General features: G+C 38.8%; 2 protein-coding genes, 1 non-coding gene and 1 pseudogene across 3 annotated transcripts; 2 read left to right on the top strand and 2 right to left on the bottom strand.

The window, feature by feature from the left end:
* Nucleotides 1–29,708: 29,708 nt before the first annotated feature.
* LOC139004890 (disintegrin and metalloproteinase domain-containing protein 18-like) lies at nt 29,709–43,844 on the top strand. Its single transcript, XM_070407392.1, has 6 exons — nt 29,709–29,763; nt 30,406–30,482; nt 37,204–37,259; nt 38,981–39,059; nt 40,601–40,677; nt 43,640–43,844. The coding sequence occupies exons 1-6, from the start codon at nt 29,709–29,711 to the stop codon at nt 43,842–43,844; spliced, it is 549 nt and encodes a 182-aa protein (XP_070263493.1).
* Nucleotides 43,845–114,405: 70,561 nt separating this feature from the next.
* LOC139004889 (A disintegrin and metallopeptidase domain 3-like) lies at nt 114,406–231,839 on the bottom strand. Its single transcript, XM_070407391.1, has 19 exons — nt 231,737–231,839; nt 231,131–231,213; nt 219,959–220,014; nt 210,837–210,915; nt 196,591–196,667; nt 195,742–195,919; nt 190,125–190,190; nt 172,986–173,057; nt 172,588–172,754; nt 170,815–170,896; nt 159,328–159,464; nt 156,703–156,889; nt 151,856–151,954; nt 144,916–145,111; nt 143,620–143,710; nt 143,160–143,349; nt 133,326–133,412; nt 130,836–130,953; nt 114,406–114,575 (listed from the first exon to the last, which is right to left on the bottom strand). The coding sequence occupies exons 1-19, from the start codon at nt 231,837–231,839 to the stop codon at nt 114,406–114,408; spliced, it is 2,238 nt and encodes a 745-aa protein (XP_070263492.1).
* Nucleotides 166,068–166,197, bottom strand: LOC139007856 (small nucleolar RNA SNORA65). The gene has a single exon (XR_011470999.1). It is a non-coding gene; the product is annotated as a small nucleolar RNA SNORA65 (small nucleolar RNA).
* On the top strand, nt 217,930–219,001 carry LOC139004887 (hsc70-interacting protein pseudogene; annotated as a pseudogene).
* Nucleotides 231,840–239,464: the final 7,625 nt, after the last annotated feature.

Genomic DNA, 239,464 nt, shown 5'->3' with positions numbered 1-239,464 from the left:
CTATGAACATAGGGGTGCATATATCTTTTCTGAATGGTGTTTCTGGCTTTTTGGGATATAGTCCTAGAAGTGGAATTACTGGGTCAAATGGGAGGTCCATTTTTAACTTTCTGAGGAAACTCCATACTGTCTTCCACAGTGGCTGCACCAGTCTGCATTCCCACCAGCAGTGCAGGAGCGTTCCTTTTTCTCCACATCCTCTCCAGCACTTGTCATTTGTTGATTTTTGATGATAGCCATTCTGACAGGTGTGAGATGGTATCTCATTGTTGTTTTGATTTGCATCTCTCTGATAATTAGTGATTTGAGCATGTTTTCATATGCCTCTGGGCCTTCTCTATGTCCTCTATAGAAAAGTGTCAATTTAGAACCTTTGCCCATTTTTTTTATTGGATTGTTTATCTTCCTTTGGTTAAGTTGTATGAGTTCTCGGTAAATTTTGGAGATTAAACCCTTATCTGAAATATCATTGGAAAATATGTTTGCCCATGCAGTGGGCCTTATTGTTGTTTTGTTGATGGTTTCTTTTGCTGTGCAGAAGCTTTTTATTTGGATGTAGCCCCATTTGTTTATTTTCTCCTTAGTCTTCATTGCCCTAGGACAGCCGTGGGCAAACTAGGATCCGGCCCATGTTAAATGAATAAAACTAAAAAAAAAAAAAAAAAGACCGTACCCTTTTATGTAATGATGTTTACTTTGAATTTATATTAGTTCACACAAACACTCCATCCATGCTTTTGTTCTGGCCCTCCGGTCCAGTTTAAGAACCCATTGTGGCCCTCAAGTCAAAAAGTTTGCCCACCCCTGCCCTAGGAGCTGAGTCAGTAAAGATATTGCTATGACATATGTCTGCTATTTTTCTGCCTATAGAGTCTTGTAGGATTTTTATGGTTTCCAGTCTTACATTTAAGTCCTTTATCCATTTTGAGTTTGCTTTTGTGTATGGTGTAAGTTGGTGATCTACTTTCATATTTTTGCATGTATCTGACCAAATTTCCCAGCACCATTTATTGAAGAGACTGTCTTGATTCCATTGTATGCTCTTGCCCTCCTTTTTCAAATATTAATTGAGCATAATCTTTTAAGTCAGTTTCTGGGTTCTCTGTTTGCTCCATTGATCTATATGTCTGTTCTTGTGCCAGTACCAGGCAGTTTTGAGAACAGTGGCTTTGTAATATAGCTTGATATCTGGTATTGTGATCCCTCCTACTTTGTTCTTTCTCAGAATTGCTGTGACTATTTGGGGTCTTATTTTATTCCATATGAATTTTTGGAGAGTTTGTTCTAGATCTTTGAAATATGCCGTTGGTATTTTAATGGGGGTTGCATTGAATCTATTGATAGCTTTGAGAAGTATGGACTTTTTAATTATGTTGATTCTACCAATTAATGAACATGGTATGTTCTTCCATTTGTCTGTCTTCCTGTCTTTCTTTTTCAATGTCCTGTAGTTTTACATCCTTAGCTAAGTTTATTCCTAGGTATCTTAATTATTTTTTATTGCAATGGTAAATGGGATTGTTTTATTGTTTCTCTTTCTGTGAGTTCATTATTGGTGTATAAAAAGGCCATAGATTTCTGGGTGTTAATTTTGTATTCTGCTACATTGCTAAATTCATTTATTAGGTCTAGTAGGTGTTTGATAGAGTCTTTTGGGTTTTCTATGTATAGTATCATGTCATCTGTGAATAAGGACAGTTTTACTTCTTCTTTTCTAGTTTGGATACCTTTTATTTCTTCTTCTTCTCTGTGCTATGGCTAGAACTTCCAGTACTATATTGAACAGGAGTGGTGAAAGTGGGAATCCTTGTCTTGTTCCTGTTCTTAGGGAAAATGAGTTCATTTTTTGCCCATTGAGTATGATTTTGGCTGTAGGTTTGACATATAGGGCTTTTATTATGTTGAGGTATGATCCCTCTATTCCCATTTTGCTAAGAGTGTTTATCAAGAATGGGTGTTGGATTTTGTCAAATGCTTTTTCTGCATTGATTGATATGATCTGTGATTTTTATCTCTCAATTTTTTTATGTGATGTATCACTTTTATTGATTTGCAGATATTGTAACAGCCTTACATCCCCAGAATAAATCTCACTTGGTCATGGTGTATGAGCGTTCTAATGTAATGCTGAAACCAATTTGCTAGAATTTTGTTGAGGATTTTAGCATCTGTGTTCATCAAGGATATTGGCCTGTAGTTCTCTTTTTTTGTGGTGTCTTAATTAGGTTTTGGGATTAGGGCAATGCTGGCTTTATAGAAAGAGCTTGAAAGTATGCCTTTCTCTTGAATTTTTTGGAATAGTCTGAGGAGGATAGGTTTTAATTCTTCTTTGAATGCTTGCTAGAACTCCCCTGTAAGGCTGTCTGGACCAGAGCTTTTGTTTGTGGGAAGACTTTTGATCGCTGCTTCAATTTCTTGGGTAGTTATTGGCCTATTCAGGTTTTTTGATTCTTTCTTATTGAGTTTTGGAAACTTGTATTTTTCTAAGAATTGTCCATTCTTTTAGGTTGTCCATTTTGTTGAAATAGAGTTGTTCATAGTATTTTTTCATAGTCATTTGTATTTCTGTGGGATCAGTTGTTACTTCACCTCTTTCATTTCTGATTTTGTTTATTTATGTCCTCTCTCTTTGCTTCTTGGTGAGCCTGGATAGAGGTTCATCAATCTTGTTTATCTTTTCAAAGAATCAGCTCTTGGTTTTGTTCATCTTTTATATTGTTTTTTGTTTGTTTTGTTTTTTTGGTCTCTATGCCAGTTATTTCCGCTCTGATCTTTATTATTTTCTTCCTTCTGCTTACTCTGGGATTTTCTTGTTGCTCTCTTTCTAATTCTTTGATTTGTAGGGTTAGATAATTATCATTTTTTATTGTTTTTTGAGGTAGGCCTATAGAGCTATGAACTGCTTTCACTGTGTTCCATAGATTTTGGATTATTGTGTTTTCATTGTCATTTGTTGCCATGGTGCTTCTTATTTCTTCTTTGATCTCTTTGGTAACCCAGTCATTGTTTAATAGCATGCTATTTAGCCTCCAGGTGTTTAAATTTTTATTGTTTTTATTGTAGTTGATTTCTAGTTTTATGCTATTGTGATCTGAGAAATGCTCAATATGATTTCTATCTTCTTGAATTTGAAGAGACTTTGCCTGTGTCCCAATATGTGGTCTATCTGACCACATGTGCACTTGAGAAAAGTGTATATTCTATTGCTTTGGGGTGAAATGTTCTGAAGATGTCAATTAATTCTATCTGATCTAGTGAGTCATTTAGGATTGATGTCTCTGCTGATTTTTTGTTTATAGGATTTGTCCAGTGGTGTTAGTGGGGTAATAAGGTCCCCTACAATGACTATATTGCTATCAATCTGATATCCTCCAGAAGTTTTTTAATGTATTTGGGTGCTCCTGTATTGGGTGCATATATGTTTACCAGAGTTATATCTTCTTGTTGAATTGCTCCCTTTAGTATTATGAAGTGGACTTTCTTATCTCTTGTTATGGCCTTCACTTTGAGGTCTATTTTGTCAGATATAAGTATTGCTACCCCAGCTTTCTTTTCATTTCCATTCGTCTGAAAAACTTTTCTCCATCCCTTCACCATCATTATATGTGAGTCCTTTGTTCTGAGATGGGTTTCCTGTAAGCAGCAGATATAAGGGTCACGTTTTCTTATCCACTCAGCTACCCTATGTCTTTTGATTGGGCCATTTAATCCATTTATGTTTAATGTTATTATTGACAGGTACTTGTTTGTCACCATTTTTATTATTTATGCCTGTCTTTCTTCTTCCCTTCCTAATTCTTCTCTTACAACAGACCCTTTAACATTTCTTGCATTCCTGGTTTGGTAGTAACAAACTCCCTTAGTCCTTTTTTGTCTATGAAGCTCCTGATTTTACCCTGAACTTTGACTGATAGCCTTGCTGGGTATAGTATACTTGGATTGAGACCCTGGCTTTGCATTACTTTGTAGATTTCATTCCGTTCCCTTCTTGCCTGATGTACTTCTGTTGAGAAATCAGCCGATAGTCTGATGGGAGATCCCTTATAGGTAACTTTCTGTCTCTCTCTGGCAGCCTTTAACATTCTTATTTTGTCATTGGTGTTTTCCAGTTTAATTATAATGTGTCTTAGTGTTGGTCTTTTAGAGTTTATCTTATTTGGGACTCAGTGAGCTTCTTGGACTTGTGTGAGTTTTTTCTTCCCAGTATCAGGGAAGTTCTTCATCATTATTTCTTCAAACAGGTTTTCTATCCCTTGCTCAGTTTCCTCTCCTTTTGGCTCCCCTATTATGCAGATGTTGTTTTGTGTTGTGATGGCCAAAGTTCCCTTAGGCTCCTCTCCTTTTTTTTTTATTATTATTATTTCTTCTAGATGCTGCTCTGCTTGTGTATTTTTTCCTACTTTGTCTTCTAGCTCACTGATGCAGTCCTCCACTTCTTCTCGTCTATTATTGATGCTTTTTATTGAGTTCTTTATTGCAGCAATGCCATTTTTCATTTCTTCTTGGTTCTTCTTCATTTCCTCTTGGTTGTTACACATATTGTTAAATGTGTCTTCCATCTTTTTCAGTGTTTTTATGACCATTGCTCTGAATTCTTTCTCTGATATATTGCTTACCTCATTTCATTTACTTACTTTTCCAGTAATTCCTCCTTTTCTTTCATATGCAGGTTGTTTCTTTGTCTCCCCATGATCGTTTCTCTCAGTGTGCCTGGTTATGTAGCTCTCTCTCCTGTGTTAACCTGAAAGCACAAAATACAACACGACAAGACACAATGCACAGAGTACCAAACACAAATGTATGCATGATAAAAATAACCCCAAATAATGGTGACCACCAGAGAAAAGAGAATTGGGGGATAGAAAAGAGTGCAAAAATTATATTGAGAATAGGTAAAAATGTAAGAGAGAAAAAGAAGAGAAGAAAAAAGAAGAGGGAAATATATGTATATGGGGAGAAAACTAAAAAAACAACAACCCACAACTAATCCAAAAAATGCAAACAACACCCAGAGATGAATGCAAACAACAAACAACAACTAATCCAAAAAATTCAAGCAACAAACACCCAAACAACAAACACCCACATGAATCTGAGGAGGCAGAGTTTATTTCCAAAAGGGAACGTCAAGGAATTGAATGAATGGGGAAATAGCCACAATTTAGTATAGAGGAGGTAGGAAGAGAATGAGTGTATAAGAAGAAAAGTAAAAAACAAAATACAAATCAAGAAAAAAAAATATATATAAAACATATATATATATATATATATATATATATATATATATATATATATAAATTTCCCCTTCCTTTAACGTATGTACCTATGTATTCATATATTATTGGGAAAGGAGAATAGTGAGTAGATAGGTCTGCGTTGGTGATTGGATTTAATTAAGCTATTAGTAGAAGAAGAAGAGCAAGCGAGGAGAGGAAAAAGAGAAGCAAAAAAAAATGAAAAGAAAAATAAATGATCAAACAACAACAAGACAGAAAAGGAAAAAAAAAAGGAAAAAAAGGAATAAAAAAATTTGGATAGTGAAGAAAGAGAAGAGAGTGCATGGACTTAGAGCAGGGGAGAGAAAATTAGATATATGAGTAAGATCAATTTTTAACAGGGAGTAAAAAGAAAGAATAGAGAAAAATTAAAGCAGGAACAGGTAAGATAAACAGATAAAAAAGGGGAAAAGTAAGGAAGAGTGTTGGCATAAAGGAAAAATTACAATAGGGTAAAATAATGCTAAAAGAAAAGTAAAAATAGAATGTAGAACACTAATCCCAAAATAAAATAAAAGCTACACTAATAAAAGACAAAAATGCAAATTGAATGTACCTTCACTATGACTTAAGCCACGCCCACCAGCCAATCAGAGCGACTATATGCAAATTAACCCAACCAAGATGGCAGCCGGCAGCCACAGAGCTGTAGCAAGCAGGAGGCTTGGTTGCCCCAATGATGGAGGAAGCCAAGCTTCCCAGCTGCTGCGGCTGGCTCTGAGCTCCACTCAAAGCAACAAAGTTTCAATTATAGAAGCTAAATAATCCCCAGATACCTGCTTTCAGCTGGCCGTGGCCACAAAGCTGGAGCAAGAAGGAGGCCTGCCATGGGTGGCTCTGAGCTCCACTCAAAACAACAAAGTTTCAATTATAGAAGGTAAATAAACCCCAGATACCTGCTTTCAGCTGGCCGTGGCCACGAGCTGGAGAGAGCAGGAGACTTCCCTCCCACCCACCCTGGCTTGCTCTGAGCACCGCTCAAGGCTACAAAGTTTCAATTATAGAAGGTAAATAAATCCAAGAATAAAAAAATTTTTAAAAAGGAGAGGGTGGGAGCTTCCGTCACCGGGGGGCTTGGCCAGCCTGAAAATGGCCCTCAGGCCCTCACCCAGACTGGCCAGGCACCCCAGTGGGGACCCCCCCACCTAAAGGGGGTGTGGCCAGCCTGAAAACAGCCATCATCCCCTCACCCAGGCTGTCCAAACCTCCATAGGGTGAGGGTCCCCTCTGGAGTGGGGGTGGGGTGTGACCAGCCTGCAAACAGCCATCAGCCCCTCACCCAGGCTGTCCAGGCAACCCAGTGAGGACCCCCATCCTGAAGTGGGTGTGACCAGCCTGTGAACACCCATTAGCCCCTCACCCAGGCTGGCCAGGCACCCCAGTGGAACCCCCACCCTGATATAGGACACTCTTCAGGGTAAACGAGCCAGCCCCTACCCAGGCACCAGACCTCTATCCTATATATTAAAAGGGTAATATGCAAACTGACCTTAACAGCAGAAAGACCGGGAATGACTGGTCACTATGACACACACTGACCACCAGGAGGCAGACGCTCAATGCAGGAGCTGGCCCCTGGTGGTCAGTGTGCTCCCACAGGGGGAGCTCTGCTAAGCCACAAGCCAGGCTGCCAGCTGCCAGTACAGCGATGATGGTGGGAGCCTCTCCCGCTTCCTCAGCAGTGCTAAGGATGTCCGACTGCAGCTTAGGCCTGCTCCCTGCTGGCAAGTGGACATCCCCTGAGGGCTCCCGGGCTGCCAGAGGGATGTCTGACTGCCAGCTTGGGCTCGATCCCCCAGGGGGCGGGCCTAAGCCAGCAGGTGGACATCTTCCGAGGGGTCCCAGACTGCAAGGAGGCATAGGCTGGGCTGAGGGACCCCTCGAGTGCACAAATTTTTGTGCACTGGGCCTCTAGTATAATAATAAAAAAGTAAAATCAAGTGAGAAAACAATTTAGTTTCTTAAGTAAAAGATAAAAAATAAAAAAGTGAGGTAGTGAATGTTGTTCACTTCCTCTACTGTTTTGCTTGTCATGTCAGTTTCCTATGAGGTAGTAAGCACAGTATTGAAGTTCCCAGTGATCCACCACTCTGTGTCATAAGCCACAACCTTGTTTTCAAGCAGGCAGGATCGCTCTGCTCACTTTGTTTCTCAGCCTGCCTTCAGTTGTGTTTACACAAGAGTCAATTTATGACACAACCCCTGGGTGGCAGTGTTTCTGTATTAATATCTGGGACTAAATGGCCCCTCTACCCACTGTTTAGATTCTTCTTTCCCTGCCACTCTTAATACTGGGTTGGAGGTGCGGACTGCCCTAGAGCTGGTTTCCTGCTCGTCTTTCCTTATTCTGATCCCCAGTTTCCACATAAACAACTTTCCCCTGCAGTCTCGGTGAGTGTTTTTAATTGGAAGATCCTATGTACTGGACTTAGCAAGCAAAAGCAAGGAGGTAAAAAAAAAAAAAAAAAGACAATGGAACCACGCCGACTCATGTCTTTTTCCCCTGGCACTACACAGCCGGTATAGAACTTCAGGCTGCCTTTCTGCGCCCAGGCCATCTGTGGGCTAATAGCTAGAATCCCCTTCTTCCAGCAGCCCTGTGGACCCCCTTCCACATTCGAGGGCTACACTGACCCCAACGGCCACGAATTTTGTGGGGTGCTGTCTCCCTCTGAGACTCTAGTCCCTGCTGTGCGTGGTTCTTCCTCCAGCCTGGATCCCAGATCTCACCTTTCTCTAGGTCAGTGGTTCTCAACCTTGGCTGCACATTAGAATCACCTGGGAATCTTTTTAAAATCCTGATTTCTGGACCTCATCCTCCAGAAATTCTGTTTCTTTGTTATGGGGTGGGGCCACAACATTAGTAACAAAGAAACAGAATTCCCGGAGGATGAGGCTCAGAAATCAGGATTTTGAAAAGATTCCCAGGTGATTCTAATGTGCAGCCAAGGTTGAGAACCACTGTGTGATATCTGACCTTTCTGTCCACGGATTGCCTCACCAGCTGTGTTTAATTCACCAATTCCATGTGTTATCCAATTCAGCTGTTCCTTCTATCTGCTCTGTGAGAAGGCGCATATTCGACGCCGCTTTGTCTCCCCCTAGACAGATTTTTTAGGCACCCGCAGTCGGGGAGGCTGGAGTCTCAGTGTCTGTGGGTTCACAGCTAAAGCAGCTGGTCCCTGGGCATTGTGGTTGTAGGGTCTCCCGGGTTGAAGGTAAGGCTGGGATTCCAATCACAGCTGGTCTCCCCTTCAATATAGCACAGTATCCATGGCAGAGCTGGACACTCTGGGAGAGATTTCAGCAGTAGTAGAGGCTGCCCAGCCAGGGTAACCTGGTCTGCCAGTCCCCAACAGTCATGTGGAATATAGCTGTCCCCCACTCAGAAATACAGACACTCCCCACACATCCACACACTTTCCTTCCGTTCTCTCACTCACAAACTATCTTGCAGCTTGCCATCCCATCAGCAATCATCTTGGATTCCTACAGAGATTTCTTTTGTTCTGGGCACCACACAAAACTAGCAGCTTCATGAGTCACTCGGTAAACGAATTGGAGTAACACACCAAATGAGAAAGATGTTGTCTCCCAAATCCAGAGAGGCCCACTATGCATTATGCCTTTTTGTTTTTCATTGTAGGATAGTCTATGGCAACAAATTATCTTTCACCTAAAAAAGAATATCTCAACATGCCCTACACCAGTGAGCCCCTGGAAATTTTACTAGAAATGGAGATAGGCTACCTTCTGACAACCAATGTCTAATCAATAAGTCTAAATTAGTTGCTACTTTTTGTTCACTTGGTTCAATGAGCATAGTGTTGTGAATGTAATGGACCAGTGTGATATCTTATAGAAGGGAAAGATTAAATCTATATAGGGCTGGTGAGTTGATAGACCCCTCAAGTACTAGTAGGGCAATGAAAGCGTATTGCTGGCTTTGCCAGCTGAAAGTAAACTTTCTGCTGGATGCTAAAGACAAGGATGGAGACAAAGACATTTGCCAGATTAATCACTGCATACCAGGGACCAGAGGATGTGTAAATTTGCTCAAGCAATGAAACCGCATCTGGGGTACAGTAGATACAATTGGAGTCACCACCTGACTCAGCTTAATGTAATCCATGGTTATTCTCCATAATCCATCTGTTTTCTGCACAGACCATGGAAGAGTTGAATGTGTATGTAGTGGGAATCACCACCTCTGCATCTTTAAAGTTCTTGATGGTAAAACCAGCTTCTGAATCCCTTCTTTAACATCAAACCTAGGGAGGTTGGACATTTCAAACTTGTTAATAGTGGACCATGTTTTAATCCATGCTTCATCCAACCAAACAAACTGTTAGAGCACTTGTATTTCCCTGAGATGCAACCTTAAATGATCCTGCTTTGTGGGCCCATATAAAAAAAAAAGTTGGATTAGGTGTTGCTTCCATTATTATTTCACACTCTTACTATCTGTTTCCACAGAGGTTCCCTAGATTTCTGGTTGTATAAATTAGAAAATTCAATTAATCCTTTTAAGTGTAGTTAACCTCTTCATGGGTCACACTTTGTACTTTCCCTTTAAGGATCTGCTAGGACTTAAGTCTAGTTATAGGCCTAAAAGTAAAGAAGGTTGGTAGGGGTGGTTCTTGAAAATAATCAATAGTATCTTTCGGGCAAATGCCTGAGGGGAGACCATTACCATTTCAGGGTCAATCTCCTTAGATGGAGGTAGAAAAGATGATACTGCACTGGGTGGGAAGGTCACTTCCACTGGGGTTTGGGAGGATACTGTTGCTAAAGATGAGGAGGCCAATTCCACTGCAGGTGGAGAAGCCTCTTCCACAAGGAAGATTCATCAGAATTTAGTGGCTCAGTTTCCCCAACTTCATCTGAGTCTTCCCAAACATCCCCATATGAACTTAAATGATCCCATTGTTTCCCAATTAATGCTCCCACTTTAAGAGTAGATACCCTGTGATGCTGGGAGTTCAACTTGCCCTGTACTTCAGCCAATCACAGGATGAGTTTCTTCATTTAATTTTAAGCAATTTGAGACTCCAGCTACAGGAGATAAATATTTCCTTATGGCATACCTAGAAGTTCTTAGATCATTTATGAAATGCCTTACCTGGGAATTCAAATCCTTCAGCTCATCTTTAGGAGCAACCAACCAGTGTTGTTAATATTCCTTAGTTTTGCAAAAATGTTCAAAAGTATCATATACAGGGGCAACTGTTTTCTTGCTGATAAGTGTTTGATTAGGAGTATTCAATGCAGTTATTTTTGCATATCTATGTAAAGAGTTAATGCTGTTGACTATCAGTGCTCTCTCTACTACTGAAAATAGTCATTAGCATCTTTACATTTAATAGGATTAAAGAAATAGTTCCAGAAATCCCAGAACCAATTCATAAAACTCATCCTTAAAATTACCAAATCTGTATTAGCAAGGGTTATATGAGGTTTATTATAGGAATTGACTTATGTGGTTATGGAATCCAAGAAGTCCCCAAATCTTCCATCTGCTAACTAGAGAACCATGAAAGTCAGTGGTATAATTCAGTTCAAGTCCAAAAGTCTAATAATTGGGATGAGGGTGGAACTTATATAAGTCCCAGTCTGTGAACCAGAAGTGCCATTTTCTGGAAGTCTCCGCATAGTGTGAATTCACCCTTCCCCTGCCTTTTTGGTTTCTTCAAAGTCTTGAGAGATTAGATGATGTTCTGAGCATTGGAGAGAGTGATCTTCTTTATTCAGTCTCCAAATTTGAATGTAATATCTTCCAGAGACACCCCCATAGAAACACCAGGAAATAATGTTTTACCAACTACCTGGGCATCCCTTAGCCCAGTAGAACTGACACAAAACATTAATCATGACACAAAAATATTTTTATAACTTTTAATATAGCTTCAACATATATGAATAGATATTGTCAGAAAAAAAGAATTTTAAAAATCATCAAACATAGTGAGGGATTTAAAAACCATATATGGCCTACTTGATATAGAAAACACTGTATTCAACAACTGAAAAATATACATTTTAAGTATGTATAAAAGCAACCTAGTAGGTGAGTGTTGCATCCAGATAATAGAATATTATTCAGTGTTAAAATAGAAATGAGCCATAAAGCCATGAAAAGTCATAGAAAAAATTTAAATGTATATTACTTAGTGAAAAAAAATTTCTATGTGGAAGGTTATATACCATATGATTTCAACTATATGAAATCCTAAAAATGCAAAACTATCCAGACAAGAAAAATGTTAGTCATTGCCAGGGTCACAGGGAGGGAGGAATAAATAGGCAGAGTACAGATTACTTTTAGGGAAGTAAAACTATTATGTTATGTCTGATAATATAAAGGTGGGTACATAACCAGTATTCAGTTGTCAAAATCAAATAAATGTACAACACCAAGAGTGTACCTTCTTGTAAACTATAGACTTTTAGTGATAATGATATATTAATGTAGGTTCAACAATTGTAATAAAGGTGTCACTATGGTATAGACCCATGATCGGCAAACCATGGCTCAGAAGCCACATGTGGCTCTTTGGCCCCTTGAGTGTGGGTCTTCCACAAAATACCACGTGCGGGTGTGCACGTACAGTGTGATTGAAACTTCGTGGCCCATGCACAGAAGTTGGTATTTTGTGGAAGAACCGATATTTTGGGCCCACTCTCAAGGGGCCAAAGAGCCGCATGTGGCTTGCAAGCCACAGTTTGTCGACCACTGGAGACTATTGATAGTAGTAGGGGAGTTTGTGCATGTAGAAGATTGAAATGGGTATGGGAACTTAAGTACTTGTGTTCAATTTTTCTGTGAACCTAAAACTGCTCTGAAGAAAAGTCTATTCTAAAACAACAACAATGACAAAATAGAAAACAGAGAAACAATATACAGGAGTGACCTAAAGTAGGTTAACAGTTGTAATTATGCAAAACAAAGAGTTAATAAAGCTATTGTAATAATCATAACCTGCATGTCTTTTTCTATACAACCAACTGTAAATCTACTTTGGCCCAACCCTGGATATAAAGTAAGTGAAGCAAAAAGCATTTTTTAGGGAAGATTGATAAATTTATACATATATATGTAGGTTGTTGAGGACAAAAAAAAGACATAAACTGCCAGTATTGGGAATAAGAGAACATCCATAATTACTGTGACTTCATACAATAAAAGGATGCTGACTGAAATTCATGCCAATAAAATTGAAAACTCACATGAAATTGTCAAATTCTTTGAAAAACAGAAATTATTAAAGCTTACTCAAGAAGAACTCGAGTTACCCTATATATTAAGGAAACTAAAATTTTAGTAAAAATCTGTTCTAGAAAGATATCTTGAAGTCCACATAGCTTCACTGGTGAATTCCATTAAACATTACAGAAAGAAACAATACAATTCCATTCAAAATCTTCAACATAATTGAAGGAAATGGAACACTTCAACACTCATTCTATGAGGCCAACATTTACCTATTAACAAAACCAGGCTAAGAAATAAGACAAGAAAATTACAGATTCATATGCTTCATGAGCATAGATGTAAAACAAATGTAAACAGCATTTTAACAAATCAAATTCAACCAATCAAAATCAATTTTAGCAAACATAATATACAAAAACTAGAGGCCTGGTGCACAAAAATTTGTGCACTCAGCGGGGGAGGTCCCTCAGTCCGGCCTGTGCCCTCTCACAGTCTCGGACCCCTCGGGGGATGACCACCTGCTGGCTGAGGCCTGCTCCCCAGGATGTTGGGCCTAAGCTAGCAATCAGACATTCCTCTGGCAGCCGGGCAGCCCTCGGGGGATGTCCACTTGCCAGCGGGGAGCAGACCTAAGCTGCAGTCGGACATCCTTAACGCTGCTGAGGAGGCAGGAGAGGCTCCCACCACCACCACTGTACTGGAAGCCATCAGCCTGGCTTGTGGATGAGCAGAGCTCACCTATGTGAGAGAGCACTGACCACCAGAGGGCAGCTCCTGCATTGAGCGTCTGTCCCTGGTGGTCAGTGTGTGTCATAGTGACCAGTCATTCCCAGTCTTTCTGCTGTTAGGGTCAGTTTGCATATTACCCTTTTACTATATAGGATAGAGGCCTGGTGCATGGGTGGGGGCTGGCTGGTTTGCCCTGAAGGGTGTCCCGGATCAGGGTGGGGGTCCCTGGCCAGCCTGAGTGAGGGGCTAATGGCTGTTTTCAGGCTGCCCGCACCCCCTTTAGGGTGGGGGTCCCCACTGGGGTGCCTGGCCAGTCTGGATGAGGGGCTGAGGGCTGTTTTCAGGCAGGCCAAGCCTGCAACTGAAGCTCCCAGTCTCTCCTTTTTTCTTTTTTATTCTGGGATTTATTTACCTTCTGTAATTGAAACTTTGTTACAGCTCCAGCTCCGAGGCTGGCTGGCTGAAAGCAGGTATCTGTGGTTTGTTTAGCTTCTATAATTGCAACATTGTTGCATCCGGAGCTCAGAGCTGGGCCATGGCAGGTGGGGAACCTTGGCTTCCTCCATCGCCAGGGCAACCAAGCCTCATGTTCGCTTCAGCTGCGTGGCTGCCGGCCGCCATCTTTGTTGGCAGTTAATTTGCATATCCTGCTTATTAGCCAATGGGAAGCATAGCGGAGGTATGGTTAATTACCATGTTTGTCTATTATTAGATAGGATAGTAAACATCATAACCAAGTATGTATTTTTTTTTCAGGAAAAACAAAGTTGACCCAATCTTAGAAATACATCAATATAGTTTACCATATTAGAAGACTATTGTACAACAACAATATAGTATATGTGATCAACTAAATAGATGGAGGAAAAACATTTGACAAAAGTCAATATACATTCATGTACAGAAGCTCCACACACTCTAGGAGTGAAGGAAAACATCCTTAATCTGGTAAAAAGTATCTATAGCATCTTTTAATGTGTCTGTTGATCCTCTGTATATCCTCTACAGAGAAATGTCTATATTCTCTTGACCTTGGTCTCCAAATTAGTAGAATTGAGCAACAAAGTTTTTCTGAATAGTCCATTGCCCTTTACCTACATCCCAAAGGAGAGTTCTTTAAAATGCAGATAATCACTACATTTGGTTGAGTGAAATTTCACAGTACATATTGCTAGGAGAGCTTCAGGGAAGCAACTAAGTATACTATGTTAGTTTACATTAATTTTATTATGTGTTGTAACATAGACTTTGGCTTTTGCTGTCATCTAAATGCTCACAAGTGTCTTATACTCTGTTCTCTTTCAATTTCCCCATATGCATAAAATACTATTTTCTTCATCTACTTTAAGTTAGGCTAGTTCCTACCAGTCCTTTTCTGAAATTAGGTTAATTGATACCATTTTAAAAATAAAATTTCAATTTAGATAGACACAAATCCAATTGCAAAGATATAAAGGACAATAGTTTAAAGAGCTGTTTTGTGGAAACAAAACAGTAGATAATGTGTTTCTAACCAGTACTCAGATATGTCTATATGTACTTTAAAAAATTGTAATTGTTCCCCAGCCACTGTGGATCAGTGGTAGCGTGTCAAACTATGAACCAGGAGGTCATGGTATGATTCCTAGTTAGGACACATGCCTGGACTATGGGCTTGATCCCCAGTGTGGGGCATGTAGGAGGCAGCTGATCAATGATTTTCTCTCATTATTGATGTTTCTATCTCTCTCTCCCTCTCCCTTTCTCTCTGCAATCAATAAAAATATATTTTCAAAAATTATAATTGGGCCCTGGCCAGTGTTCTAAGTGGTTAGAGTATTGCCCCAGGCACTGAAGTGTTGCAGGTTTGATTACCGGTCAAGGGCACATAACTGGATTGCAGGTTTGATTCCTGGCCTTGGTATGGCCATGTGCTGGAGGTAACCAATTGATGTGCCTGTTTCACATTGATATTTCTCTCACCACCACCACCCTCCAGTCAATGAAATAAAAATACCACATGATCTCACTCATTTATGGATAATAAAGACCATTATAAACTGATGAACAAAAATAGATACAGAGGCAGAGCAGCATCGAACAGACTGCAAACTACAGCAGAAAGGCCGGGGAGGGTTGCGGGCAAGGGCGGGGGCGGGGGGGGGGGGGCTAAGAGATCAACCGAAGGACTTGTATGCATGCATATAAGCATAACCAATGGACACAAGACACTGGGTGGTAGGGGAGGCTGGGGGAAGGTCAAGAGGAAAAAAAAGGAGACAAATGTACTACTTGTAATATTTTAAGCAATAAAACAAAATTTTTAAAAAATGAGTCTAACTTCATGGTCAGGTGAGAATTTTAAAACAGAACAATAAAATTCTCATTCTATACATCTATTGAATATCCTCACATTTTTGTTGGCTGGTCTCAAACAAGAGATAGCTCATTGCACCACCGGGCTTTTCTAGTCCATAGTACAATATTTCAGAAGAGTAGGAGTTCTTTTCTTTCCCAACATCTGCCTCGATGCTTGGTAATGGAGGAAACCATGACTGATCCTGCTAAGTGAAATTTCCACCACCGTTCCACTCCCTGTGTCTAGGGAGAAGTGTTCTGATTATCATCCTGAGTCTGAAGCAGATTCATGATTTATAACCCCTCATGGTAGAGGTAGAGTAGGTCCTACAAGAAAAATTACTTGAAATGAAAAAGATGCCTATTAAGCAACGTTTTAGAAATATGGTAAAGACTAGCATCTGAATTAACCCAGCATTTCAGGAGTGCAATTAGTCCCCAAGAATCAAAAGTTGAAAAACAAATATGCAGAGCTTTATATAAGTTTCTAGAGGCCATGCACCGGTAGGGTTCTTAGGCCTGGCCAGTGATCAGGGCCCATCAGGGCCTTCAGGCTGCCAGCCGGGTCTTTCTTCTGGCTGCTGGCTGCTGGCTGCCAGCCAGGGCCTTCCTTCATTCCACACTGCCCCCTGGTGGTCAGCATACATCATAGCAAGTGATCCAGCTCCCAGTCTCCCAAACTCCTGAGGGAACACTTTGCATGTTAGCCTTTTCTATATAGAGATTTCCCATTGATCATGAAGTAAATATTCAAGATAACCACATTATAACTCCAAGAGATTTCACTAGAGCCATTTTTAAAAATTCAGGTGACAAGCTCATTCTATGAAGCCAGCATCACCCTAATACCAAAACCAGGTAAAGACATCACAATGAAAGAGAATTACAGGCCAATATCCCTCATGAACATAGATGCCAAAATCCTCAACAAAATCTTAGCAAATCGGATCCAGCAGTACATCAGAAGGATCATACACCATGACCAAGTAGGATTTATCCCAGAGATGCAAGGATGGTACAACATCCGTAAATCAATAAATGTGATACATCACATAAACAAATTGAAAGAAAAAAACCACATGGTCATATCAATTGATGCAGAAAAAGCATTCGACAAAATCCAACACCCATTTTTGATAAAAACTCTCAGAAAGGTGGGAATAGAAGGATCATACCTCAACATAATAAAAGCCATATATGACAAGCCCACAGCCAACATCATACTCAATGGACAAAAACTAACACCATTTCCCCTAAGAACAGGAACAAGACAGGGATGCCCACTCTCACCACTCCTGTTCAACATAGTACTGGAAGTATTAGCCATTGCAATTAGGCAAGAAGAAGAAATAAAAGGCATCCAAATTGGAAAAGAGGAAGTAAAACTGTCCTTATTTGCAGATGACATGATATTATACATACAAAACCCTAGAGACTCCATCAAAAAGCTACTAGACTTAATACATGAATTTGGCAATGTAGCAGGATACAAAATTAACCCCAAGAAATCTGAGGCATTTCTATACACCAATAGTGAACTTTCAGAAAGAGAGATTATAAAAACAATCCCATTTACCATCGCACCAAAAAAATTAAGATACCTAGGAATAAACTTAACTAAAGAGGTTAAAGACCTCTACTCAGAAAACTACAGGACGTTGAAAAAAGAGATAGAGGAAGACATAAACAGATGGAAGAACATACCATGTTCTTGGATTGGTAGAATCAACATCATTAAAATGTCCATACTACCCAAAGCAATCTATAAATTCAACGCACTTCCCATTAAAATACCAATGGCCTTCTTCAAAGATCTAGAACGAACTCTCCAAAAATTCATCTGGAATAAAAAAAGACCCCGAATAGCTGCAACGATCCTGAGAAAGAACAAAGTAGGTGGGATCTCAATGCCAGATATCAAGCTGTATTACAAAGCCACTGTTCTCAAAACTGCCTGGTACTGGCACAAGAACAGACACATAGATCAGTGGAATAGAATAGAGAGTCCAGAAATTAGCCCGAACCAATATGCTCAATTAATTTTTGACAAAGGAGGCATGAACATACAATGGAGCCAAGATAGTCTCTTCAATAAATGGTGTTGGGAAAATTGGACAGATATATGCAAGAAAATGAAACTAGACCACCAACTTACACCATACACAAGAATAAACTCAAAATGGATAAAGGACTTAAATGTACCACAGGAAACCATAAAAATTCTAGAAGAATACAAAGGCAACAAAATCTCAGACTTATGCCAAAACAATTTCTTCACTGATACAGCTCCTAGGGCAGTTGAAACTAAAGAGAAACTGAACAAATGGGACTACATCAAAATAAAAAGCTTCTGCACAGCAAAAGAAACCATCAACAAAACAACAAGAAAACCCACCTCTTGGGAAAACATATTTGCCAACGTCATATCTGATAAGGGCTTAATCTCCAACATTTATAGGGAACTCATACAACTTAACAAAAAGAAGATAAACAATCCAATCAAAAAATGGGCAAAGGATCTAAATAGACACCTTTCAAAAGAGGACATTCAGAAAGCCAAGAGACATATGAAAACATGCTCAAAGTCACTAATCATCCGAGAGATGCAAATCAAAACAACAATGAGGTACCATCTCACACCTGTCAGAATGGCCATCATCAACAAATCAACAAACGACAAGTGCTGGAGAGGATGTGGAGAAAAAGGAACACTTGTGCACTGCTGGTGGGAATGCAGACTGGTGCAGCCACTATGGAAGGCAGTATGGAGGTTCCTCAAAAAATTGGAAATGGAACTCCCATTTGACCCTGTGATCCCACTACTAGGAATATATCCCAAGAAACCAGAAACACCAATCAGAAAGGATATATGTAACCAGATGTTCATAGCAGCACAATTCACCATAGCTAAGATCTGGAAACAGCCTAAGTGCCCATCAGTAGATGAATGGATTAGAAAACTGTGGTACATCTACACGATGGAATACTATGCTGCTGTTAAAAAGAAGGAACTCCTACCATTTGCAACATCATGGATGGAACTGGAGAGCATTATGCTAAGTGAAACAAGCCAGTCAATGAAGGAAAAATACCACATGATCTCACTCATTCATGGATAATAAAGACCATTACAAACTTTTGAACAATAATAGATACAGAGGCAGAGCTGCCTCAAACTGATTGTCAAACTGCAGTGGGAAGGCCAGAGAGAGTTGTGGGGCAGGAGGGAGGGGAGTAAGAGATCAACCGAAGGACTTGTATGCATGCATATAAGCATAACTAATGGACATAAGACACTGGGGGGTAAGGGAGGGTAGGGGTTTGTCAAGGGCGGGGGGGAAAAAAGGACACTTATGTAATACCCTTTGTAATACTTTAAGCGAAAAATAAAAAAATAAATAAATAAATAAATGGATTCATACAGAAAAAAATAAAAATAAAAATAAAAATAAAAATAAAAATAAAAATTCAGGCGACAATCACATACCATATAATTAATCATTTTCAGGTGAACAATTTAGTGACATCTAGTATACTCACAATGTTGTGCACCCACTACCTCCATCTAGTTTGAAAACATGTTCATCATCCAAACAGAAAAACCCTGATCCATTAAGCACCTGATGTCCTTTCCCCTTCCTGGCAGCCTCTGGCAACCACAAATCTTCATTCTGTCTATGAATTTATTTATTCTGGATATTTCATGTAAGTAGAACCATCTACACTAATAAAAGAGAAACATGGTAATTAGCGTACTACGGCTACCCTTTTCATTGGCTAATCAGTGAGTATATGCAAATTAACTAACAACCAAGATGGCGTCTAATTTGCATATGTCGGCTCCAAGCCACAGACTGAGGCTTTAGGCCTAGGCCGGGGAGGAGCCAGCCAGCGATCTTCCGCGGTGGCGGCAGCGGCGGGGAGCTGGGGGTGCCCCAGCCCAGGCCTAATGCCTCGGCCATAGGCTTTAGGCTTGGGCCGGGGAGGAGCCAGCCAGTGATCCTTGATGGTGGTGGCGGCCCGAACCGGGGCACAGCCCACCAGTGATCCTTGATGGCCACGGTGGCTTGGAGCTGAGGGTGCCCTGGCCCAGGGCTAATGACTCGCCAGAGGCGTTAGGCCTGGGCAGGGGCCAAACCAGCAATTGGTGTGAACTACAGAGGAAACACCTTTTCTGACTGCTGATTGGTTAAGCTCCCTGTATGCCACTGGTAATATTCTTAGTAACTTGGGTAATAAGAGTCCAAAAAGTGGTCTAGGGTTTTTTTTTACCACACTCCTGGAGAAAAAAATGAAGGTCTGCTGCTGGAGGGTTAAGAAATGTCATATCCTGTCCTAGCCAGTTTGGCTCAGTGGATAATGCCTCGGCCTGCCCAACGCAGATTCAGGGTTCAATTCTGACCAAGGGCATGTACCTAGGTTGCAGGTTCCTCCCTGGCTCCGGCCCAGGTCAGGGCTCATGCAGGAGGAAACCAATCAAAGTGTTCCTCTCACTTTGATGTTTCTCTCTGTCTTTCCCTTTCTCTTCCACATTCTCTAAAAATCAATGGAAACATATCCCCAGGTGAGGATAAAGAAAGAAAGAAATGTCATATCCTATGAAAGACACTTCTTGAAAATGCCTAAAGAAAGTTGTCATTTTTTCATGGTAAAGGGACTGGAGTCCGTGTTGATGAAAACACCTTGGTGGCTTCGGTGACTGGCAGTGGCTGCAACAGTGCCGTGATGGGGCTGGTGCCTTCCCCTGATCAGCCCGGTCGACTCCCACAAAGGGAGGCCAGACTGTGGCTTAGGCCCACTCCCCAAGGGGAGCAGGGAGCAGGTAGTAGGACACCCCTAGAGCTCCCAGTATGTGATAAGGGGCAAGCTGGGCTGAGGGAACCCCCTCCCCAGTGCACAAATTTTTGTGCACCGGGCCCCTAGTATGATATATAACCTTTTATGTCTGATTTTCTTCACTTAATACAGTGATTTCAAAGTTCATCTAGCTTGTAACATTTATCAATTCTCCATTCCTATATGTGTTTGAAAACACTCCAGTGTGTGTTTATATCATAATTTGTCTTTCTATCCACTGATGGACATTTGAGTTATTTTCAATTTATTTCATTAGAGCTTTTAGGTAAATTCATAACTTAAGTAGCTAAGTATATATTAATAATGAAAATGATAGCTACAAATGCAATGCTTCTATTTGATTTTTCTTACATATTTGATTTACTACTTTAAAAAATGTGTTGTTCATCATCTCACAGATGACTAAAAAAGGGCATGTATGTAGGAAGATTAAATATCTATGTGGTTGTGTAGAATATTGCAAGAGGACATCTGAGTGTTGTGTACCCGATAGAAACCTGCTGATTTAGAACCATGCAGTAATAAGAGTGCCTAGTAGTGTGAGGGAATATGCCAAGATATGGGGGGGTTGGGGGGGAAGTGTGCTGAGATATTCAGAAAATGTAATAGTCTTGTATTTTTTCTGGGTTTCATTTTTTTTAATTCTTTATTATTTAAAGTATTACATAAGTCTCCTTTTTTCTCCATTTACCTCTCCCCAGGCATCCCCACTGCCAATGCATGCCCTCATCCCAGTACTGTCTGTGTACATTGGTTATATTAATATGCATGTATACAAGTCCTTTAATTTATCTCTTACCACCCTCTCCCCTGCCTTCCCTCTAAGGTTGGACGGTCTGTTCAATGCTTCTATGAATCTGGTTCTATTCTTGTTCATCAGTTTATGTTGTTCATTATATTCCAAAAATGAGTGAGATCCTGTTGATAGTTATCATTCTTCTACTGGTTTACTTCACTTAATATGATGCTCTCCACGCCCATCCAGGCTGTTGCAAATGGTAACAGTTCTTTCTTTTTTACAGCAGCATAGTATTCCATTGTATAGATGTACCACAGCTTTTTAATCCACTCATCTGCTGATGGGCACTTAGGCTGTTTCCAAATCTTAGCTATGGTAAATTGTGCTGCTATGAACATAGGGGTTCATATATCCTTTCTGATCAGTGTCTCTGATTTCTTGAGATATACTCCTAGAAGGGGGATTACTAGGTCAAATGGGAGTTCCATTTTTAATTTTCTGAGGACACTCCGCAGTGGCTGCACCAGTCTACATTCCCATCAGCAGTACACGAGGGTTCCTTTTTCTCCACATCCTTGCCAGCACTTGTCATTTGTTGATGTGTTGATGATAGCCTTTCTGACAAGTGTGAGATGATACCTCATTGTCATTTTTATTTGTATCTCTTAGATGATTAGTGACTTGGAGCACTTTTTCATATGTCTCTTGGCCTATATGCCCACTTTCAAAATATCTTTATTTAGATGTTTTGCCCATCTTTTTTATTGGATTGTTTATATACGAGTTTTATTAGGTTGAGGTGTTATTCCTCTATTCTCACTTTGCTGAGAGTTTTTATCAGGAAAGAGTGTTGAATTTTGTCAAATGCTTTTTCTACATCAATTGATATGATTATGTGATTTTTGTATCTCAATTTGTTTATGTGCTGTATCACGCTTATTGATTTGGGGATATTGTACCAGCCTTGCATCCCACTTGGTTATGGTATATGATCTTTCTAATGTATTGCTGGATCAGATTTACTAGAATTTTGTTGAGGATTTTAGCATCTATGTTCATGAGGGATACTGGCCTGTAATTCTCTCTTTTTGTTGTGTCTTTACCTCGTTTTAGGATTAAGGTAATGCTGGCTTCATAAAAAGAGCTAGGAAGTGTTTTTTCCTCTTGGATTTTTTAGAATAGTCTGGTGAGGATAGGTTTTACTTCTTCTTTGAATGATTGGTAAAACTCCCCTGTGAAGCAGTTTGGTCCAGGGCTTTTGTTTGCTGGAAGTTTTTTTATTATTGTTTCAATATCGTTAGTAGTAGTCATCTTATTCAGATTTTTTAATTCTTCCTGATTGAGTTTTGGAAGCTTGTATTTTTCTGGGAATATATCCATTTTATCTAGGTTGTCCAGTTTATTGGACTGGAGTTATTGGTAGTATTTTTTTTATAATCCTTTGTATGTCTGTGAGGTCAACTGTTACTTTATCTCTTTCATTTCAGATTTTTGTTTATTTGGATTCTCTCTCTTAGTTTTTTGGTGAGCCTGGCTAGAGGTTCATCAATCTTGTTTATCCTTTCAAAGAACCAGCTCTTGGTTTTATTGATCTTTTGTATTGGGTTTTTTGTTTGTTTGTTTTGGGGTTTTTTTTTTGTCTCTATGTCAGTTATTTCCACTCTAATATTTTTTATTTCCTTCCTTCTATTACTCTGGGCTTTTCTTGGTGCTCTCTTTCTAATTCTTTAAGTTGTAGGGTTAGATAATGTATTATACTTTTTCTGGGTTTTTTTGAGGTAGGCCTGGAGAGCTATGAACTTCCTTTTCAAGACTGCTTTCACTGTGTCCCATTGATTTTGGATTGTTGTGTTTTCATTGTTAATTGTTTCCAGGATGCTTTCTATTTCTTCTTTGATCTATTTGGTAACCTAATCATTGTTTAATAGCATGCTATTTAGCCTCCAAGGGTTTGATTTTTTTCATTGTTTTTATTTTAGTTGATTTCTAGTTTTATGCCATTGTGATCTGAGAAGATGCTTGGTATGATTATATCTTCTTGAATTTGAAGAGATTTTTCTGTTTCCTAATATGTGGTCTATCTTTGAAAATATCCTGTGTGCACTTGAGAATAATGTATATTCTGTGGCTTTGGGGTGAAATGTTCTGAAGATGTCAATTAATTTCGTCTGATCTAGTGAGTCATTTAGGATTGATGTTTCTTTGCTGATTTTTTGTTTAGAGGATTTATACATTGGTGTCAATGGGGTATTAAAGTCCCATACTAAGATTGTATTGCTGTTGATCTCGCTCTTGATATCTTGCAGAAGGTTTTTTTTTTTTGTTTTGTTTTGTTTTTTTATGTATTTGGGTGCATATATGTTTACCAGAGTTATATCTTGTTGAATTGTTCCCTTTAGTATTATGAAGTGGACTTTCTTATCTCTTGTTATGGCCTTCACTTTGAGGTCTATTTTGTCAGATATAAATATTGCTACCCCAGCTTTCTTTTCATTTCCATTCGCCTGAAAAACTTTTCTCCACCCCTTCACCATCATTATATGTGAGTCCTTTGTTCTGAGGTGGGTCTCTTGTAGACAGCAAGTATATGGGTCATGTTTTCTTATCCATTCAGCTACCCTATGTCTTTTGATTAGAATATTTAATCCATTTATGTTTAAGGTTATTGCTGGAAGTTCTTTGTAGCCAAAAAACTTTGTCGCCATTTTTATTTTTTACACCTGTGTTTCTTATTCCCTTTCTATTTATCCTTTTTATAGCAATCCCTTTAACATTTTTTGCATTGCTGGCTTGGTGGTAATAAACTCCCTTACCCCATTTTTTGCCTGCAAAGCTCCTGATTTCCCCTTCAATTTTGAATGATAGCCTTGCTGGGTATGGTATTCTTGGATTCAGTCCCTTGCTTTGCATTACCTTGTGTATTTCAATCCATTCCCTTCTTGCCTGCTGTGTTTCTGTTGAGAAATCAGTTGACAGTCTAATGGGATATCCTTTATAGGTAACTTTCTGTCTCTCTCTGGCAGCCTTTAATATTCTCACTTTGTCATTGATGTTTGCCAATGTAATTATGATGTGTCTTGGTATTAGTCTTTTTGGGTTCATCTTAGTTGGGACTGTGTGCTTCTTGGACTTGTGTGGCTTTTTTCTTCCCAAGATCAGGGAAATTTTCTGTCATTATTTCTTTAAACAGGTTTTCTATTCCTTGCTCCACTTCCTCTCCTTCTGGCACCCCTATCATGCAGATGTTGTTTTGTTTTGTGTTGTCCCTAAGCTCCCTAAGGCTCTCCTCCTGCTTTTTAAGTTTTCTTTCCAGTTGCTGCTGTGCTTGGCTGTTTTTCCACCTTGTCTTCTAACTTGCTGAAGTGGTCCCCAGCTTCTTCTAGTCTACTGTTGAAACTTTCCATTGTGTTCTTTATTGAAGCTACATCATTCTTCATTTCCTATTGATTCCTCTTTATTTCCTCTTGAATCTTACACATATTGTTGAATTTGTCTTCCATTCTTTTCAGAGTCCTTATAAACATTGCTCTGAATTCTTTCTCTGACGAATTGCTTGACTCTATTTTAATTTCTTTTTCTGGTGATTCCACCTTTTCTTTTGAATGGGGTTGTTTCTTTGTCTCACCATTTTTGCTGATCCTTTTCTATTGATTCTACGTGTTAGATTAAAGTGCTATGCCATCCAGAGTAGATGTCTTATACAGTAGATGTTTTATGGGACCCAGTGATATAATATTTCCAGTCTTCTGGGCTGGGTCATCTAAGGATGCCCCCCATGTGGGATATTTGGATTCTCTTGGTGTAGTTGGGTCTTGAGTGTTATTGTCCCATTTGTGGATGGAGTCTCCTCTCAGCATGTCTGGTTATGTGGCTCACTCTCTACCACATTGACTGAACAGCACAAAGTACAACTCAACAAGACACAACACAAAGGGAACAAAACATGAATATACACACAACACCAATAACCCCAATATAAGTGACCACCAAAAAAAAGAGAATTAGGAGAGAGAAAAGAGCAAAAATGACATTGGGAAAAGAAAAAAAATGGAAGAGTGAAAAGAAAAAGAAGAAAAAGGAAGAAGAAAATATATGGGTAGAAAACACCACAGGAAAAAAACAGATAAAACCAAAAAATTCAAATAAGAAACACCCAGAAAAAATGGGGGTCGGGGGGCAGAATCTGTAGAAGCAGGGCTTAATACAGAAAGTAAGGTTAAGGAATTGAATGAATAGGAGGAGGACCTCGGTTCAGTATAGAGGAGGTAGAAAGAGAATAAGTGGATAAGAAGAAAAGAAAGAAAAAATAAATAAAATAAGTAATAAATTAATGTTAAAATGTAAAAATAGAATCAAGAAAAAATCATGCAAAAATATTTTAAAAACAAAGAAAATAAAGAAAAATGTTAAATAAAAGATAAAAAAAATAGAATAAAAAAGTGAAGTGTCATTCATTTCAGCTGGTTCTTCAGGAGAAAAATGGCTGCTTAGGTTTGGAGGGTCTGTAATTACTCAATGCTGGACTTCTGGTCACCTCTCCCCAACCTGCTCTCCTCCACAGCCTCTCCCCAGACTCCACAAATCTGCACCTCCACCTGCACTGAAGCTATGGGTGAGTGTTTGTATTTGAAAGGTCCTATGAACTGGGTTTAGAGAATAAAATCAAAGATCAAACAGAGGCAAAACAACCACACAACTGCTAGTTTCTCTCCCCTTGGCACTGCATGGCTCAGGCAGTTCTTCAGGCCACCCCTCTGGGCTCAGCCTCTCATGTCTATGGACTTAGATTTGAATCCCCTGTCACCAGCAGCCCTTTGGACTTCCTTTCCACAGTCAGATGTTATGCCTGTCCCCAAGGGAAGTGGACTTGGTGCCATGCAGCTTCCTTCTGACCCTCTTGGCTCAGTGGTCTCACAACTCTCTATAGCCCAGATCCCCGATCCTATCATTCTCCAGGCATCCTCTGCCCTTCTCAGCTGCGAATTGCCTCACCATCTGGTCTGCTTTGCCAATCCCGGTGGATTTTATTCAATTTAGATGCTCCTTCTATCTGCTCCGAGATAAGGCTTGGGACATGTCTGCCTATTCGGCTGCCATTTTTTCTCTCTTGGGGTTCATTTTTAAACTGTGTTTTTCTAAATCAATAATGCACCCTATAAATCACAAGAACATGTATTGTTTACTTAAGTCCTGATTTAAAAATAAAATTGCAAATCAAAACACCTTTGAATTATGTCAAGAGGCAAAATGTATTTATTAAGCATAGGATAGAGAGAATAGGACATTAGTCAAATTTATGGTGATTGGTGCAAAGGGAGTAGATAATTAAAATTGTAAATAAAATAACAAATGACTGATTTGTTAATCATTTCTGCGCTATGGTATCATTTTTCCTTTTCTCAAGTGGTTAGTTCTCGGTAAAAGTTCCTCTCTCTTGAATAACCATAGATGATATAAAAAAATTACAGTAGTTAACATAGTCAGGGCATTGTTATCACTATGTTAACATAGATATCTATGTTAATTTACTACAGATTATAATATTTTTTACAAGATGAGGAATTGGAAATTTATATTTTTAGTTACAAATGGTTCTTTTGCTCTAAGTACATAAGAAGTGAATATACACGATGATAGTTTTGGAAACTTAATGGATGGTTTTGCCATTTTAGGTGTGTGCTTAGAAAATTATACATTTTTTTTAATGCATGAGTATGTGTGTATGGGTGTGTGCTGCAAAGAAACACTCAATACAAGTAAGGGATGAATGAGTATGTTGCACTTTATAAGGTGGTGTCTGTTTGAGTCTCTTTAGTGGTATGATCTGTGCCACATTTTTAATTATTCTTGTATTTGGAACTGCTACATACACTTTTAAAGGCTATTTTGTTGAAAGTAGCCTGTAATGAGGACAGAGAGTAAAAGTGGAAAAACCATTTAGCAGATTGCTACTGAAATAATCCAGGAGAGAAAAGATAATACTTCAGACCAGTGATAGTAAAGATGGTTTTCAGAATAAATTTTAAGGTGAATCAACAACAGAATGCACTGACAGTTTGGATGTAGTGCATAAGAAAAAGTACTGAAATAATGTTTATGGATATAGCAGGGAGATAGGAAGGCTAAAATGTAAATCTGGACCTGTTGCTAAATTTGTGCTCTCAATCCATGTTTAAACTTATTTAAAAATGTATGAACATTAAGAGGTAAAATCTACAAAGGTAACCATTTGCCAAGACAAGTGCCTCGTGTTCCCTGATAAGGAGTTTACATTTTCTCATATACAAACGGGAACATGTGAATGTACTTTTAAATTTCACTAAGATTCAGCTGGAACTGGACAAGAGTGAAACGATTATGGGAGTCTGAAATACATAGAAAAGCTGTGATGAGGACAGAATTGGAAGAGAGGAAAAGATCAAAAAGTTTTGTGCGACATAATTAAAGTAGAAACAAATAAGTGACAAATGATGGATATGATATACTTGGGCTCGAATAACAAAAAACTACAAAGACAAATATTTTGATACAACGGATAAGGACACCTTTTACTAATGACATTGGGTAGCAGGGTAAGAAGCAGTTTGGTGTTGGAGGGATGATGCAGAGGGGAGTGAAGAATGAGTTTGGTTTTGAACACCAAGTGTATGTGGGACACCTGTTGGATATGCACAGAGAACTCTTGGAAATACTCCTCCTCTGTACATAAAAATAGACCAATTAAGAGTAATTATTTATTTCTTCCCATATGTTTATTGTTATTTTCCTTTGTTTCCTTCTCAGTGACTTTCTTTTACCCAGATGAAGCATAGAAACTGTGCAGATGAGACATTTATGAATACCAATTTATAATATATTTTTAATGTGGCTATCAGAAAAAATAGATTTATAAATTCCATGGAACACAGGCATAGATTGTGACAGTTTAACTAATGTCTTAATATACTAATTAAATGCTGTGCTTGTTGTACATAGTAAAATTAGACAGCTTTTATTAACAGTTAAGTTTAACATTTATATTTTTCCATATATCTTTTACAACAGTGATTAAACAAAAAGGTCCAAAAGGCATAGGTTGGAGAAAGGGTATTACCAAGAAACTCACCATTAACTGGTCTAATCCAAGCATGAAAAACATCTGCTGTTCTCTCCTTTCCTTATGGCTCAGTTTCACAAACCACAATAAGTCCTGAGAGTGAAAGTATGTAGGCTTATGTCTGCTAATTCTCCTTCCTGCTGGGATCTTCAGTAGGACATAAGCAATTTAGTCTCTTTCGAAGGAGGGAGGCTGTTCCATCCCAAGGTGAGAACATTCCTTTGTCCACTCACCACAGCTGCTTGCCCTCAGATGCCCATGGCCATGCTAACTGCTCCCATCCCAAAAGAGGACACCTACAGTCCACATCTCTCCAATAACTTGTGATTCCCCTTCCTATCCATTCATTGTAGCAATTTAATGGGTAATTTGTGTGGTAAATACATATACACACATGAGGATGACTCTATCATAACTTTTCTTCATTCTCACTGCCACTGTGTTATTTCAGGTCATTATGATCACTGACCTGTATTATTTTAATATTAACTTGTCAGAATCAGTTTCCCATGTACTACTACCTGCCAGGTCCAAGTTTTAGGCCTGACCAGAATTTGTTTGGGGCTCTGTTGACACAATTGGTGCTTGCAGTGGAGTTCACTTGGATAAAAGTAGGTTTGGGTGAGAGGTGGGATAGAAGTTGTGTTAGGTTTCAGACATGTGCAGTGAAAGATACTGGCCAGAAAATTCTAAGACATTCCATGCTCTTTCCTCTACAATGTGGTCACATTTCCTTTCTCTGATTGTCTTGCTGTCCTTCCCATCTCTACAGGTTCCTTGTTAGTGTTCAGAGTAATTGTGAACAAAACACACTTAGGCTGCATTTTAAAGTGTCCCTTTACTTCCCCCTCAATTGATTATAATATAATACTGTAAGAAGAGGCACTGAGTTGAAGAAAAGTGCTTGTTAATTGCCTTATTCAGGGTCAAGTTCAACAATCTTTGATTTTTCCTTGTTTGCAAAGATGGCAAATTAAGTCAGCATTACCACGATTTAAGTAGGAAATGTCTCATGCAAACAGTTGAGGTTTCTACTTTCTTTTGCCCCACAGTAAATAAAACATGCCGGAAAACTGTGTCATAGAAAAACCAAATTGCCAAGAACTTGACCAGAAAAGCCACTCATGCTTATCTGCCCCTATATCAATACTGAAGGTTTCAAACAATGTCCATTTACCCACAACAATCCACTTGTGCCAAAACGCAAAGGCTCCTGCCTGAGGTGTCCTTTCTCAAACCTGTGTCAGTTACCCAGCCAATCAGGATCCCGCAGGGTGAGCTAAAGCAGAAAGTAACTGCAGTCCTCACCCCAGGGCCCTGCGCACAAGGGCTACAGTCCTGAGGGCTCCTGATCGCGAGCCCCAGAGTTGCCCAACGGCTTGCAGTCTTGGCAGTGTTCCCGAGCCCCAGGGTTGCCCAACGGCTTCAGTCTTGGCTGTGTTCCTGAGCTCTGGCTCAGCCATGATCCTACTCCTTGCACTGCTCACTGAGCTTGGAAGGTTGCATGCCCACATGGGTAAGACCATGGGAACCTGACTTCCTTCTCCTTGTGCCTCTGAGCAGAGCCGGGCTCTTTCTGGAGAACAATTTCCTGTAGCTCTGGAATCCATACTACCCTCTTTCCGGATCCCCTGCTGGTTCTTTCCTCTGTGTAACTCCTCCCCTTCCTAACTCCTCCCCCACACACACACCTGACCTACCCTCCTTAGGCTCCCCAACCTCTCACTCCCACCCATCCCTGACATCGGACCAGAGCAAGTGACTGATGGTGTTAGCCAAGGAGTCCATTCTCCAAGGTCTCAGGGGCTGAGACTCAGCTTGTCTTCTTGGCTCAGTTACTCTGTGTCCATAGGGTTTAAGGGTATGCGTACTGCTGTCAATTTATTCCTCAACGTGCGGAGGGAACCAGTCCAACGTGGTTCAATCTAAAGGGAAAAGACGGTCCTGTAGAACTGCAGTGTCTAATTTCTGTTTATTTGCATCTTAGCCATGTTCAGTGTCATTGTAGTGAAAGCTTTGGACCAAGAAGGAGGGAGGGCAAATATAAACAAATTTATTGACAATTTTAGACCCCACCGTGGACTCAGTTAAGAACCCATGCTTCACTGAGATAATTGCTGTTGCAAATACAAAACAAAACTCATTTTTCTTTCTGCAGATTCTGAGGGAACATTTCTGCAGGTGACAGTTCCATGTAAAATAAGGTCAAATGAGAGTGAAGGTATAAAGAGGCAGGTAAATGATAGAAAATATTATTTTTACAATTTAAAATTATAAGAATATTTTAATTTACCTTTGTACTAAGTCAGATTATATTATTTATATTAATTTGTAAAGCAACATGTTTTCACTGTACTATTTTATTTTATTATATTTTTATCCTCCCTTTATTGTACCTTCATTGCTAACTCCTGTACCCGTCCCTTCATCTCTTCATTTTTCTGACATACTTGTTCACAATTTTTGAGAAAATACTAGCAGAATAAAATAGTATGAGTAGAACAATGGTCTAGGAACGGAGAAATTCTTCTTGAGCAAAATTTAGAAGAAAAAATTTTGACCAAGAAGCATCAGACTTAGAAGTATGGCCCAAGAAAGAAAAAAAGAAAAAGAAAAATGTCACATTTGCCCTATTATGATGAAAAAGATTACAATAAAAAATATTCATTGAAAGCAAAGTTTAAAAAATGCTTAGCTGCTGTAAACAAAAGGAATTAAATTGAAGGCATTTAGTCTTTAATATTTCAAATTGGCATAGTTTTGCTTTATGTTACAAACCAGAAGTAATAAGGCAGGGGTTTAAATTTCCATGTCCTTAAATTGGTATGGCCAATATATGATAGCTCATACATTCATGTTAAAGGAATAATTTTTGAGGTAACAGTAAGTAAAATATTAAGAGTTCATTAACTTTAGATTTGTCATTCTGTAATGGAACCTATCATAATTTTGTTCTATTACTGAACAATAATAATAAAAATAAAATATATGTGAAATTATGATTGAAGACAACAATAAGATAATTTTCTTTAGAGAGGTTGCATTTTCACACACTAATCTTATTTAATTATCAGATTAACCTTCTAAAGGAGGATATGGATATACATGATATAAATGATAAAGAGGATTAAAAATATTAAGCTAAGGGCATCAAAATTACAACATTTAGGACATGCAATCTAATTTTTAATTTATGACTACATTTCCATTACAAGTAAGACCTTCAGTGAAAAATTGCTTATAAAAATTTTTTTTCCTAATTTATTTATAAGAATTTTTACATTGCCATTGCATGATTAAACTTTAAATTGTCTACTTCAAATTGCCTGTAGCAAAGCATATAGCAACTATGCAGGGCATGAAATGCTTTTCCTATGAAGTATGTAATACCTATTTACATTTTTTGAATTGTCTTCATGCAATTATGGAAGTCATTTTTACTGTGATAAACTATGATGAATGTTCTTTCATATCTCACAGTAAACCTCCTTTATCTGTCTTGTTCTCTTCCTTTAATTTCTGGTTACCCAGTGCTTTTTAAAAAGTATTAACCATACAAAGGATTCCTTTTTTTTCCATGGAATTCCATTTTATTATGATAACCATAAATTCTACTAAAGCAATGGCTTTGATTTGGGGATATAGCAGGACTTATGAAGGTGCCCAACCTTCTAAGATTTATCTAAATATATTTGTGAAAGCTCTAGGTGCTGGGAAGAAACTCCTCAGTGGAGAAGAGCTGACCTCCTTCAATGCCTTCCTACCAAAGACTGCTGGGAACACACCGGTAGTTAACCACTGCAGTGAGGCAGAGCACACGCCATGGGCAACCATGGGGCACCTCAGTAAGAATGTGTTAGAGAGGCTTTAAACGATTTCAGCTTCTGTTAGGGGTTTTCGGGGAAATGTGAGGAAGCAGGCCTTTGCTCTGCTTTGGGTGTGATCAGAAAGTAGACCATAATTCTATAATTGTGTATCTTAGTAAATCTTATCTAGAAAAAAGGAAGACTAGAAAAACTCTACAGCTGTAATTGGTCAAGAAGAAATAGCCACTCCTGTGTGTCCATTAAGGGCATATTTGCTCCTTTTTTTTTTTCTGACTGAGAAAATGTCTACATTTTATTTGTAATCAGACATGATTAAAATGTGGTTTTGCTTTTGTCTTGATCCACACTTACCTCACACTGGCTGTGTATGATGATGATGTTCTGTGAAAATGTTCATATTTAACAGCAGAACACCCTTTTTTTAATCCATATATATATAATATATATGATCATATGTGATATAGCAATTATACAGATATATTTCTCAACCTTTATATGAATAAATTTCTATTAGCTCATATTAGGCATTAATCAAGGGTACATCCTGAAGCAAGTACCGAAATCATGGATGACAGCAGTAGATAAGAGGGATATGTATGTATATATTAATGTGAAGTTTGGGAAGAATCATCTAAATAAAATAACTATTTCAGCTGATTGCTGACTTTTTTTAATATATATATTTTATTGATTTTTTGCAGAGAGGAAGGAAGAGAGATAGAGAGTTAGAAACATCGATGAGAGAGAAACATCAATCAGCTGCCTCCTGCACACTCCCACTGGGGATGTGCCCGCAACCCAGGTACATGCCCTTGACCGGAATCGAACCTGGGACCTTTCAGTCCACAGGCCGACGCTCTATCCACTGAGCCAAACTGGTTTCGGCTGATTGCTGACTTTATGTTATACATTTTATATCTATACTAGAGGCCCGGTGCACAAAAATTTTTGCATTCAGGGGGGTCCCTCAGCATAATAATATGTTGTAGTAACTCACAATCAGATTTTTCTTCCCTTCAAATATTGTTTGTTTTAGTTTTTTAGTTTGTGAATTTTTCCACTGGTTCTCTAATATCTGTATTCTTTGGTGTGTGTAGCCACTGATATCTCTATTCTGTTATCTTATTGGTTAGTTAATGATCAGATAGAGAGTTCTTCAAATACATGGCCAATAAGTTTCTCAGTTTTGCTGAGGCGCTGCTTGCATTTTGTCACTCAGCCAGGAAGTTTCACAACTATGCTATCATTTCAATTTCTGCTTGCACAGAGCCTCAAGGTCAGCCAGAGGTGAGAGTTTAAGGTCTTTTCAGGTCTGTCCTAAGCATGTGCATAGCCTTGGGCATGCACATAGTGTCTGAGGCCTTTTAGATTCCCAGACATTTGTCATAACTGTCCCACCCCAGCCCCACCCACAGCCCCACTCCTGGCTGGCCCCACCCCCAATGGGCCCCCACCACCCTGATTGGCCCATATTCCCTCCCGCTGTCCAGCCCCACCCCCAATTGCTCCTCCACACCAATCGGGAGTGGGGCTGGCTGACCAATCTTCCATGACCCCTCCCCCAGTTGCTGACCCCCCGATCAGCCCCCCCACCCCAATTGGGGCAGAGCCTGCAGGCCAATTGCCCACTGCCCCTCCCCACAGCCAACCCATCCCTAATCAGGCCCAGATTGGGGCAAGCCAGCAAGTCAACCTCCTGTTGTCTCCTCCTCCCAACAGGCCCAGCCAAACCCCACCTGTGCACGAATTCATGCACTAGGTCTTTAGTTTGATCATAAAGCTTTTCTTTTTTAAAAAAATTTTATTAAATTTATTGGGGCAACATTGGTTAAAAAAATTATATAGGTTTCAGGTATATAATTTTATAGTATATCATCTGTATATTACATTGTGTGCTTACCATCCCAAGTCAAGTCTCTTTCCAGCAACATTTATACTCCCTTTACCCTCTTCATCCTTCCCCAATCCCTTTGGTAAGCACCATACTATTATCTGTCTATGAGTTGTTTTTTGTTTGTTTTCTTGGCTTAATTCCTTCACCATTTTCACCCAGTTCCCCAATCACCCTCTCCTCTGACAGCTCTCAGTTTGTTCTTTATATATGTGAGTCTGATGCTATTTGTTTGCCATTTTTTTCATTAGATTCTACTTATAGGTGAAATTATATGGTCCTTTTAAGTTTTTTGGTTGATCTATTGTTTGCCCTATTGATTCATTGCATCAGGCAACTATGAAGTTAAAAAAAAAGTGTAGTTTTCAGCAAATGCTTTTGGGAAAAGGATTTTGACATTAGGTGAGATCTGATTTATGTCATATATACAAGCTTGAAGTGGGTCTTCTAAGAACCACAAAGTAGGTCAAATCCTGGCATTTCTCTGGAAATGAGATTTTGAAAATGCTCCAGCCATATTCTGCTTTTCTCAGAGGTTGCTAGTCTGCTGGTATTCACTGTAAATGCATTCTCTTATTTTTCAAATAATAAAAGAAGAGACTAGAGCAAATTCAATTTCCCCAAATATTATTATTTTTACTAAGATCAGTTATTTTTCCTGAATAAACACTCCCCAAAATATTGAAAACCTTCAGTTAATTTCTAGAGATTTGAAGAGGTTGATTCTAACAACTTTTCAGTTCTCATGTTGATTTTATGTAGAAGAGAATTTTGGGTGGTTCTTATTCTGATTTACACTGATGTCACTTCATTACATAACAGTTATATAATCTGCATATATAATATTTTAATATAACATTTTTTTTTTTTAATTTTCCTTGTTGTTTCTCCATTGACCCATGGGAAATTTTGAAGTGTGAATATTTGGGCATTTTCTAGATATCTTTTGGGCCTGATTTTTAATTGAATTTCACTATGTCAAGGTAATGCATTTGACTCCAGTGTGTATGTTTCTATATATTTATTATGCGGTGTACTATAGATGTATATTAAGGTGATTTGTTTGCATTTAAAGCTTCTGTTTTCCACATATTTTTTTCTTGTAGGGATTTTGTCATTTCTGTCTGTTGTCACAGCATCTTCCTGAGGAAATATCTGAGATTGGTTCTTTAGCTCACTGGGAAGTCAGAAAAAAAGGGGACCTTGGAGACAGGTTCAGGGGGTTAGCCTTGGACAAGGTGCTGCTGCCCATTGCTCCCCTAGTTGCAAGTCTCCTGGGGACCTTAGAGTTTAGGAGATTTGTGCCTGTGGGGGAACAAAGGGGGGGGAGGGGCATGGGCATGCTCCCCAGAGAGAGAGCACACTCAGGATCTTTGTTTTGAGGGTTTATTTGTTTGTTTTTATCTCCCTGTGGTGGGAATCTTAGGGGAGGGTTTCAGAATATTTTCCATTTCCAAGGTGTGCTTTTTCAGGGTCCTGATCTCTACTGATTGGTCAGCACCAGGGCAGGGGGATCATTTGTTATTATAGCTGGTCCCGGAGTCACCCAGCTGGTTTTGCTACTTTTCTAAGCCTGAAGCTGAAATACAACTGAGGCCTAGATGTTCTCTCTGATGTTATCTCTAAGGAGATGACTTTCTGTATCTGGATGTAAATTGACTGGCCAGTTTGTTGAACTGTTGCAGTTTCCCCATTCTACTTGCTCAGGAATTTTCCTGGCTTCTTACTATCCTGTCTCAGGCCCACATTTTCAGTTCTGGGTTATTAGATATCTGGTCTCTGAGTTTGTGGGCTTCTTGTACTTTCTGGAACTGTCCCTCTCTCAGGCTCACAGACTGCCTTTCCTTAAAATCAGAGAACTTTCTTAAAATTAGTTTGTCTTGAAAAGAAAATTTGGATATGCTAGCAGAGAGGTCTGTCTGCCTTTGTGGAGACAGTCCACTGACTCACTCTGTAAACATCTTTAGAGCCACTCCTATTCCTGGATGTCACCACATTAGGATGATGATGATGATGTTGTATTGGAGCTCTTATTCCTGAAGCTGCGGCATTTCTCACTAGCATCATTCTCTCAGGTCTTTTTCCCCTCGTGGTTTATATATGGAGAGGATTGTGAAGTGGCTCTAGGTGTATTTGGTAGTGTGATCATAGAAGTGGGGTATCCCTTTCCTCACTGAGTGCTGAGGGTGGGGTCCTTACGCTATCTCCAGAAAAAGACTTTTCTGAGACTCACATGGGAGGATACGTGATTTTTCATTTGTGTCCACTTACTTCCCTGGGTTTCCAACATCCCATTTTCCTTAATCCAGTCCTGGAAGAAGCGCAGCTGGGGATTCATTGGAACTAGAAGCAAAGCCACTGTCCAGTTTCTGTTCCATGTTGGAATTGGGTCCAGTTTAACATTAGGCTAGTTGCAGTCCATCAGTCCATTGTGGCGGTCCACATGGCTGTGGCTAATGTGGGTGAATGCAAGAGAACCAAGAGTGACCAAGAGCACAAACCAAGAGAGCCAGGAGCCAAGAGAGTGAACTTCTTTGTTTAGTAGACTAAATATCTCAGATCTTCCTGCACTTGCTGTGGCCACATCTACTCTGGCCAAAGACCTGTTCCCAGTTGTGACTTGACAGGCAAGTACCTTCCCTGTGTGGCCTGGACTTTACTGTAGATGTGTCTATTTTCCCTGCCCAGTCCCTTTCCCCAGGGATCTGTGGGGAATAGCCTGGTGGCTCCCTGAAAAGTGTTAAAGTGTAGGTTCCTAGCAAAGCTGTACAAATGGCATGCCTATAATATTTGGCTTTCCTGTGTTCCTTTCCTGTTATTAATAATTAGGTTAATTAAAATGGCATCAGTGGTATGTACATATGTATTTATAAATTTGTTTTTGTTTCATTGTATTTAGCATAGAATGTTAGTCTGCAGCCATGTCTCATTCATCTTCACTAGAAAAATGTATATATTTTTCACATAGAAATGATTAATCTGTAGTAATAATAAGGCTAAACTTATACTTTTTGAAAATGTGACCTTCAGCTTTTTTCTTTTAAAAAAGCCATTCCTACAGATTAAGTGCATCACCCTAATCCTGAATTTATTATAATAATGAATGCCTTCTATTTAGAATAATAAATTCTGAAGAATATATACATGGATTGAGTCTTTTCTGGACATGAGTGAAAAAGTTTTACTTTGTATATTTTTTTATTTACTAAACCATTGTTATTGATTTGCTTTGTTTTAGGTGATTTATAACATTACAATTGATAAAAAACCATACACTCTGTATCTCACAAAAAGGTAAGATATAATTTCCCCTTAAAGCTTAGATTTTACTTTTAAAATTTTTTGTTACTATCCATAGTAATAAAAGCATAATATGCTCATTAGACTGGATGGCCAAACAATGCAACGACCGTTCGGACATCCTTCTGGATGACCTCCTGGACAAAGCCGGGGCTGCAGCGGCTGCAAGGGCCAAGGCAGCTATGAGGGCTGAGGCAGCTGCCGTGGTTGTGAGGACCGAAGCAGCTGGGGCTGTGAGGGCTGAGCCCCTTGCACAAATTTCATGCAATGGGCCTCTAGTTTAAATATAATAATGAAGAAAAAATAAAGAATGTTTAATCAATCCATTTTCAATGTAGGATTTATTACGTCTTGAGTCTTAGATCTATGTGATTGTTGCATTAAGTTATTCAGCTTTTATTTTCAAATTTAGAAATAAGCTATCTATATAGATAAAAGCCTAAGTGACTATTACAACCCATCGACTGCTCAACCAGTTGACCGGTCACTATGATGTGCACTGACCACTAGGGGACAGATGCTCAACACAGGAGCTGCCCCCGGTGGTCAGTATACTCCCGTAGCGGGAGCACTACTCAGCCAGAAGCCAGGCTCACGGCTGGTGACCACAGCTGCAGTGGCAGTGGTGGCAGGCACAGCGGGGCTGGGATGAGCAGGAGCCACTTCATGCACTGCTACATCCCTTGGGGGATGTCGGACTGCCAGTTTTGGCCAAGCCTGTGGGGACTGGGCCAAAACTGGCAGTCTGACATCCCCCAAAAGGTCCCAGATTGCGAGAGGGCACAGGCCAGACTGAGGGGCCCCACCGGTGCACAAATCCGTGACCAGGCCTCTAGTATATTTACAAATCTTTAATTGAGTATAAAGCCACTGAACCCAATAATTGTGACAGATAATAAGTATATCTCATGGGAACTCAAACATAGTTAATGCATCAAATGGTTATTGGTGGGAAATTCAACTAGTAGCATACATCTTATGAATGTATTAATTATATGTGTTTATTTTGAATTGTATAGGGTACACTTTATATATCATAAAACTCAGTCAAGTGCATAAATAAATAATCCTATATAATAAAAGCCTAGGTGGCATTGTGTGCTCGACGTCATCAAAATATGGCCACCACAAGATGGTCGCCAAAAGATGTCCATGCACACAGCGGAGGCAGGGCTCGGCAGCCTCTCTGCACGGTGAGGCCTGGAGGTCCTGCTGCTCTGCCCCAGAGCGGAGGATGCTGGTTCCAGCATCTCCACTGCCTTGCGCGGAGGAGGCAGGTCCCTGTGGAGGAGGCTGGTCATGACAAGGGAGGTCAGTTGTGGGCGATCAGGCCGGCAGGGGAGGGCAGTTGTGGGCAGCAAAGGCCAAGGGCTGGCAACTGCGGTGGCTGTCAGTGGCAGCAGCCGCAGGGTGATGAGGACAGTGCCTTCCCATGATTGGCCCGGTCACCTCCCGCAGAGGGAGGCCAGACTGCGGCTTAGGCCCGCCCCCTGTGGGGAGCAGGCCTAAGCCATCAGTAGGACATCCCCTGAGGGCTCCCAGACTGTGAAAGGGGGCAGATCAGGCTGAGAGACCCCCCCCCAGTGCATGAATTTTTGTGCACCGGGCCTCTAGTATTATTATATGATCCTAATAAATTTTACATTTACTTTTATTACTGTAATGTTTAATTCATATTAAATTCATTATTCAAACAGTTTGTTGTTGTTTCTTAGCTCATTCTTATCCCAGGACTTTGTGGTTTATACATTTAATGAAACTGGATCTTTGCATACTGATTCTTCATATTTTAAGGTAAGATGTCTTAGACATTTATTATTATACTAGAGGCCCGGTGCACAAAAATTTGTGCACTCGGGGGGGGGGGGAGGGGGGCCCCTCAGCCTGGCCTGTGCCCTCTCGCAGTCTGAGACCCCTCAGGAGATAACGACCTGCTGGGTTAGGCCTGCTCCCGGGTGGGAGAGGGCAGGCCCAATCCCTAGGTGCAGCCCCTGTCATGCACAGAGCAGGGCCGATCAGGGGGTTGAGGAGCTCCCCCCTGTCATGCACAGAGTAGGGCCGATAAGGGAGTTAGGGCACCGCCCACTGTCACACACAGAGCAGGGCAGATCAGGGGGCTGGGGAGCCGCCACTGTCACACTCAGGGCAGGGCCGATGGGGAGGTTATGGCTCTACCCCATCACACACAGAGCAGGGCCCATGGGGGGAAGGGGGGTTGGGGCGCCACACCCTGTCACACACAGAGCAGGGCCCATCAGGGGGTTGGGGCACCTTCCCCTGTCACGAACAGAGCAGGGCAGATAGGGAGGTTGTGGCCCCGCCCACTGTCACACACAGAGCTGCAGGGCGATCAGGGGGTTTGGGCGCTGCCCCCTGTCATGCTGATCCCGGTGCTGGGAGGCATATTACCCTTTTACTATATAGGATAGAGGCCTGGGGGCCCGCTGGTTTGCCCTGAAGGGTGTCCTGGATCAGGGTGGAGGTCCCCACTGGGGTGCCTGGCCAGCCTGGATGAGGGGATGATGGCTGTTTGCAGCTGGTCACACACCCTTCAGGGTGGGGGTATCCACTGGGGTGCCTGGCCAGTCTGGGTGAGGGGCTGAGGGCTGCCTTCAGGCTGGCGGTTGTTGACTGAAGCTCCCAACCGCTCCTTTTTTTTCTCTTTTTTTATTTTATTCTGGGCCAGCTTTAGCTCTGGCTCTAGCTCTGAGGCTTCGTATCTGGTTTGTTTGCCGTTCTATAATCGAAACAATGTATAACTTCAGCTCTGAGATCCCGGCTGGCTGAAAGCTGGTTTCAGCTTCTTATTTGCAACATAGTACATAGTTGCTTAGAGTTGCAACTCAGAGGCCGGCAAGTTAGGCGGGGAAAGTTGCAGTCTGTAGTCCCTGGAGCAAGCAAGCCTCATGTTCGCTTCCAGGTGCCTGGCTGGTGGCTGCCATCTTGGCTGACAGTTAATTTGCAGTCGTACGCTAATTACCATGTTTCTCTTTTATTAGTGTAGATGTTGTTTTATTGAAATGGACATATTACCATTGAGATATGTTTGTTCTATGTGTATAGTTTAAATAAATATTTTATTCCATATAATTATGATATGTTAAGAGGTTGATTGTTGTACATAGAAATAAGATGAAATGTTGAGGTAATATTCATGGACACTTAGAAGGTACAAAGTAAGGAGAGTGGTAAAAAATGTTTTTCCCTAAAAATATGCATAAATAAATTTTGTATAATATATAATATTTTAACATTTTGAATCATCTATAATATTTTACCATACATATATTATTCATAAAGAATTAATTTATTTGCCTTTCTATACTATCTTTCAGATGCATTGCCATTACCAAGGACATGCTGCAAACTTTCCAAATTCAGCTGCAACACTCAGCATTTGTTCTGGTCTCAGGTAATAACATCTTAGAGAATATTTACACATGAAAAACTTAGGATGCACTTCAAAATGAAACTTAGTGGCTAGCAGACACAAATATAGTAAGGTTTAAGAGGAATCCAAATATGAAAGTTTTCTTTATGATTACCTTCTTTTTTAAAAGGTGTAAGTATTTGTAGCTAGTGGTTACTGCCTATTCAAATGAAATCACCCCAGGAAAACCTGGCTGGAGGTATTTTGAATATACTATGCAGAAAAAGATAGTTTCAGTAAAGGAAAGTTTAGAATATTTTCCTAAACATTATAGCTGAGTTATCTATCAGTTGTCTTAAATAGTTATGGAAAATTATATTAATTAGTTATTAAAACAGGGACATATTTTGCTCACAGTTAAGGTACTCTCAGTATCACACATAAAACAACTAATTAGGAAGGTACCTCAGAGGACTTAGATATGTCTCCAAAGAAGACATATAGGTAGTCAACAGACATATGAAAAGATGCTCAACATTACTAATCATCAGGGGAATGAAAATCAAAACCAAAATAAGATATCACTTCATAATTGTCAGAATGGCTATCATAAAAAAAATTGGCAAATATCAAGTACTGGTGAGCATGTGGAGAAAAGGGAATCCTTGCACACTGTTGGTGGGATTGTAAATTGGTGCATTCACTATGAAAAACAGTACAGTGGAGCCTTGACTTACGAGTGTCCCGACTAACGAGTTTTTTGAGATACCAGCTGTCTCTCGGCGGATTTTTTGCATTGAGTTGACAGAGTTATTTGAGTTAATGAGCTCCTTAATGAGCTCCTTAATGAGCTCGGTCTCGGAACGAATTAAACTCATAAGTCAAGGCCCCACTGTATGAATATGCCTCAAAAAAAATAAACATTTGTTCTTGAAGATATATGTACCTATATGTTCATTGCAGCATTATTCAACTCAAAGTGTCCTTCAATAGAAAATTGGAAAAAGAAGATGTGGTACATATATACAATGGAATACTAGTCAGTAGTGAGAAAAGATGAAATACTGCCATTTGCGACAACATCGATGGATCTTGAGAAATTTAAGAACAAGCCAGGCTGGTTTGGCTCAGTGGTTGAGTATCAACCTATAAACCAAGAGGTTAGGGTTGATTCCTGGTCAGGGCACATGCCTGGATTGTGGACTCAGTCCCCAGTAGGGGGTATATGCAGGAGGCAGCTGATCGATGATTCTCTCTCATCACTAATGTTTCCATCTCTCTCTCTTCCTCTCCCTTCCTCTCTGAAATCAATAAAAATATACATTTTTTAAAAGTTAAGAACCATATGATTTCACTCATATGTGGGATATAAACTGAAAGGAACGGATGAGCAAGAAAACCTCATAGACACAGACAATAGTATGGTGGTTACCAGAGGAAAAGGTGTGGCAGTGAAGGGTGAAGGGGTCAAATATATGGTGGCAGTACAAGATATGACTTTGGGTGGTAGGCACACAATGTAATATACAGATCATGTATCATAGAAATGTACACTTGAATCCTATATAATGTTGTTAACCAATATCACCACAATAAATTTAATTTAAAAAATTAAACATAGAGCTGCCACATGACCCAGCAATTTCACTTAAGGATATTCATCCACAGAAAATAAAAAAAAAACATCAACTTGAAAAGATATATGTCCTCCTATGTTTACTTCAGCATTAATAGAAGCAATCTAAATGTCCATCAGTCAGTCTTATATACTAAAACCTTAATATGCAAATTGACCTAATGGTGAAATGAACAGCAGAACAACCACCAGAACGACTGGTCGCTATGATGCACACTGACCACCAGGGGACATATGCTCAATGCAGGAACTGCCCCCTAGTGGTAAGTGCACTCCCACAGGGGGAGCGCCGCTCAGCCAGAAGCCGGGCTCATGGCTGGTGAGCGCAGTGGCAGTGGCAGGAGCCTCTACCGCCTCCACTGCAGGCAGGTGGTAAGGAGTGAGGGGTCCTGGAATGTGAAAGCCCCAGACTTCGAGAGGGATCAGGCCTAAGCTGGTAGGCAGACATCCCCCGAGGGGTCCCAGACTGTGAGAGGGCACAGGCCAGGCTGAGAACCCCCACTCCAGTGCATGAATTTCATGCACTGAGCCTCTAGTGAATGGATGAAGAAGATGTGGTATATATACTATGGAATATTACTCATCAATAAAAAAGAATAAAATCTTTCCATTTGTGACAACATAGATGGACCTAGAGGGTATTATGCTAAGTGAAATAAGTTTGACAGAGAAACACAAACATCATGATTTCATTTATATTTGGATTCTAAAACAAAATAATTAAATAAACAAAGCAAAACAAACAGACTTATAGATATAGATAACAAGCTGATGGTTGCTAAATGAAGGGGAAGTAGAAGTAAAGGGTCAAGAAAAGTAATTTTCATTATTAATGATGAAAGAGGTAGGTGGTAAGTTTATCAGAGGAAGATGAATCCAGAACAGATAATACACTCTAACTTCCTTTTAGTTTTTGTTTGCCTGATTTATAAAATTTGCTCATGTCAACTCAGAAAACTAGCATTCTCTAAATGTCATTTTAATTTATATCAACCTCTTTAAATATTCACTCTGTATCCCTGCTTTCCCTTATCCTAACCTCTGTAAGAACAGAAACTTTCTTCTTGAAATAGCCAACAAACATCTTGTCTCCCAGCTATTACTTGTCCTTAAGTAATATATTTTGAATGAATGTGATTTCTATACAGAAAATACAAAATACACTTCCATTTATTTAGTTCTTTAATATGTGAGAAAATAATAAGGCAAATATGGTTAAGTTATTAATTGTAGACAAAAAAATAGAGGGAAAAGTGCCTTTAAAACATGTTATTTACTCTGGTTCATAATTTCTTACAATATTTCATATTGTAGTTTTGATGTGATCATTTTTAGGATTTTTTTTGCCATTGCTTTCTAAATATACAGGGGATTCCTTCAGTTTGAAAATATCAGCTATGGAATTGAACCATTGGAATCTTCGGCAAGATTTGAACACATAATTTATCAAGTAAAAAATAACAATACAGATATACCAATGTTAATAGAAAATTACAGCAATATTTGGCAGAAAAACCAGACCTATAAAAGTTATTTAATCTCACAGGTAACTACAATAATTCTGAAGTTATGACATACCATGAAATTACTTCTGTAGATCTTTATTAATTGGGAAAAAGAACTGCTTAGCAGTTGAGTAGGAATATTAAATTTGGTATCTTTTTTCTTTATCTTTAAACAAAACACCCATATTCCACCTAAAATATGAAAAATTATATAACATATTGCAAGCTTATTGTTTTATGATATATTATGTATCATTTCTTTTTCTTGTATTTAAATAAAAATTCATATGGTTAAATAAAATTTAGAAATAGGGGAAGAATAGAATCACTATTAGTTATTACTAACAGTTATCACTGTTCCCTGGGAAAAATACTTTTAATATTTTTACAAATTTTTGTTGCATAACTTTACTACCAAAACATATCTTTCTAAAATAAATAATCATTTGTCTATATTAAACTCTCTCAATTTAACTATAGACTAGAATATAACTTTTGGTTGACAGGTGTTTTCCTTTCATCACTTTGAATATTTCAACTTGCTATCTTATGGATTCCAAGTTTTATGATGAAAATTCAGGTATTATTAAACATATTAAGGATTCTTATACACTGAGTGGCCAGATTATTATGACCACCTGATGTTTGTAGGCAGACTAGCCGTACACTGCATCGTATGGAATATGGAAGCCAAAGCCCTGTTTGAACACCTTTGATGTCGGCAGTTACCAAGATAAAACGTCTCCAATTCGCACAGGAACACAAGGATTGGACAGTCGAACACTGGAAAAAAGTCATGTGGTCCAATGAATCACGTTTCCAGTTGCATCATGCAGATGGCAGAGTGAGAATTTGGCAGAAACAGCATGAAAGCATGCACCCCACATGCATGAGTACAACCCTTCAAGCTGGTGAGGGCAGTGTTATGGTTTGGGGCATGTTTTCCTGGCATGATTTGGGCCCTTTAATTCATGTGGAACAATGTCTGAATAGCACAACATACCTAAGTATTATTGCTGATCAAGTTCACCCTATCATGTTGATGGCGTATCCCAATGGAGATGGCTTCTTCCAACAAGACAATGCACCATGCCACGGTGCTCATATTGTGCAGGAATGGTTTTAAAAACATGAGGATTGTCAGTGATCGGCAAACTCATTAGTCAACAGAGTCAAATATCAACAGTACAATAATTGAAATTTCTTTTGAGAGCCAAAACTTTTAAACTTAATCTATATAGGTAGGTACATTGTTATTAACTTAATTAGGGTACTCCTATGGCTTAGGAAGAGCCACACTCAAGGGGTCAAAGAGCCGCATGTGGCTCTCGAGCCGCAGTTTGCCGACCACGGCAGGTGATTTGGCTCGGTGCATGGAGCATCGGACTGCGGATCGAAGGGTCCTAGGTTCGATTCTGGTCAAGGACACATGCCTGGGTTGTGGGCTCAATCCCCAGTTGGGGGTGTGCAGGAGGCAGCCAATCAATGGTTCTCTCTCATCATTGATGTTTCTATCTCCCTCTCCCTCCCCCTTTCTCTTTGAAATCAATAAAAATATATTTAAAAAAAATAAAAAAGAACATGAGGAAGATTTCACCTTGCTTAGGTGGCCCCCACAATCACCAAATCTCAATCCAATTGAGCATTTGTGGGACGAAGTTAAAAGAGCCATCAGGCAGCTGGTTCCACAATCATCAAATCTCATAGAACTGGACAGTGCTATTCATCAGGCATGGTGTCAGATTCCTCACATCACCTTTCAACATCTCGTGGAGTCAATGCCAAGAAGAATCGCTGCAGTTTTGAAGGCAAAAGGTGGCCCAACGAAGTACTGATGGGGTGGTCATAATAATCTGGCCACTCAGTGTATATGATGAGTCCCTTCTCTGTTGCTTCTTTTAAGATTCTTTTTTTGTTTGTTTTGCTTTATACCAGTTTTGTTATGATGTGTCTTTGAGTGGATCTCTTTGAGTTGATCCTAGCTGGAATTCATAGAACTTCCTGGTTGTTTAAATAAATATTTTTCACTAAATTTGAGAAATTTCTGGCCATGAATTCTTTCTACCTCTTTATCCATCTTCTTACTTTCTGGTACTCTTATTATGAGTATGTTGCTATATTTGATAGTGCTGTCAGGGTAATGTTGGCCTCATAAAATGAGTTACAAAATACTCTTTCATCCTTAATTTTTTGGAAGAGTTTAAAAATAATTGATATTAAATCTTCTTTGAATGTTTGGTAGAATTCACCAGTGAAGGCATCTGCTCCTAGATTTTTGGTTTTTTGGGAGGTTTTTGATTACTGTTTCAATTTTCTTACTAGAGATTGGTCTCTTTTGGTTTCTAATGCTTCTTTATTCAGTCTAGGAAGCTTGTTTCCCTTTAAAAATCTGTCAGTTTCTTCTAGGTATCCACTCTGGTGTCCATTGTAGCTTCTTGTCTTTATTTCGGATTTCATTCGAGTCTTCTCTCTTTTTTCTTAGTTAGTCTAACTAGAGGCCTGACAATTTTATCTTTTTAAATTGCCATCTCTTCATTTTATTATTTTTTTCCTACTATCTTTTTTTCTCTATTTCATTTATTTTTACTTTGATCTTTATTATTTCCTCCCCTCTCCTGGTTTTGTGCTTAATTTGTTATTCTTTTTCTGTTTCTTTAAGTTATAATGTTAGATTTCTTATTTGAAATTTTTTGTTGTTGTTTATTTCTCGATGTAGGCCTGTAATGCTATAAACTTTCCTCTTAGTACTGCCTTTGATGACTCCCCCAAGTTTTTATATCTTATACTTTTAGCTTCATTTGTTTCTATGTAACTTTTGATACCTTGTTTTATTTATTCTTTGATCCAATAGTTGTTCAGTAACATGTTGTTTAATCTCCATATATTTGTGGTTTTTCCAGCTCTTTTTTTGTAGTTGATTTTCAGATTCATATCATTATAGTTAGAAAATATACTAGTACAAATTCAACATTCTTAAATTTATTGAAACTAGTTGTGTACACCTACATATAGTCTATCCCTGAGAAAGTTCTGTGTGCACTTGAGAAAAATGTGTATTCTGTCTTTTTGAGTTGGACAGTTATAGTAATATTAATTAAGTTCATTTGCCCTAATGTATCATTTAAGGCCAATATTTCCTTACTGACTTTCTGTTTGGACGATATATTAATTGCTGGCCATAGGATATTCACATTTCATATTATAATTGTATTGGTGTCATTTTTTTTGTTTTGGGTCTGTAAGTATTGATTTCTATATTTTGGCACTGCCAGGGTGGAGATAGATGATAGATAGATAGATAGATAGATAGATAGATAGATAGATAGATAAGTATTATGTCTTCTTGAAGAATTGTCCCCTTTATCATTCTGAAATGTCCATCTTTGTCTCATGGTACCTTTTTTGTTTTGAAATCTCCTTTGTTTGATATAAGTACTATTGTTTCTGCTTTCCTCTGAATGTTATTTGCTTAGAGTATCATCTTCCACCTCTTCACTTTGAGCCTGTTTGTTTTTGGAGCTAAGTCTCTTGAAGTCACATATAATTGGGTCTTAAATTGTTTTTTAATCCATCCCCCTCCTCTGTGCCTTTTGATTTGTGAGTTCAATCTATTTCTATTTAGCATAACTATTGATATACTAGAGGCCCGGTGGTGGTGGTGAGGGTGTCCCTCAGCCCAGCCTGCACCCTGTCCAATCTGGGACCCTTCGGGGGAATGTCCGACTGCCGGTTTAGGCTTCATCCCTCTCGCAATCCAGGACCGCTGGCTCCTAACTGCTTGCCTGCCTGCCTGCCTGATTGCCCCTAACCACTCTACCTGCCTAACTGATAGCCCCTAACTGCCTCTGCTTGCTGGCCTAATAGCCCCCTAACTGGTGTCCTGCTGGCCTGGTTGCCCCCTAAATGCCTCCCTGCCAGCCAGGCCACTCCCTAACTCCCCCCTCTGCTGGCCTGGTTGCCCTCTAACTGCCCCCCTGCCAGCCTGGCCACCCCCTAACTGCCTTCCCCTGCCAGCCTGATCACCCCTAACCTTCTCTGCCTCAGCCCCCGCCACCGTGGCTTTGTCCAGAAGGAAGTCGGATGTCCGGAAGATGTCCAGTTGATCCAGTATAATTAGCATATTACCCTTTTATTAGTATAGATAAAAACTTACTACAGCCATTTTATCTTTTATTTTCTGGTTGCTCTGTATGTCCATTGTCTTGTTCCTCTTGTGTTTTTGTCTGTTACTTTAGTTGGGTGGTTTCTTATGACTTTTTTCTCTGTTTACTCTTTTGTTTATGTTTCATGTCTTAGCTCTGAATTTTTGTTTTATGGTTACTATTAGGTTTTTGTAAAATGTCTCATACATACCATAGTCCTTTTCCTTCTTATTGCCTCATATACATTCACCTGTACTTGTGTTCTTCACTCCTCCTATCCCCCCACACACACTCACACAAATTATCCTTTTTTATGTTATGTGTTCATTGCCAAATTGCAGTAGGTTACTTTTAATGCTTTTTCCCCTTTAACTTTTATGATATAATTAAGTGTTTAATGCTCTCTTTTTGAAGTAGCATTGTAAGTTTCTGTCTGTCATTTATTCAAAATTTTGTATACCATTTTTTCTTTATGATTCTGCTAGAAGAACTTCTTTTAACATTTCTTGTAATACAGGTCTTCTGGTGGTGAATTCTCTCAACTTTTGTTGTCTGGGAAAGCACTTATTTCTCCTTCATATCTAAAGGGTGGCTTTGCAGGATATATTATTTTTGGCTGGTTGGTTATCTCTTTCAATATTTTGAATATTTTTGTCCACTCTCTCCTGCCTTGTGACTCTCTCCTGCCTTGTGATGTTTTCACTAAAAAAATCTAATGATAGCTTAATGGGATTTCCTTGGCAGGGTACATTGTTTTACACCCTGGATGCCTTAAGAATTCTTTCTTTGTAATGAACTTTTGACAGTTTTCATATAATGAGTCTTGGAGAAGATTTTTTAAAATATATTTTATGGGAGAGGGATAGACAGTTAGATTAGAAACATTGATGAGTGAGAAACATTGACCAGTTGCTCCCTGCCCACTCCCCACTGGGGATGTGCCCGCAACCAAGGTACATGCCCTTGACCAGAATCGAACTTGGGACCTTTCAGTCCACAGGCTGATGCTCTATCCACTGAGCCAAACCGGCTAGGGCTATTTTTTGCATTGAAATAATTAGGTGTTCTTTTAGCTTTTGTATTTGAACACTTTTCATACGTTTGGGAATTTCTTACCAATTATTTCTTTGAATACATTCTATGTTCCCTTCTCCCTCTCTTCTTCTCTGGCTATACCCATTATCCTTACTTTGTTGTTTCTAATGGAGTCATATAGCTTTTGTAGAACTCTTTTATTATTTTTTTATTTTTGTTCTCTCTCTTCTTCCTCCTGAGCCATTTCTGTTTCAATCATCAAGAGCACTAATTACCTCTTTCATGTGATATGCTTTATTTCTCATGCTTTAATTATTCATCTCATTTATTGAGTTCTTTAGCTCAAGAATTTCTGTTTCTTTTTTTTATAATACTTTCAATCACTTTGGTAAAGTACATACTTTGTTCATTAATTTTGTTCCTAAAAATCACTGAACTGCCTTTATGAGTGTTTTGATATCTTGTTAAGGTTTGTTTGTTTGTTTGTTTAATAACTGCATTCTTGAATTCTGTCATTTGAATCACCATCTTCCCTGTCTTTGAATTTGGTTTCTGGAGACTTTATTTTCTTTCTTTGTTAACTTTTTGCATTGGTTATTCATGATAGTTGGTGGATTGTTTCTGTTCCTGTACATTTGAGATAATGAAGTCTCTTTTAGTTACTCTTTGCTTTTAACAATTCAGCTGGCTTCTAAAGAGGTCCTTCATTTGTTTTTCAGTAGATGATGCTATAGTGCAAGTTTTTGTTTTCTCTTAATAGCACTGGAATCTTAGTGGCTTGGTGTGGCCTGTCATGGAAAATATCCTGTATTTCCTGGGGTCTTGGATGTCCACTCTGTGCCTGGGTTGCCACTGTTTTGGGGCGCCATCTCATGGTGGGATATAAAGGGTAGTGAGGCTCGGGGCCTGGGAGCTCCCGGCACTCCTCCTATTACCAATGTGTATCTCTGCTTCTTCAATAGGTCCCACCTCTACTGGGTTCTGCTGCAATGGGCTAGAGGATGTAGGTATGTGGGTTTGAGGTTTTGCCTCTAAATCAGTAATGGCTACCACAAGACCACAGCTTTCTCTCTTTGTCAGCAATGACCACCATAAATCCTCCACATCTCTACTACTGCCACCAGGTTTCACCACAATGGACTTTTAGGCAGGGATGATGCTTCCCCCAACCCGCCTCCCTTACTGTTCCAATGTGCCCACTTTCAGATGGACTGATGTGTGGATCACTCAGATGTCTCTGCGTTGAACAAGGGATCCTTTGTTTAATTGTAATTATCCAACTTGTTGATGCTGATTCTGCCATGATGTTGATGTCCATGTGGCTATGCTATTTTTAATCAATGAAAAGGTTTAAAAAGTTTTAGCTTTGTATAGTCAGATATAGTGTTTTGGAAATCACTTTTGAGTAGAAAGATTTGAACTAATAAAATTGAACTAAATATCAATTTTAATAATTATATAATTTAAATTATTTTAGTGCCCTTTTTCCTGCTGCACATTATTTCAGTTTAAATAACAAATCTTATGATCACCATTATTATAAGACTACTAAGGGTTGATAAAAGTTAAGAGAACTTTTTTCCTGCAACACTGGATATATACATGTGGCCAGACAGACAGAGAATGACAACAACACATACATTTAGGCAAAAGTAGGCTTACAGTTGTGAGTATGCAAAACACAGTTTATTCTTGTATTATTATTTATTAAATACTATATTGTTTTCCATATGTGAACAACTGTAAATTTACTTTTGCCCAACCTTGTGTATGGAATACAGGCATATTTTACTTTCCTATGGAAATGTAAGCAAACATTTAAACATGGACTCTACCCACTGAGTCCAGTTTGCTTGTTTATTTGCTTTAACCTAGGCTAACCTAGACCCAGTATTTGTACCTTTCTTCTATTGTATTTAGTGAATGATATGCTTGGGTCAAGAATGAAATTTTGGTTTCTTTGAAATTTATATATGTGAAATGGCATTGTAATATGTTTAAGATGTACTAGTAGCTCACATGAAAATTGCCATTAAAGTGCCAAATGATGATGTAATAAGCTGATGATTTATAGCTGACTGCTGGCACAGTCAAGAATTATAAGATCACATCAGAAGGAACTTAAAGCCTATGCCCCGGAGCTACAGGATTGTTTCTGCTATTGTACATTCTGTTCTTTGCTGTGCACCCATGTGGTTGATAGTACAAGTCACACTATTTACCTGAATTCCTGTGTAGACTGTGAGTTCTCAAAATTTCCCCATGTTTTTCTGCTGAATGAATGAAATATTTTTATTGTGACACAGTTGGTGTTCCCATAGTTTTTAGGAGGACAATTCATAAAAAATTCTCAAGAGTTCTTTTAATAATATAGATTTGCATGAGTTGAAGACAATAGAATGTATATATTTCTACTCATTTTTTTCTCATTTAATATGAATACAGAGTACTTAGACTCATTCATCACTCTCACAAGCTCACTGGAATTATTTAAATTTAGAATATATGTTAAGTGAATTTTTTTGTTTGTAACTAATTTTTATATTTAAGGCCACAGTGACTCTGTAATAATAATTTGTAAATTTTCTCTGAATTATTAGTTTTTTAAAGTACTTGTTTTTGTTTTCTTAAAATCAAAGTGAGCATTCCCTTGCCATTTATTACAATATATGCAAATAAAAAATTGAATTTCAAAAAAAGTCCTTATGAAGATATTTTATGCATTCTGTTTGCCTTCTTTACATACTACTTCTTGTATTTAACAAATTTAATATATATTATCATTTGCTCAATCCATTTGTTTCCCCAGGAAAAAACTCTTTCAAAACTATTACCCCAATATCTAGAAATGCATATTATAGTGGAAAAAGCTTTGGTAAGTCAAACCATCTCCTCCTCCCCTCCATTCCTCTATCTTCAATCCTGTCTCTTTTTTTCTCTCTCACTCTTTCTTTCTTTAAACTTAATGAAATTTTTCTCAATTTCAAAGCACAAAATTAAAAATTTGGAATTGTTTTATTATTTCCAAATAAAGATGCTTTGTTTTAGGTATTAATTATTACTAAAAGCTAAAACTAGCCTAGAATGTGTTACACTGTCTATTCCATGCTTCATCCCCAGCTCAGCCCAGTATCTCTTTGACCCCATTTTCTAACAGTCTTGCCTTGCTGTAGCCTCTTTGGTCTTATGTTTTCTTTGAACATAGCAGGTATTTACGATCTGACACATTTACTTAATACTTTTTCAACTTTATTTCAAATAGTTGTAATATGTAATTGTATATATTTAAAGTGTACATGATGATTTGATATACACATATATTGTGGAATAATTACCAAGATCAATATAATAAACCCATCTATCACCTCACATAGTTAACTCTTTTTCTTTCTTTCTTTACTTTCTTTCTTCCTTTCTTTCTTTCTTTCTTTCTTTCTTTCTTTCTTTCTTTCTTTCTTTCTTCCTCCTTCCTCCCTCCCTCCTTCCCTCCCTCCCTTCCTTCCTCCTTTTTGTGTGTGTGTCTTTGTATGTGTATGGTGAGAACACTTAAGACCTACTCTCAGCCCAGCCAGTGTGTCCCAGTGGTTGAGTATTGACCCATCAATCAAGAGGTCACCAGTTCAATTCCAGGTCAGGGCATATGCCTTGGTTGTGGGCTTGATCCCCAGTAGAGGCGTGCAGGAGGCATCCGATCAATTTTTCTCTCTCATCGATGTTTCTGTCTCTCTAAAATCAATAAAAACATATTTTAAAAAAAGATCTACTCTCAGTTCCTTTCAAGTATATAGTACCATATAATTAACTCTAGACACTATTCCATACATTAGAACCTCACAATTTATTCTTCTTATAATTGAAATTTTGTATTCTTTGATCTACAAATACACTTTTTGTTTGTAGTTACATAAGTTTTGATATGGCATTTCCATCAATATATATGTGTTTATATTTTTATTGAAAATTTTCTAAAAGATGCATTTTTTTTTTTTACTGAATTTGTTGGGATGACATCAGTTCACAAAACCATACAGATTTCAAGTGTACAACTTAACAAAACAACATCTGAACACTGCATTGTGCACCCTTTGCTCCAAGTAGAGTCTCTTTCCATCACGATTCCACCCCCCCTCTTTGCCTTCTCCACACCTACCACACCCCTTTCCCTCTAGCTAACATCATACTGTAGTCTGTGTCCATGGGTTATGCATATATGTTCTTTGGCTAATCCCTTCAAATTTTTTCATCCAGCTTCCCAACCCCATTCCCCCCTGATAGCTGTCAGTCTGTTCCATGTATTCATAACTCTTCTTATTTTGTCAGTTTATTTTATTAGTTTCCACATATAAGTGAGATTATATGGTATTTGTCTTTCTCTGACTGGCTTATTTCATTTAGCATAATAATCTCGAGGTCCATCCATGCTGGTGCAAAAGGTAAGGTTGTCTTTTCTTTCTTTTTCTCTTCTTTTATGGCTGAATATTATTTCATTGTGTAAATGTACCACAGTTTTTTGATCCACTCATCTCTGGATGGGCACTTGGGCTGTTTCCAGATCTTGGGTATCCTATATAATAAAGAGCTAATATGCTAATTAGACCGAACAGCAGAACGACCATCCAGAGGACCTTCCAGACAAAATCGGGGCTGCCAGGGTTGAGCCTCTTGTATGAATTTCGTGCATTGGGCCTGTAGTTGTAACTAATACTGTAATGAACATAGAGGTGAGTTATTCTTTCAAATTAGTATTTCAGTTTTGGTTTGATTTGTTTTTTTTATTTTGGGGGGGTTTTGTTTGTTTGTTTTGGATATATGCCGAGAAGTAGGATCCCTGGATCATAAGGCAAACATTTTTTTAAAAAAACTATACTGTTTTCTTAAAAATAATTTTCAAATTTGTGTGAGAAGTGTGTGTGTGTGTGTGTGTATGTGTGTGTATTGGAGTCAGGTAATTTAGAATTGTATTGGTTAAATTTAAGGTACTTGAGGATTTTCAAATTATATTTTGTTGTTTATATTTTATTTTATTTCATATGGGTAAAAGAACATGATCTGAATGATGTAAATTCTTTGAAATGCTTTGTTACTTCTTTCTGACTCAGTATATGGCTAATTTTGTTAATGTTTCATATGGATTTTCAAAAGATTTATTATATTCTGTCCTAGTTTGATGCAGTACTCTATACACATTAATGAATGAGGTATTTTACTATGTTTTCCTGTTTTTGGCCTCTGGTCCCATCAGTTATGGAAAAAGTTGTGTCAATATGTTGGATTATTGAAATAAATTATATTCTTCTTTTAAATTGTGGCAATTTTGTTTTCCATATTTTGATATGTATTATTTTATACTAATTCAGCATTGCTATTTCTTCTTCTTTATATATTCAGAATGTTGTTCTTATAAAATAAACCTTTGGAGTTAGTGATGCATTACAACGTATGATGACCTTCAGTATTGAAAAATTTCTACTACCATTTGATGATCTTGAGTATTCACAAACAGATAGTCTTAACTAAGGATTTTTCTTATTTGTGTGTTTTATACTTCACATGTACAAGGGTGGGGAAAGTAGGTTTACAATTGTTCATGTGGAAAAAGACATGCAGGTTATGATAATAATAACACAGTAATAAACTCTGTGTTTCCCATACTCACAACTATAAAATCTACTTTTGCCAACCCCCTTTATAGTACTTTCCTAATGCAGTATTTTGGTAATATAAGGAAAATATTTTGTCTAAAATACACTTAATTTTTAACTCATCAAACAGAAATATGTAATTAAATTTACATTATTTCTTTTATCAACATCTGTAAGCAATGCATCAGTTTTAATAATCATGACAATTGTGAATGAGCAAAATATACAGATTTTTTAGATTTGGTAGAATTCCGTATTTTGTATCTGTCTAATTGGCAACTTGTATGGAGATGTTAACCTTTTTCCAAATATGACTTCAAAGACCTGATGTATTCATTGAGCTCCAAAAAAGGAGTATATATCTTCTCAAGAATTTAGCATTTATGGAGAACAACTTTCCACGTTTCCTTTACATTTCATTTTATTACTTATCAAACTTTTTTGAGTCATTCAATCCACATATTTATTGCTTTCCATCATTATAATTTGTCTTTTTCCTGTAGATACATTTGAGTATTTCAATTATTTTTTAATGTTTCTTTATTTGCTCCTTTTTATTTAGTAAGCATACCACCAGAAATATGATGCCATCTGTGTCAATAGAAAGTTTCTAGCTCAAGAAATCCCTTTATAATAAGTAAGAATCTGTAAAGTCACTTCAGTACCTCTTGAGGATTTCAAGAGTGTCTTTTAAATATATAACATGGAGGGTGGTGGGAACAGATGAAAGAAGGTGAAGAGATTAGCCAAATATTGTATAGGCATAGTCCATGGACATAGACAACAGTGTGGTGATGGCCAAAGTCAGGGGTTCAGAGGGTGGGTGGAGTTAGATAAAGGGGTAGGGAATGGGGGACAAGTGTAAATAAATAAATAAGTAAAATATTTAACAAGTGAGAATGTCTTTTGAATGCCCAAGTATAGTTTTTAGTTCTTTTCTTTTATTGTAAATGTTATCTTGTTTATATTAGTATGCTTTAAATTGTTTGAAAAATTCTGTTTTTTCTTCCTGATATTATCAAGATACAATCATCATCTAAAAGTTGCTATCACTCACATTTTAAAGAAACTGTAAAAAAATGTTTTTCAGTATGATTATATGGGATCTGAAATGATGGCTGTAACACAGAAAATTATCCAAATTATTGGCCTTGTCAACACTGTAAGTTTTAACTTTCTTACATTTATAATTTTATGAAAAAATTAAGAAAAATAATTTCCATTCTATTGTATCAAATTAAAGTCTCAAAGACCTTTCATATCACAAATAACCCACTAAACGTTCTCTTTATTTTTATTAATTTTGATGTAATAATTTGTTAGTTGAATAAATATAACATACATTTTATTTCTAGATGTTTACTCAACTCAAATTGACTGTGATACTGTCCTCCTTGGAATTGTGGTCAGATAAAAACCAAATTTCTACCATCGGGGATGTTGATGAGTTATCAAAAAGATTTTTGGCATGGAAAAGGGATGATCTTATCCTACGGCCCCATGACATAACATTGTTACTTATGTAAGCATAATGTTCTACATTAATAAAATATATACATAAATAATTCTATTAATTTGATAACTAAATGCATTTATTGTTTTTTTCAACATCCCATAGGTCCCTTTGAAAACATTAAATAAAACACATCTGTTAAAATGGAGGTGATAGTGTAATTAGAAAATGATTAAATTATTTTTTAATGAATCAATTACATAACAGCATATTTTGAAGTACTTTTTATGTGAAAAGTTTTCTTTTCATATTTTTTGTGATGTCAACTATACTACAGAATATATACATGTAAGCCCTAGCTTATTAATGATGCAAAGAGTGACACTATTCTGTTAATATTACTGAAAATATGTTAACACATTTGGTGTGTACTGTTTGACAAAGAGGAACTTGTCTTTTGGTAATATATAATTTTAAAAAAATGCTTATCGTTACGAGAGGCAAGATATTTTTCTTCCACAAATTAAAAATCCTTTTTGTTTTAACTTTTAGTGGCCAAAACAATGAATACAAAATAAGGGAAACTGAGAAGAATTTGAGATAATAAAATTATCTCAATCCTAGGAGTTAGGTTAAGAAAGATAATTTGTGTTAAAATAAACTGTAGCCCTACCTGGTTTGGATTGATGGATAGAGCGTTGGCCTGTGGACTGAAGGGTCCCAGGTTTAATTCCAGCCAAGAGCACATGCCTGGGTTGTGGGCTCGATCCCCAGAAGGAGGCAGCCAATCATTGATTCTCATCATTGATATTTCTATCTCTCTCTGCCTTTCCCTTCCTCTCTAAAGTCAATAAAAATGTATTTTAAAAAATAAAGTAAATTGTAATTTGTATTGATTTGAGCATTTTGTATAATATATATTATCCACATCAAAAAGTTATATTTGAAAAATTATTTTAAATTTTATGGAAGTTTTATTTTAATAAATAATGAATAAATTTTTCTGAATAACTATTTTAATAAAAAAATCTATGTTATAATAATGTAGTTACAGGAAACATCCTAAATATATGGGAACAACGTTTTCTGGCATGATATGCAATAAAAGCTATGATGCTGATATTGCTGTGGTATGTAATATTTGTTCTTTATATTATATTTTATAAGTTTTATTATATATAGTTAAGTAGTGTATAATAATTTGATTTTTTTTCTCTGTGTGTATATTATTATTTTATTGGCACATTATTTTAATCTCAGAAAGCTTATTAAATATAGATTTCAAACATGAGAAAATATTATTAGCAAGCATTAATATATCCATTCACCAGGTAGGTATAAGGGATACTAACATTTTCATTAGATTTTCTAAGGACAAATCTTTTGATCAAATTGAAAACCTCTTGTATGCCTCCTTCAAATACAGGAAATAGCAAAAATGAATTTATGTTTACCATTTATATATATTTCATACTATTGTTACAAGTATGTCTACCCATTAATTATATATTGTTCTGAATTGTTCTTATTTTATGTAGCATTTCAAAGCTATTTCAACAGCTTTTTAAAGGACAGATACATGTTGAAACATATAACTTCACTACAATTACTTTTACTTAAAATGTTTCTTTTTATCAAGTAATGCACATGTACTTATTATAAATACAAATTGTTTTATAAGACTGAATAAAATTAAACAGTTCCTTGCATAAACTAGACCCCTTGAATCCTCTTTCTCACTTTTTTAACTTTTCCTCCTGGCACATAACTTCATGTTCATTTCTAAGTTTTATTGAAGTGCATCAGATAGAGGGAACATTGCACAAGTCATCATAGTATATAACACAGTTAGTACATAGGTACAGACATCACAGAGATCAAGAAATAAAATATTACCGACACTTCAGAAGACACCTATGAATCTCGCCTCTTTCCACGGACCTCCCTCACCAAAGAAAACCACTGTGCTGCCAGGGCAGTGTGGCTCAGTTGGTTGAGCATCTGTGTTCTGTTCTGGCTTTAACCTTCCATCAAATTCTGATACTGAGAGTTTCCTCTTTCTTTCAAGCTTAACTCTTGTAGGATAACAGGAAGCCTGTTAATTCATTTTTCTACTTTTCTAGGTGATATTCCACGTTTTCATTCACATACAGGCACATATGTACACACAATCTTTTTTCCTTTTAGATATGAGTTACTTAAATGTTAGTATAAATTTCAATTGATGTGGAAAAATTAGGGAAGTTTTAAGAATTTTGCTTGTAATCATTAAAGGGATGAGAAAGGTATCACAGTTTATCAAAATAAAATAATATGCACTGCAATCAACCTTTCTTTAATAACTTCTCATTCCTAATCGTTTTACCATGGCTTTCCCTATATCTCTAACTTCTGTTATTCCTTTTAGTGTTTGTTTGTTTGTTAATCCTCACTCAAGGATATTTTTCCATTGATTTTTAAATAGAGTCGAAGGGAGGGGGAGAGACAGAGAGAGAAACATCGATGTGAGAGAGACATCAGTGAGTTGCCTCCTGCATGTGCCCTAATCAGGGCCAGGGATTGAGCCTCAAACAGTGGTACATGCCCTTCACCAGAACTGAACCCAGGACCCTCCAGTCCACAGACCGATGCTCTATCCACGGATCCAAATTGTATAGGGCTAACTTCTGTTATTTCTTTACTTCATTCATTGTACTACAACCTTTGAATAGGTTCTCATATAAACACCCTACCCCCATTCATATTGCTGGATCATTTTCCAAGCTTTGTATCTCAGTCTAAATATCAATTCCACATATACATGTTTCTCATTACCTTAACTAAATAGTTATACTCCTTCTCAAAATTCTCTATGGAACACTTCTATTCCTTCAGAGTACTTTTCATTATCTCTTTATACTTGGAAAGTTTATTGTGAATTTCCTGTTTATTGTTTTTCTCCTCTTCTATAATACTAGTAGCTCTGTGCACAATCCGTGAGCCAATAGGTCACTGCCACCCTCCTGTAGCTTTCTGCCCACTGCTCCGCCCTCCTGTAACTCCCTCCACCCTCTCTCCCCTCCCGCCCCCCATAGCTTGCTGCCCTGCCCCCTCCTGTAGCTCTCCACAGCCTGCTGTACCTCACTGTCCCACCCTCCTGCTGATCCAAGATCTGGTCATGAGGAGCTTGGTTGTTACGCCTCAGGGCATAATAGCTAATTAGCATATTCCTTTCTTATTATATAGGATAAGCTTCAGGTGTGAGCACAGTCCTTTTTTTTAATGCACCTATAGTCCTATCTTCTATCATAGTACTTGACACGTGTGTATGTTGAATTAATTAATATTCATTAATTAGATGAATTGCTTTAATGAGAAAGATAAATTTGTTTTATATATTTTTAAAATATACTTTTATTGATTTTAGAGAGTAAGGGAAAGGAAGAGAGAGATAGAAACATCAATGATGAGAGAGAATCATTGATTAGCTGCTGCCTCCTGCATGCCCCACACTGGGGATTGAGCCTGCAACCTGGGCATATGCCCTGACCAGAATCGAACCATGACCTTCTGGTTCATAGGTCTACTCTCAACCACTGAGCCACGCTGGTTGGCCCAATGTGTTTTATATTGATTACATCAGATTTCTAAGTGGGTAAGTCTACAGAATTTGGGTATGTCAGTTTTTAAATCAGAGAACATAATATTATGTTTCTTAATTAATTAGTATGAATACTCATATCAATGACATGTCAAAATAAAGTGTTATAAAATATGCTGAAAAGAAGTTATCAAATATAAATTTTCATAAGAATAAAAGGTATTAATTTATTACCTACTTTTGTTTTCTTCTTATAAAATGGTTTTCTCTTCAATATTCTTTATTTTAGTATACAGATGCAATAACTTTGGAAGGATTTTCAGTTATTATAGCTCAATTACTTGGCCTTAAAATAGGACTAACATATAACACCAATGAGTGTTCTTGTCCAAGAGCTACATGCATAATGAACCATCAAGCAGTGTAAGCCATTTTTTATTCCTAATTTTTTTCACAGTATATATTTGTGAGGTTGTCTATAGATGTGATGAATGTTTTATTCTTTACGTTCAACTCCACATCAAAAATAGGAAAGGTCTGTTGTTCATGATGAGATATCACTGTAACAAATTTGTCAAAGTGATACAAAACTCCAGAAAGTGTTCAATCCCACTGAAGGGAATTAGAGTGTGGGAGGGGACATAATCTAATCTAATAAAAGAGAAACATGCAAATTGACTGCACCTCCAGGATGCCCCAAGCCACGCCCACCAGCCAATCAGAGTGACTATATACAAATTAACCCAACCAAGATGGTGGCCAGCAGCCACGGAGCTGGAACAAGCAGGAGGCTTGTTTGCCCCAGCGATGGAAGAAGCCAAGCTTCCAGCCTGGCCTGGCTGGCTGTGGCCTCCACTCAAGGCAACAAAGTTTCAATTATAGAAGATAAATAAATCCCAGATACCTGCTACCAGCCAGCCTCCAATGGGAGTTTGGGTGGCTGGGGGCCTTGGCCAGCCTGCAAACAGCCATCAGCCCCTCACCAAGGCTGGCCACACCCTCAGGGGGTAAGGGTCCCCCCTGGGAGGCTTGGCCAGCCTGAAAACAGACATCAGCCCCTCACCCAGACTGGCCAGGCACCCCAGCTGGGACCCCCACCCTGAAGGCGGTGTGGCCAGCCTGAAAAGAGCTCTCAGCCCCTCACCCAGGCTGGCCAGGCACCCCAGCTGGGACACCCAGCCTGAAGTGTCTGTGGCCAGCCTGCAAACAGCCATCAGCCCCTCACCCAGGCTGGCCACAGCCTCATGGGGTAAGGGTCCCCGCTGGGCAGCTTGGCCAGCCTGCAAACAGCCATCAGCCCCTCACCCAGACTGGCAAGGCACACCAACAGGGACCCCGACCCTGAAGGGGCTGTGGCCATCCTGCAAACAGACATCAGCCCCTCACCCAGGCTGGCCAGGCACTCCAGCAGGACCCCCACCCTGATCTGGGACACCCTTTAGTGCAAACCAGCCAGTCCCCACCCAGGCACCAGGCCTCTATCCTATATAATAAAAGGGTAATATGCAAATTGACCCTAACATCAGAATGACTGGGAATGACTGGTCACTATGACACACACTGACCACCAGGGGGCAGACGCTCAATGCAGTAGCTGCCTCCTGGTGGTCAGTGCGCTCCCACAGGGGAAGCTCTGCTCAGCCACAAGCCAGGCTGATGGCTGGCCAGTACAGTGGTGGTGGTGGGAGCCTCTCTTGCCTCTTCCGTAGCACTAAGGATGTCCGACTGCAGCCTAGGACTGCTCCCAGCTGGCAAGTGGACATCCCCCAAGGGCTCCCTGGCTGCCAGAGGGATGTCTGACTGCCAGCTTAGGCCCAATCCCCCGGGGAGCTGGCCTAAACCAGCAGGTAGTCATCCCCCAAGGAGTCCCAGACTGCGAGAGGGCACAGGCCAGGCTGAGGGACCTCCCCCAAGTGCACAAATTTTTATGCACCAGGCCTCTAGTCTATATGTATAAAAAGCTAATATGCTAAGTATCCATCCCCCATCCCACTGGTCACTATGATGTACACTCACCACCAGGGGGCAGAATCTCAACTCAGGCTTGTGACTTGGCAAGAACGGTTCTTGGGTGACATACCCTGAAACCAGAGAGGAGTGAGCCAATTTCTTTCAGGGTCATGTGATTCCACCTTTGGCCATGGGTTATATTGTTGCTGAGGCACTGTTGGCCAGAATCTGGTTTACTGCTCACTTGCGTTTGCCTTTCACATCCTGTACAACAGCAATTCTGGGACCCCTTGGGGGTTGTTGGAGAGCTGGTTTCATCCCAATCTCCCCAGGCCAGGCCAAGGACCCCACCTGCTGGAGGGACCCCACTTGCTCCACAGATGCCGGGGAGAAGCCACGGGAGGTTGGCTCCAGGGTGTGTCTGGCCCTTCTTGCCCAGTCCTGCCCTGCTGGCCACCTTCTAATTAATTTCCTTTCAATGTGCATGAATCTGTGCACCGGGTCACTAGTTTTAGATAATGTTGTTAAGAAAGACCTCTTTAGAAAGTGACATTTGAGCAAACACCTGGTTGAAATAAGGGAGGAAGTTTTGTGTATAGAAGAGTATATCAAGTGGAGAGAAATGTAAATGATGTATGTAGGTATGGATGGATGGATAGATAATAGATTTAACTATTATACCGTATTTTTTTCTTGGGATAATACATTTTTTATGTAATTTTACAATGTTAAAGACAAGCAATGATAAATTAAAATTTAATCTTGGTTGACATTAATCTCTGCTAAGGTACAAGTTTCTCTTTTTTATATATTTTTTAAATATATTTTATTGATTTTTTACAGAGAGGAAGGGAGAGGGAAAGAGAGTTAGAAACATCGATGAGAGAGAAACATCAATCAGCTGCCTCTTGCACGCCCCCCCACTGGGGATGTGCCCGCAACCAAGGTACATGCCCTTGACCAGAATCGAACCTGGGACCCTTGAGTCCGCGGACCGACTCTCTATCCACTGAGCCAAACCGGTTAGGGCTAAGGTACAAGTTTTTCATTTGAGCTATCTTGCAATGCATGTCATTATATGTGGAGTATTGTTTATATGTGGTTTTATTAACCTGAGGAATTTCATTTTAGGGGTTCCAATGGTGTAAAGATTTTTAGCAACTGTAGCATGCATGACTATAGATATCTTGTTTCAATATTTGATGCTAAATGTCTTCAAAAATTTCCAAATTTGCAACCATTATATAAAAATCAATCAGTGTGTGGTAATGGGATTTTGGAACTTAATGAAGAATGTGACTGTGGCAGTGAAGAGGTGAGTAACAAAGATCGAAATTTCAGCACAATTTCTTGTGTTTCTAATAAGTGATTGTCTTGGTATATATGGGATTATATATGCAAATATCTACACTAATAAAATACAAACATACAAATTGACCGTACCTTCGCTACACCTTAAGCCACACCAACCAGATGATCAGAGTGACTATATGCAAATTAACCCAACCAAGATAGCGACCGGCAGCCACGGAGCTGGAGCAAGCAGGAGGCTTGGTTGCCCCAATGATGGAGGAAGCCAAGCTTCCAGCCTGGCCTGGCTGGCTGTGGCCTCCACTCAAGGCAGCAAAGTTTCAATTATAGAAGATAAATAAACCCCAGATACCTGCTTTCAGCCGGCCGTGGCCACGAAGCTGGAATGAGCAGGAGGCTTGGGTTGCCCCTGGGAATGGAGGAAGCCAAGTTTCTCTCCCTCCCACCCTGGCCAGCTCTGAGCTCCTCTCAAGGCTACAAAGTTTCAATTATAGAAGGTAAATAAATCCCAGAATAAAAAAAAAAAGAAAAGAAAAAAAAAGGAGAGGATGGGAGCTTCCGTCGCTGGGGGGGCTTGGCCAGCCTGAAAACTGTCCTCAACCTCTCACCCAGACTGACCAGGCACCCCAGTGGGGACCCCCCCACCTTAAAGGGGGTGTGGCCAGCCTGAAAACAGCCATCAGCCCCTCACCCAGGCTGGCCAGGCACCCAAGCGGGACTCCCATCCTGATCTGGGACACCCTTCAGGGCAAACCAGCCGACCCCCACCCATGCACCAGGCCTCTATCCTATATAGTAAAAGGGTAATATGCAAACTGACCCTAACAGCAGAACAACTGGGAATGACTGGTCACTATGACACACACTGACCACCAGGGAGCAGACACTCAATGCAGAAGCTGCCCTCTGATGGTCAGTGAGCTCCCACAGGGTGAGCTCTGCTCAACCACAACAAGCCAGGCTGACGGCTGCCAGTACAGTGGTGGTGGTGGGAGCCTCTCCCGCCTCCTCAGCAGCACTAAGGATGTCAGACTACAGCTTAGGCCTGCTCCCCGCTGGCAAGTGGACATCCTCCAAAGGCTCCTGGGCTGCCAGAGGGATGTCTGACTGCCAGCTTAGGCCCAATTTCCCGGGGAGCTGGCCTAAGCCAGCAGGTGGTCATCTCCCGAGGGGTCCCATACTGCAAGAGGACACAGGCCAGGCTGAGGGACCCCCCCCCTCCCCACAAGTGCACAAATTCTTGTGCACCAGGCCTTTAGTATTATATATTCAATATAGAACTGAGATATGACAATGGGGACAAATTGGATATATGAATCACTTTCTCACACCTCTTCAATTGCAAAGATAAGTCGTGGAAACCTGGTTTGCACACACTGTTCCTGATTATCCCAGCAGAGAGATTTTAAATATATAGGCTAAATAAATTCATTTTTCTACACAATTTAATGTCTAACTCATATGACCTCACTCTCTTTTTTCCCTACAAACTTTTCCTGAATTTGGTTCACATTTTTCCATCTCTTGTGGGTTGCAAGAATGTCAAAACATTATAATATTTCTGTCTTAATCATTCACAATATTCCTATATTTTCAAGTTTCTATTTGCTCACTTCTAAATATAGGTATCCAGGCTACTATAGTTCCATCAAACAAATATTCAAAGCATGCTATTTTCAACATATAGGACCACATATTTTGTCTACTTTAATATCATTAATGTATAATATTTAACAATCCCCCTCTACTTAAATATAATAAAGTTTTTCCATGATTAATCCCCACAAGTTACTTCAATTTGTGTTGACCTACAAAAATAACTGACCACCACTTGTTTACATACTATTAAACTTTTTTTTAACTATCTCTAGTCCTCCAAAATAACATGGGGATGTAGATAGGAAAAATAGTCCATATTGTAACAATCATGTATGGTGATAGAAGATTACTAGATTTATTATGGTGATCACATATGATGGTATATGTCAAATCACTATGTTGTATGACTAAAACAATTATGATAGTGTGTGTTGACTATACTTTAATAACAAATAAGTTTTAAAACATTTATATGGTTTTAAGTTAAAAAAGATAAAATCAAATTACTGTCCTGAGATTTTATACTTAATGATGAAATAAGTAAAGATGCCTAAAATGTGCTGCCAACATATTAATATTCTAACAAATAGTAAATTAGAAAAAAGTGTTTAGAATGTAATAATGCTTCAAAATTTTATAAATAAATGCATTTACATGGAAAAATAGTTTTTTAACATCATTGTAATTATGCCATTTTACCTAGCAAAAATATATATGTATTGACATATCTTGTTTTATTTATTTCATTATAGTAAAACATAACACATGGTTAATATACTAAATATATTTTTATTATATATATTGTCTACCTCTACTAATTTTATTCACAAAGATAAATTTTACTAAACAAATTACTAAAAAGGCAATAGGGGAACGTTTTCTTTTGAAAACTCACCCTTTTTCTCCCCAAAGATGTATTTCCATGTTGGCAGTTAAATTAATTACCAACTTAATTACTTACCAATTTATTAATAATTATAAATAGTTAAGTATCAAACATTTTACTAATATCACTCACTGATCAACTGCTGTTTTAGATGTTATTTATTTAGTTCTTACAGTTCGATATATGCCTTTGGATATTCCTGGCTATCATATAGTGCAAAATTGAAAAATTGAACACAGAAGAGTATTAAATAGAAGTTGAGATTAAGAAAAAAGAGCTGTTAAATGGCTGAACTAGAATAATATTTTTTCTTCTGAGATTTTAGGAATGTCAGTTTAAGAAGTGCTGTGATTATAACACATGTAAACTGAAAGGCTCAGTAAAATGTGGTTCTGGACTATGCTGTACACCAGAATGTCAGGTAAGTTTCCAATATTTATTAAAAGGGAATTGAATGTGATAATAGCAAGCTATGTTGATTGAATTAATGTAGAATTGATGAAAGAATGTCAAAGTAATTCAGTGGAATAAAATAATGCATAAATAACCACAAGCATGTAAAGAAAACTTCTGTGAAATAAAGAAGGCATCTCGGATTGGTACTGATTATTCTCTTGTGTTGAAAACACAGTTTACCATCTTCTAAATTAAGCATACAAAGAGTAGAATAATCATATACATTACTATGTCAAAAACTCAAGTCAAGAAAATTATAAAGTCAAATAAATAGTAAATTATTAATAGTGAAAATTATAACATGAATAGCAGACAAGTTTGTAGCATAGAGAATATGCAAAGAATGCTCACATATTGATAACTAAAAGGCAAATCACAGAGAGAGAGAGAGAGAGAGAGGCAAATAGAGGGCCCAGGCAATTTACAACAATGTAAATACAATTGTTTAATGTGCACATTGCTCTTTTTCAGAAACTAAGGTAAACCTAAATAAAAATAATAATGCCATATCATAAAGCAGACATCCAATAGCAATCTTAAATTTAGCAATGTCAGATATTGGCTAAGGAATGGGAACAGATATTTCTGGATATTGTTCATGGAATTTTGAATTTCTATAATTCCTTTATGAATATTTTCATATCTTTGAATAGAATATAAGTTATCAAATTAAGTGATTACCAACATTATCTCTTTTATTTATGTATCTCTTCTATAATCATACACATGTATGGAAAGCTGAGGGGAAAATATTAATTACAGGACTGTTGGCAATAGCAACTCATAAAGGCAAATTTAATATTTATTAGTATTGGAATGGTTACATAAATTACTTTATATGTGCAAGAGTTAATAAATGCAAGCTAAATACACATTCACTAATATGATATTTCAAGATATATGTTTGAATAAAAAAGTTCCATAATGTACCCTGGATAGAGCACATTATGGCTCAGTGGATAGAGCGTTGGCCTGCAGACTCAAGGGTCCCAGGTTCGATTCCGGTCAAGGGCATGTACCTTGGTTGCGGGCACATCCCCAGTAGGGGGTGTGCGGGAGGCAGCTGATCAATGTTTCTCTATCATCGATGTTTCTAACTCTCTATCCCTCTCCCTTCCTCTCTAAAAAAAAATCAATAAAATATATATATATTTTTTTTTAAAGTTCCATAATGAAAAATATTTTATAATTCCAATTCTGATAAATTATATCATAAATATTTCATATATTTTTACCCATCTTTTAAATTAAGATACAATGTCTTAAAGTTATTTTAGTGAATACTTCTAAGTTATTATTGTAAACATATTCAGTCTTGTAACTAGCACCACAATCAAGGGATGGGAGATTTCAATATCACTTTCCAAAAATCCCTGTGTCCTTTTGTAGTTAATCCATACCTTCACCCATAGAACTGTTGGCAATAATGAAATTATTATAATTAAATCTGATAACTACAGATCTGTTTTCCACATCTCTAATTTTGATTTTGCAAGAATATAACATAAATCAATCATATAATATGTGTAAATATTGTCATTAGGCATCTTCGTATAAAACATTCGAGATTTATTCACATTGTGGTGTTTATCAGTTCACTGCTCTTTTGTTGCTGAATAGTGTATATAATATGCATAACCCATGGACACAGACAATAGGGTGGTGAAGGCCTGGGGCGGGGACAGGGGCAAGCTAGACAAGGTCAATGGGGGAAAAAGAGGATATATGTAATACTTTCACCAATAAATATTTTAAAACATTTAAAAAAATTTTTAAAAAAGAAAATAGAATCAGTCCGGAGTGTCTATGGTAGGACCTAAGGCTATGGAAGTCTTGTACATATTCGTAAGACTATACGAGAACAAACTCTCTAGGAAGAACTCTATGCTCATTATAAAGCTCTATGGTTTTAACTTTCCCTTAACTTCCTCTTCCTTTGGATAAATACCTCTCCAATTTGTCTTACTGGATAAAGTGTGTGCACCTGGCTTGTCATGTCTGCAGGTGCTGGGTTGCAATCCATTCTCTTTCCCAAATAAATCCTTTTTTGGTGACAAAACACCTAGTAGATATTAATTTTCTGTCATCACCTCTCAAAGTAGAACACAAAGCAGTTTGCAAAGTATCCTTTTGAGACAGTCACTGTACCTACCATTTCCTTCTGAGAGCTAACTGCCTTGGTTACCTAACTCTGTGACTCCCTCAAGTATCATTGATCAGGCATATTTAACCTGATAAAACTCTCCAGTAAATAATTGAAGATAGGCATTTACAGATCATGATATTCTTTTTCTGTTTTCTCCTAGATATCAGCAGCAGGCACTCCATGTAGAAAGAGTGCCGATCAAGAGTGTGATTTTACAGAGTACTGCAATGGAACTTACAGTGACTGTGTTCCTGACACTTACGCATGGAATGGCCACGTGTGCGGTTTGGGAACTGCATTTTGCTATAAGGGACGATGCCAAACGACTGATTATCAGTGTGCCAACATATTTGGAAAAGGTGTTGCTCTTTCTTGTATATATATTTTACTTCAAAATTGGATCCCTCTATAAGATAAAATACATGTCACATAACTCAAGAAGTGGAAAAGCCTGAATCACAATCTCAGTAAAAACTAAATTTGAATTAAAGAAGGTTATTTTTTGTAGAAATGTTTGAGGTTTTCCCAGGATAGTATTGTACTATTTTTTTTCACAGTTTGACTTTTGTATTTGGTAATTAACTACCAGGGTAAAAATTGTGTTTACAACTACTAATTTACATGGAGCTTAGAATGGCAAGTCAGTACATCTTGAATTTTTACTACAATAAGGACATACTCCTACTTTAATAAATAAATAAATATCCGACCCAGAAATGAGTTAGTTGACATTTGACATATTTTTAGTTCTAATTAAAATAAAGATGTTTAGGTAAGATTTAGCCTTTCGTGTGTGTTTACTCCTCCTATATATGCTCTGATCTCCACAAAACTTACCCAAATAGGTCAAAATTTTGATCTTGTGATGCAGTTCGTTCCTATTTTATTCATTAATTTGGTTCCTATCTAGAGCAAGCATTTTTCTTTCTTTTTTTAATTACATTTAGTGGAGTGACTTGGTTAATAAAACTATACAGTTTTAAGTGCACAACTCAAAAAAACACCATCTATATACTGCATTGTGTGCTCACCACCCAAAGTCAAGTCTCTTTCCATTCCTCCCTTTTGTCTTCTTTCACATTCCCCCACTTTCCTTTTCCTGTGGTCAGCATTGTTTCTTGTTCTTATTTTACCAAAAACTATATGATAGAAGGTTGTTCTAAATCAGTCTAATATATGAGTTATATGAATTAACAAATAGTTTAAATTTTGCTTTAAGTTAATTTATACCTTTAAAGTTATTATAGATGTTTAATTAATCATATTTTTCCACTAAAAATATATATACTGAATGTGTATGTGCAGAGAGTTGGTAATTTTCAACAAGAGGAACATAGTCACAATGTTAATGTACTCAGGGAGCTTATGATGAAGAGATAAAGACAGTGCATATGTAAACACAAAACAATATAAAAATTCTTTCGCTAAGCGTAGTTTAAAGTTTAAATAAAAAAAAGAACACTAAAAGAAAAGTAAGGTGTAGTGGACAAGGAACATACTTCCAGTTGTCATTATTCTTCAGCTGTCTCCTTAATCCTTCAGAATTGTCTCAACTGCACAGACACACCTCACCCACCTTCCCAGAGAAACACATATCCAGGCCTAGTCATTTTGGCCCAATCAGGCACAAATGAGGCCCAGTTCACATACTAACATGCTACTTATGCTCCAGAGCTACACATGGGGTTAGTCAACTACCCCAAGAGGATGACTGACATCAGTATGTATTACAAGATTTTTAAAAACAGCAACAAAAAACAGCCTGGCTGGCATGGCTCAGTGGTTGAGTGTCAATCTATGAACCAGGAGTTCACCAGTTTGATTCCCGGTCAAGGCACATGCCCAGGTTGCAGCCTTGATTCCCAGTAGGGGGGCATGCAGGAGGCAACCAATTAATGATTCTCTCTCATCATTGATGTTTCTATCTCTCTTTCCCTCTCCTTCCTCTTTCTGAAATCAATAAAAATAAATTAAAACAACAACAACACAAGGCCAGATAGTAGTGTTTGACTGCTAGAAATAAGATAGATAAAACCCTATATAATACAAGGCTAATATGCAAATCGACCAAACTGCTGAATGACCAGTCGCTATTATGCACACTGACCACCAGGGGGCAGACACTCAACGCAGGAGCTGTCCCCTGGTGGTCAGTGTGCTCCCACAGGGGGAGCACCCCTCAGCCAGAAGCCAGGCTCATGGCTGGTGAGCACAGTGGCGGTGGCAGGAGCCTCTCCTGCCTCCGCAGCAACAGTAAGAATGTCCGACTTCAGGCTTAGGCCCACTCCCCTGGGGGAACGGGCTTACGCCGGCAGCCAGACATCCCCCGAGGGCTCCTGGATTGCGAGAGGGTGCAGGCCGGGCTGAAGGCCCCTGCACAAATTTCATGCACCAGGCCTCTAGTTATTTTAACAAGGAAGAACAGAATAGTGGACATATACCTGGTCTATAGATAGTCAGGAAGATACTTCATACAATATGATTTCTATTCTATGTGTTCTGTGGGCAACCAACAATAATAATATCCAGTTTGTAGCATCAAAGGAAATAAAAGATAGATGATTAGGTGACTGAAGAGAGTTACTTTAATTAATGTGATAATCTTATGTCCAAATTCTAAAGCTAAGACAATTTCCAGAACCAAAACTCATTGACTTAAGGGGGGTTAAGGGCCCCAAAGGAAAACTCTGCAACACCTTAGACAATATTCATGTTAACAATGCCCCTAGTGTATCCACAAATGACCTACAATTATTTAATTGGCTTATCTGTTCACTGGGGAAAGAGAAATACCCAAACATTTTGGAAACTGGTGGACAAAAAGTCTGAATTAATGTGGGTACCCAGAAACTCAGTGTCATCATGGTCTCTCTGTGATAGTGAGGACTTATAGGGGTCAGGAAATAGAGTTCTTAGCAAGTTTCAGTTTACATTGGTTCTACTAGCCCCACAAATTAATTTGGTAATTACTTCTCAGTTCTAGAATTTTGTAGGAGAAAGCCTCTGTAACTGTCCTTTTTCAGAAATTAGTGCTACCTTCAAAGATTTAAAGGATGCAGAGTTGATTGGCTATATAATATATACATTTAATTACTCAATCTGATCCTTGCATAAACCAGATAGTCCTTGAAAGATAATAGTAATCTACTAAAAATGCAGTAAAGTGGTAGATTAAGTAATGGTATCCACTGTGCCAGGTGTGATATCATGCTAGCACAGATTAGCATGGCCTTAGATATGTGGTATTAGGATAGTCATTGACTTTGCAAATATATTCTTATCTATGCCAATTTGAAAAGAGAATTAGAAAAAGTTTGCTTGCAATAGATAATAGTATTAATTTTGAGTTTTGCTCCAGGGCAATGTTTATTCAGCCATAATGTAATTGAAGACATTTGGACATCCCAGAAAGCATCACATTGATCCAGTCCAAGAACGATTTTGTTCTAATCTTGCTAAATAAGCAAAGTATAACTAGAATGTGGGTGGTCTAAGACATGTGCTACAAAGAGCAGTAAGTTAACCCTGGAAATATTCAGGAACAGTCATATCAGTAAAATTTTCAGGAGTCCAGTTTCAGAAGCATGATTTGACATCCCCTACAAAGTAGAAGACAAACTGCATCTTGTATGTATATGACAATGGAAGAAGTACAAATCCTTTGTTTCTTGGGGAAAATCTGGGAGTTAAAATTCCTTTTCAATTGTATGGTGCTGTGCCACAGGTTTTTGCTTATAAGTAACATGTTTCAAATCTCTCATTTCATTAAGCAGAGAAATTATCAAGTCTGATACCCTTTGGGCAAAGAAGTATGCATGACCACAGGGAAGGAAAGCAATTTGTTTTTAACAACAATATAATTTACTACAATAGATATAATCTTTTTGCTTTCTATTAGGTAAAACATTTGACAAGGTAAATATAGGTGGGAAAGTATAATCAAGATCATGATATTTTGATTATTCAATAAGCAATCCATTAGCTTTTTATTGACAAAATTTTTAAATTGGATTAAAAATAATAACCAATGTGTTTGCATTTTAAGGTGCTGAAGGTGCTCCATTTGCCTGTTTTGAAGAAATTAATTCTTTTCGTGGTAGATTTGGAAACTGTGGTTTTAAAAATTCACAACCATTACCTTGTGAACCAAAGTATGTATATAAAAATGATTGTCTCATAAAATTCTGTATTTCTTGTCAAGAGACACGAATAATAATGGACAGTAAATCATATGGCAGGAGAATATTTTGAAACAACATTATATGTATTTTCCTTCTATATAATTCAGTTTTCTACTCCCCTAATCTTTTCTCTGATACTGTTCAATTAATGAGTCTAGATTAAAAGAAAGCTGAAGCTTTTTATCAGAGGAAGGAAGTGGATGCAAACTGCCAAAAACAAAAACAAACAAAAAACAGGAATTGATGCTAAATGTTGAGAATTAAAATGGAATTTTTATTAAGTCAATGCATGATAGTGGTCATAAAGCAAGTGCTTTGACTCAAAATACATGATTATATGAACAATAGCTTCTTTGTTTTCACAATACTGATATATAAAATATGGCAGTACCTATGAATAGCTGAATATGTAGTTCTGGAATAAGCTATAGAATAAAAGGAATTATGAAATCCAATAAAGAAAGTGCCTACCCCACAACAACACTTCCTGAATTTCATAGGAGTATTAAAAATAAAAGAATCACAAAATTAGTAACAGACAAGAGGTTGACCAAGCTGAGTAATGTAATAACTAAAATGAAATCTATATATATATAAAAGCCAAGTAACCAGAATGATGGAACAACCAGTCACTATGATGTGCACTGTGGTGGCTGCCCAGCCCCACCCCTGATTGCCCCACCACTCTGATTGGGGGTAGGGTTGGCCAGACAACCCCAGTGGCCCCTTTCCCTGGCCAGCCCAGCCCCAATCGCCCCCATCAGGGCAGGCTGGCCAGACCCCACCCATGCACTAATTCATGCATTGGGCTTCTAGTATTCAATAAAGAGGTTCAACAGAAGACTTGATCAAGCAGAAGAAGGGGTTAATGAACTAGGAGTCAGGAGAGTAAAATTCAAACAATCAGGAAGAGAAAGAGAGGGAGAGGGAGAAAGAGAGGGAGAGAGAGAGAGAGAGAGAGAGAGAGAGAAGAAGAAGAGAAGAAGAAGAAGAAGAAGAAGAAGAAGAAGAAGAAGAAGAAGAAGAAGAAGAAGAGAAAATGAAAGGAGACAAGAGGAAAGGAAGAAAGAGAAAGAAGAAAAGGAGGAAGTGGGGAAGGAGAGAAAGAGAATAGAAAGAAGAGAAAGAAAGAAAGAAAGAAAGAAAGAAAGAAAGAAAGAAAGAAAGAAAGAAAGAAAGAAAGAAAGAAAGAAAGAGGGAGGGAGGGAGGGAGGGAGGGAGGAAGGAAGGAAGGAAGGAAGGAAGGAAGGAAGGAAGGAAGGAAGGAAGGAAGGAAGGAAGAAAGAAAGAAAGAAAGAAAGAAAGAAGAAAGGAAGAAAGAAGAGAGAAAGGAAAGAACGAAGGAAAGAAAGAAGAAAGAAAGGTGAAGAGTGAAGATAGCTTAAGGAACTTATAGGACACCATCAATAAGAGCACAATACTCATTATAAGGGTACCAGAAGAAGAAAGAGAACAGGACAGAAAGCTTATCAAAGAAATCATTACTAAAAGCATTAACATTCCTAACCTGGGGATAATAATTCCCAGGAATACTAGAGAAACCAAATAAGAGGAATTCAAAGTCACCCACATAAAGACACATTAAAATTAAAATTTTAAGCGTTCAAAATGAAAAGAGGATCATAAGATCAGCAAGACCACACACATAAGACAATCATATTTTTAAGTAGACACTTTGAAGAGAAAAAAGGTGCTCAACAAATCATCTGGAAAATGCAGATCAACCACAAATGAGATATCAGTTCACATTTGTTAGAATGGATATTATAAAAAAGACATTAGATAACAAATACTAGCAAGAATGTGGAGAAAAGAGAATCCCTGTATACTGCTTGTGGAAATGTAAATTGGTATAGCCTCTATAAAAACAAATAAAAGTTTGCTGAGGAAATTGAAATAAAACTAACAGCAATTGATCCAGCAATTCCACTTCTAGCTATATACCAAAAGAAAATGAAATAAGTATTTTGAAGATATTTTATTGCAGCTTTATTCACAATAGCCACAGTATGAAAACAATCTAAGTGTCCATTAATGGATGAATGGATAAAAAAATATTGGTATCTTTCTAATGAAATATTACTCAGCTTGTAAAAAGAAGAAAATCATGTGATTTGTGGCAACATAGATGAACCAGGGAGCAGTATTCTTAGTGAAATAGCCAAACAGAGAAAGACAAATACCGGTTAGTATCACTTACATGTGGAATCTTAAAAAGAATAAGTCAAATGCATAGACACAGAGAATAGAAAAGTGGTTGCCAAAGGGAAATAGAAAGAGGTTGGTAAAATGATGCAAATGTTCAGCTATCCAATGAATAAGGTCTGATGATCTAATGTACAACATTGTGACTATAATTGACAACACTGTATGTTATATATTAGAAATTTGCTAAGAGAATAGAAAAATATTCTCTCTCTCACACACACACGCACAAACAGGATAAAATGTAAAGTGATGAATGTGTTAATTAACTAGATGTGTGCTATTCTTTCACAATGTATACCCATATCAAATCATCACTTTTTACACTTTAATAACACTCTTATAATTTTGTCAACTATCTATAATAATAAGAGCATAATATGCTAATTAGACTGGACAGCCAAACAACCCTCCAGACGACCTTCTGGACGAAGCCGGGGCTGTGGGGGCTGGGACCCTTGCATGAATTTCATGCATCGGGCCTCTAATACCTCAATAAAGCTGGAAAAAAATAGTAGCAAATATGTTATAGAGGTCTACTATCAACATAGTTTCTGTGGCTAAAACTATGGTATTCTCTACTTAAAATTTGCTATGCAGGTAGATCTTATGTTGAATGTTCTTACAACAAAAATAATAATTGTTATAATACAAAGGGTGGAGGAGACTTTGGAAAGTGATTGATATGTTTATGTTCCTGATGGTACTGATGGCTTCACAGTGTGTACTTGACCCCAAACTCATCAAGTTGTATACAGTAAGTGTGCACAGCTTTTTAGAGATCAGTTATACCAAAACGTGGCTTCAAAATAGAAACAGAGCCCAATTCAAAAACTAAGAGAGGAGAACAGAATATAAAAACACACAGATAAGGTCAAGTGATCCAAGGAGAAGCAGGACTTTCTTTTAACCTCCAAGACACAGTCAGGAAAAATTGTTGAATTCTTAGGTAGGAACCACACTCAACGTGGTTAAAAACGACGTGGTTCCTTTGTGGAGATTTTTGAAGATTATAAATGTCTGGAGAAGGTGGCTAGCTGGATGGGACTAAGATAGCATTCACCTGTCACCACATAAATTTACTATATATTAAGTATGGCATGTAGAGAATGCAGAATTTTCCAAATACCTTGGCACAAGAAGAAGAATGGATTGAAAGAGAAGGTCTGGAATCATAAAGTGAGTGCTGATGAGGGGAAATCTCATGAGGAGGCCCTGTATAATCTCGGAAAGACAAGGAATAATCAGCCATACCTGTATTAGATAACAATACAGAACACCAGTCATCAGGCAGATCTGCTACACTACAGTGGATGCCAACAAAGACGGGAGATGGTGGTTGCCGGGGTTCTTGTCCCAGCATCAAGAAGGGTTCAGGAATCTGGAGGAGGCTGTGCATGGATGTTAAATAAGAGTCCAGAGACTAATAAAGAGTCTGGAGACAAGATATAATTTTGAAAGGCATTTGGGGGTCAGAGGAGCTTAGCTAAAGGAGCTAAGTTCTAAGGTCTCAAGTCTAAGATCTCCTAAGTCTTCCCATCCCCAGGACCCCATGCTTTTTATTAACACAACTTGTCCTGAGGCCAGGCAGAGATATACACTTCAAAGGGTATACGGAAACATTGTCAGAATGGGGGAATTAGCCTACGGCTGTTCAGGTGTTTGGCCAATAGGAGGCAATAACATGTAGATTAAGATGCCTTTTAGATGTCTGGCCTTCCAGCAATAAATTTAATACATCTTATTTAGGTTTGGGGAAATGCCTTCAGCCATTGCCAGATGCAGCCCTGCTGTCATGCTGGAATTGGTCTCCTGCAGGTGGTAAACCATACTTCTCTCTCCTGCGTGACCAGGGTCATGTGTACTGCCCGGGGCCTAAGATTACCTATGAAAGAAGGAAAAAGCAAGGTGGAAGGTACCATAAAATTTAGCAAGCATGACTTATCTGGACTTCATCTGAGCTGATGATAGTACATGACTTTTCCTGAAATAAAATCACTAGAAGAGACTGGAATTCAATAGCATAATTTATCTGCTCTAAGTGGATTGTGATCCCTTTTCAGAAGAAAAAGCAGTACTAAGAATTCAACCACAAATGCAAAATTTGATTGAGTGGACTTTGGAGAAAGAGTTTGTGTACCTCATAGCCACCCTGGAAAGAGACCTGCCATTCAAAGATGGTTTAAGATGTAATTCCTAGAAACAGAATGGAGCCACAATTAAAATACATAAATATCTAGATCTGAGAAACTAGAAAAATTATGTGGTAGGGAGAGAAGCTTGGGAAGAGATTTAGGTTTTGGCTCCCAATCTCATTTCAATCTTCACTTAATAATGTCGTTAAGCTAATTTCTGCAATATTAAAGAATCCAAAATGATCTTTTAAGACAAATGAATTAATTCCCTAAGTGGATAAATTTCCTAAGAGGAGACTTTTGGAAAAATAATCATGAAATGTTCAACAGACCATATCAATACCTAAGAAATTGTTGTTTCCATTAAGGATGAGAGTTGATAGAGCTGAGTGATTCCAAGAGCAAGAAATAACATAGATTATTTCCAGGCCACAGACTAGAAATTTTATAAGCCTCTTAGAGAAGCCAATGTTCTATCCAATGATAGATTATAAATGGCAAAATAAACTGTTTATGGGACAGCCTTTGGTGTACGATGGTATAAAGGAGATTTAAACATTTCTTAATTCTCAAGAGAGGAGTACAGAACTATTGAAAGTATCAACATGTTGGAATAATCTTGAGATAAAAATAAAAAGTCTGTATAAAACAGAGCTGCCCTGAGTAAAGATCATAATCAGAGGAGGCTTTAATGATATACAAAGAGTAAATAAAGGCAATCAGCCACTCGTAGAAAATCTTGAGTAACAAATGACCAGACTGGTCAAGCTACAGCAAAGTGAGGACAGGTGATGAATTTCCCCCAAAAATGTAATAAAATATGATGATTGCTCTAATACAACTGGAGGCTAGACAACAAATTTTATTTCTGAAATAGGAAATGACATCACGTCTATACATTTGAGCTGTGTGTACTTTTCAATTCTGCTGCAATGCTAATTAATTAAATTGCATTCAGTTCTGCAACAAAGATGTTACTTTGACTTATTTTTTCTGGCTTTATACCATCAATTAAATAACATTTATGCTACTACCCATGTAATATCACACTTATTTGGGATTTGGTATCATTAAAAGAAGACACCATGAGAAATTTTCTGCTTTTCATTTCTAGGGATGTTCTCTGTGGAAAATTAGCTTGTGTTTGGCCACAGAAAAATACTTATAAAAATAATATTCAATCTGCAATTTATTCATATACTCAAGGGCATGTATGCTTATCCATCCCTACTGGATTATCAGTGAGATCAGATGGAAGAGATTATGGCTATGTAGCTGATGGTACTGTGTGTGGCACACAAATGGTAACAAAACATGTTTGTGTATTTTAGCTTTAATAAAGTATGTAATTATCTGATACTATATTCAATGATGACTATCACAATTATACTGAATGAATTGCAACCTGGTACTGTCACTTATTTCCCATATGATATTGAAAAGGTAACCAGACTAAATCTCAGTTATCCAATAACTCTTGTTCAGTTAACCTGTCATCAGTCCTTATTTGAGGAAATATGTATGTGTTTTAAGCATAAGATTGCACTGACAGGTGATTATGTTTTAGATCTTTGAATTCTAACAGCGTTAAAGCATAAAATTATAATCCTGAGTTTCCAATTTTCCCTGCTTCACAAAGAAACATAATTGAGCTTTCATATTTCTTAAATCATCTTCTTATGTATTTGACCAAAATGTAAATATGAGAGGATTGGAAGAAGCAAACAAGAAGCCTGTTCTGGAAAAGCTCTGTTACAGTGATAATGTACAAGCTTATGTATGCATGCATCTGTACATACATATGAGCATTTACACATGCATCTGTACATACATAGGTGCATTTACACATGCATCTGTACGTACAGAAGAGCATAAAATAAAGGGAGAACAAAAGTGGTTCAGAGGCTTACTTAGCCTGAAAGTATGAGGGCACACATTTCAGAAAACATAAGGCCTCTGAGATTTAAAGAAATTGTAAATCAGTATGTTGCATGTAAATGGCATTCCACACTTGCTGAATTAAAAATAAAATGAAACCTTGACATGGTGAATCAATTAGCTAATTCTTATATCAGGGCTCAGCAACCCTATCCCCTTGGAAAACTTGTTTGCTGTAGTAAGCAGCTCCTTTTTTATGTTTTATTGGGTTGACACTGGTTTATAAGATTATATAGGTTTCAATGGTACATTTTTATGATGCAGATGATCTTCCATCACCATATATTGGCCCCCTTTACCCTTTGCTACTACCCCACCCCCTGGTAACCTCCATACTGATGTCTGTGAGTTTTTGTTTGCTTTTCTTGTGTGTTCATTTGTTGCTTTTAATTTTTTATACCACATAAGAGTGAAATCATATGGTTCTTAACTTTTTCTGACTGACTTATTTCTGTAGGCAGCTTCTAACATGGCCCTAATGATCCCACTTCCTGGTGTTCATTCCCTGTGTACTTTTAGGGAAATCAAAAGAAAATAAACTAGTAGGATAATTAATAAAATAAGATAAATGAGGCAGAGTCACATGTTCGCATACTAATTACCTGGATTAACCACTTAGACATAACAGGGATTTTATAATGGATACAAATTAACTTAAAATATTTATCTTGCCAGATAAGTCTGATCACTATTATAACAAAGACTCATGATAATTTATAATCCAAAATATTAATTCATGTTTGAAAGCCAAAGTTAATAAATTTTCTTCCAATTTTTGAGGGGCAAATCATTAACATTAACCTAACCTATTATTTATAACACAACATTAATAATTGTAAAAGCCAAAACCAAAATTACATGACATCATCACATCAGCCATGTTAAAGCAAACACCCTCATATTTTTTCCTTAAATTTAATATTGTTTAGAATTTTGTATTGGTATGCCAGTATCATTGTACTAGAATCAGATATGGAATAAAAAATCTCAACTTGAGCATGTATTATGCATAGATAACAATTTTTTTCCATATCAAATTTTCAAATAATTACAAAATACTATGTTTGGATTTTTTTTTTCAGTATTGTGAAAATAAAACCTGCTGAGAAATTGATTTAAAGAAATCTAACTGTAATGCCACTACAAAATGCAAAGGGAATGGGGTAAGTGACTTCTTTTTGTAGTTCTAAACTGCATGTTATTTTTCTGGATAATTCAAAGTAAAAAATATATCCTACTTGAGAGAATTGAGAGTCTACATTACTTTTAAACTGAGCTTGCCTAGAACTAGCTAACTAACATAAAGAAAATCAGCTAAGAAAATTCAAACACTATTAAACTAATTATACACCAATTGTGTATTGAATTTATTGTAAGCACCCTCAACTTATAAATTAGTATCATGTTTAAATTAAAAACATTTATTCTTTCTTAATGCAAATAAATGCATATTTTATATTGTTAACATATTTTGTTCATCCTCATATTCTTCATAACTAAAATTTATGGCTGTATATTATTTTACAGCAAGTATACTTAAAAAGCATGTTGCCATATTAAAGAATTTTTTGTTTTTTATGAAGAGGTTTCTAATAGGAAATATACTTTCATGTAAAAACTTTTTATGTCTTCTCAACTGCTTTATCTATGTTAATCTGGTAATACAAATTTGTCATTATTTCATATTTAATTTTATTTTCACTTCTTAAAATTTATAATTTTGGTCTTTTGTATGTAGTCAACAATATATGAATGATCCCATATTTATCAAATTTGTCAATATTCAACTTATAAATTTAAAAGTGATTGATTCAGAAGATATAAAAATGCCACTATATTGTCTTCAATTTTTTTTATGGGCTATTAACAAAGAGGATAGCTATATTTTGTGTGTGTGTGTGTGTGTGTGTATTTAATCTTACTGGTTATCTTTTTTTCTTTTTATTGTTTATTTTGAGGTAATTATATGTACACAGGATACTGCAAAGATATAAGTATAAAGATGTGCCATGTGCCTTTCTCCTAGTTTCCCCCAATGGTTACATCTTAATTATAGTACAATATCAAAACTATGAAATTAACATGAGTATAGTGTGTTCACATAGTTCCATGCCCCTGTTATCACAAGTGTAGAGTGTATAATGACCACTGCAATACAGATACAGAGCTATACCATCATTACAAAATTATCATTCTACCTCTTTATAGTCACACCAACTCTTCCTCCCTGCGCCCCCAATGCTTGACAACCACTAATATATTCTCCTGTCCTATAATTTTTGTCATTTCTAGACTGTCATATAAGTTGAATCATATATAAATTACATATATATATATATATATATATATATATATATATATAGTAACCCAAAACAAAACATAGTTTTACTGATTTCAGAGAGGAAGGGAGAGGGGAAGAGAGATAAAAACATCAATGATGAGAATCACTGATCAGCTGCCTCCTTCCTGCATGCCCCCTACTGGGGATCAAGCCCACAACCCAGGCATGCACCCTGACCAGGTATCTAACTGTGATCTATTGGTTTATAGGTCAATGCTCAACCATTGAGCAACACTGGTCAAGCTATTTTTTTTTTATGTTTTGTTTTTCTATAGTTAAAATTGTTGGCCTGATCTTTTACTTTCCTTTGTTCAATGATCTGTTATCAGGCTCAGCTTTAATATCTGTCATAAAATCTCAAAACAAAGATATAGATTATAGATTATTTGTTTTATAGGGTATAAATTTTTCTTAATTTATCACTATTTAAGCTCAATTTTTATATTAGACTTTTTGAATGTATTTTTTCTTTTGATAAAGTTTTTTACTGTGAAATAAGACATATAAGAAATAAATTAAGATAACATGTCTATATTTTTTATTTTTCTACATGTTATATTTCACAATTAAAATGTTTTAAAAAGAAAACTATTTAAAAGTAATGAAAATGTCAAATAAAATTTAACTGAATCTAGGGGAAGCAGTGTTTAAATCTCAATGAATCTCAACAACTCTATTATTTACACAAAATTCATGCACAGAGGGGAAGGTGTCCCTCAGCCTGGCCTGCACCCGCTCCAATCTGGGACTCCTTGGGGGATGTCCGATTGCCGGTTTAGGCTGATTGGGCCTAAACTGGCAGTCAGACATCCCTCTCACAATCCAGGACTGCTGGCACCTAACCGCTCTTCTGCCTGCCAGACTGATCACCCCCTAACCGCATCCCTGCCAGCCTGATTTACACCTAACTGCTCCCATGCCAGCCTGATCACCCCCAACTGCCCTCCCCTGCCAGCCCAATCATCCCCACTGCCCTTCCCTGCTGGCCTGGTCCCCCACAACTGCCCTTTCTTGCCAGCCTGGTCCCCCACAACTGCCGTCCCCTGCAGGCCTGATTACCCCCCACTTCCCCCCACTGCTGGCCCAATTGCCCACAACTGCCCTCCCCTGCAGGCCTGTTCGCCCCCAACTGCCCCCATCCCCTGATGGCCTGATTGCCCACAACTGCCCTTCCCTGCTGGCCATCTGTGGCAGCCATCTTGTGGTGACCATCTTGTGACAACGTCACAGGAGGGCATTGCAGGAGGGCGTGACGCCACCTAGGCTTTTATTATATAGGATTACAATTCAATTTTATGAGCATGTAGTTATTCAGAAATTTCATTAATTGTGATATGTTGGCAGTTAATTAGTGTTGTTCATTTTTCATTCATGAAATACCTTTTTCATTACCAAAACTATATTTTTACTCCTGCTGAAAATTCAACACTTAGGAGTGGTTAGAGCATCTGCCTTCAAGCCAAAGGACCCTGAGTTTGATTCCCAGTCAAGGGCACGTTCCTGGGTTGCAGGTTCAATCATGCATGCAGAAGGCAACCAATTGATGTGTCTCTCACATCAATGTTTCTCTCTCTCTCTCCCTCTCCCTCCCTTTTATTCTCTCTGGAAATCAATGGGGGAAAATATCCTAAGTTGAGGATTAAAAAACAAAACTAACTATATTTTCAGAGACGTTTTAGGTTCATAGCAAAATTGAGGGGGAAGTAACAGAGATTTTACATAAATCTCTTGGTCCCACACATGCATTGCTCCCCCTGTTATAAACATTATACAGTAAAGTGTTGCATTTGTTGCAACTGATGAGCCTACATTGACACAACATAATCACCTAAAGTCCATAGTTTACATTACAGTTCACCTTTTGTATTGAATATCCTATGAGTTTGGACAACTGTTTAATTACATGTGCCTATCACTATGGTATCATCAGATTATTTTCACTAAAATTTTTCCATGCTCCCCCTTTTTATACCTCCCCTACGTTAATCTATGGCAGCGACTAATCTTTTCACTGTCTTCACAATTTTATCTTTTCTGGAATGTCATTTAGTTGGAAACATTTGGTATATGGCCTTTTCAGAGTGGCTTCTTTCAATGAACAGTATGCACCTGTTTCTTTATGTCTTTTCATGGCTCAATAGCTCATTTTTACCATGGTTTAACCAGGCAAACTTTTTGACTCGAGGGCCACAATGGTTCTTAAACTGGACAGGAGGGCCAGAACAAAAGCATGGATGGAGTGTTTGTGTGAACTAATATAAATTCAAAGTAAACATCATTACATAAAAGGGTACGGTCTTTTTTTTTTTAGTTTTATTCATTTCAAATGGGCCGGATCCAGCCTGCGGGCAGTAGTTTGCCCACGGCTGGTTTAAACCATGTAAATCTATGTTGCCTAGATTTATTATGATATATTTATTCTTTCACCTATTATTTATTTCTTGCATTATCCATTTATATATTTACTTTTATTTTTAATGAATTACTATCAAGTTCCTTCCCTTATTTTTCCTTAATCAAATAAAAAAGAAATTCTAGGGTATAACTTCTTTTTTTGTTTTGTTTTGTTTTATTGTGTTTGTGTGTGTCTGTGTGTGTGTGTGTGTTGTTGTTGTTGTTGTTGTTCTTTTTTGTAACTAGTTACCTTGTAATTTTAACATTTTTTATTGTCCTTATTCTTTTATTCTTATACCAAACTTATGTAAAAGTATTTAATCCTGCACACACATTTAAGTCTTGCCCATTTTTGTACTTTTTCATACTGTTCACCTTTCACTTCTAACTTGTGTTTTGTGTAGCTACTTTGACTTTGAGATCCCTAATGGATTGTATGCATTAGCTTATTTTTAAAAATATATATTTTTATTGATTTCAGAGAGGAAGGGAGAAGGAGAAAGAGAAAGAGAGAGAGAGAGAGAGAGAGGCATAAATGATGAGATAATCATTGATTGGCTGCCTCCTGCACACCCCCTATTGGTGTTTAAGCTCACAACCCAGGCATGTGCCCTTTACTGGAATTGAACCCTTCAGTCTGCAGGCCTACACTCTATCCACTGAGCCAAACCAGCTAGGGCAGCTTTTTTTCCCCCCTAAAAATTATTAGAGATGAAATTATAATACATAGAGATTTGCTATGCTAGAAAATATGTTCTTTCTAATATGACAGTGATGGAGAACCTATGACACACGTGTCAGAGGTGACACATGAACTCAATTTTTGGTTGATTTTTCTTTGTTAAATGGCATTTAAACATATAAAATAAATACCAAAAATATAAGTCTTTGTTTTACTATGGTTGCAAATATCAAAAAATTTCTATATGTGACATGGCACCAGAGTTAAGGTTTTTCAAAATGCTGATACGCCGAGCTCAAAAGGTTCGCCATCACTGTAATATGACATTGTTTTTCTATTTAATGGGAGGGGTGGGCTGCTGGAATACTTTTTCAAAAAGTAGAAAGAAAATGTATGTGAGAGGTTATACATTTAGAGATGTTGCATATCAACAATGCAAATATTTTTGCTGCCTCAAAAAAGATGTTTCCTTTTTTATTCCAGATGAAGTTTTGGAAAGTTGCCATTAGTATTTGGAAATATGCCATTAGTATTTTAATGGGGAGTGCATTGAATCTATAGATTGCTTTGGGTAGTATGGACATTTTGATGATGTTGATTTTACCAGTCCATAAACACGGTATGTTCTTCCATCTGTTCTTCCATCTGTTTATCTCTTCCTATATTTCTTTTTTTTTTCAGTGTCCTGTAGTTTTCCACATGTAGGTCTTTTACCTCCTTAGTTAAGTTTATTCCTAGGTATCTCAATATTTTTGGTGCTATGGTAAATGAGATTGCTTTTTTAGTCTCTCTTTCTGTAAGTTCATTATTGGTCTATAGAAATGCAATAGATTTCTTGGTGTTAATTTTGTATCCTGCTACATTGCCAAATTCATCTATTAAGTCTAATGATATTTTGATGGAGTCTTTAAAGTTTTTATGTACAGTATCATGTCATCTGTGAATAAGGACAGTTTTACTTCTTCTTTTCCAATTTGGATTCCTTTATTTCTTCTTCTTGTCTGATTGCAATGGCTAGTACTTCCAGTACTATTTCAAACAGGAGTGGTGAGAGTGGGCATCCCTGTCTTGTTCCTGTTCTTAGGGGAAATGGTGTTAGTTTTTGCCCATTGAGTATGATGTTGGCTGTGGGTTTGTCATATATGGCTTTTATTATGTTGAGGTATGATCCTTCTATTCCCACCTTGCTGAGAGTTGTTTTTTTTATCAAAAATGGGTGTTGGATTTTGTCAAATGCTTTTTCTGCATTAATTGATATGACTATGTGGTTTTTTTCTCTCAATTTGTTTATGTGATGTATCACATTTATTTATTATCAGATATTTCACCATCCTTGCATCCCTGGGATAAATCCCACTTGGTCATGTTGTATGATCTTTCTGATGTACTGCTGGATCCGATTTTCTACAATTTTGTTGAGGATTTTGACATCTATGTCCATGAGGGATATTGGCCTATAATTCTCTTTCATTGTGTTGTCTCCATCTGGTTTTGATATTAGGGTCATGCTGGCTTCATAGAATGAGCTTGGAAGTGTTCCTTCCTCTTGAATTTTTTGGAATAGTATGAGGAGGATAGGTTTTAGTTCTTCCTTGAATGTTTGGTGAAACTCCTCTGTGAAGCCATCTGGCCCTGAGATTGTGTTTGCTGGAAGCTTTTTGATGACTGCTTCAATTTCTTCCATAGTTATCAGCCTATTGAGATTTTTAGATTCTTCCTGATTGAGTTTTAGAAGGTTGTATTTTTCTAGAAATATGTCCATTTCCTCCAGGTTGTCTAGTTTGTTAGAATAGAGTTGGTCATAATATTTTTTAATAATTCTTTGTATTTCTGTGGGGTCTGTTGTTATTTTGCCTCTATCGTTTCAGATTTTGTTTATTTGGGTCCTCTCTCTTTGCTTCTTGGTGAGCCTGGCTACAGGTTCATCAATCTTGTTTATACTTTCAAAGAACTAGCTCTTGGTTTCATTGATCTTTTGTGTTGTTGTTTTTTTGTGTTGTGTTGTGGGTTTTTTTTTTGGCCTCTATGTCATTCATTTCTGCTCTGCTCTTTATTATCTCCTTCTGTCTGCTCCCTCTTGGCTTTTCTTGTTGCTCTTTTTCTAATTCTTTGAGTTGTAGAGTTAGATGATTTATTACCTTTTTTTTCTTATTTTTTTTTGAGGTAGGCCTGTAGAGCTATAAACCTCCCTCTCGGGACTGTTTTCATTGTGTCCCATAGATTTTGGATTGTTGTGTTTTTATTGGAATTAGTTTCCAGGATGTTTTTATTTTTTTCTTTGATCTCTTTGATAACCCAGTCATTGTTTAATAGCAGGTTATTCAGCTTCTAAGTGTTTGAATTTTTTGGATTGTTTTTATTTGTAGTTTATTTTTAATATTATGCCATTGTGGATTGAGAAAATGCTTGATATGATTTCAATCTTCTTGAATTTTGGGATACTTTGCTTGTGACCTAATATGTGGTCTATTTATGAAAATGTCCCATGTGCACTTGAGAAGAACATATATTCCGTGGCTTTGGGCTTGGGAATGAAATGCTCTGAAGATGTTAAGTCTAGATGATCTAGTGAGTTATTTAGGATTGCTGTTTTTTTGCAGATTTTTTTGTTTAGAGCAGTGGTTCTCAACCTTCCTAATGCTGCAAACCTTTAATACAGTTTCTCATGTTGTGGTGACCCCCTACCATAAAATTATTTTTGTTGTTACTTCATAATTGTAACTTTGCTACTGTTATGAATCATAGTGTAAATATCTGATATGCAGGATGTATTTTAATTGTTACAAATTGAACATAATTAAAGCATAGTGATTAATCACAAAAAACAATATGTAATTATATATGTGTTTTCTGATGGTCTTAGGCGACCCCTGTGAAAGGGTCATTTGACCCCCAAAGGGTCGTGACTCACAGGTTGAGAACCGCTGGTCTAGAGGATTTATCCAGTGATGTCAGTGGTGAATTACAGTCCCCTACTATGATTGTATTGTTGTCGATCTCTCCCTTGATATCTTCCAGGAGACTTTTTTTTTATATATTTGGGTGCTCCTGCATTGAGTGCATATATGTTTATCAGGGTTATATCCTCTTGTTGTATCTATTCCTTTAGTATTATGAAGTGGTCTTTCTTATCTCTTGTTATGGCCTTCACTTTAAGGTCCATTTTGTCAGATATAAGTATTGCTATCCCAGCTTTTTTTTTCATTTCCATTTGCCTGAAAGATATATTTCCATGCCTTCATTTTCAGTCTGTGTGGGTCCCTTGTTCTGACTTGGGTCTCTTGTAGACAGCACATATATGGGTCATTTTTTTATCCATTCAGCCACTCAATGTCTTTTTTATTGGAGCATTTAGTCCATTTACATTTGTTATTATTGATAGATACTTGTTTGTAGCCATTTTTATTTTTTGTGCCCATGTTCCTTCTTAACTTTTTAATTCTTCTTTTTACACCAATCCCTTTAGCATTTCTTGCATTGCTGGCTGGGTGGTGATAAACTCCCTTAGCCTTTTTTTTTATCTGTGAAGCTTCTTATTTCCCCTTCAATTTTGAATGATAGCCATGCTGGATAGAGTATTCTTGGATTCAGTCCCTTGCTTTGCATCACTTTGAAAATTTCCTTCTATTCTGTTCTGGCTTGATGTGTTTCTGCTGAGAAATCATTTGATAATCTAATGAGAGATCCCTTGTATGTAACTTTCCATCTCTCTCTTGCAGCCTTTAAGATTCTGTCTTTGTCCTGAACATTTGCCATCATAATTATAATGAGTCTTGGTGTGGGTCTTTTCAGGTTCATCTTGTTTGGTACTGTCTGTGCTTATCTGACTTTTTTCTTTCCCACATCAGGGAAGTTTTCTAACATTATTTCTTCAAATAGGTTTTCTAACCCTTGTTCCTCTTCCTGTTGTTCTGGCACCCCTATTACTCGTATGTTGTTTCGTTTCATGTTGTCCCATAGCTCCCTTATGCTCTCCTCCTGTCTTTTAATTTTTTTCTCCAATTGCAGATCAGTTTGGGTGTGTTTTGCTTCCCTGTCTTGTAATTCACTAATTCAGTCCTCTGCTTCTAGTCTACTGTTGAAAACTACCATGGTGTCTTTTTTGCAGCTATATCACTCTTCATTTCTTCTTGATTCTTACATAAGTTGTTGATTTTTTCATCCATCCAGTTTATGAACCGTTTGATCCTTATTATGAATTACTTTTCTGACATATTGCATACCTCTCTATCACTTAGCTGCTTTTCTGGCAATTCCTCCTTTTCTTTCCTTTGGGCATTTCTTTGTCTACCCATTTTTGGTCTCTCTGACTGATCTAGATGTCGAGTTGTGCAGGGGCTGCTCCTTGGGTAGCAGTGGCTCCTCGGGCTGCAGTTGCTCCTCGAGCAGTCACACTAGTGGCTGCTCCTCAGTTGGCAGTGTCTCCTCTGGTGGGTTCTGTTTACAGCAGTGGTATCTCCTCTGGCTGGTGGGGGAGGCTGCTCTCACAGCTGCTGTTCCTTAGACAGGGTGGGCTAATCACATGTTAGCTGCTCCTCACATGGGGATGGACTACGTACGTGCCTGCTGCTCTTTGGATGGGTTGGCTGCATGCTGCTGATCTTCAGATGGGGTGGGCTGCTCATGAGGCCACAGCTCCTTGGACAGGGGCAGGTTGTTTGCAGGGCTGCTGCTCCTTGGATGGAGGACAGGCTGCTTGTGCAGCTGCTGCTCCTCAGGCAGGAGTGAGCTGCACATGCAGCTGCTACTCCTTGGACGGGGGTGCTGCTCCTCTCCTGGCTGCTGCTCATCCAACAAGTGTAGGCTGCATATGGCTGCTGCTCCTCAGACCTGTGTGGGCTGCTTGGGTGGCTGCTGCTCCTCGAATGGGGGCGGGCTGCTCGCAGCACTGCAGTTCCTCGAACAGGTATGGGTTGCTCACACAGCTGATGCTCCTCTGATGGGGGCAGACTGCTCATGCAGCTGCTGCTCCTTGGATGGGTGCAGGCTGCTCACACAGCTGCTGCTCCTCAGATTGGGGCAGGCTGCTCACACAACTGCTGCTCCTCAAATGGCAATAGGCTGCTTGTGTGGTTGCTGCTCCTCAGATGGGGGCAGGTTGCTTGCACAGTTGCTGCTCCTTGGACAGGTGCAGGATGTGGACTGGACGCAGCTGCTGCTCCTCGAATGGGGAGGGCTGCTTGCATGGTTGCTGCTCCTTGGATGGGCAAGTGGGCCATTCACATAGCTATTGCTCTTTGGATAGGGGTTGGCCATGTGAGGCTGCTGCTCTGAGGCCTTGGGTGGGCTGCTTGCGGGACTACTGCTCCTTGGACAGGAGCAGGCTGCTCACATGTCTGCTGCTCACATGGTTGCAGTGCTCTGGTCTAAAGCGTTGTGCTGGTCAGAGGGGAACATGCTTCAAAACTCACAGGAGCCTGTGCCTGGGGTGGCTGGAGTCTCATTGACTGTAGGACCACAGCTGAGGTATCAGGTCCCTGGCAGGGGTGGCTGTAGAGTCCCAGGTGTTATCTGAGGGCACTCTGGGTGGAGGTGAGGCTGGGCTCCCAGTTATAGCAGCTCTCCCCTTCAAAAAGGCGAGGCCTCTGAGGACAAGCTGGCCTCCTGGTACTGTTTGCAATGGTAGTAGAGACTGCCTAGTTAGGCGAGCCTGGTTAGCCTGCCTCAGAAGGTTCTGCAGGATCTAACTGTGCCACACACACACACACACACACACACACACCCCATACACAACCACACAATCCTCTTTTGCTCCCTCACTCATTCACATTCTCTCCCTCACTGCCACTACCTGTATTTGGGTCTGGCATGTTATTGACCCATTCAGGGATGGAGTTTCCTCTCCAGGTGTCTGGTTATGTGGCTCACTCTCTAGCACCTTGGCCAGATAGGATAAAATTCACCTCGACAAGACACAACACAATGGAACAAAGCACAAATGTACTTACGACATCAATAAACCAATATAAGTGACCACTTGAGCAAAGAGAATTAGGGGACAGAAAAGAGCACAAATGATATCAAAGAGAGAGAAAAAGATAAGAGAGAGAAGAAAAAGGAGAATATATATATATGGGGGAAACACCACAGAACCAATAGACAAGCCAAAAAAATACAAACACCAAACACCCAGCAAAGAAGGTGGGGGCAGAATCTGTAGAGGCTGGGCTTATATATACAGAAAATAAGGTTAAGAATTGGATGAATATGGGGAGGACCTCAATTCAGTATAGAGGAATTAGAAAGGGGATGAGTGGATAAGAATAAAGAGAATGAGAGGAAAATAATAATAATAATAATAATAATAAATGATTTCAAAAATGGTATAAAAATAGCAAATAAAAATAAGATAAAATAGAGTGATGGGAAAATAATGTGAAAAGAAATAGAAAATAAAGCAACAAACAAAAACAGGAAAACAAAGAAAAAAGAAAAAAAGAGATAACAAAATAATAATAAAAAAATTAAAAAAAATGAAAAAGTGAAGTGTCATTCCTTTGGCTGGCTTAAGAACCCTGTCTTCTGGACTGTATTATTTCTCAGTTTCCTGTTGATGGGACTGAAGGTCTCTCTTTAGACTGGTCCCTGTGGACTCTCAGGGACTATTCAGATTTGTTTTTAATCCTTTGTACAATTCAGGGTGGAATCTGGGTGTGGTTGTATTGGTTGCCCAGAGACTGGAGGGAGGGGCTATCTCTTCAGGAAAAAATGGCTGCCCAGCTCCAGGCTCAGGTATGACTCAGCACCAAACTTGCTGCCTCTTCTCCTAGACCCCCACCTCTCCCCAGATTCCACAAGTCCACACCTTCTCCTGCATCTCAGCCATGGGTAAGTGTCTGTATCTGAAAGGTCCTGTGAACTAGGTTCAGTGAAGAAAAGCACAGGCCACAGAGAGGGGAAGGACTTCGCCTCTGTGAGCTTCTCTCCTGCCGGCACTGCCCGGTCTGGTCAGCCCTTAAGGCTGCACCCTCTGAGCTCAACCTTTCCTGAATGTGGACCAAGATCTAGAATCCCCTGCCTCCAGCAGTCCTGTGGACCTTCTTTCCACAGTCAGACACTGCGCCTGTCCCCAGGGACGCAGCTTGGTGCTGTGCAGATTCCCTTTAACCTTCTGGACTCAGAGGCTGGCAGACTCTCCTGCCCAGATCCTTGATTTTACCTTTCTCCAGGGATCCTCTGCCCTTTCTGGCTACAAACTGTCTCACCAGCTGAATCTCCTTCGCCAGTTTGGCTTGGATGTTATTCATTTCAGCTGCTCATTCTATTTGCTCTGGGACAAGGCTCAGGACACGTCCATCTATTCAGCTGCCATTTTGTCTCTCCTTTGAAATCACTTTTTATATGTAGGGAAAAGGTTTTAAAATTTGGATAACCTTCAAACACAAACAATTTATTAGTATGACTGTAAATGGAAAGGACACAGCATCTATAGAATTATATTAAATGTCTATACAATTTAATATTATGAGTCTATTTTTTAAAAATACCAATCCTGTGTCTATACAGAAAGACAGGAAAATAGGTTCATGGTATAACATTAGTGATATTAGTCTGGCAAAAAACTATGAATGTGTGGAATGTGTGTTGATGTATGTTTGTGGATGTGGATATCGATGTTTATATACAAATATATATGAATGAAATGCAGAAAATGCTTAGCAGTGGGGGGTGGAAGTTAGTGAGGACTCTTTCAGTTCTATATATTTTAATTTCACAAAATTTTACTTGTTTTACTTTAAAATGAAAATTAATAGTAAACCATTCAAATAGAAAAGCATAAGTAACATGTGAACTGCACAGAATGTAAACGGTTAGTGATGCAAGCTTTTCATAAAGTTTTATTTTATAGTTCATTTGAAAAAAATTTTGCATCTAGTTTGGAAAATATACTCACTTAAAATGAAACACATATTATTTCATAATAGTGTTGAATTTCTAAAAAGGGCTGGGATAAGAAATTAAAGTGGCCAAGTCAATTGATGGTAATTTTATTGCAATATTTTGGGTAGAGATTAAAGAAATTAAATGTGGAAGTGGGAAAAGCAAATATTTTGAAAATAAATTGATATAATATTTGTGAAAAATTCTAACATCACCCAATGATATGCTTTCTTCTGTGAATGACATGTACATAATTTTATTGAATCAGACGATTACTGGAATTAGTGGGTAGTCACATTGTAAGGTTTAAAAATATGTCAAATCATTCTATTGTACACTTGAAACTAATATAACCAATATAAAATTGTATACCAACTATAGTTAAATAAAAATAATTTTTAAAAATGATCATGAAGATAAAGTACTTATTAAAAACAGTCAAAATGTAAAGGCCAGAATTATACTATCATGTAGGTAGTGATGTCATTCACTATTATGCTGTCAAAATTGTCACTACTTTTTCTAACCTATTTCTCATATTATAGTCATGCACCACATAACAACATTTCTGTCAATGACAGCATCTGAGACAGTGGTCCCATAAGATTAAATGGAGCTGAAAAATTACTATTACCCATGACATTGTAGCTGTCTTAACCGTGGGAGCTTCATAGCATAGTGCATTACTCACATGTTGTAGTGTTGCTGGTATAAAGAAATCTAATGTGTTGACAGTTGTATAAAAGTATACCACAATTGCATACAGTACATAATGTTTGAGAATCATAATAAACAACTATAATACTGATTTATGTATTTACACTGTACTTTTAATCATGATGTTAGAGAGTACTCTTTCTACATATTAAAAATGTTTGCTGTAAAACAGTATGCCATACATACTGGCAGCAGCCTCATGCTACTTGTGTTTATCACATTTCCTGATTGCATCATTTTCTCTTGTGCCTGATTTGATCTTGTATACTTTTTCACATTAACGTGCTGTATAGGTGTGTAGCCTAACAGCAATAGGCTATACCATATAGCCTAGATGTGTAGTAAGCTATCTACCATCTATGATCATGTAGGTGTACGCATGTTGTACACCTATGATGTTTACACAATGACAAAATCATTTAACCATGCATTTCTCAGAATGTATCTTTGTTAAAAGAATAGGACAGAGTATATTCTTTAAAACTTTTAAAAAATAATGATTTTACTCTTTTGAATTTAGGCATGTAAATACTAACATGATACTAATATATACAGTCTAACATAATTTAGAGTGATTGTATGTTTTTATATTTTAGATATGTAATAATTTGGGCAATTGCCATTGCTTTCCTGGCTATCGGCCTCCAGATTGTGAATTTCAAATAGGTTCACCAGGAGGAAGTATTGATGATGGAAATGTTCAGAAATCTGGTGAGTAAAAATTAAACTTTGAAAACAAAAATAGAATTTTATTTTATTAAATAAAGAAATGTACTGCCAAGTCATATCTTTCATTATCTTTTGAGTAATTAAAAATTATCATGAAGAGTGGCTTTAATTAAATTACTGTCAAACAAAATTTGTAATGAGAATTTTTTTCAGAGATACTGACTTTTAATAATAGTAAAATTAGTTAGAATATTGCACTGTTAAATTTCAATAAATATCATAATATGAATTCAAAATAAATTCAAATATGGAATAACAAGCACTACACAAATGATTTGCATTCCAAAATATAAAAAATTGTAGGTTATTAAAAAACAAGCAAAGCATAAGGTTTTTATTCAGAATTACATTTTGAAAATAACATTTGGCAAAACAGAAATACACATATTTATTAAAAAATAATAGCAAACCATATTTTATACTTTCTCTTGTTCCCATAAATAAACACAAGAGCCATAAACTATTTATTGATTCAACCATTCATTTATTTATGAATACCCTTTCTCCACAAACATGTTATTAAGTATCTGGTAAGGCAGTCAAATTTAGATCCACATTTTAGTATGTCTACTCATTCAGCAATGTGGAAAAGGGGTGTTATAATGTGAGTCTGAATTAAGATAAATTATTTGAAAGGAAATTGTCTTACTTATAAAGACCTGAAGTAAATAATGAAATTGAAGATAAATAAGTCGCTATATAATATCAAATATTTGTGAGTAACAATAAATAAGGCATGATCAGTTGTATTTGGCACATAGAGAAGAATGTGTAATGATGATATATCATGTTTGCATAAAATAATCCGAGGATAGACACATCATAAGATAATGAACCTAGTTTTGAATAACTAGAGTTTAGTTTACCTGTGGAAGAATCCATGTGATAATATCTATGAGAAGCCATGGGAATTTGATAATAATGTTTCCAACTCAGTAGGGACATCAAGAATTGGTATTCCTTTGTTAGTTTATAATTAATTTAATTCATAGGATGAGATAAAAGTATACACTATTATATACAATAAAAGATTTGGATATAATTTCAGGAAACAGCAATATTTCAGAAACAATGTCTGAGATTACTAGTGATTTTTAAAAGAAAGATCATAAAGAGGAGTAGTCACAAAGACTTTTGCCATGATGTACTAATAATATAAAATTACATGTGATATTTTTATAAGGCAATAGTATTAGATTATGATTCTAGAAATAAGAGAAACACATGATACTCATCATTGCATGTTTATGGCGTGATACAATCATTCTTATGTGTAACAAAATTCAGGTGAAAATGAAAAAAAGAGAGAGTGAATGTACAGAAGAAAATATTTTAAAAAATAATGTTACCAAATTTCCTAAACAAGATGAAAAAAGTTAACACTCAGATATATGAATCTATATAAACCTCAAGCAAAATAAATTAATTAAATTTAAACCTAGTGCACATCAAACATTATCTAGCACAGACCACATTAGGACCCAAAACAAGTCTTGATAAATTCAAGAAGATTGATATTATATCAAGCATCTTCTCTGACCACTATTGTAAGACACTAGAAATCAATTAGAAAAACAACTGAAAAATAAACAAACATATGGAAGTTAAATAACATGTTACTAAACAATGAATGGGTCATCAATGAGATCAAGGAAGAAATCAAAGGTTACCTTGAGACAAATGAAAATGAACACAGAACAATCAAAAATCTATGGGACGCAGTGAAAGCAATCTTAAGAGGTAAATTCATAGCAACACAGATCTACATTAAAAAGCAAGAAAAATCTCAATCTAACCTTACACCTACAGGAACTAGAAAAAGAACAACTAACAAAGCTCAAAGTAAAATAGAAGAAAAGAAATAAAGATTAGAGAAGAAATAAGTGACATAGAGATTAAAAAATACAAAAGATCAATTAAACCAAGAGCTGATTCTGTGAAAAGATAAACAAGATTGACAAATCTTTAACCAAACTCATTAAAAAAGCCCTCACCAGTGTTGTGCAATGGTTAGAGTGTATGCCCATTCACCAAAATATCATGGGTTCAATTCCCAGTCAAGGGAACATACCTGGGCTTCAAGATCATCCCCAGCCCTGTGCTGGAGACAACCGATCTCTCTCTCTCTCTCTCTCTCTCTCTGTCCCCTATTCCCTTCCTTCCACTCTCTCTTAAAAAGCAATTGGGGGGGGGGGGGGGGGCGGGGGGGAGAATATGCTCAGGTGAGAATTAACAAAAAAAAAACAAAAAAAGAAACATGACCCAAATAAAATCAGAAACAAGAGATATAACAACTGACAACACAGATATACAAAGGAGTGTAGAAAATATCCTATATAGCCCTGAACGGTTTGGCTCAGTGGATAGAGCATCGGCCTGCGGACTGAAGGGTCCCGGGTTCTATTCCGGTCAAGGGCATGTACCTTGGTTGCGGGCACATCCCCAGTAGGGAGCGTGCAGGAGGCAGCTGATCAATGTTCCTCTCTCATCAATGTTTCTAACTCTCTATCCTTCTCCCTTCCTCTCTGTAAAAAATCAATAAAACATATTTTTAAAAAATCCTATATAATAAAAGGGCAATATGCAAATCGACCCAGTATAGGATGACCAGTTGCTATGACACGCACTGACCACCAAGGGGCAGACGCTCAATGCAGAAACTGCCCCTTGTTGGTCAGTGTGCTCCCACAGGGAGAAAGCCGCTCAGCCACAAGCTGGGCTGACGGCAGCATTAAGGATGTCCAACTGTGGCTTAGGCCTGCTCCCCAGACCTAAGCCATCAGTCAGACATCCCCCGAGGGCTTTCGGACTGGTAAAGGGTGCAGGCCAGTTGAGGGGACCTCTCCTCCCCCTCCATGCACAGGGCCTCTAATCCTATCTAATAATAGAGAAACATGGTAATTGACTGTAACTTCGCTACCCTCCCCATTGGCTAATCAGCGAGATATGCAAATTAACTGCCAACCAAGATGGCGGCCGGCAGCCACGCAGCTGAAGCAAACATGAGGCTTGCTTGCTCCATTGACGGAGAAAGCCAAAGTTCCCCACCTGCTGCAGCCCAGCTCTGAGCTCCAAATGCATCAATGTTGCAATTATAGAAGCTAAACAATCCCAGAAACCTGCTTTCAGTCACCAGCAGGCTCAGAGTTTAGAGCGCCAGTGATGGCAACAGAGTTTCAATTATAGAAGCTAAACAAACCCAGATACCTGCTTTCAGCCAGCCACAGCCTCAGAGCTGGAGCTGGCTCTCAGCTCCAGTGACAGCTATAGAAGGTAAATAAATCCCAGAATAAAAAAAAAAAAAAGAGGCTGGGAGCTTCAGTCACCCACCAGCCTGAAAACAACCCTCAGCCCCTCACCCAGACTGGCCAGGCGCCCTGAAGGGGGTGTGACCAGCTGCAAACAGCCATCAGCCCGTCATCCAGGCTGGCCAGGCACCCAAGCGGGACCCCCACCTTGATCTGGATCACCCTTCAGGGCAAACCAGCCAGCCCCCACCTGTGCACCAGGCCTCTATCCTATATAGTGAAAGAGTAATATGCAAACTGACCCTAACAACAAAAAGACTGGGAATGACTGGTCACTATGACACACACTGACCACCAGGGGGCAGACGCTCAATGCAGGAGCTGCCCTCTGGTGGTCAGTGTGCTCTCACATGGGAGGAGCTCTGCTCAGCCACAAGCCAGGCTGATGGCTGCCAGTACAGTAGTCGTGCTGGGAGCCTCTCTTGCCTCCTCAGCATCGCTAAGGATGTCCAACTACAGCTTAGGTCTGCTCCCTGCTGGCAAGTTGGCATCCCCTGAGGGCTGCCGGGCTGCCAGAGGGATGTCTGATTGCCATCTTAGGCCCAATCCCCCATGGAGCAGGCCTAAGCCAGCAAGTGGTTACCCCCGAGGGGTCCCAGACTGCGAGAGGGCACAGGCTGGGCTGAGGAACCCCCTACCCCCGAGTGCACAAATTTTTGTGCACCGGGCCTCTAGTCTACACTAATAAAAGAGAAACATGCAAATTGGTGTCACTTCACTATGCCCATCAGCCAATCAGAGCAACTATGCAAATTAACCCAACAAAGATGTAGGTTAATTTGCATACGCAGCCATGGAGTGAAGGCTGAAGGCTCTGGCCGGAGTGAAGACTGAAGAGGCTTGGCTTCTCCGCTGCAAACGCAGCGGAAAAGCCAAGCCTCGCTGCGGCCACAGCGGAGAAGCCTAGCCTTGAGGCTTGGCTTCTCCACTGCAGCCAGACCAAATGCCTGAGTCCCAGGTGCTGGAGGAAAACCAGTACCGGCAGCCAGGGGAAGGAAGGCCTATTGAGCGAACCTTCGTGCAACAGGCTTCTAGTATGTTATAAACAACTATATGCCAAAAAATTGGACAATCTGTATAAAGTGGATAAATTCCTAGAAACCTAGTTTTCCGAAATTGAATCAGAAAAATCTGAATATCTGAATGAACAATTACAACTAATGAAATTGAAGCAGTAATCAAAACACTCCCAGCAAACAAAAGTCCTGGACAGGATGGCTTCATGGATGAGTTTTACCAAACATTCAAAGGGGAACTAACAACTATCTTTTTCAAACTGTTCCAAAAATTTCAGGAGGAAAGATTTCCAAGCTCATTTTATGAGGTCAGTCAGCATTATCCTAATTCCAAAACTAGATAAAGACACTATAAGGAAATAAAATTATAGGTTAATATCCCTTTTGCACACGATGCTAAAGTCCTCAACAAAATATTGGAAAACCTTATCCAGTAATACATTAAAAACTCATGCACTATGATCAAGTGATATTTATTCCTGGGATGCAAGATTGGTACAATAGTTGCATATCAATAAACATGATACCCCATAAAAAGTATTAAAATCACATGATTGTATTAATAGATGCAGAAAAAGCATTTGATAAAATCTAGCACCCATTTATAATAAAAAACTCTTGGCAAAGTATGAATAAAGGAAACATACCTCAACACAATACCACCCATATAAAACAAACGCACAGTGAACATCATACTCAATGGGCAAAAATAAAAGGATTTCCCTTAAAATTCAGAATAAGACAATGATGTCTGCTTTTACCACTCTTATTCAACATACTACTGGAAGTTCTAGCCACAGCAATGAAACAAGAAGAAATAAAAGGCATCTAAGGTAGAAAGAAAGAAGTAAAACTGTAATTATTTGCAGGTGACATGATACTATACACAGAAAACCCTAAAAACTACAACAGAAAACTACAAGAACTGATAAATTTAGTAAAGTAGCAGAATCCCATATAATAAAAGGCTAATTAATATGCAAATAGACCAAATGACAGAACAACTGAATAACCGAACAACTGGTCACTATGATGTGTGCTGATTACCAGAAGGCATGTGCAGAACATGGCAGGCATCGGCTGTGGTGGGATGGTGGAGCAGGTGAGTGGGGGTGCCAGACCAAGGCAGGGTGCCAGCCGCTGTCATTGGGGCGAGCCTCTGGTGGTTACTGGGAAATATTTGCTCCACATGTCGCAGTACCACCTGCAGCTCCCACCCACTGCCAGTGCCCTGCTACAGCCCTGCTCGCACCAGCAGCCAGTGCTGGAGCCACCACTCGTACCTGCTGCTGGTGCCCGACGCAGATCCCGAGCACTTGGGACCATCAGCATGTGTGAGCGGCAGCTGCTGGACCTGATCACCCATGATGGCTTCTCCACCTCCCCCTGCTCCTGAGGGGCAATCTGGGCAGCAGCTGCCACTAACACCTGCTGTTGGCACCGGCCCCAATCACTCAGCACTTTTAGCGGGTGCAAGTTGGGCCAGCGCTGTCAGTGCATGGGAACGACAGCAGTGGGAGTGGGGCTGCCAGCAGACAGGGCACCGGGGGCCATGGCAAAAGGGGCTAGGCAGGGGCACAGAGGATGATGGGTCGAGACCAGCCCCTGTGCCTACCGCAGCCTCCCGGCCCACAGTTCCTTTCAAGGTTCATGAATTCATGCACTAGACCCCTACTACAAAATAAACATTCAGAAGTTCACCAATTCAATACACCAATATTGAACTATCAGAAAGAGGAACTAAGGAACCAATCTCATTTATAATTGTAACAAAAAAAATAAAGTATCTAGCAATAAATTTAACCAAGAAGATATAAAAAAACCTTTATTAGAAAATTATGATACTGAAGAAATTGAAGAAGATATAAATAAGTGAAAGCATATACCATGTTCATGGAGAGAAAGATTTAACATTATTAAAATGTCCATACTATCTAAAGCAATACCCAAGTTGGAGGAATCATGCTAGCTAATATAAAACAATAATAAGAGGCCATAGTAATTGAAACAGAATGGGATTGGCATAAAAACAGACATGTAGATCAATAAAATAGAAAAGAGAGCCCACAGATATACCCATTACTTTATGATTAATTAATATTTGACAAAGGAGGCAATGATATACAATAGGGTAAAGACAATCTATTCAACAAATAGATTGGGAAAATTGGACAGATACGTGCAAAAAATGAAACTAGATCACCAACTTACACCAAACACAAAATTAAACTCAAAATGGACAAAAGACCTAAACATAAGATGGGAAACCATAAAAATACTAGAGGAATCCACAGGCAGCAAAATCTCAGACATATGCCGAAGCAATTTCTTCACCGATATAGCTCCTATGGCATTGGACACTAAAGAGAAAATAGACAAATGGGACTACGTCAAAATAAAAAGATTTTGCACAGCAAAAGAAACCATCAACAAAACAACAAGAAAGCCCACCGCATGGGAGAACATATTTACCAATGTTATCACCAATACTTCAATTTTTTAAGTGTAAGAAATAGTAAAAGGGTATAATATGTTTTGCAGAATGTTAATCAGAGAAAAAATACATACACATATTACATACAGTTATCTAGACATAGATATAGATACAAAGATAAGTGTAAATAAGAATTTTATTTATATGCATAAAGTATAAATACTAAATGGAGAAATACAAGTCCTTTAAAAATCGTTTTCACTAAGGAGAGAAACCATGTGACTTAGCAAGTGAGGAGGATAGGGTTTTTAAATTTTTTTAAATATTTATTTATTTTTAAATTGACTTCAGAGAGGAAGGGAGAGGAAGAGAGAGAGAGAGACATTAGTGATGAGAGAGAATCACTGATCATCTGCCTCCTGCACACCCCACATTGGGGATCGAGTCCCCCATCAAGACATGTGCCCTGACCAGGAATTGAACCTTGACCTCCTGGTTCATAGTTCAATGCTCAAGCACTGAGCCATGCCCACCAGGTGAGTATAGGTGTTTTTTTGTTTGTTTGGTTTTTTTTACAAAACATTTCTTTTTATATTTGTAATGTTAGCCTTACTAATGTATTACCTTTTAAGGTATAAATGTCATAAATAAGTTGAATGTAGTAAGCAATACTCAAAACATGTCCACAGTGGCAGAATAATTAAACAAATATGCATAAAATACAAGTAAGAAATATATTTTTTAAATTATCATTGTAATTTTAGTTTGTGACTTAAATGTTCTTTTATTTTCTCTATATGAACTTGCAAGGTATTACAATTTTAATTGTAATATATATGTATATATATGTGTGTGTGCATATTGCATATATATATTTAAAGTGAAGGAATATAAATGTATTTAAATATTCACTGCATATCTACTGATCTTTTATGTTTTATTTCTAGCTATAGTTGTTATTAAAAAGGACTACAATGCACATCAAGACAACTGGCGTTTTCTTAGTTTCTTCCTTGTTTTTCCTTTTTTTTTATTTTCCATCCTTATAATCATGAAGCTAAGTGAAACTAGGAAACTCTGCAACAAAAAGAACCCAGAATTTGAAGGGTAAATATTATTATACAAATAATTTATTATCATAAATTGTACAGATCATTGACTAGTGTTATACATTTATATTATATTATAAAAAATTGTTATAGTTTACCTAAATATCTGTTATTTTTAAAAATATATAAATGTCATTTTTATAATTTTAGTTTTCTATAGTTTATTGTTAGCATATATACACATATACATATATATATATATATATATATATATATATATATATCTTTCTTGAAACATTTTGTTTTATTGCTTAAAGTATTACAAAGAGTAGTACATATGTCTCCTTTTTCTTCCCCCTTGACCTTCCCCAGGCCTCCCCTACCCTCCACCACCCAGTGTCTTACATATATATCTCTTTTGATATATATTAAAAGAGGGATACAAATAAGTTAAGATTTTGAAACCAAATGAGGAACCAAAAGAACATTTTATGAGAAAGTGAATTACATTTCTCAGAAATTTGTTTCATTAATAATGTATTATAATCTATCCACCTTTCTATTTGTTATCAAGTAACACTTTCTCAGTCTTGAGAACTGATCATGACATAGCCTTTCATTGTAAGTGACACAGGGGCATCAAATACTTTCTATGTTAAATAACTTTCTATTTAAGAAAGAAATTGTAAATTTACAATCTCTGAAATCATTAACATTATATCTCATGCACATCTACATGTTTTAAGATAAAACCATAGGCAGTTTCACTTTTTTACCTAGGTTACTAATTTTTGCTTACAGTAATTCCACAAGTTTGGATATTTCAAAGAACTCATAAGACTCCATAAAGCATACTCACCTAAGGATTCTATTATAAAACTAAAATGCATTATTGGCAAAACAGAGTTTTAGACATGTCGTTCACTTTACATATAAAACATTTTGTTGGTACTCCACATGGGTTCAAAAAGTCACTGTATATGTTATAATTATTTTTGTTTGAGCAGTTAATTATTTTTGTAAGAGCTGTGTTAAAATATATAATTTATATGCCATGCAATTCACTAATTTAGGTGTACAATGAAACAATTTTACTTTATTCATCAAGTTATGTAATTGTCACCACAATCAATTTTAGAACATTTTTTAGAACATTTTCATCACCCTAAAAAGAAATTTCGTACTCATTAGAAGTTACTCCCAGTGGTTATCAGGGGCTAGAGATTGGAGAAATTGGGAAGATGTTGGTCTAAGGGTACAAATTTCCAGTTACAAAATCAATAAGTTCTGGTGATCTAATATATGGCACAGTGATTAAAAATAGTAAAAGTTGAAATTATGCAACTATTTGACAAAAACACAAAAAATTTTGTTGATCTAGGACTATACTCACATGAGAAAAAATCATGAACCACAAAGAAAATTTAGATTTGGTCAAATGAAAGACCTTTGAACTGAAAAGTAGCCTTTAAAGAGGATAAAAAGACAAACTATGGTCTAGTACAGCCGTTGGCAAACTACGGCCCGTGGACCAGATCCGGCCCGTTTGAAATGAATAAAACTAAAAAAAAAAAAGACCGTACCCTTTTATGTAATGATGTTTACTTTGAATTTATATTAGTTCACACAAACACTCCATCCATGCTTTTGTTCCGGCCCTCTGGTCCAGTTTAAGAACCCATTGTGGCCCTCGAGTCAAAAAGTTTGCCCACCCCTGGCTCTAGTAGGATGTATTTGTAAGTCATATATATATATATATATAAATATATATATAGATAGATAGATAGATATATATATATATAGATAGATAGATAGGTAGATAGATATCTTTTAAAATTCAAACCCCAAACTTAAACAAAGCAGTAAAAAATGGGCAAAGACAAAAATATGGAATAGACTGAAGGAATATATATAGATAGCAAACAAACACATTACAATATGTGACCAACATATTGACATAATATGTTGACATATTGAGATAATGACATAATGAGTCACTGCATAAAGACAAATTAAAACCACAATGACATATCACATTTCTCCTAACAGAATGATCTAGATAAAAAATAGTGATTATAGCAAATCCTGATAAGAATGCAGAGAATGTGATAACTCACACACTGCTGTAAAAAATGCAAATGTATACATACTCTGGCAATCAACTTGTGAGTTCTTATCATACAACCCAGCAATTTCACTCTTGTGTATTTATCCCTGACACAGAAAATTTAGGTTTACACACAAACCAGTACATGAACATTCTTAGCAATGTTATTTGTAATAGCTACAAACTGGAAATTACCCATTACTCTTTTGAAAGATGAATGGTGAAAATGAAAACAAATAAAATAATGCTGAGGTAGCCATGCTTGTACAGACACAATAGAGTTTAAATCAAAGGCTATAATAAGAGACAAAAGGGACATTTATAATGATAAAGGCATTAATCCTTGTAAACGTTTATATACCCAATATGGGAGCAACTAAATAAATAAAATATATATAGATGGACATGAAGAAAGATAAAAACAATAATAGACTCATAGTAAGAGACTTTAATACTCTATTGACATCAATGGATAGAATATTCAGACAGAAAATCAATAAGGAAACAGTGGCCTTAAATGACACATTAGATTAGATGTAGATTTAATTGGTATTTTTAGAGTATTATACACCAAAGCAACATGATATACATTATTTTCAACTACACATAGAACATTTTCTATGATAGACCATATGATAATCCACATAACTAGTCTCAATTAATGTAAGAAGATTAAAATCATATCAAGCATCTTTTTTTTTACCATAATCATATGAAACTAGAAATCAATTGTAAGATTAAAACTGAAAAACACAAAAAATGTGGGGGATAAAAAACATGCTACTAAATTATAAATAGGTTAGCAATGAGGTCAAGAAAGAATCATTAAAGTTGTAATTTTTTGCTTCCTATTTATTATAAATCAATACTAAATAAAATACATATGCACATTTAATGTTTAATTGTTTATTAGGACTCCTTAGTTTTCTAAGAAAAAAAACTTATTTGTAGTAATATTGATGTTTTATTTTTAGTTCTTGTGCTTGTATATGTATGTTTTGACCTGAGATTAAGCAGAAACCTGGCAGTAGATGTGGCTAAAATAGGCAATTGTCCACTACTAAACAAATCATGAATTTCTGTTTCTTTTTTGTTCACTACAGCAATTCAACCACTGTGCCAGAAAGCAATATTGTGGACTCATTATTGCCAAGAACTCCGCCGGTCAATGGCCAGCTTCCAGAAGAGAAAGTGACCCCTGAAGGCCTTTAAAATATCAGCTTGACGGAAATAAAACTTATGGCAGGAGGCAGGCTTCCCTGTTCTCCCTTGTGTGAGCACTGGTTGGTGTGGGGCCGACTTCCTTGTGACATCCTAAGGGGGTCGGGTAGCTCCATAAGGACAGTCGCACAGCAGTGTCCCTGGGCCAATTGAGTGTCGCCTTTTGGGCTGGGAATCTTATCTTGTTTCAGAGCCACCTAGTTTCAGGTCAGGCTGCAGCTGGTGGGGCTGGTGGTTGGAGGGCTCAGAGCAGGCCTGGGGCAGTTGGCCCTCACTTACCTGAGTCTGCAGGGGCAGGAGAGGGCGCCCTGCTGCTGGGGCGGTGGGGCCCTAGAGAGCTTGGTTGGGGTTCTGAGACCAGCACTTCCTCCCCCAGTCAGGGTTGAGGTCAGTGAGTCCCAGGTGTCTCTGGACAGTGGTAGGGCAACACTCTCACATGAGAGGGGCCTCTTCCTGGAGTCACACATGGTGTGTGTGTGTGTGTGTGTGTGTGTGTGTGTGTGTGTGTGTGTGTGGAATGCTCACACATTTCCTTCTGCAGACTCTTAAACATCACATCTGCAAATTACAGTGCCACAGAAGGTTGGGACCAATACCATTGATGGTGATGTTATAGAAATAGTTGCAATCAAGAAAATTTTCTCCACAGTCTCTTCAATAAATGGTCCTGGGAAATTTGGTGAGATACATGCAAAAAAAAAAGAAATTAGATCACCAACTTACAACATACAAAAACAAACTCAAAATGGTTAAAGGACTTAAATGTAACACGGGAAACCATAAAAATCTTAGAACACTCTATAGGCAGCAAAATCTCAGACATATGTCGTAGCAACATCTTTACCGATACAGCTCCTAAGGCAATGGAAACTAAGGAGAAAATAAACAAATAGGACTACATTAAAATAAAAAGCTTCTGCACAGCAAAAGAAACCAACGACAAAACAACAAGAAAGCCCACTTCCTGGGAGAACATATTTGCCAATGCTGTTTCAGATAAGAGTGTAATATCCAAAATTTATAGGGAACTCATATAACTTAACAAAAGGAAGATAAACAGACACTTTTCCCTAAGAGGATATATAGAAGGCCGAGAGACATGTGAAAACATGCTCAAAGTCACTAAACATCCAAGAGATGCAAATCAAAACAACAATGAGGTACCATCTCACACTTGTCAGAATGGCTATTATCAACAAATCCCCAAATGACAAGTGCTGCCGAGGATGCGGAGAAAAAGGAACCCTCTTGCATTGCTGATGGGAATGCAGACTGGTGCAGCCACTGTGGAAACAGTATGGAGTTCACTCAGAAAATTAAAAATGGAACTCCCATTTGATCCAGTAATCCCACTTCTAGGGATATATCCCAAGAAACCAGAAACACCAATCAGAAAGGATATATGCACCCCTATGTTCATAGCAGCACAATTTACCATAGGTAAGATTTGGAAACAGCCTAAGTGCCCATCAGCAGATGAGTGGATTAAAAAGCTGTGGTACGTCTACACAATGGAATACTATGCTGCTGTAAAATGAAGGAACTCATGCCATTTGCAACAGCATGGATGCAACTGGAGAGCATTATGCTAAGCGAAATAAACCAGTTGGAGAAAGATAAATATCACATGATCTCACTCATATGTGGATATAATGATCAACATAAACTGATGAACAAAAATAGATCCAGAGACAAGGTAGCACTGAACAGACCATCAACCTCAGAGAGAAAGCAGGGGAGGGGGGTTAGAGATCAACCAAAGGACTTGTATGCATGCATATTAGCATAACCAATGGACACGGACACTGGGGCTGTGGAAGCTTACCCTCATTAGTGGAAGTGGCTGGGGTGGGGAGGACGGTCCAATAGGGGGACAAAGGAGACAAATGTAATACTTTGAACAATAAAAAAAATTTTATTGCCTTAGCTGGTTTGCCTCAGTGGATAGTGCATCAGCCTGTGAACCAAAGGAAAATAAGATGATCATCTGAATAAAAGAACATAAAAGTATTTGATAAAATTAAATACCCATTATGACAAAGGCATACAACAAGCTAGGAACAGGCAGTAACTACCTCCTAATAATAGAAGACAGGTGAACAAACCTATAGCTAATATCATACTCAATGGTGAGTGACAAGTTTACCTCTAAAATGGGAAAGAAGGCAAGAATGTCCATTTTGCCACTCTTACTCAACAGAGTACTGGAACTTGTAGGCAGGGAAATTATGCAGAAAAAAATGAGGCATCCAAATTGAACAGGAAAAAGTAAATTATATCTTTTCACAGAGGGTATCATCCTATACATAGAAAACCCTAAATATTACACACACACACACACACACACACATACACACACACACACAATCTGTTAGAACTAATAAATGGATTCAGAAAAATAGATATAAAATCAACACTCAAAAATACTACATTTCTATACATTTAACAGTGCACAATCCAGAAAGAAATACTACACTGCTGTAAAATGAAGGAACTCCTATCATTTGCAACATCATGGATGGACCTGGAGAGCATTATGCTAAGTGAAATAAGTCAGTCAGAGAAATATAAATATCGCATGATCTCACTCATTTGTGGAATATAATGAACAACATAAACTGATGAACAAAAACAGATCCAGAGACAGAGAAGCATCGAGCAGAACGTCAAACCTCAGAGGAAAGGTAGGGGAGGGTGAGGGAAAGGGGAGAGATCAAACAAAGGACTTGTATGCGTGCATAACCAATGGACACAGACACTAGGCAGGTGAGGTCATGGGCCGGGGAAGGGTGTGGGAGGATAATGGGGGGGGTAAGGACACACATGTAATACCTTAATAAATAAAGAAAAAAATAATAAAAAAAGAAAAACAATAAAATCTGCTGATTGATTAAAAAAAGGGGGAGGACAATCTTTTCAGCAAATAGTGCAGCAAAAGCTGAATATTCATAATGCAAAAGAATAAAAATTAGACCCTTTCTTAACACCACATACAAAAATTAACCCAAAAGCAATAGAAGACATGAATGTAGAAAATAAATTACAAAGTCTTCAAAGAAAACAGAAAAAAAAACCTCCACAAAGTTGGTTGGGTTTGGTAATGATTTATTTTGGATATGACATCAAAGGCACAGATAACAAAAGAAAAACACAGACAAGTAGCACTTCATGAAAATTAAAAACTTTTGTGTATCAAGAGACCCTACAGAGTAAAAAGGCAACTCACACAATGAAAGAATATATTTGCAAATCACATATCTGTTTGCAAATCATAGTCTTATATGGGATTAAAATTCTGATTATATAGAAACTGCTAAAATTCAACAACGAAAAGAACAACAAATAATCTGAGCCAAAATGTCCAAGGGACTTGAACAAAACTTTCAACAAAGAGAAATATAAATGGCCACAAGGTATATGAAAAAGATATTCTGCATCAGTCATCAGTGAAGAAATGCAAATCAAAAACCACAATGCCATACCACTCCATACCAATTAGGAAGGGTACTATTAAAAAAACCCATAAAATATTAAGTGTTCATATGGATGTATAAGAATTGGAATATTTGTGCACAAAGAGTGTCAATATAAAATGTGTAGTCACTGTGAAAAAGTTACCCAAAAAAACTTAAAAAGAGAATTACCATATGGATGGACCAGTACAACCTAACTTCTGGGTATACACACAAAAGAATTGAAAGCATGGTCTCAATTAGATATCTGTACCCTAATGTTTACAGTAGCATTATTCACAAACAATAGCTAAAAGGTGGGAGCAGCCCAGGACTGCCAGGAACACACATTGGGGAACGTATAAGCCTTTCAATAAGTGGTGTTAGGAAAACAATATATTCCTATGCAAAGGAATAAAATGGGACCCTCATCTGGCTTCTTACCCCCAAAATAAACTCAAAATAGATTAAAGACTTACACATGAGACCTGAAACTCTAAAACACTTAGGAGAAAACATAGGCAAAAGCTTTCTGATCATAATCTGGACAGCGGTATTTTGGATGTGATCTCAAAACACAGGTGCCATAAGCAAAAATAGACAATGAAATTTTGCATCAAATTAAAAAGCTTCTGCACAGCAAGAGAAAAAATTAGCAGACTGAAGAGACCAGCTATGCTATGCCAAGAAATATTTGTAAATTTTATATCTGGTAAGGGATTAATATCCAAAATATATAAGGAACTCAATAGCAAGAAAAGAAATAACCCAATTAAAACTTACATAGGTATACTCTAATGTGAAATCTTCAATGACAGAGTTAAGTTCTCAAAAGCCATTTCCTCATTGCTTATTGCAGACAGGCTTTGATCCCTTCGAGTTTTCTAAAATTATTCTGGCAAAAGCATCATTACCTCCACAGTTGATGGACATTTAGAAAAGGAGATCCCACCCCTGACCCAGGAGCATCTTTGCGTACTGCTGGAAAATGCCCAGTTCCTAATTATCTCCAGGGAGGCTGATGGTTTCTAATCCATGTATAATGGGTTGAGGAGAAGTGCACCTATGGCAGTAAGAGTGAGAAGGGGAGGCAACAAACACTAAAGCAATAAAATCTTACCCAGAAAAGCTCAGCTTCAAGTAAAGAAAGAGTAGCAAACCCGGGTCCCCAAAAGAACAAAGATATAGCCTAGAATAGATCCCAAGTTACATGAGGCCAACAAAATGTCTCCTGGAGAAAGAAGAGTTATCTATGACCAGGAACTCAGTGGGAGCAATTCCTTGAAGATGGGTGGGATGTTAGTGACTCCCTGAGGGCTTGGGGCTGGGCTTACTTGGCAACACTTCAAATCCCAAGCCTGGAATGGATGGGGAAGGGAATCACAAGGTATTGGAGAGATGTGGACTGTAGGTGTCCTCTTTTGTGATGGGAGCAGTTAGCATGGGCATCTGAGGTCAGGCTGCTGCAGTGGATGAAGGAATGTCCTCCTTGGGATGTAACAGCCTCCCACATTCAAAAGAGGCAAAACCACTTATTTTCCACTAAAGCAGTGTCTCTCAACCTTCCTAATGCCACGACCCTTTAATACAGTTCCTCATGTTGCAGTGACACCCAACCATAACATTATTTTCGTTGTTACTTCATAACTGTAATTTTGCTACTGTTATGAGTTGTAATGTAAATATCTAATATGCAGGATGTATTTTCATTGTTATAAATTGAACATAATTAAAGCATAGTGATTAATCACAAAAACAATATGTAATTATATATGTGTTTTCCGATGGTCTTAGGCTACCCCTGTGAAAGGGTCATTCGATCCCCAAAGGGGTCGCAACCCACAGGTTGAGAACCACTGCACTAAAGGATCCCAGCAGGTAGAAGAATCAGCAGACACAAGCCTACATACTTTCACTCACAGGATTTATTTTGGTTTGTGAAACTGAAATCTTTAAGCCATAACAAAAGGAGAGAAAAAGAGCAGATTTTTTTTTCCATTTTTGGATCAGGCCAGCTAATGGTGAGCTTCTTGGTAACATCTTTTCTCCAAACTATGGCTTTTTGACATTATTGCCCAGTCACTGCTGTAAAAAAAAAAAAAGTATAGAAAATAGAAAGGTTAAATTTTAACTTAATAAAACTGTCTAATTTTACTATGTATCTATAGGTATAGAATTTCATTAGTATAATAAGACACTGGTTATACTGTCACAATCTATGCCTGTGTTCCACAAAATTTGTAAACTCATTTTCTTTTCCTGAATCCTTTGTGCTAGCCACATTAAAATATATTATAAATTGGTATTTATAAAATATCCCACTTACATAGTTCCTATGCTTTATCTGGGTGAAATAAAATCACCAACAAGGAAACAATGAAAATATGTGAAAAAGAAATAATAATAACGATTGATTGATTGATCTATTTTCATCTACAGAGGAGGAATACTTCCAAGAGTTCGCTATGCATATCCAACAGGTGTCCCACATACACATATTCAAAACAGAACTCACACTTCATTCCCCTCTACATCATCCTTCCAACAAAGTGCTTCTTAGCCTACTGTACAGTATGTGTTTAGTAAAAGGTGTCATTATCAATTTTGTCAGAAATGTTTTAATTTTCATAATTCTTTGTAGAATAACAAATATATCCATCCAAATATATCCATCACGCACCACTTACTCAACTCTACCTCTGTTATAGCTCACAAAACTTGTTGACCTCTTCTTCTCTTCCAAACCTGTCCTTGTCATATCTTTCCTGTGTATTCCATACTCTCATCGTTGTTTCCCTCATTTCCAGTGCTGGCTGAATCTGACTGAATTCTCCCCTGCTTCATTCCAGCAAACTATATCATGTTAAGCTCTTCAAGTACTACTTCAAAAATTCTTTCACATGTTCCCAATCATATATGAGAAAATGTAAAACCTAACCAGTGCACACCAGACAATTGGTTACCTATTGGCGCATGATTACCTATGTAGATTTTATCTCTCAATGTTCATAAATTTTAAAATAACATTTAAAATGTATTAAGAGCACAAATTGAGAAACAGGTCTGTGTTTACATTTTAGGCTTCCTATCTTCCTGCTTTATATCAGTAAACATTATCTATGTACTTTTCCTTACTCTATATCCAAGCTCTCAACTCACTCTGTTAGTTCATCTTAAAAATTGGTTCCTAAAACCATTTTTACTGTTGCTGGTCTGAGGTACCATGCTGTTTTCTCTTGGGTTATTGCAGAAATTCTAGATTAACTGCTGTCTCCACTTTTACTCTCTGTCCTTGTTACTTTAAACTCTGCTCCAGATAACCTGACATCACCGTTATTTAACAAACATTCCTGACTTTTTCTTCATTGGCTCTTTCCTGTGTTTGCAAAGCTCCTTCGCAGTTATATGCAAGTATAGCTCTGCCATCTGAATCCCTGTGTAAGACAGCATTGATTTATTACAGCAAAGGTGAAGCTCTATTTTTAACTCTGAGAAAGGCTGGATGTCTGCTTTCACATTTTGCCAAGATAAGGGCAGTGAGGTTGATGATCATCTATTTTAATTTTTTTTTATAAAAAGGAACCTTGAGACCTTGTACCTGATGTGTCTGTCTTACCTCCATTACTGCCTGCACTCTCTCTTGCTGTGCTGTGTCTTTTGTATTTAAATAAAAGCCTCATGTGAGATGACCCTGTAAGTCCATGAGATTTCTTTCAAACATCTAAACTGGGTAAATATTTTCACCTTCTTCAATTATTTGCTTACATATCACTTGCTCAATAGAGCTTACCAAGTCAACCATATTTTAGAAACTTCCTATCAAATTCCTTCATCAACATCAACTCTTCCAATTACCCCTCCTGCCTTAATCTTTCCCATCTTTCCAATACACTATATAATCAATTTATGAAATGTGTTTGTTTATGGACTGTCTAACCCATTTTTTGAAAATTTTGAGGCAAACTCTTAATGTAACCAATCAAGAATTTCTAGCAGGAGAAGGCTGTGAAAAACAGGAAAAAATATCACCTAAAGCAATATAGTGAATTTATAATTTAAGAGCTGGAAGAAATCAGAGAAATCACAAGATCAGTGTAAAGCTCTAGAAGAAAATAAGTGAAGTTGGGTGGTGGTAATTAGTTCTGGAGAAGCTTATCCAGCATGAGGATGAGACGGTGATTGGAGGATTTGAGAGGGAGATAGTGAGCTAAGTGCCAAAATTCTCATCTGAGATTTAGATTTTAACTGAGTAATCAAAGAAGAAGTAGAGATTGGTCTAGTCAGAAATAAGACTAATTTACATTCTGTGTAGGAGTTATAAATGTGTTCTCTGGTAGCAGATGAGGGAACAGATACATTGACTTAACTCTCAAAGTCAGGAATGGCATGTAATTTATTAGATGAGCACTGTTCTCATTCTTGGTTGAATGTTTGCATTTTTGCATTTACTCCAAATGGTAGATCTCATATCATGATTTCTTTATGCATATGAGTTAAAATTTGAAAATATATACAGATGCCTACTTTATTCCATCTTGAGTATGCAATTGTCTTTCTGCCTTGAAGAGTACATGTAGCATTTTCCTTGACATCTAATATGCCCTTACTAAAAGTACATTCCATTACCCACCCCTATTTACATAATAGGCTATATGTATCAAAATTGTGGAGTTTTTAGTTTAAACCCTTGTGTCTGATTGTCTTGAACTCCAGCTCCAATACTTACTAAAATTCTATACACATGGGGAATTATTTAAATTCTTTTGTCTGTTTTCTCATTTATGAAACAAGAATAACCATAATCATGGAATTTTAGTGAGGAAGAAATGTAAATATTTGAAAACAACCCATATAAGTTTACCAATTAATACATTAAGTGAGTGAGCAGGATACATGACAATTTGTAACTATTTTAAGAATATATTTAAATCTCTTCAAAGTCATTCTTTTTTAAAAAAATGGTTGACAAATCACTGACTAATACTGGTTAACATTAACTACTTCTGAAGATGATAAAACAAAATTTGAATTAGTTTAAGATACTAGCAAATAGGAATGATGGTGGTGAAACATGGAAAAAAATATGTTTCATACTTAGATATTGTTAAAGATTAAAAAATATCTCAGAAATGATATTATGTCAATAATTTGATTCCATCATTTTACCTTTAATTCTGTGTATGTCATGTAGCTGTTACTACTGCTGCTTTCTGACATGGACCTGTATAAAATAAATAATATTATTTTTAGGTTTGGAAACATTTCAATCTTAAACAACATCAAGAAAAGTAACGAAGTTATATTTGTACTAATTACTCAAACGATGTAAGCCAAGATACACTTTGCTTCCTCTATTCCAGTCAGTGATCCCATTTTTAATATTTGGTCTTTCTAATGTTAACCTAACTACTTATCCTTGCAACCCTGAAGCTCCTTGATTTTGCTCTAAAACTTAGACTGCCAAGACCAGTTTTAGTTATGATCAATATTTCCCCATTATAACATCTCTTTTAAGTCATGTTTACTCCCAGCAATTATTCAGATTTGTCCAAGGTGTCTTAAGAGCACAAGAAGACTTATGCCAGATATCCATTCAAGTCCATTTATAATAGTTTTTTTTATTATGTAATGTATATATAAATCAGGCAGAATAATACACTGAATTTAATTAGTTGCTGCTACGTTGTTTATAAATAAAAATAACTAACTTGGGAGACAGATGTGTTGATACATTTTTTTCTATAATTATTTTATTTATTTCTGCAAAATTAAGAAAGAGAACAGCCAGTGTTCCTCAGTTGGTTGAGCATCATTTGTACACCAAAAGGTCACCTGCTCAATTCCTGGTCAGGGCACTTTCCAAGGTTTTGGTGTCCTCCCAGGTCAGGGTGTGTGTGGGAGGCAATTAATAGCTGTTTCTCTCTCACACATCTCTGTTTCTCTCTTCTCTCTCTCTCTCTCTCTTTCTCTCTCTCTCTCTCTCCCTCACCCCTTTCTACTCTCCTCTTTCTCTGGAATAAAAAAAAACATATTTTAAAACAAGAAAGAATGAGAATCATTGTGCTTTAGCATGGAATAAAGAGACACACTTGTTTATCTTTCATTCTGCATTCTAATTTTTCTGAATATTTCCCAAGAAAATTGTGTCTTGTATTGGTGTTATTGTTACAGAATAAAGTTGCACAAGTACCTTCATTCTAACTTTCGAAACACATGAGCAATATTAATTATGTGTAAAATGGATGGTATCCTGTGTTCTCTCCCTTATTCTTTGCTATCTTATGTTTTTCTTACCTTCTACATATTCTATTCACAAAACGGGCTTTCCTATCTCTATTAATCTGAATGTGGGGTTTCTTGAGAAAAAAACAAAATCTCCTAAAGCAATTTTACCTAAATGGCTTCCTATTTGAAAGGCATTGAGGATTTACTGAGTAGCTTCAGATTTTTCTGGGCCTCTATGCACATGAAGAATACCTACCTACCTACAATCTGAAAAAAACAACTTATATACTAAGACTCAGTATTTCTACACATCAATCCAATCCATCCAAGAATTCCTACTTGTAATATTCTTGGTTACATTTGAATTCTTACCAAAATGGATTTCAATATAAATATAAGAAATAATAATTTTACTTACCCTTCACTTAGTGCTTCTTCTCTTTTCCAAAATTTCATTTTATTCCACTTAAGAGCAATGATGGCAATTAAAATAAGGAAAAGTAGAAAAACGAAGAAACTGATCAAGAGGACTTTTATTTTAGGAGCAGCATGTCGTTTTTTTATTGGCCAGTTTACAATTTTCCCTGAAAACATGAGAGTACCTCTTAACATTTTCAAAAATGATATTTAAAGCAAAATAGAATTTTGATTTATAAAAACTTGCGATTCCAATTATAAACTTAAATTTAAAAGTGTTAAAGTGCTTTTTCAATATTCTGTGACTATGCCACAAAGTGCATTATATATTTATGTCAATCAATAGATATCAACACCATTTAAAAGAAGATAAACAACCCAATCAAAAAATGGGCATCAGACCTAAACAGATACTTTTCGAAAGAGGACATAAGGAAGGTCAAGAGACATATGAAAACATGCTCAAAGTCACTAATCATCCAAGAGATGCAAATTAAAATGACAATGCGGTACCATTCACACCTGTCAGAATGGCTATCATCAACAAATCAACAAATGACAAGTGCTGGCAAGGATGCAGAGAAAAAAGGAACCCTCTTGCACTGCTGGTAGGAATGCAGACCAGTGCAGCCACTGTGGAGAACAGTATGGAGTTTCCTCAAAAAACTAAAAATGGAACTCCCATTTGACCCAGTGATCCCACTTCTAGGAATATATCCCAAGAAACTAGAAACACCAATTAGAAAGGATATATGCACCCCTATGTTCATAGAAGCACAATTTACCATAGCTAAGATTTGGACACAGCCTAAGTATCTATCAGCAGATGAGTGGATTAAAAAGCTGTGGTACACCTACACAATGGAATACTACACTGTGGTAAAAAAGAAGGAATTCTTACCATTTGCAACAGCATGGATGCATCTGGAGAGCATTATGCTAAGCAAAATAAGCCAATCAGAGAAATATAAATATCACATAATCTCACTCATTTATGGAATATAATGAACAACATAAACCGATGAAAAAAAAAACAGATCCAAAGACAGAGAAGCATCAATCAGGCTGTCAAACCTCAGAGGGAAGGTAGGGGAGAGTAGGGATAAGAGGGGGAGATCAATCAAAGGACTTGTATGCATGCATACTAGTATAAGCATAACCAATGAACACAGACACTAGGGGGGTGAGGGCATAAGTGAGAGGTAAGGGGGGCAACGGGGCTTAAGACTCTATGTAAAACCTTAATAAATAAAGAAAAATAAATAAAATTTTAAATCACTAAAAAAATAATAATTTTATATATACTCTTTATTTATTCTTTATATCCTAATGTTTTTATCATATTCCCATCTGTTAAATGCTACTTAGTACACATTAAATTGATATTACTACCTAATACATACTTCCATTTTTTAAAATATATTTTATTGATTTTTTACAGAGAGGAAGGGAGAGAGTTAGAAACATCGATGGGAGAGAAACATCGATCAGCTGCCTCCTGCACATCTCCCACTGGGGATGTGCCCACAACCCAAGCACATGCCCTTGACCGGAATCGAACCTGGGACCTTTCAGTCCGCAGGCCGACGCTCTATCCACTGAGCCAAACCGGTTTCGGCCACACTTCCATTTTAAATACACAGCAAACAAAAGAACTGTTTTTAAAAAGTGACTTAATGAAAAATTATTGATGGGGAGAAAAAAGATGGTGACCGTCAAGAACGTAGGGAGGGAGAGTGTGTGAGAGAGTGAGGGAGCAATAGAGGAGTGTATGGATGTATGTGGTGTATGTGTGTGTGTGTGTGAGCTAGGGACAATTAGATCCTGCAGGTCTTCCTAGGGGCTGCCAAACCAGGCAGTCTTAGATAGCAAAACCCCACTGCCAATGCAGACACTCCGGGGACAGCCAGAGTGGGCACAGAGACCACGCCATCTTGAAAAAAAGAACTGCTTGAGACTAGGGTCCTAGCCTCACTACCACCCCATCTGGCCTCAGACGCAAACTGGGACCCTACAGCCACTGGGGACAAAGACCTGTGACCACAGCTGCAGAATCACAGACACCAAGAATCCAGACATGCCAGCCACAGATTTCTGTGAGTCACAGAGCCCATCCCCCTCCTTGCAGGATCACTGCAGCGCCATAGGAACTGCTGGACCTGCCCCGTGCAAGCAGGCCTCCTGCCCACACAGGGCGGCTCTGGCTCCACTGCCTGAATTTGAGCCTGTGTGCACAAACACTGAGAATCTGTTTTCAGCAGAGTGCACTCTCATGACCAGACCCCACTCCCACACAAGGCAGCAGTGCCACCTGACCTTGATTCTGGGCAAGCGCACATGGAAGTCTATTTTCTGCAGTGCAGGAGTGGCTTCTGCCGACACAGGGAGGCTGTGCAACCTGGTCCCCCAAGCAGACCAGGGACCCTGATTCTCTGCATGAGAGGCAGCACTGAGCACCAGTGACGTGACTCTGTTTCTCATCACATGCACTTGGGATCCCTGATTCCCAGTGCATGCACACTAAGAGCCAGTGACTCCAATTCTCTGTGCATGTGCACACAGCGACCCTGATTCTCAGTGTGAGGCTGCACCAAGCAAGACTTCAATACTCAATTCTCAGCATGAGCACAGAGGGACTCTGGCTCCTGGCATTCACTAGGGGACTCTGATTTTCAGCACACACCAGAGGGGTCTCTTTTTCAGAGCGGCGCAGGCAGGATTCCTGATACTAGGTGTGCACATGAGGCTACACTGAGCACTGGTGACTCTGACCCTGGGCGAGTGTGTCTTCCATCAACCCACGGCAGCCACATGTCTTGGTGTTGGAGCTTTTCAGTGACACTCGGGTGGCGTGAAGCTCTCACTGCACACAGCCCAGGCCCCAGCAACTCGGCATTTGAACCTTCTGGTGATAGTTAGAATGGGGAGACTACGAAACAATTCACAGAGTAAAGAAAAAGAGAATAGCCAAGAAAGGAAATAAGTGAAATGGAGAAATGCAACATGACAGGAAAAGGAATTAAGAGTAATGGTCATACAGTTCATACACAGGATGGATGAGAAAATCAACAACCTATGCAAAAATCAGGAAGAAATCAAAAGTGATATAGCTACAATCAAAAACAGCATGGAAGGTTTCAACAGTAGACTAGAAGAAGCAGAGGATCGAATTAGTGAGTTAGAAGATAAGGTAGAGAAACAAGCCCAATCTGAACAGCAACTGGAGAAAAAAATTAAAAAGCAGGAGAAGAGCCTAGGGGAGCTTTGGGACAACACAAAACAAAGTAACATACATATAATAGGGCTGCCAGAAGGACTGGAAGAACAGCAAGGATTAGAAAACCTATTTGAAGAAATAATGACAGAAAACTTCCCTGATATGGGGAAGAAAAAATGTTACACAAAAACAGAGAGTCTCAAGCAATATGAATCCCAAGAGACCCACACCAAGACACATCATAATTACAATGGCAAATGTTAATGACAAAGAGAGAATCTTAAAGGCTGCAAGAGAGAGACAGAGTTACCTACAAAAGATCCCCCATCAGATTATCAAATGATTTCTCAACAGAAACACAAGAAGCTATAAGGGAATGGAAGGAAGTATACAAAGTGATGCAAAGTAAAGGAATGAGTAGAAGAATGCTCTATCCAGCAAGACTATCAATTAAAATTGAAGGGGAAATCAGGAGCTTCACAGACAAAAAAGGTTAAGGGAGTTTATCACTACCAAGCCAGCAATGCAAGAAATGCTAAAGGGAATGCTGTAAAAACAAGAAATAGAAAAGGAGGAAGGACCACAGGCATAAAATACAGAAATGGCTACAAACAAGTACCTATCAATAATAACATTAAACATAAATGGATTAAGTGTTCCAATCAAAAGACATCTAGTGACTGAATGGATAAGAAAACATGACCCATATATGTGCTGTCTACAAGAAACCCACCTTAGAACAAGGGACTCACACAGACTGAAAGTGAAGGGATGGAAAAATATCTATCAGGCAAATGGAAATGAAAAAAAAGCTGGGGTAACAATTCTTACATCTGACAAAATAGACCTCAAAGTGAAGACCATAGTAAGATATAAGAAAGGCCACTTAATAATTCTAAAAGGATTGATACAGCAAGAGGATATAAATCTGGTAAACATTTATGCACCCAATGCAGGAGCACCCAAATACATAAAAAAATTCTGGAAGCTATCAGGGGAGAGATTGACAGCAACATAATCATAGTAGGAGACCTTAATACCCCATTAACATCACTGGATAAATCCTTTAGACAAAAAATTAGCAAAGAAGGACTTTGCGGAAGATGGCGGCGTAGGTAAACACCGGAGACTGCCGCCGTGGACAACCACTTCAAAAATACAACTAAAAGTCGGAGCGGACATCAACCAGAACCACGGGAAGGCTGGCTGAGGAGAGTCTCTTCAACTAGAAGCAAAAACAACAGCATTCCGACGCTCAGCGGAGGCGCAGTGTGGAAAATTTAAAGGTACGGCGGTGCGGTGGTGAGGGTGCGCACGCAAAGCGGGCTGGCGGCTGAGGGCGCGGTTGTCGTTTTCAATCAGGAGGGAGTCTCAGACTCTGGGCTACAGATCCGGGCGAGTCTCTAGGGACCCAGACTCAAACGGGAGAAGCGGGACTGTCTGGCTACGGCCCCTCCGAGGTTTGCAGCGGTTGTTGGGACCGAGAGGCAGAGCCCCTGGGGACGGACTGAGAGCGGCCATAGCTGCTCCCTCCCCCTGCCCTGTTGAGCCCGCCCCGCCCAGGCCCTGCGCACAACCATTTGCCGACCGCCTCAGGCAAAGGCTGGAATAACGCCTCCCCAGAAGACAGACGTTTCCCACAGCTGATTCCTACAGCCAGTCGGCCTGGTGGTCAAACCCCTCTAGTGTTAACTACAACAATTAAGGCTTGGCTAGAACAAGACTGCGCACAGAGACCACAAGGGGGGGCACCAAGAAAGCATATAAGATGCGGAGACAAAAAAACATGACAGAAATGGAAGATATGGAGCTAAGAATCGCAATTTTGAGGGCTTGCCATAAATTTGTGCAGAGCCTCACGAAAACTAATGAGACCCTCGATGCTACGATAAAGAAATTAGAAAGTAAGCATACACGGACTGAAATAAAGGATATTATACCCAATAGCAGACCAGAGGAGCACAAGAATCAAAACAAAGATTCGACAAAAAACACCCAATTGGAAAAGCAAAATGAAAAAAGAATCCGAAAGTGTGAAGATAGTGTAAGGAGCCTCTGGGACAGCTTTAAGCGGTCTAATATCAGAATTATCGGAGTGCCAGAAGATGAGAGACAGCAAGATACTGAAAACCTATTTCAAGAAATAATGGCAGAAAACTTCCCCCACCTGGAGAAAGAAATGGACTTACAGGTCCAAGAAGCGCAGAGAACCCCAAACAAAAGGAATCTAAAGAGGACCACACCAAGACACATCATCATTAAAATGCCAAGAGCAAAAGACAAAGAGAAAATCTTAAAAGCAGCAAGAGAAAGAGGCTCAATTACCTACAAGGGAATACCCATACGACTGTCAGCTGATTTCTCAACAGAAACTTTGCAGGCCAGAAGGGAATGGCAAGAAATTTTCAAAGTGCTGAATACCAAGAACCTACAACCAAGATTACTTTATCCAGCAAAGCTATCATTCAGAATTGAAGGTCAGATAAAGAGCTTCACAGATAAGGAAAAACTAAAGGAGTTCATCACCGCCAAACCAGTATTATATGAAATGCTGAAAGGTATCCTTTAAGAAGAGGAAGAAGAAGAAAAAGGTAAAGATACAAATTAGGAACAACAAATATGCATCTATCAACAAATGAATCTAAGAATCAAGTGAATAAATAACCTGATGTACAGAATGAACTGGTGATTATAATGAATCAGGGACATAGAAAGGGAATGGACTGACTATTCTTAGGGGAAAAGGGGTGTGGGAGATGCGGGAAGTGACTGGACAAAAATCATGCACCTATGGATGAACTCAGCGGGTGGGGAGTGAGGGTGGAGGGTGGGGTGGGAGCTGGAAGGAGGGGAGTTATGGGGGGAAAAAAGAGGAACAAATGTAATAATCTGAACAATAAAGATTTAAAAAAAAAATTAGCAAAGAAACATTAATCCTAAATGACTCACTAGATCAGATGGACTTAATCAACATCTTTAGAACATTCTACCCCAAAACTACAGAATATACATTCTTCTCAAGTGCACATAGGGCATTTTCAAAGGCAGACCACTTATTGGGACACAGGCAAAGTCTCTCCAAATTCAAGAGTATTGAAATCATATAAAGCATCCTCTCAGATCACAATGGCATAAAATTAGAAATGAACTACAGTAAAAACAATCATAAAAATTCAAATTGGAGGCTGAATAACATACTATTAAACAATTAGTGGATTACCAAAGAAATAAAAAACATCCTGGAAACAAACAACAATGAAAACACAACAATCCAAAATCTTTGAGACACAGTGAAAGCAATTATGAGAGGGAAGTTCATAGCATTACAGGCCTACCTCAAAAAACAAGAAAAACTGGTAATAAACCATCTAACTCTGCAGCTGGAAGAACTAGAAAGACAGTAACAAGAAAAGCCCAGTGTGAGCAGAAGGAAGGAAATAATAAAGATCAGAAGGGAAATAAATGACACAGAGACCAAAAAAACAAACAAACAAAAAATACAAAAGATCAATGAAACCAAGAGCTGGTTCTTTGAAAGGATAAACAAGATTGATGAACCTATATCCAGGCTCACCAAGAAGCAAAGAGAGAACCCAAATAAACAAAATCAGAAACAAAAGAGGTGACCTAACAACAGACCCCACAGAAATATGAAGAATCGTAAAAAAAAAATACTATGAGCAACTCTACTCCAACAAACAGAACAACCTAGAAGAAATGGACATATTCCTAGAAAAATACAAACTTCCAAAAACTCAACCAGGAGGAATAAAAAAAACTGAATAGGCCAATAACTATGGAGGAAATTGAAGCAGTAATCAAAAACCGTCCAACAAAAAAAATCCCTGGACCAGACAACTTCACTCACAGGGGAGATTTATTAAACTTTAAAACCTATCTTCCTCAGACTATTCCAAAAAATTCAAGAGGAATGCACACTTCCAAGCTCTTTCTACAAAGGCAGCATTACCCCAATTCCAAAACCAGATAAAGACAATACAAAGAAAGAGAATTACAGGCCAATATCCCTCATGAACATAGATGCCAAAATCCTCAACAAAATTCTAGCAAATCTAATCCAGCATTACATTAGAAAGATCATACACCACGACCAAGTGGGATTTATTCTAGGGATGCAAGGATGGTACAATATCCGCAAATCGATAAATGTGATACACCACATAAACAAACTGAGAGATAAAAACCATATAATCATATCAATTAATGCAGAAAAAGCATTTGACAAAATCCAACACCCATTTTTGATAAAAACTCTCAGCAAGGTGGGAATAGAAGGATCATACCTCAACATAATAAAAGCCATATGTGACAAACCCACAACCAACATCATACTCAATGGGCAAAAACCAAAACCATTTCCCCTAAGAACAGGAACAAGACAGGGATGCCCATTCTCACCACTCCTATTCGACATAGTACTGGAAGTACCAGCCGTTGCGATCAGACAAGAAGAAGAAATAAAAGGCATCCAAATTGGAAAAGAAGAAGTAAAACTGTCCTTATTCACAGATGACATGACATAGTACATAGAAAACCCCAAAGACTCCAACAAAAAACTAGACTTAATTAATGAATTCAGCAATGTAGCAGGATACAAAATTAATACCCAGAAGTCTATGGCTTTTCTATACACCAATAATGAACTCACAGAAAGAGAAATTTAAAAAGCAATCCCATTTACCATTGAAATAAAAAAAATTAAGATGTCTAGGAATAAACTTAACCAAGGAGACAGAAGACCTTTACTCACAAAATTTCAGATGTTAAAAAAAGAGATAGAGGAACACATGAACAAATGGAAGAATATAGTATGTTCATGGATTGGTAGAGTCAAAAAAAGCCCATACTACACAAAGCAATCTATAAATTCAATGCAATCCCCATTAAAATACCAAAGGCATACTTCAAAGACCTAGAACAAATTCTCCAAAAATTTGTCTGGAATAAAATAAGATCCCAAATAGCAGCAGCAATCTTGAAAAAGAAGAGCAATGTTGGAGGGATCACTATACCAGATACCAAGCTATACTAAAAAGCCAGTGTTCTCAAAACTGCCTGGTACTAGCACAAGAATAGACATATAGATCAGTGGAACAGAACAAAGAACTCAGAAATTGACACAAGCCAGTATGCTCAATTAATATTTGACAAAGGAGGCAAGAGCATACAATGAAGACAAGACAGTCTCTTCAATAAACGGTATTGGGAAAACTGGACAGATACTTGCAAAAAAAATTAAACTAGACCACCAACTTACACCATATACAAAAATAAACTCAGAATGGATAAAGGACTTAAACGTAATATGGGAAACCATAAAAAATCTTAGAATAAGCCTTAGGCAGCAAAATAGCAGACATTTGTAGTAGCAATATCTTTGCAGATATAGCTCCTAGGGCAATGAAAACTAAAGAGAAAGTGAACAAATGGGACTACATTAAAATAAAAAGCTTCTGCACAGCAAAAAAAAACATCAACAAAACAACAAGAAAGCCCACTGCATGGAAGAACATATTTGCCAATGTTATCTCCAATAAGGGTTTAATCTTCAACATTTACAGGGAACTCATACAACTTAACAAAAGGAAGACAAACAATCCAATCAAAAAATGGGCAAAGGACCTAAATAGACACTTTTTGAAAGAGGATATTAAGAGCGCCAAGAGACATGAAATCAATGCTCAAAGTCACTAATCATCCGGGAGATGCAAATCAAAACAACAATGAGGTACCATCTTACACCTGTCAGAATGGTTATCATCAACAAATCAACAAATGACAAGTGCTGGTGAGGATGTGGAAAAAAAGGAACCCTCATGCACTGCTGGTGGGAATGCAGACTGGTGCAGCCACTGTGGAAAACAGTATGGAGTTTCCTCAAAAAATTAAAAAATGGAACTGCCATTTGACCCAGTAATACCACTTCTGGGAATATATCCCAAGAAAACAGAAACACCAATCAGAAAGGATATATGCACCTCTATGTTCATAATAGCACAATTTACAATAGCTAAGATTTGGATACAGCCTAAATGCCCATGAGCAGATGAATGGATTAGAAAACTGTAGTACAACTACACAATGGAATACTCTGCCGCTGTAAAAAAGAAGGAATTCTTATCATTTGCAACAGCATGGATGGAACTGGAGAGCATTATGCTAAGTGAAATAATCCAGTCAGTGAAAGAAAAATACCACATGATCTCACTCATTTATGGATTATAAAGAGCATTATAAACTGATGAACAAAAATATATATGGGGCAGAGAAGCATCAAACAGACTATCAAACTATAGCCGAAAGGCTGGAGAGGATTAGTGGGAGGAAGAGACCAACTGAAGGATTTGTATGCATGCATATAAGCATAACCAATGGATGCAAGACACAGGGGGGTGGGGATTCAGGGCATGTGCTGGGGGTATGGGGGTTGGGGAGACCTGGGGAAGGTCAATTGGGGAAAAGGAGACATATGTACTACTATTTGTAATACTTTAAACAATAAAATAAAATAAAAATAAATAAATAAAATTATTGATATAACTGAATGTTGTAACTGAATTAATAATAGTAACCTAGATTAAAGTTCCATAGTATCTGTATAAAATTATATTGTTCTAATTTTGATTATATTAAGTAGAAAAATAGATATTCCTCTAGATCAGTGGTCGGCAAACTGCAGCTGGTGAGCCACACGCGGCTCTTTGGCCCCTTGAGTGTGGCTCTTCCACAAAATACCACCTGCGGGCGTGCATGTACAGTGCGATTGAAACTTCGTGGCCCATGTGCAGAAGTCGGTATTTTGTGAAACAGCCACACTCAAGGGGCCAAAGAGCCGCATGTGGCTCGCGAGCCGCAGTTTGCCGACCATGGCTTTAGATGATATAATACATTACAGAAAAAAATTTAAATCCTTGGAAATGCAGTTCAATTTAACAACAACAAAAAAATAATCCAGACAGCTAAAATACAGAAAATTAAGTAATCAGTATTACTACTGAATTTCTGTGATAATTAAATGTAACTGCGATAATATTAAATGTAAATAAAGGTTATGCCACACCCTAGCAAAAGAGAAAAGTTCAATAACTTAGAAACACAATCCAACTACATGTTGATAAAAAGTGACTTAATAGCAATAAAGTGATTCAGAATGTTTCCAGGTTATTAGGAAATAAATTGGAAAATACATGTAAAATATTGAAATCATGCAAAAATGCCACAGTCTTACATTATGGGAGAACTCAATAGTTTTTAAAACTCTCCTTTTCCTGCTTCCTCCATCAGAAAAAAAGGTTAATTCTTCATTAGTCCATCTTCACTCACAATATCATATTCAAAGTGGATCTTTCTTCTCATGTGCTAAAGGCTAATTAAAGAAATTGCACCTACTTATTGGATTGAGAGACACCCAATGCCCTAAGGAAGGTAGGGCTTCCACTTCAGCTCTGATGAAATCTTTTCATTAAATGGTGCTGGACTAGTCCTCTTATAATAAAAATATAAAACAAGACAATCTACATGAGGGAAATAATTTCTTCAAGTCAACAGGAAATGCAAAACTATAATACCGGAAGGAAGGAAAATATGATGTTGATTTTATGAAAATTCTGCTCTACTTATGGAGAATTTGCTGACATCAGCAGAGAATTGGAGTCCTAGGCAAAGTGCAGCACTTCACTGAGTTAAGGAGCCAAAACACAGAGTTCACAGCAGAGAAATGGCTAGAACTGCAGGGTGCAGCACAGTTGCTCTGTAGATTAGGGACCCGGAAGTGTTGTGATAGCCTCCCAGGTGTCCTTAGTGGAGGTCTAATCTGAAGCTAATCAAAGGCAGCTCTTACTGGCTTGAGATTGAAAATAAGATACCAGCGCTTGAGCACTGCTGGAAAAAAGAGCACTAAGATGATCCAGTTTCTCTACACCCCACTAATAACATGTTGCCTGTTATTTTACATTATAATCAACCAAAGGAGTGTGAACCAGTATTTCATATGGATTTATTTTACATTTTCCTAAAATGTTTAGCACATTTTCATGGGATTATGAGCTATTTTTTTTATCTTCTATGGATATATGTTTATTTAAATTTCTTCTTATTTTTAATTGGGTTGTTTTTCTAGTATGGACTTTAAGAGTTCTTTATATATTCCGGATACACAAGTTGCATATCAGATACAAGATTTGCAAATATTTTCACTAATTCTGTAGTTTGTCTTTCACTTTCTGGGTTGTATCATTTGCAGCGCAAAAGTTATTAATTTTGATAAAGTTCAATCATTCTCTTGTTTCTTCCTTTGCTTGTGCTTTGGTGTCTTCTATAGCATAGTCTATGCCACAGACACAAAATTGTTATTGTATATTCTCTAGGTGTTTTATAAATGTAGCACCTCCAATGAGACATCTGATCCATTTTAAGTTAATTTTTGTGATGTTGCAATATAGCAATCTAACTACTTTATTTGCATGTTTGATGTCTACTTTTCCCAACACCATTTTTAAAAAGATCATTCTATCCCCATTTAATTGCCTTGACATTTTGTCAAAAAGTAATGAGTGTAATTAATGAGTCTTTATTTCTGGACTTTGTATTCTATTCCATTGAACTATATGTCATCCTTATTCTTATGACAGTACTGTACTGCTGATTATTTTATCTTTGTAGTAAGTTTTGAAATTAAGAAATATGTTTTCGCCAGACTGACATGCCTCAGTGGTTGAGCATTGACCTATGAACCAGGAGGTCACGGATTGATTCAGTCAGGGCACATGCCCAGGTTGTGGGCTCAATCCGTAGTGTGGGGCATACAGGAAGCAGCCAATCAATGATTCTCTCTCATCATTGATGTTTCTATCTCTCTCTCCCTCTCCTTTCCTCTCTGAATTAAATTAAAAATATATTAAAAGAAGTATGTTTTCACTTTCAAATTTTAATTGAAAACCTAGTTTTGAATTTCTGCATGACTTTTAGTATCAGCTTGTCAATTTCTGCCAAAAAGACAACTTGAGTTTGTTACGGATTGTGTTGAATATTTATGTCAATTTGTGGAATAATTCTGTATTAACAATACTAAGACTTCCAATATATAGACATTAGATGTCTTTACATTTATCTAGATCTTTTAATAATATAAATGTATGCTTTCAGTGTATAACTTATACTTCTTTGCATAACATTATTTCTAAATATTATATTACTAGAGGCCCAGTGCACAACATTCGTGCGCTGGGGGGTGGGGTTCCCTCAGCCCAGCCTGCCCCTCTCACAGTCCGGGAGCCCTCAGTGGATGTCCTACTGATGGCCACAGTCTGGCAGCAGAGGTTTGGAACAGGCGTCCCGTGTGTGTGTGTGTGTGTGTGTGTGTGTGTGTGTGTGTCTGTGTCTGTCTGCTAGGGCCTGCCCCCAGCCGCGCCATGTTGGCTCGAAGCAGTTGCCGTGTGTGTATGTGTGTGTGTGTGTGTGTGTATGTCCCCACTGGGGGTCTGCCCCCAGCCACATTGGAGACTCAGAGCAGGCACTGTGTGTGTGTGTGTGTGTGTGTGTGTTTGTCTGCTGGGGGCCTGCCCCCAGCCACACCATGGAGGCTTGGAGCAGGAGCCCCTCTGTGTTGATCTCTCAGGATCCTGGCCTCCACTGCATGTTGTACTCTCCCTTGAGCTATGGCCAGGATGGGGGTGCTGCTTGCAAGCCGGGCTTTCCTGCTCCAGGATCGCCATGGTGATGGGGGAGCAAGCCCAGCTGGGGGCTGCCCACAGGCTGGGATTTCCCACTTCCAGGTCTCCATGGCAACTGGGGAGCAGGCCCAGCTGGGGGCTGCCCGCAGGCCAGGCTTGCTTTCCTGCTCCCGGATCACCATGGCTACCAGGGAGAAGGCGCAGCTGGGGGTGGTTGTTGTAAATCCATCACCAACATAAAACTCCAGTCTTTTTATTCTCTCAAACTGAAACTCTTTTACCCTTTAACTTGTCATTTTTCCCTCCCCATGGCCCTGAAAACTACCATTTTTCTTTCTATGAATTTGATCACTCTAAGTGCCTCATAAATGCAGAATCATTCAGTACCATATCCAGAATGTGACTGGCTTGTTAAATTAACATAAGGCTTCAAATTTCATTCATGTTGTAACCTGTGCCAGAATTTTAATTCTTTATAAGCTAGTTAATATTCCATTGTATAAACATACTACATTCTGTTTCCCCATTTATCTGTCATTGGTCATTTTGGAATTTTTACCAATTGTCTATTGTGAATAATACTGTTATGAACATGACTGTACAAATATCTGTTTGAGACCATGCTTTCTATGCATTGTGCCATACAGTATACCTCACTATGGAATTGCAGAATAATATGGTACTTCTATGTATAGTCTTTTAAGGAACCACTATACTATTTTCCACAGAGGCTGCATCATTTTACATTCCACCAACAGTGCATAGGGGCTCCAATTTCTGCAAATTCTCATCAACACTTAATATTTTCTCAAATTTTTTGATAGCAGCCATCCTACTAATTGTTAATTAATATCTTGTACATTTGACCACAATTCCCTAACCGTGAGTGGTGTTGAGCATCTTTTCATGTACTTATTGATCATGTGGGTAACTTCTTTGGAGAAATGTTTTTTCAAGTCCTTTACTCATTTGTTAGTTGGGCTATTTTCTTATTGAGTTGTATGAGTTCTTTACATATTATGGATATTAAGTTTTCTTCAGATACATAATTTGCATTTTCTAACAGCATGGGCAATTTTTTCACTTTGCTGATAATGCTCTTTGCTAGAAAACAGTTTTTAATTATTATGTATTCAAATTTTTCTACTTCTGTTTTCTGTATTTTTGGTGCCATATCCATAAAAGTATTGCAAAACCCAATGTTTTTAATATTTCCCCTGTTTTCTTCTAAGGATTTTATCATTTTAGCTCTCACATTTAATTTCGGATCTATTTGTAGTTAATTTTGGCATATGGCTTCAGTAAATATCCAAGTGTATTCTTTTGCTTGTTGATATCTACTATCCTATCAGCTACCTAAGGGCAATAATAATGTATTGTCAGTGATATACTACAATATATAAAAAAATATAACAACAAAAGTGCCAATGGTGGAAAGATATTAATGGAAATGAACTCTTCTGAGATTTATAGATCGTGAAGTTTAGAAAAATCAAATACACTACATTTGTTTGTGAACATTCACCAAATACATGGAAAAATGTTTTGTACTACCTACTATTCGTATGGGATGGTTATGAAAGATTTTATTATTTTTAACTTTCTCTAGTATAGTTAACTTTAAAAATGCAACTTAGTTTTGAACTAGCACATTACAATAGCTAATTTTTGAGATATAAACTATATACTAAAACTATCACCTATTCTATAATTTAATAATACTAATCTAGAAAACTCTACTGTATAAATAGAAATGTTTGAGTAACCATGGTTAATTTTGGGAGAAGCCTATTGAAATGTTCACTTCTAGATTTGAATTATAAGAGTGTACAACATTTTGATTAAAAGTATGATTTAGAGTTAGCTGCACTACATAATAGAGCAGCCACAATGGCTATTTAAATTTAAATTCAATAAAGTAAAATAAAATGGAAATTTTAGCTCCTTAGTTGTACTATCCACATGCCAGGGACTCAACAGCCATATCAATGATGGAGATGTAGAACATTTCTTTTTCTTTTTATAATATACTAGAGGCCCAGTGCACAAAAATTTGTGCACTTGGGGGGGAGGGGGAATCCCTCAGCCCAGCTTGTGCCCTCTCGCAGTCTGGGACCCCTTGGGGGATGAGCACCTGCTGGCTTTGGCCCACTCCCTGGGGGATTGGGCCTAAACTGGCAGTCAGACATCCCTCTGGCAGCCCGGAAGTCCTCAGGGGATGTCCACTTGCAAGGGGGAGCAGGCCTAAGCTGTAGTAGGACATCCTTAGTGATGCTGAGGAGGCGGGAGAGGCTCCCACCACCACTGCTGTACTGGCAGCCATCAGCCTGGCTTGTGACTGAGCAGAGCTCCCCCTGTGGGAGCACACTGACGACCAGGAGGCAGCTCCTGCATTGAGCATCTGCCCCCTGGTGGTCAGTGTATGTCATAGTGACCAGTCATTCCCAGTTGTTTTGCTGTTAGGGTCAATTTGCATATTACCCTTTTATTATATAAGATAGAGGCCTGGTGCATGGGTGGGGGTGAGCTGATTTGCCCTGAAGGGTGCCCCGGATCAGGAAGAGCTTCCTGCTGGAGTGCCTGGCCAGCCTGGGTGAGGGGCTGAGGGCCGTTTTCAGGCTGGCCACACCCCTTTCGGGGAAGGGGGTCCTGCTGGGGCGCCTGGCCAGCCTGGGTTAGTGGCTGATGGCTGTTTGCAGGCTGGCCACAGCCCCTTCAGGGTGGGGGTTTCCACTTGGGTGCCTGGCCAGGCTGGGTGAGGGGCTGATGGGTGTTTGCAGGCTGGCCAAGCCCCTTCAGGGTGGAAGGTCCTTCTGGGGTGCCTGGCCAGTCTGGGTGAGAGGCTGATGGCTGTTTGCAGGTTGGCCAAGCCCCCCAGTGGGGACCCTCACCCCATGAGGGTGTGGCCATCCTGGGTGAAGAGCAGATGGCTGTTTGCAAGCTGGCCATGGCCCCCAGCCACCCAAGCTCCCAGTGGAGGCTGGCTGGAAGCAGGTATCTGGGATTTATTTATCTTCTATAATTGAAACTTTGTTGCCTTGAGAGGAGGCCAGAGCAGGCCAGGGCAGGCGGAAAGCTTGGCTTCCTCCATCACTGGGGCAACAAAGCCTCCTGCTTGGTTCAGCTCCGTGGCTGCCGGGAGTTGGTTGGGTTAATTTGCATATAGGCACTCTGATTGGCTGGTGGGCGTGGCTTGGGCACAGTGGAGGTGCAGTCAATTTGCATGTTTCTCTTTTATTTGATGTAATTTTTATTGATTTCAGAAAGGAAGGGAGAGGGAGAGAAAGATAGAAACATCAATGCTGAAAGACAATCATTGATCAGCTGCCTCCTTCATGCCCCCTACTGGGTATCAAGCCCCCAACCCTGGACATGTGTCCTTGACCGGAATCTAACCTAGGACCCTTCAGTCTGCAGGTTGACGCTCAATCCATTGAGCCAAAATAGCTAGAGTGAGATGTAGAACATTACTGTAAGTGCAGAAAGTTCAGTTGGAGCATACTGATTGAGATACTAACCATTGTCAAAATTCCAATACCCATCATCGATACTTCCTCCTGGTGATGACAGTGTTTGCTCACAATTTGGAGGAGAATATCCACTATCACAATGGCAATTGAAGTTATTATTGCAAACCTAAAACCAAAACCAAGAATAAGAATACTATATGTACAATAAAAAATTAAACGCAACATTTGTCATTATTCTTCAATACACATTGTTAAAGTATTATAATTTAGTATATTAGAGGTAGTGTTTATTTTAATGTGGAAATAATTTCTAAAATAAAATTCTACAAAATAAATGTCCATGCATTATCTTTTCATAAAACAGAGATTTACTATTATTTGTCTCTTGTATTTTAAAATACAGGTAACATTTTTGATACAACTGAAATAGCTTATTCTAGAAAGACAAAGAAATTATGAGGCTAGATGTTATAAAATTGTGGGAGTTTAAATTTATTATGAATTGTGTCGTATAAAAAATAGCTGTGAGAAAGGCAAACATTTACCAAAAAACATTATGGACAAACTCACGGAAGAACTTGCTTAAACATACACAAATATAGAAAGTATTTTTCTAGAAAATATCTATAAATGTGAGCTGGTACATGAATTGAAAGAAGGGTCAGAAGTAGATGAAGGAATCTAGAAGTAGGTGCATGCAAATATTCAATTAAAATTAAATAAAGAAGGAAAGAAACAGAAATTAAATGTAAATAATAGGACATTTAAGTTACTTGGAAGAACGTTTTGAATCAAGACCTATAAAAATGTCACTTTTTTATGAATTATTACAGGATAAAATATGAAGGATCCATACGGCAGAAGACACTTGTCACAAATTTAAAACCAAAGGCATGCTTGAAAACCTTCCAAAGTTTACAAAACTTCTATAACATAATAGATAATTTCGCCATGGATGAGAAAATAGAAATGCAAATGGTAAATATGAGTATACATACATAGTTAAAACTGTATTATTAATTATTAAATAAATGCAAATTAACAATGGATTTACCATGTTAGAAGAGACTGAAAAACTGAGAAACTGCACTGGCCAGAATTAGAGGAAATGCACCTTTTCATACATGATAAGTGGGAGCAAAAACTGGTACACTGTTTCTTTAAGACAATGTATTACTGAAAAGTTTAATGTGCATACATTTGACCCATCAGATATTATAGATAACAACTTAAGAAATCAGATAAACATGCAAAAATGAATGTACAATAATGTCCAGTGAACCAATGTACTATATAATAAAAGCCTAGGTGGTGTTGCGCAACGCCCTTGCACAATGGCTTCACAAGATGGCCGCCACAAGATGGCTGTCACAAAATGGTCACCACAAGATGGCTGGCAGGGAGGGCATTTCGGGGGAACCAGGCCTGCAGGGGAGGGCAAGGAAGGGAAGTTAAGGGTGATCAGGCCAGCAGGGAGGACAGTTTGGGGTGATCAAGCCAGCAGCAAAGGGTAGTTGGGGGTGATCAGGCTGGCAGGGGAGGGCAGTTGGAAGCAATTAGGCAGGGGGGCAGTTATGGGGCAATCAGCTGGCTGGTAGAAGAAGTTAGGGGCAATCAGGCAGGCAGATAGGTGAGCAGTTAGGAGCCAGCAGTCACGAATTATGAGAGGAAATGTGGGAGGAATCAGGCCTAAACTGGCAGTCAAACATGCCCCAAGGGGTCCCAGATGGGAGAAGGTGCAGGCCGGGCTGAGGGACACCCCCCTCCTATGCACAAATTTCATGCACCCAGCATCTAGTTTATTAGTTAACTTAAAATTAACAATATACCGAAGTCTAATAGTGAATGACTTCAAATATATTGTGGGACAGACATACAAACAACACATTGAAGCCATTAAAGTGCATAAATGATTGGAATACACAAAACATCCTGCTCTCACTCAAAAAATATTAGACTACTAGAGGCCCGGTGCATGGGTTCATGCACATTGAAAGGAAATTAATTAGAAGAAATATTTTAGAGGCCAGAGAGGGACCACAGGAGGTCTCCAGGATGTGTTTGACCAGCCTCACTCAATCCTAATCTGCCGGACCTAAGCAGCAAGCTACCCTACCTGTTGGAGTGTCTGCCCTGTGGTGGTCAGTGTGCATCATAAAAAATGGTCAAATGTCCGAAACCGGTTTGGCTCAGTGGATAGAGCGTCAGTTTGTGGACTGAAAGGTCCCAGGTTCGATTCTGGTCAAGGGCATATACCTGGGTTGCGGGCACATCTCCAGCAGGGGGTGTGCAGGAGGCAGCTGATCCATGTTTCTCTCTCATCGATGTTTCTAACTCTCTATCCCTCTCCCTTCCTCTCTGTAAAAAAATCAATAAAATATATTTTTAAAAAAATAAAAATGGATTTCCTTATTTGACTGCAATTTTTATAAGAAATTTCCACATCAAATAATTGTGAATCTCATTGTTATCTTTAAAATGTTATTAACATGAATTTAAAAAATAACTATACATAAAAATAGAGTAGCCATTACTTACGCCATGTCCATTGCACCGTTTTGAAGCATTACAGGATGCAAGGTTTTTGTACTGATCAACAAAAGAGCAACGTCCATCAAGACAAAACTAAAATTTTAAAAACAAGCATCAACCATGAAAATCAGAAAATGCAGAGATGAGCAATTGTTCTTGGTACAAAACAATGCACAAAATGTATATGTACAGAAGAAGGCAAAAGTAGGTTTACAATGGAAAAATACATGCAAGTTATGATTATTTACATTATTTACACACTCCTGTAGTCTACTTTGTTTTGCATACACACAACTGTAAGCCTGCATAGGCCCACCAAAGTTTTATAAAACATATGAATTTGTTAAATAAAAGTGGTGAAAGTGGACATCATTGTCTTGTTCATGGTTTAAGGGAAATGCTTTTAGTTTTAGCCCATGATGTCTGTTGTATCTTTTTCATACATGGTCTTTAATACGTTGAGATATGATCCCTCTATCCCCACTCTTGAGAGTTTTTATCTTAAATGTGTACTATTTAAGATAAAATAGCTGCATCTATTAATATGATGTGATTTTTATTTTTCATTTTGTTTATGTGATGTTTCTTATATATATTGTATCAACCTTGCACCCCTAGAATAAATCACACTACATCAGGTATATGATTTTTTTTAATGTATTTCTGGATCCAATTTGCTCAACATAGTACTGGATGTCCCAGTCATAGTGATCAGCCAAAAAGAAAAAATAAAGGCATCCAAATTGGAAAAAAGGTAGTAAAACTGTCGGTGTATGCAGAAGACATGACATTGTAATATATAGGAAACTCTAAAGACTCCACCAAAAAGCTACTAGATCTAATAAATGAAATTGGTAAAGCTGCAGAATACAAAATCAACACACCGAGATCCTTGGCATTTTTATACCCCAATGATAAACTGCCAAAAAGAGAAACTAAGAAAACAACCACATTTATTATTGCATCAAAAAATAACAAGGTAACCTAGGAATGAATTTTACCTAGGAAGGAGGTAAAAGGTCTCTACTCAGGGAACTATATGACATTGAAGAATGAAATTAAGGAAGATACAAACAAGTGGAAGAATATTACATATTCTTAGATTGGAAGAATTAACATCATTAAAATGCCCATACTGCCCAAACCAATCTATAAGTTCAATGCCATTCTTATTAAAATACCAATGACATATATTACAGAACTAGAAAAAAATATTTTAAAATTCTATCTGGAACCAAAAAAGACACCAAAAAGCCACAGGAATCTTGAAAATGAAATATAAACTTGAAGGGATCCCAATACAGCTATCAAACAATGCCACAAGGCCATTGTAATCAAAATAGCCGGGTATTGGCATAAGAACAGACATATCGACCAATGCAACACAACAGAGATCCAGGAAATCAACCCACAACTTTATGGTTGATTAATATTTGACCAAGGAGGCAAGAGCATACAATGGAGTAAAGACAGTCTCTTCAATAAATGCTGCTGGGAAAATTGGATTGGTACATGAAAAAAAAAAAAAATTAAAATCCAGGAAGAGGAAGGTTGAGGGATTAGGGTTGGAGGTGGATAAAAGATAGGAGGAAGGAGACTCCTGCAATAATGTCAACAATAAAAACTTTTTATAAAAACACCATGTGAACCTGGATTTTATGACATCTAATGATTCAATAAAGTAACTTAGTATTTGATAGAATATGAAATATTGAGAATTAGATACTATTTTCCCTTGAGGGAGCAGTGCTGTTAGTTTATTGATACTAATTGGCATAAGCACAAAAATAGTCAACTTGTACTGATCACTTGTAATGTGGTAGGATCTGTCTTAGCACTTTCTATGCACTTTTATAAAATACTAGAGGCCTGGTGCATGAAAATTCATGCACTGGAGGGGGGTCCCTCAGCCCAGCCTGCCCATTCTCATAGTCCAGGAGCCCTCAGGGCTGGGAGGCTACCCAGGGATCAGGGGAACGCATCGCTCCATCACACCTCTGCTGCTGCCACTGATGGCAGCGCAAGCCTCAGCAGGCCCTGGTTACCAGAGCCTTGGGTGGCCTTGGGGGGCTGGGCAGCTGCCATCTGAGGCTTGCCTGGACCTCGGGCCAGCCCTGAAAAGCTGAAGGGACGGGGGGACTCTGGAGGCAGGCGCATGGAGCAGCAGGGCCGAGGGGACTGGGCGCCACCATCTTGTGGCTGTGTGTGCCACCACCTTTGAAGGTTGGCAGTCAAATAGCATAGTCCCTCCTTATTGGCTTTGGGTGGCACCATCCTTGAGGGCAGGGCAGTCAATTAGCATATTACCTCTTTATTGGCTTTGGACACCACCATCGTTGAGGGCAGGGCAGTCAATTAGTATATTCCCTCCTTATTGGCTGTGGGCACTGCCATCTTTGAGGGTGGGGCAGTCAATTAGCATATTCCCTCATTAGCTGTGGGCGCAGCCATCTATTGCAACAGCATGAGGGTCAATTACCATATTCCATCTTTATTAGATAGGATATTCATATTGACCCTGTGAAGGCAATATTTTCATCCTTATCATATTTGACAAGAATTAATTTTACAATTTTAAGGCCACTCAATGAGTTATTGGCTAGGCCAATATTCAATGCAATAAGTATGTTACTCACTGATTCTAGTGATCAGTGCTAAATACCAGCATTCTTATAATTTTTACATTTTTTCCAACTTTAGTAATAATATCCCTTATCTTTCACATTAGCAATGTGACCTTAAGCAAGTTATTTATCTCTTCATACCTCAGTTTACCCATCTTGCAATTTGAAATAGTAATTATACCCAAGTGAATAAAAAATATACGTAAAGGTTATGAAGATGAAATAATTTGATACACATAAATAAACAAAAGCAATGTATGACACATAGTAAATGATCATTAAATACAAGTTTTACTTTATTTATTGATTTGACCTGATTTTCATGCAGACTTTATGTTAATATTTTTCTATCCAAATTTAATTTAATTTAATTTGAATACATATGGGGCAACTTCTCAAATTATCTCCTTGCTTTTATCAAGTTATCAGATAGAATATCCAATATATGATGAATAGTCTAAAACATAAATTATCGCCTAATACCATTGGCATTAAAGGGGGAAAAAAGTATCAGCTTGTTCATTAACATAAATTGCTTTAATGAAGCCAGCAGGAATAATAAAATGTTGGACAAACCAGCGTTACCTGTCCACAAACTAGTATTTTCATTCTGTGCTCCTTAAACATTATCACTGAGGCAATAATAAACTAGTTATACTTCCCTGGGTTGTTTTTAGGGGGAAATAAATGAGAAAATGTTAAGACCCAGGCTTAACAGATCATTTTGTAAGTTGGCTCTTTTGTAAGGAAAAAAAAAAAGCAAAAGACACCATAAAAGAAAACTCTGGTCAGTGGCTGCGATGATGTTTTGAATATAAACTGGCATATCAGACTTGCTTCTCTAAAAAAGAAACACAAAGAATATCCCAGAAATAGTCATAGCACAGTTAAAAAAAATCTCTACTATAACTAAAACCATATTTCCTAGGGGAAATGCCTGTTTATGTAAGCATATTTTCTTATAGTCTTGTGTATTCATATGGATAAGAAAAACAGTTAATATTATTTATTAATTGACTAGCAACATTTACATACCACAAACATAATCTTTTTGAAATTTCAAAGGCATGTATGTGCTGAGATGTTCTTATCTCCTCTAGAATACCCATGTGGTTACGATCATTTTGATAACCATACTCCTATATCTCATCAATAAAAAATTCAAAGACACTCTGAATCACAACCCATATTAAGCAAACTTACATTCTGGAATAATGTCTAAGTCCATGCAGTATATTTTTCACTTAGAATTACAGTGTTAAATTTAAGAATGATTTATTTAAAATTATTATCTTGTATAAAGGGAGAGATACATTTCTTCATGTCGATAAATAAGAAATAAAATCTCTTTTTGTATCGACTGATCAATCAAGATACACAGAAACATCATTTAATGTATAAAATGACTGATAATTTTCACAAAGGATCACAATATTTGAGAGTGAGGTAAAGACACCTTAAATCCCCACCCTCTCTAAAATCAACTGAATAATTCAGAATAATAAATAAAAATAGCTTAAAATTTTAATTAAATACCTTCAGAATGATTGCAGGATTTGACACACAACAGCCCTCTTTTCCCCATAAATAAGAGTTAAGGAGAATCAGAAAGAGGCAATTAGAAGATGAGAGATTTAAGAACATACAGGGATTTTGAAATAAAATGAAGGTTATTGATGGATAAGAAGGAGAAGGCAACCACCTCCAATACAATAGCATAGGAGAGAACCTAGCTGACCATCCTCACAGTGCTCTAGAGGAGCTGCAACCCCAGAGTCATATGGAAAAACAGGGAGAGAGCTGAAAGGGTGGGATTGGGAAGAGTGGCTAAAATGTCTATTATTAATGGAAGTCTGTCCACAAAACCACAGAACTAGTTAGCTCTCAATCCTCACTACACACCTATTCCTCTCAATGACAGAATGCAGTCAGCACAATCCTTTTTATCCCAAGGGACAAAATTTAGAAGGTTATTTTTTTTCTAAAGCAAATGAGTTAATGGTGACTACAGAACTCAGGCTTTTCAAGTAATCTGCCATGGAATAGGCTTTATCCAATTAAACTATTGTAAGTTGCATGGACTAAAAGCCAGATTTCAAAATAAAGGCTGTCATGAGACAAACCCAGTCACACAGACAAAGCTGCCAATTTGTTTTCTATAATCAAAACGGTATAGAAGTAAAAACTCATGGCAGCTTAAAGCTCCTGCTGAACAAAGCAGGTAAAGTCAAAGTCTTCCTCCCTCCCTCCCTCCCTCCCTCCCTCCCTCCCTCCCTTCCTCCCTCCCTTTCTTTCACTTCCTTTCCTTTTTCTTTTCTCTCTTCTTTTCTTCTTTTTCTTCCATGGGGATACTGTCCTATTGGGCATGGGCTAATGATCAGACTTTCCCAGGCAGAGAACCACTGCTAGAGAAATGAAAAATCTGTAAAGCCATATAGTGCTGTTGGAACAAACCAGAGGACTTTCAAATTCTTGGTGAAATTCCCACAGAACATTAGTTGAATTCCATTATTATGTAAGACTAGAGGCCTGATACACAGAACACGTGCACTTGGGGTGGGAGGTCCCTTAGCCCAGCCTTCACCCTCTCCCAGTCCAGGAGCCCTTGGGGGATGTCTGATGGCTTTAAGAACATACAGGGATTTTGAAATAAAATGAAGTCCATTGATGGATAAGAAGAAGGCAACCACATCCAATGCAGTAGCAAAGGAGAGAACCTAGATGATCATTCTCACAGTGCTCTAGAGGAGCTGCAACCCCAGAGTCATATGGAAAAACATATGACTCCATGGGCAGCAGGCCTAAGCTGTCAGTCAGATATCCTTAGCGTTGCCTCAGAGGTGGGAGAGGCTCTCACCACCACTGCTGCGCTTGCCAGTTATGAGCCACTTCTGGCTGAGTGTTGCTCCCCCTACGGGAGCATATTGACAACCAGGGGGCAGCTCCTGCATTGAGCATCTGCCTCCTGGTGGTCAGTGTGCATCATAGCAACCAGTCATTCTGCTGTTTGGTCGATTTGCATATTAGTCTTTTATTATATAGGACTGAAGACCCAGTGCACCAAATTTGTGCACTGGTGGGGGCGGGGGCGGTTGTCCTCAGCCCAGCCTGCACCCTTTTCAACCTGTGACCCTTCGGGGGATGTCCAACTGCCAGTTTACAGCTCCTGCTGAAGGAAGAAGGTAAAGTCAAAGTCTTCCTTCCTTTCTTCTTCCCTCCCTTCCTTCCTTCCTTCCTTCCTTCCTTCCTTCCTTCCTTCCTTCCTTCCTTCTTCCCTCCCTTCTTTCCTCCCTCCATTCCTTCCTTCTTTCCTTCCTTCCTTCCTTCCTTCTTTCCTTCCTTCCTTCCTTCCTTCCTTCCTTTTTTCCTTCCTTCCTCCCTTTCTTTCACTTCCTTTTTCTTTTCTTTCTTCTTTTCTTCTTTTCCTTCCATGGGGATATTGTCTGTTTAAACTGGCAGTTGGACATCCCTCTCACAATCCAGAACTGCTGGCTTTCAACAACTTGCCTGCCTGCCTGCCTGCCTTATTGTCCCTAACTGCCTCTGCCTGCCAGCCTGATCACCCCCTAATCACTCCCTTGCCAGCCTGATCGACACCTACCTGCTCCCTTGCAGGCCCGATTGCCCCCAACTGCCCTCCCCTGCTGGCCTGGTGGTCCCCAACTGCCATCCCCTGCCAGCCCGGTCACCCCTAAATGCCCTTCACTGCCAGCCTGGTCGCCCCTAACTGCCCTCCCCTGCCAGCCTTTTCCCCTCCAACTGCCCTACCCTGCTGGCCCGGTCACTCTTAACTACCCTCCCCTGCTGGCCTGATCGCCCAAACTACCCTCCCCTGCCGACCATCTTGTGGCTGTGTGTGCCACCATCTTTGAGGATGTGGCAGTCAATTAGCATATTCCCTCCTTATTGGCTGTGGGTGCTGCCATCTTTGAAGGCAGAGCAGTCAATTAGCATATTTCCCCCATATTGCTGTGGTTGCTGAAATATTTGCGACAGCGTGAGAGTCAATTAGATAAGATGGTAAAAGACTAGTTAATGGCAATCTTCTGTAGCATTTGTATGTCTAGTTCCTATATTGTTTTATTTCCATTATTGTAGCTGTGTTTCCTGTACATAAGATATAATTTCACTCTCACTACTTTTTAGTTTCTCTTTCTTTGTCTTTAACTTTCCAAAATTTTATTATGCTGTATCCCACCATGAATTTTACTGGACTGATCCTATATGATGCTCTTTCAACTTATTTCATCTCTGGGTTTATGCCTTTTGCCAAAATTGTAAATGTTCCAGGCATTATTTCCTCAAATACTTTTCCAACCTTAAGTTATTTCTCCTACTTTTTAGGATGCCAAAGTCTTGGGTATTATATATTTTCCTATAACTCCCCATGTCCTTGAGGCTCTATTAATTTTTTCATCCTATTTTCACTCTGTTTTTCAATTTGGGTATTTTTCAGTTTCACTGATTTTTTCTGTTGTCCCCACTATTCTGCTGCTGAGACCATCATTGAGTTTTTATATACAGGGTGGGACACAAGTATGTTTACAGTTGCGAGGACAGGAAACACAGAGTTCATTTTTGTATTATTATTTCTTAACTAGAGGCCCAGTGCACATATTCGTGCACCTGTGGGGTTCCTTGGCCTGGCCTGTAGGATGGCATAAAAACTGGCTCTCTGACATCCCCTGAGAGGTCCCAGATAGTCAGAGGTTGCAGGCCAGGCCAAGGGACCCCACTGGTGAATACTGGGAGGCCAGGGAGGGATGCAGGAGGTTGGCCAGCCGGGGAAGGACCACGGGAGGGATCTAGGCGTGTCCAGCCCATCTCGCTCAGTCCCAATCAGCTGGACTCCAGTAGCAAGCTCACCTATTAGTTGGAGCATCTTCCCCCTGATGGTCAGTGCACGTCATACTGACTGGTCGACCAGTAGACTGTCTGCCCCCTGGTGGTCAGTGCACATCATAGCAAGCAGTTGAGCAGTCTTGGCATATCATTAGCATATTATGCTTTGACTGGTTGAAAGCCCGATGTGACAACTGGACACTTAGCATATTAGGCTTTTATTACATAGCATCATTGTATTATTTTCCATAACCTGTAAACCTATTTTTGCCCCTCTCTACATTGATTGTTGTATATTTCAATTCTAAGGTTTCTAAGCGATTCTTCTTTATATCTTCTTACATCCTTGCTGGAACTTTCTATCATTTCATTAGTTTCCAGCATGTTTGCAAGTGCTCATTGAAACATGTTAATGATGACCACTTTAGATTCTTTGAAGAGTATTTCTAACATCAATGTCAACTTAGTGTTAATTAATGTTTTTGGTGTTATATGATGCATGCGAGCATGTGTGTGTGTGTGTGTGTGTGTGTGTACCATTTTATTGCCTTTTTCTAGTTAAAGAATGATTAAATTAGTTAATATATTTACTCTGACTTATTTATAGTAAGCATTTGTTCACTTGGTTTTAAATTAACTTTGAAGGGAATACATATTACTTTATAATGTTGTGGACAAAACGGGGGCCACATACTAAACTTGACAAGCTTAAGGAAGGCATACATGGTCGGTCTTATAAACTCAGAGACATAAAGTAACCACATAAGAAGGTCTGAAACTTAAAATGTCTAACTAAAAGGGAGTCTTGGTATGCATTCAGGTCCTAGGCTAGTATCTTCCTTGACAAAGGTCAGTCTATCTTAACTGAGCCTGTAGATTGTCCTTTTGCATCTAAAATAACATACCTTTGGAATGTCAGCATAATCTTTTCCAGAACCCTCATGGCACAACTATTGCACCAGAGCTAGAGACCAGAGAACAACTCAATGCTATCTTGCTCCCGCATACCATCTCTATGCGCTCTAACTGTTCATTATCAAACATCCTATACCCACCAGGGTAAAGCAAGTGTGTGTCTATTTGTATTACTTTTCATCCAATCTCAGATATTTTCCAGCTTTGCTGTCTCCAGGCTACCAATGAATTCCAGGTAACCACTCCTATGGTCTCTCTTTGATTCTGATGCATAAATCAGCAATAAAACTACTATTCCCCAGAGCATTTTAGCCATCCTTTTAGGTTTTGCTTCCCAGAAACTGTTGTCAGTTTGCCTCAAATAAACTCTTATAAGATTTTTTTTCTTAGACTAGAAATTCTTTAGTGGACAATGTATTCAGTACCAGTATGTTCCTTTGTGATTACTATTTTTATGTAAAAATGTCTTCTGTCATTCTAAAATGTTTACTCATTGCCTTTTTCTGCTTATTTTTCCTTTCTTAAAATACTGTTTCTCAATAGAAATCATTTTAATCAAAATACAAGGTAACGCTCTAGGCAGTTTGGGTTAGTGGATAGCGCTTTGGCCCTGCAGTTGAAGCATCCTGAGTTCAATTCTGATCAAGAGCATTTACCTTGGTTGCAGGCTCAACCCTTGGCCCTGGTCTGGGCAAGTGGGGAGGCAACCAATGGATGTGCCTCTCTCACCTCCATGTTTCTCTCTCTCTGTCTCTCCCCCTGCTTCCACTATCTCTAAAAAATCAATGGAAAAAAAATCAAAGGAAAAATATCCTGGGGTGAGGATTAACAAAAAACAATGTAAGATAATTATGCACTTTTTTCTTCAGTCAACTAATTTTAGTAGTAATATTTTCAAAATCACTTATCTATAATGTTTCTTTAAAATTTTAAGAAAAATTAAATAAAGCTTAGACTCTATTTTATTACTGTGTCTTATGAAAGGGCCAAATTTTTAACAAATACATTATGCTTTGGAGAAAGAACTAAGCTAATAAGCAAATAAGTGTTTTACTTTTCTTATAACCAAAATAATTCTCATCGTTACTGCAAGACTAAATATTTGTTTGTTCTTGTTACTGTTGTTCTTAGTATTCAGATTGCTCCATTCTACCCTTTTAGTATATTATTTGATTCTTTTTTGCCCTTTGTTTACACAAACTACTGCAGACCCAATTCTAGCTTCATGTGTGAGAAAACCATTTTAAATATCTATAGCAAAGTTCATAATAAAAAGGATAAGAAAGCAAGTATTCCACTGACCAACAGAAATTATGATCTTGGAATCTTAAGATACAGGAACTAGTTTGTAAAATTGTAAATAAAAAAATCTTAATCTCTCTGTGTGTCTTTCATACACATACACACACAGACATTCACATACACCTCATATGTAGAATTAATTACAATTCATATTTACCTTATTTTGATCACATATAGTGCCATCAGTTACATAGGTATTATCTGGATCTGTGACTTTTGAATCTTTTCTTGTAGCTGCTGAAATACATATATGGCCACCAAGGTAAGTATATTGAACATCAAAATTTCTCGTTTCCGTTATATGTGTAGTTGTCCAGTCACAAACTATCTTTCCACAAAAGGTGTTACTGGCAATATAAAGCAGAGGAAATTCCCCATATGTCACTTTGGGACACAATTTTTTAGGTAAATAACAATTAAAATATGAGAATAAAACATTACTCAGAACATAACACCAAGCTACTCAGAGCACACACCATATTATTAAGTGCAACACGTAAATTCATCCATCTGTACTAAATTCATCTCTCACTTGAATTAAGTGACTTATTGCAGAAAACACATACACACAAACACATATATGCATTTGGGGAATAGGTAGCTTTTAAAATACACACATAAAAGCACATCGAGCTTTAGGACAGTGTCCAAAGGGATCATCTAGATAATTCACTTCTTCTGCACAGAGATACGTTCCACCTTTAGCAACTGAAAATAAAAAGTTCCAATTACTCATCTTACAAAAATTAAAACTAAAGTATGGTACATTAATACAGAGACATCTAGACAGCAGCAATATCCAATCAATGGCATCTACTGCAAGTATTTCATGTTACCTACTGGCTCTTCCAGAATGAGAAACACTCCCAAAAAACTACCCACTTGAGAAGAGTAAAAGTGGTATCATCTTACAGAAATGACTTAAAAGTTAGTCATTTATTTTCTGATATACAATTCTAGTAATCTAGTCTCTATATACCAATCATATGAAATTTGCCTAATGCTCTATTCTCTTTGTCTTATATTTACTAAGGACATTTTCCTCTTGACATAATTCAAAGGTATTTTGATTTGCAATTTCATTTTCAAACTAGTGACCCAGTACACAAAGTTTGTGTACATTAAAAGGGAATTAATTAGAGGAAATATTTTAATATTGCTATTTGCCCTTTCTGTAATAATAGAAGTGTCAGAGATGCAAGAAAATTAGTAAAATGTATATGAAAATCTTCCTCCTGTCAGAGTCTGGGGTGTGCCATGAGAACCAGAGTCAAGTCCCTGCTCACCCACATGTGCCTCAAAATCATGCAAAACCCAGACCCCACTGGCCCCACTCACATTGGGCTAGATCCAGACATGGCCGGCCCTACCCCCGTCAAGCCCCGCCAGGCAGGAGGGTGCAGCCTCAGGTGCTGGGGCAGGGGGTACAGCGTGAGGTCCCCCTTCCTGGGCTGGGAAAGGGGGCACTACTTGAGGTCCCCATCAAGGCCCACAGGTCAGGGGGAACAGCCTGAGGTGCCCCATCAAGCCCTGCATGGCAGGGGGCATGGCCTCATGTCCCTTGTCAAGCCCCCCTGCCCCCGCGTTGGCCCCGTGCCATGCAGCCTCAGATCTCTGCTGATTGCTTATCAAAACTCATTATGGGAACTCAGCCTCCACTGTGGGAGCAGCCATATGCATTATGGGATCCCCGCCTTTGCTGTGGGCGCAGCTATCTTGTGTTATGAAATCTCTGCCTCTGCTGTGGGTGTAGCCATTTGTTACACTGTGATGGTCAATTTGCATATCCCCTCTTTATAGATAGGATTTGGATTTAAATAAACAATATATTTTTGTGGATTTTAGGGTGAGTTGCTGACTTCAGAAAATCACAGTTCCAAAATGAACCCCTAAAAAACACACACAGCTATTACATTTTCCAAATAACTCCGCACACTGTCTAGCTGGATCTCGACATACTCCCTTATAGCAAAAGGCGGTTTTATTGTTACATGGTTCTAAATCAATAGCTTTCATGTCTGGCACACAATTCTCAGATGTTCCAGTGCAAAATTCTGTAAAATCACATGGATCAATGCTTCTCCGACATATACGTCCTCTTGGGAATAGCTGTGAGGGAAAAACAAAATTGGGGGGAAGGAATACATTTTATTCAAATGACTTGCAGTGCTTCCCACATGGCAATGAATCAACTCTTACCACACTATTCCAAGCAAGGTATTATTATCTGCTATTATAATTTACATAAACTGTCATTATAGTTAAGAATCATGAGAGGTTAAATGAAATGTCAAAGATCACATACTACTCAGCACAGGAACAGGGGTGGTATAACTCAGAATCCTGACTGATGCTATTGACATTAAGCACAGCCACTGTGCATGTTATCCACTGAGCACGACACCCTTCTTTTGAAATAATTTACTCTATGCTAACCTATTATGAAGTTTAAGTGAACATGAATATAATGGCATCAGATCATGTTCTCACACCCAACACCATATTCGGAGGCAAGTATGTATGCGATGTTCTGAAAGAGGCGAAATGTTAAACACACAAGTCAGCGTCTTTTTTTCCCATCTGGAAATGCTGCATTGCCTTTAAAGTAGTGTTGAGCTCTCTCATTGTTCCTAGTAGCTTCAAATGTGAGAACAATGGTCAATTAAAGGTGGATTCCAGTGACGGAGTAAGGGGCAGGAGGAGGCTGTTACCAAAGCAGAGGTTCTAGGATGAAGTCTTTTCACAAGGCTGTTGCTCAGGTTTCATGATTGAACAGAACTGTTTAAAACAAAGGACCCTGTTGATTTCCTTCTTTTTCACTAATATATATATATATATATATATATATATATATATTATTAAAACAAATATTTTTGTAAAGTATCAACCAAAAATGTAAAAAGATTAAGTGAGAGCATTGTGTTTGTAATTCTGATTTAGATTCTATTACATTTTTAGCTACTTAAATAAAATTATAAATTTACTTAAAAGTTCTAGAGAACTAGATCAGAAAGAACCCAAATGTCCATCAATTTTCACCTCAATTTTTAAAAAGGATCTAGTTAGTGAAAGCATTCATAGTTGTAATGCTGAGGTTATACTAAATACTTACTTCAAGATCAAAAGAAAATATGTTATATCAAGGTTAGTATATTTGTTTTTCAACTTTGGGTTCTTGGGGACAAATTACACTCCTGAAATTCTGTCCTAACTCAGATACATGTCTTACTCATATTCCTAAAATATCGCTGAATGGATATCATTTTCATTTCAAGCAATTTTTCTTTCAGGATGTACTCCATCTCTACCATGAGGGATTATGAATTTTGAATCTGCTCTGACTCAGGATGATAATCAGAAAACTTCTCCCTAGACACAGGGAAAGGATCAGTGGTGGAAATTTAACTTAGCAGGGTCAGTCATGGTTTCTTCTATTACCAAGCAGAGAGGCAGATGTTGGCAAAGAAAGGATCTCTCTGCTCTTCTGAAATATTGTACTGTGGACTAGACATGCCAGGAGATGTAACGAGTTATCTCTGTTACACATGCAGAAACCTTGTTTGAGACCTGTCAACGAAATTGCAAGGATATGCAATAGAATAAGGATTCTATTGTTCCCGTTTGAAAAATTCTCCTGAGCACTAAGTAAGACTCATCTTTTCCTAAGTTTTATAAGTGCTTGTTTGTTTTCCTTTGCTTGGCCATTATCAAGATACAACCTTTTGTGACAGCAGAGAGTATTATGCTAATTGGAATAAGCCAGTCAGAGAAATACAAATACCATATGATTTCACATATTTGTAAGTGAAATCCAATGAACAAATTAAAGAAACAAACAAAATAGGAACAGACTCATAAATACAGACTGACAGTTGTCAGAGGGCAGAGGTGCTGGGCACTGGTTAGAACAGGTGAAGGTATTAAACAGTACAAATTGGTAGCTGCAGAATAGCCACAGAGTTGCAGTTTGCAGCATGGGGAATATAGTTTAAAATGTGGAGAAAACTGGGTGTGGGGCCAGGTGGGCCACAGGGAGTCCACTCTATGAAGTACATGGTTGTCTGACCACTTTGCTCTACATCTGAAACTGGTGATGAATGGAATTAAATTTAAACTCTGGCTGATCTCTCTATATAAAACCTTAATATGCAAATAGAGCGAACAGCAGAACAATTAAACAACTGAACAACAGGTCGCTATAATGTGAGCTGACCACCACAGGTCATACATGAAACATGGCAGATGTCGGCAGCAGGTGGCTGAGCACTGAAAATGGTGGGCGTCTGCCACAGTAGGATGATGGAGCAGGTGAACAGGTGTGACAGACCAAGGAAGGGTGCCGGTTGCTGTCATTGGGGAAGCCTCTTGTGATTACTGAAAATTCTTTGCTCCTGCGTGCCATGGTCCCGCCCAGAGTTCACACCTGCTGCTGGCGCCAGCCCTGCTTGCACCTGCTGCTGACTCTGGAGCCACTGCTCACACCAGCTGCTGGCACCCAGTGCCCAGCCCAATCGCTTGGCTTCATCAGCAGGTGTGAGCAGTGGCTGCTGGCCCCAATAGCCCCTCAGGCTTCTTCACCGCCCCCTGCTCTAAAGGGGTGATTGGTGTCAGTAGTCGCCTCTTGCAACTGCTGCCAGCGCCAGCCCCGTGTGCACCCACTGCCAGTGCAGGAGCCATCAGTTGCACCCACTGCTGGTGCTGGCCCCGCTCACACTGACAGCTATTGCTGGAGCCACTGCTTGCACCCAATGCTGGCACCAGCCCCAATCGTTCCGCGCCATCAGCGGGTGTGAGCAGGGCCAGTGCCATCAGCACATGAGAGCGGGGCTGCCAGCAGACAGGAGACTGGGGGCCATGGCAGGAGGGGCTGGGCTGGGGCGCAGAGGATGGGCTGAGACCTGCCCCTGTGCTGACTGCAGCCTCGTGGCCCACAGTTCCTTTCAAGGTGCATGAATTCCTCCACTGTGCCCCTAGTCCTATATCATAAAGAGGTAATATGAAAATCGACCATCACTCCAACACACAAGATGGCCGCCCCTATGTGGACACCACAAGATGGCCAGCAGGGGTGGGCAGTTGTGAGGGACCAGGCCTGCAGGGCAGGATAGTTAGGGGTGACCAGGCCAGCAAGGGAGGGCAGTTAGGGGAGCAGTTAGGCATCAATCAGGCTAGCAGTGGAGTGGTTAGGAGGTGATCAGGCTGGAAGGCAGGTGAGCATTTGGGAGCCAGCAGTTCTGGATTGCTGTTTATGCTCAGTGGGATCAGGCCTAAACAGGCAGTTGGACATCCCTCTAGGGCAGTGATGGTGAACCTATGACACACATGTCAGAGGTGACACGCGAACTCATTTTTTTGGTTGATTTTTCTTTGTTAAATGGCATTTAAATATATAAAATAAATATCAAAAATATAAGTCTTTGTTTTACTATGGTTGCAAAGATCAAAAAATTTCTATATGTGACACAGCACCAGAGTTAAGTTAGGGTTTTTCAAAATGCTGACATGCCGAGCTCAAAAGGTTCGTCATCACTGCTCTAGGGTTCCCAGATTGGAGAGGATGCAGGCCGGGCTGAGGGACATACACTACCAGCCCCATGCACAAATTCTGTGCACCGGGCCTCTAGTAATAGAATAAAATACTACTAAAGTGCTAAGTGTTGGTTATGGTTTGATTGATTTTCATTATAAAACAAATCCCAGAATATGATAGTATTTTTTTAACCACTATTTAGAAAATAAAAGAACTCTTCAGCTTATTCTTCTAAAAAGTGAAGTCATGTAATGTCAAATGATATTTTAGTCCTTTGATATTTAAATAACAAAAGCTGTATATCTACAAGTTTTCACTTTTGTTGTTCCACTATAACATTAAAATTATACTATATCTAAGGTGTTAAAAAATAGTATTAGAAGCAAGCTTTATTTCAAACTTTTAGTAAGCTTGAATTTAAAGTCCACATATAGTTAGAATGCCCATATCTTTAAAAATTTCACACATAAAGTATATATAAGAAATTCATAATAAACATCATATTGTACAAATTTTTTAAAAAGACACAACTGACCACTACATAACATGTATTATAGAGTACCAATTACATTTTTTTAAATTGCATATAGAATTGTCTGTGTACTGGTTAGAAACAAGTTATTCATTGCTATGTTTCAGCAATACAGTTGGTTAAATTATTGTCTTCCATATCTTTGCACTTTGATTTATTTCTATCTAAATAGAAATGTCATTTATAAAACACTAGAGGCCCAGCGCACAAAATCATGCAATTAGGGTCCCTAGGCCTAGCCTCCTGTGATCAGGGCCGTCTCTGCCCATTCACCAGTCCCCAGGACATATGCTGCCTCCATCGCTGGGCTGTCAGGCCTTTGGGATCACCAGTTCATCCCTGGCTGCTCAGGGACTCAGGCCTGAGGGAAAGTGTGCGCCAGCGACTTCACTTCCATGCGCGTGTGCCAGCTGCTGATGGAATGCACTGCCCTCTCGGGGCCACTTACGCGGACACCGCCACCACTGCTGCTGCTGCCGCTGCTGCTGGGGCGGCACACGTGCATGGAGGTGAAGTCACCGGTGCAAGCTTTCCTGCAGGCCTGAGCTCCCGAGCAGCCAGGCATGAGCTGGTGATCACAACAGTCTGACAGCCGCCCAGTCCCCCGTCACCCACCCCAATTCCCCCATTCACCATCACTGATTCATCAGAGCCTGCTGGCTGGGGGCAGGGACCAAGAGGTCAGCCATTCAGCCTGCTCACCAGTCCCAGTCCAACTCCACCGCCGCTCACGGGCCAGGGGTTAGGGACAGAGAGGTGGTCAATGCCACCTGATGGTGCCTAGTTGAGCAGTAGTTTCAGTCATGACACTATGGCCTCTGGCCTTTTATTATAGAGACTAGTGGCCCAGTGCACGAAATTTGTGCACGGGGGTAGGAAGGTATCCCCCAGCCCGGCCTGCACCCTCTCCAATCTGGGACTCCTTGGACATCCCTCTCACAATTTGGGACCACTGGCTCCTAACCGTTCACCTGCCTGCCTGCGTGATGGCCCCTAACTGCTTCTGCCTGCCAGCTTGATCTCCCCCTAACAGCTACCCTGCAGGCCTGATAGAAGCCTAACTGCTCCCCTTCTGGCCTGAACTCCCACAACTGCCCTCCCCTGCTGTGACCTGCCTCCTCCGCTGGGACCTGCCTCCTCCTTGCGAGGCAGCAGAGACACAAGGACTGGCCTCCTCTGCGCCACACAGAGCCGCAGAACTGCTAGGCCTCACCGCGCAGGGTGGCCCCCGGGCCACGCCTCCTCTGTGTGTATGGCCATCTTGTGGCAGCCATCTTGTGGTGGCCATATTGTGGCGATGTCGCACAGGAAGGCCACCTAAGCTTTTATTAGTATAGATTAGATAAAATTGTTAAATTTTGAAAATGAATTGGTGTAAATTAGCCTACTTGAAAGTAGAAAAGAGAAGAAAAAAGGAAGACTTTTACCCTTAGGGCCAATAAAGAAAGAGAGCAGTCTTGCCGAAACCGGTTTGGCTCAGTGGATAGAGCGTCAGCCTGCGGACTGAAAGGTCCTGGGTTCGATTCCGGTCAAGGGCATGTGCCTGGGTTGCGGGCACATCCCCAGTGGGGGTGTGCAGGAGGCAGCTGGTCAATGTTTCTCTCTCATCGATGTTTCTAACTCTCTATCTCTCTCCCTTCCTCTCTGTTAAAAAAATCAATAAAATATATATAAAAAAAATAAAAAAAGAAAGAGAGCAGTCTTAAGTGAGAGCAAAAGCAAAGTTCTATTCTAACACATATAAAATTAATGAAAACCAACAAAGTACATTTAGCTCTTGCCCTGAAGCTTTTAGCAACTTGTACTGTGGATTTTCACTCAACCAAATGTAGTGATTATCTCCATTTTCAAGAGCTTGGGATGTAGGTAAATGGCAATGGACTGTTTAGAAAAGCTGTATTGCACTGGTTTGGAGACAAAGGTCAAGATGAGAGCTCTAATGAAGGGAAAAGGAACAAGATTTACTGCTAAGAAGTAGAAGCCCTACACTGGCCTCTACATTCATGTGCCTTAAGTACAACTGACCATTGATTCTAATTAGTAACCCACAGAGTAAAAATGAACACATATAGAACAAAGCAGAATAATGTTGTGAGAGATTTCATTGAAACAGAAAATATCTCTCTTTAATCCACTTTTATATCTGTCATAGACTCCTGAAAGGGACACTAAATGAGGTGCTATAATGATGCAAACCACAGAAGACAATTCCTAACCAATCCCCTCTCAGATGTGGCTACAGAGAAAAACATGAATGGAAAACTTCCCAAGAGAAATCAATTCAATCCTCCACTTCTAGGCTAGGAGTCCTTGACCAAGGCAAACTTCACTACTTTATATGCTACATATTCCACATGGATTCCTTTTTCTAGTATTTTCAAAATCAGACTTTTAAAAGTACTGTCTTTTATTGGAGCATTGCATGTCAACTCTGTGTTAGCTGGCTCATTTATAATTTTGTCGTAAGTTGTTTCATGATGAAGAGCTTCACTCAGGCAGCACCGCGAGGAATTCATAGCACCCAAATAATCTGGAATTGGTATTGAGCGCAATAACTAGATGGATCTTGAGTAGAAAATGAAACAATACAGTGAGTAGTGGAGCTAAATAGTAGGGAGAAAAAGACCTAAAGACATCATCTAAATTCTAAAGCCAACAGTGTGTGAATAGGGTACATAAAGTAGCATATTTGAAAGATGTGTACAAACAAGTTTTTAAAAAAATAAGCAGAAAGAAAGCACAAGAACACAACAATTTCATGAGGTAAAACGGTTATATTTAGAAAGCTTACCAGACAAGTTTTATTGTCACAGCATGGTCCATTGCCACATTCTGCAAATGGAGTGAATGTACAAGTTTCAGTATTACAGCATTTTTTAAAATCACATTCCTAAAAGCAAATACAATCAAATTAAATAATTAGAATTTGCCATCAAATAGATAATTTTATTTGTCAAAATAAACTGTTTGTCTCTAAGTTAAATACAATTACAGTATAATTTTTACTTCTGTATTTACTAGTATTTATAGCACTGCTTCATTTGAAATTATGATATTTTCAATATCATAGAAATAGAAAACAATGGTAATAAATTATGCATAATTACATGCTCAAGAAATTGAACTTTTACTTATTTTATGCAATTAATTTCAATCCCCTTTGGTTTTGTAAACATATACATACCAATGAATTTCTACATTTATATTTTTTTATCAAATACACTAGAGGCCTAGTGCACAAAAATGTGTTCACTCAGGGGGTGTCCCTCAGCCTGGCCTGTGCCCTCTTGCAGTCTGGGACCCCACAGGGGATGACCACCTGCTGGCTTAGGCCTGCTCCCCGGGGGATTGGGCCTAAGCTGGCAGTCAGACATCCCTCTGGCAGCCCGGGAACCCTCGGGGGATGTCCACTTGCCAGTGGGGAGCAGGCCGAAGCTGAAGTCAGGCATCCTTAGCGCTGCTGAGGAGGCGGGAGAGGCTCCCACCACCACCGCTGTACTGGCAGCCATCAGCCTGGCTTGTGGCTGAGCAGAGCTCCCCCTGTGGGAGCACACTGACCACCAGAGGACAGCTCCTGCATTGAGCGTCTGCCCCCTGGTGGTCAGTGTGTGTCATAGTGACCAGTCATTCCCAGTCATTCTGCTATTACGGTCAGTTTACATATTACCCTTTTATTATATAGGATAGAGGCCTGGTGCATGGGTGGGAGCCACCTGGTTTGCCCTGAAGGGTGTCCCGGATCAGGGTGGGGGTCCCGCTGGGATGCCTAACCAGCCTGGGTAAGGGGCTGAGGGCCGTTTTCAGACTGGCCACACCCCCTTCAGGGTGGGGGTCCCGCTGGGATGCCTGACCAGCCTGGGTAAGGGGCTGAGGGCCGTTTTCAGACTGGCCACACCCCCTTCAGGGTGGAGGTCCCGCTGGGGTGCCTGGCCAGCCTGGGTGAGGGGCTAAGAACTGTTTTTGGGCTGGCCATACCCCCTTCAAGGAGGGGGGTCCTGCTGGGGTGCCTGGACAGCCTGGGTGAGGGGCTGATGGCTGTTTGCAGGCTGGCCTCAGCCTCTTCAGGGTGGCGGTCCCCTCTTGGATGCCTGGCCAGCCTGGGTGAGGGGCTGATGTTTGTTTTCAGGCTGGTCATACCCCCTTCAGGGTGGAGGTCCCCGCTGGGGTGCCTGGCCAGCCTAGGTGAGGGGCTGATGGCTGTTTGCAGGCTAGTCACGGCCCCCAGACACCCAACCTCCCAGTGGAGGCTGGCTGGAAGCAGGTATCTGGGGTTTATTTATCTTCTATAATTGAAACTTTGTTGCCTTCAGCAGAGGCCAGAGCCGGCCAGGGCAGGCAGGAAGCTTGGCTTCCTCCATTCCCGGGACAACCAAGCCTCCTGCTTGCTCCAACTCTGTGGCTGCCGGCCGCCATCTTGGTTGGGTTAATTTGCATATAGTCTCTCTGATTGGCTGGTGGGCATGGCTTGGGGCATAGCAAAGGTATGGTCAATTTGCATGTTTCTCTTTTATTATATTTCCATATCAAGTCTTCTCAAGAAATAATTTTAGAAATGTATAACAAGTTATGATTGTGACAAAATATGTGACAAAATAGAGGTTTTTAAATTATAATATTTTGGTATTATAAGAACTGTTTCAAAGAAAATTGTTGTCATTATTTGCTTAGCTCTAAATGGAAGAAAATTTTACCTATGGATCTGGACAATATAATACTAAATGAAATAAAACAATGAGAGAAAGACAAATACCATATAATTTCACTCCTATGTGAAAGTAAATAAACAAGCCGAGCTACTAAGCAAAATAGAAACACATTCATAGGTAGAGAGCAGGCATTCACCTCTTGTAATGGGGTTGTTGGGGTGTTCAGGGAGGTTGGTTGGGAGTTGAGGGATTAAGCAAAATAGAAAAAAAAATAGAAAAAGATAGAGAAGGCAGTAATAAGAGGGTAGTTATGTCAGTAAAGGCCTATCTCAAGAAACAAGTGAAATCCCAAATAAACAACTTAGCATTCCAGCTAGAAAAACGTCCCTGTCTAGGTTGCTCAGATGGTTCCAGTGTTTTCCAGATACAATAAGGTTGCAGGTGTGACCCCTAGTGGCAGCACATACAAGAATCAACCAATAAATGCATTCATAAGTGGAACAACAAATCAGTGTTCAAATATACCCATTCTGTTTACAGTCCCCTTTATGAAACAATGCAAATCAATTGGGTGGGAAACCGCCCCAAAAGTTCCATATAAACCAAATGGCCTCTTACAGAGATAAACCACAAATAGGAGACTCTCCATCTGAAAAAAACAAAGAAACAAACAAAAACCAGAAGTAGCCCACTTACTGATTACCTAAATGACAAGATCACTAGGACCCCTCCCTACAAAGCTCATCTCATGCCAAGAAAACTTAGTTTACTGGAGAAACAGCATACAAATGGTCCTCCTACAATATTGATGATAAACTGCTGACACTTCAAAGCAGTGAATACTGATGAAAATGTGTAAAAGATATGAAAAGACGATTCAAGCATAAGAAAACCAAAATAATTAAGATATCCTCAGTTCAAAGTTTTATATGCATATATACCTCTTGACATAGCACATTCACCTATTGGTATACACCATTAAGAAATGCAGGCACATGTACAGCAGCAGGGATGTGTAAGAACAGTCATAACTGCATGAATCTTAGTAGCCAAAGAGTGAAATAAATTTAAGTTTTCATGGACATAGAAAAGATAAGTTATAATATTCATAAAATTAATACTAAGAACAATGAAAACAATTGGATTATACCTACCTTAAGGAAACTGATAAACATGACAAGTACAATATTGGGTGAAAGACCAATTTATTAAATGATGTAAACCATATGATTGTAAGTTGTATAAAGGCAGTAAACAGTCAACCAAACCAAGTTGCATAAAGATGCAAAAAATAGGATGTAAAACTATAATGAGCAGCAAAGTACTGAAACAATTACCATCAAATACTATATGATGGTTTGTGGGAAGAGGCATGTTATTGAGAGAAGACACACAAAGAACTTTGGCATCGGTAAAATTTGTTTTGGCCTAAGTGCAAATTATTCGGGTGCTTATAATTCATTACACTCTCCATCCATATTTCATGTATATCCTCATGTGTGTTATATATCACAAGGAAATAATGAGAATGACAAATATTTATTGCTAAACAATCATAGGTAGAGTACTGCCTTTCAAGAGTACTGTTGTCCTAAAATATAGTTTAAGGAAATAATTTTAGAAGGAATCTTTGACATATAAAAAACTAAAGGAATGGTAGGTGAAATAAAGTAACTATGTTTTAATAAAGTCTTCAAATACTTTTTACTATAAAGTGTGAGGTGACAGAAATGAAATATTAACACACTTTGTATATAAACTAGCTGAGTCATAAACACTGTTATTTTGGAGAAAGTAGCCCAGATATTGTTAAACATTAAATAAGCATGGCAAAAATGAAAACATAACAGAAATAATAATCACAATAATGTCTAAGGTGATAATCTTATAAATCAAATACAGATTAAATGATAAAATGGGAACAATGTAGATATTGAAGGTAATAGTATAGAAAAACTAAATGATAATAGAGAAATATCGGGGACGTGCTAAATGAAAGGAAGCTGGTGTGTGCATACTGATAGAGACAGACAGAGAGATAGACAGAGATAGTAATGGAGATAGAGGTAGATATGTCTGACTTTAAAACAGAAAGCAGCATTAGAGATAAGATGACTCACTATTTGGTGGTACAAAGTTAATATCTTGGAAGGTATAACTATTGTAAGTTTACACCACATAAAACAGCTTTAAAATATAAAGAATGAATTGAGTAAATTCTAGTGAGGAGGAGGCAAATACAACTGTATCATTGGAGGTATCAATATAATTTCTCAAGCGCTGAGAGGTCAAAAAATCAAAATTAATAAAAATACAGAGATTTTGAGTCATTCACTTACAATTGTAATCAAGTTATATAGAATTTTTCCCTAATAATTAGAAAGCCTTCATATTTCCTAGAAAATCTATATCATTCACAACATCACAATGAATAAGTATATGAAGACAGTCACAATAAAATTCACTGATTAATTAATTATCTTACCAAGCACAACTGAAAAAAATAATAGCAAAAAATAAATATAACAATAGTGAAGCATTATGATTTATTCAATTATGTTCAACCAAGTTAAAATAAATGAAGTTCCGCAGATGCAAGGATGGAAATTAAGAGATGAGGGGGTAAACAACACACATTGTATAACTTTGGGAACCAGTACTCACTTGGGAAGAATTCAGGAGATGATTTAGGTGACTATATTGTTGAGGGTGCTAGTTTTTAGGATACAGAAAGGTGAGTGTTGCTATTAATGGTTGCACAATGAAGAAAATCGTATTGAATCCATGCTACACTTACCTGTACTTACTCTATACTTAAATTCTTCAAATGTTTCAAATGCAAGGTGAGTCCGTTCTCACATGCCCAATATCTCCATGTCTTAGATAGTTGATGAAATGGTGCAGCATTTGACAAAAAGCCCTTCCCTTTTGTATCACAATCTTATGAGCAGTAAAACAAGTCTTTAGCTACTCATTAATGATTGACACTAACCTCTGGAGGGCCACAATCACATTGCTCATCCTTTTCCACAATTCCGTTGCCACATTCTGATGCTCTTCCTTGGACAACCACTTTTGAAATGGTTTGATTTTGAAGACATTCAAATTCAGGCTGTGAAACTACACGCTTAAATTCATTCATGCTGCAACTGCTAAACAGCTTTACACCACGGGAATGTCTAAAATTAAATTATAGTCTTCAGATAAATGGAGCAAAATCACTATCAAACTAACAATCTTCAATATAGCACTACATACTAATTCTGTACAATTTAAGACAGAGAAAAACAAGGAGGGGAGAGTGCTTTGATTTTTAATACAAGTCATAGAAAATGTAAGCAACAAGTTCATTTATATTATAATTTAATATAATAGAATTCTAGTAAGTAGAGGAAGTTAAAGTGACATGAGTTAGGGATATATTAAAACACAACAGTGCTTGACACACAAAAGTTCCATTTAAGTGGATGAGTCAAAGATTTCTGAGCTCCCAGGTCAGTGAGATTTTTAGAGGTCCCACTGTGTTAATTTATTTTAATTCTGTATTGATTAAGACAGTGGTCAGAAAACTGCGGCTCGCAAGCCACATGTGGCTCTTTGGCCCCTTGAGTGTGGCTCTTCCACAAAATACCGACTTCTGTGCATGGGCCACGAAGTTTCAATCTCACTGTACGTGCACGCCCGCACGTGGTATTTTGTTGAAGAGCCACACTCAAAGGGCCAAAGAGTCGCATGTGGCTCCCGAGCCTCAGTTTGCCAACCACTGGATTAAGGTATTACATATGTGTCCTTATCCCCCCATTGCCACCCCCTGCTCTTGCTCTCACCCTCTTAGTGTCTGTGTCCATTGGTTAGGCTTATATGCATGCATACTATCCTTTGGTTGATCTCTCCCCCTTCCCCCAACCCCCTCCCTTCCCTCTGAGGTTTGAGGGTCTGATCCATGCTTCTCTGTCTCTAGATCTGTTTTTATTCATCAGTTTATGTTGTTCATTATATTCCACAAATGAGTGGCATCATCGTGTTCATTTTATTTCCTCCTGCACAGCTACTTACTTCATGCGGGTCTTATTTTGTTAGTGAATTGAACCCACCTGCTGGTATCTTTGATGTGTTCCAGTTTGGGAAACGTAGATTATGCTTTTGGTTTTTTGTTTGTTTTCCTACTTTTACTCTTTATTTTGTCAGAAACTTGGGGGGACTAAATTACCCTCTGACTTCCATCTTCTCCATTTTCTTAAAACATAGTCCTCCCTAGGTATGGAGCCATCTTCTCTAATTCTAATATTGTCTTCCTTTCTATGACAATCCTGCAAAGATACATCTTAGAGCACCTCTTCCACTAGTTTCAACTTCTTTCTAAATGAACTGTCCATGGTTTTAATTCCCATCAAAATGCAGATGGCTCACAGATTCTAGATCCCTTGTCCTCAGAGATCCTAACTGTGCACTTAACTAATAAATGACTCAGGGCCCCCGATATAGCATTTAAAACTGCCTCAAGATTTCCCAATTTCTCCTTTCCTAAAGCATTTGCCTTTTTCACTAAACATTTGCCTTTTAATTAAGTTGTGGTACCCAAAAATCTACAAATAATTCTTGCCGTCTCCACTTCTCTCAATCTTAATAAATTGATGTAATTATGATAATCATCTCCCCAATATTGTTATAATGATTTCCCTCTGTGTATTATTTATTCATTTTTAAGATAATTTTTATTAGCCATACTGTATAAATCCATTTAAAATGTGGTTTGCTACATTGATCATAAAATCCCACCCCTCGCATCATGATTACACAATCAGGCTTTTTCCTGCATACGCCATGTTAGTTGCTCCTGGACTTCTTCCCCTGACTGATTGTCCTTTAGCCTCCTTGCAGTTTACTTTATTTTCCTTACGCCTTCTATATATGTCCTTATAGTCCAAGCCATGTCTCTTGTTTTGCATTGTCGTCCCCTTCACCCCTCAATCTCCTCTTAATAGTCCGTTGAGTTTCTCAAGCTTGTTGCCATCCAAGTACCACTCGCCTGCCCTCCCTCAATGGTATTCAATAAGTTCTCTAGATGAATAGGTTCATTCCTTCTGTTCAGGTCCCCACAGAATATTTCCTAGGCCACATTACTACTGTTAGAAAATTTCCTCTCCCTATTTATTACCTATTCACTTTTTCTGGGCACCTATCATTAGATGTTTATATTTTGTTAATTCTATGGCCACTTTTTTCTCTCCTGTCCCTAATGCACTAATACTAGATATTTAGGACTTACTTACCTTGTTAACCATTGGTAAGGCAAGCACACAACCCTGCAACACAGTCAATGCCCATTACATTTTCAAAATGAATAAATAAATTTCACTTCAAGACTATAGCAAGCCCCAGAAAATCACTAACAACAAATTCTTTCTCTGTAGACTGTAACATTGAAAATAGAAATATTAAGTACATTTTCTACAATATCGAATCCTAGTTGTATTTAATAATCTTTAAATAACAACGTATATATTTCATAAAAATCTCTTTTACTCATAAGTTGTATTGCAAGCAATTATACATCAAAGACTACTACAAACATTCCACCAAAAACTACATAGAGTTTATAGAAACAACACCTTACATTGCTTGAGGATTCATAATACATGCAGCTCCTGGACAGTAACAATTATAGATGTCATCATATCTTAATCCCAGATTAACTCCAAGCAGCTGTGCCATAACAACTGAAAATGCCTCTAAAGATATCCTCTTTGGATACTAAATACAAAAAAAAAATATATTGCTTAAATTATTTCTCCATCCTTTTGATCATTTCAATTAATAATTTGTGGGCATACTGCCTAAATGCAAATATAAATTTAAGAAAATAGCATAAAAAGTTGGTAAATTTTTATGTGTTTTATTTTTTTTAAGAAATGGTATTTTTAGTCCAAATGGAATTGACAAGAAACAGATAAAATTAACGCGATTTTTGTGGTTTTATCACGTTAGTGTTTGAAATCCAAATAATTTTTTTTGAGAATAAACATTGTTTTAGTCACTATTATTTTACCAGTGAATACCCAAGTGCGCAGGCGCCTGGCGGTCACTGGTCTCGCCAAGGAGCAGAAAGGTGAGTGGTGAAGCGGCCTTCGCCAGGAGGGGCAACAGCCACCAGGGCGAGGGCCGCCACAGTGGGGTACCTGGCAGTGCGGTGTCCCTCCACGAGGTGGCGCCACCCCTCAACCCCGGCCTCTGGAAGGCGGGTCCGTGCCCCTCCGCGCGGGCATCCTTCCACACCAGCAGCCATCGCCCCTTGTTCCCAGCCGGGCCGACCCATGTCTTGAGGCTGATACAGAACCTCACGCTCTGCGGGGGAGGCAGATCTCCGCCCACAGCCCCATCCCTGGGCATCAGCCCCCTCCCGTGCACCCCACCTCGGCGCAGCTCTGCATCCCTTGGCCGCCTGCCTCCCGGCCGGCCACTTTGCCCAGGAGCTGCCCCTCAGGCGGACACGCGGTCAGGGCCGCCTTGGGGAGTCCTCTGAGCACATCTGCACCAAGAGGTTTCTACGCAGTGGCTCCTGGAGGGCCGCTTCGCCAAACCCGCAGCGCTCACCTGGTAGCCGCCCCTCTGGTGGAGGCCTGTGCCTGTGCCTGTGGACCCTCGGCCACCGCGCCCCCCGCCCCATTCCTGACTTACAAGTCCACGCCCACCCGCGCCTGCTGGACATGCAGCCTCCTGATCAGTCCTTACTGTGACGGCGTCCCAACCAATTTGTATATGACCCTATTGTGAGTATAGGTATATGGAATATTCCATGCAATAAGAACAAAATATACCACATTCTCTTCAAGAGTGCATAAACATTCTCCAGTATAGACCACCTGTTAGGCTACAAAACAAGTCTCACAACTTTGAAAATATTGAAATTATACAAGGTATCTTTTCTAATGCCAATGGCATGAAACTACTAATTAATGAGAAGAAAAGCTTAAAAATTCACATGACTGTGAGACTTCAACAACATACTCTTAAATATTAATGAATCCAAAAAAGTGAAAAGGAAATTAGAAAATACCTTCAGAAAAATTCAAATTAAAATAGAACATATCCAAACTTATGGGATCCACCAAAAGTTAGGCTATGAGGAAAATTTTTAGCTGTAAATGCATACATTAAAAAATAAAGAACCCTGGCCTGTGTGGCTCAGTTGGTTCAGTGCCATCCCATTCACCAAGGGGTCACTGGTTTCATTCCCCATCAGGGCACATGCCTGGATTGCAGGCTTACACCCATGGTGGGGATCATGCAGGAAGCAGCTGAAAGAAGTTTTTCTCTCATTGATGATTCTCTCTCTCCCTCTCCCTTCTTCTCTCTCTAAATCTAAAATCAGCCCTAACCGGTTTAGCTCAGTGGATAAAGCGTTGGCCTGTGGACTGAAGGGTCCCAGGTTCGATTCTGGTCAAGGGCATGTACCTTGGTTGTGGGCACATCCCCAGTGGGGGGTATGTAAGAGGCAGCTAATCGATGTTTCTCTCTCATCGATGTTTCTAGCTCTCCATCCCTCTCCCTTCCTCTCTGTAAGAAAATCAATAAAATATATTTTTAAAAAATAAATAAATCTAAAATCAATTAGAAACCATATTCAAAAAAAAAAAAGAAAACCAACCAAGCAAGAAAGATCTCAAATGAAAAACATAACATTAAGCCTCAAAGAGCTAAAAATAAAAGAACAAAATGAACCCAAGCAAATAAATAGATATAAAATCCAGATAGGAGAAAACAGACAAAGTCAATAAACAAAATCTTGGTTCTTTGAAATGGTCGAGAACACTGACAGACTGTTAGGTAGAGGAACCAAGAGTAGAAGAAATAAGGCTCCATATAAGGAAAGAAATTTGGGACATTACAACTAATGTCACAAACATTTTAGAAAAGATAGTAAGAGAATACTGTGGAAATTGTAGGTCAACAAATTGGATAAACATTCCTCTCTATTAATGAAACATTTTGGTGTTGGGGCCCATGTTTTCAAACTTTTTAATGAGCTTGTTGATGTCTGTAAAAGCTTCTGCTAAAACCTGAACACTATATTTTCTGGGGGAATTTCTTCTTTTCCATCTCCTGAAGATTTCTTTTCTCTTAACTCTTCTTCAGGTATGTGTTCCTGTAATTCCTCCAAATTCTCAGAAATGAAATCCTCTAGGAATTCCTCCATGTCAACCTCATCCACACTCGGGTTAAAGTCTTAAGTGTCAACCACAGCCTGGTTGCATTTTGCAACCTTCCGTCCTTAGTAGAATCTTTCAAGTCATGGAGGAACCTCTTTTTTTTTTGTAATATATATTTTATTGATTTTTTACAGAGAGGAAGGGAGAGGGATAGAGAGTAGAAACATCCATGAGAGAGAAACATTGATCAGCTGCCTCCTGCACACCTCCTACTGGGGATGTGCTCACAACCAAGGTACATGCCCTTGACCAGAATCAAACCCGGGACCCTTCAGTCCGCAGGCCGGCGCTCTATTCACTGAGCCAAACCGGCTAGGGCTGGAGGAACCTCTTGAGTGTTTTCTTCCCTATGTCACACATACATTCCTTCATGACATCACCCCAACCCCAAGCTAGGTTCTTGATTCGGTCATATATGCTGTAATCTTCCATAATGGCATCAGTGTCTTCTCAGTGGCTCCTTTGCTTGCAGCAATAATTTGGCAAAGGACTTCCTTAGATAGCAGGCCTTAACATCTGCCATAAATCTGTGACCCATTGGAAGAATCAAAGAGGTGGTGTTTGGAGGGAGAAACACCACTTTAACATTAAGATAAAGATCACCAATTAAAAGAACATGTCTGGTAGCATTATCAACAATCACCAAAACCTCAAAAGGTTTTTTTTCTCCAAACAGTACTCCATTTCGCTGGCACAGCAATTCAGGAGGGCACCCTGCAAGAGGAGCTGAGTCATCCAGGACTTCTTACTGCTTCTGTAGTGCAAGGCAGTGCATGCTCATTGATTTGCTTACAAGACCGGGGTTCTCACTGCGCCAGATCACAAAGGATTTCCATTTGTAGCCTGTGACATTGCCCCAAGCAACACTATTATTCTATCCTTAAAAGTCTTCAAACCTGGCATTGACTTTGACTCTTTATGGATAAAAGTCCTTTCAAGCATCTATTTCCAGAATAGGGAGGTCTTATTCATTTTGAATATTTTCTGTGGCGATCAGTTTCCAAGAATTCATCATCTGTCTTCATATCAGCTCTGGCATCCTCACCACTTATTTGATTATTATATAGTGAATAATGATTCTGGAATTATTGAAACGACATAGAGCTGACAGTAAATCCAACATTGTAATTGGGCCCAATTCTGTTTAGCATCACAAACAAACTTTTTGTTTTGGCCATGATCACCATGGTGCAGAGAGAGATACACTTCTGTAGTTATTTGTCTCTTCAGATTTTGTTTCTTCATGACTCAGTCTTGAACAGTTGTGTGTATCCTTCCCTTCTAGCTTATTAATAACCTGAATAGAGTAAGGTATTGAGCTTTGTCTCAAATGTAATGAATACAATCACTTTGTTCTTGTTCTTCAAGATCTGGCTATGGTAGAATGAAATATGCCTGACTGGCAAGCCATAATCATCCCTGGTTTCCTCCTTTGTAGTACTTAATCACTCTTAATTTTGTTACCAGATCAATTATTCAAAGTGGGTGCTTACAAGCAACAGTGATTTCGTATACTCAGAGGCCATGATGAGCAATAAAATATGAGATTAGGTCAAGCACAAAAGAAAATGATGCAATCAAGAGATGCAGTAACACAAGATGTAGGAGGATGCTAGTGGTATAAAATGGCATAATGTTTCACAGCAAATTTATTTTTATAAGTAGAAACAGTATCCTCTAATATAATGTTAAAGGGTATAGCATAGTAAGTACATATACCAGTAACATAGTCATTTATTATCATTATCAAGTATTATGTATTGTACATAATTGTACTGCTATACTCTTATACAACTGGCAGTGCAGTAAGTATGTTTATACCAGCATCACCACAAACACATGACTAATGTGTTGTGCTATGACGTTACGATGGCTATGACCTGACTATGTGATGGTAATTTGTCAGCTCCATTATAATCTTCTGTGACCAAAATCATAGAAGCAGTCCCTTGTTGACCTAAATAACATTATGTGGTGCATGACTGTATTCATTACATTTGATACAAAGCTCAATACCTTACTACATTCAGGTTATTAATAAGCTAGAAGGGAAGGATACACTCAACTGTTCAAGACTGAGTCATGAAGAAATAAAATATGAAGAGACAAATAACTAGTAAGGAGACTGAAGCAGTAATCAAAGACCTTACAACAAGAATAACAACAACAACAACAACAACAAAACCCCAGGAACTTATGGCTTTACTGGCAATATCTATGGAACATTTTACAAAGATGTAATACCAATCCTTCTCAAACTCTTCCACAGAATCAAAGAAGGGATATTCCCAATCTCATTTTATGAGGTCAGCAGTACCCTGATAACAACATGTTCAACAAGAAAAAAATTAAAGGCCAATATCCCTGATGAACATTAATACAAAAATACTAGCAACCTGAATTCAATATCATCTTAGGAGAATCATACACCATGACTAAGTGAGATTGTTTTCTGCTGAAATACAAGGATTATTTAACATAGGAAAAATCTATCAATGTAATATACCAATTTCACAGAATGAGGGTAAAATCCACTTGATCATCTCACCTAAGGCAGAAGATGCATTTCACAAGACTGGATACCTTTTTGTGATAAGCAACCCTCAAGAAAATTGGAATATGACACATCTACCTCAACATAATAAATAAGGCAGGATGTTCTCTCTCTCATCACTTCTATTTAATATTCAAAAACTTACCCAGAGCAATTAAGCAATAAAATATATGACTTTTAACTTGGAAAGGAAGAAGTAAAATTATCCATGTTCAGAGCTGACATGATCCTATATGTAGGAAACACAAAAGATCCCACATAGAAGACTCTTAGAACTAATAAATGAATTGCAGGATATAAAATCAAAACTTTATTGTGTATCCATACACTTAAAATGAATAATCTGAAAGCAGTGGACATTCCGTGCAGATCAGAAGCATGAGACTAAGAAACCACATGTTTGAAGGTGACCTAAAGGGTGTCATGGAGAGAACTGTACTGTTATGATGACTGTTTTCATTGTTGCTGTTGGACTGAATCCCAGGAGAGGGAATGGGGGAGACATAATTACAGAGAAGCCTTCGACTTGTCATTGCAAGGCCTTACTCTAGTGCTCCCACGAGTACTAAGTGCATATGTTCCTAATTTCACTTATGATAGGGTACATTTATAACATATTCATTAAAAATAATCTTTTTGAGATTTTAGAGGATATAGAAATTTGTTAAGTATATAGTTTTACTTTTTTCCTTTTAATTTTATTCCCCAGTATTATAAAATGTTGTTGTTTTTTTTCAGTATTATATTGTACTAGAGGCCCGTTGCATGAAGAGATTTGTGCAAAAGGCCTTCCCTTCCCCTGGCTGCCGGCACCGGTTTTCCTCCGGCACCCGGGACCCAGGTCTTTGCTCCGGATGGAGTCTTCAGTCTTCGCTCTGCCACTTCACCCCTACATATGCAATTAATCACCATCTTTGTTGGGTTAATTTGCATACTCTCCTGATTGGCTGGTGAGCGTAGCTAGGGACAGTCTATTTACATGTTTGTCTATTATTAAGTAAGATTAGTTTCAGGTGTACAGAATAGTGATTAGACAACCATATACTTGGCAAAGTGTTCCACCAGATACTTCTAGTACCCTCCTGACACCATACACAGTCATAATTTCAAGGACTATATTCCCTATGCTGTCATCTACTCTTAATGGATTTTTGTGCACATCCTTTTGGGTTGTGCTGATAAACAGATTTATAGTCAATTAGTGTTTACGGGCCAATACATTGGCTACTATACAACTCATTTTGATATTGTCCATCTGATTAAAAAAATTTCAATTAATTGGATATCCTATGGTTGAGGGTATCCTGAATTTATATTTTGAATTAAAACTGTAGCTTTTCCACTAATTGTAGATATTCCTCATCAATTGGTCTTTCAGTTATTGCTTAAGAGTATTGAAAGTGTACAAAACTTTTCAAAACTAAAAAATATTAGGTAATGTTTTTATTCTTTGACAGTGTGATATTACAGACAAATTATTCTTCTGTCATTGTTCATCTGAATCATCATACATTCTTATTCTTTAATTGTCATTTGTATAATTTCATTTTTTCCCAGTTCCTTGATTATTAATGTTTGGTTTTTTTTTATCCTGGTTGTTCCCATACTTTCGGCACAGAGTCACCCACATGAAGAATGACCCTGTTTCCTAAGCTGGAGTTTGCTTTCAGCTCACCACTGGAATGCACCAGCCAACAGAGAAGTGGTCAGGTGCAGTGGCGGGTGGCTAATGATTATTAATGTTTTTGTTTTTGGTTCCTAGAAGCTCTTTAAGACTAAAGATGTCAACAATTGGTCATGCAGTGCAAATGATATACCATGTTTTTCATTATTTTATGGTAGTATTTCAGTGTTTTTCTTTTTGGTTGTACAAATGTTGTATACGAAAACATAATCATGTTCTGTTTTTAAAAAGAAAGTAATTGGAGTTATAATATCATAAAAAAGAAAGAAATACTTTGAAGTTAAACAAGGAGTTGAAAGAAATGTAGATGGAACACTGAAAAATATTTCTGAAAGCAATTACAGAAAACACAATGAAATGAAAAGTGTCCGTCCGTGGATGGAAAACATAATATTGTTAAGATGTCATTAATAACAAAACTAAATCTTAATATTCAATGCAATCCCCACAACAATCCAAACAGCATTTGCTGGTAGAAGTGAAAGAAAAATAAGCTCAAAATTCATATGGAATCTCAAGGGACAGTGAATGACCATAATAATATTAAAAAAGAAGAACAAAGTAGAACAACCACATTTACAGATTTCAAAGTATCATACCAAGCACACATAATAAAAACAGTGTGGTAATGACTTAAAGATAAATCTATAAATCACTGAAATAGAATAGAGAGCCTACAAATTAACCCTCACATATATGTTCAAATTATCTATGAGAAGATTACCAGGACCACAGAATGAGAAAAAGATAATTTGTTCAACAAGAGTACTTAGTGGAAAAAAGATAAGTCTCTTCAATAAATGGCAATGGGAAAATAAATACCCATATAGAAAAGAATAAACTTGAACCCTTATATTATATCATATGCAATAGATACCTCTAAATGGATTAAAAATCTAAAGGTAAGACCCAAAACTGCAAAACAAATGGAATAAAACAGAGAGGAAAATCTTCATGACATTGAGATTGATGCTAATTTCTTGGATATAATGCCAAGAGCACAGGCAACAAGAGCAAAAATAGGCAAATTGTACTACACCCAGCTTGAATGTTCTGTGTTTCCAATGTCAAAATCAACGCAGTGGAAAAGCAACGTACAGAATAGGAGGAAATATTTGCAAATCATGTCTCTTGTAAGGGGTTAACAACCATTACATAAAGAACTTCTGCCATTTAGCAACAAAAAATCAAATAGCTCAATTTAAATATGTACTAAGGATTTGAACAGACATTTCTCCAGAGATGATATACAAAAATCAAAAAGGCATATGAAAAGATGCTCAGCATCACTAATAATCATAGGAATACAAATCAAAACGACAATGAGCTATCACTTCATATCAATTAGGATGACTGCTATTTAAAAATCCAGAAAAGCCAGAACCAGTTTGGCTCAGTGGATAGAGCGTCGGCCTGCGGACTCAGGGGTCCCGGGTTCGGTTCTGGTCAAGGGCATGTACCTTGGTTGCGGGCACATCCCCAGTGGGGGGCGTGCAGGAGGCGGCTGATCGGTGTTTCTCTCTCATCGATGTTTCTAACTTTCTATCCCTCTCCCTTCCTCTCTGTAGAAAATCAATAAAACATATTTTAAAAAAATAAATAAATAAATAAATAAAAATAAAAATAAAAATCCAGAAAAATGCCCTGGCTGGGTGGCTCAGTTGATTGGAGCGTCAATGCATACACCAAAGGGTTGCAGGTTAGATTCCCAGTCGGGGAACATAGCAAAATTTCAGGTTAGAGGCAGCAAGCAATCAATGTTTTTCTCTGACATCGATTTCTATTTCTCTCTCTCTCTCTCTCTCTCTCTCTCTCTCTCTCTCTCTCTTCCTTTCTTCCTCTGTAAAATCAATAAACTAAACATGTCATCGGGTCATGTGAGGATAAAAAACAAACAGAAAATAACGAGTGTTGGTGATGTTTTTATGATGCAATGTAAACTGCTGAGATTATAAACTATTGTAAGCAGTAATTAAATTGTTAAAAATAGAATTACCATATGATACCGCAAACCCACTTCTGAGTATATATCAAACATATTTGAAAAAGAAGAGATATCTGCATTGCCCTTTCATTGCAGCATTATTCCGAATAGCCAAGATATGGAAACAGCCTAAGTGTCTATTGCCAGATGAATGGATAAAGAAAATATTACACACACACACAATTACACACACAGACACATATGCATACTTATAGACCCCTATATTATACCAGTAGAGGCCCAGCACACAAAATTCTGCATGGCTAGGGCCTCTAGGTCTGCCTGTGATCAGGGCCAATCTTCCATGGCTGCCTGCACCTGGCCCCACTCCCCACCGCTAACGCCAGTCACCCTCTGTGTGTGGGGCGACCGGCAGGGTGATTGGGCCCCGCTCACTTGCACCTGTCTTGGCCTGGCACCGCCCATGTCCACTGCCACCCACCCCTGATTCCCTGGTTCCCATCAGGCAATCAGAGCCTGCCAGCCGGGAGAAGGGGCAAAGAGGTTTTCCAGCAGGCCCCTGATGGGGCAATTTGGGCCTGAGGACTGGGAGCAGCTCCTGCATTGAGTGTCCGCCCCCTGGTGGTCAGTGCACATCATAGCAACCGGTCCTTATGCTGTCTGGCCAATTTGCATATTATGCTTTTATATATGGAGACTAGAGGCCTGGTGCATGAAAATTCATACACTCTGGGAGTTGGGGATCCCTCAGCTCAGCCTGCGCCTCTCACAGACCAGGAACCCTCAGGGGATATCTGACTAGCAAGGAGAGCGGGCCTAAGACACAGTCTGGCCTCCCTATGTGGGAGGTGACCGGCAGGGGATGGCACCAGCCAGTGAGTGGCTGGCTCCGCCCCCAATTGCCCCTCCACCACCTCCGCTGGCACCCACTTTGGCTGGCCTGGCACTGCCCACTTGTTAGCCCTACCCCCTGCCAACCAGTCATTCCATGTTGGGTCGATTTGCATATGAGGCTTTTATTATATAGGATATGAAAAGGTAACTCAAAATGAAATATTATTCAGCCATCCTATCTAATAATAGAGAAACATGGTAATTAACCGTAACTTCGCTACCCTTCCCATTGGCTAATCAGGGTGATATGCAAATTAACTGCCAACCAAGATGGCGGCTGGCAGCCAGGCAGCTGAAGCGAACAGGAGGCTTGCTTGCTCCAGTGATGGCCTGCCACTGCCGGGCTCTAAGCTGCAGTCTAAGAAACAATGTTGCAATTATAGAAGCTAAATAATCCCCAGAAACCTGTTTTTAGCCAGCCAGGTCTCAGAGCTGGAGTTGCAACAGTGTAACCATTATAGAAGCTAAACAAGGCCCAGATACCTGCTTTCAGCAGCCAAGGTCTCAGAGCTGGAGCCAAGCCTCAGAGCTAAAGCCGGCTCTGAGCTCCAGTGACAGCCATAGAAGGTAACTAAATCCCAGCATAAAAAAAAAAGAAAAAAAGGAGAGGTTGGGAGTTTAAGCCCCCCTCAAGCCTGAAAAGAGCCCTCAGCCCCTCACCCAGACTGGCCAGGCAACCCAGTGGGGACCCCCACCCTGAAGGGGGTGTGACCAGCTGAAAACAGCCATCATCCCCTCATCCAGCCTGGCCAGGCACCCAAGTGGGACCCCCACCCTGATCCGGGACACCCTTCAGGGCAAACCAGCCGGCCCCCACCCATGCACCAGGCCTCTATCCTATATAGTAAAAGGGTAATATGCAAACTGACCCTAACAGCAGAAGGACTGGGAATGACTGGTCACTATGACACACACTGACCACCAGGGGGCAGACGCTCAATGCAGGAGCTGCCCTCTGGTGGTCAGGGTGCTCTCACATGGGAGGAGCTCTGCTCAGCCACAAGCCAGGCTGATGGCTGCCAGTATAGCGGTGGTGGTGGGAGCCTCTCCTGCTTCCTCAGCAGTGCTAAGGATGTCTGACTGCAGTTTAGGTCTGCTCCCCGCTGGCAAGTGGACATCCCCAAGGGCTGCCGGGCTGACAGAGGGATGTCTAATTTCCATCTTAGGCCCAATCCTCTGGGGAGTGGGCCTAAGCCAGCAGGTGGTCATCCCATGAGGGGTCCCAGACTGTGAGAGGGCACAGGCCGGGCTGAGGGACCCTCCTCCCCGCTGAGTGCACAAATTTTTGTGCACCGGGCCTCTAGTAAAAATAATAAAATCCTGTCTTTGCAAAAATATGGATGTAGCAGGTTAATACAATCCTAAGTGAAATAAGTCAGGAAAAGACAAATATTACATGATTTTCCTTATACATGGAATGTAAAAATGTCATACTCAGAGAAGCAGAGAGTAGAATGGTGGTTGTCAGGGGCTAGAAGGTTTAGAAAATAGGGCCATGTTGCTCAAAGGGTACAAAGTTTCAGTTATGAAAGATGAAAAGCTCTGCAGATAAGCTTAACACAATGTAAATGAACTTAACACTACTGCACTATGTACTTAAAAGTAGTTAAGATACTATATTTTATATGTATTTTACCATAATAAAAACCCTTTTTAGTATTACACCATTTGAGTTTCAATAATCTATAAAAAAACACTTTCTAAAATTCTGTCAAAATGGTGTGGTAGATACACTATATGTACTTTTCCCCCTTGGAGTGGATATTAACTTTCAACACAGTACATAACTACTGAAGAGATGGGGATAAAATGCATACCAGAGCAATTCCTGCAGCAAGCTTTGGATCGCATGCCCTTCCATGATATGTTGCTCCCACGTAATTTGGATGATCCCTATAACTAAATAATAAAAATTTTCTTGAGGATAAGTGCATTTTAAATGATTAATAATTTAATGACTTTTTAAGACTTGGATTCCTCAATGAAGCTATGTTTTCGTTAAAATGCGAATATTACATATCAACTCCAATGCATTTAATCATTTTTGTATTTGGGTAACCATATATAGTTTCTACAAAGTTAAGTTCTAAGAAATGTTTCAACATTATTTGATACACATCCCAGAACATAGCAATGTCTGATCCTTCCAAATATTTAATTAACACTGTTGTCACTTCTGGGTGGATATAATCCTAGGTTCTAACAGTCAGGATAGCTTACTGCCATGATTTTCACATAGCGAAACCTTTAAAGTATATAAAAATGTTGGATTGGAGCACAAATAGAGAGACAGAATATGCAGTGGACTCACTAAGAAAAAGAGAAATAGGATGTACAAACTGTCCTCATTCATTTTAGTTCTTAAAGTTGCTCCTAAATTCCCAAACTTCACCTTAGATTCTACAGGATACACCAAAATATTTATAAGTGTATTCTACAATTCTTTAAGAGTTCGGAATTATGAGTTTTTTTAATCTAAAATAATGAAATTATTAAAACAAAAATCTATACATAATCCCTTGAAAGGTATACTGCCAGTAATTAAATAGCTACAACTCAGGTCAATATAGGAATACCAGAGGTAAGCACATTACCATTTTAATCTGGTGAATTGCAACCAGCTTTATATACAACTAGAAGCCCGGTGCACAAAATTTGTGCCCTGCAGGGGGTCCCCTCAGCCCAGCCTGCACCCTCTCCTATCCGGGACCCCGCGAGGGATGTCTGACTGCGGGATTGGGCCTAAACCGGCAGTCAGACATCCCTCTCACAATCCTGCACCACTGGCTCCTAATCACTCACCTGCCTGCCTGCCTGCTTGCCCCTAACTGCCCCTCCCCACCAGCCTGATCACCTCTCACTGACTCTGCATGCCAGACTGATCACCCTTAAATACTCCCACTGCCAACCAGGTCGCCCCCAACTGCCCCCTCCCTGCTGGCCTAGTCGCTCCTATCTGCCACCCCCACCCACCCCCCCCCCCGCCAGCCTGGTCACCCCACACAGCCTGCTATTCAGTCGTTTGGTCATCCCTCACTAACCCCCCTGATGGCTTGGTTGCCCCAGTCAGCCTGCTTGTTCAGTCATTTGGTCACCCCTCACTAAACCCCTGCCAGCCTAATCACCCCACGGAGCCTGCTTGTTGAGTTGTTTGGTCATCCCTCACTAACATCCTTGCCTGCTTGGTCATAGGCAGCCATCTTGTGATGGCATGAGGGTTAATTTGCATATTACCTCTTTATTATATAGGATTATTACATTCACTTAACTTATTATATTTTATTTAATATGAAAATGAAGGTTTCAGGTATTTGCATCTAAGAAAATTTTTAAAACCCCAGAGGCCCATGTATATCCCAAGACTTCCTATATTTTCCAGTTCATTACATTTTCACAGGTAAATAGTCCACTCTGAGAATAATGGCCAACCATGATTTTTTTATGCTACTTTGTTGTCTGATGTTTTTATTTTGTACTTTGCCAACTTTGTACTCATACACTCTTTTTTTGTCATTATACTTAACATTTATATGTAGTTTTGATAGCTAAAATATCAAATAATTTGATAAACAATGCAATAAGGAACTTACATCAACAACAATGCCATATCATGGGACCTCTGAAACAAATTGTTTTCTTTCCATGACACAAATCTTTGTAGTAGTTCACTAACATGCCCAGTACATAAAATCTTATTTTGATCTGACCAGATCTCCAAAGATGTTAACATAACAGTCAGTTTCATCTGGGAAAACATCTGAAAACAGAAGATGCATGATATAGTTTAGACAATCACAAATATAACATTACATCTCTATACAGAACGCTAGTATATTCAATTTACTGTAATTTGAAGATGAAACCCATAGGAAGTGAAACAGGTTGGTAGGGCTATACTTTTATAAAAATGTTAATTCTATTCATACAAATAATGTTATTGCATAATTGAGAATGCTTCTTATTTAGAATACAAAACATAAACACTTACATTGTTGATAAGACCAAAGATATGGACAATTTTCTCAGTTGCAATGGCCATTTCAGAGCCCATATAATCATACTGAAAGACAAGATTTATTTCTTAGTCACTGGTGAAAATTACTAAGTTACCACATTTCAATAGATATGAAATACTATAATAAGTTACTAAGTGAAAGACAAAAGCAGATTAAGATTTATCAAATGCTTAATAAACATACAGACTTTACATATTAATAAATAATATGAAAATTATGAGATTATGACATCTTCCTGTTCACACATGCAAAAATTAAGCATCAAAATTTAACATTCCAAGAATGTATAAATACTGTGAGCAAATTAAAATTAAAACACCTACTTTATGAAGACATAGATATATTAAAAATATGAAATTATATACCAGGAAGTTACTAGACAAAAAGCAGTTGTCATATAATATGATAGTTATATTAATTAACATAATCATTACATTACTATAGAAACTTAAGCCCCCCAAAATAAAACTAAAAAAAATTAAAAAAAAACTTAAGCCTAAAAGTAAACATAATATTTACCAATATAATTGAATATTGATACAATATTCATCAGAAAGATAGAAGCGTTCTAAATGTGTTGGTAACTAAGCACAGCAACAAAATGTATAAAATAAACTTTTACAGAATTATAAATAGAATGTAAGTATCATAGTAATGGATTTTACATAGTTCCCTTAATTCTTAATAAATCTGGGCTACCTTGTTGTCGTGATGGCAGGATAGGTAAATGCTTTGCTTGCCTTTTCCCATTTTCCCACAATGACATAAAAATTACAACTAAATTACAGAACAGTCATCAAAGGGAACCTCCTTAAGACTAGCTGAACACAAGGCCTATGACTTAGGATAAAAAGAGGGAGCTATGGCAAAATGGATAAGAGAAACAGAAATACTGAACAGGCTGGTTCCATACCAACAGTGTGGCAGTTATGCAAGAAGAGGGTTATCTAAGCTAAGGAGGTACCCCTGAGGAGCAGATGAATTCAATTGAGACTTTTAGGACATTTTGCCCAACTGCAGGACATTTTGCCTAATGTGAACATGCATAATTTAGTAGGAGAAACCACACGTTAGGCCAGAAATAAGTCTCAATAAATTTGAGAAGCCTGGTCCTAGAATGTGTCTTTCAGTTGATAGGAATGTTGTCTTGTACTCCAAAGGGTTGTGGATTCAAATCCTGATCAGTGCACATGCACATGTTGTAGGTCTGATCCCTGGTCAGGGTGCATATAAGAGGCAACTGCCCAATATTTCTCTCTTACATGGATCTCTCTCTCTCTCTCTCTCCCTCTCTCTCTCTCTCTCTTTCTCTCTCTGTCCCTCTTTCTCTCTCTCTCAAAAATCAGTAAGAATTTATCATCTGGTGTGGATATTAAAAAAAAACTGTAAAGATTTAAATCACATCAAGCATCTTCTCCAATCACAACTCTATGAAACAAAAAATAAGTTACCAGAAGAAAAGTGAAAAATAAAAAGCACATAAGAATATCATGCTACTGGACAAGAAATGAATTAACAATAAGATAAAAAATTAAAAAGATACCTTGAGATAAATGAAAACACAATCATCCATAATCTATGGCACACAGCCAAAGTAGTGCTAGGAGGAAAATTTATAGCAAGAGAGGCATAACTCACAAAGCAAGCATAATCGCAAATAAACACTAAAACTACACCTCAAGAAAGTAGAAAAAGAACAAACAAAAACCAAAGTCAGTAAAATGAAGAAAATAATAAAGATCACAGTGAAAATAAACAAAGTATAGTCTGAACAAAAACAGTAGGAAAGATTAATGGAACCAAGAGCAGGATCTTTGAAAAGATAAACAAATTTGATGGACATTTACTCAAAATCATCACAAAAAAAGAGAAGTTTCAAATAAAAATATTAGAAATGAAAGAGAAGTGAAAACTGGTACCACATAAACCCAAAAGATTATATAAAAATAGTATGATCGATTATATGCCACAAAGTGGACTACCTGGAAGAAACAGACAAATTCCTGGGAAAATACAATCTTCCAAGTCTGAATCAGGAAGAAACAGAAAATCTGAAAAAAAACAACAAAAATAAAACTGCTAATGAAATCAAAGCAGCAAGAAAACTATCAACAAACAAAAGACTTGGACCAGATGGCTTCACAGGTGAATTTACCAAACATTAAATAATGAATACCTAGTCTTCTCAAATATTCCAAAAAAATGAGGAGGGAAGAAGGCTCCCAAACTCATTTTACTAGGCCAGCATTAGCCTGATAACAAAACCAAAGACATTACAAAAAATAATAAAAATGCAGGTCACTGTCTCTGAAGAACATCAATGTAAAATTCCTCAAAAAAATATTAGCAAAATGAATTCAGTGATACATTAAAAAGGTCATATACCATGATCAAGTGGGTTTTTTTCATGGGATGCAAGGCTAGTTCAATTAATGTGATACACCATATAAGTAAAATGAAGGAAAAAATTCTCATTATCATATCAATAAATGAAGGAAAAGCATTGGACAAAATCCAACATCCATCTATACTAATAAAAGGGTAATATGCTAATTAGACTGGGTTGACCAGATATCTTCTGGTCGCCCTGCCTTCCTTCAGGACAAAGCCATGGTGGCAGGGGCCAAGGCAGAGGTGGTTAGGGGCGATCAGGCCAGCAGGGGGGAGCAGTTAGGGGCAATCAGGCCAGCAGGGGGTAGCAGTAAGGGGCGATCAGGCTGGCAGGGGAGGGCAGTTAGGGGCGATCATGCCAGAGCAAGGGAGGGCAGTTAGGGGCGATCAGGCAGGCTGGCAGGTGAGCGTTAGGACTCAGCAATCCAGATTGCAAGAGGGATGGGGCCTAAACCGGCAGTCAGACATCCCCTGAAGGGTCCCTGATTGAAGAGAGTATAGGCCGGGCTGAGAGACCCCACCCTATGCACGAATTTTGTGCACCGGGCATCTGGAGTTGAATAAAAGGGGTGAAAGTGGACAACTTTGTCTTGTTGCTGATCTTAAAGAAACAACTTTCAGCTTTTCATGGTTGAGCATATTAGTTGTTTGTCAGATATGACTTTTATTATGATGAGGTCTTTTTCGTCTATCCCCACTTTTCTGACAGTTTTTATTATTAACTAGAAGCCCAGTGCATGAAATTCGTGCCCTCCCCTGCTGGTCCAATTGCCCCCAATTGCCCTCCCCTGCTGGCCTAGTCACCCCAAACTGCCCTCAGCTGCCATACTTCTTGTGGTGGCCATCTTGTGGCAGCCATATTGTGGTGGCCATATTGTGGTGGCCATCTTGTGATGACATGGGGGTGGCCATCTGTGACAACATGGGGGCGGCCATCTTGTGATGATGTGAGGGCGTCATGCAAGGGTACGAGGGCCACCTCAGCTTTTATTAGTATAGATATAGTATTGGAAGACATAGCCACAGCAGACAAGAAAGATAAATACAGGGCATCCAAATTGGAAAGGAAGAAGTGAAACTGTTATTTGCAGATGAAATGATACTATAGAGGGAGAATCCCAAATAATCAACCAAAAATGTTTAAAATTAATAAATGAATTCAGTAAAGTAGCAAAGTACAATATTGATTATTCAGAAATCATTTGTATTTTTATACACCAATAACAAACTAACAGAAAGAGAAATAAGAAAAATAAAACAATCCCATTTACAATTAAATCTAAAAGAATAAAGTACCTTGGGATTAAATTTTACCAAGAAGTTGAAACACCTGTACTTGGAAAACTATGTGTCATTAAAGAAAGAAATTGAAGAAGATATGGATAACTGGAAGGATATATCCTGTTCATGCATAGAAAGAATTGATATCTTAAAATGTGCATACCACCCACTGCATCTAAAAATCTAATGAGATTCCTACCAAAATACCAATGGCATTTTTACAGAACTAGAATAATCCCAAAATATATATGGAACCAAAAAGACCCTTAATAGCCAAAGTAATCTTAAGAAAGAACAAAGTTGGAAATATCAGGTTACTTGATATTAAACTATACTATGCAGCTATTGTAATAAAAACAGCATGGTACTCCATGACACATAGATCAATGGACCAGAACAGAGAGCCCAGAAACAAATTCACACCTATATGGCTAATTAATGTATGACAACTGAGGCAAGAATATACAATGGGGTAAAGACAGTGTCTTCAATAAATGATCTCAAAATAATGGACAGACACATGAAAACAATGAAACTATATCATTTCCTGTTGCAAAAAGGTACAAGGATAAACTCAGAATGGATTAAAGACTGAAATTTTAGACCCCAAACCTAAAACTCCTAGAAGAAAACATAGGCAGTAAACTATTTGACTTCACTCTGAGTAATATAATTTTGGAAATGTCCCCTCAAGCAAAGGAAACAAAAAAATAAATAAACAAATGGGTCTACATCAAACTAAAGAGTTTTGCACAGCAATAAAGCCATCGAAAAATGAAAATCAACCTTCTAAATGTAAGAAGACATTTGCCAATGATATATCTGATAAAGGGTCAATATCCTAACTATATAAGAAATTCGTACAACTTATAACATCAAAAACAAATGAACAAACAAACAAACAAACAAACAAAAGCCTGACTTAAAAATGGGCACAGGACTTCTTCAAAGAAGACATACAGAAGGTCAACAGGCACATGAAAAGATATGTCACTAATCATCAGAGAGATGCAAATTAGAACTATAGTGAGATATTAACTGACACCTGTCAGAATGACTATCATCAATAGATCAACAGTCACTATGGAAAACAATTTGAGAGTTCCTCAAAAAAATTAAAAAAGCAAACAAATAAAAATTCATAGACAGGAACAATAGTATGGTGGTTACCACAGGAAAGGGGGTATAGAGTAAAGGGGGTCAAATGTATAGTGATAAAAAAGATTTGACTTTAGGTGGCTGGCACACAATGCAATATACAGATAATTTATCATAGAATTGCACACTTGAAACCTATATAATTTTATTAATCAATGTTACCCCAATAAATTAATTGAAAAATAAAAAAAATAAAAGATAGAACTACCATATGAGCCATCAATTCCAATTCTAGGGATATTTATCCAAATAAATCCAAAACAGTACTATAATTTGAAAAGCTATGTTCAATTCAACATTATTTACAAAACCAGAATATGGAAGCAACCTATGTGTCCATTGATAGATTAATGGTTAAGGTTGTGTTATATATATGCTATGGAATAATACTCAGCCATAAAAAAAAGAAAATCTTGCCATTTGCTGCAGCATGGATGGACCTAGAGAGTATAAGAGAGACTGGCAGATGCCCAAGGAGGGGGGTGGCTATGAATAAAGAAGGTGAAGGGGATTAGCTAAAAAACACATGCACACTGCATGGACAGAGACAATAGTTTGTTATTGACCAAGGGAGAAGGAGGTAGGTAAAGGGGGGTTGCAGAGGGGAACTGCTGCAATAATGTAAACATTGAAATTTTTAATTAAAAAATAATAAAGAAAGAAAAGAAAAAATTAGTGAATAATTTAAATAAAAGTCCATATGATTTCACTTACATGCGTAATGTACATACATACATACATACACAAACAAACAACAAAACAAAAACAAACTCCTAGATACAGAGAACAAATTGATTGTTGACAGTTGGAAGGGAGGGGAGAATGCATAAAATGGGGATTAGGATTAAGATGTACAATTTGTATTGCATAGCTGTGAATCTTGAGAAAGAGGACACCTACTAAAAAGGGCTCATGGTGGCTACAGGGCTCAAATTATTAAAAAATTAGGGCAGCATCCATTTCTACACAGGAGCCTCTCATGCAAACTGCACTTCAGAGAGAAGCCTGCACTTAATCACTAGCCTGCACTGTGATTCTGCCATCTGAGCCAGTCCTTATAAAGGAGTCCCTGGGATCCTCTTTCAACAGGTAGGACTGAGTCTTTCCCCATTCAATCAGAGCTGTGTAACTCTGACAAACCAGAGCAGCTCTATTCCGACTAATCAGAACAATGCCTTTTGGGCCAATCAAACTGCAAGGAATTGGAGTCTAGAATGGGATAATAGGGAAACAAGGAGCATGTATTTCTATCTACATAAGCCAGCTGCCCTCTGGATCCTGGAGCACACTTTCCCTTTCCACCAAACACTGAAGACTGTGTTTCCCTGGCTGAGCTAAAAAACATAAGGTCCCTTGCTGCAATTGACCAGAGCAGGCCAGAGCAGACAGGCACAGAACGGAGCAGATCAAAGCCCAGGGGAGCAGACCAGTGCAGTGCAATACAGACTGGCAAGGAGCAGAGCAGAGCTGTCTAGCCCAGGCCTGCCTCACACTGTGCTGTTTTTACAGCTGTGCTCTATCACCATTGACCTCTTTGGCACTGAATAAAGTTTTCATCTTCACCACACCCCAAATTGGGGATTCTGGTTGGTGTTGAATAGGCACCAACAACCATTGGTTGACATAGGAAATACAGTCCATAACCTATATATATAAAACCCTAATATGCAAATAGACCAAACAGCAGAACAACCGAACAACCAGTTGCTATGATGTGCACTGACCACCAGGGGCCATATGCAGAACATGGCAGGTGTCAGCAGCAGGGAGCAGAGCACGGAACATGGTGGGCATTGGCTGCAGCGGGATGGTGGAGCAGGTGAGCAGGGGCACCAGACCACGGCAGGGTGCCGGTCACTGTCATTGGGGCAAGCCTCTGGTGGTTACTGAAAATTCTTTGCTCCCGCATGCCGCAGTCCCACTTGGCGCTCATACCTGCTGCCAGTGCCAGCCTCACTCGCACCCGCTGCTGGCGCCGGAGCCGTCACTCACACAACACTGCTGGTACTGGCCCTGCTCGTACCCACAGCTGGTACTGGAGCCGCCGCTTGTACCCACTGCTGGTGTCCAGTGCTGGTCCCAATCACTCGGCATTATCAGCGGTTGTGAGTGGCGGCTGCTGGCCCCAATCACCCTTGAGGACTTCTCCACCTCTCCTTGCTCTTAAAGGGCAATTGGGGCAGCAGCCACCATTCACGCCTCCTGAGAGCACTGGCCCCAATCACTCCGTGCGGTCAGCAGGTGCAAGCGGGGCCGGCACCGTCAGCGCATGCGAGTGGCGGCAGCTGGAGCGGGGCTGGAGGCAGACGGGACCAGAGGCCATGGCAGGAGGGGTTGGGCAGGGGCACGGAGGATGTCCCTGTGCCCACCACAGCCTCGCGGCTCATAGTTCCTTTCCAGGTGCACGAATTCATGCACTGGGCCCCTAGTATTGTAATAATTATGTATGGTTCACATGGATAATAGACTTATTGAGGGGATTGCTTAGCAAGTTACATAAATGACTAATCACTATGTTGTACACCAGCAGAAATACAGTCCATAATCTATATATATAAAACCCTAATATGTAAATAGACCGAACAGTGGAACAACCAAACAACCGAACAACCGAACAACCGGTCGCTATGACATGTGCTGACCACCAGGGGCCACACACAGAACATGGTGGGTGTCGGCAGCAGGCAGCAGAGCACAGAACATGGTGGAAAATAGGTTAAATTGTAGGTTAACTGTGGGGAAGAACAGAACTTGTTTGGAAAGTCTGTAAAGAGGAATCTCCAAAAGGTCGGAGGCCTCTAGGGGACCTTGCCGAAGGCAGCAGACCCTGCCTTGACTTTTCCAAACAAGTCTGAGCCCCTGGGTGTTTTATTGGAATCTTTATATTTAGACTTCAAAACGTCCTTGCTTAGAGGACACTACTCATGTGTCTTCTCAAGGATGCTTACCCTACTGATAGTATCTAATAGTTAATTTTAGTTCAAGCTGTTGTTATAATAAAAGCCTAAGGAGACAAGCGAATGGGGCTGTTTGGTTCCTATAGCCAAGCAGCCCATTAGCCCTCTCTTTCACAGAAACATGTGTCAGAGTAATCATTTATCCTTCGCTCAGTGTCTGCTGGTAAGCCCCAGCAGTTAACTGTAATTGGAAAACTCAAGCAAAGTTTTGAAATAATATACATATATAAAAGCTTATATTCACCAATGGAATATGTATATTTTTCAAATATACATGAAAGGTTTATATCTCTTGCCTCATATTAGGCAAAAAAATAGTTCTTTGGATATAAAACATAGTAGCACATATATTACATTATCCACCACAATGCAGTAAAGTTATATTAGACTTGATAAAAGTTATTTTGACAATTTTATTTTTCCTTAGATGGATAACTTAATTGTGGTTATATAAGCTAATAATCTTCTTCTACATAAATTCACACTGGAAAATAAAAGCTCCATGATACAATTTACAACTAACTTTCAAATGAAGAAAGCACAATAATAGGATACAATATTTACAAATATAGGTAGAGAGAATATAGTTGTGTTCTTTGTATTATTCTAATTCTTAAAACGTCTTTGAAAGTTTCAAAATACTTTCAAATATTTTGAAAAGCTAACTTAGATGAACAAAAGATGAAGAGAATGCAACACGCTAAATAGAAATATTAGATGCATAGATCTAAAAAATATATATATATATAAAGAGCTTTGGAAATGATAAAAACTGAAATTCTTTTCTACTTTCCTTAAATTCTTTATGCAAAAATTGAAATTTTAATTTAAAAACTTTATTTTGGGGTACATAACACATGGAGGAATAAAATATAGTATAACATCACAAAGATTTTTAATGGAATGTTACTGTTATGAGCTGTTACATCATATATGGAGGATGTAACATTAATCCTAGATTATAATAAGTAAGGAATGTTAATTAGAACCTTTAGAGAAACCAATGGAATGAGGGATGGGAATAAAAAGATATAGCAGAAAAAAAGAACATAAGAGCTAACAAATGCTAAAATAACCCACTGATCTTAGTATAGCAATTTTGAAAAAAAGTAGCAAATAATTGATGGAACAAATAGAACACTAATTGGAACTTTTGATAAACATAAACCACCTAATCTTCCGATGAAAAGACAAGAATTATCTGATAGGATAGAAAAAAATACCTATCAATATGCTGTTTATGGAGTCATACCTTAAAATTTAAGACAGATAAATTGAACACAAAAGGGGAATATTATTAAAAATATCTTTGGAGGTTTTCTTTGTCTGATGATATTTGCATTGAAAATGCCTTCTGTTGTTATTGGAACAGTACGAAGGCATATAGTTACTCGAGAGAGGAAAGTAAGCTTTCTAGATTTAACTTTAACAACTTCATGGGGGTGGTTGTGGTATAGGATAATTTGAATGCTTATGGTCCTGGTTGTGGGCCATATAGTATTATTCCCAGGTAAGAACAACAATAAAAATCTAAATGCTCCCAAAAGGCACTTCCTGAAAAAGAAACTCTGACTTTACCCTCCCTGGCAGCTGGCATCAGGACGCCACAATAGCGCCGTTCCAGCTCATGTGTGATCCATGAGCCCACAGCCCTGGCAGACAGCTCCTGGGCCTCTCTGTGAGCTGCCACTGGGCACGTGCCTCTCCAACCAAGGGCGCATGGCTCCCTCAGCAGGATCTGCGACTTCCCCCTCCTACTGCCTGCTTCTGGACAACTTGGTGAGTTACTGAGGACTCGACTCCCTGGACAAGGTCATGCTGTTTCAGCCACAGACTCTGAGATTCCCACATCCCCAGCTTCTGGCTTCTGGACACCCTCGTGATTAACAGAGGGAAATCACTCTGGCCAGAGTCCCACTGCCAAAACCGCAGACTACAGCTGCCTCCCACTGTCACAGGATCCAGGACACTTGTAGTGAGTGGAGAGCGACGCTACCCCAGCAAGACTCACACAACATTGGCCAAAGTCACAGTACCTGAGGTTCAGGCCCCAAGACCCTTTCATCCCAGGCTGTGGACTCCAGGATATCACAGTGAGACATCAGGCAACCCTTTCCACAAGAGCTGGAGTCATTATCACATCCACAACAACTTGCATAACAAGGCCAGGGATGAGTCACATTGCCAGACAATTCATGATGAGACTTTATGCACAAATGAGAAACTAACATTCAAGACCCAACCACATCAAGAGAACACAAATAGCTCAAGTAGGGGTATCCACTACATCACAAAGCTCAGGAGATCTGAGAGACTGCACCACTGGGTCCCAAAAATCACCAACTACATAGCACCACCCACAAAAGAAACTGAGTAGCAAAGCAGTTGGACCTAAGACATAGAAACAATTAAAACATTCCAGCAAAAAATGGGGAGACAAAAATACAATTCCCAAAAGTAAGAAAAATAGGAATCACCAGAAGAGGAATGAAATGAAATGGAGGCAAGTAACTTGTCAGAGAAATAATTCAGAGTAATGGTAATAAGGATGCTCAAACATCTGGATGACAAATACACATAATTCAATGGAATTTATAAGGAGATGAATAAGAATGTCACCAACATGAAAAGGAATCAAGAGAAAATGAAGAATGACATAGCTCCAATAAAGAACACAATGGAAGGCTTCAGCAATAGACTAGAAGAAGCTGAGGAACGCATCTGCAAGTTAGAAGATAAAGTAGATAAAAACACCCAAGCAGAGTAGCAACAGGAAAAAAAAGAAAAAACCTTAAAAAGCAGGAGAAGCTCCTCAGGGAGCTCTGGGACAACACAAAATAAAACAACATTAGCATAATAGGGGTGTCAAAATGTGAGGAAAGTGAGCAAGGAATAGAAAACCTGTTTGAAGAAATAATGACAGAAAATGTCCCTGATGTTGGGAAGAAAAAGGCCACACAAGTCCAAGAATCACACAGAGTCCCGAACAAGATGAACTCAAGAGACCCACACCAAGACACATCATAATTAAATTGGCAACATCAAAGACAAAGTAAGAAACTTAAAGGCTGCCAGAGATCAGGCCAGAAGGGAATGGAATGAAATATATAACGTAATGCAAGCAAGGGACTGAATCCAAGAATACTATACCCAGCAAGACTATCTTTCAAAATTGAAGGTCTAATCAGGAGCTTCAGAGACAAAAAGAAAGACTAAAGGAGCTTATTAACACAAAGCCAGCAATGCAAGAAATGCTAAAGGGACTTCTCTAGAAAGAAGAAATAAATAGGGAAGAAGGAACACAAGCATAAAGAATAAAAATGGCTATAAACAAGTACCTATCAATAATAACCTTAAATTTAAATGGACTAAATGCTCAAAAAAAAAGACATAGGGTAGCTGAGCGGATAAGAAAACATGACCCATATATCCACTGTATACAAGAGACCGACTTCACAACAAAGGACTCACACAGACTGATAGTGAAGGAATGGGAAAAACATTTTTCAGGCAAATGAAAATGAGAAAAAATAGAGGTAGCAATACTTATATGTGACAAAATAGACCCCAAGAGATAGACGGTAAGAAGGCCATGAAGAGAAAAGGAGGACCACTTCATAATACTACAGGGAGCAATTCAACATGAGGATATAACTCTGGTAAACATACAGTGGGGCCTTGACTTACGAGTTTAATTCATTCCGAGACCAAGCTCGTTAAGGAGCTCGTTAAGGAGCTTGTTAACTCAAATTACTCTATCAACTCAATGCAAAAAATCAGCCGAGACACAGCTGGTATCTCAAAAAACTCGTTAGTCAGGACACTCGTAAGTCAAGGCCCCACTGTATATGCATCCAATATAGAAGCACCCAAATACATAAAAAAAAGCTTCTTGAAGATATCAAGGGAGAGACCAACAGCAATACAATCATAGTAGGGGACTTTAATACCCCATTGACAACACTGGATAAATTCCTAAACAAAAAATCATCAAAGAAACAACAATGTTATATGACTCACTACATCAGATGGAACTATTGACATTTTCAGAACATTTCATCCCTAAGCAACAGATTACACATTCTTCTCAGATGCATATGGGACATTTTCAAAGATAGACCACATATTGGGTCACAGGCTAAGTCTCTTCAAATTCAAGAAGATAGCAATCATAACAAGCATCTTCTGAGATCACAATGGCACAAAATTAGAAATCAACTAAAATAAACACAATTTTAAAAAAACAAGCACATGGAGGCTAAATAGCATGCTATTAATTAATGACTGGGTTACCAAAGAAATCAAAGAAGAAATAAAAGCATTCCAGAAACAAATGACAATGAAAACACAACAATCCAAAATCTATGGGACAAGTGAAAGCAGCCTTGAGTAGGCAGTTCATAGCTCTACAGGCCTACCTTAAAAAACAAGTAAAACTGATAATAAATTATCTAACCCTGCAACTTAAAGAATTAGAAAGAGAGCAACAAGCCCAGCAGAAGGAAGGAAATAATAAAGATTAGAGCAGAAATAAATGACATAGAGACAAAAAAAAATCCCAATACAAAAGATCAATGAAACCAAGAGCTGGTTCTTTGAAAGGATAAACAAGATTGATGGACCTATATTCAGGCTCACGAAGAAACAAAGAGAGAGGACCCAAATTAACAAAATCAGAAATGAAAGAGGTGAAGTAACAACTGATCCCACAGACATACAAAGGATTGTAAAAAAAAATTCTACAAACAACTCTACTCCAACAAAATGGACAACCTATACAAAATGGACATATTTCTAGAAAAACACAATATTTCAAAACTCAATCAGGAAACATCAAAAAACTTAAATAGGCATATAACTACTGAAGAAATTAAAGCAGTCATAAAAAAAACTTCCAGCAAACAAAAGCCCTAGTCTGGATGGCTTCACAGGAGAGTTTTACCAAACATTCAAAGAAGAACTAAAACCTATCCTCCTCAGACTATTCCAAAAAAATTCAAGAGGAAGAAACACTTCCAAGCTCTTTTTATGAAGCCAGCATTACCCTAATCCCAAAAACAGATAAAGACACTACAAATAAAGAAAATTGTAGGATAATATCTCCAATGAACATAGCTGCTAACATCCTCAACAAAATTTTAGCAAATTGTATCCAGCATTACATTAGAAAAATTATACACCACGACCAAGTGAGATTTATTCTGGTGATGAAAGACTGTTATAATATCTAAAAATCAATAAAAGAGATACATCACATAAACAAATTGAAGACAAAAATCACATAATCATATCAACTGATGCAGAAAAAGCATTTGACAAAAATCCAACACCCTTTCTTAATAAAAACTCAGCAAAGTGGGAATAGAGGAATCATACCTCAACATAATAAAAGCCTTACATGACAAATCTATGGCCAACATCACACTCAATGGGCAAAAACTAAAACAATTTCCCCTAAGAACAGGAACAAGACAGGGATATCCACTTTTGCCACTTTTGTTCAATACAGTACTGGAAGTGCTAGCCATAGCAATCAGACAAGAAGAAGGAATAGTAGTAGGTTTCGCTCAGTGGATAGAGTGTCGGTCTGTGGGCTGAAGGATCCTGGGTTTGATTCTGGTCAAGGACACATGCCTGGGTTGCAAGCTTGATTCCCAGTAGGGGGAGTGCAGGAGGTAGCCGATCAATGATTCCCATCATTGATGTTCTATCTCTCTCTCCCTTTCCTTTCCTCTATGAAGTCAATAAAAATATATATTTTTTAAAAAGAAGGAATAAAAGGCATCAAAATTAGAAAAGAATAAGCAAAATTATCATTATTTGCAGATGACATGATATTGTACATAGAAAACCACAAAAACACCATAAATAACTATTAGACTTAATAAATGAATTTGGCAATGTAGCAGGATATAAAATTAACACTCAGAAATCTATCGCTTTTTTATACACTAACAATGAAGCACAGAAAGAGAAACTACAAACACAATCTCATTTATCATTACAAAAAAAAATTAAGATACCTAGTAATAAACTTAACTAAACAGGTAAAAGATCTGTATTCAGAAAATTACAAGACACTGAAAAAAGAGATAGAAGAAGACATAGACAAATGGAAGAATATACCATGCTCATGGATCGGTACAATCAACATCATTAAAATGTCCATACTTCCCAAAGCAATCTATGGATTCAATTCAATCCCCATTAAAATACCAATGGCATACTTCACAGATCTAAAACAAATGCTCCAAAAAAATTATGTGGAATATAAAAAGACCCCAAATAGCTGCAGCTATCCTGAGAAAGAAGAACAAAGTTGGAGGGATCACAATACCAGATATCATGCTATATTAAAAAGCCACAGTTCTCAAAACTGCCTGGTACTGGCACAAGAACAGGCATATAGACAAATGGAACAGAACGGAGAACTCAGAGATTGACCCAAGCCATTATGCTCAATTAATATTTGACAAAGGAGGCAAGAGCATATGATGGAGACAATAGTCTCTTCAATAAATGGTGTTGAGAAAATTGGACAGATACATGAAAAAAAATGAAACTAGACCACCACTAACACCATTCACAAAAATAAACTCAAAATGTATAAAAGGACTTTAAGACAAGAAACCATAAAAATCTTAGAAGAATCCATAGGCAGCAAAATAGCAGACATATGTTGTAGAAATATTTTTACTGATACAGCTCCTAGGACAATGGTAACTATGGAGAAAATAAACAAATGGGACTATATTAAAACAAAAAGCTTCTGTACATCAAAATAAACCATCAACAAAACAACAAGAAAGCCCACTTCATGGGAGATCATATTTGTCAATGTTATATTCGATAAGGGTTTAATCTCTCTCCAAAATTTATAGGGAAATCATACAACTTAACAAAAGGAAGATAAACAATCCATCCAAAAATGGGCAAAGGACCTAAAGAGACCCCTTACAAAAGAGGACATAGAGAAAGCCAAGAGACATATGAAAACACTAGTGGCCCATTGCACAAAATTTGTACACAGTGTGAGGTGGGCTCAGCCCGGCCTGCACCCTCTCCAATCCAGAACCCCTCAGGATATGTCCTGGGATCGGGCCTAAACAGGCAGTCGGACATCCCTCTCACAATCCAGGACCAATGGCTCCTTAACCGCTCACATGCCTGCCTGCCTAATCGACCCTAACCACCTCTGCCTGCCTGCCTGATTGCCCCTAACTGCTTCCCTGCTGGCCTGATTGCCCCACATCCACGACCCAGGATTCCCTCATCCATACAGCCTCAAGCACCCGGGACCCGGGCTTCCCTCCCTTTGGCCGGCCCAAGGCACCGGGGACACGGGCCAGCTTTACCTGGGCTGGCCGCAGCCGCAGGCTCCTGGGACTGGGGGTGGGCAGCTTCACCCGGGCCGCAGCCACTGGCACCTGGGACCGCAGGCAGATGTGCGGCTTCTCCTTTTCCCGACCACAGCCGCAGCCACTGGCACCTGGGACCTCAGGCGGGCAGCTTCACCCGGCCCGGCTTTGTCAGGAAGGACATCTGGCAGGTCATCTGGAAGACCTCTGTTCTAATTAGCATATTACCCTTTTATTAGTATAGATGCTCAAAGTCAATAATCATCCTAAAGATGTAAATCAAAAGGACAATCTCACTGCTGTCCGAATGACCATCTCACAGCTGTCCGAATAATTATCATCAACAAATCAACAAACGACAATTCCTGGCTAGGATGTGGAGAATAAAGAACACTTGTGCACTGCTGGTGGGTATGTAAATTGGTATAGCCACTGGGGAAAACAATATGGAGTTTCCTCAAAAAATTAAAAATATATCTCTCATTTGACCCAGTATTCCCACATCACATATAATCCCAAGATAGGAGAAACACCAATCAGAAAGGACATATGCACCCTTATGTTCATAGCAGCACAACTTACAATAGCTAAGATTTGGAAACAGCCTAAGTGCCCATCACCAGATGAGTGGATTAAAAACTGTGGTACATCTACAGAATAGAATACTATGCTGCTGTAATAAAGAAGGAACTCCTACCATTTGCAACAGCATGGATGGGCCTGGAGAGCATGATGCTAAGCTAAATAAGCCACTAGGAGAAAAATAAATATAACACGATCTCACGCATATGTGGAATATAGTGAACAACATAAACTGATGAACTAAAATAGATCCAGAGATATAGAAGCATTAAACAGACCATCCAACCTCTGAGGGAAGGGATGAGAAGTGGGGGAGAGATTAACCAAAGGACTTGTATGCATGCATATAAGTATAATCCATTGACACAGTCAGTAGGTGGGGTGAGGGCATTTTCAGAGGGGTGGTGGGAATGAGTGGGGAAAGGAAAATGGGGAGGGGGATTCATATGTAATACTTCAAACAATAAAGAACCTAAAAAGAAAAAAAAAAAAGAACATTATGGCAGTCATTGAGAGACTGATGAAAAAATATCAGTGATAACAGACAAATTAGACTTTTTAACTTCCAATCCATATGGCTTTGTTAAGAATTCCCATAACTGCCGAAACCGGTTTGGCTCAGTGGATAGAGCGTCGGCCTGCGGACTGAAAGGTCCCAGGTTCGATTCCGGTCAAGGGCATGTACCTGGGTTGCGGGCACATCCCCAGTAGGAGATGTGCAGGAGGCAGCTGGTCGATGTTTCTCTCTCATCGATGTTTCTAACTCTCTATCTCTCTCCCTTCCTCTCTGTAAAAAATCAATAAAATATATTTAAAAAAAAAAAAAAAAAGAATTCCCATAACTACATGAACATTACAATGAATAATTCTTCCCATTATTAATTTTACATATATATATGTAAAATTAATAATGGGAAGAATTATAAGTTTCCAGCAGGCAACACAAGTATTTATAAAGCATAAAATAATCTTATGAAAGAAAATACTCAATAACAGAAATCACCAATTGAGTAATAAAAGAAATACCTGTTTTAAAATGGAAATCAATTTAGGAAAGAAAATTTCACCACCATCACAATTTGGGGTGGATTGGAAATAACTGCAGTTAGTTATAATCCAATGTATTATAGTGTAGTAGAAGCCTCCCACACATACAAAGTTACACATTGTTTCAGGAATTGCATACTGATTTAGATACCAATCCATAAATACTGGTCTGCGCATTTCAATGAAGAGGCAATGGACATATTTATGCCCTGCTGTATTGAAATACACATTTTGAACACTTTAAATTATATCTGCACTGCAAAGAAAGGATGTTTCTTATTCCTTTTGAATTTAAACACAAAACAAAGATATGATGAAATGTATCAATAATGCATACCAAGGCTTTTTCCATAATGATTTGTATTTTCAGAGTTCTTGTTAATAGTGCAATATCCGATTTTTTCTGTGAAACAGAGGACATGAGATAAATAAAACATTTTTAAATTCTTATATGGTTTATAATTATGTGCATTATATATGATCACACAGAGATATAGATAAATAAATATCCTCATATATAAAAACCCAGGATCCATAACATCCAAAATAACCAAAGGTCAACCGAATGCCAGGCAAGGGAGCTGAGGGAGCTGGAGCTGATCAATCAGTGGCAGCGGTGACTGGTAAGCGGTGACTGCCAAGCGGCTGAAATGCAGACCTCTTGATCCCTCCTCCCGGCCCTCAGACTCTGATCTGGGGGAAGGGCTGCTCCAAGAAGCCCTCACGGATGCAGATGACTTTGGCCTGCAGTTCCCGCTGGTTCTGGATGTGAGAGTGAAGGCTGTACTGCTGGGAGTCACATTCCTCATTGACTTCATGTTCTTCAAGAAGTGAGGAGGCACTGGGCCCTCTGCCATCACCAGTTAGATGGCATCTCAAGGTGAGGACCATCACCTCAGCCAGAACGCAAGATGGTCATCTGGCCTGACCTGGCCCCTCCTCAGAGGCAACCCTTTCCTCCATTTACACTGCAGAGGACAGACAGGGATACCTAAGAGGCTGGGGCTATGTTGCCCCATCCCTACCCTACTCCCCTGGCCTCCTTCACCTGTGGCCTGAAGGGTATGTATGAGAGCCCTTCCCTTGCTACCTCTCACTACTGTCTCCAGCCATCCTCAGAACACAGGCATATCCGCTTTCAAACTTGCCCTGCTCACTTCCTCTCACCCGCTTCCAGGGCCTCTGCTCTGGATGGGACCTTGCAAATACAGGGCTCTGGGTTTTACAACAGAGCTGGGGTGGGAAAGGGTAAACAGCACCAAAAATGGCTGATATGGCCACTCACCTCTGCCTCAGCTTGACCAATTAGTTCAGCTTCAGAACGTGGCACTCAGAGAACATTCCTACTTCCCGAGCAATGTCTCTAGGGCCTCAGCCCCAGGGCCAACCTCCTCTCCCTGTCCCCTTTGGCCCTCCCCACAGCTGGTGCTTGCTGCAGCTCCCTGTGCCTTACTTAACCACCCTTCCTTCCCTGTTCCTACAAAGGAGCTGCATCTCTGTATGTTATATTCATACTAGTGGCCTGGTGCACAAAAATTTGTGCACTCGGGGGGTCCCTCAGCCTGGCCTATGCCCTCTTGCAGTGTGGGACCCCTCGGAGGATGTCCACCCCAGTGGGGACCCTCACCCCATGGAGGTTTGGCCAGCCTGGGTGAGGGGCTGATGGCTGTTTTCAGGCTGGCCACACCCCCTTTAGGGTGGGGGGACCCCACTGGGGTGCTTGGCCAGTCTGGGTGAGGGGCTGAGGACTTTTTTCAGGCTGGCCAAGCACCCTGGCGATGTAAGCTCCCAGTATCTCCTTTTTTTCTTTTTTATTCTGGGATTTATTTACCTTCTATAATTGAAACTTTGTTGCCTTTAGCGGAGGCCTGAGGAAAGCTTGGCTTCCTCCATCACCAGGGACAACCCACTCCTGCTCACTCCAGCTCTGTGGCCACGGCTGGCTGAAAGCAGGTACCTGGGGTTTGTTTACCTTCTATAATTGAAACTTTGTTGCTTTCAGTGGAGCTTAGAGCAGGGTGGCGACAGGCGGGGAACCTTGCCTTCCTCCATCACTGGAGCAAGCAAGCCTCCTGCTCACTCCAGCTCCGTGGCTGCGGGCCACCATCTTAGTTGGGTTAATTTGCATATAGTAGCTCTGATTGGCTGATGGGCATGGCTTAAGGTGTAGCGAAAGTACGGTCAATTTGCATGTTTGTCTTTTATTAGTATAGGATAAACTTTGTAATGTTTTGGAAAAAAAGTAATAACCAAGAGAATGCCACAGTCAACGCCTGGAGTGCGGCCCAGTAGAATGGAGTGAAGGGAGAATTCCATAAGTTGATTGATGCCAAGTTATTTCTGAGTGACTGCCTGGTGTGTGACAGTTGTATGACCACAGAGGAAGGAATCCAACTTTCTCAACAGTGGTACGGATCAGTAAGCAGGCAGGCAGTGAGGAGTGAGGGGTTCCTGACTGCGAGAGGGATTTCCAACTGTTGGGTCTAAGCCGGCAGGCAGACATCACCTGAGGGGTCCCAGACTTGCAAGAGGGTGCAGGCCGGGCTGAGGGACACCCCCCCCCCCCCCTCAGTGCACAATTTCATGCACCGGGCCTCTTGTTGACACATAAAAATACAGATAATAGGAAAGTAAAAGAATGGATACCGATTAAGTAAATAAGCGGGTGAGATTCCAAACAAATATTTTAGGCACCAATCAGAAGCTTTTACTTTATATTTTTTATAATTAGAATATTCAAAAAAATTGTTGCTGCAATGAGGAAGAAGCCATATTTCCTTTCTCTCAAAACCTTCCTCCAAAATCCTGCTCCAACCTTCAAGCTAACAAAGTCCCATCAACTTTCCCCCAAACATTGCCTCTCATCATTTTTATACTTTTAGGTATTTATATTTACTTCATTGTGGCTTAAACCCTATAAAATTCATCCATTTTAAGTATACAGTTACATTGTTGGTATTAATATATACAGCCATGTAACCATTTCCATAAGTAAGACCAAGAATGTTGTCATTACCCTCTTCCAAGTCAATAGCCACACAGCTCAAGGAAACCAATGATCTGCTGTTTGTTTTTCAACATAGGTTACAATGATCTATTCTAGAATTTCATATAAATGGAATCATATGGCATGTACTCATTTCTATCTGGTTTCTTTCATTCAGGATTCATCCGTCTTGTGATTATTAGTAATTCATTAGTATCTTCCTAAGTAGTGTGCCATTGAAGATATCCATTGCAACTTGCTTGTACATTTACCTGTTGATCATTTGTAGCCATTTCAGCTTTTATAAATAAAGCTGCTGTAAATATTAATGTACAGGTCTTTGTGCAATTTTTTTCTTTCCTTTTTCTTGGTATTTAGAAATGGAATTCCTGAGTCACATAGTAATTGTGGGGGTGCAAAGTGGTAGGAAAGAGCCAGATTGCTGGAGCAGGGCGTGAGTTGAGCAGCCTGGTGTAGCCACTGCTCCCAGCAGGCTGGGTCCCCCAACAGGCTGGGGCCCCCAGCAGGTGGGGCCCCCTTCTTCTATGCCCTGCCAAAGGTGGGGCTGAGGTGGTGGAGCAGTGGAGATAGCAGATTCAGCATGTGAAGGCTGAGAGCCCCTCCATGCCTTGCCCTCTGGAGGCTCACAATGTGCTGACCCGATGGTCCCCTGCTGCTGGCACCCTGGATCTCTGGCCACTGTGCTCTCTCTGGAAGGAACAGACTGCAGGCCCCTTCCTCTGCCCCTTCCCCCAGACTGAATGCCACAGGAGTCCTCACACCCTGTCCCCCCTCACCCTGGAAGAGCATAGTAACACAACCAGGAGGCCCAGGAGGTTCTTCACAAGATGATGAGGTTATTCAACCAGGTTTCAGCAGCCCCAGAGTGAATCCTTTGAAATGGAGATGATGCTCTAATGAGTATCATGAAAAAGAAAATTCTGAAAAGTTGTTACAATATTTTAATTCACCAACTAGTTTCTGATAACTGTAGATTATGGTTTTTCTGTGAGGGCAAACTGGAGACAGTCCAGATGTGTTTTTCTTTTCTGTTGGGAAATAATATTAACACCAATGTGTTAAGTGACTGCAATAAATTTTCATGTCTGTGTTTCCTTGTGAAAAAAAAAAGTGCCAGATTGTTTCCTAAAGTCACTTGATCATGCTGCATTTTAACAAAAATTAAAGACACGTAAAATCTATATATATAAAAGGCTAAGTGACTTTTTGACTGGCCGGTTGGTTGGTCCATATGACGCGCACTTACCACCAGGGTGCAGACACTCAATACAGGAGCTGCTGTGACTTGGCAGAGGTGGTTCTTGGGTGATGCACCCTAGAACCAGAGAAGAGGGAGCCTGATTCTGGAGTGTGTCACCCGAGGACCACACTCTCGCAATCCAGGACCCTTGGGGATGTTGGAGAGCCTGTTTTGGCCCAATCCCCACAGGCCAGGCTGAGGGATCCAACCTGCCAGAGGTACCCCACTCACTCCAAAGATGCCCTTCGATCCGTGGTGCCACCCCAGGTGTGGCCAGCTAGGGAGGGACCAGGGGAGATTGGCTCCAGGGCATGTCCGGCTAGTTTCACCCAGTCCCATCCTGCTGACCACCTTATAATTTAATTTCCTTTCAATGTTTAGAATCCATGCACCAGGGCACTAGTAATTTAATAAGTGAAAGAATGCATTGTCCTCTGAAGAGCAAAAAAAGAATTTCAAAGAAACATGAATGGTTAGATCATTTTTTGTTTAAAAAAGAATTTATAAATTTATAAATCCACATTTATAAGACTAGAGGCCTGGTGCACGAAAATCGTGCATTGAGCAGGTGTTCCTCAGACCAGCCTGCACCCTCTCCAATCTGGGATCCCTCGGGGGATGTCCGACTGCTGGTCTAGGCCTGACATCCCTCTCACAATCCGGGACTGCTGGTTCCCAACCACTCACCTGACTGACTGCCTGATTGCCCCTAACCGCTTCTGCCTGCCAGCCTGATCGATGCCTAACTGCTCCCTGCCAGCCTGATCACTCCCAATTGCCCACCCTGGCTGGCCCCATCGCCCCTAAATGCCCTCCCCTGCAAGCCTGGTCGCACCCAACTGCCTTCCCCTGCTGGCCTGGTCACTCCTAACTGCCCTCCCCTGCTGGTCTAATCGCCCATAACTGCCCTCCCCTGCCAGCCATCTTGTGTCTGTGGGTGCCACCATCTTTGAGGGAAGGGCAGTCAATTAGCATATTCCCTCCTTATTGGCTGTGGACACCACCATATTTGTAATGGCTTGAGGGACAATTAGCATATTCTCTCTTTATTAGATAGGATACATTGTAAAAATTAGACCAAGTATTCCAAAATTCTAAGAACACTATCTTTAGATAATGATATTTGGGACAACATCTTGAATTTTTCAACTTTTAAATTTTCTAACAAAATAATACTTTTATACAAAGTTAGAATATGTATTGGCAAGGAAATTATGGACAAAATAATAATCAGCAAATCTTGGTATCATTGCATTAGTAGGATGCAAATTCAATAACAATGCAACTGTATACATATGTTAGAGGCCTGATGCATGAAATTCTTGCAAGAGTAAGCCTTCCCAGTTGCGGCAGCTTCAATCCCTCCCTCTCTGCCTGAATTCCTGGCTCGATCCCGCAGTTGCTGCAGACATGGCTATGTCCCGGAAGGAAGTCTGGAAGAACTTGTGCTCTAATTAGCATACTATGCTTTTATTAATATATATATATATGTATATATAACTTGAAATTAGGGGAAAGGAATACTTCCAAATTATATATGACTAAACATATTCTTATTCATATATTCATAAAATAATTAAATATCTTATAAGAGAAGGTTTCAATATAATTAATATGTTTAAATTTGTCTTCTAAATGTAACAAATTTCAATGAGAATAAGTTTATCAAACGTAGCAAAATGAAAATTTCAGAATATGGTGGCTTACTTCTGACTTCACCAGAATCCTGTAGGCCTGATCTCCCAATTGGATCATAGTATAATTGTCTTGTAAAGGGAGAAAATCAGCTTTATTATTCTTTATTTGATAAAGCATATGCTCAAACATAGCTGAGGATTCCAATGGTTCAATTCCATAACTGATATTCGCCAACTGCAATAATCCCCTGAATATTTAAATACATAAAAAGACATAAAAGTAATTAATATAGATTTTCCTTTTGAGAAATGTAAATCAATACTAAATAAAAACTTTTATACAAATTTTGATAGTTATTCTTACGGTCTAATTAAATCTAGGAATCATCCTATTTTACGCAAATTAATTTTTGACCTAATTTTATACCATCTGTCTGTTATGTCATCTACAAGTCCCTGTGGTTCTTGTAGAGCTAATCCATATGAATATTCTTTGTACTAGTAGACTTTTTCTGAATAAATTTTATGGCCATGTGCTTAGGATAGAGACAACAAAAAATAGAAAATGCCCTAGCTGGTTTGGCTCACTGGATAGAGCGTCGGCCTGGGGACTGAAGGGTCCCAGATTTGATTCCGGCCAAGGGCATGTACCTTGGTTGCAGGCACATCCCCAGTAGGGAGTGTGCAGGAGGCAGCTGATTGGTGTTTCTCTCTCATTGATGTTTCTAACTCTCTATCTCTCTCCCTTCCTCTCTGTAAAAAATCAATAAAATTATTTTTAAAAAAATAGAAAATATGACGACAAGGAAAAGAAAACATATGAGAAGAAACATAACCAAAGCCCATATTTTCTTTGCTTTCACTCTATCACTCAAGGAATTTGGGATAATTAAAGTCTTACACAAGATTGTCACATTACCTGAGTCCAGAACAGGTGCTTAGTGTCACGACTGAATTTGGAATCTCTGCGGCATATCCTTGGTAAAAGCAATGCCTCTAACAGGAGTACATAAAGGTACATTCATGAATGGTTTGTACATGAAGTGTGTGGTTTTATACTTACTTTCTAGACATTATGAAATGTACAGATTTATCCAATTAACCAATATTATTTACAAGATATCCCATTTCCTTTTGATCTACCTATAATTTCTTCCTCTTAACACTTGTCTGCCTATAAATCCCACTAAAAAAATCCTTGCTGTAATAAAGAATTCTATAATTTTGAAAGAACCTTTTAAAATAGAAGGACATGTAGCTTCCCAGACAAAAAAAAAAAAGCTAAAGGAGTTTGTCACCTCCAAACCAGTATTATATGAAGTGTAATACTTTAATGTAATACTTCTTCAAGAATAATAGGAAGAAAAAGATAATGATAAATATATGAACAATAAAATGGCAATAAATATATCAATAATTGAATCTAAAAAAATAAAATAAACAAGCAAAACAGAAAAAAAGAATAAATCCTAATGTAAGCTGTAAGATTTAATAAATAGTAATATATTAATATTGGCTCATAAATGGTAACCCAAATAGCATTCTAACCCAAGATGTTAATAATAGGGTAACTAATTTGGGAGGATGCAGGGAAATTTTCTATGCTTTCCACTTTTTCTCTTAAAGCTAAATATGCTGGGGAAAAAAGGTGTATTAACTTTTAAAAAGATATTATTGAGGAAATAAAAAGGCAAGCTATGACCTAGATGAAATGATTCATAATACATATATTTCATTTCATTTACTTATTTTTTATTTAAATTTTATTTTTTAATTACAGTTTACATTAATATTATTTCATATTAGATAATTTACAATGTGTTTCCCTTGATATTTTCAGTACCCACCTGGCACCATAAATACTTATTGCAATATCATTGACTATAATTTCTATGCTGTACTCTACATTCCTGTGAATATTCTGTAAATGCCAACTTGTACTTCTTAATCCCTCCCCTTTTTCACCCAGTCCTCCAAGCCCCATCCCCATCTGGAGCACTTGAACTCTTGTACCTTGCTGATAGGAATGTGAAAACCTGCAACTGGTTTGGAAAACAGTTTGGAGGTTCTTCATAAAGTTAAATGTAGAATAATCCTAATGATCCAGAAATTTCATTTCTAAGCATATATATGAGAAATTGAAAACAGGTTTTCTAAAAAAAATTTGTACACAAATGCTTATACCAATACTTGTCTAAATAAGTAATAAATGAATGAATAAATAAATGAATGAATAAGTAATTGATGGAAGCTTTCTTATCTTTCTTTTCTCAGCTGCATTACTTAAGTATATGATCTGTAACTGCTGACTCATGCAATTAACAACATTCATTTGACTTCAATTGTGAACATCTCACTTATTTTTCAAAGTTACCCAAAAGTACCTTAATTTCTTCATATTTTTGTCCTTAATATTTCACCTTATTGATCATCTTTAGTTCAAACTCTCATCCCCATGGACTTTCTTTTCTTTTTTTTTCCCATTTACGTTCATAGCAATAGTCTTCTCAGAAGCTCCCCCAATATTCTCTTTCAGCAAATACTCCCTTCTCTTCCCTTAAAAGTCTAGTGAAATCTAGGATCAGTCCTATTCCTTTGTTAATCCTGTGCTATTAAATATTTAGAAGCATCCCATTCTCTTCTATGTATTTGCTTATGCATTTTAAGTTCCCATTCATACATCTCCATCAGTAACCATTTGATTTTTGCAAAACTAAGCTGAACCACTATCCCCCACCCACTGCTAGCAGCTGAACACACCCTGCTCCATGCCAAGCAACAGCTGCAGCTACCTCCACCAGCACTGGTGCCAGCAGCCATTGTAGCTACAAGCCCTTCATGAAGTATAAGGTTTCCCAAACTCTACACAGCAGCAGGGGGCAATTCAGACTCTCAGCTCCTGGCCCTGCACCCAGTTAGAGAAAATGATCCTCATGAGAGATTTCCCACTTAGGATCTTCCTGAACCAAGAGACACTATCAAAGTTAACGCAGATGCCCTAACCGGTTTGGCTCAGTGGATAGAGCGTCGGCCTGCGGACTTAAAGGTCCCAGGTTCGATTCCAATCAAGGGCATGTTGCATGCACATCCCCAGTAGGGGGTGTGCAGGAGGCATCTGGTCGATGTTTCTCTCTCATCGATGTTTCTAACTCTCTATCCCTCTCCCTTCCTCTCTGTAAAAAAACAATAAAAATATATTTTTAAAAAAAGTTAACGCAGAAACAACTGGCATCCTGTGGCTGGAGAACAGTCAGAGGAAATGCTCTCCCTCCCATGGGTTCTTCACCATCCAACCCAACCTGGCAATACAGGTTGTCACAGCAAAGTGCCTTTGACACCTATAGGCTGCACAGGCAGAGCTCCAGCAGGAGCTTCAGCAGAGCACAACAATATAACATCAAAGGACCCAAGAAGGCTAATTGCCATTGGAACAATAGAAAACACTAAATCTACACTTAACCTGGGTGACTGCTTTCAAATCTAGGTTATTTAAACGTGAAGAAAGCAATCAAAGGACTGTATGCATGCATATTAGCATAACCAATGGACACAGACACTGGGGCAGTGGGAGCTTGTGGGGGGAGGGGGGCTTGGAGGGGGGCAGCATGGCTGGGGGGGATCAATAGGGGAAAAAGGAGACATATGTAAAACTTTGGACAATAAAAAAATAATAATAACGTAAAAAAGAATGCAACTGGAAATCACACCCTATATCAACAAGCAAGGAAATCACAGCAAAAAACGGGAAAACACAACCACTGACACTAATATTGACATGAGGCACATATTAAAACTATCACACAAACATTCTTAAAAAGCTATGAAAATGTGTTACAATGAACATCGAAATTAAATTCTATGGTGGAGGAAGAAGCCCTGGCTCCTCCATCCCCCAACAAACACACCAATTCAGCAACACTTCACAGTTTCCCTTTGTGAGAAACCAGAAACGAATAGAAAGCCTCTTGCACAACATAAAAGAGTGGAAAATCAGTTAGCAAAGCCAGTAGGGAGTGTTGGGAGACCTTTTCACCAAAACTCTGCCCCAGAACCCGGCCATATGATCAGAAAGACATCCTCTAGTTACCGTCCTACTGATGGGTGGGAAGTGGTTTGCTCACAAGTCCAGGGCCCTAATGTTTCTGAGGGGCTGACCCAAAGAACTAGTATCTGTGACAGGAGTCCTGGAGATGTTAGAAATAAGGTGAGTCTCCTAATTCAGGGGTTCTGGTAGAATACAAAACATACTCGGGAGCCAGGCAGCAAGGCAAACATCTTTACTTCTTGTAGAAAGGTGCGCACACATGGTCTGGAAGTGCATGCACACAGAGCAGGCGGGCTGCTTGGCTTTATAACCCCTGATGCACGTGACCTCTCCCTTGCTCTTGATTGGAGCTCGGGCACACAGTCTTTCGAGATTGGCTAATCCAAAGGGAGGGTTTGGCCTTTGTTATTTCAGATGGCGGCCTCCAGGGGAGCTGCAAGCCATGCAGCCAACATGGCCACTGCCAAGTCACGCAGTCCAAAATGGCGGCTGTCTAAACTGTTCTTTGACAGAAAAGAGGACTTGTTTATTCTCACAATTCCCCCCTATACTTTATTTAAACTCTTTTCTTCAAATGCGGCTAACATTCATTGACTTTCATGCTCTGCAGTGTCTAGGAGGAGACTAATTTGCTGTTTGGTCAATGCCGTTTCAATTAACCCTTGGGTAAGACCCCCCTCCCCCCCCCCATACATGGGATGATGTAACATCCCATCACTGTAGCTCCTAATCCAAGGGGTGAATGTGGACACCATCGCTCTAGTGCATTAAAGAAAGGACTCTCGATACCTGGTTCCAGCTCTCTCATCACTAAAGCTGTCGATGCCTTAGGGCCTCAGTGACGTCCATCTGCTGTGTTGTCAGGGATGCATGTACAGCACTGACCCCAAGATTACACATCTTCCTCCTTTTTCTGCTTGTTCCCCCAGGTCACCCTGCTGCTGGCATCTAGCTCTTCACTATCCCTTTAACTGCGTCTCAAGTGTAGTTAACAAGCCTTTGCTGGTGATAGTAAATATAATTAATCCACCAGATTCTTGTTCACAGTGGCCTTGCACAGGACAGACTCAAACCCTGCAGCAATCTGACTTCTACCCTTAAACTCCCTGGCACTCCTCCTAGAACTCCAAGGGGATCTGTGTGTATATGGGGATCAAAGGAGCCCCCTAGACTCTCTCTCCTCTTCCTAGTCTGTCCATTGAAAAAGGTTTACGATATGCCGACGTGAAAGGGATAAGCAATCAGAGCACAAGTTCCACTCCAACTGCTGGGCAAGGCCACAAGTCAGAGTCCCCCATGACACCACCCGACATCAGCAGGGAGTATCGACAGTGCAGCATGATGGGCTTCTGAGGATGCTTGGCTATTTACACATCTGGATAAATTTCTCATAAACTCCGAGCACTGTTCCCCCCTTTGAGAGGCATAGTTTACATCGGAGGACGGGCCAGATCATTTTGGGGGGGTCCTAGCTCTTCACCTCTATTGGATGGGAACAACAGGGCAAGAGTCTTACAGGAAGTGTTTCCCCAGGTGGTTTCCTCCTGGTACAAGGCAAGCACACATTCCATCCCGTTACTGTCTGAGGTCCATCCGAATGGAAATGGGACCCCTTGGGCCTCTAGCCTTCCTGCCACACAAGTGTAATAATCGCTTTTACTCAGGGCGTGTACAGAATATTTAATCCATTCCAGCTGGGCATTCGTTCTCTTATATCCTACTTCTATTTGCGTAGTGGTGACAGTGGTCTAGGGCAGTGGTCGGCAAACTCATTAGTCAACAGAGCCAAATATCAACAGTACTTCTTCAAAATAGACTCGCCCAGGCCAAAAACCGACTTCTGTGCATGGCCCATGAAGTTTCAATTGCACTGTTCATGCGCCCGCACGTGGTATTTTGTGGAAGAGCCACACTCAAGGGGCCAAAGAGCCGCAAGTGGCTCAAGAGCCGCAGTTTGCCAACCACGGGTCTAGGGGATCTTGTCCTGTGACATCTACTCCTAAATCTAGTTCTAGCCAATCTTTTGACCTGAAATATCCAAGTCATTCAAGTTATCTATTACCAATAACTGGGTAAGCATGATTCAGATTGTATACATTTCTCCAGCCCACATTGTAAGCCCCTGCAATTTTCCAGATTCCTTAAGCAAATAGAGCCCAGTACATGATGGTTATTAAGACAGCTCACAGCTTTTAGAGTCAGTTTCAAGGGGACATGTCCTGGTATGGCTGTCCAAGTTGAGGTATGTCCACCCTCAACCCATGTGTGATAGGTCCAACCTCGATCTGCAGTCCAAATAGTAGTCTCTATGGTAAGCAAGACAGGTAAGGTCCTTCCCAGGAGGGTTCCAACTTGCTTCCCTTCCAAATCTTGATTAGAACAAATGTAGTTTTCTAGCAGATGGTGATGAACCAGAAACTCAAGAGGGCCTTGGGTCAGGAGGCCTTCTAACCTGAGAGTGATTAAAATAGAAAAGATACCCAGTACACAGTTCTTAAGAACGTGGTCCCTACTTTCCATTGTAGGAAGATCTTGAGGCATTCAAGGGCCTCTTGGAATCACCTATAGTCAACTCCAGGTAAAAAAATAACAACAAACTTTTCTTAAAATTCAAACCCTAGAAAGTTGTCAAACTTGATTTTACCAAAAGATTATATATTAAAGTGTATTAGACAGGAACATAGGCCAGCAAACTTCAGTTCCTATGATTAAAAGATGATCTTTTGCCAAAACCGGTTTGGCTCAGTGGATAGAGCGTAAGCCTGCGGACTGAAGGGTCCCGGGTTCGATTCCGGTCAAGGGCATGTACCTGGGTTGCGGGCACATCCCCAGTGGGAGATGTGCAGGAGGCAGCTGGTCGATGTTTCTCTCTCATCGATGTTTCTGACTCTCTATCTCTCTCCCTTCCTCTCTGTAAAAAAAAATCGGTAAAATATATTTAAAAAAAAAAAAAAAAGATGATCTTTTTATTGAATAACTGATCAATATAATTATTTTACTAGAAAAGAACTGACCAAAATAAGGCTTATTTTCTAACTTCATTTGTCCTTGGTTGTGGACAGCAAATGACATTAATTGGATTTCTCCCGTCAGTCTTCCTAAGAACTTTGGCATAAACTATTTACCCTCTGTTTAGGGAGGCAAAATGTAAATTACTGACTTTTAAGTGTCTTTGGTTTAGGGGAAGACAGAGTTTTCTAGATGGTTTCAAACTGCTGTTTTAATATTTCAGTTTCCCTGCTCTGTCCTGGCTTACTGGCCTGTATCGTTTAATCAATTTTCTTTTAACATTTCTTTTTTATAAACTTACTAGAGGCCCAATGCATGAAATTCGTGCAAGAGTAGGCCTTCCTTCCCCGGGCTGCCGGCACCAGGAACACGGGCTTCCCTCACAGCCCCAGCTTCGTCCAGAAGGTTGTCTGGAAGGACGTCCAGAAGGAAGTCTTGTCTAATTAGCATATTATGCTTTTATTATTATAGATTATAATTTCCAATAACATTCTTACAACTTCCAAAATCATTTTTACAATTTCCAGAAATAACCACCTCTTTTTCCTTCAAAATGCATAACCATGCCTCAGTCCTTCCATTAAGCATCTCCATTCCAATATTCTTTCTCTCTGTTACATCATCAGCAATTTGTACAGACCTTTTCTTTTTTTTAATGTATTAGAATTCTTCATTCTTAGAAACCTTAATTTTTCAATAATTTACCAAAAAGTAAACAGTCAGCGTTTCTTAGATTAACATTTATCAACACACTTTTTGTAATTATTCTAAAAGACACTAATTAAATTTAAACCAGTTTTAATATTAAAAATTTGGTTTGGACCAATTAATCCTTTTTGTATCAGGCCAATAAAATATTATATCTTAGGTGAAATTTTACCACACATATTACACATAAAGATTATAATATATTTTGAACTACTAATTTTTCCAGAGAAAATAAAAAAATTATGTTTCTCAAAAATGAATTTCTATACTTTATGCATTTTTTCCTCTAGATTTTTATACAAGGCAAACTCAGCTTAATATTTCATTTTAAAATACCTAGATATTTAATAATTTTTATTATTTAATTTAGCAAACTCCGAAGTTTTAAGTTACCAAAGACTTTGGGAAATTATGTATAAACTGCTGCATTATTCCTTAGAGATACATTACCTAAGGTTAGTGCTGCTGCTTCTGTTTCTGGCCTTCTGGGCCAGCCCTTCCCTAGGCCACTTTCTTGAGATGTCAGGCCAATTATTGGTGACAAAATGTAATTTATAAAATCTCTTGGCCCAACAGGTCTTAAGGGTCTGGCCAGAGTACTTTCTCATTTGATCTTTTAGTCTTGGTAAAATTTTTTAAAAATATATTTTATTGATTTTTTATAGAGAGGAAGGGAGATGGATAGAGAGTCAGAAACATCTATCAGCTGCCCCCTGCACACCCCTTAACTGGGGATGTGCTCAGAACCAAGGTACATGCCCTTGACTGGAATCGAACCTGGGACCCTTGAGTCTGTAGGCCAACACTCTATCCACTGAGCCAAACCAGTCAGGGCAGTCTTGGTAAATTTGGAAGACCTTTTTTTGCCTCGTTGAATATTAAAAGCTTTATTTAGGTTCTGAGACCAGGGAACTGCTTCCCTAATTTATTTAATGATTAGCTCCCTAAGGTCTCTCATGTGACCTCTATGGTCTATGTTGTTATGGTCCCACTGGGGCTCTTGGTTTGAAAAATTTACCTCTGCTTGAAGTGCCCCAGGGCCAGTAGGGTACTCTCACTCCCAGACCACTATAGCTGACCTTCAAATCATAGCTGACCTTTGAATCATTGCTCTCTCTTCTCCTGAGAATAGGATTCCTAAAATGGACATTAACTTTGTCCACGTGTATACTTGTATATACTTGATCTAATTGGCCAGCTACACCATGTGGGTCTTCCAGTAGAGGCTTTAACTCTTTTCTTTTTCTTTTTTCTTTTTTTTTACTGTTCCAACTTCCTTCGCAGCCTAGAAAAGCTTGTTTCTGGTAGCATGGTGGCCAAAGGGCCTGACTGGGATTGTAAATCAGCCATCTTGGATGTTTCCTCAGGTTGTCTCCTGGTGGCATAGGGAGGGGCGAGGCAACTCAAGGGATCCCATTTGTCTGGGATCACTTTTAGATTTTTAGATTTTTACTGAAAAGCTTTATATCTTAACAACTTTGAGGTTTTTAAAGCCAATTATTACCTAAAGCATTTTCTTGACTAATTTTGTAACAGGGATTTGAATTATGCTGTTAACTATTATTGCCCCTTCTGTTCAAAGAAAGGACACGCTAATCTGGCTGGGAGTCCTATGCCTCCAGGACCACCCTTGGAATGTGGTCCATCCTCATTCAAGAACTTCCCATTCTCTTGATGCGTGCCCCCAAGGTCAGCCTTAGTTCTGGCTCGGCTGGCCTGTGCAGGTTTGTGACATCACAAGAAGGCACGGGTCACCTACTTCCCACCTCGGGCCCCTCGCTTCCATCCGGGTTCCATTCTGGTCCCATTCCAGTCCCATTCTGGTCCCATTCTGACCCTGTCCCAGTTAACACCAATGCTGACAACTGGATGTTTAATGGAGGTGATGCTGGGTGGGGTTTTGCAAATTTCTCCGCCCTTCCCAGTTCGGCAAGCACCCAAGTACCGCCTTCCATTCTGCCACTTGGAAACCTCTGGCTTTTTTTTTTTTTTCCTTTCTCCTCCTGCTTTGCCTCGGGTGGAGAAGATAATGTTTTGTTAACAACAAGCAGTCTTGGAACTGCCTGGCCTTTGTTTTAAACTACCCTGGATTGCAATCTTTACACATTTTACACTTTTAAATTAATCTTAGAATCTTAAAATTTTAACCCAGCACAGCAAAATCATAAATCAGGGAAGAGCAAATTAAAGTACCTAAAAGTTAGCCAAAAATTGCATCACAGACAGACAGAAATTTCACTAGCTAAGTAAATAAATTAAACAACAACAAAAAAACAGACATAAAACATCAACACACATTCTCATACAGGCACACGCAACACTGAAAGTTTACACCAAGAGCAATGTCTGTCCCTGGTTCGGGAACTTGCCTCCCCATCACCTCAGCATTCTCCCAATGGGCTATTTCAGCGGAATATATTCCCTAGGCCTAGCATTTCCGTTTCTCATCATAGTCGCTTGTGACTATGTACTTAACCTCCCATGTTGGAGATTTCTCGTACTCCCCGAGATCTGCTTCATCCCTCTCTGGCCACTTCCCTCACAGGAGAACAGAACCACAGATCAGATCTCCGCACTCACTGTATGTCCAAGACACATCCCAGTCACATATGCCCTACCTCCGAGGATACCCAATCACCAAAGTAGTACTCAGTCCATTGCCTACCTTGGCTCATACATGAGGTTACCTGATTGCTGTGGGTCTTGCTTAGGCCCTTCCTGCGTTGCTGGCTGACTCTTGATCCTGAGCTCATAGTTGGCCCAGGGGGTAATGGCTGTGACTCCTCACGGAGGCCACCACAACTTGGCAGCGGGGTGCATCTCATCAGCAGAGGAGTCTATTTTCATTGTGGCAACAGACGGTATCCCACTCGCACCCCCAAATTGTTATAAATAAGGCGAGTCACCCAAGTCAGGGGTTCTGGTAGAATACAAAACATACTGGGGAGCCAGACAGCAAGGCAAACATCTTTACTTCTACATAGAAGGATGCACACACATGGTCTGGAAGTGCGTGCACACCGAGCAGGCAGGCTGCTCCGCTTTATAATCCCTGACACAAATGACCTGTCCCTTGCTCTTGATTGGAGCTCAGGTGCAGTCTTTCACGATTGGCTAATTCAAAGGAAGAGGTTGGCCTTTGCTATTTCAAGATGGAGGCCCCCCAGGGCACTGCAAGCCATGCGGCCAACATGGCAGCTGCTAAGTCATGTAGCCCAAAATGGTGGCTGTCTAAACTGTTCTTTGACAGAAAAGATGACTTGTTTATTCTCACAGAGATCTGATGGGTTCAGCACAGTCTAGCCACCCAGGCAGCAATACAGGCGGTGGCTACAAGACACTGTTGATTTGTCCCCACCCCAACTCTGTCCAGAGTGTATGGATGGAAAATCCCAGCTCTGTGCTTCCTCCTGGGGTAGGAAAGAGTTGATCCACGCATGCAGTGCCTCCACTTCACCACAATTGCCCAAGGAACTAGCATCTGTCTCACCAATCCTGGAGCCCTGATGAGTCCCACACACTCTGATTGTCAGGGAAAGAACAGAAGCAGCAGCTCGGGATGGTAAATGCCACTGGTCCTTTCTGCTGAGCAGCACAGAGAAGGCAGGAATAAATAGATGCCTGCTTTGCCCAAAAGATGGCAAAGTGCTAGTGGAGGCCCCCAAATCTCTTTCCAGGATGTCTTGTGGGATCCTTTTCTGTACTTCCCCAAAGTGGAGGCTGAGAGAGCCTTCTAAGAAGCAGACACCAAAACAGTGAATTAATAAAACAATCAGGAAAAGATGTCTCACACAAAGGAATAAGATACATCTCCAAAACTGACCCTAATGAAATGAAGTTACATGATTTACCTGAAAGAGAATTAAAATGAACTCTCCTGAACATGCTCACTGAGCCCAAAAGAACAATGCAAAAATGTCTGATCAATGTCCTCTGGAAAAAAATGTAGACAAATTACAACAATGGAGAAAATATTTGCATACCACATATCTGGCATAATACATATTCACATAATAGATATCTCTATTTTGAATGTAATGGCTGCTCAAAACTTTATTTGGAAAATAATCAATAGACATTTAATGGGTATTTCACAAAAAGGGAACAAATAAGTACATGAAAATATGTTCAACATCATTAGTTACTGGGAAATGCAAGTCAGAATATCAGGAGATATCACTACACATCTATAAGAAGGTCTATTAATTTTAATACTGAATTGTGATCACCACGGCAGGAATGCAGACACTCATCTCTCATAAATTGCCAGTGGAAAGATAAGATAGTACAACACCCTGGCAAATATTTTGGTAATTCCTTTTTTACAAAAATCTTGATTGTTGAAATTATTACATATGACCCCTGTTTCCCCCATTGACCTCTACCACCCTGCCCCCAACCCCCAACCCAGGCCTTCAGCATTCTTTTGTCTGTGTCCATGGGTTATGCATATATGATATGAGTTCATTGGTGGATCTCTTCCAACCCACCATTCCTCCCCTGCTTTAATTCCTTTTATTAATTCCTTTTAAAATATAAAAATACACTTACAATATGGCCTGCCAATCACATACCTGGGTATGTGTTCCAGAGAAATAAAAATTTGCATTTCATCTAAACTATTAGATTTACTGGTGCAAAGCTATTTTTTCAATTTAGATTCTTTATTGTTTAAAGTATTGCATAAGTCTCCTTTTTCCTCCATTGACTTCTCCCTGGCCGCCCCTACCCCCCAGCACACGCCCTCCGCTCCCCATATGTTCATATGCATGCATACAAGTCCTTTGGTTGATCTCTTACCCCCTCAGCCCCCGCCTTCGGAACTGGAGAGCATTATGCTAAGGGAAATAAACCAATCAGAGAAAGATAAATATCACATGATATCACTCATTTGTGGAATATAATGAACAACATAAACTGAAGAACAAAAATAGAATCAGAGTCATAGAAGCATCAAACAGACTGGTGTAAAGCTTTTAAAATACTCCCAAATATTTATTTTTCTCTGTTACTAATAAAATCTCTGTTTATCCCTGATATTGATGGAATTAGTTCTTATTCTGCAGAAGTCTTAACAGGATTATTAATTTTTAGTTATTTTAAGAACTAATTTCTGGGCTTTAATATTTTCTTTTTCATGTATCTGTATCATTTATTTCTGCTTTTATGTGCATTATTGCCTTCCACTAAAATGTTGGAACCCTTATAGGGTATTTCATTTTTTTAATCCTCATCCGAGGACATGTCTTCCATTGATTTTTTTAGGAAGAGTGGAAGAGAAAGGGAAAGACAGAGAGAAACATTGATGTGAGAGAAACACATCAATTGGTTGCCTGCTGCATGAGCCCTGACCAGGGCCCAGGCCCAGGAGGAGTCTGCAACCAAGGTACTTACCCTTGACTGGAATCAAACCTAAGACTGCAGGCTACCACTATATCCACTGAGCCAAAACAGCTAGGGCTAGAGTACTGCATTTTGTAGAGGAAGGTAATTAATTTAATGGTAACCTTCCTTACTCTGCTCATTGCTGGGCTTCAGGCTATGGGATAAAGAATGGGGTGATAAAAATACCCATTACTCTAGATGCCTTCTCCTAAGAATTAGCCTTTCTGGTCTCAGCTGAATGCCTGGTCACACTACGCTGCCTGGGCTGAACAATCCATTATCTTCCAACACTGTTTGACCCAGAGCAACAATTATCAACTGGTGTGCTGCAAGAATTTTTAAAACATGTAATACCTGATTATTTAGTCGGGGGCAGAGGCATCTTTTCCCTTACATTGTCAAGTGAAAAAAAAATGACAACAGCAAACACAACAATATCCATGCAGTGTCAGTGAATCAAAATTATACCTGTACATTTTTTCGGGTGTGACACAGAATTTTTGTAATTAGTTTATGTGTACCGTGAGACAGAAAATGTAAAAAAATATATATATTATTGACCTAGCCCAGCTGGCATGACTCAGACGTTGAGCATTGACCTATGAACCAGGATATCACTATTCAATTCCTAGTCAGGGAACATGCCAGGATTGTGGGGTCGACTCCCAGTAGGGGGCATGTTGGAAGTAGCTAATCAATCATTCTATCTCATCATTAATGTTTCTCTCTCTCTCTCTCTCTCCATACCTCTTCCTATCTGAAATTAATAAAAATATATTTTTAAAAATCACTGACCTATAGTATTATCTCCATTTGACTCTCTACCCTTCAGTAGAGTCTTACCCAGCAAATATGTAGCCTAATCCTCAATCAAGGACATTAAGGCAGCTACCCTCCCCCCAAAAACATATATCTGATAGGCTCTGTTCATCTCTGTTCCTGTCTCCTTCAAGTTCCAACTGCTTCAGCATCCCTGAACTCCAATCTCTTAGTGGCTGCTTGGTTCCACTTCCTTATGCTGTGCTTAAGACGTTATTCCCAGTCAGAGGGTCAAGTTAAATTTGAGACTCACCTTCTAGGTGACTTGTCTCTCAGTGAGAAATCTTCTGATCTGCCTATTGCCAAATGTCTAAAAACAGGTACTCATGTACAATATTTTATTGTGCTTTCTACTTGTGGATAGTGAGTATAACATGCTATGGCAGATACCATTTTTCAATTTATTTTGTTTTTAATTCATTTTTATTGTTGAGAGTATTACAGATGACCTCCATTCTCCCCCCCCCCCCCCCCGGCCCCGCCCCGCCCAAGTCCTCTCCATCTGACTCCCGTCCCCCCTTCCCAGGCCTTCATCTCACTATTGTCTGTGCCCATGGGCTGAGCCTATATGGATTTATATTAATCTCTCAATTACAATAAAGAAATAGAATCTGACCAATCATTTGTCAACATTGGTTTCTTCCAAATCATTTATTCTGGCAAAATGAGAACCTTACAGACTAAAGCTAACTTTCTCACATATTTTGAAAAATTTCTTCACTCCTACCAGCATTTTAGGATACAAATTGAAATTCCAATGTTTCATACTGAACACATTCAGTTTCTGTACCTAATATGCTTTTGTGTCCTCATTTTCTCAGTGGTCAATCTACAATTTCCACCATTACCTCCCAGCTCAGAGACTAGGATATATCAATTTAAACTACTCAATGTGTTTGGGGTTGTTGGGTTTTTTTTATAGCTTTTTTAGCTCCTTTATCTATTTTTTGTTTGTTTGTTTCTTCTCAAACTCCTACTAATACTTCCAGATATTAAATGACCTTTTTGGATAAGTGACTCCTAAATTTTAAACTTAAAAAGTAGTTGTTCTATCCTATATGATTTTATTGTAATTGCCATATTATACTTGGAATTTTTATTTGTTTGCCCAATAATTCTGTGGAGTATATAACAATCTTTTTCTTCTCACTAATGGCAGGTAAAAAATAGAATCTACACGGAATAAAAGGAAAGCTTACCTTTTTAAATGATGAATGTGGATGCAACGTTCCTGACTTGTTGTATGTATATACCAGGAAATGAGGGTCTAAAAATGACCTAATTCAACCAAGATAATGACACTTCATTGTATAAATTTAATTAATAAAAGAAATTTCCAGAATCATAAAATTAAACAAATTTACTTTCAATATATAAGCTCAGATATCTAAACAATTAAATGTACTCATATTTCCATGATCTGATTTGCTTTCTAATAGCATAATGTGTGTATAAGAAAAAGGAATAAGCAGTATAACCAGATTCCAGTATGGAAGCTGCAATGACACAGCTTCACCTGTAGTAAAAACCAGAGCTTCTAGATTCCCACAGCGAAGTTCTCTTTTAGATTTAACCATCAATACACCTAATAGCATCAATATGCCAGTTAATATTTACGAACAAGTATCCATCAGTTGATAAAGGCAAAAAACATGCTTTTATTCTTAGTTTTTATGCAGTTATTTTGCCATTAAAACAACCCCATTGTTCTCATTGCCTTAAAACAGCAATGGATGTTCACACATTTACTGCAGGTTGGGCTAATGCTACCTTCATTCTGGGACCCAGGAAAAGGCCTGGTCCCTTCTTGGAGAACAACTTTCTTTTAGCAGAAAGAGAAAAAAAATTGTAGAAGCACAGCATAGTTCTCAAAGCCTTTGTTTAGAGGAGGGATACTAGTGTCCCTGCTCACATTTCATAAGCCAACCTAAAGGATCTCTGTAGACAAACCCAATATAAACATGCCTCAGAAGTTAAGTCTTTCTCCTGGAAGAAAGAGGTCATCATAGAAAAATCTAACAACATTATTTATTGTAGGGAGATCAAACTTTTTCAAGGATGCCAAACACCAGAAGGCATTTCAAGGCCAGAATTGAGAGGACTAGAGCATTCGCAGGGTACTTTCAGTCACCAGGAATTCTCGTCCTCTTCATTGTCTCTCATTCCTGATAACCTTTCCTTTTCCTCCAGTCAAATAACAAAACTAGAGAGATCCCCTGAGAAAAACAGATATTGATCAGTTCCCATTTTATATACACTCTTATGGAAAAATCTCTGAATGGCCTGGGCTGGTTCAGGTGCAAGTACCTGGGAAAAACAAAATATCAGGGAGAATTAATATAAAACCATACACACAGACAACATACTGGAAAATTCACTCTATCAAATGGACTCTATCAAATTGCAAGAATTTATAGCAAAAGAATAAGACTCACAGATTCTACACATTGCCAAGTTACTCAATTAGGAAAACAAAAGGGACTTTTGCAGATATGCAGATTCAGAAAGCATGCCATCTGCATATCTCTCTGAAGAATATAATGTGAAAGTATTCTACAGGAACAATATCTGAGTTAACATAAAATTACAACAGGAAAAAAATACAAAACAGTGATAAAATTTGAAAAATACAAGACATTTAAGTAACTGAAAGCACTGGATTTACATCTTAAAAGTAAGAATTTAAAAAATACTGTAGTAATATTATGATATAAATTTAGATGTGAGAGGCACAAGAGAGGAATCTGAGGACCTAGAAAGGAAAATAAAAATATAATGATGATAAAATTTTATTTTGTATCAATAAATCCCACAAAGAAAGTAAAAAGACAATCAATAGGGTGGCATATTTGCAACATATAGAACAGATAAAGGGCTAATCTCTATAGCAGCGGTTCTCAACCTGTGGGTCATGACCCCTTTGGGGGTCGAATGACCCTTTCACAGGAGTCGCCTAAGACCATTGGAAAACACATATATAATTACATATTGTTTTTGTGATTAATCACGATGCTTTAATTATGTTCAGTTTGTAACAATGAAATTGGGGGTCACCACAACATGAGGAACTGTATTAAAGGGTCTAGGCATTAGGAAGGTTGAGAACCACTGCTCTGTAGTAAACAAAAGTTCTCAAAATCTGATTATAGAAAATAAGAAAGAAAAGCAGAATGACAAGGCACAGATTGAAAATAAATACTGAAGACACATGAATAAAAATAAAAACCCCAAAGAAAAACAAAATCTTGGGAGAGGCAATTAAATTAGAATGGTCAGTAAACATTTGAAAAGATACTATATGATATTAAGAAGCAGTGAAGTGCATATTAAAACAACAATAAAGTAGTAGTTCTTATCCATTGGTTAACAAAATAAATGAGTCAAGATACTCATTTTGTTGGCAATGTAGAGTACAGGAATACATTTGAATTGTTGGTGCGAATGAAACTGGTAAAATTCTTTGAAGTAAAAATTTGGCAATGAGAATTTTCTTATTTATTACCCATCAATTTCACTGGTGCCCAGGAAGTCATGGCTAGGGATACCCACAGTAAAGCTTTCTTTGCTATAAATAATGGGTGGATAATTAATATATGAGAAATATTCATTCAAAGGCTGTATATATAGTAAAAATAAACTCATTTGGCACAGAGCAATATGAATCTCAGAAAAGTAACATTATGTAAAATGTTGTATAATAAGCAACCACAAAACCACAACCACATACAACAGAATACGTATCTATTGCTCACACTTCTCTGTCACATGTGGGTAGCCATGGAAGTTCTGCTAATTGGCCAGGCTTGATCTATGGTACTGGATTCAGCCATATTTAGGAATGATTAGGGCACCTTGGCTGTAGTCCACATGTATCTAGCTTTCAGCATGCTGGCCTATGCATATTGTCACGAGGATGGCAGACAAACAGGAAAGAAAGCAGAAAAGCATGAGAGCTTTTCAAGCCTCTGTTTGAATCAAGTCAGGTAATAACATTTGGGCCAAAGAAATCAAATAGTCTATATAAGTGTGGGGTCCGAGGTAAAAATGATGCAAGGCCTCTGTCTAAAACTATTAAGAATCTCAGGACAGCAACACTGGAACATTAAACCAAATACAGGGCCCTTCTAACCATAAGGCCCTGAGACACCATACATCATGAATTTGGCCTTGCATAAGTGAATTCAGATTCAAGGGCTGGATAGTGGGGGCGTTGATGGAAATGTATTTATCCCATCTCATAATGATAGTCATACAGTTAGTTATATGACAAAGAGTGAAGATACAGGAAAAGGTAAAGTTTTGGGTGTACTTTTGTGGTGCACCATATTAATATAAATAAATTGATGGAATATATGGTATTGAGTCATTGCATTTATTAAGAAATACTCAAAACATTAGGATTCTTATTGATCTCTAGACATAAATGAATGAAGATAAGACAGAAGAATATTGCCATTACTGTAGCTGTAATTAGCACTGGGGAGTAAGAGAAATAGATCTGGGTAAGGAAATAACAAATTTCCCTATTACCAGCCATGGGCAATACACTTCAATTTAAATAGTGTAGGCACGATACTTCCATGTCTGTCACTAATTGTTTAAATTATTCTCAGAATTATCCATTTCTTTTTTATCATTCAAAAGAAAAAAAAGGCATAAAATATTGATCTAATATAAATTATGGACTTTGGGTTGTAATGATGTGTGGATTTAGGTAATCAAATATAACAATACTAGAGGCCTAGTGCACGAAGTTCATGCACTTTGGGAGGGGATCCAACTGATGGCTTAGGCCCACTCCCCACAGGGGGCAGGCATAAGCTGGCAGTGGAACATCCTTAGCACTGCCTCAGAGGCGGGAGAGGCTCCTGCCACTGTTGCTGCACTCGCCAGCCATGAGCCCAGCTTCTGGCTGAGTGGCACTCCCACTATGGGAGCTCACTGACCACCAAGGGCAGCTCCTGCATTGAGCGTCTGCCCCCTGGTGGTCAGTGAACATCATAGCGACTGGTCATTCTACCATCAGGCCAAATCAGCTCTCCAACATCCCCTGAGGGGTCCTGGATTGTGATAGGGTGCAGACCAGGCCAAGGGACCCCACCAGTGCACGATCAGGGCTGGGGAGGGATGCAGGAGGTTGGCTAGCTGGGGAGGGACTGCAGGAGGGCCCTAGGGTGCATCTGGCCTGTCTCGCTCAGTCCTGATTGGGTTGACCCCAGCAGCAAGCTAACTTACTGGTCGGAGCATCTGTCCCCAGTTGTCAGTGCACATCATAGCAACTGGTCGACTGGTAGACTTTCTGGCCTCTGGTGGTCAGGGCATGTCATAGTGAGCAGTTAAGAGGCCTTAGCATATCATTAGCATATTACGCTTTGATTGGTTGAACGGACAATCAGACGACCAGATACTTAGCATATTAGGCTTTTATTATATAGGATATCATTTTGATAGGAGTTGTTGATAATGGGGAAGGCTATATATATGTGGGGTAAGGGGCTTATGGGAAATCCCTGTGCATTCCAGTCAATTTTGCTGTAAACCTAAAACTGCTCTAAAAAATGAAGTGTATTAAAATAATAAATAATGAGAAAAATATATGAATAGGCAAGCCTCATACAGATAATTGCAAATAAAAGTAATTATTTAAGGAAATACAAACTGATGTTAAGATGAAATAGAATATTTAGCACATTATGCAGGCTTTTGGAAATCTATATTGCTATCATCTTTTCAGAAAGACACTGGTAATGTTTCTCAAAGTCTTAATATACTATAAAATGTGAATATTAAATCAGTTACTACATGAAAATTGCTTAGAAATATCCCCAGAAAATGTTATGTGTTCAAAAAATGCCAGTTACTTTTGTTGTTTTTGTTATTATCATTACTATTGTCATTATTATTCACACTTCTTGATCCAGAAACCTACTTCTTGATATCAAGGCTACCAAACAAAGTATCCTATCTAATAAAAGAGTAATATGCAAATTAACCATCACTCCATGACAAAGATGGCGGCGCCCAGTCTCTCTCAACCCTGCTGGAGTCCCCAGTCTGGGGGAGGGGTTGGCACTGAGAGCTGGCAGCATGACAGCCTGATGGCATGCTGCCCAGAGGCCCTCCTGACCCTTTATAAAAAAACAAAAACAAATTCATTTGCCATGAGTGATCCCCCCACACCCACCTGCAGCCTCAGGGTCTCAGCCTCGGAAGCGCCCATGCCCCCACGGAGTGATCCCACACACAGGTGCAGCCTCAGGGTCTCAGCCTCAGAAGTACCCGTGCCCCCACAGAGCGATCCCCTCCCAGGAGCAGCCTCGGGGTCTCATCCTTGGAACCTTGCGCATCCCCACAGAGTGATTCCCCCCCACACACACACCTGCAGCCTCAGGGTTTCAGTCTCAAGCATCAGCGCCCCTCCCTGGCGAGTGACCCTGCCCCACTGGCAACCTCAGGGAGTCAGCCTCAGAACTTCCCTTGCCCCCAGCCCAGTGATTGGAGCTGGGAGGAGGCAGAGGCGGGTATCTGGGCAAAGCTGCCCAGCAAACTTCTCCCATTGGGCAGAAACTTGTGACCGGGTTAGGGAGGTAAATGGATTTTGTTTAAAATCTTTACAAACCGCAAAGGAAATGTCTGAGGTAGGGTTTCACATCAGAAGTAACTTACAACTAATTTCTGAAGACAAACTGCGACATTGCAGTTACATTACTAGACAGTACCCTATGGTCCCGAGGTCTCCGCAGTGGCGGCGGGGGCACTCCCTGCCCTGGTTCCTCAGCACCTTGGGCCAGGCTTGAGCCCACCCAGGAAGGCCTTTTCCCCTACAGTTTTCACCAAGGCAGGCAGGTTTTGTAGACATGAATAAGTGCTCACACACGTCCTGAAGATACTGAGGCCGGCAGAAATAACAAACAAACTGGAAAAGAGAAAAACCAGAAACACCACCAATCCCAACATAGATCATTTTTTTCTTCAGATGACAGTGTGTTTCCATCTTCTTCGTCTTCTGGAAGCAAGACAGATTCAAGTACTGACGATTCTACCAATGGAAAAGTTAAGAGAAAGAGAGGACAGAAAAAAAATAAAAGAAGAAAAGAAAGAAAGGACAAAAGATGAAACATCAAGAAAAAGAAAGAGCCCTAACCAGTTTGGCTCAGTGGATAGAGCATCAGCCTGCAGACTGAAGGGTCCCAGGTTCGATTCCGGTCTAGGGCATGTACCTTGGTTGTGGGCACATCCCCTGTAGGGGGTGTGCAGGAGGCAGCTGGTTGATGTGTCTCTCTCATCGATGTTTCTAACTCTCTATCCCTCTCCCTTCCTCTCTGTAAAAAAAATCAATAAAATGTATATTTTAAAAAAATAAAAAAAAAAAGAAAAAGGAAAGAGAAGGAAAAAAGGAGGAAACAACCACATGATATCACCTTTCCAAGATCTCATGAAATTCCTATTTAAGGAGTTTATTTTATGACAATTTTAGTTTGTATTTACATTTTTATTGGTTTGTCAAGACCAAGGCATGTACAGTGTCCAATATGTTAAAGAAAAAACCCTATCTAATAAAGAGGGAATACACAGGGGAGGGCAGTTGGGGGCGATCGGGCTGGCAGGGGAGCAGTTAGGCATCGATCAGGCTGGCAGGAGAGTGGTTAGGGGGTGATCCGGCTGGCAGGCAGAAGCAGTTAGGGGCAATCAGACAGGCAGTTAGGGGCAATCAGAGCCAGCAGTCCCGAATTGTGAGAGGGATGTCCACAGGGGTCGGGCCTAAACTGGCCATCGGACATCCCTCAAGGGGTCCCAGATTGGAGAGGGTGCAGGTTGGGCTGAGGGCACCCCCTCTCCAGTGCACAAATCTTGTGCACTGGGCCTCTAGTGTATTATATAAAAACTAGAGGCCTGATGCACAAAATTCATGCAAGAGTGGGCCTTCCTTCCCCCAGCTTCCGGCACCCCAGTTTCCCTCTGGCCCCTGGGATCCAGGTTTCCCTCCAGCCAATCACAGGCACTTGGGACCTGGGCTTCATCCGGAAGGTCATCTGGAAGGATGTCCAGACTAATTAGCATATTATGCTTTTATTATTATAGATTATTATAGATATACATACAAGAATGTTTATTGCAGGACTCAATAAACAAATGACAATTTCTGGAAATAACCTCATTACCTATCAATATTACATACTGTTGGCCTCGCGGCTGCCGCCCCCTTCCACATGGTCAGGCCGAGGTAGCACCTGTTCCTGCAACCCTGCTGCCTCCTTCGCAATGCCTGCCGCCTGCTCCTGCTTTCCCACCATGCACCCCTGCAAAGTGAGCAAACTCCGGGCCTTCGTGAAAATGTCGAGAGTTCTGCACACCGAGGAAATGCGCTTCCTGAGGGAGTGGGTGGAGAGCCTGGGAGGTAAAATACCACCTGCTACTCATAAAACTAAATCAGAAGAAAGTAAGGAGGAAAAAACAGATAGAAAGAAGGTGGAGGAAGACCTAAAGACAGATGAACCATCAGTGAGGAAAGTGATCTAGAAATCGACAATGAGGGTGTGATTGAACCAGACACTGATGCCTCTCAAGAAATGGGAGATGAGAATGTAGAGATAACTAATGAGATGATGGATCAGGCAAATGATAAAAAAAAGTGGCTGCCATTGATGCCCTAAATGATGGTGAACTACAGAAAGCCATAGACTTGTTCCCAGATGCCATCAAGCTGAATCCCCGTTTGGCCATTCGGTATGCCAAGAGAGCCAGTGTCTTCATCAAATTACAGAAGCCAAATGCTGCCATCAAGACTATGACAGAGCTATTGAAAAATCCTGATTCCGCTCAGCCTGGCAAGTGGCGAGGGAAAGCACACAGACTTCTGGGCCACTGGGAAGAAGCAGCCCGTGATCTTGCCCTTGCATATAAATTGGATTATAATGAAGATGCTGTTGCAGTGCTGAAAAAAGTTCAACCAAGGGCCCAGAAAATTGCAGAACGTCGGAGAAAGTATGAGTGGAAATGGGAAGAGCGAGAGATCAAAGAAAGAATGGAAAGGGTTAAGAAGGCTCGGGGAGAACATGAGAAAGCCCAGAGAGAGGAAGAAGCCAGAAGTCAATCAGGAGCTCAGTATGGCTCTTTTCCAGGGGGCTTTCCTGGGGGAATGCCTGGTAATTTTCCTGGAGGCATGCCTGGAATGGGAGGAATGCGTGAGCTCAATGAAATTCTTAGTGATACAGAGGTTCTTGCAGTCATGCAGAATCCAGAAGCTATGGTGGCCTTCCAGGATGTGGCTCAGAACCCAGCAAATATGTCAAAATATCAGAGCAACCCAAAGGTTATGAATCTCATCAGTAAATTGTCAGCCAAATTTGGAGGTCCAGCATAATGCCCTTGTGACAGATAAAGCCCTTGCTGATGGAAAAGCAACTTGGATCGCCCAATGGATGTCTCAATAATACAAACCAGTGTACCTCTGACCTTCTCATGACGAAAGCTGGGGTGCTTGAAGAGAATCCCAACCCCTCTGGCCCAAACGCAGCTGTAACATTTCACAGTGGTTTGCCATTATGGTATTCATTCAGATAATGTTTTCCTACTGGAAATTACAAAGTTTAAACACTTTTAAACCTTAAAAATATTTAAAAACAAATTGAAAGGGTGTGTTAAACCCTACATTTTACTATATATATATCATACTGTTAAATGTTATCTATTGAAGGATGAGTTATGAACTACATAAAGAGCAAGGAAATAAGCACCATTAATCAATAAGACCTGCCAGTAATAACACCCTATTTCCACTTTCGTAAAAACAAAATTGTGGGTAGGTTTTATTTAATAGAAAAATGAAATATAAATAGAAAATTGGGACAAGTACGCACAAAGTTATTAATATTGATTTCCTAGAGTGAAGATAGAAAACAGAATACTTAATATGTTAAAAGTACATACAAAATGAGAAAAAATATTCTAGAATGTCAAGTAAAGTTCTTAAAATTATGTACATATGTGAAATAACAAGAAGACAAAAGAAGCTAAACATAGTCAAATAAAATTATACCCTTAATTGTTGCAATTGTGGTTGCATTTTAAGGAGTTACACAGAGTAATCTTAATCTATTTAACATGCCTAATATTGACATCATTAAATCAGAATTTGGCGTGAAAATTAAGTTTCAAATCTCAAAATCAAGGCTGAAATTCTAGTCTTACATGATTCATGAAGAAGATATAACATGTTAAACAAGTGAAATATTCATGCTTTTGTTTAGTCACAATTTAGGGTACTGACTATACAAATTTAAGACACTAAAAACTATATGAAAAAAGAATTTTCACTTACTGTTTTTTAAGATGGAGAGAGTATGTTTTCCTGTTCATTTGGATGGCATAAATGACCTAACAACAGAGTATTCAGAGAGAAAGTAATCATTAAAAATGTGAAATTCTTCAAACCAAAGACATACTTCTTTAAAATGTAAACTAATATTGTATCATGTGTGTGTCAAAATTATATCCACATATAGAAGTATATTGCTATCTTTCTTTAATCACAGGATGTATGACAGAAATTCAAGGAGTCTAAATCTATTTCAAATTAAGAGCATTAGTCATTGGCATTTATTACATATCATAATCAAATGTAATTTAAAATGGTTATATTTAGAAATGCTGAGGAACCTTGAAGAAACTTGAATTTTATTATCTTTTTTTCTACTTTTCAGCTTCTAGCACAGATACATGGAAAATCCGAGGACTATAATGCAGGTCCCCTTTTAAGGTGAAAGGGAGTAGCCAAACCGCCAGAAGCACTGCCTGCACACAGCCTTTCACCTTGCTGTTCTCTCCAGGATTTGCCTCACAACGTTCAGGGACAGTCCACGTTTAATAAGAAGCCCCCTCACCCCAACTCCAGATCTTTTCATGGGTCATGCCAGCTTCCCTCTTGTTGAGACTCAGTTGATGCTCTCCCCATTCCTGTTTTTATTTCCCTCCCCTCCCACAGTGCTCATCACAAGGGCAACCCCTAATTTACACAAATCCCCTCAGAGATTGCAGCTCAGAGAACACACCCTGGAGCACCAGCATCAAACATATCCATTTCTTATGGGGTAGCACGTAGTTAATTCTGATGAAGATTTTATGTTTGCAAAGAATATGAATTTTGTCATTGGGTGCAATTTTCTGTGTTGTCATTTTCAACCCTGTAGTGTTCGGTGTTCTGCAGTCTATTGAAAAAGGTGTGTTGGCATTTCCAAGTTTATTGTGACATTGTTTCTTTCTCCTTTCAATCTGAGGGTTTTATGCCCTGCATCATTTTGGAGCTATGTTGTTGGGTGCGAACAGATTTAGTATGTTGATATCTTCAGGATAAGTTGAGCACTTTATCAATAATAAGGTAGCATTTATTTCTAAAAGTATTTCTTGAAATTCTACTCTGATATTAGAATAGTTACACCAATCTACTGTTGATGTTTTAACTGTTTTACTTTAACTTTTGATCCATTTTATGTAATACTAGAGGCCCGGTGCACAAATTTGTGCACAGCTGGCGATCGGGCAATTGGAGCCGGCCTGCATGGTGGAGAGGGACTGTGGGAAGTTGGCCAGCAGTGGGAGGTTGTCTATGGGAGCACACTGACCACCAAGGGTAGCTCCTGCACTGAGCATCTGCCCCCTGTTGGTCAGTGTGCATCATAGCTACCAGCCGGTCATCCAGTCATACTGGTCACTTAGGCTTTTATATATAGAGAAGTATTTAAATTTTACGTATTTATTTATAATTTAGAGATGCATTCGGAAAGATAATAACAAGTAGCAATTTCCAGGGTATTGTACATATAAAGATGACTCCCAAATCTTACAAATTTCATGATGCGCTTTGTAACTTTCTTTTTGTATCTACACAAAGTATGTAGAAAAAGAATAGTTGTGAGTACTACTTCTTTTAGTATCCTATCTTTATTCTATTGTTTGAGAATAAATCTGTATAATTTATCTTCTACATTGTGGAAATCAAATAATGGCATGATCAAATATCCAGTTATTGAAGGCAGAAGCCTGATCTATGCAATAGTTGGTCTCTGTCTTACCTTCTAAACCCTACATGTTCTACATTTCTATTCCCTGATTTTTATATTATAAAATTATTGAATAAAATGGGAATAATAAGAAGTCTGCCTTACTCTGGCCCTAAAATAAAATGCTTTACTGTTCATAACATTAAGCTTGACACTTGTTACCGTTTACTCTTGGTGCTATTGTTTTGCTTAGATTCATGTAAATCTCACTGAGTCTGTTCTCTTCTAAAGTGAGATATTGTGTGAGTATTTGGTGAGTACGTGTGTGTAAATGTGTGAATAATTTTCTGAAATATTCTTTCTGGATATAGTCATTATTTTTCTCAATATGTTAGTGTGGTGAGTTTATTGAATATATATTTCTAATATTAAGAGATCTTTCCACAGAGAATAAAGCTACTTGGTCATAATGTTTCACAATTATTTGCTAATTTCAATTTTAAATATTCTGCAAGTATAAGAACCTATAACTTTCTTTTCTCCCACTTTATTTGTCTGCTATATAACAACATTACATTAACCTCTTAAGATGATTAAAATTCTGAAGGATTGATTTATGTTCTATTCTCTGAAAAAGATACTTATCTTTCCTTAAATATTGCCTGCATCCTTAAAGCCATTTGACTAGTAGAATTTTGTGGGCAACTTATTTAAATCTATCTATATATAAAGGGTGTCCCAAAATTCACGCAAAAAGTAATGTTGACAGAAAACACAGGTTTATAATTAAAAATTGTAAATTTTTTATTGATTCATAAAGTATACAGTATAGGGTTATGTATGGAATAGCATATTGGGTAAATGGCCTCCAAGGCTTTTGCTGGCACATATGCACTCTTTGGTTGAAATTTTCCATGACCGTTTTGCATAAATGTGGCTGAATTTCGTTGATACAGTGCTCAATTTCCTCCTTCAAGGCATAGGTGGTCATGGGCATGTTGGCATAAACCTTACACTTCAAAAAACCCCAAAGAAAAAAGTCCAACAGTGTTAAATCGCATGGTCTGGGCGGCCAATTCTGATCACCAAAACGGGAAATTACACAACCAGGAAATGACTCATGCAGTAATTGAATTGTTTCTCGGGCTGTATAGCATGTGGCACCATCTTGTTGAAACCACATGTCATCCACATCCATATCTTGTAATTTAGGCACAAAAAACTGGATTATCATGTTGTGATAGCAAGCACCATTAACTGTTATTGCCTGAGCAGCCACATTTTTGAAGAAGAATGGTCCGATGATGCCTCCAGCCCAAAATTTGCACCAAACAGTGACATGTTGTGGATATTTTGCCCGATATGCTATTCCATACATAACCTTATACTGTATACTTTATGAATCAATACAAATTTACAATTTTTAATTATAAACCTGTGTTTTCTATCAAAATTACTTCTTGTGTGAATTTTGGGACACCCTTTATAAAAGCCTAAGCAATCAAACAAACGACTGAACAACTGGTCGACCAGTTGCTATAATGTTCACTGACCACCAGGGGGCAGATGCTCAAGGCAGGAGCTGCCCCTGGTGGTCAGTGTGCTCCCACCATCAACTTCCCATGGCCAGCCAACTTCCCACAGTCCTTTCCCCCTGCCGTCTGGCCAACCTCCCACAGTCCTTCCACCCAGCCAACCACACCCCCACTTCCCCGATTGTTCCCCATCACCAGCCAGGCTGCGGGACCCCATCCATGCATGAATTCATGCACCAGGCCTCTAGTTTACTAATAAAAATGTTTTCATGATTGTAAGTATAATCTATAATCAGATATTGCATTTCTACTTTAGTCAAAAGAAATCTATTGGGGGAAAAACAGATATCAAGATGGTAGTTTTATAATAAACCTTATCAATAATTACAAAAAATTAATTTTATATGAATTCAATACCCACTGCCTGTCTTCTACACATGTCAATTAAAATCAAGGAGACTATTACCACTTTAATTTTTCCATATCTCTGTTGATTAAGGTGTATTTTTTTTAATTTACTGAGAGAAGAGTTTTAAAATCTCTAATGTAATTGTGGATTTGTCAACTATTTCGCTACTACATATTTTTGAGTCATGTTTTGATACACTCTTAGTAGATGCAAATATTTTTAAGATTATTATGCCTTCTTGATAAAGGAAGATATTTATCATTAAGACATGCAATTACTTATCCTATTAATAGCCTTGTCCTGCAGGCTACTTCTTTTATATCAATTTATCAACTTACATTTACTATGGATTTAGGTTTCAGTTTAAATTTTTTACATTCTTTTCTTTTAATCTATTTGTCTTATATTTAAAGAGTATTTCTTGCAGATAGCATTTAATTTTTTCACCCAAAGTGGCCATCTCTGATGTAGTTGGAAAGTTTACACTAATTACTTTTAAAGAAATTTGTATATTAGAGTATAAGGCAAATATGTTGTTGTTTACTTTTGCCATATATGTTCGCCCCCCCATTTTTCTTTACTGAAATTGGATATATCAATATAACAAGGTTTTAATATAAACACACATGCATATTTATACGCACCCCAACACATGTGCGCACACACCTTATATCATGTTTGTGTATAACACACACATATTTTCTGACATGAGCCACTGAATTACATATAAACAGTGAAATCCCTGTCATAATTAGCATACCAAGCATAGAGATTGACTTCTAAACACCATTTTCCTCTCCCTACTGATAGGAAACAGGTGCATAAATTGAAAAAATAGCTAAAATGTAATTAAAAATAGATTAAACAATGAAAAAGAAAACATGGTAAGAACTGAAAAATGTAACAGAAACAAAGAACATACAAAGATAATAAAAATCAATAGGTTTAAATCCACTCTATCAAGAATTAAATTTTAAGAATCTCCAAGTCCAGAGATAGTCATTCATTCAATGGTGAACTGCACTAAACATTTGAATAAGGAAAAATACTAATCTTATAAAAATGCATGAAATATAAAGTTGGAACACTTCTCAACTACTTATATGAAGCAGTATCAACCAGATATTGCAATAAGACAACTGCAAAATACCTACAGCAAATGTCATAGTTATTTTTAAAATATTGATAGCTTCTTCCTACGATAAAAGCAAAACAAACACAAAAGCATCAATAAACTAAATGAACTATTACCTGCTACTCAACATCATAGGGGATTCCTAGACAGTAAAAAAAAAAAAAAAAGGCATAGAGATTTGGGGGAAAAACTGTGCTTTCTGCAACTGATATGAATGCAACAAATAGAAAAGCCAAAGGAAACAACAGAAAACTATTATTTATGACAGTGATTTATTATTTGCAAATATTGATATAGTTAAATATATAAAAATCAATTTTATTTCTGTAATGTTAGAGATAAAATATTGGAAAGATAAATTTTATTAATACCATTTATGAAAGCATCAGAAAAAAAACATATGCATATCTCAACATAAAACTACAAACTATAAAAGAGAAAATTAAATAAGAGCTAAGGAAATGATGTATCAATACCATGATTTAGAAATATTGATATTAAGTTTTTCTTACAATCAAAATTTAATTGTAGTTTGAATGTTATCCAACAACTTATTTGTAAAATTTGGCAAGATAATTTCAAGTATATATATAAAAACAAAAGACTTTAAATAGACAAAATTCTGAAGAAAAGCAAAATGTAGAAAGACATATATTTATTTATCTAACTGATTTTAGAGAGAGAGGGAGGGAGAGAAGAGAAAGGGAGAGACAAACATAAATGTGAGAGAGCAATATCAATGAGTGCTGCCTCTTGCATGCCCCCTACTGGGGATCCAAGCCTGTAACCTGGGCATGTGCCCTAAGAGGAATCAAACCAGCAAACTTTTGGTACGTGAGACAAAGCTCAAACAACTGAGCCACAGTGGCCATGGCAAAAATAGAAAGACTTTAAATACTAAATTTCAAGACTTACTATAAAGCTACAGTAATTAAGATAGTGGGACATTTGTTTAAAAACAATTATATCACCTGGAAAAAAAAATGAGTTTAGAATAAATCCGCAAAAGATAACTTTTTGGAGGGACAGAGGTGCCTATTTAAATTAAAGGAAAAATAATATTTTTCTTATGAGTATCTATTGACTTACATGAAGGCCACAGGAAAAAATTACTTTTGACACCCTTCCATATGATAACAGTATCTTAGAAATGTTCACAGATGTGTCAAAACTAATATTATAATGTTTTGAGAAGAAACTATAGGAGACTATTTCCATGACCTTGTGTTAGTCAATAATTATTAAATAGACAATAAAAAGAATGGCCATAAAATAAATAGTTGATTAATTAAACACCATCAAAATTAAAAACTGTTGTGCATCTAAAGCAGTGGTTCTCAACCTTCCTAATGCCACAACCCTTTAATACAGTTCCTCATGTTGTGGTGACCCCCAATTTCATCGTTATAAATTGAACATAATTAAAGCATAGTAATTAATCACAAAACAATATGTTATTATATATGTGTTTTCCGATGGTCTTAGGCGACCCCTGTGAAAGGGGTCAATATGCCTAATTTGCATATCAGGTTGAGAACCACTGATCTAAAGAAACTATTAAGAATGTTAAAAGGCAATCCCCAGACTAAAGATTGATACTTGGCCGAAATCGGTTTGGCTCAGTGGATAGAGCGTCGGCCTGCGGACTGAAGGGTCCCGGGTTCGATTCTGGTCAAGGGCATGTACCTGGGTTGCGGGCACATCCCCAGTGGGGAGTGTGCAGGAGGCAGCTGATCGATGTTTCTCTCTCATCGATGTTTCTGACTCTCTATCTCTCTCCCTTCCTCTCTGTAAAAAATCAATAAAATATATTTTAAAAAAAAAGATTGATACTTGCAATTCATATCCAATTGGCCTATTAATATTCTACATGTCACTCATCATTATTATTTGTGGGATGACAAATAAATAAAAAAGGATAAGAAAAGGGAATAAAAGCAGCAAAATTGCAAACAACAAATATTGAGAATGCCAAGTATTAGTAAGAATGTGGAATAACAGAAACTCATACCCCACTAGTGGAAATCTAACACCTGCCAGAATGGCTATCTACCACCAATAAACCAACAAATAACAAGTGTTGGCAAGGATGTGGAGAAAAGGAAATCCTAGTGCATTGATCGTGGGAATGCAGCCACTGTAGAAACATATGAAGTTTCCCCCAAAATTAAAAGTGGAATGATCAAACAACTGAACAGCAGGCTGCATGGGGAGACGAAGCCGGAGGGGGGAGGCCATAAGGAGCGACCAGGCCAGCAGAGGGGGCAGTTGGAGGTGACCAGACCAGCAGGGGGAGGGCAGTTAGGGGCAATTCAACTTGCAGAGGGGAGCAGTGAGGGGCAACTAGGCCAGTGGAAGGGCAGTTGGGGGCAACCAGGCCAGCAGGGGGTGGGGTCAGTTAGGTGCAACCAGGCTGGCGGGGGGGGGGGGCAGTAAGGGGTGACCAGGCTGGAGGAGGGGGCAGTTAGGAGTGACTAGGCTGGCAAGGAGGGGGCAGTTGGGGGCGACCTGGCCAGGAGTGGAGGGCAGTTAGGGGCAATAAGGCCAGCGGGGGAGGGAGGGCAGTTAGGGGCAACCAGGCAGGCAGGCAAGTGAGCAATTAGGAGCCAGTGGTCCAGGATTGTGAGAGTGATGTCCGACTGCTGATTTAGGCCCGATCCCAAGGATCAGACATCCCCCAAGGAGTCCCAGATTGGAGAGGATTCAGACTGGACTGAGGGGACACCCCCCTGTGCACAAATTTCATGCACTGGGCCTCTAGTTTGATTATAAGATTATATACCTTACAAGTGTACATTTCTATGACATATGATCTTCCTATTGTATTGTCAAATCATCCACAGTTAAATCATCTTCCCTCACCATATATTTGACACCCCTTACCCTCTACTACCTCTTCTACCCTGCTTCCCTCTGGTAACCACTATACAGCTTGTTGTCTAATTCTACAAGTAGTTGTTTGTTTTTCTTGTTTGTTCATTTGTTGCTTTTGGGTTTTACATCCCACATATGAGTGAAATCAGAAGATTGTTAACTATTTCTGACTTATTTTGCTTAACATAGTATTCTCAATATCCATTCATGTTCTCACAAATGGTAGTATTTCCTCTTTTCTTATGGTTGAATAGTATGTACACACAACCTCCTCTTTATCCTATCATGGAATCAGTTTATCCTGGGATTGTGGGAAGGGTGGTGTCATATGATTTTAAAGATGTGTTAGTTTCTCAAAAGGAAAAAATTATCAGTGCTGTCTGTTTTATCTTAGGTCAGCTCTATTATATTTTTTATGAGTGTAACTATTTTAAAAAATATAGATGCATATATGTTTGATAATTTATTTACACATTTATATATTTCTCATTCCTAATGTGACATATTTTATAAATATATATTTTATTGATTTTTTTACAGAGAGGAAGGGAGAGGGATAGAGCGTTAGAAACATCGATGAGAGAGAAACATCGATCAGCTGCCTCCTGCATACCTCCTATTGGGGATGTGCCCACAACCAAGGTACATGCCCTTGACTGGAATCGAAGCTGGGACCTTTCAGTCCACAGGCTGATGCTCCATCCACTGAGCCAAACCAGTTAGGGCAAATGTGACATATTTTTTACTCTCATTTCCATTTTCCTTAGTCTACCTCACCAAAATATGTCCTACATTTCTATCAGAAATAAACTTTTGACACTGTGGATCCAGACTATTCTAGCTTAACTCTCTCTTTATTACTTGTACATCTTAATTTTAGCCATAGCTTTAAAATTTAAGGTTATAATTAATTTTAAGTTCTAATATTCAAAACTTTTTTTGATTTGCAGGTATTTGTAATTATAAATTATTCCCTATATCATCTTAAGAGCATGACTCAAGGTAAAGTACTTTGGTTTGTAGTTTTTTAATTCTTGAACATTAGTTATTTAATATCCATTGTAATGTATGATATCTTCTTCAATTCATGAATGACGGACATACATGTGTATTTTTAAATTACAAATAGAGATTTGTCTTTTTGATAAATTTTAAATTGTGAACATATAAGGAGTTTTGTACTGTGTTTGATTTTTAATTCTTTAACGTGCTTTTGTCAATTTTGTTGAATCACCTGTATATTCCTTTTTAAAAATATATATTTTATTGAATTTTTACAGAGAGGAAAAGAGAGGGATAGAGAGTTAGAAACATCGATGAGAGAGAAACATCAATCAGCTGCCTCCTGAACACTCCCTACTGGGGATGTACCCGCAACCAGAATCAAACCTGGGACCCTTGAGTCCGCAGGCTGACGCTCTATCCACTGAGCCAAGCCGGTTAGGGCCACCTTTATATTCTTAAGAAGCATTAATTACTGTGGAGACAGAGCTGATTTACAGCAGGATCAGCAAAGTTCTGCCTTTATTTCTGGGGATGCCTCCAGCCTGAATGTGCCTGACTCTTAGTCAAAAGGACTGTGAGATTTGTAATGCACACGTAGGGAACAAAACTTCCCTGGCTAAAGTTAGCTTCCTCAGTGTTGTCCTACCTATCTAGACTGGGCTGGCGTGGCTTCCTAGTGGCTGAAGCTTTGTAAGGAGTAGTCTCTCAAGGCAAAAGTTCCTCTCCCAGGTCTTGTTATTCCAAACCAGAGACTCAGCATGTTTCAGGAGCAGAGACTGGGTTCATGAGGAGCTGACTGTGGATGTTTCTTGGATCCTGATATTTGCCTGAATTCTCTTTCTCCTGCTGCACCAGATGCTTTGCCCTTAAAAAGCCTCATGTGCGATAGATACACTGTGGGGTCTAGTGAGTCCTAACAAATAGCAGAAAGGAAAACCAGTGCATTTATTCCATGGGATCATTCAATTAATATATTTCCATTGGATAAAATGTTTATTTTTGTTTTTCAAGTATTCTTTATATCTTTATGATTTGTCCACCACCATTTGAAAAAAAAATGTTTTTTTCTCTCAATTTTTATTTTTCAATTAAAGTTGATATTCAACATTATATTAGTCCCAGGTGTACATCATGGTGGTTACATATTTATATAATTTAGGAAGTGATCCCCTGAATAATTCTGGTCCCCACTTGGCAGCATACATAGTTACTATGATATTACTGACTATATTCCTTATGCTGTACTTTACATGTAGTTCACATGCCCATGACTATGTTGTAAGAGCCAATTCGTGTTTCTTAATACCTTCACCATTGTCACCCAGCTTCCCCTCAACCCCCCTTATATCTGACAATCACCAGTTTGTTCTCTGTATCTATGAGTCTGTTTATTTCTTCATTTATTTTGTTCTTTAGATCCCACATATAAGTGAAATCATGTGGTATTTGTCTTTGTAGTATTATTCACAATAGTCAAGATATGGCAGCAACCTAAGCTTCCATTGATAGACAAATGAATAAAGAAGACGTGGCACATACTATATGTAATAGAATATTACGTGGCCACTAAATGGAATGAAATCTTACCATTTGCAACAATATGGATGGACTTAGAGGGTATTACGCTTAGAGGAAATAATTTTTTGGACTCACTATGAAAATGAATTTGAAAATTTTTCCCTTTAGTGCTATAAGATTTTATTTTACACTAGAGGCCTGGTGCATGAATTCATGCACAGGTGGGGGGATCAGGGTAGGGCTAGTAGGGGGAGGGCCCACGGGCAGTTGGCTGACTGGCCCCGCACCCTGGTCAAACTCCTCATTGACCTCCTGGTCGAATTCCTGGTTGAGGGGATAATATGCATAATAGCCTTTTATTATATAGAATGTGCTGAAGGCACTTATCAAAGTTTTACAAATTTATAATTGTTAAATGTGCCTAGTGAACTGAATATTTAAAAATGCTTATCCTTCATTATGTTGGGTGTGTTGAGTATGTGTATTAAGTGTGTTTGAGTGCACTAAATGCTTTCCTTTCTTTTTCTGCTGTTCTTGTGGATACTCATGTTTTCTTCTTGTTCCCATTATCCCGGTATGTGTTAAACTCTCCTAAGATTTTTAACCTCTCAGGATACTTATGTTTTCAGTGTTACAAATTTTAGAAACTCATAATCACTGGATTTTTTTTGGGGGGGGGGGGGTGTCATAAAGTGAGACAGATAGATAATTCAGTCTGTAAAACCTGCCTCAGTGTCTAATAGTTTTTCAGTTGGCAATTCATGCTCCTCTCTGGCCCTGCCACTGAGGTTCCAATCCTTGGATTCCTATCACATTACTAAGTACCTTTATAACTTCATAATGTTCATATATCATTCGGGAAATTAAAGCTATCAAAACACTTGTTCTCATTCAGATAAAATGACTCTTAAATACATTAATTAGAACACCACATTTCACAAAGGGATACTCATGAATTAACTTGAGTCATGCAGTTCAGTAAAAATAAAACATTTTTATAAAGTGATTTCTTAATTACTTGCGTTTCTGAAACATCGACATCATTGGTGGTGGTTCCGAGTTTCTGTGGCACTGTAATTTGCAGATGTGATGTTTCTGAGTCTGCAGTAAGACAAACATGTGTGAGCATTCCCAGGGTGTAGCATCTTTCATCTTCATTTATTTCTCCTCTCCTGCCATGTCACTCTGAACTTCCAAGCCCCAACACACACACACACACACACACACACACACACATTGTGCGACTCCAGGAAGAGGCCCCTCTCATGTGAGAGTGCTGCCCTATCACTGTCCAAAGAGCCTGGGACTCGCTGACCTCAGCCCTGACTGGGGGAGGAAGTGCTGGTCTCAGGACCCCATCCAAGTTCTCTAGGGCCCCACTGCCCCAGCAGCAGGGCACCCTCTCCTGCCCCTGCAGACTCAGGTAAGTGAGGGCCAACTGCCCCAGGCCTGCTCTGAGCTCTCCAACCACCATGCTCAGCAGGACCCTGAAACTAGGTGGCTCTGACAGCATGACTGGGGACCCCCAGCCTGGCCCTGGGATCTGGAGCAAGAAGGGAGACACTGGCCTCGCCCGGGGACACTGTGCTGGGCGGCCCTCCTATGGCGCAGGTTCCCCACTTACAATGGTCTGCGAAGGTCAACCTGCCGAGGCCTGGGAGGATCAGCAAGAGAAACAGCATTGCGAGCCAGGTGACCCTCGCCACAGTGCAGGCAGTTGGTGGCATAACTGAGGCGTCTCGCGCATGTGCAGGGGGCTGAGTTCTGGGCCAGGAGGATGGAATGTGAGACTGCTCGGCCCCGCCCACCACTGACGACCCCGCCCACGGGCCAGCTGAGCACAGGAGCTCAGGGGAGCCTATTTGCTGCCTGTGCTTTATTTCCCCAAAGCTGACTGAAGTTTTAAAGGTCTTTGGGGGTCACATTCGGTTATAAAGCCACTTTCTCCTCTGGAAGCAGCTATTGGTGGTGAAGTTCTTGGCAATATGAAGAGTTCACGTCATAGCTTTCTGGTACAATAGCTGAATTACTATAGTGAAGGGAAAAGGCAATAGAAATTTACACAATACTTAGTAGCAGACAACTGCCTGCTTTAATCATATATACTGCCAGATTTCTACTTATGTCTCAGGTCTAAACAAATACAGACACACCCATGAACATAAAGAGATGTTGTGAAAAAGCAAATATAAATCTCAATTGCCTGTTTGTTTCTTAGAAAATTCTTTGGTCAAGCAAACTAAATGAAACACTAAAAATGAAATGTGTGCATGTATTTGTTTGAATCCCACAGTATGGAGTGATAATTTCAGTGTCAGGCTGAAAAAAGATATCACAAGTATGAAGTGACCCTGTGAAAACAGCTTTACATTCTCATTATTTCTTCTGTATAAGAAGAATAATGTCTAAGCAGATTAATACAAATTAAATATAAATTTTTCTCCACATCGGTGTGGAGTTCACATGTGGAAAGGCATGGAATTAACTTGAAAAGAGCTTTCATTTGATGGCTTAATATGCAAGTTAGTGTCTTGCAAAATTTTAATTTTGCAAAGACTTTTTTTTAACCAGGCAGTTTTTACTTAAATTGTTCTTCCATGGAATGCTTATGCTTGCATTCCTTACATGCAATACTTATATACAAAATCAAATAATTGTGTTTTCCCTATGTGTAAGGTGAAGCAAAAATAAAACAATGAATAAGGCTAGCCTTTTTAAAATATATATCCTTTTTCATGATTTTCTTAAATCATATTAGTGTGATTCATCAAAAAAATGTATATACTTTTACCAAATAATAAAACAAAAAAATCTATTTCTAAATAGGCAGTTCTGTATATGGTATTTCACTAACATATTTATAGCCCTATTATTTAGTTTTGTTATGATGCATGTTATACATCATATTCGCTTATTTGAAGACTTTTATACACTATAAAAATTAGTATTTTTATCTTTTTGCCAAATTATGTGACTATTAATAGAGTATATCAGTATTAGTTATGCTGATCTTAAGATAAAATGCCTTTCTGATTAACTAAAACCTGATCATTTTTTTTGAAGTTTACTACATGACTGAATGTTAAGGCATGATGAATATTAAAAGGTTATTCATGGTTCTACTAAAATTCTCTGTTGTTCAGTCAAATAACCAAAAGGTGAAATAAGTATGCATTGTTTAAATTCATTACTTCATTTCCATGATTGGTAATAACTGCTCATTTTTAAATGTGTTTCTTATAGCCATTCAAATTATTTGTGTTTATATCAACAATTATTTTTACATGTTTACTACAAGCCTTAAAATAGGCTATTAACATACATGTAACACTATGACTCTTTCCAAGTACATCAGAGATTAACAGAAAACTAGATATGTAGAAGAGATGCCACAGATAGAAGTAAAAATCCTTGTTAGAGGGATGTTCAAAGTTCTCTGGGAGCACAGCCAAGATGATTTTGTTTTCTATACAGATATCAATTGAAGCTAAAGAGTAGCTGTGACATTTGATGTGAACTATACTTAGAAGAGTGAATAACTTGTATGGACATTCATGCATTTTAAAACATTTTACTTAAATATTTTAAAATTATATAAAAACTTTATATGCAAATGAATGATTTTTGTGTTAGAATGATAACTGGTAGTAGTGTGGAGTGATGGGATTAGAATGGTGAAGACTGGAAGTAATAACTTCATTTTCAATAGGTTAGACCAGTATTATCTACATACTCAGGAATAAAGAGTTGGGGAAGGGGGATAAAATAGTAAAGATATTTGAGAGGAACTGAGATAGTGGGGTAGGTAAACATAGGTACTTGCCCCCTCCCACAATCACATCAAAATTACAACTAAAATACAGAAGACCCATCATTAGGAACCACCTGAAACCTTGATGAATGGAAGTGTTACAACTAGAGAAGAACAAACCACATTGAGACTGATAGGAGAAGTGCAGGTGAGGAATGGGCTCGTCCAACACCCATGTGTGACTTTTTTTTTTTTTAAATCAGGAGGGATATCTTCAAGGCCTCCCATAAGAAAGAGGAAGTCCCAGTCCCACAGCAGACCCCAAGCCCAGGGTTCCAGAGCTGGGGAAGGAAGTCCTCATAACTTCGCAGTGTAAAACCCATCTGGGATTATGTGAGTGACACAGAGGCTGCTGGAGTCCCAGGTGTTCCTCTTGAAGGGCCCATGCACAAAATTTACATGGTCCTATTTCCTCTGAGCTCCAGCACCACTGCTCGCATTGGGGGAGTTCTGGGGCATACAGGGAGGAACTGGACTGTTTGGCATCGGAGCAGGAACTTGGGGCAGCTTTCTCCCAGACCGGGGTACTTGCAGGGGTCATTGTGCCTGTGTTAGGACCTCTCCAGTCCCCAGTGGTAGATCTAACTGGCAGCCATATCTGAGTTTCTATCAGCTTGGCCCACCCTATTCATTCTACCCTGGTGATTTCCTAAGACCCATCCTATCCAATTTGCAGCTCCACCCAAGCTTTTCAATATTTATGGTCTGTCCTGGGTCAGGCTTCAGACTTTGCTAAAATCTCTTAAACAAGCAGCAGCTGGAGCCAGCATGCCTCAAACCTATCATTAAAAGGCTCAAGACCTGACACTAATACCTGCCTGCCTTGCTTTAGAGCTGGGCCTTGTCTGGGCACTTTTTAGCCCAATATAAGTAGCAGCCATCTGCATATCTCTATGTAGCTCCTATGAGGTGGCTCCAGGCAGTGGCTGACTTTGCACCTCCCAGGAGGTTCCAGAGCCAATTCACCTGGTGGACAGCTTCAGACCACAAGAGATTACAACTCTATACATTCACAAGTGACACACTCAAGGGACTGACTCAGTGAGCACCAAAGCCCTCTGAAGCATGTCCTGCTCCATGGTCTCCTGTCTAGCAGCTTTTCCATTATAGATGGTCCTCACAGCCAATTTGTCTGGAGGTTAATTCCTCCCAGTGATGCCAAGAGAAATCAAAGCTCAACTACAACAAGACTATGCACACAGCCCACACAGGGGTGCACCTAGAGTGCCCAGCTCAGGTGATTCAGGATGCTGAGCCACTGGACCCTACAGAACACCTACTAGACAAGGCTACTCTACCAATTCCAGGAGACATAGCAGCTCTACCTGGAAACAAGCATTGGGAAGTAGTCAAAATGTGAAGACAAAAAAACATGTTACAATCAAAGAAACTTAAGCAAACTATTGGATACAGAGTTCGAAACAATGGTTATAAGGTTAACTCAAGGATCATAATGAGAGCCGAAACCGGTTTGGCTCAGTGGATAGAGCGTCAGCCTGGGGACTGAAAGGTCCCAGTTTCGATTCTGGTCAAGGGCATGTACCTGGGTTGTGGGCACATCCCCAGTGGGAGATGTGCAGGAGGCAGCTGATCGATGTTTCTCTCTCATCGATGTTTCTAACTCTCTATCCCTCTCCCTTCCTCTCTGTAAAAAATCAATAAAATATATAAAAAAAAAAAAGGATCATAATGAGAGCTCTAAGGGACTTAGTGAGACATTCAAGGATCTTAGTGAGAATGTCAAAGACATGAAAAAGAACCAGTCAGAAATGAAGCATAAACTACCTAAAATAAAAAAATAATTTACAGGGATTCATAAGTAGAATAGAGGATTCCAAAAATCAAATCAATGATTTGGAATATGAGGAATCAAAAAGCACGCAATCAGAAGAGTAAAAAGAAAAAAGAATCAAAAAGTATGAAGGTAGTGTAAGGAGCCTTTGGGACAACTTCAAGTGAACCAACATTCCCATTATGGGGGTGCCAGAAGGAGAAGAGAGAGAGAGAGAGAGCAAGATATTGAAAACCTATTTGAAGAAATGACATATAAGTTCCCCTTCCTGGCAAAAGAAATAGACTTAGAAGTCTAGGAAGCACAGAGAGTCCTAAACAAGAGGAACCCAAAGAGGACCATACCAAGACACATCATAATTAAAATGCCAAGGGTTAAAGACAAAGAGAGAATCTTAAAAGCAGCAAGAGAAAAGCAGTTAGTCATCTACAAGGGAGCATCCATACAACTATCAACTGATTTCTCAACAGAAACTTTGAATGCAAGAAGGGATTGGCAAGAAATATGAAATATTAAAAGAGATGAATAGCAAAAGGTAGAACCAAGATTACTTTACTCAGCAAACATATCTATCATTTAGAATTAAAGGTCACATGAAGAGTCCATAGACAAGAAAAAGCTAAAGGGGTTCATCACCAACAAACTGGTATTTGATGAAATATTGATGGGTATTCTTGTGAAGATGAAGACAAGAAGAAGAAGAAGGAGAGAAGAAGAAGAAGAAGAAGAAGAAGAAGAAGAAGAAGAAGAAGAAGAAGAAGAAGAAGAAGAAGAAGAAGAAGAAGAAGAAGAAGGAGAAGGAAATGAATAATAAAATAGCAATAAAGATATATCTATCAACAATTAAATCTAAAAATAAAAATAAACAAATAAGAAATCTAATAACCAAAATAAACTAGAATCAGAGGCAGGAACTGGGTGGAGGGGGACAATTGGGGGAATAAAAGGGGATATCAGCAATACTCTCAATAACAGAGTTTTTTTTTACATAAAAAGTCTATTAGCCATGCAAAAGTGAAGCTGCTTAAAGGTATTAAAAAACAACAAAGAAATTAATTAGTAGCAAACCTGGGGGCCCCCAAAGAACAAAGATATAGCCTAGATCTCAACTTCCAGTACATCAAGAAAGTATCATCTGGAGAGAGAACAATTACCTATGACCAGCAACTCAGATGGAGCAATTCCTTGAAGATGGATGGGATGCTAGTGACTCTCTGGGGGTTTGGGGCTGGGCTTACTTGACAACACTTCAAATCCCAAGCCTGGAATGGATGGGGAAGGGAATCACAAGGTATTGGAGAGATGTGGACTGTAGGTGTCCTCTTTTGAGATGGGAGCAGTTAGCATGGCCTTGGGCATCTGAGGTCAGACTGCTGCAGTGGATGAAGGAATGTCCTCCTCGGGATGTAACAGCCTCCCACATTCAAAAGAGGCAAAAGCACTTTATTTTCCACTAAAGGATCCCAGCAGGTAGAAGAATCAGCAGACACAAGCCTACATACTTTCACTCACAGGATTTATTTTGGTTTGTGAAACTGAAAGCTTTAAGCCATAACAAAAGGAGAAAAAAGCAGATGTTTATTCATTTTTGGATCAAGTGAATTTCTTGGTAATATCTTTTCTCCAACCTATGGCTTTTTTGACATTATTGCCCAGTTACTGCTGCGAAAGAAATATAGAAAATAGAAAGGTTAAATTTTTACTTAATAAAACTGTCTAATTTTACTATGCATCTACAGGTATAGCATTTAATTAGTATAATAAAACACTGGTTATACTGTCACAATCTGTGCCTGTGTTCCATGAAATTTGTAAACCCATTTCTTTTTCTTGAACCTTTTGTGATAGCCACATTAAAAATATATCATAAATTGGTATTTATAAATATCTCTCTTACACAGTCTCTATGCTTCACATGGGCAAAAGAAAATCATCAGCAAGGAAGCAGTGAGAAAAAAAATAAAATTGGAAGAAATAAATAATAATTTTGATTAATTGGTCTATTTTTTGTCTACAGTGGAGAAGTACTTCCAAGAGCTCTCTGTGTATATCCAATAGGTGTCCTACATACACATGTTCAAAAGAGAACTCACACTTCACTCCCCTGTGCATCATCCTTCCAACACCAAACTGCTTCTAGCCTACTCTACTATACGTCATTAGTAAAAGGTGTCATTTTTGATTTTGTCAGAAATGTTTTAGTCTTCATAATTCTTTGTTATTCTACACCAAATATATCCATCACTGACCACTTCATTAACACTACCTTTATTCTATCTCACAAAATCTTTTGATCATGCCTTCTCTTCCAAACCTGCCCTCATCACAACTTGCCTGTGTATTCTGTACTCTCCTAGCTGTTTCCTGCATCTCCAGTTCTGGCTGAATCTGACTGACTTTTCCCCTGCTTCATTCCAGCAAACCATACAATGTAAAATCCCTCAAGTACCATTTCTAAAATACTTTCCCATGCTTCCATTCATATATGAGAAAATGTAAACTCCTTACCAGGGCACACCGGACAATTGTCTTGGCTCATGATTACCTATGTAGATTTTACCTCTCAATGTTCATAACTATTAAAATAAAATTTAAAATGTATTAAGAGTATAAATTTAGAAACAGGTTTGGGTTTACATTTTAACCTTCTTATCTTCCTGCTTTATATCAGGAACATAAATAAACATTATTTATGTACTTTTTCTTACTCTACATCCAAGCTGTCAATTCATTTTGTTAGTTCATCTTAAAAATTTATTCCTAAACCTGTTTTTACTATTGCTGGTCTTAGGTACCATCCTGTTTTCTCTTGGGTTAAAAACTCTACTAACTGGTTTCTCCACTTTTACTCTCTGTCCTTGTTACTTTCAATTCTCTCCAGATAGACTGATATCACTGTTATTTAGCAAACATTCCTGATTTTTATTTTTTTTTCATTGGATCATTCTTGTGTTAGGAAAGCTCCTGCCCAGATATATGCAAGTATAGCTCTGCCAGCTGAATTTCTGTGTAAGACAGCATTGGATTATTGGAGAAAAGGTGAAGCTCTATCTTTAATTCTGGGAAAGGCTGGATGTCTGCTTTCACATTTTGCCAAGATAAGGGCAGTGAGATCATCTACTTAAATTTTTTTTTAAAGGAACCTTGAGTCCTTGTACATGAAGTGTCTCTCTGACTTCCATTACTGCCTTCACTCTCTCTTGCTGTGTTGTTTCCTTTGCATTTAAATAAAAGCCTTAGGTGAGATGACCATATGAGTCCATGAGATGTTCTTTCAAACATCTAAACTGGGTATTTTCACCTCCTCCAATTCTTTGCTTACATATCACTTGCTCAATAGGACCTTCTTAGTCAACCATATTTTTAAAAATTGCTATCAAATTCCTTTATCCACATCAACTTTTCCAGTTACCCCGATTGCCCTAATATTTCCCATTTGATTAATCACTTTCAATATACCATACGATCAACTTATGAAATACATTTGTTACTAATGGACTGACTACTAAACCTACTATTTCAAATTTTTGAGGCAAGATCTTAATGTGACCATAAAGTATTGACGCAGGTAAATACTATGAAAAGAAAAAAGAGGCGGGGCGGAATGTAAAACTAAGCAAGATAGTTCATTTATATCTTAAGGGTTGGAAGAAATCAGAGAAATGGTAAGATCAGTGTATTTCTCTAGAAGAAAATGACTAGAGTTGGGTGGTGGTTAGTTTAGGGGAAGATAAACCAGCATAAGAATG

This window comes from Myotis yumanensis, unplaced genomic scaffold, assembly GCF_028538775.1.
Source record: "Myotis yumanensis isolate MYYU_CA2020_CCGP unplaced genomic scaffold, mMyoYum1.0.hap1 SCAF_3, whole genome shotgun sequence".
Classification (NCBI taxonomy): Eukaryota; Metazoa; Chordata; class Mammalia; order Chiroptera; family Vespertilionidae; genus Myotis; species Myotis yumanensis.
Note: the sequence above shows the minus strand (reverse complement) of the source record. Positions and strands in the feature narration are given on the sequence as shown.

Coding starts and splice junctions, on each gene's coding strand:
- LOC139004890 (XM_070407392.1), top strand. CDS start 29,709: ATGATCCTACTCCTTGCACTGCTCACTGAGCTTGGAAGGTTGCATGCC. Junction 37,260..38,980: donor ACTCTGTATCTCACAAAAAG/GTAAGATATAAT, acceptor GTTGTTTCTTAG/CTCATTCTTATCCCAGGACT. Junction 40,678..43,639: donor AGCATTTGTTCTGGTCTCAG/GTAATAACATCT, acceptor CTAAATATACAG/GGGATTCCTTCAGTTTGAAA.
- LOC139004889 (XM_070407391.1), bottom strand. CDS start 231,839: ATGCCACCAACTGCCTGCACTGTGGCGAGGGTCACCTGGCTCGCAATG. Junction 195,920..196,590: donor AGCACCTGTTCTGGACTCAG/GTAATGTGACAA, acceptor TTAAATATTCAG/GGGATTATTGCAGTTGGCGA. Junction 130,954..133,325: donor AACGGTGCAATGGACATGGC/GTAAGTAATGGC, acceptor TTTTGGTTTTAG/GTTTGCAATAATAACTTCAA.